Here is a 282239-nt window from a genome sequence, read left to right as displayed (position 1 = left end):
TTTTCTTTCCCTTTGCAGGAGAAAAAGCAGTGCAGGAACAAAGGTGACATCTGCTGCCAGACCGAGCTCACTTTCTTTGTGCTGCTTTGAAGAAGGTGAACCTGCTGCAGGTGTTTGATAGGGGAGAGGCACTAGCCAGGCTGTGGCTGGGCCAAGGCCATGTCTAGGACACGATAAGCACTTCTGAAATGCTTATCACTGAAACTGCCCAGCCAAGAGGGCTTTCCTGCTTCCCTCCTTTGTGAGAAAGGCTTTTCTGTTGACTCAATGTAGGTTCACTGTTGGGAAGGATGAAAGTTTGACAAGAAAGTCTCAGAGCTTTGTGTGCTTGGCAGAAAGATTTTTGAATGGGGAGTCTGATGAAGGAATAGAGATGAAAGCTTGATATAGTTTGATATAGAAGAAAAGAATTGCTGAGCCAGTCTTACTGGATAACCAAGGAGGCAAAGGATCTGTTAGTTAGAAGGGGTTTTTCTGACTTACAATAAACCCACCTCAAACAAGAAGATGTTTTTACCAAGCAGAAAGACAGCACAGGCAAAGAAGTCAGCAGATGTTGCAAGTAGAAAAAAGGTCTCAGAATTTTCCACTGCAAGAGAACTGAAAAACAACTTCTAGCTTAAACTGTAATGTACTAACTTTTAGTGATTGGAGAACAGTAACATGAATATGGTAATTATAGCAGTTATGATAGGCTATAGATAATAGTTAAGGTATAGATTGGTTCTGCTGTATTAAGATGCTAAGCAAAGCAAAGTCTATAATGCATTGTAACCAAAACCAAAGGGTCTCCAGGCCTGCCTGCAGCTGGAGCTGACAGCTGTGGGCACAGCTCTGTCACCCACAGCCCTGGGCTGCTGTAACCTCTTGGATACAATAAACTGCATTTTGGATGGAATAAACTGCATTTTGTATACAATAAACTGCATTTTGAAGAGCTGCCTGGAGTCCCACATCCCTCATTCAGGCTCTTACTGTTCACTAGAAAGAAACAGAGAATGAGGTTGGTGTTGGAGGGGGAGAATCCTTAACGGAGCAAGTTCTGTGAACAAAACCAAGATGAGGCTCAGGTCCCTCCAGGCTCTATTCTGCTGTAAACACAGGCAAAACTCTCCTCTGCAAAACATTCCACAGCCCCAAAAACACTTGTGGTGCCATTTTCCCACCTCCATCCAACCCTTTCTTCCTCCTCCTGCTTCTCCCTAAGCACCTCCCATGCCACCCCCTGACCTTCCCTCACCTTCTCCCTGAGCCCCCAGTTTTTCTGGTGGCACAGAAAGGCAGGGGGCAGCTGGAACTTGGCTGGGTTCTGCAAGGGCCCAACAGGGTGAGCAGCGGCCACATCTCCCTGTGCTGAGAGGAGGTTTGTCCCCTGCCACTGTGACTGATGCCCTCAGCAAAAAGGGATGAAATTGGGACTCAAAGGTCACTATGGACAGGGAACAGCCCCCCAAGACAGCTTGTGAGTCTCATTTGGAACATTCAGTGTGTGTGAAACAGCTCAAAAAAAAATGAGGCAGCCTTTACTGCAAGCAGATTTCTCAAGCAGATAGTTGGGAACATTGGGGGAAAAGAATGAGGTGGTTGGTTTGGGGTTTGATGCTGGAAGAGGAACAACAGACTGGCTTTTGGTATGGGGGAGCACAATAATACTAACCTTGGTAGTTGTTTTTTTTTCTTGTTTTTCTCTAACAACTAAATTAATTGGCTCCACTCCTAAGACCTTCACCAATCATTTAAAAGGCAAATGTTTATTAGGCTGATAAACAAGAAACCCTGATGTCTCCCATCAGGTAGGACTGGCAAAAAGAGAAGAGGGAATAGAAAAATCACAGAGCCCCAGAAGAGCTGAGATTGCAAAGGACTCCTGGAAGTACTCCAAAGTGACTGAATATTACAGATAGGACAGAACACAACATAAACACTTGTCTGTATTGTGATTAATACTGTTAGTTCCAAAAGCACAGTGGTGTGTGCCATTCTTTCTGCTTTGCTGTTTATTTTGGTGACCAGGCTGGGGGTGATGTGATTATTACAGGAGTGAGAAGGGTTGAAGGACCCTCCTTTAACACCCCGTGCAAGGTGAGCAGCACACTGCTGAGCTCTGGCATGTATTTCACAGGGACTAGCAAGGACAGAGAGAAGCCAGAGAAGTCTGATATCTGTAGAGGGGAGCCCCACCATCTCTTCATTATCAGCAGTTTCCAGGCTGAGCCTTTGTCTGCCTCTTGTAAGCCCCTTCCCACCCACACACATTCCTTTCCAGCAATGCTGCTTTATTTGGCTTGTCATTATCTTCTTGTTAAATCCACTTAATTGGTGCATTTAACTCTTTGTGTTCCTTAATAGATCCTCTGATATCACTTGTTTACCGAAAAAAAAAAAAGAAAAACCCATAGCCTAAAGTATAACATTTCAGGACAGTATCTGAATTGAGACAGGTCTTGCCAGTCCCAGGAACTCCCATTTACTCCATGAGACTCAAGGCAAGCTGGACTTGATGAGCTGTGAACTCGTCCAAGTCAAAGTCTGCACACAGCCAGGGTATTTCCAGAAATCCAAAATCTCCTTTTCCACAAGATCCTGTCTCTTTAGGACAGTAAATCTGCATCCCCTGCTATGGACTAGAAAGCTTTTAGTGCCTCTGTTGCAGGCTGGAAGGGTTCCTCTCTCTGCTGCCCACAGGTGATTGGTGCAGCTCCCCATGTGCTCTGTACCTGCTCGAAATTTCCACAGCCAGATCTACCGAGAGTCTAAGGAAGAAAATCCCGACTGAAAGTGATGCCAGGAAAATCCCTAATGTCGATTTGTCGACAAATTTTTAAAAATTTAAATGTTCCTCTGGCATTTTTTGTTTTATCTGGGGAATTGCTGCAAGCTTTACACACATAAAAATGCCCCAACTTCATGGCACCATGGCAACTTCATCAGTGTAACCCACCCCAAGTGCCTGCAGCCACTGTCCAAGGCAGCACAGAGCTCTGGTGTGCAGTGGGAGGCTCTCTCCTTCTCAGGGAGTGTTTTTGGTGAAGGACTGGGGATGAAGGTTACTCCTGAAGGGCTTTGATCCACAAGAATTGCTTTGCTACTGCAAATGTGCTTGTGGACCAAGCTGGCACAGCACTCTGCACTGGGGGTGCAGCACTTACAGCTGGGCACCTTCATGCCAAGGCAGCAGCCAAGGTGCAAAGGGCTGGGGCAGAAAAAGCAGGAATGTGCAAGGATCCAGCTCCTACACATCCTCTGCTGGGGCTTCTGCTGGTCAGAGCACAGCACTACTCACTGTGAGTACAGACCTGGCCCACAGGCAGTACCCAAAATAAAGGCTCTGCTTTATTCTCAGACCCCTCTGTACCTCCTGGATGAAGAGTAAAGCCCCTACAAATGTTCAGGAGGGAAATCAGGGGAAAAAAAACCAGCAAACCCCCCTATAGTGCCACATGCTCTTAATCCACTTTTTTTTTTTTTTTTCCCATGGCTGCTGCCTACAATTTTGGGAGCAGGGAGTCTCCAGAAGGCTTTGGCAAAGAAGAGTGCTGACCTCAGGGAGGCCCTGCATCTCTTAGTGGAAACAGCATGTTTCTGACATGGCAACAACATGGGTTAAATTCCAGACAAGTCATGGCTTTAACATGTTAACATGCTCTACCAGGGGGAAAGCTGAAGTATTTTTAGCATGGCCAGAGTGTTTGTCTCTGCACTGTTCTGGCCTTTTTTGGAATTGTTAACTCTGCTCTGGAAACAAATACAATAGCCTTTGCAGTAGTGAAATACCACTTATTTTCTTTTATTGTTTGCCACAAAGAAGACTACTGGGTTGTACTTGAAAGAGATTAAAGGAGAAACATACATCAGCTACTTTCAGCACAGCTCACTGCTTTTACAATGCCAGCCACTTCACTTGCTGCTTCCCTATTTCTGCCCACATTCCCAGCCTTTCCTCCTTACATGCTTAGCTCTGACAGAATCTCAGTGGAGAATGCATTTTTCTTCATGATGAAACATTTTTCTTCATGATGAAGTTCCATCCTGAGTTGTTGCTTGAAGGCATTGCCCCTTGCTCTCCTGTTTGACTGGGGTGAGTGCAGTAAGAGGGGTCAGCAAAATACACATTGCTCTGTCATCCTGCCCCTCACACCAACCTCCAAGACATGGCAGGGACAAGCATCTCTTCACAGATTACTTGGTTTTATCTCATTAAAAACCCACCACGCTGTGCTGGGGCAGAGCCCACCAAGTGAATCAGGGACAAAGGAGGAGATGGAGTTTAAGCACAAATGAAACAACAAGAATCAACACAAGGCAAGACTGAGGACTAAAAGGGAAATCACATGGAGTGAAGGAGGGACTCTCCCCTTCTCCTGTTTTCTTATCCCATTTCAAACGATATTCCCTTCCTCCTCCCCTCTGCCTGGGGCTAGCAGAAGCATGCAACAGCCACGAGGAGCAGCCATCTGACAGCCCCAGCCACACCTGGGCCACACATGCAGGATACCCAGGGAAACAGGATTCTTGGAAGGATTAATGGTGAGAGAGGCTCCTGTGGCTGCAAAGAGGAGACTGTGGTTGATCATCTGCTCCCACTTGATGGGAGAGGAGAACAAGCCTTTTTTATTGTCCCAGTTCTTCTCTTCCTCCTCTTCAGAGATTGCTATTACCAGTCTGGAATTACTTCTCCAGTTACTTCTCGCTGCTTCTGGAGTGGGAGAGAAGATGGGGCAAGGGGGTTGTGTTTGGAATCTCAGACTCATCTCTCAGGCAGCAGGACAAAGAAGATGGCCTTGAGGAAGTGCCCAAAACTGCAAACAGCAGCCACGAGCCAGTGGGAGCGAAGGCTGGGGTCAGTGTTCACCACACACTTTGTGATGTCTGCCTAAAGAGGAGGGAAGAGAGATTGTCAGAGACATCCTGAGACACCACCTGGCATTTGCACCCTAAGGAGCAGCTCAGTGTCACAGCATAAAAGACTAAAGCTTGAATCAGTTATTAAATCAGTTGGGTCTAGTAGGTATACAGTAGTTGATAAACACTTGTTATGTGCTACATAGGCCCAAAAAATATTTTGGTAAAACACTGTGGAGGTATTAGAATACTCCCAGCACAACTTTCATAGGTTATTGTTCACCTGCTTCAACACCTCCTATGAGAGGTGGATTAAATCTGTGACTATCCCCAGCCAAAAAAAAGAGCTACTGCACCAAAATCTCTTGTGCTGACTCCTGATAACTTGCATTAACTTTCCTCAGCCTTTACAGCTTCTTTGTTTGACATTTAGTGCCAGGTCAGCCCCTTCTGCAGGCTGTGCCAGCCCCACAGCCCGGGGTATGGCAGCACCCCTGCTGCAGCACCAGGGGCTGGCTCTGACACTTCCACACACTCAAAGTTATTAAATCAGGTTCAAGAGCCCTGCAAAATGCACTTTCCTAATTCCCCACCAGTGAGGCAAAGTGTCCCCCTCTTCAGCCACCCCTGGGGAAAGAAATGCTACAGGAAGATTATCCAGCACTTCCCATTTTGGATAGCTAAATGCAACTTTCTTTCCTGTTCAAAAGGTCTAGGAAGCCTCAGCAGTATCAGCATTCCCATCCTTTTCTGTAAAGCCAGATGCTTCCCAGAGGTTGTCCTGGTTAATATCAGCTCAAGTTGCTTGTACATTTTCTCTTGCCTTAATGCTTTCTTTGGAAGGCATTCAAGCAAGCCACCCCCCAGTTTAAATCTAAAGCAATGCAAGCTTTGTAGCTTTGTTTGTGGAAATCCATATGCCAGCAGAGATGCCTCCCAGATGTGTGGGCCAGATTTAAAGATCGCTTGGGCAGCCAGTTTCAAGTCTTAACGAGAAGTTGGCCTGCAATGATTAAAAAAATTAAAAAAAAACACACCTAAAAAACCCCCATCAAATTGATAGAAATAGAGTCTCAGCTGGCATGGGAAGGAGAAAATGGAAAATATCGAGAAGGTGAAGTGAACAGAACAGAGGTAGAGAGAAAAATGCATTTTCTAGTGCAGGAATCAGAATTAAAAGCTTTGCCCATGATGTAACTGAGTTCTGGTCAAACTCCAGCCCAGCACAACAAGATGTGGACTGAGGCTGTGCACTGTTAGCACATCAACCCCCTGTGGTTTGCAGAAACAGCTTTTGGGAACAATAATCACATCACAAGGATGGCAAATGCTCACAGCCCCAAAAGATTTTTCTTTACAAGCTTAGCTCAGCAGTCTTCCAAATTTTCCTTCTGACATAAATCTCTCATTGACCAAGCACAGCCAAGTGAGACTCTCAACCCTGAGGTGTTCCTCACCAAAAAGGGACACAAGAGATGATGAATGCTCCAATAATCTTCTCTATTCTTTCTGCTTGTGCTCAATACGTGCATGAGCCTTGCCTGACCAACCTTGGTCATCATCAGAAGAAAGGAAAAAGGGGCTGAAGGGACAAATCCCAGAGTCTGGTTGGTGGGTAGAGCCACACTAACCAACCCCATCATCATCTACAGACCACAGCTGTGCTGCCAGCAGCCTCTCACACATTCCAGCAGCTCCTTGCTCACCAGGTCTGGAAGGCTGGCACAGTGCAGCTCACCCCATTGCTGATCTCCTGGGAGCACCAGCAGGAGCTGAGCTCATGAATAAGTGACAAGCAGAGACTGCAGAAGGGAGGAATCCAGAGCATGCAGTGATGGGAAGGAACAGGACAGCAGGAGAGAGCTGGGTCAGCACCAAGGTGTGGAAATACTGCTGAAAACCATGAGCAAACAGAGCAAGCAGAGCCAAGACAGCAGTGGGGATGTTGCAGTGTGATACCAGTGGTCACAGGTATTGATCTGTATTGTGGAGGAAAGCAAGGTGGGTCTCCCTGAACACTTCCTGCACACTCACCCTATTTACATTTGAAAATAGTCTGAACTGAGCCTGTCAGATTCCAGCAGCCTGCACGGGTCAGGTTTAACACACACTTGTGTCAAACTGTCCCTCAGCTGAGGGAAGTCATGCCATGCAGGACCTGTCTGAACACACATTTTAGGGGACCTGATACTCGAGAAACAAAAGCTCTAATGGGCTTTAGTGCCTCCTGTGAGCCAGGACAACCAGCCCAACACACCGGGCTGATTACAGCCATGAGGGGTTAACAGCCAAGTGAGAAAATGAACTCCTCAAAGCCCTGCTCTGTTCTCCCAAAGGCAATGACCTCACTGCTCTAACCAAGAGGAGCTGCACTCAGAAGCACTTACAAATTTCTATGGGGCTTGCTCAGATAAGCAAAATTGCTCAGCTGTTTAACAATTGCCTCAGCTGTTGTTATCCAAATCAAGCCTACCTGATAAGGCAATGGAATTGAAAACTTCAAAGCCACTTAGGGCTTTTTGCCTGGCCAGGCACTGATAAACTGTTGCAATGGCAGTTTGATATTCTGTGTTAATTGTTCAAACAAATTCAAGTCACCTACACTGCTTTGTAACAAATGCTGCTAAAAAAATGTAAACCTTTCTATTCTACTGTAAAGCCACTATTGAGGCTGTAAACTCTTCCCAGGAGGAGATGATGCCTCAAAGGTTCTTTCCTGCTCTTCCTGTGAGGTTTGCATTGGTTCTGCAGTCTTCTCCACCCTGTGGAAGCAGCATGGGAACCTGCTGCTGAATGGAGAACTCCAAATGCCTTTCCAAAATCTCCATGGTGTCTTCCCTGGACCAGCTCTGGCATGGGGGTTATTCTTGGCAGCCTCAGCCTAGGCTGATGAGCAAGAGATGGGGAACAAGGATGGCAAGGCAGGACAAACCAACACAGCTGGGCCTGGCAGTGGTGAGAGGGCTCCAGCAAAGAGCTGCTTGGTCTGGCCTGTGAGTGAACAAGGCTGGGAAATTCCTTGCTGCAGTGCCTGGATCAAGAGGAAGAACATTCAGGGAGGCACAGCTCGAGATGGGATTAGCAGCCTTCCCCCAGACTGAAGAGACCCCTCATTTCTAGAGGGAAATTATTTCCCTTTCACAGCCCAGAGCTGCTGATGAGGGTGCTGGCAATGGCTGTATCAGAACAGCCCAGCAGGCTCCACAGGCCTGTGCTTGATGAGGGGCAGTGAAAGTGGCTTCCCTTCCTCAGGGCCAGATCCCAGGAGCAGTCAGCATGGATTCAGCAACCCCAACAGGAATGTGCTGTCCATCTAAAGAGGGATGGCTGGAAAAAGAGCCAGTGGTGGATTTATCTCCTGAGCTGCACAGAACCAGTGCTCGTAGCCACAGCTCTCTTCACAGAGAGCAGACAGGCACAACTTCCCAAGGGTATTTCCTGGGAATGGCAGCAAGGAACCTCAGAGAAAGAGCAAACAATTCTTGTCACTATTCTCTGCTCCTGTTGTTTTTGCACATGTAAAATGTGTTAAGGAGGTTGTTCACCTGAAGGGATTTAGTAACTAGATTCTAGTAATAGTTCTTTATATTAATTAATTAATTAGGTCAAAACTGTGTCCTAACTGTCTCGAGACAGTCACGAGTTTTTCTTTAGTATTCTTTAGTATCTTTTTAGTATCTCTTAAGTAATTTTTTAGTATCTCTTTAGTATAGTATCTCTTTAATATACTATAGTATTGTAATGTAATATAGTATAGTTTTAATAAAACAATTATTATTATTTATAATAATTTAGATTTATATAAATATAAATAATTTATATTTATATAAATATATAATTTATAATTATATATTTTAATATAATTATTTAATAAAACAATTATTCAACTTTCTGAATCAATAGAGTCAGATACCAATCATTCCCTGGGTCCTAAGACCCTACATACAATAAGTGCTGGTCTGGAGATGGGTTTTGCAGCTTGTTTGCTATGCAACAAATTTTCCAAAAATATCTTTTTGGAGCTATCCAAACATTCTGTTTTGAACTCTAATGAAGCAATACAAAAATTAAAACAAGATGCTAGCTTATCAAAGCATGCAAGTTTTACCCAAACAAAATAAAAATAGTTGGAAACTAGAAAGAGATGTGTTCCTACACAACATTTCTGTTTTAATGAAACTAGATCTTAGGGGAAAAAAAGTTTCAGAGAACACATTTCAAGCAGCTCCACAGGTATTCAGTTAAAGAAAGCCTGAAATGATACTGAGGCAGGGACTGGCATTCAAAGGCAGGAACAGTGTCACTTAATTCCAGGATATCCTCTTCACCTGCCTCAGCACAATTAATTTTTGGAACACAAAATGAAACAGATCAGGGCATTCAAATCAAAGGTTACTTTTAGCCCAACCAAACAGTTCCCTGAGACAGCTGGCCTAGAGGTGACATAGTTTTAGAGAGGGCAGGGATGATTTAAGGTAGGATGGGTACTTGGTAAGTGCAAGGGATCCAAAATCAGAGCAGTGATACTTTCCCAGTTCTTCTTCACACTCCTGAAGAAATCAGGGAACTGAACCAGCTACTGACACAGTTGGGAAGTCTCAGCACAAAGGAGCAATACTAAGTTTGGAAAAAGATACCCCACTCTCTCCAGATCTGTATGGGTGAGGAGCCTGACCATTTCCTGACAGCTTAGGAATAAACTTCACCTCTTGGAAAAGAGGGAATTTGCTGCTGCGGCTCAGTCTGGAAGGAGTGTATGCCTTGGGAACAAGATGTCCTCTGAACTGAGTGGTGTCTCAGGGCAATATTTTGCCCCAAGCAGCACCTGCCCAGCAGCACAGTAGAGGATCCAAGGACTGTCTGTGTCCCTGCCTGGTACATGCAGACATCCCCCAGAGCCAGCCAGTCTCTCCAGTCAGCTGGAGAGGTCACTGGGAAGGCATTCAGCTATGCCACAGCACCAAAATAAAGTTCCTGCTCTGAACCATCCTCCACAAGAACCAATGCCCACATTAAGAGAGATCAAAGAAATCCAGTGCTTAGAGGTGAAATGAGAATTAAGCTGGCAGGCCTCATTTGTTGCCAGTTTCTAGAAAACAGCTGGCCAAGAATATCACAGAATCAAAGAATGGTTTGGGTTGGAAAAGACCTCAAAGATCATCCAGTTCTCCCCCCTGCCATGGGCAGGGACACCTTCCTCTAAAATCAGCCTGCTCCAAGCCCCATCCAGCTTGGCCTGAACACTTCCAGGGATGGGGCAACCACAGCTTCTCTGGGCAATCTGTGCCTCACAGGAATGACCCCTACAGTGCCCCACTATGGCTGCTGTTAGCTCTGGAGAAGATCAGGAACACAACAGGTGCTGGTGGGTCAGGACTGAAATAAGAATAATAAGGAGAATGATAAGAAGAATGAGAGGGAGGAGGAGGAGAAGAAGGAGAAGCAGAAGAAGGAAGGAAGGAAGGAAGGAAGGAAGGAAGGAAGGAAGGAAGGAAGGAAGGAAGGAAGGAAGGAAGGAAGGAAGGAAGGAAGGAAGGAAGGAAGGAAGGAAGGAAGGAAGGAAGGAAGGAAGGAAGGAAGGAAGGAAGGAAGGAAGGAAGGAAGGAAGGAAGGAAGGAAGGAAGGAAGGAAGGAAGGAAGGAAGGAAGGAAGGAAGGAAGGAAGGAAGGAAGGAAGGAAGGAAGGAAGGAAGGAAGGAAGGAAGGAAGGAAGGAAGGAAGGAAGGAAGGAAGGAAGGAAGGAAGGAAGGAAGGAAGGAAGGAAGGAAGGAAGGAAGGAAGGAAGGAAGGAGAACTACTGATGGTTTTGAGGATGGGACCATGAGGCAGTAACAGAGTTCTGTAAGTCTAGCACAGGTGTAAGGTGTAAGTAGGACAGAGGTGGCCACAGCATTGTGAAAGAGAAAATCCCACAGCCTTTTTCTGCATAAAGCTGCAGAGAGCACACTCTCACTTTGATTAACTGGGATATTTCCTGGTCTGAACACACAGAAACAAGTCCAATGAGACGTGCAGCATTTCTTACCCAGCCTCCTCTCCTCTTCAGCCACGTCACCAAGGTCTTGCGGACGAACTCGCCCAGGCAGTCCACGATGGTGTGAACCATGGCTGGCTGCGCGTGCCGCACGCAGTCCACGGCCAGCCCCGCTGCCACGGCGTACAGGGACACCACCTTGCCCCACGTGATGCCTGGGAGGAGGGAAAAGGACACTCACATTTGTGGGAGCCTGAATGAGGGATGTGGGACTCCAGGCAGCTCTTCAAAATGCAGTTTATTGTATACAAAATGCAGTTTATTGTATACAAAATGCAGTTTATTCCATCCAAGACATTACAGCAGCCCAGGGTAGTGTGTGACAGAGCCTGCGCCTACAGCTGTCAGCTCCAGCTGCAGGCAGGCCTGGAGACCCTTTGGTTTAGGTTACAATTATATATACAATTATAGACTTTTCTTTTGGTTACAATGCATTATATAATTCTCTTTTGGTTACAAATTCATTATATAATTTTCTTTTGGCTACAAATTCATTATATACTTTTCTTTGCTGAACATCTTAATACAGTAGAACCAATCTATACCTTAACTATTACCCGTAGCCTATCATAACTACTATGATTACCATATTCATGTTACTGTTCTCCAATCACTAAAAGTCAGCACATTACAGTTTAAGCTAGAAGTTGGCTTTCAGTTTTCTTACAGTGGAAAATTCTGAGACCTTTTTTCTACTTGCAACATTTGCTGCCTGTTTGCCTGTGCTGTCTTTCTGCTTGGTAAAAACATCTTCTTGTTTTATCCTGGGGGTTTATCCTTTGCTCTAAGTCATAAAAAACCCTTCTAACTAACACACCCTTTGTGTCCTTGGTAATCCAGTAAGACTATCTCAGCAATTCTTTTCTTCTATATCAAAACTTGCTTCCATCCCTATTCCTTCATCAGACTTAAGATTTAAAAATCTTTCTGCTAAGCATCCATATCTGTGAGACTTTCTTGTCAAACTTTCATCCTTCCCAACACATATTAAAACACACGAACACTCAGTTCAGTCCTGAATAACCAAAGGAATGACTCTGCTTCATTTCATGTGCCCGTGCTGCCTGCGTGCAGCCACAGTTCCGTGTGCTCTCCACATGGGGGGAAAGAAATAGTAGGGGACCAGAATTAAGGAAAATTCTCCACATGGAGAAGCAGAATGAAATAATCTGTGCTTGGTATGGTTTGATTGCCTCTCAGCAATGGCTGCACAGCTTTGGAAAAAAAGCAGCCCAAAGGCATCATCAGGACAGGGGAGATGTGCACTGCTATGTTTTGAATTGCCACTGGCTCTCAGCCATGCACGTGCTGCATAGGAGGTGACAGAATTCAAATAGTTTGAACAGCCTGGGGGTTTTGTCTTCAATATAAAGCTTAAACACCCTTAAACAAAGCATTCCTGGTTTTTTTTCTATGTGACACTCAAAGCATACAAGATAAGCATCTTCAGTTCTATAATGGCACAAAAGCAATGAGGGGAGGCAAAGATACAGGGCCAAGACAGTCATAGCTGGAATAGAAGATTCACAGAATCCTGAGCTGGGGGGACCCACCAGGATCATTGAGACCAGGTCCTGGCCTGCAAAGGACACCCCAACAATCCCACCCTGTGCCTGACAGTGTTGTCCAAATGTTTCTGGAGCTCTGGCAGCCCTGGGGCTGTAACATTCCCTGCTGTGCCTGTTCTTCCCCACACTCTGGGGAAGAATATTTTCCTAATATCCAATCTAACCCCCATGGCAGCTTCATGCCATTCCTTGGGTTCTGTCACTGCTCACCAGAGAGCAGAGTGCCTACCCCTCCACTTGCACTCAGGAGGGCTGGTGTCCTCCTCAAGGTAAGCACCAGGCTTCAGTCTCCACCTGAAAAACCTGAAGGCAGCTGCAAGGATTTGGCCACTGCCTACTTAACATTGCTGTGCTACCCTATCAGTGCAGGGCATGCCCAGCACAGGGAGTGATGTGCTCTGACTCCATTGATTCAGAAGGCTGAATAAACTGCTATGTTATGTTATGTTATGTATGTTATGATTATATATTAAAGAGATACTATATTAAAAAGATACTAAAGAAAAACCCATGACTGTCCCCAACAGTCACAGCACAACTTTGATCCAATTGGCCAATCAATCCAAACAACCATTGCCAGAGTCCAATTAACAAATCACTCTGGGTAAACAGTCCCCATAACACATTCCACATGTGCCAGACAACAGGAGCAGCAAGTAGAGATAAGAATTGTTTTCTCTTCTCTCTCTGAGCTTCTCACTGCCTTCCCCAGGAAAAATCCCACGAGGGAGAATTTTGTCTCTCTCTGTTCAGAGAATGTGAGTACCACACTACCCCATGAAGGCAGTGCAGGGGTGGAGAGTCAGTCAGTTATCTAATCTCCCAGAACACAGCCTTCCTGCCAGGCTGCCCTGACTGCAGCAAGTGCTCCCCAGAAGCTGTCCCAGCAGCTGGGACCATCCTGGTGGTGTCAGTGATGAGGGTGGGAGCTCAGCTTGAGGTACCAGCCAACCTCCTGGGGCTGCCCTGCGCCTCACCAACACCCCTGGGCATAAATCCTTCATGCTCAGACATTGCAGTCATAAATCCTTGGTGCTCAAACCCTGTAGTCATAAATCCTTCATACTCACACCCTGCAGTCATAAATCCTTCATACTCACAGCCTGCAGTCAGCTGCCCCTCATCAGGCTTTGCTCAGGACCAGTGACCTGGAAACACAACCCTTTCACTCCCATGCAGAACTACTGCTGCACAATTTACTTTATTATCTGTAATAGCCATATTTATCAAGCACACTGGGAAGTATTTTACAGTGTTGAGTCTCTATGGAATCTGTCCAAAGTCTCTCCCAAGCACAGGCAGAACCTGGTGAAGTTCTAATGTTTAAAAAACACACAGAACTGTTCTCAAAGGATTGCAGCAAGGTGAGAGGATGGAAGATGTGTGCGGTAATTAGATGGACCAGGAGGGGTTAAACACACCATTAGAAAACTGGATGTGCTCAGCAAGCAAAAATACAATTTAAATGGGGTAAAGAGTCTCCCTCTTCCCTTCCTTGCACTCTCAGATCCCGAGGTAGCCTGAACCAGCTCTGGGATGGAGCTCCAGCCTCCTCACAGCAGTTCTCATTGCAGCAGAATGCCCTATATTTATTTAGAAAACCTGCAGATTTCAGAGCATTTCCACAATTCTTAGACTTGGTGCCTCAAAAGGGACAGTCACACTAACAGTTTTAGAATTGCTTGCTTTTCTCTTCCTTAAAAAAAAAAAAAAAACAAACTAAACTTTAGCGGAACTCTTCAAATGTCAGCCATGGGAATACCTTGTTACACTGAAGAAAATCCATTCAGCATTACAAAAAACCCCATTTTTCATGACTAGTGCAAGATAAAAATCTACAGATGAACCTTTTGTGAGGCTCTCAAATCCTCTGTGACACACTGTCCTTCCCCAGAACTATCCCTGAGATGAGGGGAAGTTTTTAGTGTAGCTAAAGTGACTGTTCTTCTTCTGGCTTTATTTGCTGAGCAGACCCTGCAGTGTCCCTGACACCAGCGCTGTCAGTCAGGAAGTTCACTCCCTGTTTTGCATTCACACTATTTATCTGCCTTTCTCACATTGTGTGTCACCATGACAGCCAGCAGAATGAGCCAGGAAGAGGCTATGAAACCACACAAGAGTAGACAGAGGGGTTCTCCCTGCAAGGAAGAGGCTGTCCAAGTGCAGGTCAATGCAGTTCTACCCAATGAAAGAGGCTTTCAGGGGTTACACTCCTTACTGATGATATATTCAGGACCAGAGCCTCAGCTGGCTTATATTCAGCTTTAGTATAAGTCACTTTTACAGCTCTCCATCCCTGCAGAAATGTGGTTCCCTGCATCTTGAGTTACATAACAAAAGTTACCCAAAATTCCAGGGAAGAGTTCACTGGCTTACTCCCAAGCTTTTGCTGACAGCACTCCTCAAATATCTGAAGCAAGTCCATTAGCTCTGAGATATTTACGTGGCAGTAACAAAGACTGACAGGACTGAAGTCACTCTGGTACAGAAAAACAGCTCCAGTCTTGGTTAGTGCTGTTTTGAGCCCAAGTTTCACTTTCCAATAGAAGAAAAGTGTGTCCACAACCTGTGAAAGACAGAGACCCCTGGCTTCCCCAGCACAAAGCAGCTTGCTCTAAGGCACATCAGTCCAGAGAGGATGGAGAGGAAGCCCTTCAGCTCCAGTTTCCCTGCTAAGATTGTTCCTGCTGCAGGATTTGCACGAGGTGAGTGCTTCCCTGGCACGTGGAGAGACCCCTCTCCCTTTCACAGCAGAAAGGGAACAGATCCTTGGTTAATAATGGTGATGGATGTGGAGGGCTCAGGGGTCACATCCTCCTTCCAGAGCACGCCCAAAGGAGTCAAACCAATCCTTCAGGCTGCCTTTCCTGTTAGAGTCAGTCCATGGGGCAGGAGAGGAGGAAATCCCTTCCTGATTTCCACTTGTTTGAAGTCCCCTTGCCACTGCTGGAGGCAGAAGATGGAGACAGCAGGCTGGCTTCTCACTCACAACAGCAGGGCACAGCTTATGCTCCTCCTCTCATATTGTAGGAAGCAAGGGAAGAGCAGGCTCCTCCAACACCTGGGCCATGCTTGTGGCTGGGCCCCTGCCCAGGAGGGCTCCAGCACCCACCAGCCCCAGGCAGGAGAGGCAGCAGCCCCAGCAGTTCCCCTCTGCACCTTCCCAGGACACCAGCCCCATGAATTTTCCCTCTCAAGGACTCCCTTGGCAGGGACAGAGGAGCACAGGTGCCTCTGTAAGTGCCTCTGTCCCCTGTGATGTCCAGGCCAGGCTCAAAGTGGCACTAGTGTGATACATCTCAGTATAATCTAGAGCTGCATCTGCCCAGTGCACATGAGAAGTGAAAACACGTTGGCTTGCTCCAAATCCCTCAGAAGGGCTGGCTGTCATCCACACTGGGTGAAACAGGCACTCATCACCAAGCAAGACAATCCATTCACAGCTTCCCACTGCGTGGATTAACATGCACAGGAGCTAACAACAACAGGGAATGGAAAGCTGGTCCAAAAAGGAACCAAAGAGAGAGAAAGCTCTGCTCACAGACATGGAACAAAAGGATATGGAAAAAGTGAAGGGCTGCTTAGAAGGCATTATTAAAAAATAAGAAACACAAGTTGCACTCTCTAGGCCAGCCATGGAGCTGAAGGTATGTAAACCCTGCTGAGCCCAGGGTAAAATGAATTAGCAGGAGAGGAATGCTCTTGAAAGTGTTCCTGCTCATAGGAGCTTGTCTGCCCCAGGGGAGAGATGAGGAAGCCATGAGACACCAGGGCACCACACAGCCTGAGGTTATTCAAATAAACTCAGCATCAAAGTCCTGCTCACAAATCAGACCTTAAAGAAACACCAGCCACTGCTACACTCCAGCAGCTGGGAGAACACAGCCAGACACAGCAAGCTTTGGAGGAGAGAAAAGCTGAGAGGGGTGTGCACAAGGCACGAAGCTCAAGCCATAAGGCCTAAGTGATGAGGGAGCAGCAGGATGCATTTCTAACAGAATTTCAGAGAAATGGTCTGGGTTGGAGGGGAATTCAAAGCTCATCTCATTCCAATCCCCTGTCATGGGCAGTTTTACACCCCAGTCACTTAATTCCAGGGTTAAAACCAGGGTTCTTTTGCTCTGGATAGATTCAAAGGAGAAAATCCCAACTAGACTGTGATCAAGAGGTAAAAAAAAACACATGAAAGTTTGCTGGCAAACTACAGAAAATTAAGGAACGCTGGCAAAAGAGTAAATGCAACATAACATCACCTACCATTGCATACACTTAGCCCACAGAACATAGAAAACCTTTAAACCCATTCAATGCCTTGTTCCATGAGAAGAGATAAGAAGAAAGGGAGAAAGACTGGAAAGATACAGAAAATTCCAACCAGATATTCTCAAGAGGTGAAAAAAACCACATGAAAGTTTGCTGGCAAACTACAGAAAATTAAGGAACACTGGCAAAAGAGTAAATGCAACATAGCATCACTTATCATTGCACAGACTTAGCCCACAGAACATAGAAAACCTTTAAACCCATCCAATGTCATATTCCATGAGAAGGGAGAAGAAAGGAGAAAAACAAAAAGACAGGAAAGGTACAGAAAAACAGACTTATAGCTACTAACTCCAGTTCCAGTGATGTAAAACTCCAAAATGAAGGTAGGGTCTGTCACTGTTATATTTTCTGAAAAATCCCTTTGCCGGGATTTCTTCTCCTGGGAAGCTGAGAAGCCTCAGAGAAAAATGTAAATAATAATTATCTGATTTGATTCTCCTGTGTTTTGCTGCTTTGAAATGTGGTCTGGAGATTGTTAACCAACAGGTGATTGTTTGATTGGTTTCATGTGAATTGTTTTTACTTAATGACTGTCGAGCTCTGAGGAGTCAGTCAGAAGTTCATTATCACTCTTGTTATGCCTTGTCTGTATCCTTTTCTTTTTTTAGGATAGTTTTAGTATAGCATTATATTATATTATATTATATTATATTATATTATATTATATTATATTATATTATATTATATTATATTATATTATATTATATTATATTATATTATATTATATTATATTATATTATATTAGCCTTCTGAGAACAAGGAGTCACATTCTCATCTCTCACCTCATCCTGGGGCCCTCACAAACACCACAGGGTCAAAGGACAATGTTCTTGCCTCGTGGTCAGGCTTCTTACAGCTTTGGCCCATCCTGGCCCTTCCTCCCAGCTGGGATATGCAGTTTCTTGGCCACACTGGGGTGCTGCCTTCAGTGGCTGCCATGGCTGACAGACACTGCAGGGCTGGGGGTGCAGGGCCAGGGCACCACCCCACCACAGCAAGGGCTGACCCACCCCTCCCACACATTCCAAGCACCCTAAGATGTCTCAAAAGAGATTCCATTTTCCAGCCTCTGACAGATCTGACTATCCCAGCTTGCTCCAAGCCCCATCCAGCTTGGCCTTGAACATTTCCAGGGATGGGGCAGCCACAGCTTCTCTGGGCACCCTGTGCCAGGGCCCCACCTTCCTGGGGAAAAATCTCTTCCTTATATCTAATCTAAACCTACTACCTGTTAGTTTGAAGCCATTCCCCCTCGTCACTCCAGGCCCTTGGGAATATTCTCTCTCCATGTTTCTTGTTGGCTCCTTCAGGGGCTTGGAGGCCACACTGAGGTCACCCCAAAGCTTCTCTCCTCCAAGCTGAGCAATCCCAGCTGTGCCAGCCTTTCCTCCCAGCAGAGCTGCTCCATCCCTCTGCTCACCCTGGTGCCTCCCCTGGACTCTCTGCAGCAGCTCCAGGCCCTTCCTGTGCTGGGCCCCAGGGCTGGGGACAGATCTGAGCAGGGCACAGGGACAGAATCCCCCCCTGCCCTGCTGCCCAGCACACAGAGGGGTCCCTGGGTCCCAGTCACAGGGCTGGGGCATGTCCAGCTCTCCCCCAAGTCCTTCTGCCAGGGCTGTTCTTGATCTGCTCATCCCCAGCCTGGACTGGTCCCAGCGGTTGCCCCAGTGCAGATGCAGCATTAGCACTTGGCCTTGTAGAACCTCATGAGATTCCCATGGGTCACTTCTCCAGCTTGTCCAGGTCCCTCTGGATGTCACCCCATCCATCAGGTGTGTCAACAGCACCAGCCAGCTTGGTGTCACCTGCATCCCCTTGCTCCTGCAGGGAAAGTGCTTTGTCCTCAGAAAGCATTTACCCTACATTCCTGCTGCACAGGGCTCACTTCAGCCCAGGCACTCTTGATGAAAAGCCAAACCCAGTAAAAACCAGGCTGAAAGCTTTTAAAAAGCCCTCATGCCTAGCAGCTCTCACCAACAGGGCAGAACTGCTTCCTTTAGGAAAGGAAAATGCCTCTCCCTTTTCTACTTCTGTTTTTCCACCAAGTGACCTCTTCCTTCTGGCATTTGTTTTAAAATGTAAGGAAAAAAAATGTCAGCTTAGCCAGGCCCCAAACCAAAACTTGTAGAAGTCAGGGGAATGTCTCCTGCTACCTGCAGAGCAGCTCTGGACCACACGTGAGAACAAGTGGTAACATCACAGAGGCGATGGTGCTGCAGATCCTTCACCATCAAGAGCAGATCAGGGCTCTGCAGGGCTTGTCTCCACACAGGTGGGCTCACCTCACCCTGAATTAACTAATGAGATGTTTGGAAACAGGGGAACAAAACACAGCTTGAGCCTAAAGTCTGTTCTCCCAGATGACAAGCCATGGGACGAGAGGAGATGGCCCCAGATGGCACCAAGTGATGCTCAGATTGGGTATTAGTGCAAAATTCTTCCCTGGGAGGAGAGGCATTGAACCAGGCTGCACCAAGTGATGCTCAGATTGGGTATTAGTGCAAAATTCTTCCCTGGGAGGAGAGGCATTGAACCAGGCTGCTCAGGGCAGGTCTGGGCTCAGTCAGGACTTGCAGACAGTGTGGACAGGAAATGAGCACAGACAGAGCTCCAGTGTGAAGACTCAAAACCAGACCAGAATGTGGAAGATAGACATGTAAAAGATTAAGAAAGAGAAAACCTCTCCAGAAAAAACAAAGGGTCAAAATCCCCTGCTTCCTTGCTGGAAAGGCATTTTAAGTGACTAGTGGGGCTCCCCAAGCTGTCTAAGCACTGTAGTGTCTGACTGTAGCTGTTTTCTTAATAAACTTGGTAATTGGCATGAAAACTCACCCTGAACTTGAGTGTCTGGTTTCCTTTGCTCAATAAGAGCCTCTTTCCTCTGAAGTATGAAAAAAAAATAAAAAAAGGAATGAATGTCTGGCTGCTACAGCCAACTCCAATTTGCTGGATTTATTGTTAAATGCTGAGTTTTGAGACTGCAGTGGGATCCAGGAATGCTACAAAACAGCAAGCTCCTACCCCTCTGCCACTCAGCAACCTTCTACCTAGGAAAAATTACAATACAAGCTGATAAAAGCAATTAAATGCACAACTCCCAGCAGAGATGAGAAAGAATTAAGAGCATACATGGAGAGCTGTGGGAAGGTTTGAATCAGCACACCAGCAGCCATTTCTGCAGCAGGGTGGCTCCAGAGGAGGGGCAGCACTGTCAACACAGTCCAAAGCCTCCAGCATCGTCAGCCCCAGAGGGCTGAGTCCAGATTCTATTCTTAATACCCTGAAAACCCAGGTTTAGAAAGATGAGATATGATTCCTACTTTAATTTGAAACTACCCACACATTTGGCTCCTGAGCTGAGAATCTGAAGAGCACCAAAAAAAAAAAAAGAAAGAGAAAAAAAATGCAGCTCTCCATGAATTTGTCAATACACACTGAGAGCAGAATTCCCAGGAGACAGCAGCTTTCTCCCCAGCATCCTGGCTATGCAGCACCACAGCACACACAGTCTGCCCCCCTGCAGCATTCCTGGCCTTCTGCCTTAGCTCTCTGTGCCACTCCAGCCCTGGAGGTGGCCCAGCCCCAATGCTGCAGTCACCAAAGATCACCTGCAATGCAAACTGCACCTGAGCCTGCCAACCTGACTGCTGGTTTTCAGTAAAGCTCAGCACTAAGTGACAAGACAGGGCACCTGCACTCTGTACACAGCCACAGTGACACATTCCTGCCATACTTTCCCAGCTCTTGCTCCCTGAGCTCCCAGGCCCTCCCAAGCTGCAGCCCAGGCGTGCTCTGAAAGGCTGGTGAGGGCTGCAGAACCAGGCACTCAGTCCAATTCCATCCATTTCCAGTGCCACAGCATCCATTTCCCTGACCCAGGGAGTAAAATCTGCCCTGCTCAAACTGCCAGGAGCCCTGCTTGGGCAGTGCCTCTCTGAGATCTATTTTGACACCTGTTATGATTCTGGGGAGGATCTGTGCTCTCCACCACAGGGCTTCAGACCTTCTGCATGCCAGGGCTTCTCCAGAGTGTCAGTGGTTCCAGATAAAGCAGTTATTAACAAAGTTGTTTGTGAGGGTTAAAAGGTTTTGAGTGAGGTAGTATATTTGAAAGTACAACTGAAACCTGGATTTCTATCCTGTAGCAACTACTGCCAAAGTGACAGGAGTTACTGCATCCTGTGAGACCTCCATGCTATTGTCACTGCTTTCAGTGGTTTCATGCTGCTAGCAAGTTGCTTTCTTTGGGCTGTTTTTCCCCCCTTTTTTGGTTTTGTTTCCAATATTTAACATCTACCAGCCCTTCCACAGACAACACAACAAGACACTGCAGAAAACCTATAACCATGTCAGAACCTGCCTGACATAAATCCCTCTAAAAGGCTCCTCTTCCCTCAATTCCCACAGGCTGCTTTTCCAGTTGTGAGCAGGGATTGTTTCCAGGAAAAGCTGAATGCAGCACAGGGCTTATTTTCGCTTTTGACCATCATCTCTGGAACCAGTCTAACAGCAGCAGCAGAACATTCACCTCTAAGCAGAGAGAAAGCTCGAAGCACCTGCTCATCTGGAACAGCCTTAAGGAGCAAGGCTTCCCCAGCATGAGAAAGGAAAAGGTCTCATTGCAACTCTGGGTGTTGCTGTGGGAAAGGAAGCCAGGAGGAGAGGAGCTCCCTTGTGATGAGTTGATTCTGGCTCCCAGCATCAGCAGCCTGAGCTGGAACAAGGGAGACTCCCATGCAATGAATCTCCTGCAGCTGCCAAAGGTGAGCAAAGAAGCTTGGAATGAGTGACCTCCCTCTGCAATGAGGCAACAACCACCTCCTAATGAGGAAGGGCAGGAGGTGCCTTCTAGAATGAGACAGAACCTACTGGGAGGATATTACAACCCAAGACATTTCCCTGCCAGAAGACAGCAGAGAGGAGCCCTCATTAAATCATTAAAGCAGGGCACAGTGCCAGACTGCCCACAGCCCTTTGAGAAAGCAAGCCCCACCTTGCAGGCTCTGCCTTCTCCAAGAGAGGTGTTGGATAATACCCTTTTCTTGACTCAGAGATGGGGCAACTGAGAGGTGCTTTAGAAACTTTTATTCCATTTTCAGTCTCATGAGAAGGGTGAGACAATTCAGATGTTATAATTCACGCTATCACAATCAGACTGTTTCCTAATTACAGTACATTATAAGCATTTTTTGGCTTATCAGCTTTTTACCACATCATGCCTTAAAACCAATCATCTAAAACTACCCCTCGTGGGTCCCACTAGAATGCATCTTTCACAGTTTTATTTAGTCTTATTTGTAAGGGTATTTTTAAAATTTTTTTAAGCTCTATTTCTCTCTCAACAATATCTCCCCTCTTCCACACCATTTCTAAACCAACATTTAGAAGACAATTCCTTGTCTCAGAGCTCAGACACAAATCCACACTATGCAAGAACTCCCTCCAAACCCATTCCCCACAGGAGGTGGCTCCATCCTGCTCCTTGCAGCCAGCCCTGCTGCTGTGTGTGTGTGTGGGGACCATACCTGCAGTGAAGATCTGCGTGGCCACGGCCAGGAAGGCATCGGACACCACGGACTCGGAGTGCAGAGAGATGTTCAGCTGCCGCGCCACGTTCCGGTACACGTTGGGACGGATGTACTCCAGCTCATCCCCTGCCAAAAAACAGCCAGGTCAGCTGGACACAGCACCCAGCCCTGCTCCCACCATGGAGGAGTCCAGGGATGCCATCAGGTCAATGTTCTCCAGCTCATCCTCTGCCAACAAAGAGCACCAAGCCCTACTCTCACCATGGAGGAGTCCAGGAATGACATCAGGTCAATGTTCTCCAGCTCATCCCCTGCCAAGAAACAGCCAGGTCAGCTGGACACAGCACCAGGCCCTGCTCCCACCATGGAGGAGTCCAGGGATGCCATCAGGTCAATGTGCTTCAGCGCATCCCCTGCCAACAAAGAGCATCAAGCCTTGCTCCTGCCCTGGAAAAGTCCAGGGATGCCATCAGGTGAATGTGCTCCAGCTCATCCCCTGCCAAAAATAGCCAGGGGTCAGCTGGACACACACAGCACCAAGCCCTGCTCCTACCATGGAGGAGTCACAGCTGGGGTAACTCATAGAGGAATCACAGCTGGAGTAACTCCAGGGATGTGATCAGGTGGATGTGCTCCAGCTCATCCCCTGCCAAACAGCATCAAGCCCTGCTCCCACCATGGAGGAGTCACAGCTGGGCTCACTCCAGGGATGCCTTCAGGCAAAGAGTCTGAAGCCCTGTGGAAACCCAGGGCACCACAGGGAATATTCCTGTGTCTGCTCTGGGGTGCCCTGACCCCCAGGACAGCACTGGCTTTGACCCTCATTCATGGAGAAAGTTTCGCAGACTTCAAGATAGACTGGAATCCACAAAGATGTGGAATAGATTATAGAGAGCAGTGTAGGTAAATCACTTAGGTGAGAAATTGAGGTTTTGGGATTTTTAGTGTGTTTTGGATGGAAGCAAGATGGAGGGCACAGGGTGTCATCCTGGGTTTCTTCTTCATGTTCCTCCTTCCTTCTTCTCCATGGGTTTGGTGGCATTTTGTAATTGGGCAGAAAAGTCCACATTGCAGCTCTTTGGGATCAGTTATTGGGTTAAAAGGGAAAATAATCTGGGTGTCAGTTCTTAATCGGATAGTTTAGTCTGAAAGACCTTGGAACAAGAGGTTGTTGGCCACTTTGTGCCTTCTAATGAAAAGCTGCCAAACTCACAGCAGTGAGACTGTTTTACTGACAAGAAATAATAAACACCTGAGTCCCAGCATGTAATACTGTCTGGAGTGCCTTCAATCCAGATCCAGAGAAACCCACAACTGAAAGCCCCACAAAGCCCAGCTCCAGCTGAGTTTAGGCAGGCAAGGAGTGCTTGGGGTTGCTGAGATGCAATTTCATCCCATCTGTGTGGAAATCACAAATCCTCTGAACAGAGAGGGGCACATCTCTCTCCCAGGGTTTTCCTGGGAAGCCGTGAGAGAGCTCAGAGAAAAGAATGAGAAACAATTCTTATCTCCACTTGCTGCACCTGTTGTTGTGCACATGTGGAATGTGTTAAGGAGATTTGTTTACCAAAGGGTGATTTCTTAATTGGGCTCTGGTGATGGTGTTTGGATTCATTGACCAATTGAATCCACATTTGTCTGGCAAGGGTGATGGGTTTTTCTGAATAGTATAGTATTGTGGAAAATGCGTGAATGTATTTTACTTTATTAAATTATTATTTTATTTTCTTGTGAATGTATTTTATGATTGGCTTTTTGCGAATATTAAAATGAATATTACATGTGTTATGTTAGAAAGTTATGCTGTATTTTCTTAAGTAGTGTGTTAAATACAGTTTTAGGTTATAACATAATGTTAAAATAGAAACTATGCTATGTGAGATACTTTTTTAAAAGAGAGGAATGAGGTACTCCCACGGAGATAGCTGCCACAGAACACCTAAATCTTGCAGAGAAAAAATTTATTGCTCTCTTATGAGAAGAAACTAACTTCTTCTTGCCTTGCTCAGCCCTGAAGACATTATCAGGATTAAGAGGAAGAACTTGACTCTGACCAGAGAGAATCCTGTGTTTGAATGGCATTTATGCATCATGTATGAGGTGTATGAATATGCAACAGGCTATTGCTTTTAAGGGTTAATCCTCTGTTAATGTGGGTCCTTTTTCAGGCTTATTTTGCCCAGAAAGAGGTACCCAGACTGTCTGTAACTTTTTGTTTCTATTGTCTCATATTGTCCTAAATCCCAATTGTCCAAATTATTATTACTCTAATTGTATTACTATTTTTATAACCATTTTATTACTATTAAACTTTTAAATTTTAAAAACAAGGGATTGGCGTTGTTCACAGTATCATACAATAAAGTACAACAAAGCAATTTATCAGCCTTCTGCAGTCATGGAGTCAATGCTAATTACTCCCCAGCAGGGACTGCTGCTCCCATACATCTGCACACTGGGACTCCTAAAGAGAGCATGGGCAGGCAGTGGCCCTGTACCAGTGGTGTGGCTGCAGTAATCCCTGATATAAATGCTGTTCCCAGGCTAGCTGCCTGCCTTTCCTCCAACACAGGAGACAGGCCTCAGATAAGCAAAGCCATGTCATTTTATTTCAGAAGTGAGAAGGAGGCATGAATGTGGTGTTGTGAGGTCCCCAGGATGAGGTGAGAGATGAGAATTTGACTCCATGTTCTCAGAAGGCTGATATATTAATTATATCATATCATATTATATTCTAAAACTATACTAAAGAAAGAGAAAGGATACATCAGAAGGCTAAACAAGAATGATAATGAAAGCTTGTGACTGACTCCTCAGAGTCCGACACAGCTGATGGTGATTGGTCATTAATTAAAAACAATTCACATGTTTGGATAAACACTCTCCAGACCACATTCCAGAGCAGCAAAGCATGGAGAAGATGAGGCTTCTCCTCTTCCCAGAGAAGGAATCCTAGCAAAAGGATTTTTCAGAAAATACCATGGTGACACATGTACGTCCATGGCAGCTTTTGAGAGCTACGCCCTTCCTCAGCACCCCATCAGGCTTGTACAAAAATGCCTCAAGTGCAAGAGAGTGACTCAAGAATGCTGATGAAAGCCAAGGATCCACCCAGAGCTGCACAACATTAATTAAACTAAGAGGCTGCCAGCTATTTTATGCTCACACAGGCACTTGAGAGTCAATCTGGAGTTCTTTCTCTCCTCCAAATGGTTAAAGAGATGTTCATCTGCATGGCTGACTGCTCAGCAGCAAGGTACCTGACACACACAGAGATGTGTTCTCACCTCCAGACTGCTTTCTGCTCAGCTGGGAAATGGTAGGAGGTTTTATGCCAGCTTGAAGACCAAAAAACCAAAAAACACCAAGGACAAGCAGAGAACCTCCTCCTAAAGGACTCACCTATGGAGCTTGGGAAACAACAGTAAAGCTTTTCCTTTTGTAGCAAAATAAACAATTTTTTGAGTAGTAGAATTAGTAAAGCCAGGTTTCCAAGGGATTTCTCTCTGTAGAGGTTCACTGATATTTAATGAAGGTGGCACAATTGCTGTAGGAGCGTGACACAATGCAGACCCCCCATGGGACCAAGCCCCTTTGTGCACAGAGAGCCCTTTTTGGCCTTGATTTAGGCCACACTGTGCTCCTCTCCTGCACAAGGGTGCTCTGGGAAGAGGAGAGGTGTCCCAACAGCTTTATATCCCACTGCAAGACCCAGGTGATTTGGCCCAGCCAGGGGGCAACTGATCGTCCTCAAAATTTCATTTATATGAGAGATAAAAAAAGAAGATATCAATGCAATCAGGACCTCTTCATAGAGCCATTAGCTACTGATCCTTAATTCATTTATCTGGCACTCAGCACAAAGGCAAACCCCAGTTCTGCAGAATTCCACAGCTGAGCTCTCCCAGCCCTTTCTGAGTGAGGGATTGTCCCTTGTTTGACAGAAAGAGGAAACCTGCCAACACATGGTCAGCCCTGATAAGAGGAAACCTCACTTGGACTGCTCACCAGCTGTTTTCTCCTCCCAGGCAGCACACAGGCTTCCTGGAAAATGCCAGGAAATGGGGATAGCCCAGCTTAGCTGAGAGGGAGGCCAGGAGCCTGGGATCAGCCCTTGGTGGCCTGCCACTGCTCCAGCTTCCAACAAGCAGCTCCTGGAGGCCCCAGATGAGATCAGGGTTTGGTTGGAGGCACACGTGCCCTGTTCTGCAGCGAGGCACATGGCAGGCAGGAGCATCCAGGGAAGGAAAGCACAGGAAAGCATTCCCAGGCTTGGAGAGCCTCCCTGCCCCAGCAGCACCAGGACCTCCACATTGGTGCCCTTGTTCTGATGCCCAACTTTGCAATATTTAGGGCAATTTGGGGGCTTCTCCTCCTTTCTCCAGTGATTATGGAGGAATTAGCAGGGCAGCAATGGCAGTTTCCATGTGCAGAAGCTCATTGCAGTGGTCAAAGGGCACCTTCCCAAGGCCTTGGCCAGAGGAAATACAAGTTCAGATAAACCAGGCCTATGACTGACACAGCACCTTGCTCTGGGGTGCCTCATTTACCTACACCATTAGGGCTTACCATGTCTAACTCATTAATTGCACTAATTAGCAGCTAAGTCTCACTGAGCTGATGGAGTCTCCCTCCCTGTGACCTCCAACAGCACTGCCTGTGCCCAGCACTTCTGCTGGCCCACCAGGCAGCTCACCAGAGCCTCTGTGTGCAAGGGGGCTAGGAAATACCACAACTTCCCATCTCCACAGGCTTCTCTGCACTGTCATGAAGGAAAAAACTGGTGCTGCTTGCTGCACTGCTCAGGAAGAGGCTGAGGATTAGCAGTCCTGGCAGGTGGCTGGATACCAGCTGGCCTTGCACTGGTCAGAGCAGCAGAGGGGAAAAGAAAGGGATGGGCCACGTGACAAGTGGAGTTTCCAAAGGAACAGGATGGAAATTGTTCTTCCTCTTAATGAGGAGCACTGCTCACCTTTCTGGTTGCATGGGTACCACGTGGTGCCCTCCAAACAGATTTGCTCAGAGAAGGCACCAAGTTCCTGGGACTATCAGCCAAATCTTTCCATCTGGACAATCCAGGAGACGCCTTCAGTTCCAGAGAGCCACCTGCCTGCCCTTTCACATGTTCCTGGCCACCCACAGAATTTTGGGTTGAAAGCACATAAATCTCAACCCCCAACACAGGCAGAGAAGAAAGGGAGTAGAAATAGACAGTGAGATTGACAGAAGAACAAGAAAATTCCCCCCAAACCAGACAACCACTGGAAACAAAAGCAGAAGTAAAATCAGCATAGAAGAGAAAAAGTGAAAAAGAAATCATTTTAAAAAAGAAGTCCTTTAAAACAAACCTAGCTGTGCCTTAAAAAGAAACTAAGGATAATATCAAACTGGTAGAAAGGGGAGAAAGTGGGAACACCAGCCCTGGTCCTGACTTTGTTAGGCCCAGCTAACGCTTACTTCACCAGACCTGTTTGAACTCTGATGTAATTAAATCAGATGCAAATGCTGGTGGTAGTTTCAGCCAGATGTGAGCTAATATACCAGCCTGCAGGCAAAGAGGGATGTTGGAAGCAGCTTCCAAGAATAAAGTGTTGGGTTCCCAAATAACAAACAGGATTTTGAGCCAACTTGAGCACACAGGATGCTACACATCCCAAAAGAAAAGACCAGGCAACCTTTAACATTTAAAGGGTGCTCCTGGTACAAGCTCTAAAGCTCATCTTCATGTCACCAGACATGACCTCCAAATTGCTCTCACTGAAGCCCCCACAGTTGCTGTGTTGTGAAGGTGGCACCACATGGCAGTGTGTGCCAGACAACATCAGCCAACTCCTTCTTGCTCCAGCAAAAAGCAAGAAAACTCAGGTCTTGCTGAATAACTAAGGTAGACAAAGGAAAATTAAACACAGTCATTAAAAAGCAGCTTTTATAAAATCTCCAATACATTTTCTGAGCATCTACCCCCAAGTAAAAGCTGGGTGAGCTACTGCTGAAGCCCAAGTCCAGCAGTAGCAGTGCCCCAGAAGATGCCAGATGTATTGTGGCAGTCAAGTCACTCCTCAGGAGAAAACCCTGCCAGTCAGTTAAAACACCCAGCTGAGAAAGGCTGCTCTAAGTGCTGTGGGAACAGCTGGTACACAGCTGGAGACCTGTGCTCACACAATCAGTTTGCTGCTGGCCTTTCTTAGACTGCTTTGTTATTTTGAGCTGTTGGAGGTCCTCAGAAAAAGGCAACTTTGCAGAAACCCTGTGCTGAGCAGTGCACCAAGAGACTGAGGAAACTCAGGCAAGGGAGCTGTTTAGGGAAGATCACCAAAACCAAAAGCAGAGAAGAAAAACCTCTTTATTGCAGTGGTCAAAGGGCACCTTCCCAAGGCCTTGGCCAGAGGAAATACAAGTTCAGATAAACCAGGCCTATGACTGACACAGCACCTTGGTCTGGGGTGCCTCATTTGCCTAGACCATTAGGGTTTACCACGTCTGACTCATTAATTGCACTAATTAGCAGCTAAGCCTCACTGAGCTGATGGAGTCTCCCTCCCTGTGACCTCCAACAGCACTGCCTGTGCCCAGGCACTTCTGCTGGCCCAAAAAGCCTCTTGCAGAAGCCATAGTCTGGTGCAGATCCCTCCATCCCAGCTGAGTTTCCCCTGCCAGCACTCACCCAGTCGTAGCAGTATGGTGGAGACCTCGGCCAGCTTCCCCCCAGGCACCGGGGCGTTGTACTCGGGTTTGCTCCAGCTGACACCTGCCTGCACCAGCCTGGAGTTTATGTAGTCTCTGCAGAGAGCCTTGGCTTGGGACACAAGCTCTTTGTCGGTGGGAGACCTGTCAAAAACCTCCATCACCTCTGCAGCAAAGACTGAGGAACGACGCAGAACCTCCATCCTGGACTGCTGAACCCCCAGCTCTGGCTGCAAGGCCGAGCCACAGGAGAATCTGCAGGAGAATCTGCTGGAGATGTCCTCAAGGTCTGTCAGAGATCCCAGCAGCTCTTCTCTACAGGCCACTTTTTCGTTTTAGCTGGTAAATAAAAGCATCTGTGAGTCCTCTAGCATTGCAAAGATGTACATCAGAAGCTCAAGAACACAGTTATGCTCAAGTCAGTAGTGTCACGTTTGCAAAACATTTGTCTGGGTCCATCTTACAGACAAGGGGGGAAAAGTCTTGCATCTCTCAGCCACTGACTGTCCCTGGCAGGATGGTCCACAGTTTGGAACTCTGGAGGTGTTTCCTCTTTTCCCATCCAGATTTGGCAGTTCTAGAATTACCCATCAGAGAGACTAGACAGTCAGAGCATGGAAACACTTCATACAATCTGCAGAAAATCTCAGCTTGTTTCAATTAAACTGAAAAAAAAAAAAAAAAAGAACCCCAAATACCAGTTACAGTAACCTCAACCAGATGTCAACAGACATTCCAGCTCAGTAGGTCATGGATCTTTCTGAAGAAATGGCATTATTGCAAGAACAAGGCTATGGGAGCATTGGAAATGCCTTCATGGAGACACTTTTCTGAGACATATTCACAGTTTAGGTTTTGGTTGTGCCACTCTTTTTCCCCAAAACAACATGCATACTACTACTTGAAAACATCTAGCAATAGCAGAGAAAGCAAAGCAGAAATGTAGATTTTTGAAAAGGTTTAAGCTGTGAATGCCTTAAGGGAAACATCAAAATTTCTTCAGAGGCACCTGAATTCATCTGCTAAACTGAGTTTTTAACCCAGCGCTGCTTATGAAGTCAGAGTCAGACCAGTCTTTATTCAGAGGTTAATAAATGCATTTTTCAGTCTGCATTTCAGTTTCAGACACATACTTACAACGACAATTTTCAAACAAAACACAGCCAGTTATCCCAATTTGCCCAAGTTAAAATATATTTACCTCTCATGTTGCACTTTTCCCCCTCAACGATTTCTTTTTGGGCTTGGTTTCATGTTTCTCTAGAAGATCTGCATCACTGGCCACCTGGTTCAGGATTCACAGGTGACTGTCACCCTTCTCTGGAGAGCCCCAGCCTGCTCTGCTGTGCTCTCCACGGGGCGCTGTCAGCAGCGCATCCCGGCTGGGCTCCAGCGGGATCCTTGCGCTTGTTCTCCTGCTTTTAAGGGAGCCAGGCGCCGAGGAAAGCTTCTGGCTTTAGCCTTGTAAGGAAGATGAAATAAGCGGGAGGTGGGGTTGCTGTAGCCAGAGGGAGACGCTCTCTCCTCCCCTCTGGTCTCTCTTAAGGAGGCTCTCTGCTGTTCTGCGCTGGGCTTGGCTCCAGCCTCAGCGGGAGCCTGCGAGCATCATTTCTGACCAAACAGAAGGGGATGAATGCGCTGCTGAAACAGGAATGATTCCTGCTGGATTCCCAGAGCAGCTACGGCAGAGCTGATGCTGGCCGGTCCTTTTCGCACAATAGCCAAGGGGGGGAGTTATGCTCTGTCATATTCAGCAGTGGGTTAATCCCACACTTCAATCACTCCCATAATTTTGGACTATGTCCCTGCCCATGCAGGGGGCTTCAACCCCCAACCGATGATCTGTAAGGTCCCTTCCAACCCAAATCATTCTGTAACTCTACAATGATTTTATTATTAACATAGAGATGTTGGGAAGGATGAAAGTTTGACAAGAAAGTCTCACAGATATGGATGCTTAGCAGAAAGATTTTTGAATGTAGAATCTGAAGAAGGAATAGAAATGAAAGCAAGTTTTGATGTAGAAGAAAAGAATTGCTGAGCCAGTCTTACTGGATAACCAAGGAGGCAAAGGGTGTGTTAGTTGGAAGAGGGTTTTGATAACTTAGAGAAAAGGATAAACCCACCTCAAACAAGAAGATGTTTTTATCAAGCAGAAAGGTAGCACAGGAAAACAAGTCAGCAAATGCTGCAAGTAGAAAAAAGGTCTCAGAATTTTCCTCTGCAAGAAAACTGAAAAACAACTTCTAGCTTAAACTGTAATGTACTAACTTTTAGAGAACAGTAACATGAATATGGTAATTATAGTAGTTATGATAGGCTACAGATAAAAGTTAAGGTATAGATTGGTTCTACTGTATTAAGAAGCTCAGCAAATAAAAGTCTATAATGCATTTGTAACCTAAACTCGGGGTCTCCAGGCCTGCCTGCAGCTGGAGCTGACAGCTGTGGGCACAGCTCTGTCACCCATGACCCTGGGCTGCTGTAACACCTTGGATGTAATAAACTGCATTTTGTATGCAATAAACTGCATTTTGAAGAGCTGCCTGGAGTCCCACATCCCTCATTTCAGCTCTTACATAGAGAGCCACAGCTCAGGGCTAAGGCAAGCAGTGCTTGCAACTCCATTGAGCTATGAGTAGTCTGGTTAAAAAAATGAAGTGGCTTTGTTGATAGGAAATATCAACATATTCTTTATCCAGGATGAAGTGTATTGCAGGAACTTGCCCACTTTATCTCAATGTGTTATGAAAAACATGTCAGTGAGTTCCAATATATTTATAAATTAATTTCAACATCAACTTCTTGTTGCAATATTATCATATTGATGCCACAATGTTCAGCCTTCTTCCATGTGCATGTGTGATACCATTCCATCTCAATAAACCATATTCAAATATTGGCTTTCTGTGTTACAATTTGAAACAAAAGAAGTTTTGATAATAGAAGTTTCCTGCAGCCAAGAAATTCTACCAGACCAAACAGAAATTGTCCCCAGTAACATTTTGTATATTAGCAGCTGGGCATTGGGCATGTTTTCTGAAAGGAGGTCAGAAGTGAGATGTAACTGTTGTCATCTTGTTGCCCTCAAGAAAAGACAGAAGCAAGAAAAAACACCTCTCCAAGGTGTTGAGCACATAAATCCCTCCAGTACAACGTGCACCAGTGCTGGTCTTTATCCCTCCAAATCAAGGGATAAAAAGGAACAGATGAACTGCATGAAAAAACCCTGATTATGTGACGCGTTGAACATTCTGGCCAGCATCCAGCACAGATTAACACAAAGCATGTTGGCTGCTGTTACCTGGATTGCTGGAGCCTGCTTTGCTGTCTTGGGAAAGGGCTGAGGCACCTCACACCCTTCAGATTTTCTGTCTGAGCTGGCTTTTCCAGGGAAAGGAGCAGGGTAGAGGAGAGGTGCATGCAGTGATGCAGCTGGGACCCCAGCTCAGCTCAGTGGGATCAGGGTGAGATGCCAATAGCGACTGTGCAGCTCCAGCACCACATGTGTTTGCTCAAAGGTTCTCTCAGAAATCTGATTTTATCCTCTAGCTTTACTAAAATTTAAATACAAAGGCCTGTCCCACAGAAGCTGAAATCAAGACTCCAGATACTCTGTGCAACTACCTACCCTAAACCCACCTATTCCCTGCAAAGTGGGCCTGATAGTGTCTTGGAAAATTGTATTTTTGCCTTTGCCACCTTGATGGCTGAAAAAACCATTAAAAATTATGCCTTAGCTTCCTGCAGCAGCTGACAGCTTGACACAGGGGCCCTATCTAAACTGTTCCCATTCAGTGGGGCTATGAAATGAGGAGGAATGTTTAAATATCAGTATTGCTTAACTAATGATAATTTTTCCCAGAAATCTGGCAAATATGCAAGTACCACAGTGCTTCCCAGCTCCCTGTGAGTGCCAATCTCATCCCACATGTGTTCCCTGCCCAACTGTCACAGCATGCAGCACCCCCTCAACTTCCACCCTGCAGCAAAGACACAAAACCTAAAAGCATGAGGGGGCTGTGCATAAAAAAACCAGACTTTGCATTACAAAACCCCCACCCAATAGTGCATGGTATTCTACCTATATTATTTACACTTTTTAGTTAAAAATACAGTTTCACGCTGGAAGATGCCTCAATAAGTAAAAACAGATGAAACCACAGCATACAGTGCTCAGCTGACCAGAAAAGAAGAGGGTGTGACAATCCAAGGTGCTGTCAGTGTAATCAGAGCCCTTTTTTCTATGGAATGTTTATGCTTAAGGACTTGATCTATAATGGGAAGACACCTGTGGCAAAGGAATGACAGGCAACAGTGCAAAAGCAGTTTTTATCCCCCCAAAACACTGTTTTCAGTGTAGCTGTTCCTGGCATGACAGTGTTCCAGCCTCCACACCACAGCTCTTGTCTCTGGTGGGGTGACCCAAACAGCTTGGAGCACTCCTTTAGTAAAACCAGGGGAGCACAAGGATGTATTTTATAAATATGTCAAGTGGGAACAAACCCTGGAGAAGCCACATCAGCAAGAACACAGAGTTAGTTTAATTGTGAACAGCTTTCGTTCAATATTAAGCAGTTCAGAGAATGAGCAGTGCTAGAGAAGGAAGTCTCTGGGAATTAACTTTCAGCAGTTGTAGCTGAAGGAAAATATCCAGTGAATTGTGAGCACACTGCAGAGGGTCTGCATGGCAGAGATGCCTGCAAGAGCAAGAGAGCAGCCCCAGAGGCCAAGGAGGTCATTCAGCATCATGTTCCCACAGCCTGGCCCTGACTGGGGCTGTTGTGGTGCCTCACCTTGCAGAGCTGTCCCAGCCACTTCACACAGTCCACAATTCCAGCAGAAGCTGCACACACAGGTGCCATGCTATGAACACCTGCAGAGCAAGGACTTGGAGGAGCAGATGGTTCCAAAGACATCCAGGTAATCTCAGAGAGTCTGGGAACCAACCCAGCCCCTACCTGCTCTAAGGAGTGTCCCTTCAGAGACAAGATGCTCAGGGAAAAGTCTGGCACTGTAGCCAAACCAACTCCTACCAAACCAAGCCTGGATCACCTTCTGCATTGTCTCACCTACTTTTAAGGTACAATTTAAAGTGATTTTTGCAGCATTGCTTCCAGTCTGTGTTTATGAAGTTATCACTTACCTCTGCAAGCATAGCAGTTTGTGATTTTGAGTGCAGCAAAACATTTTTAAACCCTTGATACACCTCTAGACTTTGTGGAACTCCACACTGGCAAAAGTTTTCTTCAAGGCTGCACTGGTTGGACAAGAGTGACCCCTCTTACTCTGTGGAACAGTACAGGGCTGTTTTGCTCAGCAGCTACAGCAACCTTCATTAGTGTCCAGCTGCTCATAGCAATTCCCAAATCATCCTTCCAACCCAGCCCCTACCTGCTCTCAGTGTCCCATCAGAGACAAGGTGCTCTGGCAAAACTCTGGCACTGCAGCCAGACCAAGTCCACATCTGCAGAGGTGTATTAGCACAAGCAAGGTAGTTATAAGAAAAAGGAAACAAATTCAGCTTTTCCATCAAGAAAAATGCCCAGGAAGCAATTGCACTAGTGTTGATTGTCGACATGAAAATGCAGCTGTGGTGATCTGGAGCTTCCTAGTCCACTGCAAAAGACAGAGAAATACTAAGAGAAAGAAAGCAACAAATCCTGCTGTGAGCTCAGCATGTCTGGATTTTCCTGCATTTATAAGATGAGAGCTTTTGTGGCTTCTGGTGGAAGAGACCTTAACCAGGAGGAGGAAGAAGGAAAAAGGAAAAAAAGACATGGCAATGTTCTATTACCTGACATTAGGGTATCCAAATCTGGCACTTGCAATAGCCAGGACAAAAGCAATTCCCACCTTCAGGCTGAAACATGAGCTTGATTTTGGTGTCCAAAGCAGGGTTAACTTGCATTTGTTGACCAGGAATTTCATTGTCTCCCTTACTTCACTCCACTTTGGGCTGGAGTGTTCCCATGACTCTGAAAGGCAGTTGGGTGCAGTAGCTGTGTCACATTCACATTTTCTGAAAAATCCCCTTGCCCAGGATTTTCTCCTGGGAAGCTGAGAAGCCTCAGAGAAAAAGGAAAACAATTCTAACCTCGTTTTCTTCTCCTGTGTCGTGCTCACATGTGGATTGTGTTTGGGGATTCTGTATCCAGCTGGTGATTGTTTCATTGGTTTCTGCTGTGAATTATTTTGACTCTTTGGCCAATCAGGGCCAAGCTGTGTTGGGACTGGAAGGAGTCACGAGTTTTCATTATTATCTTTTTAGCATTCTGTCTGTATCCTTTCTGTATTCTTTAGTATAGTTTAGTATAGTATTCTTTAATATAATATAGTATCATAAAATAATAAATGAGCCTTCTGAGAGCATGGAGTCAGATCCATCATTCCTTCCTGTCACGGGGCACCCCACAAATACAAGAGTAGCTGCCATAAGTGTTTGGGATCAGGTGATCCATGTGCCCACCCCTGCTCAGGGAGGAAGAAAAACCTCACCATCATCAGCAACCCCTTTTCAGGCTCCTTAGTGCATTCTGGTTGGAAAAGAAGTGCCACAGGTCTTGAACCATCAGTTCAGCAAGAACCAGGAGGCTCTTGGGGCTCTGCTTCTTGCCCAGCCTGCAGATCTCCAGCGTGTCCCTGAGTGCTGCCATGACAACAGGAAACATCTGGCCAGATGTTAGAAAAAAGTACTGCCAAAGGTGCTCAGGGTGGGCCCACTTTAGTCAAAGTGATTCAAATCAATCTTAATCACATTTAGGAATCAGCAAGCAGGAAATGTTGTTTTGAAGTCACTGATTTGATCTGTTTCTAAGAGAAGGCGAGTCAGAATCACCTGCTCACTTGTGTCTGAACACAGCTCATGCCAGAGTTTCTCTCTCAGCAGAAAAGAAGATAAGTGATGTGTATTTAAGCAATTTTACAGCTGATAGCAATCAGAAATCTGAATGTGTCCAGGGTGTTCTGTACTTGTGCTATCTTAACTTCCTGTTGCTAGTGTATGCACCCTTTAACATTAGGAAAAAAAAATTAAAATGCAAGGAAAATAGAATAAAATTATGTCTTTAAGTGCTAAATAAACTATCAAACATGAGCTGAAAAGCGTTTCGGAGTGCAGAAAAGCGCTCAAGACCAGAAAGACCCATAACACAACCATTCTTATACAGGTACTGAACTGAGTCAACTGTTGAAATCATTCAGCAGTTAGAAACCAAAAGCCTTCTCTGGGGACAAATTCAAGACTTCTGAGATGTTGCAAGCTCAGATAAGTCTTTCTTACTGAGCTAATTCAGTTTGTCCTTTGACTATGAGGAGCCAGAGAGGTAGAGGGGGAAAAAAATCTACTACAAATTAGGCAAGATTAATTACTTTTCACAAAAATCCTGAAGAACCACCTCAACATAAGCAATGCTGGTTGCTTGTATTTTAAAAGTCAGTCAAATTTTATGCTTTGCTTTCCATGACTTAAGAATTTCAACAAATCCTCACAGCTTTGATATTTTTTTTTTGTTTTACAGCAAAAATGGCTTTAAATTGGACTTGATGATCCTAAGTGTCTTTTCCAACCCAAATGATTCTACGAAATATTTACTTACCTACATGAATAAATGAAAATTTGCACCAAAAGATCCCTTTAGCATTCCACAAATTTCACCTGAGCAATGAACTCATTGCCTGAACTGGCCATGAGTGCAGTGAGCCACAGGTGATTTGGGGGAGAAACCAGCAATACTCTGGCCAGGTTAAATCTGAAGTCTCCCAGCAGCAAGGAGGAGGTTAATAAGTAAAATAAAAATGGGGAAGTGTTTTCAAAGAATGAAGCAGAAACTCATAAAACTACAGTTCTGGGGAAGAGAGGTTATCTCCCAGTGTCTCAGCTGAAGTGTGGAGTTACTTCACTATTTGCAAGTCAGTGGTTTAAGGGGGAGTTCAGTGCTGCTCAGCATCATTGCATGTGGCAAAACCAGTGAGAAATAACACAGAGCCAAATCCCACAGAACTGGATAGGAGCAAGCAATGAGAGGAACACTCCCAGGTAGATTTTCACTGCCACCAAGGCCCTGGGAGCAGCCAAACACATCTCCTGCTCCATGAGGAAGCCACTGAGCTGCCTTGTGCACTTCCTGCCATATGTTTGCTGTTTAAGGGACAGCGGTGCCCCTGGCAGAAGGCTCAAAGTAGGGCAGATGAGTAATTTAATAGGCAATCTTGATATAAAAGAAGTAGATGCTGGTCATCATGAGTTATCAGAGCAAAGGCAGCTTCACACAGACCTGCACAGGGTCTGTATCTTGTGGTGGTGTTCACAGGGGTCCCAGGACGAGGGAAGAGATGAGAATCTTGACTCCATGTCTCAGAAGGCTGATTTATTATTTTATGATATATATTATATTAAAAGAAAATGATATATTAAAACTATACTAAAGGAATAGAAGAAAGTATTTCATCAGAAGGCTTGAAAAAATAGAAAAGAATAGAATGATAATAAAATCTTGTGACTGACTAGAGAGTCTGAAGCAGCTGGACTGTGATTGACCATTAATTAAAAACAACCACAAGAGACCAATCAAAGATGCACCTGTTGCATTCCATAGCAGCAGATAATTATTGTTTACATTTCATTTCTGAGGCCTCTCGGCTTCTCAGGGGAAAAAATCCGAGCAAAAGTATTTTTCATAAAATATGTCTGTGACAGTGTCTCTCACCAACTCCCAAAGCACATCTTCACTTAAGGTTCAATTTCTCATATCCTGGAAAGCACAGACCAGTTTCTCTGGATAGAAGCCAAGGCAGGATACCAATTCTTGCTGGCATTAACATCCACACAATATTTTCTTAGGAGAAATATAATCTTTGTGACTTCAGTTGTAGAAGCAGCTGTGAGTTCATCAGGCCCACACAGCAATTGCTTGGAGTGATTTACATAAATGAGTGATTTATGTAAATGGAGTGATTTACACAAATGATGAGTGAACCTTGCAGGACCTCAGGAGACAGAGGTTAATGTGGCTTTGCCCAGCCAGCAGAGGCCAAGGAAGTGCTCACTAATGAACACAAGTTTGATGCTGGCACAAAGCCCCTCAACACAAAGAAGGCTAAAAGAGCAGGTAGCTTTGCTACCTTGCTTGAAAACAGAAAGAAAGCTCTCCAGAATCCTAATTCGAGCAACTATTAACTCAACCAGATACCTGCATCTTCCTGTTTCAAAATGCTTCTGGACAAATCTGGTTGAAGATGTCCCTGCCTTTGCAGGAAGGTTGAACTAGAGGACCTTTAAAAGGTCTCATCCAACTTGAACTATTCTATGAAATAAAAGAGGAGGCTTTAATTAATTTCTGGTTTTCCCTTCCACAAGGTATGTTGGGAGTTAATGGGAGCATGGACTCAGTTCAGATTAGATTCAGTTCTTTCCTCTGAAGTACACGAATCTGAACAATTGGTTTTATTTAGTGTTATATTCTAGTTTAATGCCTTGAAAAAACATGTTTTGGTAAGAAAAAATGCTGTCAGAAAGGGGAATATCAGCTGTCACATCCCCTCTAGGTTTTTGTCCATGAAACCTTGCATGCTGAACTCAGACCCAGGGATCAGCACTACATTGGTTTTACTTCACTGTAGTTCTCTACACACAACAGAAACCCTGAGATTCCTTTCCAGGACTCTCCAAATGGCTCACACATACTGTGCTGGCCTCACAAAGCAGCAGTTAAGGCAGTGCAAGCACAGAAGGCATAATGCAATTTTCACAGGCAAAAGTTGGAACACAGAGGGGTCAGAAGCACCTCAGAATTAATTAGGAGATCATTTTGAATTGCAGAGATCTTTGCAAACACACATGTGGCCACACTGTGTGGTTTTGCCAGAATTACAGCTGAGTATTCCTGCTCCTAACTGGGACAGGAGTGAGAAAATAGGTGTTTGGCCAATCTGCACAGGCAATAGGCAGCCAGAACAAGCTGATTTTCTCCAGCACTTCTGGACAGTACCATCTTTCTCCTTATTTTTCTGGGTGGAAAAAATCAGTGGGGATTCAACCACATTTAGCAGCTGCAGTTTAAAAGCACAATGCCATGCTATCAGTTCCAGCAGAACATTTTTTCCTCTGTTTCAAGGAGCCTTTAAAACAATTTTCATAGGGATTATGGTACCAGACAGGAGCTACCCCTGAAGTGCTCAGTGAGTGCCAGGTCCATCACCCAGATAAACCATGTGCCAGCAGCCATCCCTCACAGCTCTGTTAAACAGGGCTCTCCCCACTCACCTGCATAACAGCTTCCAGGGCAGCCAGAAGAAATAAGCAGCAAAGCAAAAATCCCTCCAGAATTACATTAGCCACATCCATTCCTGCCTCTGCACAGCACAGAGGCCTGCAAGAACCCAGAATTCAGCTCAGCCCTCTTGAACTGCCTGCTACCACTACCCAGAAAAACAAGCATTCCATGCTCTGGGCTTGGAGGAGCCATCATTTAATTTAGGGATGAGTTGCTGTGGGAAGCAAAGGGCTGCTGAGCCAACAGAGTGTCAGCTGCACTCTGAGCTTTACAGCTGCAAGCATCACTCTTGCTTATTCCACTCTGCCAGCAAGATTGAGAGATAAAGGCTCTTTTCTTTGCTCAACACTCAAGACAGCCTTAAGAGCCACACTATCAGCAAAAAATCAGCCCTGTGCAGCCAATATTGCAAGATTTGTAGTGATAGAGTCTGAAAGCAGGAAGGAGACTGATGTAGCTTTAACAGCCTGCTGCAGTCTCCATACAAGCATAGGTCTGAAGAGCCATCATCAGAGCCAGTGGATTTGCACAGTACCAGCTCACACTGAGCTGTCTTGTAAAGGGTATGGATTTCTCTTTGAATTCTCCCTGGCTTTCCTACAGTGAGCACCATGTAAGGCCTGGAGCAGGACATTACTGCCAAAACAAAATAATCACATTATACTTATCAATAGCTGTGATGCACCCAAATAGAGCAGAACTAATGTCCCGTGCCTTACACCAAAGGAAAGAGCAATTTAGATTCAGAGTGCTCTCTGCTCCTAGAATTCAGGTAAGGGACTGCTGCACTTCAAAGTCTTCACCAAAAAGCAAGGTGACTATGGAGAACATCCCCATTTAAAACTGTCAATGCAGCTTGCAAGCTCAGGCAGAGACTCTTTTGGCATGAGCTTGGCTAGCATCTGCTCTACAGAAGCTCAGGGGCCAAGTCCAGACAAAGAGTAAAACTGCCAATGAGTCCAGCTCTCGCTTCTTTCTGTACAAGTGCATTCTTTGCTAGGGCTCGAAGGCTCCACTTCGCACTGGGCAAAGCCATATGCCCTGGGAACATGACAGATTCAAAAGGATCCTCTTGTCAAGAAGATAACTTGCCTTCTGTTCCTATAGCAGTAGTGTTTAACTGCATAATGCAGCAATGGTGCTCCTCCACATCACTGCTCTCCACAATTCCACTCCAGTCACAAACCACTCCAGCCTCTTGGTATCCAAAAGGAGCCAGAAATAGCTCCTCTCCAAACGAGCACCACAGCACCAAGAGAGCTGTTCTTGCAGCACATTTTACAGGGAAGTTTGACCCCCATCTATCCTGCTAAGTAATTCTACCTTTAGGGAGAGCACTTAACACCCAGCTCTCGGGCTAACCACTCTGCTCCACAGCTCTGTTTATGCTAGGAAAGTGCTACCACTTCTCAGGGCTCTCAAGGTGCCTAAGCTGCTGCTGCAAATAATCATAGAATTGTTTGAATCATAGAATGGTTTGGGTTTGAAGGGACCTCAAAAGTCATCTCCTGACATGTCCCTTAGTGACTCCAAAGCTAAGGTGCCAGACCTGATATCAGCCAGCCACCATGTCCCCAGTCACCTGGTGACTGTACCCATCTCCCTGCACAGTTATTGTCACCCTCCACGATGCACTCCACTCTCTGCTGGTTTACCCTCACCGTGCTGAATTTTTAATGTGGTACCCAGGGTAGACGGAAGAAATCGAACCAGATCTGACCCCACTCACACAGCAGGAAAGCTCAGAGTCCCAGAACAGAGATCCAGGCACAGGATTTCCAGCACCCAGCCTGCTGTTCTCTCCTTTGGAAGGGAGATGTCAGCCTCAAGGCTGGGTGAGCAGCCTGGAGCTCCTGGCTTTGAGCAGCGCTTTATGCAGCACTGTGGTGATGTTTGCAGGGGTTCCAGGACGAGGGAAGAGATGGGAATCTTGACTCCATGATTCAGAAGGCTGATTTATTATTTGATGATATATATTATATAAAAAGAGAATGATATATTAAAACTACACTAAAAGAATAGAAGAAAGGAATTCATCAGAAGGCTTGAAAAAAATAGAAAAGAATAGAATGATAATAAAATCTTGTGACTAACCAGAGAGTCTGAGACAGCTAGACTGTGACTGGCCATTAATTAAAAACATGAGACCAATCAAAGATCCACCTGTTGCATTCCACAGCAGCAGATAATTATTGTTTACATTTCATTCTGAGGCTTCTCAGCTTCTCAGGAAGAAAAGATCCTAACGAAAGGATTTTTCATGAAATATGTCCGTGACACAGCGGCTGTGATCCCCAGGAAAGGGATGAGCAGTGACAGAGTAGCGAGGATGTGGCAGGAGCAGTGAGAGAGCAGCGGGGATGTGGCAGGGGCAGCGCAGCCTTTGTTGCGGTGACCGAGCGGGTGCTGCAAGGAGCCGGGGCTGCAGGGCGCTGTTGCCATCTGCTGGCACCATCACAGAGCAAACCAGGCTGGCATCCAAAACCTCTTCACACACATCCTCAACTTGTAGTATGATTGTTCTGTAGTCACAATTGCTAATTTCAAAATACTTAAAAAAAAATAAAAGAAAGAGAACTAGCCTGCTAGGAATAAATACAGCACTGACTGAAAACCAGGGAGCAAGACTTTGACTCCAGTTGATGCATTCTGGAAATCAAATGGAGGTGATGGTGGACACAAGCATGCTATGGACAGCCCTGGAGAAGTCAGGGACACCTGCTTCCCCAGGGTCAGCATTTGTTTCTGCATTCTTCTGAGCACATTAATAATCTTCTCCCTACAAAACAGGCTCAGAAACAGCTGCCTGACAACAGAGCAATCATCTCCATGCCCTGTACCCCAGCTCGTCCAAAAATACCCAACCAAAGTGTCCAAAGTGACCAGCTGCTGATCCATAAATGGTTTCCTCCATGTGGTGGCCAGACCAAAATCCCACACACAGTCTCTCCTGCCCCATCCATGGAGCAACAGGCTATGAGGCAGATGAGGAAAAACAGCAGCCCACGTTTGAGCCCCTCTGTGTCCTGTGCTCCTGAGGCAGCTTCAGCAATTTCAGAAGGAATTGCCATGCTAACCCCACGTGACAATCACCCTTAGGAAAGACTTATCCTGAACTGACAAAATAAATTAATTGCTGCTCCTGTGTGTATGTTCAGACTTAATAACACATTAATTAACATAAGACTTCTGCCCTTTGGCCTCATGCCAACAGTGGCTGAATTAATGACTGAAATTAATGTGACAAGAGGTGGAGAGCTGAGGCACTGGGGTCAAATTAAGTAACAGACCCAGGGACTCAGACAGAGAACAGTTCACCCCTTGGTCCTTGCTGCAGTAGAATCAGAGCAGAACTTCACTCTTCGTGCTTTCCTCTTCACATGAAGCTTTGGTTTCTGTCTGTTCATAGATCTCCTAAGTAAAGGTGCCATGTTGGAATAGTGAAGATGTCAGGTTGGAATATCATGTCTCACCTGTTTATGAGACAAGATGGTCAGATTTTGTGGGGCTAGAAGGCTGGACCTGCAGGTATCAACTCACAGCTCCAGAAACCCTAGGATCCAACAGGCAAGAACTTTGTGCAAACCTTCCAGTGAGGCACAGCTGATTTAAGTACAAAGCCAGAATCTCACTGCAGGAGTTTTTGATAGCTGTACTCTCTCCATTTGATGTTTTCACTCAGGTACCTCAAAGTGCTGGTTGATTTGATCGGGGCAGAGAAAGAGAAGGGAGATGGATGGGGGAGGAAATGCAGGAGGGAATAAGAGCAATGTGGGGGAGCTGCTGGCTGCTGCCAGACCCATCTGTCCATGCAGCAACAGTTCCAGGTGTGAAAAACGTCAATCACAAGTTTTTAGAATTTTAAAAGTTTAATAGTAATAAATGGCTATAAAAATAGTAATATAATTAGAGTAATAAAAATTTGAACAATTTGAATTAGGACAACAGGAGACAATAGAAACAAATAGTTACAGACAGTCCAGGTACCTCTTTCTGGGCAAAATAAGCTCAAAAAAGGACACATATTAACAGAGGATTAACTCTTAAAAGCAATAACCTGTTGCATATTTATACACCTCCTACATGATGCATAAATGCCATTCTAACACAGGATTCTGTCCCATCAGTGTCAGCTTCTTCCTCTGAATCCTGACGGCGCCTTCAGGGCTGAGCAAGGTGGGAAGAAGTTCGTTTCTTCTGATAAGTGAACAATAAATTCTTTTTCTCTGCAAGATTTAGGTGTCCTGTGGCTGCTATCTCAGTGGGAGTACCTCGTTCCTCTCTTTTAAAAAAGTATCCCACATAGCATAGTTTCTATTTTAACATTATGTTATAACCTAAAACTATATTTAACACACTACTTAAGAAAATCAATACAGCATAACTTTCTAACATAACACATATAACATTCATTTTAATGTTTGCAAAACGCCAATTATAAAATACACATTTTTCACACCAGGGTTGCTCCTCTTGCTACAGCTCACCTGTGCTTCAGAGCAGCACCAGCTCCCCATTAGAAGCAGCCGGTTGTGATAAAGGCTTTGTGTGTCAGCACCACGGGAAAACCTGTGCCTGGTTTGTTCAGCGCAGGACCAGCGTTAAAGCTGCCTGGTAAAAGGCTAAAAAAAATGGGTTAGTTTTTTTTTCTTCCTTTGAAAAACGTGAATCAGTCACTGACATTACAGCACGTGAAGGAAAACCCAACCCCGCAGAGAACGAGGCCATGAGGGAGCGCCGGTCCCCTTGGCTCTCCTCCTCCCGCCCTGCCGGGGTCCTGGCATACCGGGGCAGCGGCAGGGGACAGCTCCTCACCCTCACGACGAGCAGCGGGCACAACAGCTAAGGACGGGCCTGCCTGGCATCACCCGGGGAGCCCCCGGGCACAGTCCCATAAAGGCTGGCGAGAGGACAGCCCCGTGAGGCCAGGCTGGGAGCACAAGAGCGGCTGTCCCGTTACCTCCTCCCCGCCAGAGCGCGGGGGCTGCGGAGCCGCCGGGCCGGGCAGCGCCCGCCCCCCGCGCCTCAGGACTCCCCGCCCCAGCCACCCCCGCGCCGCCGCCCCGCCCTGCGGCTCCGCCCCGCCGCTGCGCGCGCGGCACTCTGGGTATTGCAGTCCAGAAACTCGGTTTCACTGCCGGGCGGCCCGGCGTGGAAACTACATCTCCCGGCGTGCCGCGCGGCGCGGCCTCCCCCGCCGCCGCGCCGTGTTGTTGCGCCCGGCCCGGCGCTCTCCCCCAGCCGCGCCTGGTGTCGCGGAGCAGCCCGGGGCGGCGGCGGCTCCGTGCGCCAGGGTCCGGCATGGCGCTCCCGACGGTCGCGCCGCGCTGCCCGTAGGTGCGGCGGCGCCCAGGGCCGGGCGGGCCCGCGGCGATGAGCCACAGAGGGACTGTGAGGGTGCCGGGCGGGGCGCGCTGAGTAGCCCATGATGGCGAGGGGAACGCGGGAGGGGGGGAGATCTCTGAGGTGTGAGGCGGGACGAGGTGTCCGTGACGGCAGTGGGGGTGGAGGGCAGCTGTGGGGCCGCACCGTGACGGGGGATGCTGGGCTCGGGGGGCCTGCAGAGGGCCGGGCCGAGGGACCGGGCTGGGTTGGGGCTCAGCTGTGGCTGGGGTGCAGGGAGGGAAGGGCCGCTGAGAAGAACTGGGGAGCGGCCGGGGAGGTGCAGGGCTGGGGCTCCATGAAGGGAAAGGTGTGAGATGCAGAGCTGGGGTTCCCTGAAGAGGAAGGTGTGAGGTGCAGGGTTAGGGCTCCCTGGAGAGGAAGGTGTGAGGTGCAGGGTTAGTGCTCCCTGAGAGGAAGGTGTGAGGTGCAGGGTTGGGGTTCCCTGGAGAGGAAGGTGTGAGGTGCAGGGTTAGTGCTCCCTGAGAGGAAGGCGTGAGGTGCAGGGTTAGTGCTCCCTGGAGAGGAAGGCGTGAGGTGCAGGGTTGGGGTTCCCTGAAGAGGAAGGTGTGAGGTGCAGGGTTGAGTGCTCCCTGGAGAGGAAGGTGTGAGGTGCAGGGTTGGGGTTCCCTGAGAGGAAGGTATGAGGTGCAGGGTTAGTGCTCCCTGGAGAGGAAGGTGTGAGGTGCAGGGTTAGTGCTCCCTGGAGAGGAAGGTGTGTGCTGAGCAGCTGAGCTTTGCCAGTGGCTGTAGCAGGGACAGTGGGAGCAGAGGAGCGCTCCCAGTGAGGGGATTGCTGAGGAGGAGCAGGAGAAAAGGGCTGTGTGAGGATGATGCTGGGAGTGGTGGTGAGGCAATAGAACTGTGGGGTTACCTATAATACTGGGGACCGTGCTGAGGTGATGGCAGGGAAAATGAAGCCCAGGACTTGGTCAGTGTGTAACATTAGAGGGAGGTTCCTTGACACATCTGGAAGGCATTTCTGCAAAGAATTGAGAAATGTGGTGTGCAAGGAGGGCCCGGCATCCTTAGAATGTGCTGGCAGGTTCAAGGAGCACTTCAGATGAAGGAGAGAAAAAAGATGCAGATAACTCTTCAGGGGAATGAGCCAGCTTCCAAGAACCTCACTTCAGAGCTCTGTGTTCTTGCTTGTCACAGTTGACCAGTGGAGAAATCATCACTTTCCCGCTGTGCTGCAACATCCTAATCCTCCCTGATTTTGCAAAAAACCCCATCGTGTAGGCATGGCTCACCTGAGAGAATTTGCTAGCCAGGTAAGTGGTGATTAAAAGTTTGTTTTAAAACCCTCTTCGAGGGTTTACACAATGGTGTTTGCTCTTGATTACAAGGGTTTCAAACAAATAACCAGAAAATCACTTTTTGCCACTCTTTATCTCTGTTGCACAGGTCTCAGCTTACTCCTGTTAGCTGATTGACCTGTGCCTGACTCTGTACCTGGTGTTGGGCTGATAGTGATGTGTTGCCAGCCATACAGAAAGTGAATTCTTCACCCACTGTCGAGCCTTTCTCTGGGATTAAGTGTGTTCTTTTTAGGGAGACAGGAGTCAGTGGCTTTCTGAGCATTTTTGGAAGGGGAAGTCTAGAAATGGGAGTAGGAAACTGTGTGTGCTGGCCCTACATACCTTTCTAAAGTGTTCATGGCATTAGTCTCAGAAAAACGGTGCCTGTAACCTTGCTGCATACGAGGCAGTGATATTTGATACTGGGTCATAACTCTTCCAAGAGATCTCAGCCTCCGTGGATGTGGTTAAATGCTGCTGTTGTGATGACATTTTCACAAAATGAGTGTGGAAAGATGATGCCAGGATTTGGGACTAAAAGCTAATCCACATTAATAGTATTGCCTTGCATCTTCTTCCCTCTGAATTTGGTTGTGAGGTGTGTTTGATTATTGGCAGATGTCAATACTGAGCACAGGCCTTCTTATACCATGTTTTGGGGCATTATTCTGTTCTGCTCCTAGGTGTAGAATTACTAAAAGCTTTAGTGGTTTGAGCTAGTGCTTTCTCTGAACCTTTACTTTAAAATTGATTTGCAATGCACCTTAGTTTACCTGCTGTCTTTCACATCAACTGTTTCCCCAAAGTGTGTGTGGAATTAAATGTAAATATAATGCCTGGCTGAGTCACTGTAGAGGGAGAGAAAGGGAAGGATACTGTCTGATTAGGGCTGAAAACAGTTCTGGAGCTGTAGAGGAGGTTGCTCTGAAGCTTTTTTTTGCACACAGCATTCACTCTTGAAGCTTATCAGCATTCTGGTGGTTTCACCTCTGAATTTATTATGGAAATGTTAGGCATTCTCAGACCCTGTCATCCCATGACTGTCTGGGCCTGGAATAGAGAACCAATCTGTGTTGTCCATTCCTCCAGTCTTTTCAGGAATCCCTGGTGTAACTGAGGCTTGCTGGGAGGGCAGTGGGAACTGCCCTGAAGTTTTCTTCCCTGGGATTTAGGGAGCAGCGAGAGGTGCTGTGAAACCAAGAGACTAAGACTTGCATTGGGCTGTCAGAGGCTGGGCTTGTCTTTGATTCTCAGCCCTGGTGCTGATGGGCAGAGTCACCTTAGGCCACTGCCCAGGCTGCTCTGCCTCTGTGCTGCCATTTCCCGCCTCAGCTGGTTCTCCTCTCTTTCCCTGCCTCCCTTGTGCTGTGAACAAACAGCGCTGCAGGCCTCTGGTCTTGCTCTGAAGCTCTACCTGCCAGGGGATGCATTTGTGTTAGTTACTATGTTTAAAGCTCTGATTTGAGCTCTGTTTCTAGATTTGTTGTTCCTTACCTGGCCTTGGAGAAGCCATTTAGGATTTTTTTTTGGCTACATAATGCTTCATCTCCTGAAGCAAAAGAATACTATCTGTGAAGAGAGCTGGGAGTTTCAGACAAACAGTGTTTCAAAGTGTTGAACACAAACTTCCCTCTTTTCTGTACTCCAGAAATTCAAAACTGTCCCAGGTTTTGGCAGTTGCAGAGAGCTATGCACAGATTTCATATAGACAGGGAAGCTTTCAGTGGTTCCAGATACAAAGCTGGTTTCACCAGAGACTGTTGGTAGCTCAGAGGTGAGTGTTCATCATGCTGGGTGGGAAGTTGGGGAGCAGAGGAGGCAATGAGGGAAAAACAAGAGCAGATGAGTTCTGTTAAAACCAACTTCCTTCTTCCACTGTGTTTGGCAGAGCAGAATTATGTTTGTTTGTTTGTTTGTTTGGCTGGTTGGAGAGTGCTGCAGTCAGAAATAACTCTAAATGTGGCTGCAGTTCCACACAAACCCTTTGAAGTTGCTACATTCCTGGTCAGCTTCAGCTCATAAACTATTGTGGCCTTGGCAATCTTCTGTTGCAGAGCTCTCCCATACAGAACAGTGATTCCAATTCCAACCTCCACCAGATTAAGGAGTTCTCATTTCCAGAAGAGTTTAAGTACCCCTCAGTGGTTTTTTGCAACAAATGCAGGCATGATCCTTGCTCTTGAATATTTTGAGAGTAAAATCCAGCTGGACACAGCACAGAGAGAAGATCTGCAGCTGCTTCAAATGGTGTTTGCTTCTGTTCCCCATATGCAGCTTATCTTTTCAGGCAGTAGCTTTGAAATGAGGGCAGATAGTTACCCTTCTTCTCTAGTACTTACCCACTTCTTCTCAAAGACTGTGGCTATCATGTCTCAGCAGCTGGAGGTGCCAGAGCTGCCAAAACCATTCTTTCCCCATGAAGCAGCTGGTGTTACTGCCAGGCCTGTCTCATAACACACTGCAATTCCTGATGGCTGCAGCAAGTTGGTCTGTTTTAAAACATGCTATCATCAGTCAGGATGGCAAACACTCCCACACCTGTCAGGACAGAGCATCCTTCTTTCCTGTGCTGTGAGATTGGATCCCAGAGGGCAGAAGTGGAGCACATTACCAGGAAATTGTCATCATCCCTCTCATACTTACTCCCTTCCTGCCCTTGCAACTGAGCTGGTGCATTGTGTGCCCTCCCTCCCAAGCAAAGCCTGCCCAGGCCTGCCTGAGCCATCTCCAGAGCCTGACTGCTCTCAGTGGACAGGAACAGCAGGAGGCTTTTTGCTTCAGAACTGCTGTGTAACAAGCAGTCAGCCAAGGAAAAAGTTACAATGTAGAGATCATCCCTTAACAGCTTTACATGTAGAACAAGGAGCAGCTGCTGACCTGGAGCTCTGTTTTTCAGCTCTGATGGGTTCTGTGAATGTGGAAGAAAAATGGGAAGAACCCAAGCTGGTGAGCAGTTGCAAAGGTGACAGGTCCTAATAAGCTGCTTTGGGTTATCTGTGCTCATTTAAGCAGGTATAAATCATTTCATCTGGATTCTGTTGCTTCCTACTAATGAAGTTTCCAGGTGTGTTTGTAGCACTGCAATTCCAGAAGATTTCCAGCCAGGGTGGTTCTGTGACAAGATAACTGGTACTGAGATAAGTTATATTTAGGAGAAGGAGGGCTGGTGCTTGTTACACCTCTCACCATGCTGCAGGTGTGCTGGGGAAGGGGAGAGTCAGGAGGTTCATGGAGTGCATCCTTCTCTCTCCTGACAGAGCAGTGCAGTTCCATAGCTCAGCATTCCTGCTGGAACTGCATTTGTGCTGCTCTTTCATGAGTGCTGAGGCTTTTATGCCCACAGATCTGAGCATTTCTTTTGTCAGCACAGGTCACCATGTGGTGTCTCAAACTGGATTTTTTTTAATGGACAAGGGCTTTTGACCAATGTCCTGCAGACAGCGCATCTTAGTTTGTTGTGGAAGTTCAGAGCTGCTGAAAATGCCACCTGGCAGTTTCTTCTGTGGTGTCCACAGTGGTAATTCACAAGGTGTGCTCTTCAGCAGACATTGACCTGCTTGAATTGGGCATGGTCCTGTTTCCTCCTCCCTCTTACAGAAAGGGAAGAAATTCATTAGCAAACTGTGCTCCTCCAGCAGTGTCTGGTGTGTCACAGTGTACCTGTGGCTGGAATGACTCTGTACCCCTTGGCCCTCTGCTGGCTCTGGGTTCTTTCTGTTGCTGGGTCTGATTTCTGCAGTTTTGGCCAGTGCGTCGAGGGATGTTGATCCTCAGGCTCTCTGCAGAGTCAGACCCTTACCCTGTCACCTGTGTGCTCTAAAGCATTTCCAGGTCAGTATTGGGAAGGTAAATCCAATGTCCTAATATTTCCACCCTAATGGGGGTGGGCCTGTCTCACCTGCCCATCAGTTACATTGTTCTCCTGAGTCTCTTGGGCAAAATTTCTGTGTGCTTGTCAGAGGCTTTGTCTCCTTCACCACACATACCTGAACTTTTGTTCTACAGAAAACAGGATAAACCAACATCCAAGTCTGGAGGGCTGTTTACAAAGCTGTCCATGATTACAGAGCCTGCCACATAAAGTAGTGGCTGTCCCTAAAGCTGCCTGCCACAGCCAATGTTTGATGTCTTGATCTGGAGAAATCAGTCCTGATTCTCTGATGTGTCCTACCAAGCTGAGGGGGGAGCAGTTACTTCCACTTTGCTGTTTCTTACCTCATGGAAAAGTTACATGGGAGGGGAGGAATGTTTTCATGAAGATTTGCTTCCCTGCAGTATTCATGTGGGTAGTGTTTCTTTTCTGAGCTGAGCAGGTGCTTCTAGGAGCTGATTTCTTTCTCTCCCTTCTCCCTGATGTGTGGGAGTGGCTGATGTGTTGTAGGCATTTTTAGGGTGCAGTAGGTCACTGTGCACAATAATGTTTGGGGCACTTTCTTGCCCCATCCTCCAAGTTGGTCAACAGGTGTTCCTGGTCTGTAGTGAGCCTGGACTAGTCAGACTGTCCTCCCTGCCAGTGGTCATCATTCTCATGTTGTCCCCTCACATTTCTCAAGCTCAGATCCTCTTCCCCCCACCTCCCTCTCTCCAGTCTCTGCTATGTATCTCCAGTTCTTATCTCTGAACATCCTTTCTAGTCTGTTTCCAGTGCATTTGTTCAAAGCACAGCCTGTTTGGGTGTTGCTAGGATGCAAAAGGGTATTTAGTTATCCTTCTATATCTTGGGCTGGAGTTTGTGTGGAAATCCTGTTGAGTGAGCTGCCTGTAAAACTCACCTGGGCCTGGCTTCCAGCAATGCACAGAAGGCAAACAGCCTGTGATGACAGACTGGCTTAATCATTAAGCAACACCTTGGGCTGCTCAGTGATGGCTTGCTGCTAGAACGTGGTGTGAGATGGAAAAATGCAGCCTCTGTGTTCTCTGATAAAATCTGCCAACTCAAGGCCCTTGTGAGAGAGCACTCGCACTGGGTGACGTGTTGGAGGTGAGACTGAGAAGTTCTGGGTGTGGAAAATTCCTTCTAATGGCTTGGCTGCTTCCTAAGGTCAGGCCATATTTTCCAGGGGTTTTTTTTTTCAAACTATTAAAGAAAAAGGCAGAAAAGCTAATCACAAAGAGCATTTTAGTAGCATGAAACTAGTAGTGGCATGAAGAACCTCCTGGTGTGCAGGTGGACTGAATGAAATAGCATGAGGAAGTGACTGTGATTTATTCCCTTTCTTACCCATACCTTAGTGAAGAATTAACTGTGCAGCTGCTGTTAAAAATCAGTATTTCTCTGTTAGTAACTACCTAGTTGATGTGCTTATCTACTGAGGGAGATGCTATTTGCCTTTGCATCTGAGGGTGCCAGCTAGAGAAGAGGCTGGTATAGAAAAGCGGCTCAGGAAGATGGAGTGTCCATTCTGCTCTCCTGCCTCCTCCTTGCTGCTGACCTTCCAAAAGATGTGAGGCTCCATCTGCAAACATCTGAGGAGAGCTGGGCTGGGAGCTGCCTGGAAATCAGGCTGCAGCAGAGGAGACAGTAAATGTGAATTCATATTACTGTAATATTTCACCTTCCAGACAAGTAGGGAAGGGTGCAGATCTTTCTAATCATTTCAGTCTTTGAGTGCAGGAAGTCTAACTAGGGAAACATTTTTATGGCTTCTTGCTTGTGCTCATTTTCTCATCAGATCTCCAGGAGAAATCTGGTTCTGGTAGCCCTTGCTGGTCTGTATTGAAGTGTGAACAGATGCTTGCTCATGGAGCTGCTTAGGCACCAGTTGGTGCCTGCAGTTTGAGCAGCCCTGTCCCAATGGAGCTGACACTTTCCATTTGCTGACATTCTCATGCTGGGCTTCCCTCCTTTTCCTCCCCCACTGTGGTCTGCAGGGTTGGAAAGCCTGTGGGAAAGGTTTCTTCACTTGTAATCTTGGAGATATTCTGTGCTAAGTTTCTAAGACTGTTTAAGATAGGTGAGTTTCAGGTGAATTTATCAATTTGCACAGATATGGAGATGAGCTGTATGTGTGTGTGTGGTGCTCTGCAGCCTGGGAACTTGATGGAATTCTCCCATGTCATGGTTTAGCACTCCAGGGTGGATCCTGAGGAGCTGTTCACCAAGCTGGAGAGGATTGGCAAGGGATCCTTTGGGGAAGTGTACAAAGGCATCGACAACCGCACCAAGGAGGTGGTGGCTATCAAGATCATTGATCTGGAGGAGGCTGAGGATGAGATTGAGGACATTCAGCAGGAGATCACCGTGCTCAGCCAGTGTGACAGCCCCTACATCACCCGGTACTATGGCTCCTACTTGAAGGTACAGCAAACCAGGCTGGTTCCTTGCCAGGGCTTTGGGAATGGGGAGGTGGGGTATTTTCTGAGTGCCCCATCATGGGGAGGAAAGATGAATCTGACTCCATGTTCTTAGAAGATTAATTTATTATTTTATGATCTATGTTATATTAAAGAATGGTATACTAAACTACACTAATGGATACTTACAGAAGGCTAGAAGATAATAATGAAAGCTCATGTGTCAAGAGTCTGACACAGCTTGATGGTGATTGGTCATTAAGTAAAAACAATTCACATGAAACCAATCAAACAATCACCTGTTGGATAAACAATCTCCAAACCACATTCCAAAGCAACAAAACACAGGAGAAACAAATGAGATAATATTGTTTTCCTTTTTCTCTGAGGCTTCTCAGCTTCCCAGGAGAAGAATCCTGGGCAAAGAGGATTTTTCAGAAAATGTGATGGTGACAGGGAGGGCTGCTCTGTGGATGCTGCAGTGGGTGGTGGCATGTGGCACTGCAAAGGGATGTGTGAGTGGCAGCATGGCACAGGAACAGTGGTGCCTCTGCTCACTGCATTGATGGGCACTTGAGAGCAGACTGGGCTTGAAGGCACTTGCTAAGCACATGGAAATGAGGTGCCCTGTCCTTTGTGGTACCAAGAGCAGGGCACTTCACTGAAGAGCAAGTTACTTGTTGAAGACTGAACTTTCCCTGGTCTGACAGCTCTGGAAAGGAAGTTGATGGAATACTTTTCCAGAATAGCACAGTGTTAAGGCAGTACCACTGAGGGATGTATGCCTCTGAAAAAAAGAGGGGGTTGAAACTACGCCATCAGAAATGGTGAAAAGAATAGAAACTGAGTCTATGTAGGAGTACTAATACTGCTTCCACTGAGAGCAGGTTTAGGAATCCCTATGGAAGTGTTGATCAGAAGTGGCCTATGCATGCTGGCTGCTGGAGGTGAATGTAACAGTGCAGCAAACAGTTCCTGAACTCTTTGAGTCCTGAATATTCCTCCTTTATTTTTCAAAGGCCATAATGTATTTTCTCAGCCTTCTGCTGTAGTTTCATGGACCTGCTGCTTATCTTCTGTTGAGACCCTGGAACCTCAGCATGGAATCTGTTCTCTGAGGAATAAGAGTGTCTTGCTGATTGTGCCCTTCATGCTGGCAGCTCTCTTAATGAGATCAAAAGCTGCAATGCTCCCCTGCCACTGCCAAGAAGGATTTATGCTGGCTGAGCTGTTGCAGAGATGTTAAAGGGCTCCAGCCTAGGAATAAGCTTATCTATGGGCTGGGCAGTCTGGTGCCTGTAGGGGCACTTGCCTACGTAAAACTGCAGACTGAGAGTTAGAAATGTGCTGGAGGCAGGTAATGCTGTGTCAGCAGAAAAGAGGGAGCTTGGGGTTCCTTCCTTAAGCCCCTGAGAGCTGCAGTGTGCAGCATCTCTTGGATTGTGTACAGGACTACTCTTGTGTCTTGCTGCCTCATGGATGTCTCACTTTTCTGTCTGCTTTTATTGCTGCCTTTGCTCTTGATTTGTGCTCTTGCTTGCAGGGCACTAAGCTGTGGATAATCATGGAGTACCTGGGAGGAGGCTCAGCCCTGGACTTGGTGAGTAAGTGGCAAGTTCTGGACTATGAAAAATACTGACTGAAGACTTGGTTTGTGAAATGCCCACAAGCCAGACACTCACTTGCCACATTCCATCATTTAGGCAGCCCTGTGCCCAAGGGTAAGCAGTGTAGGACACACATGTTGGTCATGCTTATCCCAGGACTGAGGGAATGTTTTCATGGAGCTCAGCTGTCTCAGCACTGTTGTCCAGCATGCTGTGCTGCTGTATGATGGAAAGAGCCAGTGAAGTGAAAAGCGAGCACAGCCAGTTGGTTTTGAGCAGTGCAAATCTGTACTTCACCTAGTCAGAGTCATGGTATTGCTCAGTGCTTGCATAGCTCAGTAAGGACATGGTCTGTGATTAAGTTACCCCAAATTTTGACAGAATACAAATGCAGAATTTACCCATAGGCAAAGGTCCACTGCACTGTATTCTGTCACAGCACTTTTCTCTTCTCTTTAGGACAATAATGCCCATTTTTCCAGAGAGATAACTAATGATGTAGGGAAAACTGCTGAGCCTACAGTGCCTTGGAGGAAGGTGTAGGGGGGTGTTGTCATCAGCAGAAGTTATCTGAGTGTCAGAACCTCAGTTGTTGCACTGAGAAGGCAGGATTTGGTTAGAAGAGAACTGATGGAAAGGAGAAGAGCTTTGATACAGTACTCCACAGCCTGAGGGCTGATGTCTCAGAGGCTGAAATTCAGTACTTGCATGCTGGCAGAGAGACCTGAACAAGAGAAACTGTTAAAATGTTCTGTTAGCCAGTGTATTTCCAGGCCAAAGTGAGAGATAAACTGCTGTTTGTTTGGGAAACCTTTAGAAGACTGATAGGCTAGCAGAAAATCCCCCAAAGTTTTGCCATTGAATGCTGCCAGGTGCAAACTCCAGCATTCTGCTTGTAGCACCTAAATCAGGTGTGCAAGAAGGTGCTTCCTGCTTGGCCAAGGTTCCCAAGTAACAAACTGAGAGCCTGGAAAACCCAAGGCATCAGTCACCCTCTTTTAAGTCATCTTTCTGCCTTCTGTTAGCTGAAGCCAGGACCACTGGAGGAGACTTACATAGCTACTATCCTGAGAGAAATCCTAAAGGGTTTGGATTATTTACATTCAGAGAGGAAGATCCACAGAGACATCAAAGGTAAGATTGAAGAGCTCAGCTCCCTTTCTTGTAATGGATGTTAGTAACATAATACTCAGAGGTATTTTATTCACCATAATCTGCAAGGTTTCAAAGACTTTCTCAGTGTTGCTTTTCTTGTTGGGTTGCTGTTTTGTGAATCTGATGCTTATCACTGTATTACAACTCATGCTTTTCATGTCTTTAGGGTTTAGAGTAACAGTGAGGATCTGTAGCTCTCCTCTGGCACTTGGAGCTTGGACAAGTCAGGGAGTGAAGTGAAGGAGTCAGTGAAAGGCATGCTCAGATATTAGCTGACTTGTGTCTGGACGTTTGCTTTTCTGCTGGACCCCAAGGGGGTGTGTGCTGGTTATTGTGCTTGTAGCTCACAGCAGCAGTGAGCTGTCCTCACGCAGGGTTCACAGCCCTAGAAAATCAGGGCAGCTTGTGTCAGCTTATCCTGTTGCTGTTTTTTATAGTCCCTGGCCACGTGTGGTGTACAGAGCTGGCATCTGCCTCTCAAAGAGCAGTGTGCCAGCAAGCCCAGGGCATCGAAGCTCTGCAGGAGGATGGAGGGACAGAGCTGTGGAGCTGGGCCAGTGCCAGATGCTCACTGCTCTGACCCACTGCAGGAGGGGGTGTGAGCAGTCAGGGCACAGAAACCTCACGCAGGGAGATTGGGAGAAAAGATTTTGTTGTGTATGTGAGACTGCATGTTTCTAGCACTGCAAGATGTGTAGGGGTGTTGGCTGCCAGTGGTGGGGAAATGCTGAAAGTTGTCAGGTAGGGTCTCAGGATGAAACCCTCATTCCTAAACTTGCACAATGTTACAGTCTTATGGGTGAGTGGGAACCAGTACAAGAGTGGGCCCTGAGCTCTTTAGAAGGATCTGCTGTTTAACCTGTGCTGAATGCTACTCTGGGAAAAAATCAAGAGCATTAGAGGCTGTGTTACCCTCCTGTTGCAGTGTGAAGCAATGTCCTGTTTTGGCTATCCCAGTCCTTTCCCAGGTGTGGCAATACCTTCTCCCTTCCCTCCCCTTGCCTCCTGCTAAGTGCTGTTCCTCAAGCTTAACATTCCAGCAAGGGCCAGGCTTAACATTCCAGCAAGGGCCAGGCTTAACATTCCAGCAAGGGCCAGGCTTAACATTCCAGCAAGGGCATAGTCTGGTTGGTGAAGTTCAAAAGATGCTTCTCAGCCCTGGGGTCATTGGCCTAGCCAAGTGTCATTGTCCCCTGAGACTGCCCCCTCCCACCTGGTTGGTGGCTCACCTGTCCCTTCCCTCCCCCTGCCCCCGAGCTTGAAAGGACACTGGGACCACGTGGTCACGATTCTGTGGGAGCTGTTACAAGATTCAGAGATCTGTGACCCTGGAATAAAACTCTGGATCAAACCCTACAGCAGAATCCATCTCATTTTCTCCTTCACCATTGCCTAAAGCCTTTCCACCAGAGGTAAACCTGAGTTCCTGCTTGCCTGGACTTGTTCCAAGTGCCAGCTGCAGCATCCAGCCAGCCAAAGGTGTCTCTGGGGTGAAACACCACAGCTGCCACCTCTGGTCAAGCAGCAAGGGCCAGACAAGCCCAGGCACATTCCACCTGGTAATATTGGGATCATATTCCAACACCCTCCCTTCTCTGTGTGGCCAGCATCTAATTGATGGTGTGGCCCTTCACACCTATTTCCTGCTCCTACCTTACCAATATTCCCCTTCTGATCCAACAAAGTGCCTGAGCTTGTTCCATGTTACCCAGTGGAGTTCAAAGCATGAGAATGGATCTGAGGCTGGAAATCAGGCTGAGGGTTATCACTGGGGTGAAGGAGGATCCCACAGGAGGGCTCTGCTCAGTATTCAGTTCTGTGTGGGCTGGAGGTGATTCAGAAGCCAGCAGGCTTAATTTCTTATTTGTGCATACAGCTGCCAATGTGCTGCTCTCAGAACAAGGAGATGTGAAACTGGCTGACTTTGGGGTGGCTGGACAGCTGACAGACACCCAGATCAAGAGAAACACCTTTGTGGGGACTCCATTCTGGATGGCACCAGAGGTCATCAAACAGTCTGCTTATGACTTCAAGGTGAGCTGGGAGCAGGATTGCTGCTTGGGGCTGCCATACATGAGGTGGTGCTAGGACAGAAGCAGGGATTGGAAGTGCTGCTTACTGCAGGAATTATTCCTTTCTGTTATGATGCAGAGTCTGCTAGAGAAGTTTGTGTATTAGACATGAAATGCCCCATCTGATTTATGTGATTATCTGTCCTAAAACTGTGCTTTCATGTTGTAGAATTGTTCCTTGCTGTTCTGTGTTCTTCTTCTTCTCTTTTCCAGGCAGACATCTGGTCCCTTGGGATTACAGCCATTGAACTAGCAAAGGGAGAGCCTCCAAATTCTGACTTGCATCCTATGAGGGTTCTCTTCTTGATCCCCAAAAACAACCCTCCAACACTTGAGGGTCACCACAGCAAGCCCTTCAAGGAGTTTGTGGAAGCCTGCCTCAACAAGGATCCTAGATTTGTGAGTATTGCTGCCCACTGTGAATTTGGGTAAAGGCCAGCAGAGGCCAAAAATGCCTTCAACAGGAAGGTTCCAGAATTGCAGAGAGAGAATTGCTGAGCTTACAGGATGGACATGTGAGCCTGGCAGGACTCCTCATGAGGGGACATGGAGGGACAAGCACTGATCAGTTCTCTCTGATGACCTCAGTGGGACCTAAGGGAATGGCATGAGGCTGTGTCAGGGCAGGTTTAGGTTGGATATTAGGAAAAGGCTTTTCCCCCACAGGCTGGTTGGGCACTGGAACAAGCTCCTAAGGGCAGTGGTCATGGCCTCAAGGCTGCCAAGAATTCAAGGAGTATTTGGATAACACTCTCAGGGACTCTGTTGGGGATTGGTAGCATTGTTGGGGGCTGTCCTGAGCAGGGCCAGGAGTTGGGTTTGATGATCCTTGTGCATCCCTTCCAGCTCAGGATATTGTGTGACTCCAGTAGGAGTCAGTGAGTGCGTGTTCAGTGTGCAGGGATGGTTAGATGTGACATGCTTTCCTTGTCTGCTCCAGAGGCCAACAGCTAAAGAATTGCTGAAGCACAAATTCATCACACGCTACACCAAGAAAACCTCGTTCCTGATGGAGCTCATCGATCGCTTCAAGCGCTGGAAGTCAGAGGGCCACGGAGAGGATTCCAGTTCTGGTGACTCTGATATGTACGTGCATCTTTTGCATGGAGGGATGCCCTGCTGCCCCTGCTTGCCCCAGGTGGCCTACTGCAAACAGCTCAGCTCCTTTTCCCACCTGAGATCTTAACCTTGGAGCTTTTGTTTGTGGGAGCAAGTGAGTGCTGGTACCTCCTGTTCAGTGGGACTCTGTTCTGGTCTTAACCTGTGGAGTCTCTTTGCTGAGTGTAAGGAATCAGAGTACTGACACAAAACATTTAGTTTGCCTGTAACCAGTAGAACAGGGCTCTTGTGGCCTGTATTTTATGCACCCTTCATTAACTACAAGAGCTCCAGGCTTTAGGAACTGTGGCAAAGGCTGTGTTGGTGTGTATGTGTACTCAGGGGAAATCTTTGCACTGCCATGCAGGACAGTCAGGTTATGGGCCTTGGGTGGGGAAAGGGCACTTCATTGCTAGAGTGGTGTCACAGAGCTGTTCTTCACCTGTGGCAGCACTCAAGTGACCAAGCACTCAGAGAAATTGGCTTATGACATCTAAGTCTGGCCCCCTTACATTGTGAGCTTGGGTTGTCTTGAAATTCTCCTAAATTTAACTAGCACTAGAAACTTCTTCAAGCTGGCTGGATCAGAGAGGTGATGTGGTGATTTGGAAACGTGATGTAGTACTTAGCTCAGATCTCTTTGATGCTGTATAGGTGTAGTAGAGACTGAAGTGGTTTCTCTTCAGAATATTTTCTCAGATAGGGAAAAGCCTGAAGGCCTGCAGCAATATGGCAGTCAGGTGGGGAGAACTTGTGATTCTGGGAAAGTGTGGGCAAACCCCCAGTGTATGGAGCTGAGGCTTTGTCTTGACTTTGCCCTTTTCATTTGCAGTGATGGAGATGCAGAGGATGGAGACCAGGGTCCAATCTGGACATTCCCACCAACCATTCGCCCCAATTCCTTGAGCAAGCTGCACAAAGGAATGGCTCTTCATGGTTCCCAGAAGGTCTGTGTGCTGTCTGGTCTTTCTGAAGTGGACTGGGTGTCTTGGGGAAGCCACCAGGCCCTCATCCTCTGTCTGTAATTGACTTCAGTCTGGCACCAGGGCTGGTGCTGGAGCTGCCTCTTCCACATCATCAGGGTACTGTGACTTGTGGCTTTGCCAAGAGCTGGTGATGGGATTGCTGTGGAGGTGCTGTGAATTCACAAAGGCTGAGTACCTCGTGTGCCCTTGCACAGCTTTTCCCTGTGCTTGTAACTTCTTCTTGTTGCTTTCCAGCCTACTGAGCCCATCAAGAGGCAGCCACGGTCACAGTGTCTCTCCACACTTGTTCACCCAGTTTTTGGGGAGGTGAGTAGAACCTTCTTGGTGTCTCTGCTGATTGGAGATGAAGAGATACCTGACATAGATAAATGGGAAGGATTTGCAGAAGGGAGGTGTGGAGAGGTGTCTAGTAGGGTTAAGGGACTCTGAAGCATTTGAACCAGTTCAGAGGGCTTGACCATATGTGAGGAAAGTGAGTATGTCCCTGGTGTGTCCTCCTGAAAACACTTGTATTGGAAGAAAGGCATTACCCTTCTGGCAATCTGTGTTCTGGTGAGGAGCTGATAGAGGAGTATTTGTCTCTTAAGTGCATCTTAGGCTTGCTGATGCCTGGACAGCTCCAGACTCTGTGGCTGAAGTCAGCCCTTGTTAGAGCAGACTTGATCTGTTTGTCACTGTGCATGTCCATGGCAGAGTTCCTGAGGGGAAGGTGAGTGGGAAGCAGGAATGGGCTTTGCTGGTTACTAGACCATTTCTTGATCTCTACAGACTGCTGTTGGTAGAATGCCAAGACCAAGGAGTTCCCTGCCACCCAGCTTCTCTAAGACAGGCAGAGAAAATCTGTTTAGAAAACTGACCCAAGTTCCCCTGCCTTGTGCTCTAGATGGGGATGTGGAGTTGGAGTAAGAGCTGCCATTACTGACAGGATGGTGTCTGTATCAGCATCACCTTCCCAGCTGGCTGATGCTGTCAGGGAAGAGGAGGAGAATCATAAGGTGGCTGCTGGCTATGAGCTCTGGTTGCTCTTTCCAGCAGAATGGCAGGAAAGGAGGTTATGCTTTGGAAGAAATCAATTAGATGCTGCATGTCAGGGTTCTGCTCTTGAGCTGCTGCTGACAGACACCCTTTCCTGGTCCTGAGGAGTTCTACTTCTGGATCCTGATGGCATGGCCCAGCAGAGAGCTGTGCTTTTCCCAGGAATAGTTTCTTAACTCTCTTTTCCCAGGTCTGCTGCTCTGTGGAAGGAGGGTTTGCTGCATGGCAGGCACCAGAGGTCATTCTGAACAGCAGACTCTTGAGACTGCTCTGCTTTGGAAATTGGGAGTGTATCCAACCAGCCTCTCTGTGCTCCATGGGCACTGACCTGGCTCTTGCAGGCCCAGAGCTATGAGATGAAGCCACATTCAAACCGTGCTGGTTTGTGATGCAGTTTGTTTGTGCAGCACAGTCACTGATGTCTGGGTCCCTGTTCAGTTCAGGAGCCTCCTGGGGCAGAGTGCTCAGGGCTGTGACTGTAAATGCAGTTTGTGCTTTTCCTTACTCACCTTGCTGCACCAGTTCCAGGCAGGAAGTGGCTTCTCAGACATTTCATTTTTGCTGGTTTGATTCCCTTGCCCCATTTTTTTGATCTCCCTTTCCTTTGATTAGACTTTTGCTGGCTGTGAAAATCTCACTGAGCAAAATGAGGAGCAGGAAGGTTCTGGGCAGTCTCAGAAATAACCTGGCTTTTGTGTGCAGTAGAGGGGGCTTGAAAGAAAACTTTTCCAGGTTGGAAATCTGCTTCTCTGCTGGTTGTATGTTATTCTTTGTTATTGGTAGAGAAAACTTGGTCCTCCTCACTGTTGTATGATTGCATCTTAAACCAGCTAGGCTTGATCCCCTCATTCCCTAAAGGGGCTGAAGCTGGGCTTTGTGAATGGAAATCTGACTGAGATGTTGTTTGTAATCTTTCATCTGCCTTTCCTGCATGTGAGTTATTGGATGTTAACATTGAGAACAGCTCGTGAGGAGCCATTAACAGGTGTGGGCAGCTGCAAATCTGGAAGCAGGGAGGTAAAATGACTTTTTAAACCTGGTAAGGTTGAGCTCAGTGCAGTGCTCTTAACTCCTGCAAACCTCCAGAGAGCTCCTCTGCAATGGGAGGAGACAGCCCAGCACACTCTGCTCCCATCACAGGCTGCTGGGCAAGCTGAAGTTCAGGGGCTTGGCATCCAAGGCTGATGACAAACTGACTCCTTACCTCCAGGACAGACAGACCCTGTGCTTATTGTGAGGCAGGCAGCCTTTGGTAGGTACACATCAAATCCTTGCTCTAGCATCACAGCTATTTTTGGCCTAAGAAATCAGCGTCCTTGATGAGTAACTGAGTTGCCCTCCATGCCCCTGCCACTCTTGACTGAGCAGAGGTGTGTGTGGGTTGTTCCCACAGCTTTGTGGCAGGGAACAGTGCCCCTCTGAGGAGGCAGTGGCTCTTTTTGGCTGGGAACTGTTTGTTCCCAGCAGGGACTTGGTGCACAGGAATGCCTGCAGCTGGGAATTAGCATTCACACTGCTCTGCTTTCTGAGAAAAGGTGAGCTCCAACAACAGGGAAGCTGATCCTAGAATTGAGGGAAAGAACTGCAAGGCTTATGTAAAGCCCTTTAATCAGCAGGGCCTAATGAGAGCTTCACTGAACTGGACCAGATATTGCTTGTTCAGCAGGATTCTTGATTGTTGTTCAGCTCCTTGTGTGCTGGTGCCCTGGGGAAGGGGCTGTCAGATCAGCAGCTTGTGGGAAGAGGGTGGGGAGCTGCTGCTGGGGGTGGAAATGTAGGATTTCCAACAGCAGCCTCCTTCAGGCTCAGCACCAGAGACCTGTCAGGTTCCCTCTCGACAGAGCTGTGGCTATTTCAACTTAACAACTGGAAACTTGTGCAAGTAGAGGCCATGAGAGATGTGAACTGCTGCAGGTGCTGTGTGTGGAGGTCTTGGTGTGTGGACTTTGTTCCCCTGCCCCCTGGGTAAAGCTCTCTTAGAGAGGAGTGTTGGAGGCCAAGGGGCTCAGGATCCCTGCTGTGGCAGTTTTCTGCCTTGGCCTCTCAGTCACTAGAAGCAACTCAAGACTTTTTTGTGGTTGTTAAAAGAGGTGGTAACTGACTCCTGGCACTGGGTATATTCTGCCCAACCTGCCTGTGAGCCTGTGTGTGTGTCTGGGTGCTGGGCTGTCATTAGCAGCAAAGGTGATTGTACTGCCTCAGATACACCTGGAGTTCTTTGTGCTGTGATGAGTTTTCAGGGCTGTTGGTCCATTCCTTACAACATTTAGTCAGTTTAAGAACGCATCCTGATAGCTAAGGGCTTTGATTGCCATTAGTACCTGGAGACAAAGTTGAAGCCCAGACATTGGACTTCTACCTTGCTGACCTACAAATGAGCTCTTTTTGATTTAAGTGGAGTTTGGGTGCCCTTCTCCACCCTGGTGGGGTGGGAAAGGTTCTTACTGTGAGTGCTGCACTTCTTGTCCAGTGCTTTCTGCAACAAAATGAGGACCCAATGCTCTGTTTCTGGGTTGCAGCTCAAAGATAAGCACAAGCAGACTGGAGGCAACGTGGGAGCCATGGAGGAGCTGGAGAATGCCTTCAGCTTGGCCGAGGAGTCCTGCCCAGGCATCTCTGACAAACTGATAGCACACATGGTGGAGCGGGTCCAAAGGTGAGCATGCCCTGGGGTGGAGCTGCCACTGACAGCTGGGCAAAGTCCACACAGACAGAAGTGCCTTCCCAGCTCCTCTGGCACTTCTTCTAACTGCTTGCATTTAATGGCAACAGGTCCTTTGCCTCAGAAGCTTTTCCTCATGCTGGACAGGTTTCTGTAGTGTGGGTGGATGTTGTAGGGCACAGAAAGATGCTGCTGCTCATTTCAGTTTGCACATGTATCTGTGTACACATGGTGTCCTGCTGGTCTCACTACCCAGGCAGCAGGGACTGTGTAAAATCTCACTGGGATTGCTTCTGGGATGGAAAGTTTCTGTTAATAAATACCTGTTTCATTGCAGGGAATGTGCTTTAAAGCACTAGGTGCAGCTAGTCACTGCTTGCCCACCTTTAGGTGTACACAAAAGTCTACTTTTCCTACAAGAATTACTTATTAAACCAGTGAAGGAATGTAGTCTGGTAGAATTTAATTCTTTGCTGGGTCAAACTTGGCTCCATTGCTGGCACCAAGTCCAGTCACATCCATGTGTTGCAGGTACCAGCACAGCTAACCTGGTCACAGATTTACCAAGCTTTATTTAACATGAATTTGGCTTTTCTCCCTTTCACAGCAGGCTATCCTAAATCTTGCCCTTTCCTTACCATGAGAGAAATTTAACATTTGGCTCCTCCCTGGTTAGCAGGCTGGGAGTGTTTTACCATAGCAAAAGAAGCTGTTCTGTGCTCTGGCTGCCCCTATAAACACAACCCAAACTCTACAGTCTTTACACCCTGGAACTCAGGCTTTCCAAGCATTTCTTTCTGGTGGGTTAATGTTTGTGCTGTAATCCAAGTTCCTATTGAATAGAGGAGAATCATTAAGGTTGGAAAAGGTGTCCAAGATTGAATCCAGCCTTTCACTGATCCCCACTGTGTCAGGCACAGTGAGCAGGAGGTGCAGGTAGATGTGTGTGGGTGACTGCAGACAGCTTCCAGCATCATTCACTTCTGTCAGCCCAGAAATGACACTGCTGCACAGGGCAGAAACACAAGATAGTTGTTTTTTTGAGGGGCTTGCAAAACCTCAAGGACCTGCTTGCTTTCTTACCATAAAACATCAGTGCTGAAAACTTCTTATTAGGTTGAAACTGAATCTTAAAAGCCTGAGGAAGCGCCAAACCACCCTGGCTCTTTGCTAAAAGTGCTGGTTTTGTCTGTCAGGACTGCAGAACCTGGCAGTGGCAGTGGGGACAGAGCCAGGCAGCCCTGCCCAGTGTCCCTTGTCCCCTCTTCCTTGCAGGTTTTCACACAGTCGGAACCACCTGAGCTCTGCCCGCTGACACTCACCTTCCCTGCTGCTGCTGCTGCCAGGGGGGAAGGATTTTTTCCAGCTTCATAAGAACTACATCTCTAATCCAGACCACCATCTGTTGGATGTGACATTGTGATGGACCCCAGGACATTTCAGAGCCTTCATGTTAGCCGTGTTTCCATGATAACCCAGGGTGGGTTTGCAATGCAAGTACAATTTAGACCTTTTGCAGAACCCGAGATGGGTGGTCTAATTGTTTTTACAATGTAATCAATGCAGTTTTTAATTGTTTTCCTACAATGGATGTGTCCATTTTGGCTTGGTTTGATTCACAGCTTGTTTCTGGTAAATGCCTGGCTGCTGGAAAAAGGGAGATTCTGTTCCATTGATGGATGTTTCACAGGCAAGTCTGATGGGTTTAGTCTCCTGCCCTTCCTAAAGAAGTGTTTGTGAGCAGTCTTGTGTGAGTGCAGGGATGTTGGGAAGCTCTCCAGGCACTTAGGGCCTCTGGGAGAGTCAGAGCAGCTCTCCAGTTGTTCTGGAGGATCACTTGAAGCCCTTCACACAGAAGGAACAACACTGCCCAGTGCTGCAGCAGCTGAGCTGATTGATACACGGTTGCTCTTTCCCAGCCTGTCATTTCATAGGAGGGTTTGCTGATTGTTCTTTTTTTGGCTCTGGGACATCATTTTGTGTTAGGCCTTAGTTCATCTACTTCAGGCAACAGCAGAACTTGCCTTGGGTCTGCAGGGAGCAGGAGGCAAAGCGGGTGTGGAGTCTTTGCTGTGGGAGCTGTGCAGTTCCTGGTGCTCCTGGCAGTGCTGGGCTGAGCTGGGCAGGCCCACAGGGGGCAGAAGGGTAAAAAAGGGGAGTGGGGGAACACAACAGTGCAGGGCTTTGGTTCACAGGGCAGAGGGACACTAAATAGCAGTTTTTGGTGTAAAAACCTGTGCTCTACAGGAAGACATAAGCTGGATGGCTCACAGCAGTGGGGTAGGGCTGGGAGTTCCCAAAAGCTGCTCTAGGCCTCCCTCTCCTTCTCAGCCTTCCCTTGTGGCTCCTCAGACTCACTGCAGCCAGGGCTCTGCTCCAGCTGACAGGCTGGGCTGGTGTTTGGTAGCAGAGAAATTACAGCATGCACTGCTGTGTTGGCTGCTGAAGGTATCCCAGCAGAGCATCTCCAGGAGCTTTGCTTTCTGTATCATACTGGTTTATAAATCTTTAATTCAGGTAAGCACATGGATCTTAAATCTACATTTTAAAGGTCTAGAAAAATAGACTTAGGAGAATAACCCCTGATAGCTGTGAGATTGCTTAGAGAGCTGCTCTCTAACTGAGAAGAGACTGCCATGAAGTCAGCAGGAACTCAGTTACCCAGCTCTTTCTGTCTGGGTGTTTGTGTGTGGATGGGCTGGCTCACCCCAGAGCCACTGAGAACAAAGGCTGGAGCTGTTCAGCATTTTTTAATGACAGGCACTTGGTTAGAAACAAGGCTTGGTTTTTGGTACTTAGACTCAGACCTGCAGATTTGAAGTGCTGGGCTGCAAGTAGCTCAGGGGGACCACACGTTCCCTGCTCCTGGTCTAGGGTGTTCTTTACCTTATGACTGTCATTTATTTATCCTGATGGATAAAGCCAGGCTCAGCAACACTATGAACTTGTACAGTAGAGAAGAGGTGCTGCTGTTGGCTCTCTGCTGCAGGGCAGTGTTCTGTGCTCAGAGCTTGCAGTTAGGAAGAACAGAACAAACCCACTTTTCCCTCAGGAGGAGAAGGTAATGTACAGACAGGAGGCTTGGAGAGGGGGAAGGCAGAGGCTGCAGGCCAGCACAAGGGCCCCTGCTGCTTTTCAAGTTGCTGTTCACAGCAGTAGCAAAGGTGTTGATAAGGTACCCGTGTTGTTCCTCACATGCTCTGCAGTGTAATGAGGAAACTTTCTAAAGGAAACAATCCCCACCCCTTTGCCCAGTATTCAAAAACAATGGGTTTAGTTTTCAAAAACATTGAAAGGGATCTGCCACTTTCAATAAAGTAACAAAACCAATGAGGCTGGTGTAACTGTGTTATTGGGGGAAAAGGATTGCTTCCAGCTGCTTTTCTCTGCCTTCTTCTTGGTCCTCCCCCACATCTTCCTCATGCATCTGTAACAGAGACCCCAGAGCCAAGTGCTGAGTGTGCAAGGACAGCAGCTGCAGGCACATCAGTCCTTGCTGCTGTTGGCAGAGGTAGAGCTGTGCACTGAGCACAGTGCACTGCAGGGCTTTGCTGGAGTTTGTTCATTACCTGCAGTCTTTAGACTCAGGTGAGACTGGCACCAGGGACCTCTGCCTTCCTCTTGGGCCCAGGTGGGGCAGGGGTGCCCGGGGAGGTGGTGGAGTCTCCATCTTGGGGGATAACCCACTGCACCATTGGTAAAGTTCACTGAGGTGAGGTGCTTGCAGTTTTGCCAGGAACACCAAAGTTTTTGGCTTTCCTGGCTTGTGCTCCTGCACTTTAAATGCACAGACATTTGAGCTCAGCATTGTCAAACCAAGAAGGGACTTGAGGTGCCTGCTGTCCTCCCAGAGGCTCCTGGTTTAGAGACCCCACTCAGCCACTGCATCTTCAAGGGAGATGCTGAGCTGTGGGTTCAGCACAGCAGCAACAAAAGGATCAATCACTCACCAGCCCACAGACCTTAAGGGAAGATTCCTGCTCACTGTGGGAGCCCCAGTTTGGATGGAGAGCACTTGGTACAGGATGAGCTGAGATCCAGAGCTGTGGAAAACTACTGAGTAACTTGAACCTGGATGGTGGGCCCAGGAATGGGGATGGTGAGCTCAGGAATAAAAGGCTGAGAGAGTTTTATACCAAGATGCTATTTACTTTGAACAGTCATATTCAGCCACAGTATAACATGTCTAATCAATCCACATGGATACACCTACAACAGGTAATTAAAAAAATAATAAATGAAGACACTAATAAATTAAGTACATTTAACTTAGATGGGACAATGGTCTTTGTAACAGCAGTGGCAAAGGCTGGGTCTGCAGTCACTCCTCGAGGATGCAAATGCCAAGCAAGAAAATCCCTCTGGATTCCCCCTCCCCTCAGTCCTCATCCCACAAATGCTTGAGACCAGACCTGAACACTCCTGCTGGCCTCTGTCCATCCCACTGTCCCATGGCATCTCCACATTCCTCCATCCCCACAGCATGCAACACTTTCCTCTTGCTTTCACTGCTTCACTGCCTTGTTCCTTCCATTGCTACACAAACACTTTTCTATCTAACACAAACCAGAGTCCTCACAGCCATCAAAGCCACGTCCAACAGCACCTTGTGGCACTTAGCAAATGTCAGTCCTTCTGTGGAGGCAGCCAAAGGTGACAGCTGTACAAAAGAGAACAAGCTGCAAGCATTTCAGATTTAATACAGAAATTTAATAGAGTCCACAGACACTAACGCTCCATCTGGAATCCAGTGACTTTTACACCTTCATGAGAAGCAGAAGATGGATCCCACCCCGAGCTGAACTAGAAGATTAGGGATTTTCACAAGTCTTTGCATGACAAAAGCACAAGCAACACTGACTTTCAGAGGCTTGTTCTCCTACAGTGCTTAAATGCCTTGAAAACACCCACACCAGAGTGGAGAGTGTTTGCCATCCCATGCCTTACTTAACTCCTACTAAGGGATAAAGGAACTGGAGCTGTGATATGAGAACAGTGATTGAGTTCAGAGGACAAACCATGCACCCCCCTGCACCGATCCACAATCCACCAACACCTCCACAGAGACTCAGCTTGCCTGGAAAGCTGCTGCCTTGGCAGCTCCTGAGGAGCAGAGCTGTGCTGGGAGAGCTGCAGTGGCTGCTCAGAATGAGCTGGGAGTGAGGCAGCACGTGGCGTGTCCCTGTTTGTCTGAGGCAGCTGTGCCAGCAGGCTGATGTTACAGCAGCAGCAGCAGGACAGGCTGTGCTGCCAGCCCCACCAGCAGCAGGGCAGGGAGCCCTGGCACCCACTGCTGCCAGCCAGCTGCACCCCTGGAGGCTGCTGGGTTTCCCCCATTGGTGCTGATCATCCAGTCAAGATGTAAAAGGAGGTGGGACCGGCCTTCGGGGCAGGTGAAGGTGTCACTGTACAGGTACCATGGAACAAGAACCCCTCCATGATAGTGCAGCCAGCACTGCTCTTGTTGGGCTCTCTGAGCAGGTCCAGCTGGAACAGACTGACCCTCTCCCACACCTTTGGGAATGGATGTGATCCCTGGCTGCAGCCCCACCTGCCATTCTGGGGGGAAGGAGCCTCCTGGCTCTTTCCTTTGCCAGCTCCAGAGCCTCCTGTTCCTGCCTGTTTGTTGGTGTTGCCAGCAGAGATCCAGCTCTGCCCTGCATCACTCTGTGTGAGTGTCCTTCTCCTTGGGCAGCAGCAGGCTCGACCTGGCTGGAGAGCTGGTGGCTCTTTTGATCACCTCCATCCACCTGCCAAGAAAAGACATGAGAAATGTTTAACCCTCACTCACAGGGAACCTCGTGCTTTGTTATGAGCTGTACCCCTTTCCCAAACCTCCCAAAACAGCCATTTTCTTGCTTTTACAAGTCTTCTGGAGAATTAACTCTTCAAAGGGACACCTTGAGATATGGCAAATACCCTGCAGAATGTGGCTGCCTGTCCAAGTAATGAGTCCTCAGTGCTCTGAGCTCCAGAGAACTCTCACGAGAGCTCACTGTGCTCTCTCCTCAGTGTTATCAAGGGTGACAAGCTGATAATAATTACTGCTTTTCTTAACAATAAATTACTAAATAGGTAACAGCCTTGCTTCTGTGGAAGAAAGCAAAGCAACAGTGAAAAAAGCAAGACAAACCCACTGTGAATTGGACATTTTTGCCCTGAAATCCTTACCATGAGCCCAGTGCATTAAAGAGCACAACTTATGGCTGAGGTAGCTGATACCTCAGCTGTTCACAAGTGTGTGACACTCTCCCAGGGAAGGGGGACATGTGACACCTCAGTAAAACCACATTCCAAAACTACCACTCCAACCCTGCATGGCAGGGCCCAGGGCAGGGGTTCTCAACACAGCAGCAAAGTTTTGTGGTGCATTTCACACAGTTTGGACTCTGTGGAAGTTCCTAAGAGCAATTAATTGTAATTACAGAGGGTAATAATAAAATGCGATTACAGAGAAAGCAGACAAGTGAAAGGGAGCCCTGCACTTGTTGCTCTCAGCCTTGTGTTGTAACTTCTGCTCTCAGAGATGGAAGATAAAAACCAAAAAACTCTTTCCAGAACCTGGAAATCTGACTCCCAAGAGCTGGAGGAGCTGAGAGCCCACAGCCCTTCCCCTCCCACACTGGCTCCAAGGAAGCCCCAGACTCCTGGCACAAAGCAGAGCTCTCAGCTCCAGGTGTATCCCCAGCTCCCCCACACACAGGAAGGTTCTGTCAGAGGAGGGATCTCCAAATATCATTGGTGGGAAAAAGAAGGGAATGCTATTCCTGAGAATGAGCTGGAAGATCACTCAGACTAGGAGGAAAGAAAATGTGGCATTCACATTCTATGAACAGAGAGAGAGATAATTCTCTCACAGGATTTTTCCTGGAGAAGCACAGAGAGAAGAAGAGAAAACAATTCTTATCTCTACTTGCTGCTCTTCTTGTTTTTGCACATGTGGAATATGTTAGGAAGATTGTTTACCTGAAGGGATTTGGTAATTGGATTCTGGTGATGGTTGTTTATATTAATTAACCAATCACTCAAAGCTGTGTCCTGACTGTTGGGAGACAGCCCTGAGTTTTCTTTAGTGTTGTAATTACTAGCTATTGTATTGAATTTAGTAATTATTGTCTTAATTTATTTACAATAAAAATAATTGTAATTAATTTAGTATTTTCTTTAGTATGGTAATTTAGTATAGTATCTCTTTAATATAGTATAGTATAATGTAATATAATATAGTTTTGATAAAGCAATTGTTCAGCATTCTGAATCAATGGAGTCACATGCCAGTCATTCCCTGGTTAATATTAATTGGTTAATATTAATTACCCAATCACTCAAAGCTGTGTCCTGACTGTCAGGAGACAGTCAGGAGTTTTCTTTAGTATGTAATTTAGTATAGTATAGCATCTCTTTAATATAGTATAATGTAATATAGTTTTGATAAAGCAATTGTTCAGCATTCTGAATCAATGGAGTCACATGCCAATCACTCCCTACATTCCCTGATTACTATAAAAGAGGATGGAATGATCAACCACTGATTTAAGAGCAGGTTATAAACCAAGACAGAGAAAACAGAAAATTACCTCTCAAAGGTGTATTTGCTCTCAGCCCTGAAGAAATAGACGTGGGACTTGAACTGCAGCTTGAAGACATAATCCTTGTGAATGCCATCTGCCTCCACAGGGCTGCTGACCGTGTAGCCCAGCAGGGGGAGGCTGGCCAGGGGATAATCATCCTGCAAGAGCCCAAGAGCCCAGCCCTGAGTGCCAGGCACCCTGTGTGCCCCAGGGCAGGGCTGTGCACTCTTGCTCAGGAGACAACAGCAGAACTCTTCTGCAAGGCCACCAACAGTTTATAATTAAACCTTCCCCCAACTCTTTTCATTTTTTAATGGTTATTTGTTTCTGCTCCTCTGCCCAATGCCGCCTCCTGGGCTCCCTCTTCCTTCTTCTTCAAGAAGCCAGAATAACCCAGTTACTGCGTCATCACAACTTATTTGGTTAATAAGATGAAAAAATTGCACTGCACCATGGTTCATTATCAAGCAGGCACTGAATGCACCATGGGCAGAAAAATCCCTGGAGCCTGTCAGGCTGAGCTGAAGCCCAGCACAGAGAGAAGTGGGCAAAGAAGGCCCAAAGGCTGCTGTGTCCCTCACATCCCTCAGTCACTGCATGAGGTGACATTTCCCCCTCACCCACACAAGTTCAGCACCATCAGAACTGGAAATTCTGATTAAGTTCCACAGGAAATGTGTTGTCATCTTATCACAGGGGTTCCATACTGTTGTCTCTTTACCTCAAAAGTTTAATATCTTCTGGTGTTTCTCATAGGCAGCTCCTCTAGGCTCTGACTCTCTCTTCTTCACAAAGCAGCCACCTGACTCCAGTTCCCTTCCCAACCTGCCACCCCACCCTTTTATAGCACTCTTCTTCTCATTGGTCACAGCTGTGGCCTGTTAAAGTCAGGCCTGTTCCTAATCTTTATAATTGGCCCAGCTGCAACTCCTTAGGGGTAAGATTACTTTCTACATTATCTTTATTTTGTTATATTCTATCCCCCTACAGAAATGCCCACAGCATTTCAGAGACCAGCTTCATTATGAATTGCCTCCTCTTCCCCTTGGGCTCTCCCTCAAACAGCAGAGATTGAAAGCCCAGGATCCCCAGGTGCCCCCAGGACCCTGCCCTTCACCCCCTCACCTGGTGTGTCTTGTAGAAGAACAAGCAGAAGTTGGTGAAGACGACCCACAGTTTCTGCCAGCCATTGCTGTTCTTGAACTTCCTCAGCAAATACCCAGAGAGCTGGTTCTGGCACAGAAGGAAAAGAGAATTCCCTGAAATCACAGGCTGCCATCCTGCTGCAGCCCAACGCTGCTCCTGTCCCTTCACCAGGCATGGTGACAGCCACCAGGGTCCCTCCCTTCCAGCCACCCTTTCTGACATGCAGAAAAGCCACGTGGAACACACTGTGTGAGAAGGGAAATAAAGCAGGAGAGGACACAGAGGATTGCAGAGCTGGGAGATAACAACACCTGGCAGCTACACCAAGCAAAGCTGGCGTGGAAGGGGCTGCAGGGAGGGGAACACCACTGCCTTGGAGTCAGCCAGCAGCACAGGGAAGCCTCTGGCATGGAATGGCAGCATAGGAATTTTGTAATTTGAGAAAAAGACAGGATTTGTGGCAGATTTACAGAGAGAACCATTTTTTTGAGGCATAAACAGGAGAACCTGTCTTAACAAGGCAGTGGTACATGTCTGCCTCTGAGGATGAGGATCCTCACGTGAGCAGTTAGGAAGCAGGACATTTTCCTGGACATCCCATGGCTCCTCCCCACCAGCACAACATGTGAGAGGCATCTTTACCTGGATCATGCACAAGTAATCAGACAGGGAAAGGCTCTGGTTCCGGTACCAACAAACATGGGTGATTGTGTTGGGCCGTTGGGCCTGGCCCAGCAAATAGCGAGGAGGAAGCTCTGGAGAAACAGCAAGAGAGCAGAAAACTGAGCAGAGAAAGGAGGAGAGAAAGAGAAAAATAGAATGTTAGGGTGAAAGGAGTGATGCAAGAAAGGTGGCTGTCAAAGGAAAATGGATTGTGAAAAAGTGACGGTGTTAGAACATGGAACAGATCAGAGTGAGAGCGAGTGCAGGAACTCACACGTTCCATCCCAGAGCCTGCAGCAGGGTGGGCTTGTTATCCATGCACAGAACTGTCAGCTGGTGTCTTTGCCCAGCTGTCAGCAGGGAAAGGCCTGGCCCCTCCAACAGAAACCACAACAGCTCAAGTGCCCAGTGTCTGTACCTTGAGCCCAGGTCACATCTACAGCACTTCCTTACCAAGCTGATGCACACAGTCTCGACCAGAAAAACACAGGAGCTCCAGTGCCCAAACGTTTAACCCCCCTTAAACAAGTGTCTCAAGAGCAGAGCAGGACAGGCAGGCACAGACACAGCTGCAGTCCCCTGCCCCATTGCTTTTGTCAGGTTAGTGACCTCCTTTTTCTGTCCATGCTATTTAGGGTCCTTCCCATTTCTGGAAGTCTTCCCAGCCTCCAGGCAGGTGTCCTGCCCTGCCAAACTGCTGCCTAAAGTAAAACCAGAGTTGCTGCAAGCAGTGTAAGGAGTGCTGAGCTGATCAGCCTCGAAACCTGCAGGATTCAGTGCCCAAATGTGCCACCAGTGCTGCCTTGCACTGTGGGGAACAGCAAGACTGCAGGAACCAGTGGCTCACAGAACCCAAAAAGGTTTGGGTTGGAAGGGACCTTAGAGCTCATCTGGTTTCAACCCCTGCCATGGGCAGGGACCCCTTCCTCCAGACCAGGTTGCTCAGACTCCCATCCAACCTGGCCTTGAACACCTCCATAATGAACATCTCTGCTCAGCATGAAATGATGCTGCCATGAAAAGACACTTGGCTGCTCAGTCCTGCCAGGAAGGGAAGGGCAGAGAATTCCAACTGAACTCTCCTTAATTCTGGGTGCAGTACAGCAGCTAAGCAGAGCTCAGTACAGCAGTCAGTCTCTAAAGGAAAATATCATGGAGAGGGGACCATTATAATCATAGAACCACTAAGGCTGGAAAAGACCTCCAAAATCATCAAGTCCAACCTTTGACCTAATCCCACTTAACAATTTAGCAAAGGGCCACATCCACACATTCTCTGAACATTTCTGGGGATAGTGACCCTACCACTGCCCTGGGCAGCCTGTTCCAATGCTAACCACTCTTTTTGCTAAGAAATTCCTCCTGATTCCCAACTTGAGCCTCCACTGTGCAGCTTGAGGCCATTTCCCTCTTGTCCTGTCCTTGTTCCCCGGGAGCAGAGCCCAACTCCCACCTGGCTGCCCCCTCCTGTCAGGGAGTTGTGGAAAGCCAGAAGGTCCCCCCTGGAGATGCCATGGGACAGAGAGAGAGAGAAACAGCAAGCATTTCTCACAGCAGCTTGTGGAAAGTTTTAGGGAGCTAGAAAGATGTGATAACTTGTTCACTATAAACAATTTGCAAGTAGTGGTTTTTTTTCTACTTTATTTTTCTGTTCCTCTCAAAGACAGTGGATGAGAAAGATGTTTCTGTTAGTCAGCCAATAGAACAGAATCTATCGTACCACTCTATAAAAACCACGCAGTTCTTTTGAATAAAGCCTTCTTTGCCTTTTCTAAAAAAAACCCCAAAAATAAAACCAAAAAAACCCACAAAAAACACCCCCTGAGCCTCCTTTTCTCCATGTTGAGCCCCTCCAGCTGCTCCTGGTGCTCCAGACCCTCCCCCAGTTCCACTGTCATTCTCTGGACACGCTCCAGCCCATCAAGGTCCTTCTTGTCATGAGGGTCCCAAAACCCCTGGATTTGAGGTGCACCAGCAGTGCCCAGCAGTGCAGCAGCAGTGCCAGTGCCCAGCAGTGCAGCAGCAGTGCCAGTGCCCAGTCCTCCAGCAAAGCAGGGCGACACCCAAAGGAGAATTCAGCCCCAGCATATCCTGGCTTTCCTTTAACCCTTCCCCGCTTTGTTCCTGCTGCCCAAGCAAAGCCCTGCTGCACGGAGAGCAGACACACAGACAGCCAGACAGGGGACAGCATGCAGAGGGGGTGGGTGGCCACGCTCTCCCTGGGCACAGCAGCTGTGCCAGGCTCAGAGGGGGCAGGAGGGGCCAGGGCTGGCCCGGGTACCTCGACGGCCGCGCTGTGGTCGGCCATGGAGACGCTGGTGCTGCGGTACCAGCACACGTGCACCGTGGTGTTGGCACGGGGCTGGCTCTGCCTGTCCAGGGAGCTACGGGAGGAGTGAATGTCATCTTCTGACTCCTGCTCTACTGACACCTCATCAGAGGATCCTGGGGGACGAGAACGGGGTAGTGCTTTAAGTGAACTGTGCAATAGAAAAGGAAGAGAAGCTGGGATGCCTGAGAAAGGAGGTTTTCTCTTGCCATGGCCATGTTTAAGAATGTCACACTGAACTGGTTACACAGCTCCTGCACCACTCTGAGCACGTCAGTCTGGGTTTCATTACTCAGTTCTGCCTGGGCCAGCTGGCTCACAGGATCAAAGGATGGTCTGGGTTGGAAGGGACCTTAAAGCTCATCATTCCAACCCCCTGCCACGGGCAGGGACACCTTCCACTAGAATAAAATCACAGAGTGGTTTGAGTCAGTGCTGTGACAGTTCTGCTCCTTGAGTCAAGGAACAGAACAGAGGTCTCCAAGAAAAAATACTCCATGTTTCAGTACAGCCATAACACCACCAGACAGGCACAGGAATACTGGGCTGTAAATGCTGACCTCCAGTGACTCTACATTTTGGACAAAAAAACTCACCACTTAGTTAAAGTGAGAAAAATCTATGTGAGGGCTTTTAGGATTCTATAAAATCCCTTTATAAGGGACCTTATAAAATTAACAACTCTGCAATGGGAGCATCTCTGCTGCATTTAAAGCTATCTTGAACATCAGTCTAGGAAGACAAGGATATCTCTTTTGATTAAAGCCAAAGCCCAATTAATTCTCCATCATCATATGAACTATAAAAATATGTCATTTATGTCATCAGACTCACAAAAGGCAAAGCAGAAAGGACAGGACATCTGCTGCTTTCAGGGGGGCAGGGAACAGCACTCACTGTTGGAGCGGTTGCAGACGGAGTTTTCCAGAAGCATCTCAGATTTCTCTGTGGATTTCTTGGCCATCTCAATGGCCACATTCAGATCTTCCATCCACTTGCCCATCTCCAGGCGGGTGCTGCAAGGGAAGCAGGGGCAATGGGCATCTGCCAGCCCAGGGCTGTGCCCAGGGCTGAAGGCACAGGTCACTGCCCAAAACAAGGCACAGAATCATTCCACTAGGTAAATAAAACCAAAATTAGAATTCCTCCAAAGCAGGAGCTTTCCAGAGGGGAAACTGACCTCATACAGCCTCCACCTCTATAGTCAAGCCTTGAAACAAGATTAAATTAACAATTAAACACCTGGACTCTACAGCAAATAAAACGAACAGACAGCTGGCAGGGGTCAGGAGAGGAATTCTGGAACATTCTGGGGCATATGAGCCATGACTTTTTTGAAGGATAAACGGCAGCCTGAAGCACAGCCCATCTTTTAAAGAGCACCTGACATCTCAAGCAAGTAAAACCCAGAGTGCAGGAAGAGGAAACCTCCTTCCCCCTTCCCAGGATCCTACAATGTGAGACCTTCCCAGCCCTTCAAGGTGTATCTGTATCCACAGGGATGCAACAGTGGCAGGTTTGGCTTTAGACATAGCTACAACATTTCTTTTTTTGTAACCACCCCTTTTTTTCTGAAAGTTTTTAATTTAGACTGAAAATTCCACACGTGGTCTAAGCCTAGCAGCAATTTTTATTTTTGATAGGTAACCTTTGAGCTATTTTAAAGTCATGACAAGGTAAAAATTCTATTTATTTTTCTAAATTTAGGAATCTTTCAAGCACTCACGGCTGCTGAGAAATGGTTGATCTTAAAAAAAAATAATAAATTCCATTCTCAGGTGTTAGGTTTGAATTTAAAAAAATATATCTGCATACCAAACATATTGGCTCCTGTGCCACTACACACCTGATTTATAAATATAGTGTAGTGGTTATTTGTCAAGAACAGGTCAGCAAGCAGTAAAACCCCTGTGATTTAAGGTTGAGATTTAGCGCTCCCACCCTGCATTGTTGGCATTCCTGATTCCAGCTGGGTTTTCACAGCAGACTTGCAGAGAGACAAAAACTCCTAAAGCTGATCCTGACACCAGGTGTAGGAGCCACCCTAATTACAAAAAGGCACCAAACTCACTGCACAGGGATAATTGAGGCTGAAAAAGGATTGTTTTCATTTCCAAGTCAGCCTTTAATTTTTCCCCAGCTTCCTCCATGAGATTCTGCAGGAACTGTCCCCTCCTCACAGCAATTCATATGTTCTGAATTGTCATTCTTTGGATCTCTAAAACATTTGTATGTTTAGATTTTTGTTTTCTGAAGTGGTTTGAAGGATGACACTGGCAATTCCCAAATAAACAAACACAATGGCAAACTTATTGCTGCTGTTTGTGTTTTGGGTCAGACAGAAACACAGAATCACAGAATCACAGGATGGTTTGGGTGGGAAGGGACCTTCAAGCCCATCTCATCCCACTCCAGCAGGGCAGGGACACCTCCCACTGTCCCAGGCTGCTCCAAGCCCAGTCCAGCCTGGCCTTGGGCACTCCAAGGGATCCAGGGGCAGCCACAGCTGCTCTGGACACCCTGTGCCAGGGCCTCAGCACACTCACAGGGAAGGATTTCTCACCAATATCCCATCTAACCCTTCCCTCTGGCAGTGGGGAGCCATTCCCCCTTGTCCTGTCCCTACAGGCCCCTGTCCAAAGCCTTTTTCCATCTTCCTTGTCAGCTCCTTCAGGCACTGCAAGGCCACAATTTGGTCACCCCAGAGCTTCTCCTCTCCAGGAGAAGGAGAGGAGAACAAGCCCAGCTGTGCCAGCCTTTCCTCCCAGCAGAGCTGCTCCATCCCTCTGCTCACCCTGGTGCCTCCTCTGGACTCTCTCCAGCAGCTCCAGGTCCTTCCTGTGCTGGGCCCCAGGGCTGGGGCAGCTCTGCAGGTGGGGTCTCACCTCAGCAGGGCAGAGGGGCACAATCCCAACCCCTTTCCTGCTGCCCACCCTGGGATCAGCCCAGGATAAACTAACTGCTGCTTCTCAAAATCCAACACTGAAAAAGGAGCTGTGAAGAGTCCTGGGCTTATTTTGAAGTCCAGAGGGTGCATGAAACACCCCTCTGGCTGTGCACCACTTGAGCAGTAACTTTCTGGAGAAGGAATGCATCAAAGCCACAGGAAAAGCAGGATTACCTGGCTGCCACCACTATGGTTTTCTGTGCAGAATAGATTGTGAAGCAGTGTGGGACAGACCATTCATTCTCACTCTCCTCCACCTGCAGGAAAAGAAAAGATTTTTCTCATCAGTGCTCAGTCACCAATAAACACTAAAACTGTCCTGTGCTGGCTGGGACTGGAGTCAAACAGGATTCCAGCCTGGCTGCAGGAGTGCAGAACAGCAACTCTCTGATGAATACCAGCTACTTTCAAGTCTATTTTGGCTCTCTATGGAAATCTATGGTGTGTTTCTACTGCAGGGGCACAGCAGCACTTCCAGCAGGGCAGGGAAAGGAAGGGTTGGAGCAGATTTGGCTCATTACTCACCGGGGGGTCAAGCACTATCAGCTGCAAACCAAAGACAGAAAGAACAATCCTGTTAGAAAAGGTGTGGGGAGGCAGGAGCATTGACTACATGCCCAGGTGTGTGCAGGGGGACAAAACACCAGAGTAAATAAATCCCTATTTCCAGATCAGCCTCTCACAGCAGTGTGAAAATGAATGGGCAAAAGAGTGTGCTCCAGCTGTTTGGCTAACGTGGAAGGAACAGACTGATCACCTGCAGATAAAGAAAGCTCTGTTTGACACATATCAGGGTCCAGTTGCTGCTGAGACCTGCCTTGGAGCAGTTTGTGGCTTTGGTCCTCGTGCCCTGAAGGATTTCCTCAGCCTGCCTTAGGCAAAGCCACTTCCTTAACCCTGTGGTGCAACATGGAACCACTTACCAACATGCCATGCAGAGAGAGGTGTCCGTGGATTTTGAACTGATTTGTCCCTGTGACCCCTTTGCTTGTGTACAGTAACATATCTGAGAACTGGAAAGGCAGGAAGAGAACAATCAGTGCTCTGAAAGCAGCAGGCAGGGCCAAGGACATCTCCTTGAAAATCTTTTTTGACATCTCCTTGAAAATCTGTTGTTTAAAGGCCACTGTAGATGCATGAAAAATGCCATTTCTCAGCCAGTTTGGCCAACTACCCTTCCAACCTCTCTTTTGTTTACTCATAAAAGAGGAAATTAATTTTTTAAATTCAGTTAAAACTCTGTGCCATTAAAGAACCAAGTTGACCAGAGAGTAGTACCACAACCACACCCTCTAAAAACATTGCTTAGCATGAGTTTTCAGTCTCAGGTGCTGATTTTAAGCACAAGTACATAAAAACACACTTCCCCAACAACTTTATCTTGAAGACTTTGGGTTTATAAAAGTCAGGAGCAACACCCACCAGAAAGAACATCCTCTGCTGTAAACCCTTCTTAGTGAGCTTGTACAAGCAACCTTCCCGGATAAACTCCTGCAGTGGAAAAGGAAAAGTTAAACCATATTTGATCTTTCCTGACTTGAGGGAATTTTATTTTCATCCCAGAGTACACAGCTGTTGATTGATGCCCAGCAATGACCACTAACAGATTTCTTGGAGTCAATGACACCTTGCTTCCTTTTTTGTGACATGAATCAGCTCCTTGCTGCAGCAGCATTTAAATCAGTGAAGGAAGAGAGGGGAAAGGAGCAGAATTCCTGTTGGACACCAGCAGTTCACCTATCACACTTACATCCCACTGCAGTGACTGCCAGAGCATCCCCAAAGCCCATGCAATGCTCCTGTATTTATATCAAAAACAAAGAAACAAAAAAACCAGGCAGGAACTGCACAAACTCCTGTAATACAGAGGCACCCAGACCAGTTCAGCCCAGTGCTGTGCTCTCACCACCCCTGTGCTCTCTTGAGTTTGCACCAGGCAGACAAAAGCAGAGCTGGGAGTGCATTTCCAGTAGGACACACCCCAGCACACCCAGTATCTGTACTGGGAACACAAAACTGAGCCAGAGTTTAAGCAGAATCTTTCTGATCTATTCCTCAGAATATCAGCAAGGTGATGATCCCATCATCCATGGCATTCACTAAGGGACAGTTACATGAAGTGACACAGACCAGAGGGGCAGTGATGGCAAATCCACTCTTCAAAGGCACTTCCTTGGAGATAAAACCAGCAAAGGCTCTAAAAACTAAGCAGAGGCACTTACCCTGCCAGGTGCTGTGAGATTGTCTACCCCAATGAGGTCATGCTGCAGCTCTGTAAGCTTCTGGAAGTTTTCCAGGCGGATGAGGCTGTGCTGCAGCTGTGAGGTCATTTCTGTGACTTCCTTCAGGGCATCTGTGTGGAGAACAGCACCAATGGGACCAGAGTAGAGCAACCCAGGCCACCCATCTCACCCCTGGGAAACTGAATCTGAAATTAAGATCTGAAATTTACAGCCAATTCTGGAACAGAATGGTTCATATGGAAGGGACCTACAATGACCACCCAGTCCAAATGCCAATTTAAGTGTATTTTAGAGAAGAGTAAAAAGAGCAAGCAACTTCACAGCATTTCCCATGCTTCTGTAGATCATTGTGTATCTGAGATTTTGCTTAAACAAAAAATATTCACTATGTAGCTGAAAGTAAATGAAAAAATCAAACCAAACTATTTCTGCCAAAGATTACTTTGTCATGAATGGACTTTACTACACACACTTCTGATGCTGCAAAACAAGCATTTTTTGGTCACATTTTTACATCTAAATGACAAAAAGGTTGTAAAAAAACCTCCTCTTTTTTTTCCTGCTAGAAGACAAGTAAAGGACTAATTTTCCAGCTTTGGGATCCATCGTGAGAAAACAACTTCCTGGAATGCCAGGAAAAAGAGGCACTTACATTGATTTTGTGGACATAACTGAAAGTAAGTGAACCAAGTGTTCAAGGCCAGGCTGGACAGGGCTCTGAGCATCCTGATCTAGCAAAATTATCCCTGTCCATAGTGGAAAGGGAATGAGCTGACTTTTAAGCTCCCTTTCAACTCAAACCATTCTGAGATTCTATGAGTGTGTAATTCTTGTGTTCCCAGGGCACAGGCAGGGTTTAGGGTGTCCATGGGGAGGGTGCTGCCAGCAGGACAGGGCTGGGCTGTAGGAGCCAGGGGGGTGGGATGGTCGGAGAGCAGAGATCTCTGCAGCCAGGGCAGGAACTTGGGGTTCATTGCAAAGGGCCTGGGTGCAGGGCCCTGCTGGGAGCTGCCAGGCACAGCTGGAGCAGGACTGAGAGAAGAGAGGGGGAGAGAGGATGAGAGGGGAAGAGAGTAAAAGCATAAGAGAGTAAAAGGGTAAGAGAGTGAGGTTCCCATTAGAATACAATAAATCTTCTGCGCTGAATATTCTGATTCTCACTAACCAATCTAGTACAAGATACAAATCCTATAGCATTTCCATACAGCCTATAAGAATCACTGCATTACCACACTGGGTTACATTTTAAACCCTAAAAACTCCTCTTTGGGCCCCTTCTGCCAAGCTGGCAGGGTCTGCTCTGACCCTTGGAGCTGCCTGCAAGCAGAGGGTGTTGTTCCATCAAAAGGGGATCACCTTCAGCTGCCACAGCCATTGTTTTCTCAGTTGTTCAGTAACTAAGGTATCTCAAAGCTTGCTTTCATTTCAATCTCGCTTAGTTTCCATATTCTCAAAATCTTTTGCCAGCCAATCATATTTGTAAGGCTCTCCTGTTTCATCTTGCCCACACTGGGCGCTCACTCACTGCGGCAGTCGGCGAAGTCCCGGTGCTCTGCTGTGTAGTGCTTGCACAGCCTCCCCAGGATCAGCTTGTAGTGCATCAGTCTCTGGATGGGTTTGAGCAGAAAGGTGTTGAGGGGCAGGTAGCAAACCTTCTGCAGCTCAAACTCCTTATAAACCATCTCCAGCTTCTTGAGGCGTTTGGTTGCTTTCTCCAGTTCCGTCAGGACCTCGTCGTGTTTCTGCAGGTAACCGGTGAACTCCTGTGGAAATGGACAAAAAGTGACTTGGATCAAAGGAGAACAGCCTTTCACCATTAAAGGAAAGTGGCAGGCAGCTCCCAGTCAAGGTCAAAATAGGTGTTTGTATGGCATTGTACCTGTGCCTGCTGGGAATACCAAATGCTGGTGGAAACAGCAGTCCCACACTCCTGCACTCCCATTCAAGCCACTGGTTTTAATTAAATAATTACTCCATTACTGCAGCACTAATGTAACTGTCCCACATAGGCACTCTGCACCAAATAAAGCTGATTTCATTTCAGAAGAAATTATTCTGCCTTGTGAATCAAGGTCTCAGTAGGGGAGCTAAATAAATAATTTTTCTTTGTTTTCTGCTCAATAACCAACAAACACCTTTTCTCAAGGTAAATGTAGGTGGCTAAATAAGCAACAGTGATACAAAACCTTCCTGCAATTATTTTACCATGCTTTTTTTAAAATTGTTTCTCAACAGTAACTGTTTGCAAGTTATTCAAGATTGACTGAAAAAGAAAAGGTTTAGATGAGATATTGGAAAGAAATTCTTCACTGTGAGGGTGGTGTCAGATACTAGAATCTGATAGTTCATGGCTAAAACTTTGTTAGGAACATTTTTCCTGGTGTGTAAAGAAGCTACAGTCACAGAAGCCCAGCCCTCCCTGAAGATGCCTGACTGGAACTTTGGACTGAGAGTTAAGATGCCTTGTTAAGATAAAGGGAACACTATTATTCAATAATCACGGGCCTAGGGAGAATAAACAAGGCAGAGAGAAAAAATACATGCTCAAGAAAGCCAAACCCAGCAGAAAATCATTCCAGTCTGGTTTGGGTGGGGGAGGCCATAGCCCAATAGGCCAGGTTTGCAGAGAACCCCCAAAAAAAGGGGAGAGGAGGAGAGTTTTGGGTGCTTAGCAAAACCTCTGGTCAGAGGCAGTGAACACCCATCTTCCCCCAGACCAACTGGATCAGTTGTAAAACCCCCAACCCCAGGATGGCCACATCCATGGGACATGCACGTGGGAGGCAGCTGAGGGGGGGTCATAATCCATCAAAGACCCCCCCAAAGTGCTCCCCAGACTCATTCCTGTGGCCTTGCACCACAGGACTGCACAGGACTGCACAGGATTCAGTCTGCTGCAACAGACTGTGTAAGACTGGCCCCCCTCCAGGGGAGGTACCTGAGCATTCCACCTGGCCTGAGCACATTTTAATCCCTTGGAATCTATGTTTTGTGGGGGACCCTCACCACCAAGAAGACCAGCTGGACAGGATCATCAGGACACTGGTGGGATGTAGAGTGGTGATATTTCCTTTAATCTGTCTCTGTCCCTGTCTTTCTGTTCCCCCTCCTCTTTTCTATTTCTTTCTCTTCCCTCTCTCTCTGATATTTACTATTAAATAAAGCCCATACTATTGACTTTGGCATATGGTCTCATTTGCATTTTTTTTTGCAGTTCTAATAATTTTAAGAACCAGACCATAACAGGTGGTGAGGGCCTGGCACAGGGTGCCCAGAGAAGCTGTGCCTGCCCCTGGATCCCTGGAAGTGTCCCAGGCCAGGCTGGCCAGGGCTTGAAGCAGCCTGGGATAGGGGAAGGTGTCCCTGCCTTGGGTGGGGGTGGAATGAAATGGGCTTTAAGGCCACTTCTAACCCAAACCCTCCTGGGATTCTGTGATGAATGGAAATATTAACCTTGAGCTCCGATCCTTGACAAAACAAAACAAAACAGAACATCTCAATAATCCCCAAATTCCAGGTCTTGCATCCTGTGTTACCTTGAGAGCGTGCATGTTCCTGAGCATGACATCCCCGATGCGCTGGAAATCCCCCTTCACGTGGGCATTGCTTCTGCCTTCCCTGGAACACACATGAGGAGCAAAGAAAAAGGCAACATGCATGGGGAATCAAGAAATTTCTGTTTTCTCCCTCCATCTTCCCTTGTAATTCACAAAAATCTTTAGGCATTTGATATTCTGATTTCAATGTTCAGATTGAAAACTTGGTACGTTAAATATGGATGCTGCACAAAACAGCAAACACAAAAACATGCTTAAAAAACTGAGAAAGGACTAGAAAGGAACTGGAGTGAAAGTCTATTTGAAAGCTTTATGTTTCATAAATGTCATAACACGACCCCACCTGATTTTGTGAATTTATTTCTGTTCATACTTTGTTTATGTTGATCACGTCCTTTTGAAAGGGAGTTATATTGTAATATATAACATGGCAGGTCAGGAGAAAATAATATAAAGTTTAAAAGACTAAAAACATCATCTATGAAATAAACTGCATTGCAAGAACCAAACTCCCACTTTAATCACAAAAATGTTTCCTAGATTTTCACCTGGAGATTTCATTAAAGGTGGGGAAAAAACACATGCATCATCTTTTTGATCTTGTGCTCCTTCTTTTTTCTAAGGCTTTATAAGCACTATCAGGTTATATCAACAATTGATGATCTTAAACGTGTTTTCCAAGCTAAATGATTCTGTGATTACAAAACCCTCAGTCTGGTGCACAAGTCATACAGCTACAAGATATTATATACAAAGCAAAGACTGGAAAATGGCCTTTGTGCAACACAGTCCCATACTTTTTTCACAGCTTTAATTTCATAAAAGATTTCTCCTTGCTTCTATTGATGCGGAAATACCAACTGCAGTGTGGTTTTGATGTGAGGATGTATAAAAAGGTCCCCCTGGTCACTTACCAGAGGGAGAGCCTCTGTTCAATCTCCTTCAGAAAGCCTCTGTGGAACTCATAGATGGGGTCTATGTTGGAGAAGAGCAGGGTCATCAGGCCCTCGGGCATGGCGTTCTCCTTGATCACAGCACTGCGGAACCACTGCCAGAAAGCCACAAAGTCTCATCAATGTCTCTGCTTCAGAAATTCATGGTTAGCATGAAAGTTCCTGCTCCTGCAGTGATGGGGGAGGAGAGGGTATGCACAGGGAAAAAGCAGGAAGGAAGAAGTAATACTTAGGGAAGACGTAATTTGTGAAAAATGAAAAGATGGGTTTTTTTTTTTTTCCTTGCCAAATATGAGGAAGATGAGGCCCATGGCTGGCTGTGGGCACAAGCTGGTTTCTGAATGCAATGATGGGATGGTTGGGGACAGCTGAGTGACAGTCAGTTACCCAGGGGCTGCCCCAGCTGCTGCCACTTCCACGCAGATAAAACTGCTCTCATAGGCCTGGAGCCTGTGCCAGTCACTCAGCTGAAGACATCTCATTGAGGTCACATTCCACACCTTTAGTGCTTCTGGCAGGGATGGGGACATTACAAAAATCCTCTGAGATTTTTCCCCCTTCTTTTAGGAGAAGTGCTGGGAAGCCTGTAGGAGGAATTGGAGTGAGATGGTGCTCAATGAGCTTGCAGAGAACACCTCCACTGAGGCCACGCAGCATTGAGGGACTCAAGTTTTCTTAAATGAAATTAAAACAACAGCTTATAGAAAGGCAACAGTCACAGTGCTCAGACATGGAGCTCATGAACAAAAAAAGCCTTTTAGAAGCACATGAACTAGAAGTTCATGCTGCCCTCCAAACTGGGACTCACTTGTCTATTCTGGGTGAAAGGAGGAGGAAGAAACAGAAGCAACAAAACAAGAAGAAACTCTTCAAACCCCCATGGGTTCGATGCGCTTTGCAACTGCCATCTGCTCACAGATCCAAAGGCACAAGGCTAAAAGCTTTCAAGGCTAAAAGCTTCCCAAGGAAAACCACAGAGAAGACAGCCAGGTTATAAGCAGAGCTGGCAGATATCACTGAAACAGAATGTTGTGCAGTTGTAACACAAAATCAGAGTTAGCCTGAAAACACAGATTACTAAAAATCATGTAATATGAACAAGGTAAGGGACTCCTGCAAAATGTTTTTAGGCTTTCCTTGTTCACAGTTTTCAGAGCAAAAGTTTGCCTAGGTCATCAGGATGGCACAGGATGCAGCTGCTGGAAGTCCAGGGAAGGTATCTGCTCCCCCACAAAAGGAGCTATGCAACAAGGAAGGGGACAGCTACTTGGATCATGGTTTATGCTACATTACAAGAAGAAATTCCAAGTTTTTCCAACCTAACAACCACCAATCTGTCATAAAAAGGGAAAAGAAATAAAGTAGAAGGCACTTACCACTGTAATGACCTCCAGGTCCTTTAAATAGGTGCGTTCTGTGGCGAGGATCTCCTTTGCTATGAAGTATGCCTTGTCAGTGGGGCAGCGCTGGAAGGACACACAGACACCAGTGAGTACTGCAACACAAACCTCCATTTCCTCCTGGGCATCAGCTCCAACCTCACATCCACTTCCCTTTGCTGTGTGCAAATGGAGCAGCTCGTTACTAACAGGACATCTCTTTGTTCAGTATCATACTCCCAAACGCTGACTTTACTATAAAATATTCTTTCTATTGTTAGAGTATTAAAAAATAATGCCAATTATATGTCAATTATCTTAGAATCATAGATGGTTGAGGTTAGATGGGACCTTCAAGCTGATATCATTCCAGTCCCCTGCCATGGGCAGGGACACCTTCCACTACACCAGGGTGCTCCAAGCCCTGTCCAACCTGGCCTTGGACATTTCCATTACAGGAACTTCCATCTCAAATCAAGGGAGCACTTTACAAAAATATGGAAACACTTAATCTAAGATACCAAGATTTTAAACACTTCTCTAACCACCAAACACAGCCCAACAGATTTGCAAGCAGTCCTTTTCCAAAACTGTTTATTTCCACTTACAGCTTTTACTCAAACTACTCCTTTGAAGACCACATTAATTAGCTAAGAAAAAAAGAAAATCAAACCACAGCAGTTGCTGGCTGCATGATTGCTCTGGGTTGCTCTTTAAAGAGAAGACAGAATGGATATGGAAAAACAAAGGAATGAAATGGTGGCAAGAGATGCTGTGCAGTTACAACACAAAATCAGTTAGCCTGAAAACATGTACTACTAAAAATCATGGAATATTAAGGAATTAGTCACTCTTTAAGGCAAGGGAGTGCTTTGACTCCTTAGCTCACTATGCTGTGCTGTTCTGTGCCAAATGCCACTGAGTTATGTCAAAACTTGGTCTCCTCCATCTCTGCCTCTCCTGAGGGAAAAACTGCTTTGAAAATTCTTTCTTCTGTTTCCTTGTATGTTCTCAGCTAATTAAAAATTCTCTTTATAGAGTCACTTTGAGATGCCTCCAGTGCTGTCAGCACAGCCACTGAGTGTTTCCCAATCCTCCAGCTCAGTGTTACCTATGGAGGAGACATTCTCCTGCTTGCTCAGTAACCTCTGCATTCAGTCCACAGAATCCCTAGAGGAGTGTCTCCTCAAATAATTAATTTTTAGACACTGTCTAGTCTCTTTTCAGGTTATTTTATTCTAGTTATTGTAGTTCCACATGTCAGCCCCCTCCCTGGAGGAAGCAGAGGACATAATCCTACTCACCCTACAACCATTCCCATCAATCTACCTGTCTCATGCTGTCAGGCAAAGTCCTACCTAATCCTGGATTTTTTCCCTGGCCTATTTACCTGACTGCAGCCTCATTTGCTGTGGAACCTCAGTGGGCATCCTCCATAAGCAGCCTCTTCCCAAAGGAAACATCATCATTTTCCTGGCCTCAGGTGGCACAGTTTCACCATCTCACTTCTCAGTCTCAGTTCCTTACAGACAGGAGAGTTTCTGCTGTCAGGGATGTTTTCACACAGCTCTGGGTACATCCCCTTCTGGACTATGTACAGGATCTTACTGCACTTCTTACAAATCTTACAGAGCCTGCAGGTGTGTGAAATGGGAGCATGACTTCTACACAGGCAGGTAGTGATGGGGGAACTTCTTTAAAAACTAAAACCACACCATGGTCATAACCTGTCACTTCTCACAGCCTGCATGGATCATGTTTTTCTCCACCTCTGAACACTTCTGCAGGTTTCTGCTTCATTCTCCAGCTGACTCTGTGCTCATCTGGGGCACAAGAGGGCTTTTATTTTTCCCAGGCACCTTCTCTTCCTTTCTCCCCCTGCAGCACATCAGCCCTTTCTGTTTATTCTCAGAAGTTCCTGCTCTTTCCAAATTGCTCCCTAGTGGAATTCAGTGCCCTTAACTTGCTTTCCTTTCAGTTTTGCAGGAGTCCTAAGTGCATCCCTTGTGCTGAGTGCTGGCAGCAGCGCTGGGCAGACCCTGCACCAGAGGAGTGGAAAGGCAGTCACAGTGCACAGGGGCCCTGCCAAACACCTTCACCACTGCTCAGGCTCTGCAAGGGGAAAGAAAATCAGCTTATGCCTCAAAAGCCAAACACAAGAGCTCTCTGAGGTGGCAGTCTCCTTCTGGAGTCCAAAGAAAATGTTTCTACAACCACAGCAGGCATCCAGGCAAAGATCCTTACTTGGAAAAACTGATGTTTCACCATATAATGTACAAACAATCCCACCTGGAAACCTTCAGCACTCACCAGATACAGCAGCCCCAGCTTGTGGGGAGGGAAGAGCTCTACTCTGAACTTGTAATGGCCAAAAATGTTTAACTTTTCACTTCAAACATCAGGCTTCAGAAATGTTAAAAATAACTCTGAGTGGGGGAACTCCCCCAAAAAGCCCAGTTTCAATGTCCCTTTTTAAGTGAGTTGCTACAACCAACCTCCTTTAGAAAAGGAACAGGGAGAAATCTACCAGTGAGATGAAGAAAAGCACAGTGATTTTAAAAGAAAAAAAAAACCCCTCATCTTTCTCAAGGTATCAGTACTGGACCAGCAGCACCATGGCAGCAAAGAGCATTCAGCACACATTGTGAGGGCTGGAGAGTTTGCAGAACCTGCCCTGATTAACCAGGTAGAACTACAACAGTATCACCTTCAAATCAGAGCTCTGGTCAGTGAGATATTGCAAGATTACATTTTCTTTGTACAACAAAGCTGTAAAGCTCCTGTGAAAGGTAACCAATTTCACACTGGTTCCTTCTTGTGTCTGTTTCACTTACAAAAATGTCTCTGAATAGATATCAAAGCCTTGGAATATTCAGGAGTTGATCAAGCTTAAGATCAACACAATAAAAAGAGGTTCCCTTCTAAGGAGTCTCACTTTCATAAATTAGTTTCAGCCTGAAGGAGAACACAAGCTGCCAAAACACCAGACCTTGCAGAATGTGGCAGAAATGGTTGGACTTCACATTTAAGTCAGCTAACACAGTCTCTGCTCATTATTTCCAAGCTATAAGGATAAATGAGGGGAGTTATTTTTAAAATAACTATGGAAACTAACAGTAGAGTGATCAGCCAAAGCTATAAACTCCACCTCAGAAAGTCTAAATGAGACAGGGAAGCTGCCAGTGGAGTGGGTTGTGTGCAGCTCAGCTCCCACTTAACTGGTTAAACTTTCCTCTTTTTGGCAAGCACTACTCACACCACGTCCACACCAGGGGTGTTTCTCAACAGCATCACAAAACTGCCTGGAGGTGCCCAAGAATGTGGTAAAGACACCAAAGAGCAGGGCCTGTGGCCTTCTTGCCTGAGGATTCTGACAGAGGTAAGACAACCAGAACACTGGATGGGGCAAGCAGAAGAGCAGAAGCAAAGACCACACAAGGTGGTTTCTTCTTTGTGGCTGTGTGGAAAACTGCAGATGCCAGTGTGGCCACAGACTCCACATGGAGTTTGGACAGTGGAGCCTTCCTTACACTCTAATGGAAGGTCCTGGATCCTTCTCAAGCACCAGAGCCAACAAACCTCTCTGCAAGCAAGGCAAGGAGAGCAGAGAGTCTTCCAGAAAAATGGTCATGGAACTCTACTGTGGACTTCTTTATCCTTCTGGAAGAAATGCAGCAAATCCTGAGCTCTACATGGGGGTGAGGAAAACCCCACATCATGTGGGGGAGTCCCTGGTTAAAGCAACCAGTGCTCAGTGGTAGGCAGAAAGAAATCAGCCCAGGCATGGAGCAGCACCCAGACATAAGCACATGTTTTTAGGTCTTGAAGACCTAAAGCTGTTCCTGGTTTGAGACTCACTCCACCTGCAAAAGTCAGGAGCATTTTTGTCCCCCTCTTTCCAGAAAGTGAGCCTCAAGCTTCTGCAAGGCCAGAGCACTGTCTACCCCTCTCCAGACAGAAGGGTGAGCCATGGAGAGGACAACTTCAACAACACAGCCAGCTCTGCTGACCAAGCCCACGATGAAACGGATGTGAGAGAATTCACACTGAGCTCAGGTCCTCCACAGCTCAAAGGGAACACCACAGGACCCCTCTAAAGGTCAGAAAGCATGACCTGGAGGAACAATGTATGGTGAGCTGGAGCAATGAGACTGTGACGAGATTGCATGGCAAGGAAGGAACTCAGGAAACAAACTCCTTATACATTAACAAATAAGGATCTCTGAGGATCACTGAGTCCAGCTCCCTACTCCTTGCAGATCCACCTGAAAATAAACCATATGAATGGAGGCATCATCCAGATATTCCTTGATCTTTGTTAGGCTTGGTGTTGTGATCACTTCCCTGGGGAACCTGCTCCAGGGATCAGCCTTGGGGTGAAGAACCTTAGAACCACCTTCCCCTAATATCCAACCCAGAACTCGTTTCCTTGGGTATCAAAGGTGGATCTTGAACACAGCTCCTTGACACACTGCTCCAGCTAAACCAGAGGGAGGTGCTCCCAGAAGACACAAGATGCCAGGAGGGCAGAGGGGACTCCTGCCACAACAGCACAACACATCCAACCAACCTTCAGCACTGCCCCAGCCACCACAGAATAAAACAGCATTCAGCAAGCAAGCACAGCTCCTCACTGGCACCTGCAGTGCCCAGCACAGCTCCCACATGGCACCATCACTGCCCAGCTCTGTGCTCTTACCTTCCTTTTCATTTCATCATCCTCTTCTATCCTGGCCCCACCAGCATCGCTGAGCACAGGGCTGAGCAGAGGGGACGAGCCCTGGGTGGCTGCAGTCACCTGAAAGCCTGGGCTCAAACCCAGGGGACTCTTCAGCACAAGGGAGGACAGCTGGCCATGGTCCACAGGGAGGCCTGGGTGGGAAAACAACAAGAAAATGGAGTGGAAAAGGAGAGAAAATTATATTAAAGATAGTGCAAATAAGGTGATTATCCACTGTTACAGCAAACCAGCATTGCAATCTCATATTATTTTCAGAAAGGTAAAAGAGCAAAAAGGCATATAAATCCAAAGACTTCAGTGTGTATCTTAAAGTAAAGGGAGTGTTCCCTGCATCCCAGAGGTTATAGGGCAGTGCAGTAAGGACAGACACAGTGACAAGCACAGTAAAGGGAAGGATAAATTGCTTATTGTCACAGAGTAGCAGCACAGTTCACAACACAGGGTTAAACTGCAGCAACTGGAATACAGCTTTTAATTTTTGCTTTTTAATATAAGAGTTGCTGTTCAACACAGGGAAAAGCTAGGATTAATTATTCCATGACTTGCCACTCCAGAACACAATGTTAGAAATACATTCAGAAATTAGGGCATCTCCAAAACTGATCCAAAGGGAAAGGAAAGCCTATTGCTAAGCAATGAGAGAGCATGGAAAAAAATTAATTCCTGGCTTTTTAAAGTATACAAACAGAATAATCACAAGGAAAAACAATTTTGTAGCACTCAGTATTAACTGGATGGACACAATCCACAGCTAAATGTTAGAAGCAACAGGTACCACTTTGCTTAAGGTTATTGAACTTTTTTTTAAATTATTATTACTATTTTGTGGACCCTTTAGAGATTTCTGACACATCACAGTGAATTTAAGCCTCCTCTTTTCAGCACACAGATCTCCCCCCTTGGAGGTGAAAACGACCATTCAAGATCAGCTTTTTTGGACCAAAGGAAGGTGACAGACACACTACACCCAGAGAATTCCTCCTAATCTCACATACTATTTTTCTGATCTTCTCTGTGATACACAAATGAGTTTTCTCAGATCAGGTAACCAAACAGGTATCAGCACTTAAACCAGGAAAACTGAAACAGCCTCCCAAGCCTCCCCAGCAGGATTTGTTGTGTCACGAGTGCTGAACCACCCACCCGAAGACAAACGGGGAAATCAACAGCCAACCCCAAACTGCCAAATCATCATTCCCCAAACTGCTTAGAAATCATCACAAAATCTTAAAATGTTTAAAAATCAGCCCTCACAGGTATCCAGTATCCCCTCACACCGTCATGGGTGCTGCAGGAGGAGCTGGGAGCTTTCGATTCCCAGCTGCTCAGGCTTGGAGAGCACACCCAGGGCGAGGCAGCCCCAGCCTGTGACTCCACATGGACAAAGGCAGGAAGCTAAACAGAGCTGCACTCGGTCACCTGGAAGAGATTCAGATCATCCAGGCTGCTGAGTTAACTATTTGTACACTAGTCCAGCACCACTTCTGGAGGAGATTTTTGCTTCTCCCTAAGCGTTTTGTCCATTCACCCCAGGAAAGCAACATTTGTTTCATCTATCCAGGCACAGGATTCAAGTTTGCTTTTACATGCCAGGAATGCTGAAAAAACCAGCTTCCAAACAAATGAGTTTGCAGGGGTAAGGAGCTTCTTTAAGTTCTTGGAATGTAACATGAAGTAGCAACAAATTCCAGAATCTGTAACTTGAACTGCTTCCAGACAGCCTGAAAGCTCAGACACAGAGGGAACAAATGGGATATAACTTGTTATAAACCACCCTGCTTTTTAACTCAGGTTCTTCTACCTTTTATCTCCTCCAACAGAAGATGGCCAGGAAATTAACTGCAAACATTGAATCTGAAAGCAAGAGCTCCCAAAGCCAGAGTGCCTGATGGAAATGAGGCACGTTCACAGAATCTTAGAATGGTTTGAGTGGGAAGGGACCTTAAAGCTCACCCAGTCCCACCCCTGCCATGGGCAGGGACTCCTTCCACTGTCCCAGGGTGCTCCAAGCTCTGTCCAGCCTGGCCTTGGACACTGCCAGGAATGGGGCAGCCACAGCTGCTCTGGGCAACTGTGCCAGGGCCTCTGCACCCTCACAACGAAGAATTTACTCCATCTAAAACGTCCCTGCTTCAACTTAAGGCCATTCCCTCCTGTCCTGTCACTTCCCCTTTTTTTATTTTCCCTGGAAGAGGCTGTAAGAAGTCACAGAGCAGCTCAAGTCAGCTTTTTGGCTAACAGTTCTTTAATTAAATATTTGATTTGAGCTCAGTGTGATGGCAGATGATATTACAGGTGAGGACTGAAATTTTCATTCTCATAACCCAAGTCTTCTCCACCAGAGCAGCACAAGAGGACTCCAGGCAAGCAGGTAGGAGGTACAGCAATTCCTCATTCTCACAGAGAAGGATGGTAAAGGGAGAAGCCATTTCAACTGCTGCTCAATGTAGAAAACTCCTAATTAGGTGGAAATATTGATGTGAAGATCAAAACATGTGAATGATTCCCTCTGACATCAAACCTTGGTGCTCTGAGGTCTTCCCTTCCCCACAGGCAGCATCCTCCAGTTTCATTAAAAGGGATTACTCTTTCAGAGTTTCTGTGCTTCAGTGTTGTGCATCAAGTGGAAATTTGTTCTCTACAAGTCACACCAACATCCCAGATTGTTGTCTGTAAATGCTGGGAGCCCAGCCCTCCATGCATTGATGTGGGAATTGAGAGTTGTAGCCCACTCAGTCAGACATGGCTGCATCCTGTACACAACAAATTTCTGCCTCTGCATCACACTTAAGGCAACATCCAAAAATGCATCAGCTCAGTGTAATATTCCATATACTCAAAGATCTTCAAGTATGCTCATACTTCTTAGTTACACTACACAGTTAGAAACGTGCCCTTAAGCAAACAAGCCCACAGTTTCATAAAGCCCAGCATACAGCTAATAGAAATAAAAAATAAAAACTAATCAATAAAACATTATAAAAGCTCTGTAGTATTCAAGAGCACAGCTACAGAATCTGGTGAGAATGCTGAGGATATCCTCCACAGCTACTGTGTAATGTTGGTCATGTAGAAGCAGGCTCCATTTGATTTTCACTGAGATAACAAGCAGAATAATAAGATAACAAACTTTTGGCATCACTTCTCAGTTATTTTTTCAGCAGGTATTTCCATTCTTCAATCTAAATTCAATTCCTACACAGAAAGCCAGATTTGAGTGTACAGACTGGCCAAAAAATACAGGTTCTCTAAGCTTTATGCATGGATGCTTAAAATAATTCAAAGACAGACCACTAAAATAGTACCCCAATAATACTGAGCATTATGGGATGGACAAAAGCTATGTGAAAGTCAAATGTCAACAACAGCTCCCTATCAAATGGAGTGACAGAGAACCTTTAGAGATGCAACTTTATTATTATATCATTGCTATTACTACTGCTCCAAAAGCAGAGATTGTTTTCAGGCTAAAGCCCTGCAGAGGCTGAGCAGAGGCCAATGGGAGCCTGCTCTGAGCCTCCCTTCCACCCCATGCCCTGCTGAACCCAGCACATGCACAGACCAAATGATTATTTCTAGAGTGAAATACACAGTATTACTTCCAGAGGGAAGTCATTAACAAGCTGATGTACTACAAGTAAAATCCTGGATATTTTCCCTATCTTTCTTATTTCAAAACATCACAACTAGCAGATTTGCCCTCTGCAAATCTTCCCTTGAAAAAGATGAGAAATAGTTGGGAGATAAGAGAAACTTGAAAATTATCAGAGCCCAAAGAACTGATGCAAGAGACTTCAAATTCAAATATCTTTCTTTTTATCTTTCAACAGGTACAGGTCATGTAAAACATTAAAGCAAATTTACAGCACTTGGCATGTGCCCAGTGAAGTCACATACCACAATCCTAAGGTTGGCCCTGGTTTTATGGTGATGCCCATAAAACAGCTGAAACAATCCCAAATAATCACCCTCCTTTTGCCACCTTTCCACCTTGTAAAAGCCCTGTTTGCAGGGAAGAGGAATTACCTAAACACTGGCCACAGACACCTGAAGGAGAACCTGCCAGCTAGAAAACATGCAATCACCTTCACATGCTGTGTTTGCAAAAAAAAAGGACAATCTTCCAATAAAAACAGATACAAGAGAGAGTTCAAGGGATATACCCAGTTTAAAAGAAAAGGTCTCCACAATAAATATCATTCCTACAAAGAAATCTGAGCTTCTAGTCCCATTTGTATTCCAAGCAAAAGATCTGAACAAAGCAGGAATTTGAAACCCACACACCAGTGTTTGCCTACTGTGCTCTATTTCCAATGAAGTGCTACAGGGGGAAGGAAAACCGTGTGGAGAAAGCTGAGAATAAAACTATAAGATGCCTTGGCTAGGAGAACAAATATTTATTCTATTTCAAAGGTAAGGGTAATGAAAATAAAGCTAAAAAGCCCATGTTGTCATTTATATCAAAGTTTTCCTTGTTTTATTGCATAAACAATTAAAATTATGAATTAGTACAAATCCGTAGGTTCATAATTGGCAATCTGAACAGACACAAAGATACTCAAAAACCCCAACATATAATTCAATAAACATTTCCCATATAAAAGATAAAGTTCAAGAGATCAATTAAAAAATTCCAGCTCTCTTTGTTTGAATGCAATCTTTTCCTGGCAAGAGTAGCACCTATGGAACTGGGGAGTCCCTCTAACCAAGGCACACGTGCCCCTGTTCGTACCAATAAACTGGAATGTTGGGATTCCAGCAACTGCAGAACATTATTTGATTTTTGAAAATGGACAGGAAACCTTCCCACAGAGCAGGTTCAATTCATCATGTTCCAAATTTGAACTTCCAAACCTCCAGCTCAGCCACTGGAGTGATCCTATGGGAGCCCATGGGCAGGTAATTAATGAAGAGGATTTGATGATGTGTTTGGAACTGCAAGGTCTCCCCATCCTCAGACAGAGGATGTGTATGTACAGCCATACATATACACACAGCCCTTGTGACAAGTGAGGTGGAAGAGTCCCTAAAAATGACAGCCAATGACAGCTAAAGGACTGCATTGACCCCTGTGATTACACTCATTCAGTACTGAGTCATTATGGCTTAGAACATTTTTCAAAATGACAATAATGGGAATGACTTACCGACAGGTTTGCACCAAAAAAAGCATAAAATTATAACAACTTTTATTAGTATCTTCACAAAATCTTATCCCTACCAAGACTTGCAGCTAGACAAAATCTACCACCACCACCAAAAAAAAAAATCAAATAAAAACACCCAATATCAAACCATAACCAAGCCACCAAAAAAACCAAAATAAAAATCCCTTAAACAAAATCACCTATGACCACAATACAAATAAGCACAGGAAAGAGGAGATCAATACTTGGTATTATCCAGATTATTCAGGAACTCTGAAATTCACTGGAAATTAAAGTGAAAGTTGAGGGTAGATTGATACATCACCCTATTCCACCCTAAGATAACATATGGCAAGTCCTGGGAATATACAGTATGTATTACTTGACTAATGAATACTTGAAAATTACAAAGTCTACACACAATAGGTAACACAGGTTAGTAAACTTAACAAAGCTTAACCAGGTGGTGGATAGGTCAGAGAATATTCCATGACCCATGTTTTGTGCAAATTAAGTTTCATTAACTGCATAGATGATGATCAAAAATGCTCTGATGTAGTGCTTTACATTTAATAAATGTCTTTAAGCATCAGAAGGGTTAGGAGTACACACAGGGAAGTACAGGTGGGGATTAAACTGCTCACTCACAACACCCATTTTGCTTTCTCTCAGGGTTCAGGTGAGAACTGCAGAGTTAAGCCTGGCAGCCTCACTGGGAAAAGCCGCCAATATTGGCATGCATCCTACAGGTGCCTGTGTTAGCTAAAACAGAACAGAGAGATGTGGAGGGAAGGAAAAGAGCCCTGGCCCAGTCTCCTTGCTGAGCTGCAAACAACTGCTGGGTGCACTGTGCAGAGCAGGAGAACATACCTGGACACCCCTGTGGTTCTCCTACTGGAAAAACACAGCACCAAAAGCTGTGCCCTGGCTAGAAATGCTCCTACCTGTGTGTGCCCAGCTCCCCACGGGGTGGGAGGCACAGAGCAAATGTGCAAGAACCTGCAGAGGCACAGACTGGGAGGGGTGGGGGCATGACCACAAAGTTTACATCCAGGTTTTATCTGCTCTACCACAGCTCCTCAAATGCTGCCTTTTTGCATGTGATACTTGGCAAAGATCTTCTCCATCTTGTCATTTTTCCTAAGTCATTTCCCCTGTTTTCCATGCTGCATGGTTCCCACAGCAGAGGTCACTGCAAGGCTCCAGACTCTCCCACTGCCAACTCACCACTCACCTTCATGAAAGGAAGGCTTGTGTTCTCAGGAAATAAACAGAAATCAGTACCAGGAACTAAGTTTCAGTATCAATACAGTAAGAAGAAAACAAAACAAACCCCAGGGAACAATGCTGGAAGTTAAGCAGCATCACCAGGACTCAGGACACAGCACACTCCCCTCATGCTACCAACAAGTGAATGAAAGGGACAGAGCAGGGACAGACCTTCCTTGTCCCACCTTCTCCTGCCACCTCAGCAGCCAGCCAGGGGAGGAGAGGACAGCTCCACTGCACTGAAATAACCCACACAGCTCCCTGGGAAGGTCTGAGCTGCTGCATTCCCTCAGGGCAGCTGGTTTTCTCTCCATCTCTACCAGAAAGTGAATCTGATGTCTCTGAAGGAAATGATGAAGAGCCTTTGCTCACAGCTTTCTTGCTATAATAAAAACTCTACTTATGAAGCAAATTTTCTGCTCTTTTGTGTCTGTCTGGGAAATCTTGAACAAAACAACACAGCTCAGCATGCAAAGATATCCTCAGAAGCCATATGGCTTCGGAAACCAAGTGAAGCACAGAAGGAAGCCTCGATGGCTTGCTCTATGCTATCAGTCAGCCAGAGCACAGATAGCACTAACAGGGGCACAGCAGCAGCTCTGAACTCTCATTCTGTACCTAAAACCTTCATCTAAACACATCTGTACCAGGGTCAAAGGTCCCCTCACCTCCTCCTCACCTGTGGGTCCACACAACTTGCCCTAAGATAGAAGACTGGAATCCTAGTCACCAGCATTCCTTTGGATGACAAAAGGGGCAATACACTAAGAATCTTATTGCTTTCTTAAAAAAAAATAGAAAATCCCTGAGAGTTAGAACTGCCAATAAAAGATCTGCACAGTTTAAAATAAAAGAAGAAAAACATTGAAGATGTCTTTTCAAACTAACTGTGGTGCAAGAAAGCAAATGGGCAAGCCTGTACATTGAAAATACAGGCAGCTTTTTACCAAGATCTTTTGAAAACTAAGAGAATTTAGTTGGATTTATTCCCTGTTCTGACACATTTAAAGGAATGCCTGTGATTGAGGCACAGGACATGAAATAGAGGCAGCACAGTTATATGTAATAGCTGAATCCTGATCCTCTTTTTAAAAGATCAAAGATATCCACAGCCTTTCTCTACATCTTTATCTATATACTTGTCCCTGCTGCCACCACCTGTTATAGAGTCTGCAGACAGAATCTGTCTCTTTGCTGATTTTCTTTCTCTTCCTTAGGTTACATAGTGTAGTTCATTCTGGGAAGAAATCAGACAAATCACCTAAAAACTTAGTTAAAGGCACCAGCTCTCTACACCACTGCCCTGTTTCAAAATGTCCCACCACACCCCCATGACATCATCTCCACAGGCCTGAATAAAGTCCCACAAAGAGCCAGAACACACATTCAACAGGAAAGAAACAAAATGGAAGTAACAGAGCAAAAAAAAGAGTACCTTGTAGTAGGTACTGGAGATCTGAGCTAATATTTTGTTCTCAATGTGCTTTGTCTTTCTGGGCTGCTGGCAAAGGGGGCAGGTTTCTCATGGGACAACACACATTCCACTCAAACACAGGATAAAAGCAAGCACTGTGCAGAATAGTAATACCTTGGTAGAACTAACCTGGAAGAAATGGGTGACTAAAGGAGGTTTTACCTCCTCGAGTTCTGCCTCATGTTCAAAAGTATTCCATGGAAGTTTTGGTTATCAGAATTTTGAGAAATAATAGTATTTTTTAAATGCTTGAGTAAACAATGCAGGTCTTTAATGATATATCAAGACCATATTTAAACTGGTAGCAATAATATGGACCATAAAGTTATGTTTGTAACTAAGCTGCTTATTTTGGAGGCATCAGCTGTAACAGTGCTGCACCCTCTCTGCAAAGGACTGAAAAGTGGGCAGAAGGAACCCCAAAACCAAGTGGCTGAAGGAGATGATGCTTTCCATCACAAGATTTGGGTCAGGTGTTATGGATTTCCCATTCTTGCTTGCATATGGTCTAAAAAATGCCCTCACAAGCTGAAGCTCAGAATTTCACCTCCACAATCCACAACAGTTGGGAAGGACATTTCACAACTTCTGTTGTTTTGCCTCAATAAATGTTGCTAAATTAAATGTGACCAGTTAAGCAACAATTCAATTGTCTTTTCCATTACACTTCCTAACTTACAGCTCATGTCTCATGTAAAAGTCCCCTGTCTAAAAGAATTTACAAAAGCCCTGAAGCTCTAACTGTTGTCTATAGTATTTACCTCTCCTAACAACTCAATTTCTCAGAAAAATTACAGTATTTTTCTGAATACAGTCCATATTTTAAAGAAAAAATTAAAGCTAACACCAGGTTTACCATTAGCTGTCCTCCACAGACACAGGACACTTCTCTGAATTTCTTTGTATTTTTATGCAGAGTGATTAATAATAAGAAAGAAGGGAAATGTGATGGGGATTAAGTGCTTTTAAAGTCTCTGTATATCTCCAAACTGCTGCAAAACGTTTGCTGCTGGACTGCTGAAGACACCTGCAGGTCAGCAAATGAGCTTGTCTTCACAAGAAGTTTGGAAACTGCTATTTCCATTTGGTTGGATACACATTCCCTCTTCCAAAGGTAGGTAGAGTCTATTTATTCTTCAAAGCATACCACAGATACGTTGCATAGGTTGGTATTCTAAAACTGCCCTTCAGAGATGATTTGAAGATTCTTCAGGGTTTTTTTTTGATGATGGAAACAAAAACAAACCCAAAATGAGGATCTTGCTACAGTGCAGGAAAACAGGCAATTTTTGGATGCAGCTGCTGGTTAACAAGCATGTGCAGAAGTGACTGTTTTATTTGGATTTTGGAGGAACAGTATACTATATGAGACTCTTACAGATATGTTTACAGCCGAAGAAATCCTTCAGTGTAGTGTAAGTTGTGATGTCTGCATGAGCCAGTTGATACTTAAAATTCTCTGAAATCAGTGTTTTTTCCTAAATGTAGTATTTTCCAACATTGTAGCCTATTATAACCCATTCTTGATGTAGTGTGATGCACAGAAACACAGCACCAAAACTTGGATGCTTTGAGGGACACTGAAGAGGCACACAAATTTAAAAAAAAATTAAAAATCAACTATGTTAAGTGATTTAAAATCCAGCCATTGGATTGAGTGATATCACACCCTATTGACTTCCAAGCCTGAAAAGCATTGAGGAATCCATTCCAAAAATCAAGACCATTCAATTGATCTGTGACTTCTCTGTCCAGTCTTCTTGAGTGAGATTTTTTAAATTATTCTGAAAGTCAAAGGCATAGTTGTCCCCCGTGCTTTGAGCAAAGGGGTTGCTAAAGAACAGGTTTACATCCAAAGGTGCAGCTGTTTCTGAGTCCCAGGAGTCGGTGTCTGTGCTGCTGGAGTCCTCTGTGGTGGTGGGAGGGCAGCTGAGCTGCTCCAGCTGGTCGATGATGTCCGTGAACTGGAAGGCGGAGCTGGACTCGGAGCGCACGGAGCAGGCGGGGAAGTTGAGCATGGAGCTGGCAGAGGAGTGGTTGGCAGAGCCGTGGGTGTGCAGGGAGCAGCTCCCGTTCAGGGCCAGGTTGTTGAGGGAGCTGCTCTCGGAGCGGTTGTTGATGAGGGAGCTGGTTTCAGAGGGGCTCAGCAGGCTTTGCATTCTGCTGGCTTGGGCCTTCACCTCAAACAGCTCCGAGGTGTCCGATGGCCTCTCGTTGCCGTTGAAATCGCTGCTTTCTTCAAATTCAAACTCCTCTTCCATATTCATATCCACGGCCTCGGTTGAGTACCTGTCAGGGCTCGACTGAGCAGAGACTGAGCTTTGCTGGAGGGCATCTGCAGCTAAACCAGCTGGCTCTGACAGACACTTGGAAAACTCAGAACCCTTTAATTCTAAGCCACTGTACACATAGGAAAATGCCTCAGAGCCCCCAGCAAAAAAGGACATTTCTGCCGGGTCATCATCGATAAACTCCTCTGACAACTGCAACTGGGAATTTGCCAGTGTGAAAAGAGGGGCCCCACGGCTGCCATGCTGCTGCTCTTTTTCAGCAATGAATACACCTGTGGTAAAGTCATCCTCATCATTGTCATTTTTACAACCAGCAACCCTGCTCTCCTTACTACTTCTCACTACATCTACGTCTACACCGCAACCACTCTCAAGGACAGGACAAGACGGGTCACAGTTTCCTGCAACACTACCAAACCCAACACCTTGGAGCACGGGAGATCCAGGCTGCTGCATCAGCTTCCTCCCCACTTCTTCCACTGGTGCTGCAGTGGTTTTGTCTGGAATCCTTGTGTACGATGCTCGGGGCTCCAAGGAGGAAGGGCTGGGCTCAGCAAACATGGGCAGGATGGAAGCAGGACTGGCCAAGGAGTGAACCGAGTGGAAGGGGGCAGCTGTTGAGGCAGGAGACCCTGGAGTTCTCAAGCCCTCAGTGAATGGGGCACTCTAAAAGGGGACAGAAAAGCAGAAACACAACAGATAAAAAGGTTTTTGTAATACATAAAACAAATGTAACATCCAGTTACATCCATATGAAGAAGGAATATATGGTTCACAGGAGCTCACTTTACAGCAGACACTGAACCTGATCCAGCAGCCCATGAAAAAGGCAAGGTTTTTTTCCTTAATTCTGATAGCTGGATGGAAAGTTAAAAACATAGATTGTATAGCTGAACAAGCATCCACAAATAACAACAAAATGACAGTGAAAGAGCATTCAGTGAAATGATTGTTTCTTGCTGTGTCCTGCAGAAGGCATCTTACAACAGCTTTAAGACTGCCAGAGAGCAGTCACAGAGTACCTAGAGATAACTAATCCTCTGAAATAACAACATACTAGAAAGTTCAACACTTCCTTCTCAGTTCAGTGGAACTTTGAGTAAAATATGACTCACTTCACACTCCACTGGCTACAACTGTCAAATCAGTAACACCAATAAAAAGAACTGTACAGCAGACAAAGAGCAAACAGTGGCAGCAGTTCTGGTGACTTGGCTCCTTCACTATCACCTCAGAGAGCTGTCTGTCCATGCCCCTGCCCACAACCACAGCTCAGAGAGTGCTGCAGAACTGACCTGCTTTGGCACATCTGCGTTCGAGGTGCGAGTGGACGCTCTGACCTTGCTGTGCCTCCTGTGGAACAGAGCAGCCTGTCAGCATCCCAGACATGCTTCAGCCTCATTCCTTCCCCCATCACTCATGGCCATGCCAATAGCCAACAGAAACATCTCAAGCTCTATTCTATCTGTGTTTTGTTAATACCTAGTTCAGGTTTTAAGAGGTCAAAAGAGTTGTAAATTAAATAATGCAAGATAAGAAATGTGCAAAAGTGGAATAAAGGAAGATCCAGATCATTCACAGAATCAGAGAATCATTAAGATTGAAAAAGGCCTCTAAGATCATCAAGTCCCATGGGTTAGTGCTGCTCCCCCAGCACTAACCCATGTCCCCAAGTGCTTTATCTCCACCTTTTCTGAACACCTCCAGGGATAGTGACTCCAACACTTCCCTGGGCAGCCTGTGCCAGTGCCTGATCAATTTTTCCCAGTATCTGACCTAAACTTCTCATGGCACCACTTGAAGCCATTTCCTCTTGTCTGTCACTTGTTACCTGGGAGAAGAGACTGACCCCACCTGGCTGGTGGGGATGTCTTGGTACCACTGAAGGAGACTTCAAGAACAACTTGGGACTGAATACTAACTGAATACTAAACAGCACATTTTAGTTTAACTCCATCCTTTTTCATTATTATAAACATCTACAGAAGAATGGCTCAGAACCAGAATGAGTTAATAATTGTACAAATTTTTGTAAACTCAGTCAACCATATAAAATTTTGTACATTAGACTCCAAAAAGTGATATCCTGCATTACACTTGAGATTCACTCTATCTCAATAATTAAGTAGAAAATCAAATTTTCAAACAGAAAAGGAGTTCAACTGGAGTCTGAGACATTAACAATACCTATTAATAGTAGATGGATGCAAACTTTTTAAAATTCCTATTAAGCCCCTATAATCTTTTGTATTAGGAGTAAGATTTCCCAGAGTTTGGATTCGGAGTAGGAGGAGTTTCCCACGTGTAGACTGGATAGCATTAGAGTCAAGTAAGGAAAAAACTGTTTTATAATGAAAGCACATATTCCTAATTTATATATTTGTATGTTTAGAAACAATTGAGTATTTTAGGTCACAATTTCAAACTTGCAGATCCCAAGTTCTGTTATGTGCTCTGCCACTGGCTGATTGCACAGCTACAGTGGCACAAACAGGTCCTCAGTAACATTATGGAATCTTCAGCACGTGCTGAAATTTCACACAGCTAGGCCACATTATCCATAGACATAAAAATGTGGAACCAAAACTTTTCAAAGCCTCTTATATCATCACAAAATAATAAATTTTTTACATTTTAGTTCAGCTACCTTAATGAATGAGAATGAGCCTGCTTCCAAGCAGCATTAAAACACTGGATTTTAGGCAAGAAGGGCACTGTGAAAGTCTCAGCTATGTTTTGCCTTACAAAGCCATTTCATCTTACCTTTCATATGGGGTTCTCTTCATCCCACTGTCCTTAATATAATCCACTAGTTGCTTCTGTGTTCGTCCACTGTGAACCCACAGAAGCACAAAGGTTACCAAACACAGGGGATGAGCATTACAGAGGAATGTCTTTAGAATACTTCTTCCTTCTGCTCTCATTTTCTAAGACACAATGAGTGTGCTGTGCTTCTCCCTACCTGTATCTGAAAGATGAGCCTCTGGTGAAGAACACTGCTTTAGCCTTTGGCTTTGGCTGGTCGAAGAGCCTAAAGAATGTGTGATACTCAACACAGATTTTCCAGAAGTTTTTACACTCATCCCTACTTCCCAAAAGAAACTCCAATGTATCTTGATATGGGCCCTGGGAAAAAAACATACAAGTTCAGTAGCACCTAAAATGACAGTAAGGAGAAAAGGAAGGCACAAATGTGTGTCACCAAAAAAGATGAACTCCAGCAAGATGCAGGATTTTGCTAAGTCACTTCTCATCTGCCTTAAAACAATGGGAGTGATTCTGAATGCAGATAAAATTATTTAATAGCTGTCCAAAATATTTGCTTACCTTGAAACTGTAAAAGTATTTTAAAAGCACTTGACTTTAGAAATATGCTCAATATAGCCCACCTTCAGAAAATTCGGAGGAATTTAAATATTTAAGTGAAATAGAAGCTATTTTAAAATACTATTCCTTTTTTAGGAGTTCTGATGCTTGTCTCCTGGAAATTCAGACAAAACCAGAAAATACTGCATATGTCAGAGTACAGTTATCACATGAAATTTCTGAGGGTCTCTTTGTGAGACACATTGCTACATCAGCAGACAGTGGGTCCTGTTTCAGGTATTCTTGATACATGAAATTATATTATGTCCAAAGTTGGTCTTTTTCCTCTATTTTAATATAAATTAAACACTGAATGCAATCTAGTCATCCAGCATGGAAGGAACAATTTTGATGACATCTGCAATGAAAAACAATCTACTGTAAATCATCTACGTATGCAAAATGACACTTGTGCTATGGAGATGTATAGAAAAGATGAAGCAAGAGTAATCACACCATCCTTAAATTTAAGCTACAACAATACAGTTTCAGTCACCTATTTCTACCTGAGGTGTATCAGATAATTTTTATTTGAATCAAGAAGGTGGATGCAACTTTTCCAAAGGAGAAGTACTGAGAAAGGCTGCACCAAATACTTGGGTCTGGTAATTTTTTTCTGTCTTACATTTATGCATGTGTAAGCTTGTGTCAAGGATAAGCTGAGATTGAAACATAAAACCTACAGATCCTAAATTGTGGGGTGAGAAAGGAAAGATTGACACTTGAATGATGCAGCCAAACCTGCCCACTGAGGCTGTTTTATAAAATCACAAGCTCCAGAAATGTTCATAATAAAATGAAGCACAGGTATTTTTTTCAACACTGCCCAGTTTATATTACAGTAAAAGTTACACAGACCTCTGGGTGGAGCTTAATAAGGAATCTTTTCCTCTTGAAGCTCAGCTTACGGACCTTGGACCAGTTGAAGGTATTGATTTTTGTGTTGCCCTGAATCAAAATGAGAATGATCAAATGTTAGCAAAAGTTTCAGAAAAGCAGAGTAGCAAACAAAATTCTGTTGTGGGTATATAGATGTGTATGTGGACACATCCAGCTGGATTTTTAGTTCTGGTGACAATATCCCCTGAAACAAGAGAGGCCACTGAGCAGTCTGAGAGGGACTGCAGGACTGATGCACCTCCAAAAGAAGCTGCCCCACAGTGAGCAAAGAACAGGTACCCAAACAGAAATATTTCAGTAAGTCAGCTGCCTCTGTGTTTTGGGGAGAGGAAAACCCTAGCATTGCATTCATAACAGGACTCAGAGCACTGAGTTGCTTCTTTAATACAACAAACATAGTAACATTATTTGGTCCAATTACAATCAATCAGCATTCCTATACAATAAGAGCAACAATACCCAGCAAAAATCCCCTGGAATATTGAAATAAGAGAAACCAAACCAAAATTCCAGAATGACAGACCTGTCCCAGGGCTGTCCCAAAAATGAATTAATTGATGATTTTCTCTTATCACACACCTAACTTCAAACAAAGCCCCTCTACTTCACTGTCACTTGGCTTTGATGTTCTGCTCTCTGCACAAGAACAAGCTGCACCAAACAGAATTTTGGGGGCTTAAATGACACTCCTTGACCATAGAACCCATTAAATTTCCAAGGCATCAGAGACACCTGATGTTCAAATGAGAGACTTACTCCAAGACATGCTAAAGGACAGAGTCTGCCACCCCTGCCATACCTGGAACACCAGCACACCCATGTGTGAGACTGCCAGGTTGATTTTGGTGCCCTCACGGTCAGAGGCAAGATGGAATCTGATGCCATACATCTCCAGTTTCCTGGCAATTTCAAGCACTTGAAAGTCAGATTCAGCAGGAGTTTGACCCCTATAATGAGGAAGAAAAAGAAAGTTTTAAGAACAATCTGATCTACAACACTGCCAACACATTTAAGTCTGAACTCTGGCACTAAATGAGAATTTTCTGTCTCATCTAGTTGGGTGGTTTCACTCCATGTCATGTGTCACATTGAAAGGTCTGTAATGACACAGCTGATGGCCAATGTCAAGTGCATCCCAAGACAGAAGCTGAGAGAGATATTAATCAGCTCAGAGCTTTTGCCAGTTGAGAAACCATAAAGTTGAACAAATCCAAATTCAATCCACAGTGCTCCTCCTTTTGCTTGCTTGTGTACACATTAGCATTAACTAAGATAAGAAGTGAGAGTTGGCAGAGTTGCACAGCCAGCAAAACAGAAACAATGCAAATATTGCAACAGAATGACCCTTTGCAGGTCAGGTTTTGGGACCACAAAATTATTACTCTATTACTACCAGGTGCCTTTGGCTGGATAATTCCCTCCCTGCCAAGGAATCCAGAGAAGAATCTTTAAAATAAAACTTCATCTGTTGTCAAAATTACTCTAAAAACAAGAGGAAGCTGTACATAGACAGGAGCAAGTGCTCTGTAAGGGTGCACAAGGTCCAACACAGAGACTGTTCATAACCTGGCACAGTTTCAGCCCTCACTGACTGCTCCCCAGGTTAGCTGACATCAAACCACTAAGATTTTGCTCTCCTACATGAAAACAGTCCTTTCTTTCCTCAATCCCCCTTGTTTTTTTCCATGAGAGGGAGTGCATTAGATTGTAGTGCATTTTCAGTGGGTACTTGTACTGACAAGAGCATTTCCCTCTAAGTTCATGAGTCCTGACAAAGAGTTAAAGATCCTCCAAGAATGAGCAAATGGTGCTGTGGAAATGAAGGATTTCTTGGAGTCATAGAATCATAAAATCATTAGGGCTGAAAAAGACATTGAAGATGATCAAGTCCAGTTATTGCTACTGATCATGCCCCAGTTACAAAACAAAGACTTTTTCGCCCCCAAAGCAAAAAAGCCTTTATCACAAACATGAGCATGTCACCCAAGTAGGTCTCTGAACTACAAACACCCTGCAAGAAAATGCTACAACCCATTTTTAGGCACAACATGGTTCAGGAGAAGCAGGAGAAGCCTCTCCTGTGCTAACCCCAAGGAAACCCCACTGCAGAGCTGCTGATCTGGGGTCCCCAGCCTCAGTGGCCACTCCATAAGATGAAGCAAGATCAGAGGAGGTCACAGAAATGCTGCAAGGGCTGGAGCTCCTCTGCTCTTGAGACACGCTGGGAGAGCTGGGGGTGTTCCCCTGGAGAAGAGAAGGCTCTGGAGAGACCTCACTGTGGCCCTTCAGTTCTTAACAAGGGCTTTTAAAAACAAAGGGACTTTTTCTATGGACAAAAGGTAATAGGAGATGGGGAATGGTTTTAAACTAGAAGAGATGAGATTAAAATTACATTAGGAGAAATTCTTCCCTGTGAGGGTGGTGGGGCCCTGGCACAGGGTGCCCAGAGCAGCTGTGGCTGCCCCATCTCTGGCAGTGTCCAAGGCCAGCTTGGACAGGGCTTGGAGCAACCTGGGATAGTGGAAGCTGTCCCTGCCCATGGCAGCAGATCAGAATTTAAGTTGCCTTCCATCCCAAACCACTGTGGAATTGTGTGAAACACCAGCAGCACAGGACCTGCAGGGGGATTCAGAGCAGTGAGGCTGCAACAGTCACAGCTGGATAAACTGACCTCCTACATCACTACTGACAATGATTAGAAATAATAAATACCAAATTACTTCCATGTGCAAGTTCACTAGGATAAATGTAATGATACACAGAAGACACAGGTGCTCAAAAATTATTATTCTATTTACAACCAGTGCTGAAACCAGATTAGATTTCTGCACACACAGACTAAGCAAATTTTACAAGCCTTTTTTCCAAGAAGAAAGTGGCCTTCCTTTCATAAATCTGCAGTTCATTTTATTAAAACAGATGACAAACTATTTTTAGCATTACCTATTTTTGTGTACTATGCTGTGCCAACCACAACATCACTACTAAATAAATTCTCCTGGTCCCTTGACTGGCTTTTATAGTCATACTCCTAAAAATACCTCCTTCTACCTACCTAGAGTCATGTGTTAGATCAAACAATTGTTTAGCTCCATATAGATTTTTTTTTAATACAAATAGAGAATACTGAAGTGAATTATTACATTTGAATTAACAAAACTAGGGATTATGACAATGCACATTAACCCCAAGTAGGGACTGTATCTACAATTCAGAATTCAATTATGAAACTTATTTCATATGCTACAGTTTTAAAAATAGAAGTTGTTAGAAAAAGCATTGATTTTTTTTACACTTAGTAAAATTCTCTTTAGTGTAAAACACACACACACACAAAATGCCCTGAGAAAGTGAACCTGAATTCACACAGCAGCATTTCAGCAGTGTTCTGCTGCCTTGCTCATTCTGGAGGGAAAACAAAGAATCTAAAACACTACAGCAGGAAATCACAAATTTATTTTGCCAGCTGCAGAAGGCAGAGATTCAATGACATTCCTTACTTTACAAGCTCTCTCCATAATCCACCCTTATCCAAATGTCAGTATTATGTGACCATGTAACAGAAAGGGAAGAACCTAAGAGGCACAAAAACCTGATTTCAAATGGAAACAGAAATGCCAAACAACAGAGAGAGTAATTTCCACCACTGTTACTACTACATGGAGTAGTTATGTCTAAGAGCTCAGACTGGTACAGCAGATTTTTCTTCCCCTCACTGAGCTGAGTAACATGGAGTGAGTGCTTTTAACATTGCCTTTAACTGTTGTTTCATTTCCACCACAGATTCCTCAACTACACCAAAAAACCTGGAGCACCATGGTTCCTATGTATTAAATATACCCAAGACAAAAGAGGTAGATCATAAATCCTGCTTTTGGCCAGGGCTCCCTGAGCTCCACTCTGAGCTCTGTGTGTAACTCCCACCCACGCTAATTCCTGCTATAATTCTTCTGAACACAGCGACATTAAGAATGAAAGCAGGGCTTTGTCTTTTAAAAAGGGTGCTGAGGTTGGGAAGGAGGGTTGGAAGGGAAGGAAGGCAAAAGAACAAAAAAATGGCAACTAGAAAATTGGAGCTCTACAGTACTAAAAGTTCTTCATGAACAGTCTGGTGTAACTGAGGAAGAATCACTGATTATTATTTCATGTACCATTAGATAAGATCTCAAGCACAGCACATCTCAGAAAACAAAATCAAAATAAGATACCAGGCAATTTTAAGAGTGTTCACTTGCACACAGGCTGCCTTGTAGCCAAGAGAGAAGGCTGAGCCTGGTGTGGAGGAGCTGGGAGCAGAGCCAGGCAGCTCTGATTGAACCACAGACAGGTACCAAGAGAGGCAGCTCCAGAAACTGCCCTCACATGCTGCCTGCAGGCTTAGCTGCACAGCCCAGCCCCAAAACAATCTGCTCTAATTTTGTTCAGCCATTAAGCAGATAAATCTACTTAATCTTCCCCAGGTCAATGGATGACACACTAATATCAGTATTTCCACAAAAACTGCTGTCAGTGCAATAGGTGTTGCTGTAGAGGTTCCTTACAAGCATCCAGCTAGATAAATGTTGGTTGTGATACAATATTCCCATTGCAAAGGACTCAAAATAAATGCTCTCAAGTGTTAAGTGATTTACAGAGCATTTAAACCCAGTGATTAACATAGAGCTTTAAAGATGAAGTGTCAAGTTAGAGTTTTTCTACTTTACAGGCAATTTAAAGAATTTAAATTCATGGACAACTAAGCTAACAAGTTGTGAAAGGACGTGAGGGATATCAGTAAATGTAAATATAAATCTATTAAATCTTTTTCTTCTTTCCTGATTTAACTATGCACAGACAAAGAAACCACAGACATGTGAACACAGGCCAAATGTGTCATGTTGAATCCTGCACTCACCTTGCAGCAAGTATTCTACTACTCACAGGAAGGCAGAAAACATTGTATTTTGGGTGTCTGGGTGTCAGGAATTAACTGCACCAGCACCAAGACACCATCTACAAAATATACATCTTTTATTTTTCATAAACTATAGAAGATGGTTTTTATTTATTTCCATTTTATAGAAATAAAATAGGTTAATTCAGGCTCTTGCTGAAGCAATAATTAATGTGCTACACCAAAAATATAACTCATCTTGTTTACCATTGCTACATTTGCAAAGTATAGAAACCATATTCCTATTCTTTATGAAAGTAAAAGTATTTCCAAATGTAAAAGAAAAATATTTTTAATAGAAAATAAGCATTCAATTGCCATCTTTCCAATTACAACATTCTCTATTTACAGAATGGATTGGATACACAGGTTCTGTTTTACTCAGGGTGATGATGTTCTCCCACTTCTAATAGCTACAGTGAAGCAATTAAAAAAAAGAAGGAAAAGAGGCAAAAAGAAAGAGCCACAGAAACAATCTGGAGGAGGTGAGCCATCCTGCCAGAAATGGGTTTCTCTTCCTGAACACCTGGTTTGTACAAGAAATCTTCCAGGAGCAATGAGCAGTGGAAGAATCACAGAATCCCAGGACGGTTTTATTACATGAAAGCTTTTTTTGGGACCTTATTAAAGGCACACTGCAAAAATCACTTGAGAAAAACTACTGCCCAACAACTCCATCGTGCCCATGTAACTATTGCTACCAAACTTTCTTGCTCAGGGTAAATGGTGTTTAATTTACACACTCTTAAAGTCATCCTGCCATGCAGCTGCTCACCCTCCCCTAGGCAAGCCCAGCTGCTGCCCAGGGGTTCCCTTAGTGGTTCACATTAATCCTCACTTACACATGCTTCCTATGGAAGTCCAGGATCTTTCCTTCAAGTTTCTCCTGATTTGGCAAATATTGGTTTGTTTTAAGGTGTTCTCGATCTTCTGATTCATCAAAATCTCCTATTTCAGCTACAACAGAAAACAAAACTATGTTAGAGGAAGAAGAAACAATGGAAGAGGAACAATGACAGAAAATACTTGGTAAGGAATTAGAGAGATGTTTAAGTGCTTCAAATTTGTGCATGATGTTTTGTATCCAGCTTCATTTTACCAAAATCACCTTTATCCCAGGCTGACTTCCTGGGGATTACAGCAGTATTTGAACATTGTCTGGAAAATTTAGACTTTTAGAAGTTCAGACCTTTTTAGAAGGTCTGAACATTTCCTCCTTACAGATACCTTATAGCAAATACCATATTTCAATTTATTTTTTGCTATATATATATGCAAAATAGTAATTTTACTATATATATGTAATATAGTAAAAAAGTAGTATTTTTTACTATATATATGTAAAGTAGTGTCCAGTAATAGACAAGGTTAGTTGGGAAGATGGCAAGTTACATCTGGAATTTTGGTCTCCCCTTCACATATCCATGTCTTTCAGATGCAATGCTGTGAATTTAGGAAGATTTACAGAAGAAAAAAGCATTATTGTAAAGTGCAGAACATCTTCCACCTGATACAACACAAAATAATCAGAAGTCTTTGGCTCAGAATACAAAAGCACAAGGCAGGCAGAACATGTGGCAAATGTACATAAAATTACAATTGAATAAATAAATTTTAAGAATTTCTTTTTTCTGATAAAAAATATGAAGTTGCAACATTTAATTCAAAACCAAAAGGTTTTAAAAGATAAAAGTACATATGTTGTCCTAAAAACTTCCCAAAAACTAAGCTGTAAAGCTCATTTCTGTGGAAGGATGCCAAAAATATAAGGAAATTCAAAAATTAGATAAATACCAGGGCAACCAAACAGATGCAGAGCCAGTCTGTGGTGCTGTGTGTGCAGTGATTATGGGATGGATGCAGCAAAGGAAGAGCTGCTCTGTGTCTGAGGGCATCTGCCATCAGCTATGGCAGAGAAAGGAGCACAGCAAATCCTGTTTAAAATCTAGCCAGCACAAGAGGGAATGAGTAAAAAATACTGAATATTTTTGAAAATAATTTCTGTTGAAAATGAAGCTGTTCTTTCTCACATTTTCCAGAAAAGCAGAATCAGGCTAAGCAAGGCCTGATGCTGAGATTCTCTCATCAGCTCCACAGTGCTGGAAAACCACGAGCAGGTTTTAGTGGTGTCACTCACTGATGGCACACACACAAAGACAGATTTGCTCCTCCCATAAAATCACCAGAAGAAATACTATTATAGCTGTATTATTATATTGCATTGCAGAGTTAGACAACCAATAACTACTCAGCAGTGCACATGTGAAGAAGAATCATTGAATCATTGATCAGCTTTTGCTTCCAGCCAGCCAAGAGCCACCAAGGCTGGGCTGCAGACCTGTGAACACTTCAGCTGCAGCAATTTGATGTCTGAACTAACTCAGGGTTTCCAACCTCCTCCTCTCAAAGGCCACATTTTAGGTTTTTAAGCATGTACAGACTGAGCCAGCAGCAGCATGGAGTACTTCCAAATAAATTGCTTCCCATTTCCATGTTCAGTCCCAGCAAGGAGGAAAGCTGCTGACAGCCCCACTACAGAACCTGTTCCAGCATGGTTCTCAGCTGCATTTCAGCCCAGTTCCTGTACAGCCATCTCCTCCCAGGACAGGGAAAGTGAGAACTGAAGCCAAGGGAGAACTTAGACAGGTGGGAACAGCTATCTGGGAGATGTGGAATGCTGGCAGCAGAGCTTGCAGAGCCAGGGAAACAGCAAGGCTGGTTTTGTAATACCCCTCTGAAGCCAGATTTACCTCATACATAAGCACCAGCTGTTCCTCCCCCTGATGACTGTCACCCTGATTTTTTAAGATTTTCTGAGCCTTCTGATGTTTACATTCTTGTAGTGAACTTTCTCACACACTTTCTGTAAACAACTCATTGTTTTGCATTCTTTTATGGAAGAAGAGAAATTTGATAGAATGTTGGATTGTCCAGTGTCATTGGAGAGGTGGCACTGTCACCCTCCAATCCACTGTCACTTTTGGAAAAGTATAAATGTTAAAGTCAGAAAATAAACTTCCTTTTTTTCCTTCACCTTGAGAGCAGCAGTGTGTGCTTGTGTTCTTTCGTCCTATAGCGACAGATGACCCTCCCAGGGTTGAAACCCAACATTTTTACAGTGTGTGGGGAAGGAAATACTGTGAGACAGAGACTTCTCCTAGTCACCAAAAGCTTCTGGATGTGATTTAATGTGGGTTAGCAGTGGCACCATCAGCAGTGCAGCCCAGCTGGGATACTCACACTGCAGCAGGTGGGACACCAGCAGAGCAGCTGTGTTGTCACTGCAGGTCAGCCTCTCCTCTGCCAGGTCCCTCTTGATTTGCAAGGCAAACAGGTACCTGCAGGAGAGGCACAAGGGCTGGAGTTACATCCTGACACGAGAAAACACAGCAGAACCACTGAGCAGGAGCTTATAAAAGCAGCATCTCCTGATGCTTCCACTCTCCAAAGAATAACAACAGCCTGGCTACCAAGGAGTGTCAAATCAAACCAAAATATCCTGTGACTGTTCCAGGGCAATTTATCAGCACAGAAAGACTCAGAGCAACAAGGAAGCAGGAGGAAAACCATGTTTTAAGCAGGTTTCATCTGTGCAGTAACAGCAGCTGTCATTTTTAGCTGAAAAGAAACTTAAAGAACACTTCAAGTGATCTTATCTATCAGAAAAAAATGTTGAAGAATATCACTGATTCCAGTATTTTGTTAGGAAAACTGATAAGCTTTTCTGTTAGCACTCAACTAATCTACTCAGCAGTTGTATTTTCCAGAACTATATTAGCAGCCTACAAAGACAGTAAGAAGTTCAATTTACTTTTCTTATACTGCTATATTAGTTCAACAAAAATATTTCCCATTCAGTTGTTAAAGAGCAATAATTTCTGTTTAACAGTTTTGTAAGCTGTTCCTTTTACTTGGAAGGAGATACAGTAAGGACTCCAGTAAACAGGCAACAACTCACTGCTATAAACCTTCAAACTGACAGACTGATTCTTTTTCTTTACTGAATTATACCCTAAGAGATGGTAATAAGATTTTTTTAAAAGAAGAATTTATTTTAAAATTTTATTCCTGATGTAAAATATATTAAAAGTTATACATTTTGAATAATAGGGTTTTTTTAAATTTTTAAGTAATGTATTAAAGGCTTCTCAAAAAGTATGCTCTGCTTTCTGTATGTCTGATGAGCTCTCAGTTTCTTCAGTACACTCATAATAAAGAATACAGTATCATTAACAGCATCATTAATTACCCAGATGCTCTAAGTGCAGACCATAAATACTCAATAAATAGGCAAAATACAGTTCCTGCTCTAAAAAGCTGTATTCCTAATGAATTCCCTATATGAAGCAGCAGTTAATAGAAGAAAACCTGGTGCAAAGGAAATATTTAAATAGTTTTTCTCCTTACAAGAGACAATCACAATAGTTGTCATGCTGGTTTGTTCTTAAATATATCTGAAGGATAATAAGGAACCTCTGAGAGGAATTCCAATTAAAAGTAGTGAAACTGTGAAAAGCACAAAATGAGCTCTTTAAACACCAACATCTGGGTAATGTCCTTGTGAGAGGCAGACTTCAAACCAGGTCCCCAGGTGCCAGCAGGTGGACAGGGCTGCTTAACTGACCACAGATCCATCAGCAATCCCCAAAAATAACCCATGGTGAGGACAGTTTAAACTGTGAACAGTAAAGTGTGTTTGGAAGTTTAAATCACTTATTAAAACATGTACTGGTTATTTTATATTTATTTTTATAGACACTGTTTATAAACATTAGTATTTTCTGCATACTCTGACTCCCTTGGCACCAGGATGCTGGAAAGCCCTAACCTGTGCTGTTTTCTGTTTTGAAAAGGATTTTTTCTGATAACATTCAACTGCCAACACATGTCTGCTGAAACTCTAACATTCACTGTAAGTGCTCTTTTACTCATCTTCCACCTCAGTTTTGCTTGGAAGCAGCTGTGCTGCCTTCCTACTCTATTAATTCAGTATACAAAGCATGTCCAATAGTTCTAAAAACACTTTACCTAGTATATTCCTCTTGCAGCTGACCAGGGTCAGGAGGGAAAAACTTTACAGCCAGACGAAGCATTGTAGTCTTTGGTCCTGGAAGAAAAGTTGGTCATTTCACAAAAACGCCCCCTGCTCTTCAGAAAAACTTGCATATTTTGTTTGCCAACAGGCAGAGAAACAACAGAGAGAAATTCTGGCCAGTTTCAAACCCCAGCTAATCACAGCAGGCTCTGGTGTTGATTGTTCATGTCCAGTGAGATAAAGCAGCTGTTTCCAGAGGAACTTGGATACCACTGACAAGGTGAATGCACAAAAACAGTTTCATGCACTGTGAAATCTGTAATACCCCAAAGCAGCTGCTTGGCTGCATCAAAGACCCTCAGAGGTGACCCAGGGAGAAGGTTCCAGAAGGGAGACACATCCCACAGGCTCCCAACAGCCACCTCACCATCAGGACTGATGCAGATAAAAGGGTGTTTGCAGCCTGCTCCCAGCATGCCTGGTAATACACATTTCCTCCCATTTCCAGAAAATTAATTTCATTTTCAAAATTATAGAGAACCCTTGGTCACTATTGGGAACAGTCCATAATGCTGTAAATTTTCAGTTCCAGCACCACAACTCAGCCTGTGGAGCCACAATCCCAGTTTCACCCGGATTTCTGAAGGAATTACTACAGAGTACAACAATTTCTCACCATGCCAGGACTGGGCACCACCATTTTCCTATTGTTTTTCCTGCCTGAAAGCAAATGAGGCCAAGTATTCCAGAGGCAGGCAAAGCACTGGGCAGGCTGTGCTTCCAGGAGCCTGCTGAGCATCCACCTGATGTGCACAGGCACCCCTGGGCCAGGGCCAGGCAGTGTCCCCAGGGACTCCCCGTGCTGCTGCTGTTTCAAAGTAAACTCAGCCAAATTCAAAATAAATCTAACTTGTTGGAGCACAAGCAGCCTGCTTTTGAATTTATTTTAAGCACCAGGATCTCTCAAAGCTTAACAAAGTCCAGTTTAACCCCATCAGCCCCAAAATACACTGATTTTTTTCTGTCTGGAATATCTGATTCCCACAGGCCAAACATTCCTTCACCCATCCTCTTGTTTGCTAATGAGAGAATATCAAACTTTGCTTTTTGACAAGTAGCTGGGAGAGCTCACAGACTATCACAGCTGTGACAAGAGCAGCTCCCAGCCTCCAATTCCAGAATTACCAAAGCTTTGGTCAACAACAACAACAAAAACCCACAAAAAAACCCTAAAATCCACATCCTAATTACAGTGTAGTATCTAGAAATGAAAGGAGGCTGGAAATAACACCCTATAATGAAACAGAAAGCCCACATTTGGCAGAGACTAAGGATTCTACAGTTCTAGACATAGACCAAGTGAGGGAAATAAATAGTTTTAATGATTCCAGTTAAAAGAGCAAAACTTTACATCAAATTTCTGAAAATACTGTGAGCCTCTGGAAGACCTTCACAAGGTTAAGAACAGTCCTGCACATTCCTGATGCCAATCAAGTGGAAGTATTAATGTGGGAGCAATTTTGGAAGTGTTTCAAGCATCAATTACATCAAATGATAATAAATATAAAAAAGTTAAAAACATAATACTGCATATTAGCTTCTGTAGCACAACCCTCCTCTTTTTGTTTAGCCACCCTTGCCTTTCCTTTATGAATCAGTTCCCCTCAAATCAGGAAAAGAAACACTTGCCCAGCCTTAACCAATATTCAGAATTTATTTTAAGAAGCCAAATCTGAGCAAAAGAAAGAAACAAAAAGGATGTGAGGAAAAATTACCCAGGCAGGAATGGTGAATACAACTGTGTATTATATAAAATAGCAGCACCACAGAGAAGGTACCCAAATGTCAACCTGATACTGTGTGTCTGGCAGGAGGCTGAAAATTTGGATCCAAACTCCTTCCCACATGGAGTGATTCACTAGAAAAACTGACTGCATTCATTTGAAATCAATTTAAAAACTCCAAACCTCATCACACAAGACAAAGTTCAATGGGTGTGACAAAGCCAAAACTACCTGGGAGTAAACCAAGAACCTGTGTTTTTAGAGAAGTGTCCATGTGCAGGTACACAGCAATCACCAGCAACATCAACCACAACCTTGAGCAAGATCACCTTAAAGCCCATAGCATCTGTGTTCCCCTGCAGCTGGACTAAATGTTAGAAGTTTAACTTCAAAATCATTACATTCTACAGAAAAAGGGAAAAAAAATCCAAGCAAACAAAACCCCCAGTATATAGAAAATAGGACATTTCAGTCAATTTAAAATTGATTTCAGAACATGAACATTTGCCAGACAACTGACTGGTATCTCTTACAGAATAATATTAACAAAAAAATTAAATCAATAAAAATTAAATAAATCTTTCTGTTTCACTGGCAACACAACATGGGTGGCAGACTGTAAAGCAGCCATAAATCTCAGTACATCCCCATGATTTTAGACCATTTTAGAACAGTATTTGTATCATCAGGGAACACTGTCTGTGGTCTAAGGTCAAGTTTCCACAATTTATATAGCAGAGGATACAGAAGGAGTAACCAAGCAGCACTGCAGACCTGTGATCCATCAGATCTTGTGACTGGGACAGAATTCCTTCTAGCCACGAGCATGTAAAGAGACAGCACTCCCAATATCTTTTTGGCAGGGAAAATAGAGTGAAAATATTCTGTACTCTCCCAAGGGAGCCCTATTTTATAGATTATTTGGTTCTTCTGCTTAAAAAATAGTGTTGACAAAAGTCAAAAATAATGACCTTAAAGTTAGAAAATGAGCTAGAATTGATGATTTCATATTTTCTGGCAATCAATTTTAGACAGAAGAGTAGCTAAAAGCTACTTCCCAGTACTCATTTTCAACATATTTCAATCAAGATTTGCAAAGGAGTAGGAATCCACCACACCCTCCTGATCTTGTTCCTCCACAAAGCCTCTACAATCAGAACCACAAAACAAACAAATTGCTTAACTGTGTTCTACAGAGAAAAAAACAAAAAGCTGGATCTAATCTTTCAACATCTGAAGAACCAACCAGCAACCTGCATTCTTCAGCTGTTTTGGGCCTTTAAATTGCCTGTCACATTCACACTTTTGAGGTGGTATAAAGACCATATTTCAGGGCCAAGGCAGAGGCTCTGACACTGCAGCCACCACCCAGGTGGGACATCCCCACCTCTGCTCCTCCAGGGCAGCTGCTCCTGAGCATGTGGAAAGAGCTGCCATGGGAATCAGCCAAAATGTTCCTTTTTCTTCCCACGGTATGACAACACAACTTCCAAAAGCTAACACAGCAAGTGTTATATTTCACTTCAGTACAGCAGCAGCTGAGCCAAGCTATCCAGATATTTATCAGAGAAAGAACCCTACCCGCAGGAAGTTTCCATTCCACCCACCACACTGTGCCTATTAAAATGTCAGGTTAGCATGCCCCAGCAGGAACCACTCTCACCCCTGCCATGTGTGTTTTACAGGGAAGCATAACCAGTAAATCAAGTAATAATTGTGAAAGCAACCCACATAAAGAAGATGCAAATTAAGGAAAACTTCCTTTTTTAAAACTACTTACTCCGTACTTGTTTAATAACAGGTTTCATAGGTTCCAGCCAAATCTGAAATTGAAGAGAAAAAAATTACAAACTTACATTCTTATTTAACAGAATATGAAAACATCAAAAGGAAATTCAAATTAAGCAGTAATTTATGAGTAGCATTTCTTCCTCAATGCAGTAATTCCTTTGCTTTACAAAAAGTGTACCTATCTGTTTGAATTGACATTTCTCATGCATCAATACAAAAGCCACTGATCTGTGCTTAAAGCTCATCTGGACAGAAGAGCCAGGTCAGCAAAAGCAGAGCCCCAGTGCCAAGAGGGCAGGAGTCATGCCAAAACCCACAGTCTGACAGGAGCCAGGCTGCAGAATTACAGAAAATCTGCAGAACATGAAAAGCTCCAATGGTTTTTTTCCCTTCTGTGCTATTTCTGTCACTCTTCCCTACCTACTTAAAGCTTTTTACTCAATATTAACTTCCCGCCATGTTTTCCCTTTTGACAAGCACGTTTTACAAGAATCACTTTTGTTCTAGTAAAAGGAGAATCCAAAAAAGCAATGCAAAATATTCTGCAAGCTCAACCTTTTATTTTCCCCACTCTTCCAAAGAAAAAATTGTTACAAGACAAATATGTTTGGTCCTTACTAGTTACTGCTCTGTTTGTGAGACAGCTGAGGATTTTAAGAACATTATTAGCTGCATGAACAGTTTGCACACCATGCACAAGCAACAGAAACTAAACAAGCTTTAGTGTATTTCCTCAGCTCAAGAGCAGCATGGATAATGCCTTTAGCACTCCCTATATTCTCAATCACATTCTCTGCATGTGAGTCCTAAAACTAAAAAAAAAAGTAATTAAAAAAAAAGTTGAAAAAACCAAAACAAATCAAAATGAAAGGAAAGTTTGGGGAACATTTTCTAGTTTAGAAGCCACACTGTCCTCTTTGCAAGGTTCAGGATAAGTGACTAGGAGGCTTAAAGGTGTCAGCATTGATCTAAATCAATGATTTAAAAAGCTTGCAGGCCTTTGTGCCTGCTGAGGTTTTTGTTGATTAGAAAGAGGTTTGTAATGGGTCTTCAGGAAAATTAATTGAAGACTGAATTAACTGAAGATAAATATGAACACTACCAAAATTACACACCACAATTTGATTTGGTAAGTGCTCTGCAGAGTACACTTTGAGTTCATGTTTCTCCTTTCAGAGGAAAGGAGGATTTTATTTCTGTCCCTGCAAGTGGGAACATCAGCAGCTATTTAACTTTATACAATTTCTGAGACTTAACAAGAAGCAGGATCTGATTCCTCCCTTCTTCTTCAATAGCTCTTGTCATTCTGGTGAGTAGAACAGATTTACAAGAATCCAAGAGATAATCCCACAGGAGACTACAGGAAACTGCAGTAGACTGAGAAATTTTTGTCACTCAAGGAACTGCATTCACCCAACCTTTTTATTATACCAGATTTGTCAGGGAACTGAACTCACCCAATATGACTGGATATTCTGGAACTCAATTCCAAAGTAGTCTGATTCAATCAAATTCAGATGCTTGTAAACTTCTGTCAATAATGTCTGGCCATAACATTTTGACTAAGGAAATAATAAAAAAAAAAAGTTACAGTGAGATTAATAAGAAAAAACAAGAATAAGTTTACAGCAAAACCAAATGGCATCTTTATAAACTGGAGAAAAACATCACAAAGTATAGGAATGTGCCTTTTGTTGATGGAGTGACAAAACTATCCTTTGTCCCCTCAAAAAGGAAAGAAGCCCAGAGGTTTCTCTCCTCGATTAGGTGAAAAAGCTGCCTCATAAGACTTTGAGGACTTCACCTCAAACTTAAGGAGAGCCAATTGGACAGAAGCCAAAAAGGCCTGCCTAAACAATTTACCAGAAAAAGAAGTTAACAAAGAAACTAATCACTTTTGTAAGGTGTTTTACCAGGGGCAGGAGGACCTCCTGCACCTGGCTCGATTTTTCTCTGTTTGTTATTTTACCTTTTATTAAACCTTTTTGTTTCCAACACTGCAACAGAAGCCATCCTGCTGATTTCATGTCTCCAAAGGTAGCTGAGCTATCTTGGGTGAGTACTAGACCTCCAAGAGATAAGGAGACCTGGCTCGAAGAGGCTGCTATTACTACAAAGATCATTCACGGCGTTCTTGTCACTGTAACACACAAATAGCCGATATACAAGACTCCATACAAAAATCCTTCACAGAAGCAGAGGAACTGAAGTTGACAGGGGCCACTGGAGGTCACCTACCCCCAGCCTCGTGCTGCCAGCAGGGTCAGCAGAGAGCTGAGGACAGCAGCTGCGGGCTATTTGCAGCTCCCTCAAGAAACCCACACGTTTGTTTGTGTAGCTGAGTGCTGTGGCCTGGAGCAGGAGCTGCCAAAGCCCTGCTCCACACAGACCCTCACTCACTCCTTCCCACCGCAGGGACCCCAGGGCCACCCCCAGGCTAGAAATGCCTGCGGACAGCGGGAACCCAACCAAACCTCCTCTCACACCGCGCTGCCTGGGCAATCCCGTCAATGAATCTCTCCCTCAAGAAACTCCCTCACTCACAAACCCTTTCTGAGAGCCAAGTTAGGGGCAAAGCCACAAACATCAGCAGAAATCAGCTACAGGAGAGAGCAGGATAATGGCACAGCACACCCAAAGCAGTGACACTTGGGGCTGCTGGCTCAGTCACCCCGTTTGCTCTCAGCACCTCTCACTGCAGCAGGCACCAGGAGAAAAGCAGCACCTGTGAGCCCACACATCAGCCCATCTGCATCACTCTGCAAAGAACCCAAAGGGCTGTCACAGCCCATCTCAGCAACACACAAAACCTAGCATGGCCACCAAGCTCCACCTTGGGCCACAAAGCAGTGGCCCAGCTGTGGGGACAGGGTGTGGCACCATTCTGGATGGATGACTGGGCTACCCAGCAGAACGCACTGACAGCCTTGATGCCACTGTGGTTTTGCTCATTTGGAAAAGCCCAGTGATGGAAGACTCTATGACTTTCCCATCAAAGCAGGCACAGAGTTCTGTAATGACTCTACACACCCAGAATAGTACCTGCTTTAAAAGTATTAGGCATTATAATGAATTATCACAGAGTCACAGGATGATTTGGGGAGGAAGGGACCTTTAAACTCATCCAGTTCCACCCCTGCCATGGGCAGGGACACCTTCCACTGTCCCAAGGTGCTCCAAGCCCTGTCCAGCCTGGCCTTGGACACTGCCAGGGATCCAGGGCCTTCTCTGGGCCACCTGTGCCAGGACTTCACTACTCTCACATCAGGAAAGAATTTCACAGGGAAGAATTTCTTCTCAACATTTCATCTAAATCTACCCTTCTTCATTTCAAAGCCAAATTAGTGATAGAATTAGAATAATTTAATACAATGCAAATTAAAATATCTGAAAGCAAGAATGTGTTATTTTAGGCTTAAAAGATAAAAAACAAGGGGTGACATTGGGAAAACAGTTTCACATGATTGAGGTGCATAAAAAATTCAAAAGTAATCACCTCTTACAGGAAAAAGATATAAACTGTCAAAGTTTTTAGAGCAGTGCAAATGCCTCTATGACTCTTTAAAAACCCCTAAAATTTCATAGAGAAAAAGTCTGAAAGCCTGCAGTGCTGCAAATCTGAAATAGCTTTGGCATCTGCAGTGGTGTAAGCAAAGCTCACTGAATCCAGCCTCAGAGAAAAACAGAGAAGCAGGACACAAGGTGGGTCTGTACCTCTCACTCAGGCTTTCAGCAGCCATGGTACCTGTAAGAGCAACCACAGCTTCACTCAGGTGAATTCATCTGGTGCAAACACAAATCATTCAAAAAGTTGCTTGGTATCACACTGGCTCAGGCCACTAATGCTGAAACCCCTAAATAAAACTGCAAGTCAGGAGAAATGATGCAATTCTCAGTGACTGCAGATGGGACAGAGATGCCAGGCTGAGTGCTGACATGGTACATGAATTTGAGTACTCATATCTTTTTCTGAACGGGTTCTGTGATGTCTAAAAAGGCATTTTCTTGGTAAGAATACAGCTGCACTGTTTTAGCCAAAATCTGTGCTTCCAGAGGACTCTGTGGGTATGGGCTTTGGTTTTTAAATGGTGACAATGAAATAAGGAATGATACAGGTAATGGCAAGCCACATCTCCAGTAAATTACATTATTTCTCTGCTGTCTCCTGAACATTTCCCATGCAGGTTACAGACTCTGCCACAAGAGACATTTATGCCTGGAGAAGTGAATTTTGGAAATCAAGGGGTTTTTTTAAATTTTTAACTGAAACACATTTCTTGCTATTCACAGAATGACCAGGTTGGAAGAGACCTTAAAGACCATGGAGTCCAAGCCAGCCCCAACAGCTCAACTCAACCCTGGCACTCAGTGCCACATCCAGGCTTTGTTAAACACACCCAGGGATGGGGACTCCACCATCTCCCTGGGCAGCCATTCCAGAACTTTATCACCTTTCTGTAAAAAACTCTTTCCTAACATCCAACCTGAATTTCCCTTGGTGCAGCCTGAGGCTGTGTGCTCTGGTTGTGTCAGTGCTGCCTGGAGAAAGGCAACACTGACAAACAACCCCAGCCTGAGCACAGGCACCTTTCAGGGAGTTGTAGAGAGTGATGGGGTCACCTCTGAGTCTCCTTTTCTCCAGACTGAGCACCCTCAGCTCCCTCAGTTGTTCCTCAAGTTCCCTCAGTCACTCCTATGCTATGGACTTGTGCATAAATCTTAAAATAGGAACAGAAGAAAATATCCTCAAATATAGCAGGACCCTTGTTTTTTAAGGTCCATACCCACACATCTGTAATTGTGCACCTCCTTTTCCCAGGCCCCACAGAAGGGAACACTTTTCAGGCAGCAATGTCTGTGGGGAGGCAGCAATACCCTGAGCAACCTCATGTGCAGAAAATGGGACGTGCACCTTGCCTTTGCATGGTACAAACCTTCAGAAGCCTCTGAACAGGACATGTCCTGTGCCCCAGGTCTCTGATTTCTCAGTCATTAAACAAAACCCAGTTCTGGTTCCAACATCACCTTTTGTTAGAGCTGACACAGTTGGATTAACTCCTGAAAGATGCCTGCTGACAATCAGACAAGTTTTACAGCCAAACTGTGCTGCACTGATCAAGGGATCTGTGTGCAGGGCTACTTCCATCCAGGCATTAAAATGATCCCAACTGGATTTTAATACACAGCTTTCTTCCTGTCCCACTCAGCCACAGCTCCTGGCTCCATCAAGGTCTGTGCCTGAAGACAATCCAGCTGCCTTCACCTCTCCCAAAAAAGAGGCTTTATGGCACAGATCCCTGGCACTTCTCCCCTTCCACTGTGTCAAGTCCACACTCCTTCAAGATAAACTGGAGATGAAGAAATTTAGATGGTTGGAGCTGGAAGCACTTGACAACCAATTAAATTATAAAGGTGCCATCCAAATGTTAAAAGTGTAAAATAATTTTGCTTGGGTTACCAACTGTAATTTTGGGTGTCATTTACAATGAAAAGCTAAGAAAAACCTCAGTTTAAGCTCAGTATCGTTTTGCATCTTTCAAAGGATAAATGTCACATTTTGAAAGAACAGTATTAATTTTATTTTAGAATAAAAATGGAGTTCAAAAGCTTGAGCCAGAACAGTCTTTTATTATTTTGCTTCAAATTCTTTGGGAAAACTCCTCCTAGAAGTATTTGATTCCTCAAGTTGTTTATTGCACTTATAACCATGCTTTCCAAAGAGCTGAACATTTTGAAGTAGACAGAAATGAAAGTAACATAGTGGGCAGCTCCATGTCATTGTTTAATTTGCATAAAAGCAGCACAAAGCAAAATATTTGACGTAATTTCTTAATTACTGTAATTTTGACAGCAAGGCAAGCAGCTGCATGAATGCATTTCATAAAGGTCCTGCTTTCAATACAAATTCACAACATGGCATACTTTCCATTCCAAACCTCTCAATTACTCTTTATTTTCTGCCAAGACAATGACTACTGATATTGCTGAATTATTTCACATTAAAAAAAGAAGAAAAAATTGGGCAAAAAAACCTAAATAGGCAGCTAACAACAGCTTTCCTTGGTGACCCTGCTCTAACTGTACTGTGGATAATTTTAATGAGTCACCATTAAAAGACTGATAAGTAGAATAGATTTATTTCAAATTGATTTTGATAGTGAAATCAAACTTTAAAAGTTCCCTCAGAGCTGCACAGTGCCAGCAGGTGCCCTGGCAGCCAGTCATGGCACAGAGAGCCCTGTGTGGCAAGAGGAACCCCAAACCAAACCCCAAAACCCTCCCAGTGCTAAGACAGCATCAAACAGGAGCAGCCATTCCCAGCTGAAGGTTCTTGCCTCAAGGAGATATCTTTATTTTTTACTTTATAAGAATAAACATATTTAATGTTAGGAGTGCTTAGGACAGAGGTATAAAATATAAATATTTTTTAAAGTAGTAACAGCAGTTATTTTTGTTTTATAGAACAATATAATCACAGGATGGTTTGGGTAGGAAGGAACCTTAAAGCCCATCTCATTCCACCCCTGCCATGGGCAGGGTCACCCTCCACTGTCCCAGTTTGCTCCAAGCCCTGTCCAGCCTGGCCTTGGACACTGCCAGGGATCCAGAGACAGCCACAGCTGCTCTGGGCACCCTGTGCCAGGGCCTCTGCACCCTCACAGGGAGCAATTCCTTCTCAACATTTCATCTAAATCTCCCTTCTTCATTTTAAAGCCAAATTAGTGATAGAATTAGAATAATTCAATACAATGCAAATTAAAATATCTGAGAGCAGGAATGTTCTATTTTCCACTCTCCCAGGCTGCTCCAAGCCCTGTCCCCATCCTGGCCTTGGACACTTCAGGGATCCAGGGGCAGCCACAGCTTCTCTGGGCACCCTGTGCCAGGGCCTCAGCACCCTCCCAGGGAACAATTCCTTCCCAATCTCCCATCCATCCCTGCCCTCTGGCAGTGGGAGCCATTCCCTGTGTCCTGTCACTCCAGGCTTTGTCCCCAGTCCCTCTCCAGCTCTCCTGGAGCCCCTTTAGGCACTGGAAAGGGCCCTGAGGTCTCCCTGGAGCCTTCTCCTCTCCAGGTGAGCACCCCCAGCTGTGCCAGCCTGGCTGCAGAGCAGAGGGGCTCCAGCCCTTGGAGCATCTCTGTGGCCTCCTCCAGACTGGCTCCATGTCCTCCTGATGGGGTCTCACCAGAGCAGAGCAGAGCAGAGCAGAGGGGGACAATCAAGCCAAGTGTAATTTGCTATTTTCTCAAATATCACTGCTACATGGCAGATTCCCCCTCTGCCATGAAGTCTGAGCTTAGGAAGAGAGAAAACAAACTCATAGCCTAGGATTTTCAGTAGACCATAGCTCAATATCATAGCTCCAAATCAGGCTTCCTCTCCACCTCCCAAACTTGTCTTCCAGACATCTTAACTTTCTGTTTCCACATATTTTAATTTAAAAACCAAAAACCCCCATATTTTCATAAGGACTAGTACTCTCATCTTCCAAAACTGGCAAGCTGTCCTTGCTCCAACTTTCCAAAAAAGAAATCCACTTTTGGCAGCAGATAAGCTGGAAGGGAAAATCAGTCCAAAAGTCAAGAGTTTGGGAAAAAAAAAAGTGTTATAAAGCTGAGGTATAGAATGGAAAGTCTTGTGCAACCAGAGCCACTGGACCCTAGCACCAGCAAACACCTTGGATTTTTGTGTCACAGAAATCAGAAATCAGCATCTGTCAGGACACCAATTCCTCTGGTTAACAGTGGATGTGCATGAGAGGCACAAGTTCAGGTTTGACATCATCACTCACAAGCAGCCAACACAGAGCACCCTGTGAATGGCCAAGGCAAACTAAACTGATTGAAATAAAGGCCAATTCAACATGGATTTTTATTGTTTTTTCTTCTTTGGGGCATTTTAAAAGTTTTCCTAATGAAAAAGTGATTTTTCACTTTATGGCAAATTAAAAAAAAAATAGACAATTTGCAACTAAACATAGATTTGTTATTTCCTTTCTTAATCAGAAATATGCAAACATTTTGGTGAGTTTATAGCTCTGTTTATCTCCAACTCTTCTGTAATCTGTTAGATCTCTGTCCAAATGAAGCGTGAGACAGAAAAACCACCCTCAAAACCCCCTGTTAATAATCACCATTAATGCCACATGTAAACAAAACTGCATTTCTGAATACAGGGTGGACATCAGAATCTTTAGTAGAAAGAAGGAAATAATCTCATGTGGCAAGGAGTACCAGCCATCAATTTGTGCTTCCATGGCTGAAACAAGATGACCTTACAGCTCCATATCTCGTATTCAATCTGCAGACTGGAAAAGCAAGAAACAACTGCCTTCCTTTTCAGTACTTTATAAGTTTTCTCAATTCTGATTGGAACTAGTGACTCCAATGAAAATACTCCCTGATTCCCCACAAAAACAAGCACCAGGTAACAAGTCTGTCAAACACTGTTTTCATCTGCTCAGCCAAATTGCTTAAATACTATTTTATTTTCATCATCTGAACATTTAACAATAACTTTAAGCTTCAAGTCTTTCAATTTTTCTTTTAACTCTTTGTGAAGAAAAGGGTATTTTAAATACACTTATTTTATCCACCCTTCTATACTGACAGGTCCCAGCTGCAGGTTACTTTACTAAGACTACATCAAGAATATTCTGCAGGGCTTTTAACAGCTTACAGAGCACAGGATGCAGCTTCATTATCACAAAATGAGATAGAGTGCACTTTCATCTTGAAAGTTCTTTTTTATAAAAGATTATGTTACAGAAAAAGATATTATGTTACAGAAAGAAGAATTATTGTGTTACAGTATTTCTACACAACACTGAAGTATCATTTACTCAAGTATGGAAGCTGAAAAACCAAATAAAAATCTTGGAGCTATTTTAAGTTCCATTATTACACTCCATACTGGGCATTTTTTTGTTTAGGAAAAAAAATAAAATTCTAAGACTCTCTCCCAATTTTTTTTTTCTCCTAGGATGTCAGTGGTTGGTTTTGATGTGGTTTTGTCAGGGTTTTTAAAAGCAGAATCCACAGCCAGACAAATTATTCTAGAAATGGAAGCCTCTGGCTCATTTAATTAAGGCTAGCTTTAAAATTATGATCATTTAAAGGGTAATTTAAGGCAATGTCAAAGCACTGAACCAGCTCTACCCAACAAACAAGCTTTTCCAGAGTGGTTAGACTTGCTGGATGCCTGAAAGTAGGAAAACAACAACTGGTTGACATGGGAAGACATTCCCAAAAGGGAGGGAATTACATGAATGAGACTGGGAAATGTATACTTAGGTAGAGAGCACATAGAGAAAATGGCCCTGCGTTTTAGAAATGGTGCTGTGCTGAAATACCTGGAGTACTTGGAATAAAACTGCTGTAGACTACTTAGGGAAGAAGAAAGTCACATTAATTAACACCAGGGGCCACATCCTTGGACAGAGCTTCACAGATACTGCTGGATGATTTGGCACCAGAGCTCCTGCTTGTTAAAATTAAACATCCAGGTGACAGCAGTGACAGTACCACAGAGAGGAGCAGCTTTGGGGTAGCTGATCCCAAATGCAGGCTCATACCAGAAAGTCTGAGCACCTCCTTTGTTCACACAAGCTCACAAAGAGAAGGAATGAGAAGTCAAGGGATTGATCTCAATTTTCCCCCCTTGAGCTTTGTTCCTTGCACAAACCCTGAACTTTCCTACAGCCATTCCCTCAGGCCTGGCCACCCCACACACTCAGAGTGCTGCTGCTCCTGGGACCTTGCATCATTTTAAACAAAGAAAATACTCTGTTTTCCTCTGTTCATAAAAACAAACAAACAAACAAACAAAGAAAACACCACCTCACTAAAATTGCAAGTCTTTCTCCATTAATTATGCTTTTGCCTCAAAACCATCATTCATGCCCACATTCACCAGATTTGATCTGGCCTTTCATACAGTTACAGAACAGTTCAGGTTGGAAGGGACCTTAAAGCCCATCTCATTCCAACTCCTGCCATGGGCAGGGTCACCCTCCACTGTCCCAGGCTGCTCCAAGCCCTGTCCAGCCTGGCCTTGGACACTGCCAGGGATGCAGGGGCAGCCACAGCTGCTCTGGGCACCCTGTGCCAGGGCCTCAGCACCCTCACAGGGAACAATTCCTTCCCAGTATCCCATCCATCCCTGCCCTCTGGCAGTGTGCAGCCATTCCCCTTGTCCTGTCACTCCAGGCTTTGTCCCCAGTCCCTCTCCAGCTCTCCTGGAGCCCCTACAGGTGCTCAAAGACCTCAGAAAGGTCTCCACAGAGATTTTCCTTCTCCAGGCTGCACAATCCCAATTCTCCCAGCCTTCTCTCCTAGGAGAGGTGTTCCAGCAGCCAGGGACTGTACTTCCCCTGCAAGGCTAATCCAGGCTGACACTTCTTTGAGGAAATCTGCCCAAAGGAAATCATTTAAACATCTAGAAGACAGCTATGACAGACTCTTTGGACAAAAGGCAAATACAAATTGGGTATTTTTATAGAAAAGGCCAAAACTCCCTTTTGTTTTGTGCAAAACTGAAATGGTACCAGCTGTCCTAACATCACTCCCTACTGTACTTTGAGCAGAGGTGGTGATGGGTTAATAAATACCTACAAGCCAGATTAGATAAGGCCAAGCTTTTCTAACTTCCCCTTTGCCAGCAGGGGTTTCCTACAGCACTGCCTTCAGGCTGCCTGCCTGACAAGTGGGCTGAGGGCACAGCAACACTTTTCCTTCATGATTTCAGTTGAAGACGTGTCAGACAGCTCTAATAGAGTCTCTACAAAGCTTTGGGGGTTTTTTCCCTTCTCTAATTCTTGTTTTTATTAATGAAAGACTGCTCAGTCAGAGAGAGGGGCCCACCCCCCTCCCATATCCAACACTCCAGCCTTGAACAGTAAATCTCTCATGCCAGGCATTGCCACCATAGCACAGCTTTTTAAATATTCTACATATATGGCCTCTCTTTTACCCAAGCAGGCAGCAGTGCCCTTTCCAAACAGGAATTTGGTTGCAAGGAGAAAGGGCTGACACACAGGTGTGTTTAGCTAAATGCACATCCCCAAGTCTGTGTGCTCTGAACCTTTAGGGTACCATGACACACAATCCTTGCTCAGCTCCAAATCCCTTTTTCCAGTAATCACAAACTTAAAATTTCTCTGATGTGCCTCTCAGCACACTGAAGTTCTGTAGCTGTGTTTAGCTGCCTGTGGGCTGATTCTTGGTTTGCTCTTGGGTTTTCTTCCCTTTCAGGCTCCCTATATTTTACAGAATTACCCATCTGTGGGCCCCACCTTGAATGCCACCCACACCCAAAAAAGGTTTAAAAGGTTTCCAGTGGACTTCTTATTTTTGGGGTTTTTGTAGAATACAGCATTTCCTATGCCATTTTGGTCGAGTGGCATAGGACTGACTTCAGCTGATTTTCATTATCCTACATCAGTAGATTATGAAAACAGAAACAAACACCTGCCTAGCCATACAAACTGTTAGGAATTCAATTCACTACTATTAAAAATTATTATTTCAAGGACTGTAATAATACTTGATCACCACTTTCCTAAACGGTTTCTGTGTTTTAAGATGCATGCATATAATCAACTTTTTGTACAGGGCTATTCAGACTGGTTTTTCTTTATTGCAGTACAACACAATTTTCTTTACATATAATATATATATAATATGACACCTAAGGTCAAGAGAATTGTAAAATAATAATTTTGGCTTATACAATTCAAGTTCATATTTTTCAAAAAAAACCCAAAAAACAAAAAATCAAAAAACACTTGAATGAACAAAACACACTCTAAATGTCTGTCAATAAAATGGCTGTGGTTTCACCTTTCCCCACCCCATACCACATTCCTACATAGCATCAAAAAAGTCCAGCTTCCAAACACAAAATAACAGGCCTAAAAAATATATGGAGGAAGCAAACAGCACACAAAATGCAAAGCTTTAGTTACCTTCTTCTTAAACCCTGTAATAATTGCAAATTTAAAAGAGTGAATTACTAACTTTCTCTTCTGAGGTCAGATAAAAATAAGTCCTAAGGCAGCTTATTTGCCATATTTAGGAGACTCAAACTGAAGCAATGACAAACATCTGGCTATGATTCTTTCTGGAATTTTGACTATTTCTTCCTGGCTAGGGAAGAAAAACACTGTGAGCTGACCAACAGCACCTCGATTCCTCCAGCACAGCACTTAATAGGATTCAGCAGCAGACTATTCCTTGACTCCTCACATATTTAAGCTGTTAATACTTTCACAGCACAGAGGGGGAAAGCTTCAGCAAAGGAAGGTCTAAGCAGGCAAGGGAGAGCAAGGCAGAGGCAGGAGGGCACAAGTGCCAGAGCCAGGACTGGGCTGCCTGTGCCACCAGCAGCATGCCCAGGGCTCCCCAAGGCACACAGCAAGTGCTTTTCAGTGCCCACAGCATCATCCCAGTGTTTAACATATACATATTTCTTACTTCAAACTGCTCAAAAACAGCAGTTAAAAGTTGCATCATTTCTGCACCATCCCCATGCAAGTTCTTGGGGACACTACAGCCACCAAAAAGCTGCTACTGAGAGCAGCATTTGCCATGTGCAGAGTGGGAAACACTCCCCAAGTCATGGGAAGGATATTGCAGTCAGATTGCTTCCTCTGTCATCCCAAAAACTTCCTGCAGCCCCAGCCCAGCTCCTGATTTCAGGGCCTCCAATGGCTGCTCAAAAACAATGGGCATCCCAGGGGAAGCCACTTTCATGGCACCTTTTCAATCACAGATAACTGCAGACTGCACAGAAACCAGAATAACCTGAGTTATTCTACTCCATGCTGAACACAAGGATGGAGAGTAGCTTTGCACTTTTATTAATGCAATTTATAAATTCCAATAAGCCAAGGAAGTGCCCAGCAAAGGCATTATCACTGTCAGAGTAATCATCAAGTACACATGTTCAGTTTAGTACAGAATAAGCCACTTTGGTTCTGCAGTAATTAATAGTTTTGCAGGCTCTGTCAATGAACACCAAAGCAGACAAGAGCAGTGAGAGGACACTAATTCATAAGAAAATAAAGGGAAATTACAATGTTATCTTATCCAAGCAGCTGTTCCCAAGAAGGGCAGTGGAGTGGAGCATCTCCCTGCTAGGAGTCCACCCCTGTCAGAGGGAAAGGGACATCTCAGACAGCATGGCTGGGATGCAGAACATCATTACTTCATTGCATTAAAAATAATTGAAAAGAACAGACTTCTGTTCTCAAAACAACCCCACAAAGATTAGCACAAAAGAAAAAAATTCCAGTTTAAATTCTTCCTTAGAATGGAGCAGGCAGGCAGATCCTATAATAAAATGTACAAATATTTTTGACTCCCAAATTCCATTTGACATCCGAGCAGAAGGAGAAGAGGAAGTACATGCCATTGAAGAAGCACAAAGTTCTCCCCCAACAATTCAGTAAACTTGAAGCACAATAATATAAACTACTTTTTCTGGGGCACTTCCTCATAGCATAGAGAATAGTTCATGTAAAAGAATTTCCTAAAGGACACATATCACACAGGCCAAATATTAAACAGCATCTGCTGGCAGCAATTCCATTAAATATCATTTTAGTGAATTCAACTCAGCCCAGACCCTTTTACTTAAAGAGTCTGCCACATTTTTGTGTTGATCAAAAGCCTCCAAGTTTAATCTCTTCAGAAAATCTGGAAAGCTGGCAGAACTTCTACTGCAAAACCCCGATTACTTTGAAGTGTGAACTAAATTGAATTTGCCAATCATTCATCTCACAGTGTGCAAAACCACCCTTTGGACAGACTTAGTTTGGAGAGAAGAGGCCAGGTAACCCATGAAATGGCACATGCAAGATTTGAGCTGACTAAACAAGCTGGCTGTAAAAAGGGAAAAAAACAACTCATGGAAATAATGAATATTGCAGCCTAGCTCTGAATGGATGTGTTTCATTCTCTCTTCTGTTTTGGAAGGAAAAGGAGAACCCATAAATAGTCCATTTTCAGTTTTTCAAACTCCAGAAAACATTGAGTATTTCTCCATCCCCTAACATTCAAATCAGATTCACTGGAGAAAGTTTCTGCCCAACATACTTTAAAGAATAATCCCCTCTTAGTAATTAATAAAATTCCTACTTAGAAATCAAACCTTATGAAACAGATGGGGAAAATTGACAGAGCCAGTAGACTTCAAAGGTGGTTGGATGTAGCTATGTGGAACTTCCAGCAAACTGTTCCAGACACACCAAAAACACAAAGAAATAAAACTGCTCTTTCCCATTTTGTTCTCTCTCCATCCATTACATCACTCTGGCAGTCTCTCTCCTTGCTCTTTGGCAAGTTAAGAAGTCAAGTGGGTTACCAAACCCACCAGGAGAGAAGCAACTGTTTTAACCACATCCTGGAGAAAGGAAGGGATGGCAAGGTAAAGCTGCATTGATTCCCTTGTTCCTGTGGTTACTCTGTTCATCCCATATGGTTAAAAATGCTGCTACTGTGGCTCATTTTAGGCAGGGAGGCAACAAACAGGGCTACTGCAGCAGGTTCCCCACCACACTGCACAGGGAAGGGTCTCTGCAGGAGCTGATCCTACACTCAGTCTGTCTGTCCTTCCATCGACACACCAGTTTTCCCAATAAAAAGTCACTTGCCATAGCTCTTACAGACAGAAAAATTATTTTCCCCAAAATCATTTGGGAAAAAAAGCCCCAAACCAGCTTTTGGGATGACCCCCATCTCCCCAAGCAGGCAGTGCCAAAACCCCATGGGAAAGGCCTGTGCCACTGCACTGACAAACCACCACTGACCTGAATCAAACACAAACCCCACCTCACCACATCTTGTTTTCACAGCCAGTGAGAAAAATTACAAAAGCAAAGAGAAGTGGGCAAGTGGCAATCTGGACCTGCAATCTCTAGGACAGCTGCTTGGCCACCAGTTTCTCTCATTGCTTTTTGAAAAATGACTGTGCTAGCACACACCACCTATTCAGCAATGTCTTTTCCTAATTCCTGCCCTCAATCCCAAGTGAAAAATTCCCATTTTCCATGACAAACAGCAGTCAGCAGCTCCTGCTATCCCAACAGCTCACCAAAGAAATCAGGCAGATGGTCACAGTTTAATACCTCATGCCTGTTTCCTATCATTTGCTACCTTATTTAGCCAAAAATGAAAGGCCATGGAGGCAGTGTTAGCTGGACTGTAATGCCACAGCTGCTGACTCTGGACCTTTTTGTGCTCAGTGCTCTGAAGCTGACCCAAGGCTGACCCCTTTTCCTCATCACTCACAGCATCAGGCATGAAGTTTCTAAGTTTTTCAGTTCCAACTAATCTCAAATAGAAAAGCAGCACAATATTAATTATGGCCTCAGCATGCTAGTGCCTGAATTTGGGTGTTTCTGTGGGTGCCATAATCAGAGAGAGCTTTCCAGGTAAAGAAAACTAAGATAGCTTCTAATTATGGTTAACACATACAACACAACAGCTGAAAGCCCCATAAACCTGGCCTTGCACTGACTTTCAAAATTACAGAGCTGAGGGTGTTGCTTGGAGTTTTTTTTTTTTTCTTTTTTGAATCAAAACACAAAAGCACCATCTACATCAATGTGGAAGAATAAATAAAATTATCCAGCAAAAGAACCAAAGTCAGCGGATTTTCTAAAAAAATATTCTAACATAATGTAAAGGGGAAAAAGAGGCTTTTGTATTCTATGTGGTACATGAGGGATGGGTGGGTTTGCAGTACCAGACACTCTGTGCTCAAGTGCAAGGATACAGGCACAGCCTCACTCTTAAAAAAAAAAAACAAAAACAAAAAAAAACCAAACAGATTTCACATCTGAGACTTGAACAGCTGGACAGAATCTGTGGAACACATCCCCAGATCCAGTATTTCTTCACAGTTCCACAGAAATCTTTTTCACTCTATTTGAAAATCCTTTTTGAATCTATGCAACAAACTAAGGCTCCAAGTGGTAATTATAAATTACTCATTACAGTTTGATACTAATGTAGAATATCTGATAGCTGAGTATCTTCACTACAACACTCTTGTTTTCTAACAGCAGATCTCAGGCAAACTAGAAGGTTAATGCTGAAAATGTAACAAGAATTGGAAGAAAAAAAAATTGTTTCAAAGCAGAATCTCCCTAATCTGTGCATTGCTTCTGTGTCTTATGGCAGATTTCCCCAAGCATACTTTTAAATAAACATTTTCAGAAACACTGAACTGACACTGCTTTGGTGCATCCCTCCTAAAGTGTGCTGGCAATCAAAGACTTTCAAATAGGAGCAAGTTTACTTGGAGAGGATACAAAGCATTAAAATAATTAATATAAAGCAGTAACTAAGACACAGCCCTTCTGCTCTCCCAGCTGCCAAACTGACAAAGCTGCATGTGGCTCAGGAAGCAAGAACATTTTGGCAGGACACAGTTGGTGCTCCCCCAAAGCAAACAACAAATAAAGACTCTCCTTGCAGTATGTGTTTGTATTTAAAGTCTGTTAAAAACACAAAACATCTGTTCTACTTGAAAGATTTTAAAAAACAAGCCATGCAACTGCTATCACTACTTGCAAGCAGGTAAATCCCAACAGGAATCTTAATGGCTCAAAATGTCTCAGCTCTCTACAGAGGCACATCCTTGTGAGCTTTAAATTATCAGAGGTTCAGTGTACTTGAAATCAGGTTTAAATCTCTCTTACCTCAATGTCAAGAACTTCCACTGTGTTGTCCAACATCTTGATTTTGACGGGGAGGTCGCGCTCGTGCGCCTTGGCGGGCGATGATGCCATGGCAGTCAGGAGGTTCTGCCCTGGCTCCAAGGTACTCACTCCTGAGCTCTTCTGGGCACCCAAACGAGAGCCAGGTGTCTGCAGAACTCTGTAGGTTCCTTCTATCTCTCCCATCTTCCAACAGCAAGCAGAGTCTGTAGAAACATGGAAGGAAATAGAGGCTTAGGGTTACAGCCGGAAAGATTTTACACTGACATTGGGGATGAAAATTCCACCCAGTGAAGCACTATCACAAAATCCTTATTTAACACTCTTTATCCCACTAGCAAAATCTGTAATGAGGTTAATGAAGCTCTGGACAGGGCTTGGAGCAACCTGGTCTAGGGGAAGGTGCCCCTGCCCATGGGAGAGGTTGGAACAAGATGAGCTTTAGGGTCCCTTCCAACCCAAACCATGCTATAATGACTAAAATCCAACAGCTGGGAAGAAAAACCATTCTGAAGTATGGTTAAGAAATGGGATAGTCAAACTTGTGCCTTCTGCCCTGTCAACATGAACATTTTTGTTTTTGCCAAGGTTTTTCTGCTGATGAGCCTCCTCCCACCAGCAGCATGAGCACTGGGGACAGAGAAGGGTGAGGCAGGTGCCTCTCATGGGTACCCAACCATCCCACTGCCTGCACACCATGATAACAAGAACTATTAACTTCCTGCAGCCCCAAAATGATGACTCAGGCAAAACCCAAACTGCTGGCAGCTCAGAGCCTTCATCAGGCACTGCTACAAGGTAACAGCTCCTCACCTCACTTGCAAATACCCAGATTAAATCAGTGGGCAAAAATCTCAGTTACAGAGACTGACACTGGTGAGTGTAGGCTGACTCCTACACACGAGTCTTGCTGTCATGGCTTAGTGACAGCTGTGCAGAGCCAATCTTTAATTTGACATGGGGAAAATATCCCATGAGGCTGTCCCCAGCTCTCCCAAGCCACCAGGGCAGTGGTGATATTTGCATGGGGAACCACAGTGGGGTCTACACGAAGGTGAGGCCTGTGTGCTCAGAATGCAGCACAGCCCCTGCCCCATGCCCACCTCTGGCACTGAACATTTGGCAGCCAGGTGCAAAGCACACAGGGAGGCTCCCTGAGCCTTTTGGGTGAGTTATCCAAACACCACAGTGTGTGCCAACAGCCCAGAGTGAGTGGGTACTGCAGTGGGACAGCCTTCAAAGGAGTGACAGGTTATTGTTTTGTAAAAAACGTGTTTTGTCAGAAAAGAAGAGAAGCAGCTGATGACAACACTCCTTTGTCTCTCTGTGCTCAGAGTAGGTAGGCAGCCTACCCCAAGGATTTGAATGAAGCCAGCCCTAGATGTCCTCACAAATTACTTGGGGGTGGTTTTTGTTTCCATTCTCACACACATCAAGACTGGTCAAACGACATCCTAGCTTGCAGCCCAGTGCATTTTAACATTTTGGGGGTTTTATTTTTATACTTGTAGATCTCTGTAGAGATAAACTGACTCCAGAAGGGCAGAGAGATGCCTCCCCACCTAATCACACCCACCACAAGACTTGTGTGGCCTCTGAGCCCCTGCAGAGCCCTGTCCAAGCAGCACAGCTGAGACCACCCAGAGAAGCCACCAGCCTCCCATGCAACAAGAAAGTGTGACAATCACAGAATAATTATGACTGGGAAAAGTCTCTGACATCATCAAGTCCAACCCCTAAGCCAGCACTGCCAACACCACCACTAAACCACGTCCCCAGGTGCCCCATCCACACTTGTTTGAACACTTCCAGGGATGGAGACTCCACCACAGCCATAAGAAGCCTGTTGCAATGCCTGACAAACATTTCAGTGAATAAATTGTCCCTGATATTGAATCTAAATGTCCTCTGACACAGCTCGAGGCCATTTCCTCTCGTCCTGCCCCTTGTTCCCTGGGGGCAGAGCCTGACCCCACTTGCTGCACCCTCCTGTCAGGGAGTTACAGAGAGCAAGAAGGCTCCCCCTGAGCCTCCTGCTCTCCAGGCTGAGCTCTCCCAGCTGTGCCTCACCTGATTTGCTCTCCAGACCCCTCCCCAGCTCCACTGCCCTTCTCTGGACATGAACCTAAAACCAAACCCAGCATGAAGGATGAGCTTAACCTTAAAGTGGGCACACACTGCACTGTGCCCAACTTCCCAGCTTTGGGTGACAAATAATCAGAAAGTTTCTTTCTTGGACTGTTTTGTGTGTATTCTGTGGCTGGACTTCTTGGTTTGTGCGGCCACATAGGCAAGGAGAAAAACTTTTAGGTCATAAATTTTAAAAGCACCCTAACAACAAAATTCAGATGTGTGAACTGGGTATCTCTTTCTGCTAACTGCTAATCTGAAGAGAAACCAGAGCTTGATCTGGTCATCTGTATCCCCTTGATATCGTGGCCCTTATCAGGAAATCCCATGGTAAATTTTTGCTGTTGGCATTCAGGAGCCTGTGATCAACTGGAGCTGCCCAGGATCAGTCACACTCCTCACAGGGCTCTTTATTAGCCAGCCACTCTTAAAATTAGTGCTCCAGGAGCACTCATTCCCTTCTGAATAAACAGCTCCTGGAAGAGACACACTCTGCAGTTACTCAAAAGGAAAAAAATGCAAGCAAGAGCCGAGGCAGCAGAAGGAACAGCCCTGCAGAGCCCTCAGCAGCCTCCCCTCCAGCTGGAGGCAGCTGCTTCCCCAAGGAAGGCAGGCAGGCCACCCAAGGGCAGGCTCAGGAGGAGCTCCTGGGCACTCTCTAGCTTTGGTCACCAGCCAGGAGAGACCAAAGTCACATCAAACAGGAATTGCATGTGCCAAAGTCCTTCCCACAGGTGGTAACAGGGAAAGTGAACTCAGTGGGGCTTGATCTCATGTCCTACTGATGACACGTTCCTAAAAATATCTCCAATACTCAGATTTTAAAGGCCAAACAAGCACTGGGCAGGAGACACGATGTGCAGAAGCATGATGCCCAGAAGAGCAGTGGCATGGGGGAGCATCCCCCTGTGCCACAGGCTGCTCCCTTCCAAGGCACCCACTGGTGCCACCACAACTGCTGACAATCCCCAGCTAGCCCAGCCTGCTCCCTCTGCCTCCAGCACCCAGTGTGTGAGGAGTGCTAGCCAAGCCAAGCACTAGCTCCAGTTTCACCACCAGAGTTACAGATGGTGTTTTAAGTCCTCTGACTACATATGACATTTCTGGACAAAAACCACAGTGTCATGGCTCAGCAAACACTTCAGTTCAAGGGGCTGACTACATGAAAAGAGGAGGAAAATGAGCTAGAGACAGGCTGCAAGCTCCAAGAACAGAATTTCTACAGGCAGAGCAAAGCAGAACATCCCACCAAGAGCCTCCTGCCACAGGTGAGCCACAACAAAGTCTCAGCACTGCAAAACTAAAATATAACATTATCACAATGCTGATGTTCTGGGATTAAAAAAAATCTTCCTTGCATTGCCTCTCCCTGAACTCGCTTGCACCTAGTGTTTATCCTGATCATTTCCTACAAATTGGGACCCAGGCACTCAAGCTAAATCTGCTCCCTGAAGCACAGTGACTGAATGAGTGTTGCTCTCAGCCCTAAATGAAGGAGTAAACAAAACAAAATTTAGGTAGCAGTAGGTACATATATATTTTTTTTTCTTTTTTTTACTTTTTGTACCAGGTACTTTTTGAAATACCTTTTAAGTCACAATGAGTTTCTACTTGGATGGAATAAATTAATTTTTCAGAAGCAAGACAGCGTTTTCAGCTACCAGCAAATCTGGAAAGGCAGCTTATATCTAAGGATATGCAAGGTCACAGAAATATAGAATGGCTTGGGTTGAAAGGGACCTTAAAGTTCACACCCCTTGCCATGGCAGGGACACCTTCCACTAAACCAGCTTGCTTCAAGTCCCATTCAATCTGGCTTTGCACACTTGGGTGACACCAAGGGCTTTCCAAGGAGCTCCTCTGAGCCCGGTGTTTTTTGGTCCATGGCAGGGTCCATGCTCCATCCCTCATCCATGCAGGAGGCAGACCTGAAGGGAGGCCAGTTTCCCAGAAGTGTGAGCAGGGTGGTCCCTGCCTTCCATGGGAAGGCATCGCTACACACGGAGCAGCAAGGAAGTACAAAAGAGCAAACTTTCCTGTCTTAACTCTTAAAGCCACCGACACCCGTTAGCACTGCTACACTGAGCTGACACAAATGATGCACCAGGAATCCCCCATCTCAGTGAAGATGGATGAAGATTCCGAGTGCTCAATGGTGAGAGGAGCGATGTGTCCCCCCCTGAGCCGCACCTCAGGCTCCCCTAGGACCCCGTCCCTGCTCACGGCCCCGAAGGGTTCCATGGCTCTCCGCTCCACACGCCGGCCGGGACGGAGCAGCATGGGCGGGGACAGCGGGGAATGTCCGCGGCCGGTCCCCGCCAGGTGAGCGGCGCTTCAGCAGCGCCTCTGGGACCGAGCAGCCGGGCCAGGCAGGACGCTCCCGGCCCGGGTCCCGCACGGAGGCGGTCAGGGCACGGGCCGTGCCGGGCCGCGGCTGCCCTCACACTGGCAGCCCGGCAGGGCAGGGGCGAAGCCGCCCAGGCCGGACCTGCGGCGGCCCCTGCGAAGGCGCTCTCTGAGCCCCCGGGAAGCCGCTCCCCAGGCCCCGGCAGCCCCCGAGCCGGAGGCTCATCCCGGGGCTGGCAGAGCGCGGCCCGCAGACCCCGCGTTCCGTTCCCCGGCCCGGCTCCCACACGAGCGCCGCGGGCCGGGGCCGCACCGCCGGCAGCGGCGGAAGCGCGGCCGCGCAGGCGGGGCCGAGCCACCGGCCTGGGGCGCCGCTCGCCGGCAGCGCCGCTCCGGCCCCCTCAGCCCCGGCCCCCTCAGCTCCCGCCCGGCGCCCGCTCCCCGCGCTCCAGCCCCGGTTCGGGTCGGGTCGGTTCGCGGCCCGGAGCCGCCGCCCCGCGCTCACCTCCAGGCCGGGCCCGCTCCGCCGCCGCCCGCGCTCACACCGGCCCCGAGCGGCCCCGCCCCGCCCCGCCCGGCAGTGGGCAGCGGGACCGGGGCGGGACCGGCCCCACCCTGCGGGCGGGTAACGGGGCCCGGGGCAGGGCCCGCGGCTCGCTCCGCGCACGGAGCTGCAGCGAGATACGGAATACAGACTACAGACACACACCGAGCCCTCCCGCCGCCCCACCGGGATCAGAGGATTGTTTTATACCGAAGCGAAACCCAAAGTGGGTTTTGCAGCACGAGGAAGGCTTTAAAACAATATTTCCATGCGAAGCTGAAGGACAGCCAGCTCACAGACTGCTGCCCAAGGTCTGCACCCTAAAAAGAGGCACATGAAATCCCCCAATGCCACCCCAGACATCCATCAGGCGCACCCCACAGGTCTCATTTGCTCAGGGGAACACCACTCTGGGGGACAACACCATGCCAGTAACCAGCCCCAGGCCAAGTAGTGAAAATTTTAGGTCTTGAGTAGGTTAAATTTTTTACATATGAATTTTAAGTGGGGATAGAAACAGACTCAGCACTACAGAACAGGAGAAAAGGTGGGTGCTGCACAGGGGCATCAGGCAGTGTTGCTGGCCAAAGAAGATGAAGACCACAAAATCAGCATCCTCCTCCTCCCTCCCCAACCAGCAAGCCCTCACTGACACAAACAAGAACAAAACACTGTAGGAAATTCAGCACAGGACAAACAGATCTTTGCACTGTCTGGATTTCATCAGCTCTAAAGCTGAGGCCAAGGCTGGCAGATAACAGGATAGCCAGGAAAAGAGCTCTTCCTGAAAAGGGCCACCTTTCACAAGCCCTGAGTCACCCATAGCTCACTACAGTCTGCTCTTCAAGACAAGAAGCAACAGGCATGAGAGAAAACCTTGGGTTTCTCTAGATATGGATTGTTTGGCCAACAGCATGAGAAATGCAAGGAGCCATCTTATTTCTGAGAACTTGAACTTTTCACAGCAATATGAAAAACAAAATACTGGCATAGCATATGAGTTTTGGTAATAAAAAGCACATAAATTATGCAGAACAGCACTTTCAAACAGAAGCAGCTTCATTACTCTCACTCACGAAAAGGCACCTTGCAAATATAGTGAGTAATTCCTGACTAACAGCATTCTCATCTCTTCAAAAGCACAAAAGACACAAGGTTTTAAGAAATACACCCCATGATTTGTTCTCCTTAAAAAGTGATGTGGAGCTGAAGGATCTCATGGATACAGAAAAAAAAAACATAAATAGGAAAGTTGTAAAAGTGGACACAACATTTTAGACAACTCCATTTATAAGAGCAATGGTGATTTCAGTCAGGTGAAGTGCTTTCATTACTGATTAGCTGTTTCAGTATCTTATTTGCATGGCTTTTTATTTGCAACTTAACTGCTAATACAGTTTCACATCCTTCAAAGTGCAGACACTTCAGAGTCATCTTCATTTCAATCACTTTCTTTAACATCTAAAAAGAGCACTAAAGTTTTCTTGTCCAAAAAAGCAGCTGCCACTAAGTCAGAGAACAAATCTGATGTGATCACTCTAAAGCCACATACCACCACACTCAGGAGAGGAAGTAAAAATTACAGATGTGGCAGAGCCTTTAGAAACATCAACACCCTCCTGGCTGCTCTTTGTGCTTCACTCAAGAGTCCTGACTTTGTTGCTTACCACAAACACAGGTAATTTGCTGAACTGAAACAATGCAGTTAGGAAAAGGCACAAAGGTTCAGTGTTTAATTGTCCTCATCCTGAACACCTCTGTTTCCACATGCAGCTCATTTCTGACCTGTCTACTCACACAAACAAAACAAAACCAAAATCATTTCCATCATATCAGAGAATTCCAGAATAGTTTGGGATGGAAAGGACCTTAAAAATCATCCAGTTTCAACTCAGCTGCCATGGGCAGGGACACCTTCCACTATCCCAGGTTGCTCCAAGCCCCATCCAACCTGGCCTTGGACACTTCCAGAGATGGAGCAGCCACAGGGTACAATTAAGAAGGGCCATATCAGTTTGAACTTCTGTTCTATACACTCAATCATTTATTAAATCCTCAGCAACTGTAACAAAAAACATGCTTGAGATGTGGTGTTTGGTGAGTTTGAAAACTAAAAGAAGGAGTGGATTGGTTATCTCTACCAGACTCAGCAGTATGTTCTTCACAGCTGCCCACAAAGACTTTTAAGTTTCTGGAACAGCCATGAAACAAACTTTTCAGCCATCCAAGCAGTGTTTGAAGCCTTTACAGGAGGAGGAAGAAGTTTAGAGACCAAAACTAGAAGAAGAATGTAATTACACATGAAAGCCAGCTGTTGCTGTTGGAAGGATGCAGTGTCAGGACAAAGCACAGCTTTCTCCTTTTGAGATAAAAACTGATAACAAGGTGTAACTCTCTCACTCAAGTAATACAACAGGTAATCTGCACCACATTCTCCTCTTGGCCTGAGCAGGACAATTAGAATTACCCTTTCACTACACTATAATATCTTTTTCTTTAATCACCTTCTGGATGAGGTTTGAGGAAGTCCTTCAAAGCAGACTTCTTATCCAACCAAGATAATAGCTGGGAAAGCTTCTTTTTGTTCAGATCCTTCACCATGACAAAGAGAAACTCTGCAGACTGAAAATTATGATTTTGTCAGCAGGTATTTTCCAAATTCACACTACAAAGCTCTGTCTCTCAGAGGTCTCCATCTCATAAGAACAAGGCAAGCAGTTTCTAATGCTTACATTGTGTCTTCCCTGCTGTCTACAGCAGCAAGTTGGCACAGCTGAGAGCAAAAATATTTACAACCATTTAAGCTAGCATTTTATACCATGTGCACCAAACTAACTGGGCCACATGTTACCAGTTCACCTCTCCAGTGTGTTGTGTTGGGCACTCTACAATGACAACACACATGGGCACACCAGGATGGAGAGGAAGATGGATTGATATGGGTTTCACTGCAGGTGGGTCACTGAAAGCACCAGAATCCCTTGTGGGGCAGTTCACAGACCTTTGACTGCCACAGTTCACTGCCATGACCTGCTTTAGTTCAAGTCAGAGCCTTGTATGACAATCCTTCCATCTGTTACTACCTGGAGATATTCAACAATTTGCTGTAGGCATCATTAACCTAAGCCTAAGTGTCACTTAGGACTAACTGGAAGGGCTGAGAGCTTTCTCCACAAGAGAATCACTTTTGAGGACATGGTGAACCACCTGTAGAGCACCTCAGAACTCCACCAGGGGAAAAACTCACTTTTCCAGAACTGTGTTTACATGTTAGATGAAAAGTCATGACAATTAGTGACCACCCTGGCCATGGCTCTGGTCTGGAAGTGTTTCAGCCCTGAAGGGTTCAGCCTGTAGTGGCCTGTGCAGCAGAACCTGACAGAGAGCACTTGCCTTGTCTTACTGACCCATCCTCTGGATTGCCTCCCACATCACCTTAGACATCTCAGCAGGGACCAGTCTGCAGGACCAACAAGTCACTCCTCAACCTGCCTCATTGCAGATTAACAAGTTCTCTACCCAACAGTCACAATGAGCATAAATTTGTTTCTTAAATAGCAAAATCAAGCCAATTTCAGCAATTTGAATCAGTGGTGTTCTGTACTAACAGCCCACCAGTACCCCAGATGGTAGAAAAACTGAAAAGAGTGAAATCATAAAATCTGACCAATCCACTAACTGTCATTAGCAAATGACAAAAGACTCAAGTCAAGGTGAACAGGAATTGCTGGATAAGCAGAGATATGATCCACACAATGAGCACAGAGATTGAACAACACAGCCATACCTGTACATGCCACTAACCAGAATTACTCTCTCACTCCAGGCTCACTTACTGTTAAAACTTACTGAAAGCATAGGGGGGGTATTGTTGTTCAGCAGCAATCAATGAAGATGCTTCAAAAATGGTCAGAATGCACCTCCTTCTACTGGCAGGGATGGAATGGCAAAGGCACTCAGCAGCAGCAGTGCCTTGCTAAACCAACTGATTCCCATGCTACAGATACTTGTGGACTCTGTGGTTGGGATTTTACACTTCCAATACTAAATAATTCTGCCCCCTACAATCATGTATCTAGCACTTCTCCCAGAAGGAAATCTTTGAGCTTCTCAGATTGTTCCCTTTTCAGAGTATTTTTCAAGAGCCCTTCTATACACACTGCAACTTTTAATTACATTGGCCTTTATAAAGCACAAAGTCCACCAGCCTTAGACCATGACCTGGAATTAAACCCTCATTATTCACCAATTCTTTAGAACAGGCCTGGTAGTTATGTACAGGAAAAACTTCTGCTAACAGAAAAACCCCAAGAGGCTGCAATCCCTTTTTGCAATCACCTACTTTGACTTTCATAATTATATCTCTATTTTAACTTGGCTCTCATGGTGAAGGTGGCAATTAGAACAAGTAAATTAAGCACAGCATATGTTCCTACCTGCACACACACAGACACACTCACTCAGCAACTTCTCTCAGTCTGACTGGTGAACTTGTCCAAGCACGTCCTCCCTGCCCAGAAGGTACAGTCTGTAGCCAGCAGCAGTTCAGAAGCCACAGCACAAAAATAAAGAGCAAAGACAACCTGCAAACTGCAATAAAACAGAGCTGCTGAGCCACAACACCGGAATAAAAGTCCAGGGAAAAATCTGACAACTGTGTCTGCTGTGTTCTTATCCACAGGTAACAGCTGAGACACAGACAATCCCCTATTGCCCCCACGTGGTGCACCAATCTTACTGCACAAAAGCACAAATGGGCCCAGAATTCCTCTAAATTTGCTTTAAATTGAGTCCAAAGGTTTTTTGATAGATGTTAGTTCTGTGACTGTAACAGCCTGAACGTTAAGCTGCTATCAAATAGTCTTTTCAGCAATTATATTGATTTATTCCTCTCTCACACTTAAAAATGTCTGCACAGTGAGGGCAACCAAGCATGTATGAAGCAGCAATGCCTGAACACCACCTCCCAAAAAGCTCACCCTGCCTTTAATTTTTTTTTATTATTTTTAAAATCCCATTGAGGTTCATCTCATTTCCCTGCCCATCAAATCAGCCTAGGTTTTGTTACCTCAGAGAAGTTGCACAAGGGTTCAAGTCAGTCATGCCTTGTACAATGCCTCAAAGAACTACATGAAAAATGTCTGTGTGTGTGTTTGGGGAGTGGGGAACAAGACAGCCCCAGACAGAAACCACTGCTCCCTCACAATCTGAAATTCTGACAAGAAAGATCACCTCATCTTCACATACCAATCAACTTTAGTCAACAAATCAACAAATGCACAAATGCCCAGTTAAATATAAAAGAGAAAAAGAATAGTTCTATTTCATGCAGCAGGAAAGTTTGAATAAAAGGATAAATTTAGGCTCTCCAAACACTAGACATGGATAAGCTTGGCAATTATTTTACTGCCAGATAAACCACAGCTGAGGCTGTCAGTAACATCAACTCTGCTGCATTAAGTTCTTTCAGAAATGAGGCAGCCAAACACAGATTGCTGGCAAAACAAACTGGTGGATTGCCCACTCTGCCCTCAACCCAAACTAGTGGACTGCCCACTCTGCCTCAACCCAAACTGGTGGATTGCCCACTCTGCCTCAACCCAAGGGCTGTTCCAGTTTTTGCCAGGACACAGAGCACAGCAGTCCCACTGCTGCCCTGACACAGCCCCTGAGCTGAGCCCAGCTGTCAGACACATGGACAGCCACCTCTCCACGCTGTTTCCATGTTTCAAAGCTGCCTGAGACTATTTGCTGGCAGGAAAGGAAGATTCAAACCAGTTTTCTTGTGCTGGGTGCAAACTTTCAAAGAGACTGAAATATTCCTGGAGAACCCAATTGCTTGTTCTCTGCAGGGAAGAAGCTCTGAACTCAGAGCAAGTACCACTACAGGAACAGCTCAGCCTAGGTTTTGGGCTCTACTTTATGGAAAAGCTTCTTAAAAGTAAAAATAAATCAAAAACTTTAGAACAACAGGGGGATTGGACATTGCAAGGCACAGGAGTGAGCATGTACTGAACAAAGCCTTTTATTGTCAGTGCCTTTTTTTTTCTTTTTTTAATAAATATGCTACTGAGGCAGCACAGGATCTGGTTTAATGAGTGTTTTGCATTAGCTCTCATGGGTGTGTATATTTACCTATTTTATAGAATACACTGAGTTACCTTCACGACACTTGTGAGCTCCTATGCTTCCTACATGGGTTTTTCCCCATGAATTTTTGGCTTCTGCTTTTAAAAATGAGGCAATTCTTCATTGCCCCACCAGCTTCAAATTGCTTGTCAATAAAAACCAGGGGGATAGCCAGGCTGAAGCACTTTGAGCATGATGCCTCAACATGATGAAGCTGCTAATGGAAGGCACATCTTATAACTCAGATCTCCCTGACTTTTTGTCCTATCTTCCTGCATGTGACTTACAGGGCTGAACAGAAATTTCTATCTGGCAACGTGGATCACTCTTGGAACAAAGCCTTAAACCTGACACCATTTCCCTCACCACAGATGAGATGTGCAAAGCTGAGAGCCAGGGAGGGCTGGGACAGAGCAAAACCAACCAGCTCCATCAGTTCTACAGAACTGTTTATTGCAGGTTTCAAAGGGAGCAGGATAAGCCCCAGGCTTGGGAGAGAGCAGAGCTCCTCATTCTTTTCCTGCCTGGGAGTTCAGTGTTTCCTACAGCACCAAGTGCTGCACTGCTTTCTGTGTGGGACTGCTCCATAAAGCCAGGCAGGATGGCTGCAGGGCTGGGGCTGCCCTCACCCTTTTGGGGTAGCTCCCCACAAGTGTGTTGTTCTCTCTCTGAGGTAGCCTTGGAACAAAGCCTTACACCTGACACCATTTCCATCACCACACATGAGATGTGCAAGGCTGAGAGCCAGGGAGGGCTGGGATAGAGCAAAACCAGCCAGCTCCAACAGTTCTACAGAGCTGTTTACAGCAGGTTTCAAAGGCTTGGGAGCCTTCAAAAGCAGGCTTGAGAGAGAGAGAGAGAGAGAGAGAGAGAGCAGAGCTCCTCATTCTTTTCCTACCTAGGAGATCAGCAGTAAGTGCTGCACTGCTTGCTGTGTGGGACTGCTCCATAAAGCCAGGCAGGATGGCTGCAGGGCTGGGGCTGCCCTCACCAGGGGAGCTCCCCAAAAGTGTGTTGTTCTCTCTCTGAGGTAGCTGGACACCTCCTCTGCCTTGCTGGACTGACAGGCTCTCATTCCTGTGGGTGGGAGTGAAATTCATTTGCCTTCTGCATTTCAAGCACCGAAACTGAACTTGCAAACACACAGCTACATCAGATCTTGCCTTGCTAAATGCTGCAGAAACTCCACAAGGCACCTGAAACTTGGGCACACCCTGCTGTGGCTGTGAGCCAGGCCCAGGTGATCCCATCATGTCTGGGCTGCACTGGCAGGGTGTCTGGCCATCACACCCCTCCTCAGACAAAGCTTTTCCTCCTCATACTCCATTCCCAGTTTCTGGGCTTGACCTGTAATGACATCAAATGTAACTTCACTGCACATGGGCACTGTGACACAGCCTGGGGCCAGCACCTTTCAAGTCTTCATATAAAAGGACACACAAGCAGGTGACAGCACCTCCCATTTTTTGGATTATGAAGGGATTTTTTAGGAAACAACTACACACCAAGGCTTGCTCCAGCACAGGGACAACCCCAGCTTCACAGGTAAACTGACCTGCAGTGCCAGCCACATACCTTTGGGGCTGTCCAAAGGAACAGCAGCCCAGAGCCTTGTTCAGCATCTCTGGTGGCAGACATGGCAGGAACAGGGCTTCAGGACAACAAACTGCTCATCAAACTGTTATCTCTCCTGAGAAATTGCCCTTGGGAATCGTGGGCTGTGGGAAAATCTCTATGGCAAGCTGAGTTATGGAGTGTTTTAATCACAGCTTTCTTGCACTGCAGGAATCCTTTAAGCATTTCTTTCTGGCTTTCTCTGACAGCAGGTGCCCTGTGTTAAGCTCTTTGAGCTCTATTCCATACACAGCATTGAGAGAAAACAGCAAATAGGGAAGAGCACATAATTCCATGGAGTCCTTTGCACTGAATTCCAGTACAATGTTCTTCCAAGCAATGGTTTCAACTCTTCCCAAAGCCTTTATGGATTATATTCTTGCACATTCTGAGCAATTACCATCTCATTTGTCCTCTCTAGTTCAGACACTTCCCTAAAGCATGCAGCATTTCAGGATCTACTACAAAGTGTCTTGAGAAAGGCAGGAAAAGTTACATTTTTCATTTTTCTTTACTCAGATGACAGGAAACAAAAATTTATGGGTATTTTGTTCACTTTCTTTCTCTGTAACCACTAAATGTGTGTAACAAGCTAGCAAAATGCTGATAGAAATCCTTCTCCAAGGCCCAGAAGCCAGATAAACCAGCAAGAGCAGCGCAGAGAGGTAACAAAACAGACACAGGAGCTGTGCTCAGCCCTGTCCAAATACTCAGAAAGATCCAGGCAAGTGGAGTATTTGTCAGTGTGGAGCAGGAGAGCTGCCTGGAAAAGGCACTTCTCTGCACCCATGCTGTCCATTGAGACAGAAACAGCAAAGGACTCAACTGACATTGAAGTTACAACCCATGAATCTGAACTTTCATTTTTTTCAGTCCTGAGAGGATTTCCTACTAAATGCCTTCTGAATATAGTTGGGATTGGTAGCACTTGTTAATGAATGCCAAACATTCCCTTCCACTCACATCACAGGAGAGCTTTCTCCTCAGCAGCTTACTCTGAGGTCATTAGAGTGTGTATGAAGACAGGGGTGTGACTGATTCATCCACAGGAGTCACACTAATGGAAAGCCTGGGAGCAAGCAGTGTCAGAATTTGATCTCCAGCCCAGCCATCCTAATATTCCAAACCACCTGAAAAGGGCACATCACAGGCTCTGAATGATCTTTTTCCTCATTCTTTGCTGAAGAGCCATGATGGCTAGGGAGTGAACTTGAACTACTCTCCTCAGAAAAGGGAACATTTGAGCATACAAGCCACCATCACTCTAACCAGGACAAGTGGAACCTACAAAATGCTACCCCAAAAGTATGGATGCAATACAAGGAAAAAGCTGGGAGCTTGCAGGATCCCAAAAGGAAGGAGCAAAGAAAGGGAGAGAGTCTAAAGACAGCCATGGTGGCTGCTGCTCTGCTTTCCTCCCTCTCCCCAGAGGTGCTCTCAAGTGATGAGCAGGCTCCAGGAAATAAAAGCCAGGGCTCAGCACACTGCAAGAGGTTTCTCCTCTCTGGGGTTGCCACAGCATTCTCCTTGCAAATATTCTGTCACTTTAGCAGTGTATTCTGTACTTCTTTAGAGGTGAACTTCCAAGCCACTGGAGCAGAGAATTTCCCCAAATCCTGGCCCATTTTCTCCCATGCTATGCATGTCTATTCATCCTTGGGGGCAGATCTCTGAATGACCTCCCTAGAAATCTCTGTCCTGACTCTCAACATGGTTTGGGGCCCACTGAGTAGACCTGGCAGACCTAGCAACAAGAACATGCTTTCCTTAACATACAAAGGGAATTCAAAACTCTCAAAAGCTCTTGTAACAGGCTGGAGGGAGGAAAAAGGGGTGAAAAGCTGGGGAAAATCATCCTTCCCTGTTCTCCCTGCAGGGCAACACTGATCATCAAGTGACCCTCATTGTCCTCAAAGTTATCATGTCATAAAGGGGCATCCCACAGTACAGCAACAAAGCAAAAAACAAATCCTGATTGCTCTCCCTGCCCTGAAAACCCCCTATGAGGAGCATCTATGGCAAAATACACAGAGTTAGGCATCACACCCACTGAACAGACCAAGCAATATTGTGACTTCTCCAATACAGAAAATGCTTGGATCAAACCTGATTCCAGCCTGTTCTGGGCAGATCTGTGGTTATCTCACTCTGTGCCCCACACTGGGGCTGAATTAAGGCTGTCCTGGCTTAGGAAACTCCAAACTGAAAACTCTCACTGAAACTCCAAACCAGGCTGCCCACCACTTGCTCCCTCTTCCTCTCTCCCTCTTTTCTGCATCAGGATGGAAGGAGAACTGGAAATACACAAAATATTATAAGAACAATTTCCTGGAAAAAGCAATGAGATAAGAAAAGGAACAGTAATAGCAACCATATGAAATCACAAAATGGATACAAACAAGAGAGATAGCTTCACATGGAAAAATGCCCACCATGGAGCCCAATCCCACCCACTGCCACTTCAACCCTGCCCCAAAAATTAACTCTGTCCTGGCTGGAACAGGACAATATTTCAAACATATCACCACAAATTAACAATGAGTAAAATAAAGAATCATAATAAACACAAAACAGTATTTTAGCATTTTTATTACAGTTTTAGCTAATTGTAGTACATAGATTATAACAGGTTTTTTTACCAAGAACTAGTAACTTTTGCTATCAACTATAAAGCTCTGCAAATTCAAAAGTATTTTTACTCCTAATATAAAAACCATCACAACACAGTAAAAGAAAAAGAACTGTGGCCAGTTCAGCAAGCCACCAAACAGAATTTACCTTTTGTCCCCAAGCCTTCCTGCTACTCATATTTTTCTTTTACCAGCAGCTTTTCTGAGAAAAGTAGTTTTGCTTTTCATGCCTTAGCACAAAACCATCCATTTCAAGACCATCCCAAGAGAAGTGAAGGGGAACTAGACCTTCAGAGACATCAGGCACACAAAGCACAACTGTCCCAAAGACTTGGGAAGAAGCAGTAATTAATTAATTACCTAAAATGCCTAGTGCCATAAACTTGGTTTTTCCCATTAAATGCCAAAACAACATAGAAAAATATTTCTCCTGTTGAATTTTTAGATCAATTACTTTTTTTTTTGCTTAATAATAACATGAAATGCTTTATCCTGAACAAATATTTTAATAGATATGTAAATATTCCAAAGAAATAATTTCACAGATGGTGACCAAACAGCACTAAACAAATGGACAATGTGCTCTTGTTCCCATGTTAAAAATAGAGGGAAAAAAACCCAATATACACAGTGAGAGTGACAAGTACAACCAGGCCCCTGTGCAGACATTTCATATTTCACAGTTTTTCTTCAAGTACAGGCTCATGGTAATAGAAATAAATAAGGTGTTGTGGAGTGTTCTCTGACAGTGCTGCTACATTACTTTGGTCCTACACCTTCTTTTGAAAAAGCAATTCAACAATTTAGAAGCACATGTTTTTCCATCCAAGTTTTATATGCAGAGATTTGACCAAATGGGATTTGACTCTTCTGTGCATACAAAAAGGTTCTCATTTTCACTTTTGTAAAGGTTAGGGAAGGTCAAATGGGTTGTGTCAAAGTTTGTTTGGAAGAGAGAGCTGGAGATCCCCAGCTACAATGCAGGATTTTACTTCACATTTTTAGAAAGATTCAAACATAAAACAGCAGTTTCAGGCAGGTAAAAATTTCAATTGATATTTATATTTAATCTAGCCACTGAAGCACCACTGGAATTATACATTAGCTGTAAAAATTCTATTATTTTTTTCACAGGAACATTAACAAAATTATAAAAGTCACAGCTGCACCTGAGCTCAAAGAGCCAAAAGAAGTTGCAATTCTATCTATTTGTTTATTAGCTGCTCAGATAAGGATGTTTTGTGATAGAACAGATGAAGAAATCTGATTGCTGGCTTTATCAGGAGCAGCAAACAACCCAGGGTGTGTCACTGCTTGTCCTGTCAGCCACCAGCTGGGCACTTGTGTTGATTATTGATTGTTTGCTGCAAACACAACACAAGGAATGATTTGCAGCACAAGCCCAGCCAAGCTAAAAACAGCCTCCTTTGCTACCAGGATTAAAAAAGTGATAAAAGAAAACAGAGTCTCTCCTGAAGTAATACTGCTGACTCCATCCTGGAGCAAGAACTTAAAATACAGTTTGCATTGATCCTGTCAGGAACAGGTCACTTTTAAAAACACAAGTGTGCTAATATATATTTTTACTACATGTAACAGTTTACAATGCCCTAAAAATAGTATGAAAATACTTACTAGGAATTATAGAATTTCTCATCCTTTGGATATAGGAAACATCCATGCATAGAAAACTACTCTTTGGAGTTTACCTCCTTCAACAATAAAATCAGCCTTACTGAAGTTGATTTGGCTACAATAAAGCCAGAAAGTAGAAGCAGTGATTTGTGATGGCCTACAAGAAATGATTCAAAATTAGCTGCAATAGAATAAGAGATTTTAGGAAAACAATAACCCTCAAGGTTAAATCTAAAAGAAATAATGCCTGTCATGTAACATACAGTGTGCCTCTCACAGAGGCATCTCCTCTTCTTTCTTTTGCTAAGACACAAGGCATGCTTGAATTTTCATTTGATATTCTGCAGAGGCCAAGGAAATCCTCTGCTGTGAGCAGAGACAGAGAAAGGGCTGCTGGTCTCACACACACATGTAAACACTGCAATATTTATAAAATTAACCTTGCAGGGGTGCAGCCTTAGTGAGGTGACTGTTACCTGGCACTGAACAAGGTATCACTGGCAGCTGTTTATTTCTAAATGGAATACAAAGTTAAAAGCAGGGAGCTAATAGGGTATATTAAAAAATATTATTATCTACTGCATATCAGGCTAGAAAACTTTCAAAGACTATTTTGTATCCCTAATAGGAAATTAAAAATAACCTCAAGAAAAGAAGGACTAAAGAAAATGGAAGTCAAATGTGTATAATATATAAAAATACCAACTAACTACATGTTATGAAATACATCTCACAAGATGTTACCACAAAACAGTCCCACATTAAACTCCACAGCAAGCTCCAGATCAAATGGAGGCAAGAGGCATCCTTTTGTCCTCCACCACTGCAATCCAGCTCCAGGAGGTCTCCTGTGAGGCAGGGGGTAAAATCATCTACAAACAAGACAGGAAAATACCATTTCAGATCAGCAGTCTTCTCACATTAAGAAACCTGAAAGAACTGCACACATTTTATAAGTCACAAGTAAACAATGACTTCATCATGAGATTAAGAAACCTGGTTAAACTACTTCAAAGACTTCTTCCATAATTCTTACCAGGATATATTTTATTGACTTTCTGGGAAATTTTTATATGTATACACACACACCACCACACTGTTTAGTTTGACTCCAAGCCATCTAACTTTGCAAACAGCAGTTAACCCTTATAAATTAAAATTCAGACTGAAACCTATGGAAACCCATCTCGTTAACATTTTTCCAAAACTTCTTAATACCAAGCACATTAGAGAGCAGCTAAAGGAGAAGCCCTTTAAGAGGCTGTTTGAGCATCTTACCCAAGACTTTACACATGATGCCCATGAACTGCACTGCTGTCACCTTCTCCACTTTGCATCTGCATCTGCATCTGGGCCTGCATTCTTGCAATCATCTCCTGCATGCGACGGAGCTGGAAAAGCAGCACAGAGGAATTCTGCAGCTCAGAACATAATTCTTCACTGTCACCACTCTAATCCTTATTTTTATTAAAGAGGGATCACATATCTGCATTTTCTTTATCTGACAGGTAATGTATTCAGGTTATGGCATCTTCTTTTACTGCTCTTCATCACTGAAGAGGCTAGCATTTACTGACTGAAATAAATAGGCTTTATTATTGTACTGTGGGATGGGATTTTTAAGCATCCCTAAGTGGAAGTCTCTGACTTTACAGGTATAAAAATTATGGTTCTGAAGTACTGAACAAGCATTTACACTGACTAAAGTTTATCAGAAAAAAAAAAAAAAAAGCAGGCTGGTTATGTCCCTCCAAACTACTCCTGTATCTGTCATCCAAAAACAATTGTCAGGATTATTCCCCACCTCCCTTGCTAGGCATGACTAGGTGGAAGAAAGTATTACAGGCAAACCATCCAGTGAGACACAAGCATGACTACACTTGGTTGAATCTCAGTTTTAGAGTACTGCACTTTAGACTAACAGACTATGTTAGAAGTAGCTTTTTAATTGAAATCAACCATCTATGAATCCCATCAACCATGACCTCCTGCTTGTGTGGTAGATTCCCATTCATCCTGCCATCTGTGATCATGTCAGACCCTTTCCCTTCTGTCACCCACTTCTCAACAAGGCTATTAATCTCATCTACCCTAGCACAGGACCTGCTTCAGGTCTCCACTTCAGCCTTTCTGCCCACATTTTGCTTTTCATTGCACTTTTTCTAGTCTTGCCTATCTATAACCTTTATAGGTTAGAGGAACAGGAAAAGCAGCATTAGATCTGTGTATTATAAATTTGTAACAGTGGCAGAATGAGAATTCTGTCTCAATTTTTTATTTCTGGCCGTTTTTACCATCATTCTCTCTTTTGCTGCAGAGCTGAACTGACTTTGTCCCAATCTGCAGCTGTTAACTGCAGAACCCTTATTCCCATGAGGATGTCTCTCCTTGCCCACACAGTGTGTGTTACATCCACTGCTGATCACTAAAATGGAATCATGTTTTACCACATTCCACTTGTCCCAAAAAACCCCTCTCCTCAGCCTCCTCTCGCCTCTTCTCATTCTGCTTTCTTAGTGAACCTTAAATAACCTTATATTGGCATATAACTGCTTTTCCTTTATGAATTACCAAGATCATATAAATGTTTGCTCTAAAGTAGCAACAAAAGAACAAAAATTCTCCCATTACAAAAATATAAAGTTCTGTCATCTTACTTCTGCTTCCTTCTCAAGCAGAATCTGGTCTTTATTCACTTCTTCATCTTCTATTTTCCTAAAATAATATTAATATTGTTAGAAACATAAAATCATTAAGGTTAGAAAAACCTTCTAAGATGGTTGAGTCCAAGCATTAACCCACCACTGTGTTCACCATGTTAAACCATGTCCCCCACTGTTACTGTAATATTTTCTGAAAAATCCCTTTGCCAGGATTCTTCTCTGGGGAAGCTGAAAAGCCTCAAAAAAGAATGAAAACAATAATTATCTGATTGCTTCTCCTGTGTTTGCTGCTTTGGAATGTGGTCTGGAGATTGTTTACCAACAGGTGCATGTTTGATTGGTTTCCTGTAAATTGTTTTTAGTTAATGACCAATCACCATCAGTTGTGTCAGACTCTGAAGAGTCAATCACAAGGTTTCATTATCACTCTTCTTAAACTTTCTGATATATCTTTTCTCTTTTTTTAGAATAGTTTTAGTATAGCATATAATATAGTATAATAGTATAATATAGTATAATACAGTATAATAGTATAATATTATATAGTATAATATAATATAGTAGGATATAGTAGGATATAATATATGATATTATATGATATATGACGTAATGTAATATAATGTAATGTAATATAATCTAATATATAATGTAATATGGGACAATATGGGACAATATGGGACAATAAATATGGGACAATAAATATGGGACAATATGGTATAATAAATATGGTACAATATGGTATAATAAATATGGGACAATATGGGACAATACGGGACAATATGGGACAATATGGGACAATATGGTATAGTGTAATATAGTACAGTATAGTATAGTGTGATGTGATGTAATGTAATATAAGATAATAGTAAATCAGCCTTCTGAGAGCATGGAGTCAGATTCCTCATTTCCCACCTCGTCCTCGAGACCTCACAAACTCAACACCCCAGTGCCACATCCACAAGCAGTTTGAACATTCCCAGGGATGGCAGCTCCACCACTGCCCTTGGGCAGCCTGTGCCAGTGCCCAAACACCCTCTCTGTAAAGAAATTTCCCCTAATATCAATCTAAGGCTCCCTGGTGCAACCTGAGGCTGTTTGCTGTTATTGCATCACTTGTTACTTGGGAGAAGTGACTGCCTCCCTCATACCTGGCTTTATTCAAGATTTCCTACCACTTTGCTAATAGCTTTCTCCTTCTCCATGTCACAACAGGGAGGATCTACTAATGGAGCTAATCAAGCAAGTGCCATCAAACATGTAAAGCAAACAAATTGGTGTTTGTTAAAAAGTTAACAGAGAAACACTTTGTAAAAAAAATCCTGTGTAAATAAAAAAAAATACTGTAAATAAACCCTGTGCAAATAAATACATTGTAAAAAAATCTGCTGTGCCCCAAAACCTCTGAGATCATCAGTGAGGACAGTCAACAAACCCCTACTGTAAGCACTCCTGGTAGCAGAAGTGCAAGCTTGAAATAAATTCACATGAAATTTACCCTCACTTATAGTAAACCTAACTACATTCTAGTACCATTTCAGAAATGGGAAAGCAAATGGGCCACTTAACTAGAAAATATAAAAACATGTTTTAGTTTCACATACCCAACTTAACAGCAACTTGAAATCCTCTAAAAATTGGATGACCTTAGGTCACATTACCTCTAAGGTCTTGGTACAACACCTGTTGGATAAGAGGTGCCAGAACTTGGGAAGTTTGGGGACTTTTACCTTGAATTTCAGAAAGCAGGATTTAAAATCAGGAGAGAAGAGCATTTTATATTGCTTCTAGGCCAATGCTACAGGCAGAAAACTCTAAAAGGAAAACTCCTTTTGCTGTAAACTGACCAGACATGTTACAAAATGTCTGTTAACAGCTTGATGGGGGAACTTTTGCAAAATGCCCCAAAAAGTGCAATTTGGAGCCCCTCTAGTGGCTGTAAGAAGAGATGCAGCTGAAACACCTAAACCAGGAATCGTACAGTTGCCCTCAAGACCTCCCCAGCTCATCTTTACAGCCCCTGCTATTGTATTTAAAAATGGGGTGGATTGCCCAGTTCTCTTTCCAGGAAAGCTGTGCCCTATCCAAGGCAGCTCAAAACACGGCCAACAGTCTGTGACTGCTACTATTTATGTATGTCATGTTTAATAAAGCAAAATTGCAAAAAATTTGATCATCTCTTTTGAAAGGCCCCATCCAAATATTCTGGTTGTTAATTCTGAAAAAAGCCCTGCACTCTTTTTAAGATATCAGCTCTGATCTAATTAGCAGATTTTTTTTAAGACAACATTTATCATAGACATCTGTCCTACTTAGTACCTTCAACATTCCAATCCAACTGTGTTTAAGCCTGCCTCAGATCAAAGCACAGATCTATTCCCACAATTCCCTAACTCCACCACCATCACTTCAGATTTACCAAATATTTTTTGTTACACTCTTTGTAACCTGCTCCATAGAACTTGATGCTGACTGGAGTTACAGAGCTTGCCCTTGTCTACCAAATCTTAAGCAATGCAATGGTAGGTGAGACACAGAGAGAGCAAAATACAAATTCAGAAAAGGAAAAAACAACATGTAACCATGAGATGACAACCTGCTGCCTCGTTTGAGCCTCTCAGAGCGGAAATTCTCATAGTGAAGATCCTGGGTCACCTCCTGAAGGTCCTGCATGTGGGTGCTGGAGGAAGCACAGGAATTAAAAGATAAAACATCCTCGTGTCACATCAGTTTGCTTAAGCAACTCTCACATTCAGCACTGTCTTGGATCAACATGCTCAGCATGCACACCCACTCAGCATACTAATTTAAAACTAATTTCAGTTCAATTGGTGCAATAAGGGACACAGAGAGGTCACCTCAGCCCTGAGACTGCCCTGACAGAAGCTGCACTCCTGGGCGAGGCCTTTGACAAACCTGAGCAGGCAAGACAGAGTAGCAAAGACCAGGAAAAAAAACAACCAGGGGGCTTTTCAGGTCTGCTCCCTTGCAAATGTATCTACTTAGAGATATATTGAAATAGATATATTGAAATCAGCACAACCTGGTTTATGTTCCAGGGGATCTGAGTAGTAATACAACACTACATTGGACAAAATAATCAGCAAAATCATTATTTTCACTGAATCACTGAGTAATTCAGATCAGAGAGCACCTGTGGATCCTGTGTGGTCCAACCTCTGACTAGGCCTAGCTCAGCTAGGTCAAGGCTGCTCATGGCATTCTCCACACAAATTCTCAATGTGTCCAGGGATTACAGAACTGCTGCAAACCCCCAGTGCAGTGCTTGATTATCTTGGTGATTGTTTTCTAAACTACCACTTAATTGGAATGTTCTAACTTACATTAACATGGTCCTCAGCTTCAGGAAGTCATTATGCTCTGGATTCTCCACTTCAACTACACCCCATGGGTAGAGCCGACCTCTGACTTTTTTACCTTTTGCTTCAATGAGTTGATTGGACCCCACTACACAAAATGGAATGCTGGCCTGAAAGCCAAAAGTGAAAAAGTGACTTATAATGAACCAGGACAAACAACTCCAGGAACAACTCTTGTTCTGCTCAGCATTGCATATGGTAATAAGTTCATAATTATTTTAAATTAAAGGTGTAAAATAAATAAAAGGAACTTCTGCCACCATCTTCCAAGCTGGAAGCCTGGGCAGAGACACAGTGACTCGCTCCAGGTTGCACTGCAGGTCCTGTCCTAAAGCCATCTGAGCAGTCTGAAAAAATACAATATATTATCCATGTATATAGCTATTAAACCAGTCACACCTTCAGGAGTCTGGTCTGCTCTTTAAAATCTTCATCCTCATCTGATTCAGCATCAGGCAGGTGATAAATTTTGATGCCATGCTCTTCTATTTCATCCAGAATCTGAGATATGCAATAAAAGAAATTGATATAATGTACATGGAGAATCAGTACTTTTAAATCTTAACATAAAATTACTTAATACACAATTTCTTAAGAAATCTGGATATACCTTATTGATCCAAGTTGCTCAGCAAGCATTTGGTTTTAAATACCATATTTCTTCATGATATTCAACAACTACCTCCCATGGACTTTCATACAAACAATAGTGTTCACAAAACCACCATCCTTTGTGGAAACTGTGCTATGTCAAACTTTTGCAATTTTTTTTGCAATTATAAAGGTGTTGACTCAGAAGTTATACTTGCTTTCTAGAGTTTAACCTCCTTGTTCTCACCTCTGAATTACTACTGGGGGGGTAGGGGTGGGTTAGTTTGAAAAACTGAGATATAGACACTACAAATACTTTTTTCCTCATGATTGACAGTAATGCTATCTGCACCAGGAATCCGTCTACCATAGACCCCAAATTTTGCTCTTTAAGAAAGAATAATCTTTATTTCTGCAGAATTCTAGCACCCTAGACATACCTACTAGAGTATACTATATAAAAAGTTTTTATTTTTATTCCAGATTGGGTGAGATAGCTATAAGGATTTTCAGAATAACTAATAAGAATCATAAAGTTTTCAATGCAAGAGCTAAGACTGGAGCATGCCTTTGACAAGTTAATTCTAACACTTCTTTCTAAACTTCAGAGCTGTTATTAGCTCATGATGTTTTGTTGAATCCCACCTCCTCCCAGCAAATACAGCATCAAGCCCTGCATGACTGGATGTGTTAAAAGGTCTTTCCTCTGGAAGACAGAGCTGGAATACTTTAGAAGGAGTGACATAAGGGAAGAAAAACAACCTCACAATCAGAAACATCTCTGAAAATCCCACTTTTTAGCCACCAGAATTCTGACTGGTTAAAAACCCCAAATATAATATGTACATTCTATATGCAGATACTATCTCAGCTTTGGGACTGATTAAACAGGTAACAGAGCAATTACCATCAGCAAAGGTATTTAAATATTTTTCCAAAGTTTCAAAATTCACTAAATCTAATTGTAAATGTAGCTAGACTGCCATTTTGCAAACAACATTCTAAGGACAATTTCTCATTTAAATACATAACAAAATATTTTACAGGATATCAAACTCCATATTAAGTGATGCTACACTGTGCATGAGATTATATTTTCCTCAGCTAGGACAGAGCAAGGTTAATGAGAATGCCCCTCTCTTCAGCCACCACACTGCCACAACCACATTTCTGCAAGCCACAAAAACACTCACCCTTTTCTTTAGTCTCTCTCGCTCCTTCAGAGAAAGTGTATCAGCTTTTGCAATGACTGGTACAATATTTACTTTGTTGTGTATGGCCTTCATAAACTCAACATCCAGAGGCTTAAGGCTGAAATTAAAATATGGAAAATTTTTATTTATTTTTACTCTAAATTACCAATTTATTTTCACTCTAACATAAATATCTCTCTTTAAACAGAAAGAAAGAAGACAGACAATTAATGTCAGCAGTTATAGCAGTTGCATAAGTAATGGCAACCTGATTCTGAAAACTTAATTCAACAAGCACAAACCAACTCTCTAAAATAAAATAATGTAAAAAAATGACAGAGAAACACCTACCCATGACCAAAAGGTGAAATGAAATAGAAACAGCAATGAACTCGATTATCTATGATATGTCTTCTGTTCAATCCACTCTCATCATGCAGGTATCGCTCAAACTGCTCATCAATGTAAGAGATTATGGTCTTAAAGCTGTAAAACAAACACAGATTTGAGAATCATACAACATAAGGACTCTTTCAAAGGTAATATTAAACCACTAAGATAGCCTGCTGATGAACCAATCTTCTGTTGGACAAAAAATCATTTACTGATTCTATAGAACAGGAAAAATAAAAGAGCACATCTTAAAATTTTATTGGAATTCTAGAATAAAAAAATAAGCATAGCTACTATGTATATTACATTTGAATATAAAGATAATATATACATAACCCAGCCTCAGTTCTACAACAAATTTCTCTTGGGTTAGTGTTTATATCTTGATTAACATTAACCACACATTTCTCAAGGTATTTTAAGGTTCTTGTTGCAAACTGATTTCAAATCATAAATGGTTTGTGTTGGAAGTGACCTTTAAAGATCACCTATTTCCAAGCTACTGTCATGGACACCTTCCATTAGTGCAGGGTTCTCTTGAACACTTTCAGGGATGGGGCAGCCACAGCTGCTCCGGGCAACTGTGCCAGGGCCTCAACACCATCCCTGGAAAAAAGTCTCTGCTACATCCAACCTAAATCTACTTTCAGTTTCAAACCATTGTCCCTTGCTCTGCTGCTGCAGGCCCTGGTATTAACTCTCCTTCCATGTTTCCTGTGAGCCCCTTTGATATATTTCAAGTCCTCAGTAAGGTCTCCCTGGATCTTCTCTTTTTCAGATGGAACCCCAACTCTCCCAGCCTCTCTTTACTGCTGTTTTAGCCCTTGGATCATTCTTGTGGTCCTCCTGTGCACCTGCCCCAACAGGTCCATGTCTGGCACGTGTTAGAGCCCAGAGCTGAATGCAGATCCCACAGGAGTGGGGCAGAACTCCCTCCCTCAGCCTGCTGGCCACACTGCTTTTGACACAGCCTGGGACACTGATGGCTTGCAGGGACTGTTCATATCCAATTGTTTTTATCCACCAGTGTCCTGATTCTGGCCCAGATCTACAGGAGGGGACAACTCCAAAGAGGAGCAACTTATTGCAGTGTGCTGAGCCCTGGCTTTTATTTAGTGGACACTGCTCATGCCTAGAGAGCACCCTCAGGCAAGGAGGAGAAAAGCAGAGCAACAGGCACCATGGCCAATCCAGCTGCAGCTGAACCACTGCCACAACCTGTGCCACAAACAGCTGCCCCTACACTGAAGAAGAAATCCAAGACCACCAAGACCAAATCAGTTTGCTTAGTGAAGGATGAAGAGGAAGCAGCAGGAAGAGGCAGGGCCAGAGATAATCCCCCAATTGCTATCTTGGAGAGCTGCAAGATATGTGAAAAGATTTCAGCTGCCATTTGGGGGAGACCCTGGCAACCTGGCTGCTCTGGTACCAAGACATGGTGGCCCACCATGTGGAACCAGATCATAGGGAAGCCAAGCAACTGGGATCCCTGTCCTGGGCTGTGGGCATTGACAGGGGGATTGGGAAGAGGACAGAAACTCTCAGCTCTGGTGGTGACTTGGTGACAAGGGGATTGGGAAGAGGACAGAAACTCTCAGCTCTGGTGGTGACTTCTGTCAAATGTGAGGGAAAGGCATTGTCCCAAGGATGATCTAATAGTGTGACCAGGCAGGTGGAAGGCCATGGATGAAGGTATGCAGTACCTGAGAGAATTAGCTGTGCTGGAGGCAATCTAAAGGGGTCCAAATAACCATCAGTCCCCTGTAGATCCATATAAGGTCCACTGTACACCATCCATGTGGCAGAAGTTTGTACAGAGCACAGCACTGCTGTGTGTCAACTCACTGGCTTTGTTGTCAATGCAAGAAGGAGAGCAAACAGTGCTTCAGGTGACCCAACTCTGGCAACATCAACATAACTTTTTTTCTCCCCTACCACCCTGCACCTCAGCTGTGGAAAGACTGTCCAAGATTAAGAACAGGTATGAAAAACTAGAGAGGAAATGTTCCATACTCCACCAGTATGGGCCAGTCTCTGCTCTGGGAGCAAACATCCCCATCCTCAAGAGACAGGATGTACACTGTGTGGTAACCTGTGGTTTTACCTACATGGCCACAGAAAAGACATCAGGAAGTGGGATGGAAAACCCACCACTGCCTCAGCAGCAGGGGTGCAGGAGTTGAGAGGAAGTACAACCACCACAGGAAGCTCTTCAAGCATAAATGCAGCTCCAGCTTCCAGTGGGCATGTCCTCAGACAGAATAGAAGGGCTGATGTTACTCCTGAAGTGGAAGGCTTCAGAACACTTGCAGTACATTGATGGCATCATCATGTCAAGAAACATGACAGAGGAAGTTTTTGAGCAAGGGGAGAAGATAATCCAGACCTTCCTGAAGGTTGGTTTTGCCATAAAACAAAGTAAGGTCAAGGGATCTGCTGAGGAAATCTGGATTTTAGAGTAAAATGGCAAAATAGGCATCGTCAGACTCCAGTGGATGTGGTCAATAAAACAGCAGCTCTGTCCCCAGTGAGCAGCAGGAATGAAGCTCAGGCTGTCCCAGGTGCTGTGGGTTTTTGTAAGGTGCATATTCCAGAGTACAGTCAGATTGTAGGGTCTCTCTATCATGTGGCCCAGAAGAATGAATTCAAGTGGGATCCTGAACAACAATAAGCTCTTGAACAAATGAAACAGGAGATTGCTCATGCAGTAGCCCTTGGGCTCACAGGATAGGACATGTGGCCTTGAAGCTGAATTTCACTTCATTGGGAAATTGAATTTCCAAAATTATGGGGAAAGGCAGAGGTTGCCTTGAGCTTCAGGGGTCTGAGAGATGTGGGAAAAGGGATTACCACTGAAAACTGATTTGACCTCAAGATTAGATCTCAATATTTACTATTAAGTAAATTTGTAAAAAGGAAAAAAAAACTAAACAAACAAACATCCAAAAACTAAGTCAATGAAAAGCATTTAAAAATTAGGCACAGAATCTGAGAATGCTCAAGTGAATGTGGACAAGATTTAGGAGTGAGTTTTTGCTTGCACTGAAGAGTAGGTGATTTACTTTCTCAGAGTATTCTTGAGAATCAAGGTCACTGCTCACTTAAAGTTCTTTCAAGCAAAATGGAAGTTAACAGAGAAAAAAAAGTGCAACAAAATTAATTTCAAGTTGTGTCAAAGTTATTGGTGCCTCTTCACATGTATTGGAATTAATCATAACACCAAAACCAAACTTCTACAAAATTAGAAAACCAAAAACCCCACCTCAAATCCAGCATTTCACAGGCACACAGCACACTCCCAGCCTCCAGGAGAGCTAAGCAATCTCAGTGATTCTCCCAGAGGGATGAAGAGATGCTCTGTGGGCACGTACCAGTCGCGGCAGTTGATGGCATCCCCGTACCCCGGGGTATCCACGACCGTCAGCCGCAGCTTCACGCCCCTCTCCTCGATTTCAACCGTGGAGGCCTCGATCTGCACCGTGCGCTCAATCTTGTCTGCAAAACAACAACTGCATCCTGCACACTCCAGTCTGAGAGCACGGCACCCTGAGATAGCTCCAACAGAGAACTGGCAGATTAAACAGCAGAAATATTATTCTATCCATTGCATTCTAAGGCCTGGTAACAAAAAGGCTCAGTACATCAATTCCTTCAGTGTTATTGGAGGACTGAGTATGAGATTTCATACTTTTCTTAAAAATAATCTAGAAATTAAGGCAAAAGGGACTGGGACAAAACCATCAGTAATGGGAGAACAATATAAAATTATATGTAATGGATTTTTTCCTAAGGCTGGAAGTTCTAAGTATCCTCAGCTAACATGATAAAATCATTAAAGCAAGTCATTCAACAGGTAGCAAAAGGAGAAAAATTGCATCTTTTATTTTATTGCCATGTCCTCTTTGCTGAGTTATTGCATACCTTGAATAACAACAAAAATAGGATAAGGAAATGAAGAAGAATAGGAAGAAGTGAAGTTCTCATTCACTAAATATCAATCTAAAGTAAATGAAGTAAGGCAACATAGGCATACATATGCAAAAATATGCAAACATATGCAAAAATAAGGCATAAACAATTCATATGTTTACAATTGCAACAGATTAAAAACGAAATAAATTCTCTGTTTTAGTTGATTGTTTCTCTTACTGTGACACAAAGACTGTTTTTAAGCAAAAGAAGGGATCAAATTTCTAGGTGTTCATATGAATACACCCAAGGACTAAATAACAAAGACCTGACAGACATCCTGGGTGCAGAGGAAAATGGATTTATCACACAGTTCAAGTGTCAAGAAATGAATTAGAAACTACTGGAGCTAGAAATCACAGATAAATGCATTCAACTCCAAAAACCATTGAGCAAAGATGTATTTACCAGCAGCTCCTGGGATTATCCTTTCTGGGTAGAGATCTGTCAGGAAGAGGCTGTTTATTAATGTAGATTTTCCTAATCCAGATTCACCTGTGATTCAATATAAAGATAAATTCAACATATTTACATAAATAATTTCAAGAATATCTGACAGTATTATCTGACTATAGATTTTTTCATATTGCTTTCAAAGTAAGAATTTACATATTTTTAATTTTGGATTAGCCAAGTTCACACAAAAAGGTTGAAAAGCAATTTTTACATCTTGCCTTTGTAATTCACTTTCCCAGAGCTCTCACTGATGATCTGTAATTAATGCTGCTAATCAAGTGGAGTTGTGACCCATTTAGATTTAAGATTTTCCATTTCATGTCTCCTGATTTTTTAAGACAAGCTTTTCTGTTATCAGTCCAGAATGTGAAATATCATAAGCAGTCTGAAGTTATATCCTGTCAAGGCTTTATCATCAATTTAAGCAATGAAAAATGCATTGCTGAACTTTTGTACAGCCAGGCAACATAAAGTGGATTTATTTCTGTTTTTTAAGTCAATATGGCACACAAGAACTCAAAGCAAGAGGAATATGGCCACTGAGCAATTTTTTGATACTGATGAACTTGGGGATTACCAAATTGTACCATAAGTATATTTTTGTTCTAGAGATACTGATGGTCATGAGGAAAATTTAGACTCATTAAAGATCAAGATTTTAATCAGAACAAATGTTTATAGCATAAAAAAGAGTAGCAACTTGAAATGTTCCATACTTGAGTTCACTGAAGAGATCTTTTTCTAGAGTTTTAGTTTTATTTCAGGTGTTGATAGCATTAAATTTAAAAAAATGTTAAAAAATGATGGGCCACAGAATCTCTGAGTAACACTGCAATATGAATCTGACAAAAATATCTGAACAACAGAAAAAAAAAGACAGAAATTGGTTTGAAATTAAAGAAGAGTTGCCAGTTTTTAATGTCTTACAGAATGCAGCTTTGAAGATCAGATTGTGCCAGTCCAGCCTGCACCAGTGAGGGTGACAGGCACCCAGAGTAACTCAACAGTCACATGGAATCATTTCAGCAAAATCAGAAAAGTCTGATTTCACCCAATGCCACGTTCCACTGTCTCAGTAAGGGTAAATATTACACATGAACCAAATCAGTTTTCATAGTCCCTCTCAATGATTATATTGGCTGCAGTGGTTTAGTGACTCTTAAGTGAAAAAAATGTTTAGATGAAGTCATAGCTTAATAATGAGAAGGAACAGAAAAATAAACACAAGTGACTGGGATTTCTTTGGGAGCAACACAGCCAAGCAGCCAAATTCTTATAAACTCCAGCTCATATTTTCAGATACCACAGTAAACAATAGCAGGGGAAAAAAAAAAACATAACCAAAAGCTGTGTAAAAAAGCAAAATCATTAATTAGGATTCTCTCAGCTCAGGAAGCTTTTAAAGTATTATCCTGCTCAGAAATGAAGGAGGATGGCAACTTAATGAAAAATGATAGTTCAAAACAGGCCCTGTGACACAGCCCACAAGAGAACATCCTTAAACTCCATGCATATTTGAAGAGAAAGCATTCACATTCCAAACTGCTGAAATAATCAGCAATTTAAAGCACAGTTTATTTTATCTTACATCAGCTGCCTCCCTCTGCTAGTGTATCTTAAAATACCACTCCAAATTTTCAATGAAATCATTTTTTTCCAAGTCCTCTTCCCTTAGTTTTCATTTATCCCTTAAAATACTGTCAGGCAACAACAGCAAAGTTCCACTTCACTCCAGCATGGGTGGATTAATTCTCTTTCTGTTACTCTTACACCATATCATTTCCCCTCTATTTCTATTTTACAAGAGACAAGAAACAACTGTTGGTCTATATAATTTTACATTGCTCTCTTCCAGAACTGTTTCATGTGGCAGAATTTGCAATTAGAATTCAAAGAGATCTGGAAGTTTAGTTTAGTTACAGCAGACAAAGCAGATCTTTTCTTTCTCAAAACTGTTCATACTTGTAAGATCACTGAACAGTAACTTCTGAAGAGTTAGAGGAGACAGAATAATTTGAAGCAGCTACTTAGAGCTTGGTTTTACTCTTAGATTTTATGAGCTATTCTTTATGGCATCATGCAAATCACATACAGCAAAAAATACAATAAAATTCTAGGAAGGCAAAGATGAGGGCAAACTGTACAGCACTGAAGAACAAAATACAGAAGTAGGACAAAAGCAGTGCTAGGGCTGTCATTTGGCAAAACTAATGAAAGGTTTGAGGACAGACTCTCCCTGTAACTACTGAAATCCAAAACCATTAAGAAGTTCAACACCTCCTATCATCATCACTATCTCACCTCTCCTGCTCATTCCCACTGTGATCTCTCTTAGGCAAATCTAGCACATTAATGGGATTTATTTCTTGTGCTGCCAGGTAATGAAGAGCCTAATTCTATTAGGGTACTTTTTGTGAAAGCCTGTTTAAAAGCAAGAATTACAGAGTTCAAACACCAAAACTCACAAGTTATGGCTCACAAACAGAAAGACAGAGAAGATACCCAAGCCTGATTTGGGAATCTATTTAATTTTCAAGAATAGCAACCAATTTCTCAAAGGCTCAAGGTATTTCTGCAGACAGCAGATTTTTTACCTACACAGAGTCCCAATGAATTATCACATAGAATAACACTTCAGGTCACAACTGCTAACATAAAACCATGATCAAAGTAAAAGTAACAGCTCACATCAAAACCAAATGGTTCCATTCTCAGTCCTTCTCCCTCTTTTACAAGAGTATTTGGAAGGGTTGAAAAGACTAGAGTTCAGATTGTTTTGAACTCAAGAAGCAGAAACAACATTTGAAATAGAATGAGTCTCTAAATCAAAACACACAAATGAACTAAGACAGTATTCAAATGCAAAACCAGTTTTAAACTACATTTTAAATGGAGTGCTGGAATCCTGTAAGACAGGGGAGAGGGAAGGGAAGGGAAGGGAAGGGAAGGGAAGGGAAGGGAAGGGAAGGGAAGGGAAGGGAAGGGAAGGGAAGGGAAGGGAAGGGAAGGGAAGGGAAGGGAAGGAAGGGAAGGGAAGGGAAGGGAAGGGAAGGGAGGGGAAGGGAGGGGAAGGGAAGGGAAGGAGGATTGCTGGAGTGCACAATAAAATTTATTCACTCACAAACCTATTAATGTATTCAAGCATGATTTCAATGTGGTAAACAACTGCTGCAAGAATCAACAAAATACAAAAGAAAGCTAAATGCAACAGGAAAGGAAAGTTTCTGATGCAAGCTGAAGCCTTAGAACAGTGCAAGTAACATTTGTTTAAACTTCAAATTCCCTGTGAGCAAGTACTAATTGTGAGAAAAACTATAAAATTGCTCCTTACCAACCACCATCAGAGTAAATTCAAACCCCTTTTTCACAGACTTTCGGTGAACCTGATTGGGAAGGTTTGCAAATCCAACATAGCCAGGAGTTTCTGGATTGGTAAATTGAGCAGGCTGTTGCTAAAAATGAAATAAAATAAGACTAAAATAAGACTTAAAAAATAAAATAAGATTACAATAAGCAAGCACTCAAGACTTAGTAGTTTGTAGAACTGCTTTCCTCACTTAAGTCAAAAGGTTTGAAGCTATGTGACAGAGAGGAAACTACTCAGAGGTTCCTACTACTCAAGAGTTTCACAAAGAAGGGCAGAACAACTACATTGACCTAGGGCTTAAGAAACAAAGCTTCAGTTGTCCAGATATCCAGCTAAGATCACTTTAAGTAAAACAGAAACAAAATCCCAAACAATTCTTTATCTAAGTATGACAAAGTATGAATTGTGGGCATTAATCACTTTTTGAACAGTCTTCACACACAGTTAAAATAAAATCGTTTTCTATGGACTTGAAGAAAAAGATGAGCATTCCTGATCCTTTTTTAGCACATCCAAAGGAAAACCCTGAGCAAGTTGTGCAGTGAAAGCCATCTGCTGGAAGTGCTCTTCAGAGAGCTCTCTTCAAGTGTGGGGAAGGGGAATTTACACAAGAGAATGCTCACTGCTATAGACATGGCAGGGAAATCTTTCCATCTCTTAGTTCCCTCTTCAAACACATCACTCAAGCAGCCTTTATCACTCATTTCTTTCCAATAAACCAACATGGGTGTTTTACCCATCATAGCAAATGCTGGGGGCCAAGAATTAGATGAATCCAGCATGACAATAATATTTTAGGTTATAATATTTGAAATCAAGAGTTTTATTGGAAAACCAGTTGATTCTATTAGTAAAGAAAGAAATTAAAACTAAACCACCATTTTCTTAAATGATGCCTGCTCAAAACAAAATTGCAGAAAGGCAGTTTCAGTGAAGAGGCACCAGGGAGGTTTTATACAACTCTGACCAAAATGAAATCCTTCCAAGAGTATTAGTTAACTGCAGAGATTTATACTTGCATGAAAACTACTTTAATCTATGTCTTACATCACTCATCTTTCAATATTGTGTCTCAGTAGGCAGTAGATTTTGAATACCCTTCATCATCAAACAGATGCAAGTTGCACAATTTGTCATTGAAGATTAATATTTAAAAACCAAAAAATGTATTTCCCATTGTTACATTAGAAGACAGAAATGTTATTCTTACCTTGGACATTTTTAGGCAAGGACAGGAAAAAATCTGAAAAAAATAATAATGTTTTTCAGCTTATTAAAAATTGTATGAGGAAAAAACTCCCCTACAAACCAGTGTAATATCTGCTGTTGCACACTAAATTGAAAAAGGAGCATCCCTGACTGGATGCCCAGACTCTGAAACAGTGTCAACTTCTTCACAGAGCACAAGTATTTGACTCTTCTGTACTAACAAGGGGCAGAATTTTCAGCTACCATTGCTCCTATAAATGCAGTCACACAAGAAATTCAAGCAACATCAATGTGGGGTGCTGAAGGCAGCAGATGTGTGACAAACCATTCTGAAGCCCTCAAAGTCCACATCCTTTCTGGAAACTCACCAAACCAAACTTGCTTAAAAACACCTTGCTCTTTAGAGAAAACAGTTTCTTCAAAGCAAAAAAAAACCACCCTAACTCATGTATTATTTTTCTTTTCAAGCCTCTTTCTCCTCGACATTTCCATCCACGCTTGAGTGTTTTGTAAAGAGCTCACAGCTTCAAAATGAAACTTTTTCTCTTCCTCTTTTATCTAGATGCTTGCAAACTCAGTCATTCCACCTCCTGTTTACCAATATAAAATTTTCATAGGTAGCTGCATGTGAAAGATGAAACAGGCACAAAAAAATGTTTAAAGATTTCTTATCTAACACTTCTGTACAAAGAGTCTCTTAACCAAGACTCACCAACCACTAACTTGCATGATTTCAGGAGATCATGTGATTTACTGTGGCAACATAAAAATGCCTGCATATGCTGCATCTGCAAGTGATAAAGAGGTCAATTCCCCTTTCCAGTCCCTCCCTTGGCTCACACTCTTACCACAAGGTATCAGTTCCCACTCCCAAAGCCCTCAGCCACCTCTTACCTAGCTCACTCACACTTTATTTCCATGGATTTGAAGTTATCACTACCTGATTCTTTCCATCCTCCAAGGAGATATTGTCAGCAAGCTCACCTTTGTGTGAAATTACACAAAACTGCTTCAGTTTGCAGCAGCCTTCAGTCTGTTCCTCCCAGCAAAGAGACATCTTGGAATCAAAACAAACTGCCCAGCGTTAGACAGCAGAAGCCCAGCTTTTTGTTTCAGGCACAAGGTAAAGTTGTTTCAGTGTGGGGATGATTTCCAGGATTTTCTTCTCAAAGCTACCATATAGGTGTGTATGTTTACACGATTTTAACCTCATTTGGGTTTGATGGGAGTTACAGACTGAAAATGTTAAACACTGAAGCAATTTGGTGTCCTTTCTCATGAAGCCAATTTTGCTGAGAAAAATCCGGCACTCTGATTACTGACACAAAATAAAAACTGGATAGCATGGTTCTCAAGTGAAATTGCAAGATAAAAATAAAATCTAGTGTCTGTAACATCTGTATTTCAGTCCACAAACCAGTCTATGAGCTATAATGTATGCAGCTAGTGAAGAACTTATCCATGAGCCTGTTATCATGTAAGATTGCTCTGATAGCAACTCTTCCTTCCAAGAGTGTTTCCTGCCCACTGATGTCATTGATTCCTGCTTAAGCATTCTCCAAGAGAGGTTTTCAATGCCAAACAAAACCAGATCCTGCTGGAACACAGAGGAACATTCTTTTAATTTGTGAGACTTGTCTATCACCCAACTATTTCTCAGAGGCGGGCTAAGAGCAGAGGAAAGTTTCTCACAGCTACTGAGGAAACGAAGCAGCGAGCAGAGTTCTGCAGACGGCTACAGCTACATTATATTTTAACATAGAGAACAAGCACAGAAACTTTTCACGAATGTTTCCCACAGCGTTCCCGCCAGGTCTGAGCGCTCCCACACAGGCGGGAGCACACCCGAGCCCGAAGGCCAAGGCCCGCAAACCCGAGCCAAGGGCATCGCACCGGGGGCTTGGGGCTGAGGTCGGGGTTCGGGTGCCTCGAAGCAGCCCAGACTTTCCTCGGGAGCTGGTCGGACATGTTCCTCACCCTCCGGTCTCTACAGCGAAGCTGGAGTTTTCTACGAGAGCACGTTCAGAAGCGAGTGCCTTGCCCGCCGTGGGAGGGGCCCCGGCCCGGGGGTCCCATGGCGGCCACACGAGCACCAGGTCCCGCGCTGGGAGGGCGGTGAGGGCGCCTCACACCTCCCGGGCACCGCATCGCGCATCGTCCCGCTCCCTCCGCACCAGCATCACCCCACCTCAACCAAACCCCTCAGGTTCGGGGGTCCGTCTGGAAAAGGACAGACCCCTTCCCAGCGCTGCTGCCCGCCGTGTCCCCCTCACGCCCGCTGGGACCCCGCGCTCCCGGGGCGGGGCAGGGCCCCTCCCTCACCTCAGCGCCTCCCGCAGCCGCCGGCCCCGAGCTCCGCTCCCGCGCGCGCACGGCCGGCCGAGGGGGCGGGGCCGCCCCGCCTTAGGCCCCGCCCCCCGGGCGGTGCAGGGCCCCGCGCGCACGCGCGCGCCCCGTCCCCATAGCAACCCGCTGGGAGGGGGCGGGGCCGCCCGCATGTTGTAGGTCACGCACATCCCCTCTGCTGTACCAAGATGGCGGTCGGGCCGTCGGCCTCGTACCCAGCATAGGCTTCGCTGCGGGCCGACTAGAGGTAACGCCGGGCCCGGCGCGGGAGGGCGGGGGCGGGAGCGCCTCCGGTGAGCGGGAGGAAGGCGCGGGCCCGGCGCCGCGGCCGGGCTCCTTCCTTTGCCTGCAGCAAGATGGCGGCAGCGGCGAGAAGGGCGGCGGGCGGGATGTGCACGGAGCGCCCGGCCCCGCTCTATGGTCGCGGCCGCTGCCATTGGCGCAGCGCGGGCCACGTGCCGCCCGCGCACCCCGCACCGAGCCGGGGTCCCGCTCCGCCGCCCCGGGGCTCCGCTCCGCCGGCAGCGCCGCCGGGCCGCCCGCGAGCGGACAAAAGCCGTGAGTCACGTCCCGCTTCCTTCCCCTGCGGCGCACCGGCCGGGGCTGCGCCCGCGCCGCGCTGAGGGGATGCGGCTGAGGGAGCGGTCACTGCTCCCCCCCCCGCCTTCGACCTGCCCTGTGCCCCCGGGCCCGCACGGCTGCGGGCTCCCCAAGGGCAGCGGTCTCCATTCCCAGCGCTCCCCAAGCTGAGGATGCGCCGCAGGCCGCGGTGGGGGAGGGTTGTGGCCTCACCTGTGACACTGCAGGTAGCGTCAGCCGCCTCTGGGCATGATAGCAGCGGGAATTCAGCTTCTGCTGACCTGCTCTCTATGCCTGCAGTGTGGTTTTATTTCGGGTTATTTATAGACCGGGATGATCCAGCAGCCCTGAAGAGGGTTAAGCACCGGGGCACTGATGATTCTTGAGCTATAGCTGAAATGGCACATGATAAATAGCATTTCCCATGATGGCTTTCCCCAGCAGTAGGGGAGGTTTCATAACTGGGAGGCATAATTTCTTCCAGTGAGAGACAAGAAGCAGGAGAGGAGGTTGTGCTGGGAGTATTGGTAATCTAGAGATCAGTTAACTTGTAAGATGAGGCAAGAGCTTTGAATTCACTAAATTTAAAATTCAAAACATTCTCAGTTCTGTGCTTGTGAAGTTAAGATTAGTGACATTCAGTCCCAAGGTGTTTGAAAGAGTAATTTCTCGTCTTAGCCTGTTGTGTAATGGCAGAGAAAAAAAACTGCACACTCATATGTGCTGCATTGCTTTATCACATCTCTGTTCAGTAAGGTAGGTGAAGAATCTGTCTGGTGATTTAGTCTCCATTTTTCCTACTGGTTCTATTCTGACAACTGTCTTCAGTTAGATGACGACAAATAGCAGATTTATGTTGGGTTTTTTTTCCCCCAAACCTGAATTGAAAGTGGTGTTTCATGTATTATTTCATATGTGGGCTGGACATCCCTCTCTGTGCTAAAGGAACATAAATCAGAGGTGAAGCAGGAAGGGAAGCAATAACCTGATGGGTGGCTGTGTATCTGCTAAAGCTCTGTCTCTCTAACCCTTTGCCTGTTTAGATTCAATCTGTTAAAAAAATAACACAGTATTCCTATTTGTACATGGATTTTCATAAAGCATGGCCCACATCATAGGCAGAGCCATCCACAGCAAAACCACACAGCCTTTTTCATAAAGGTCCACAGTATAGTTTTACAAGGATCAGAATGACAGGCACAGGAAGAGCTCTCACTAGATATGAAACAGTAACTGGTGGTATGTGACTGCAGGGTGGCAGAGGCAGTGTCACCAGCCAGCCTGAGCTTTGCCACCACTGCTGCAAAGTGAGTGCAGATCATTCTCAAAGGACAGTTTTCCAAGTACCTTGTATAAGAAGCAGTTAAAGATTGCTCCAGGTTTGTTCTGTGTAGCTCATTCTGCTGTGTCCACAGCTGGTAGTGTGATACACACTCCTGTCTCCTCCTTTGTTGCAAGTTAAGCTGATTTTTTTCTGTTGGCTTCTTTTTCGTCTCTCCCCCAGTTTTGCCTGATAGGGTGAAAAAATTGACATTTCTTCTTATGATTTTGAAGGTTATTATGGTCCCTACTTTTTCATTAGTCTCACTTACCTAGACTGGGATGAGGAGGGAGGTTTCCCCTTGAACTAGAATTGGATCATAATGTTGTTGTTGCTTGTTGCACAGCTTAATGGCAACAATAGTAACTTGATTTTGGTAGGTTGGGGTGGTTATTCTTAGTGGAGTAGCTGGTCTTTTCCCATTTAACATTAGGCTACCTCTGAAGATAATATGGTCTGTTAGAAGAGAGCCTTGTAACCTTGGGCTTTCCATAGCTGTTATCTGGGTGGGAGCCATCCCAGACAAGGCAAACTGTGCAGTTGGCACCTTTTTGATGAAAATTGGGATGTCTCACTGGTTACAGTATTTCAGGTGATACTGCCTTTTCCAAAGCATACTATTCTCTCTATATATAGAAGCTTGTTAAGCTGGTACAAATGCACTTAGGATTGTGCTGCTGGGAAAATTTGGGTAATTCCTCCAGTCACTACTCCAATCAGATGGTCAGAGTAGTCAGCAGTGGCACTGGGACCAGTCCAGAGCATTCAAACTGAATGCAGGTGTGTGGTTAGAATCACAGGATCATTTAGGGTGGAAAAGATCTCCAACATCATCAAGTCCAACTCTTCCCCAGCACTGACCCATTCCCACATCCATACATCTCAAACACTTCCAGGGATGGTGGCTGATGATGCTTCCCAATATCCAATCTAAACCCTCCCTTGTGAATGAATGGTTCTCTTGCCATAACTGGGAGGGTTTTGTTAATTACAATGGTGGGTTTGTGGAGAGTATCACATTTATGTGAAAATGTTTCTCTTTGAAAAAAAGTCACTCAACAATGGTTCCATTTTGGTTTGTATTCAAGAATTCTACAGAAGGAAATCCTCAGGCCTGTATTGTGCACAGCTTATAAAATAAACCTCAGAGTGAAATAATGAGACTGACAAGTGTTCCCATGGGTGTTTGGAACCCTTAGGGGAATGTTGTTACAGTCTTGACAAAGATACTCAGAATAGGGGTGGCTTCCCCATCCCTGGAAATGTTTAAGGCCAGGTTGGACAGGACTTGGAGCAAGCTGGCCTAGTGGAAGGTTCCCTTCCATGACATGGGGTGGAATTGGATGGTGGTCAAGGTTCCTTCCAACCCAAACCAGTCTGGGATTCTGGGCACCACTGAAGAAGTTGCAACAGGGTTTTTAAGGCAGGCTGAGGAAGGTGTGTTCAGCCAGGAGGTAACAAGTCTGACTTGTCCAGGAGCATGGTGCTGAGAGGCCCAGGGCCTGCAGAACTCCTGCAGTGTGTGTCTGTGCAGAAATTAAGTAGGTGTTATTGCATTAAAATATGAAAACAGATCAAGAAGAGACAGGAAAATAAAACCCAGCTGCAGGATTAAGTCTCTGTTCCTCTTCCTAATTACCCTACCTTTGAAAGCAGAATGCTATTGTGTAGCTTGTTGGGCTTTCTCATGTTTTTTTAATTTTACTTATTGTTTTTTCTAGGCCTTTGGTCTAGAAGCTATTCCTGCAGGGTCTGTGGTGTTTATTGTGGCTGTGAGACTGCATTTGGAGTGGAAGGTAGAGCCTTGGTCAGTAGGGCCTCTTGGGGAAGGGATTGCAGAGGACTCAGGACACTGGAGGTGGGCTCTGGCCTCCAGGTGTTCATGCTAGACTGGTGAGTAAGTCAACAATCCAGGGCTTGTTTCAAGAGCTCTTTCCATTTTAGAAACTCCTAGCTTTAGAAGAAGAATTTTGGGGTACTAGCTTATCCTGGATGTGGAATTAGACCTGAGAAATTTGCATTTATATTTATATTTGTATTTATTTGCCCTTTAGCTTTAAAAGAAAGCAGATTTTTAGGATATAAACAGTCTATTAAAATCTTGTGATTTGCATTCTCATCTTAAATGATAAGTCCTGAATGCCTAATGACTTAAGTGATCTTTTTCCACATCTTCCTTCTGTGCACTCATGGTGTGACTTCAGTGGGAGGAAATCACAAAGTCAGGCTGGAAAAAGATGTATCAATAAATGGGGAGGAAAATTTCCAACCAAAGCAAGGGGAAAAACTGAGTTGCTAAAGGATTTATGTGTTTAAGGTTTTAATTGCAACAAGGAGGAGTAATCAGGCTGTGATTAGTGTTCTGAGTTTGTTTCATAGAAAAGGTGTGTTAAAGCTGAAATACTTAATTTGTCCTTCATTTAGGTGATGATCTGTGGTGTTTCTACCTACACAAGCTCTGATATTTTCCCAGCAGTTTTGCAGAAGTACAGGAACCACTTGTGGCAGCTGCCATATAATGCAGATACTTTGATCCTGCTGCTGGACTTCACTTGTCTCTCACAGCTGATTCTGTGCTGTTGAATCTTGCATCTGGTAGATCTCTCAAGCCTCAGTGATACCTACTAATATTTTACAACTTCTTTCTGGATATATTAGCATGTGAGTAGCTAAAGTACACGTAAGCACTCCTTGGGTGCAGAGGGCTGACCTTGGCCACAGCTGCCTGCCCTGGGGGAGCTGGCTGTGTTGCTGAGGCACAAGGGAAGCAGGGCTTGGAGCAAGGAGGCACAAAAAGAGGCACTTGCAAAGCAGCAGGCAGAAAAAAAAATCAGGGAGAAACCTGAGAGAAAAGTTAACCACAAAAGGCTCATCTAGAGGAAGTCATAATGAGTTTAACTTCAGTGGAAAAACAGCACTAGAAGAAGGGAAGGGATTGGTTCAGTAGCTGCAAGACACAGAGAAATGGTGACTCACAGGAAAAGTTTTGCCTTTGAGGAGATTGAATAGCACAGGCATATTTATGCGACCTCCCTTAAATGATGTTGTTTAATTTAATTGCAAAATAAAATGGATTTACTTGTTGACACAGAATGGAAGTAGTACCAGATTCTCTTACACCCCACAGCAGTGTCTGGAGCTGTTTTCCAGCAACAGTTTTGCTGTTTTACTGACAATTTTTCAGTGATGAGAGAACCACTTGGGAGAAGTTTGTGGATGGAAAAGATAGATTTATTTAGCATTGATGAAAGAAAAGAGACACACCCATCCCTCCCCCCTGAATAAAAGACCCCAACAACAAAACAAACTCAAATATGGAAACAAAACAAAACCAAGAAACAGAATTCTATAAGGAACTTGCTTATAAATGTGCGTCAGTGTCATTCTGGTAAAAGTATCCACACATATATAACTTATGTGTATGCTACATCTTTCACCTGCAAGAGAAATACCTGTGCAGGAAAGTTTCTGGGAGTCCTCACATCATGGTAATTGATACCTGTGTGCTGGGAATTCAGCAACATCCCAGCAAATAACTGGAATTTAAGGGGAAAGACTTGGAACCCTGTTGTGTTATGACTACTGCAATCCTGTTTGGAGGAGGCAGGACCCAGCCCTCTGTCTGTGTTATTGAATTGATAGCTGCTTGTTGAGATCTCTCTCAAAGGAAGGTTACTGGTATCATATCTCCCAGTAAATACCATGAGGCAGGTATAGCTGACTGTCACAAAGGTAACCTCTGGCATGTTTTTCATCAGGGATTGGATAACAAATAATCTTCTTACATCATTCAGATTGCAGGCTTGGTTCCAGCTATTGGCACACAGCATGGGCATCACTCCCCTGCCTCTTTTCCCCACCCATGCTGGTTTTGGTTGACTGGTATTTCAATGGTTTTACAGCAGGTTGCTGTAAAAATCTGCAGAAGCTTTTTCTCAGAGGAACACTGACAGCTTTGATGGCCAGTGCTGGATTCAGGTGCTACCACCTGCTGTAGCATCACTTGCTTCTTCTCTTCTGCTTTTTTGTAATCCTGTGTTTTTGTCTATCCCTGCATTTGTGGCACTGGGAATGGAACTGGCTATTTCACAAAATAAATGGGATATTTGCCAAAGTTGAGTGACAAACAAAGCTGAGGGCAGGCTGTGTGGCCAGAAAAGGGACCTCAGGCATGGGATGGGTACATGGGTTGAGTTAGGAAAAGGGAAGAGAGTAAGAGACAGAATTAACATTTCCCCACTGGCAGGGACAAAGGCCAAGCCTGCAAAAGCTGCTTTGGGAGAGGAGGCCAGGAGTGATTGCAGTGGACTTGTTACTTCTTGCCCCAAAAGTTGGGGGGCATTTTTGTGTTTCCAGTGGGCACTGGAGATGGTGTGGGCTGCCTGACTTCTCCTGCATTTCTGAAAGAGGAGAGCAGGGTTCTGCTGTTTGTACAGCAGCTCCAGCAGTTTCCATTGCTCAGGAGAAAGTAAGTTTGCAGTTATCTCTGTGCCAGTGATAAAGTTGAATGTAAACCTGTGCTGGAGCAGTTGAAAGGAAAACTGGAAAAAAAAACTCTCAGAGCAGGCAGGGTGAGAGTGGGAATGGGAATGTATTATGGTTGACCTGCTAGTACATATGCCTTTGTTTTCAAAGTGAATACTTCAGCAGCTGGTGCAGTGTGCTGGGATTTAGGTGTTTGGTCTCACAAGGAGCCTTGGAATGTCTGGAGAATAGCAAGTTGTAGGTATATGACTATTGCTTAAAAGTAGAGTTGGTTATGTAGCGTTGAAGAAGCTTAAAAGTGATTTTTAAACTCTTGCTCTTATAAATAGTTTCATTAAATTAAAATCCTGAGTAGATGGCTCTGTTGCTTGCAGCATAGCTGTGGGTAAAATGAGAGCAAGCAGTGAGTATTTACAGAAGGTTAAAAGTTCTTGCAAATTTAGGAAACATTACCTCTCTATTTTATTTGAAAACTCATCTTGCTCAGGACACCATTCCAAGTGGGTGGAGGACTGAGCAGCATGAGGTATCAAAACAAAAAAATTGTACCCAAAATGGTTCATGTCCTGTCCCAGTTCAGCCCAAAGATGACCAGGGTAGAACTGGGAATGATTCAGTTATGAAAAGGGGTTTTAACTGTAAAATAATATTATTTGTAACAATTAGGGGGAATAGTTTTACTCTGACTTCTCCCTATCTGTCTTTCTCTCCTTTCATAGCAGGCTTAGAGTGGCCTTGCAAATTTGGAAGGGAAGACTGTCTGGGTTTTTCACTGTCAGTTTAGATCACTGTGATGTAATTCTGTCTAACACATGAAGAGCCTTTTGCTTGGCCTAGTAGAGATTAGGAATTAGTGCTTGTCTGTGGATATGCTGAGCCCCTGTTGCATGTGCTATGAATAGGACAAAGGGAAGGCAGTGCTTAAATAGTGAGGGTCTGAGCATTGCTTTTCCAAAGTGGAAATCATTGCTTTTCCAGTTGGAATCAGGTATTTACTTTAATGCTTTTTCAGAGGAATTGTTGCCAAACTGAAGGTGGGTTTTTTTCATTTTTAAATAGTTCTGTCCTGCTCCAAACAAAGCACTAGCCTCCCTGCAAGTTTCAGGCTTTTATTCTTTCGAGTGTTTTGTTTGTCACAACAACACTGACTTTTCTGGGTTGTAATTTCAAGCTGCTTATTGCAACTGAAAGATAGAAATAAAGAAAAATAAAATGTACAGAATTAAAGAGTCTCGTGAAGCCATGTGACTTGGGAAACTGGAATTCAGAGCAAAACATACCAGAGCACAAAGAAGTTTATAAAAATGGAGCTCTGGCATTCTCTTCTCTTCGTTATCCAATAAACATTATGAACTGAGGAATCTTTAACATCTTTCAAGGAGCCTTGAACAACTTTGCTGAGTTTTTTTTATATAATACATCAAATCAAAGTAGCTAAGCAAGATTAAAAAGAACTGGAACCCAAACAGAGTGGACAAAACCAAATGTCTGTTTACATTTTTGCTTAAGTTGCAATTTTTCTGCTCCTCCCCTGAAAAGTGGCACTGGGGAGGTCTCATTTAGTTTGCCACTGTTCTTTTTTCTTTTCTTTATTTTCTGTATATATTTATCCAATCAGTATGAAAAGTGGCTGTTGTTGTCTTTATAAACTGCTGTAAGCAAGTACTGAAATTCTGCCCTGCAAAACATCAGCTTAAGAGTACCTGGAGGAGGGTCTTGGTGGGTCTGGTGACAGGTTTGAGCTCAGGGACATAGCTGACTTCACATTTTCTAAGTATAGGACAGTTAATGTGGAAAAAGGTAAGTTTAGGGCTTGCAAATTCCTTGCCTTTTCAAGCTAGGTAATGTAGAGTGGATGAGAGCTGCTGGCAGCATTTCTTTAAAAAAAATTGCCACGTGTTCATTTTATATTGCAGTGGCCAATGGAGAGAGATCAGGAGACACTGAAAGGTAAACAAAAGCACTTCAACCCAATAGCCAAAGGAGAGCAAAGTAAAAGTTTCCATTTGAAGAACAGAAAAAAAAAATAGTGCACGCTTTGTTCTGCAGTATCTCCAAAATCCTCATTTCTTGGGTAGCTGGGATATTAGCAGGCTTTGGAAAGCACCTTTCAGCTCACTGATTGTGGCAGATTTTTGTTCTTCTGCAGTGTAGAATGGCAAGCAGTGCTGCAGCACCACTCTGAAAGCACCTGGGAGTGATAAGCACACAGTGTGGTGGTAATTGAAGCTAAAAAGCAAGTTCAGATCAGCATAAGAAGCCAACATTGAAATTCTAACTGCAAGTAAGAAACCTTTTTTCACTGTAAGGATAGTCAGGGATTGGAATAGGTTGCCCAGAAAGTTTGTGCAGCTAAGAAGGCTTTCAAGACCTGAGTGAGGAAAGCCCTGAATGCCCTGGTCTGACCCTGCTTTGAGCAGGCCCCAGAGTCTCTGACCTCCATGTGTTGCCAGATATTCTGAATTTCTGTGATTTCTGTGCTGTTCCTACTTTCCAGGCAATATATTTGGAATCTTTGTTTTCTGAATCACTTTTTCCATTTTGAGTCAAACCAGTGTTTTGCTTTACTGTGAAACTGGAAGATACTGTATTCTACTTTATCCCTCATGTTTACTCCTCATGAAAATGTTTATTGGCTCCCCAAGGCCAGGAACCTGAAATATGCTTCTACTCCTTAGCAACTTCTTGAAAGCCAAGTTTATGTTAAATCAGATTTCTCTCACAGTGCATGTGGAAGGGCAGACTCAGATTGGTCCTCTGTGGCTTCTCTCTGCTTTGCTTTTGAATTGATTTTATTAAACTGTCCATTGATTTTTATTTTTTTTTCTTCCTCATCTCTGAAAAGAGATGTTGTTTTGTCACAGCACCTGACATCCAAGGATCACAGCATTCTGAACAACTTGAAATGAAATAACGAGTCCACAGAGAAAATCAAGATGTTCTGTGTGTGTGCACAGCCAGGGCAACCAAGAGAATTTTGCTGGTCAATTCACCAAATGTGCAGCAAATCTAAGAGCAGAGCTTGAGTCTCTTTACTGGGGTTTTTTTTTGGTTTGGTTTTTCCATTAAATATCACTTTTTCACAGTGTCCCTGTGTAAAGCCAGCAGCTTTTCCTCCCTCTGCAGTCAGAGGGCCTGATGCTCCTTGTTGACACTAGAACTCTGTCACACCAGTAAGTTGCTCCTGTTCTGCATGCCCCTTGTTGCAGAGCACCCTGGGATAGCCTAGGAAGGGTAGTGTCTATATTCTTTGCTAGCTGATGGTTACATGATTTTATTGTCAGAGTGCCCATGAAATAAGTCTTTTAAAGACCCATATTTGCCTGAGAGTCCTGCTGAGGTTTGTCATTTTCCTTCAATATCCAGTCAGCTCTTCTGTTCCTGCAAGAGCATTGCCCTCAATAAACAATGTAGGTTACCAGGAGAAAGGCAAGTGGTGTTGCACCCACCTGGGACCCTATATTTTCTACCACAGATCCTGTGTGAGACAAACACACACAGTAACTCATCTTCCTTCCACTGCCCTCTCTTCACACATCACTAAGTGGTTGGAGCTGGGATTAGTGTCTAGGCTTGGGTAGACTTTTCTCTTTCTACCTATAATTCTCTAATTGAGTATTTGCAGTGGGCCTCTGAAGATGGTGGAGCTGCATTAAGTACAGCCAAGGGGCAGAATTTAGCCTACAGAATCATTTCTTCCCAGCACTGATGTGTGAATGGGGAAGATAGGTATCTGATTTGCACATCCCTGAAACTTTTCTTCCTCGTGGCAAATAAGTAAAAACTAATCTCAAAGTCAGAGACATAAGCAATGTGGACTCATGTTCAATAATTTCTTAAGATGAAACTTCTTTTATTCTCTTAGCAGAGCTATCTATATAGTTTGACTCCAAACTTCAGTTTAACAGAGATTTTCTGTAGAAATGCCAGTGTTCTGTTGGAAGATCCCCTGGCTTGCCACAGCGATAGCTGTGGAGCTGAGACACAATCCTGCTTTGGCTGGGAACCTCAGCACTCCCTGCAATACAAGTGCCCTGCATCCTGAATCCTCCTTTGCTTGCTTTTTCTAGTGTGATGCAAAGCATACCCCCAACCCTTTTCTCTTAATGCCTCTGGCAAGGGATGTGCTGAAATGGATGCTTTCAGGGGGTAGCTCCTTTGTGGTGTTCTCTGACTTGAGGGTGTGGGATAAGCACCCAGAGTACAAAAAGGGTGCTTATTTATACAGTTTTAGAAATCTGGAGTTATATTTAACAGGAAATAAAATCACAGCACACACTCTTTGGAACATACTTGGGTTGCTTTCCAAATAAGGCTTTTGGTTTCTGGCAGGAAAAATAGGGCTCTGTTATAACAACAGAAAATAGGAATAGGCCAGAAGAAATGCTTTCAAAATCCCAGCTCAGGCGAGGGTAGATGTGCCAGGAAAGACCAGCCTTTTTGCTCCAGTAGTTTAAGGTGCACTTTGCTTTCCCTTCTCCAGAGCTCTGGGGTGAAGTGATCATGGAAAGCTTCTTAACTCCTCAACCTTGCCTTCACATGGGTGAACACATGTTCCAAAAAAACAAGCCCCAAACCAGTGCAGTGTTACTTTTATCTCTCTGTGTGTTTGATGTTTTTGCTGGTCCCATTTGTGTCCTCCCTCAGACTGGTGATATGAGCTGCCAGTCTGATAAGCCATGGAAACTACACACTGCCCAATCCTTTACCCTTTCTGCCACCCTTTGGTGCTCTCTTTGGGAGGCTTCTTTTTCCTTTATTCCAGCAAATCATGAAATTGGGGCCTATTGTAATGCTGCCAAAATACAGGTTGCTTGAGGGAGAGTAGTAAGTTAGTGTTTGTCACGGAGTTGGATACCTTCTTCTGTCTCCATTCCCCTCAGCTACCAAAAATTCCTGCACCTGGCTTGTAGAGGAGCCATTTTATACACATCTCCATGACAAGTGGATTTTTAATTTATTTTTTAATGTGAGATTGCATTTTTGGGCAAGTAAGTAGAACAGACCTGAAGAACAATCCCTGCAAACCCCTCTCTACCCAGACTCCATAGCCTCATTGAAGAAAAGGTATGGGATGGAACATGGATGGTGGATGTGCTGGTGGGAGCAGGAGGTTGAAATGAGCCTCCTGGTACCCTCTAAATGTGTTTTTGTCCATGCACAGTATATTGCACTGAATGTGGGAGGAAAGGTGAGATTTTTTCCCCCATACACACACCTCTTTCCGTGTGGAAGATCTTCCTCTAAGGAGAACGGCCTTAGAAACAGTGACACGTTTCCTTCAGCAGAAATCATTATTTGAGGGTGGCACACAGTGGGGTGCTCCAGGCCTTCCAGTAGCTTCTGGGACTGGCAGACTTCCCTCCCACCACTTGCAACTACAAATAAAGGAAGAGCAACAGGCAGAGGAGGATTGCCTCTTAAGCAGACCTGGAGAGGAAGCTGTGATAAAAGCAAGAAATCCATAATGATCTGGCAACCCATGGCTGCAGTAGCACTGTATAGAGAAAGCAGGAGAGAGCCATGCTGTTGTCCCAGAGGCACAAGGTGGCTTGTCCCCACAGAGGGCCCCTGCTAAACCAGATAATGAGGTGGAGTTGAGGGAGAATGATGTTGGTGCCTTGTTGTGATGCTGTAGGTTGGAGGTTGTGATGCTTCTGTGATTCCCTGGCACAGGGGATTGTGGTACTTACTCATGTTAGAGTTAATTGGAAGTTAGTGTTGAGGGGAGCTTTGCACTGGGGAGATAAACACGAGGGAGCACCTGAAAAGCATCCTGCACCTTAAGCAAGGTTCTGAGTCCCAAATTACAGCACCCTGCACTGCAGCTGCTGCCCAGAGTCTGGAGGTGCTGAGGTTTACCCAGGTCCCTGGAGCTCTGCTTTTACATGAACCCCCAAATGCCTTGGTAGGCACCAGCCTGCTTGGGGGCCTTAGGGGTGCTGGTGGCATCCCCAGCTCAGGTGCTTTGTGCCAGAGCAGCCAGAGCCAGCTCCTGCAGCAGATACGACATGGCAGCAGTGGTCTCTGCCTGCCTGTGGAGAACCCTCTGCCTGGAGTGGGATTCCTGCATCCTCCCAGAGATAACAGGCTTTGAGGAGAACCTGGGCTGGGGGAGAAGATCACAGAGGGGCCTGGCCATGGTGTCAATCCAGTCCTGATGACTGTTGAGTCTTGATGACTGTTCTCTGTTTGCCAGAATTCCTTATTTCACCCACAAGTGTATCTTTATTTATAGTTATAAATTGTTTGTGTCAAAAAATTCAAGTGTTTTGATGATGTCCTCCCAGTCATAAGATAAAAAGAGGAGAAATGGAGAAATCTACTCTTGTTTACTAATAAGTAAAATTTTACTAAAGGCTAAATACCATCCATGTTTCCATAAATACAGTGCATGAAATCTCTAAAATTTACTGCCTGTACTCAAAAGCAGTTAACCCAATGACCTCAGATTTTTGTGGTCAGAGCTCCACAGAGCAGCTTTCGTTTTGTTTGCTAGGATCTGGGAGTGCTCTTTCTCAAGGTGGGAATGAGAAAACCAGTCACTAAGTGTAAGTTAGGAATTATGAGAAAGATTAATCCTGTGTAGGAAAATGAGCTAATGCAAAAATCAGTTCAAATTGGATGCATTTTTACACTGATGGGAATGGGACAGGGTTTTTTCCTTGGTTCCCTGAGGGTGCAGAGCTAATAATTAAAAACATCTATATTGCACAAAGTAATAAACATCCTCCGTGCAGGAAAGGAGGGTATTGTGCTTGCTGGCTTGCCTCTCCCCTCCTTCACTCTTCCCAAATTGCAGATTGGAATAAGAAGAGAGGTGCACTTTTTTTTTAATTTTATTTTTCTGGGGGATTATGTTGTGGTTTGGGGGGTTTTCTGTGGTTTTCTTTCTATTTTTTTTTTCGTACTCTTGCTCTTACCTTGCCCCTCCTGCCTGCCTGCAGCCTCACTTCGGGTAGCTGCTGCTCTGACAGTGCGTGCAGGAGGAGGTGGATCAAGGGGCCCCTCGGGGCTGGGGCCTCGCTGTCCCTCTGCACCCGCGGGACCTGGCAGGAGCCCCAGCTGCTCGCTCTCTTCTCTAAGCCGGGGTTTTCAGGCTGATCAGAGCCCTCATGAGCCACTGCTCACTAACCCTGCGCGAAACCGGGCTCGCCCAAAGCGGGCAATCCTGAGCTCTGGGGCCGTCGCGGGGCTGGGTAAGGGCCCGCGGGCGGTTCGGTGCTGCCGCTGGGCTGCGGTCGGGAGGCGCGTTCCGCGGTCAGTCCGCACGGAAGGTGCGCAGGGCCTGTACCGCGGATATCGGCGCGGTCCCGAGGGCGCAGAGCGGGCGGTAGCCACCCGCGATTCGCTTCCCTGGCCGTGCGGGAGTGGGGCCGCCAGCAGAGCCGCAGGCTCCCGGGCCGCTCGGCCGCAGCGGGGCGTCCCCGGCGGCGCAGGGCACGCGTGGCGGGCCGGCCCCGCCGGGAAGGGGCATGTCCCGCTGACGTGCGGCCCGGGGATTGGCAGCGGCCCGGCCTATATAGGCGGCGGGGCGGGCGCCGCGCCGTTCTCCCAGGAGCGCTCCGTTTCTCCAGAAGGGCGGGCGAGCGGGCACCGGCCGGAGTGAGTCACGGGGGACGGGGGCGGCCCCTCCGCCGCGGCCGCGGCGCCGACGTGGAGGCTGGCGGGGAGGCCCGGCCCGGCCCGAGGCGGCCTTGCATCCTCCCCAGGGCACCGACGTGTCGGCGCTGCCTGCAAAGTCCGCGCTAACTTCCCGCCGGCCGGGCCGGGCAGGGCAAAGTCCGGCGAGGGAGGGCATCCGGCGGCGGGAGGTGGGGAAAAGTCTGGCCCCGCGGCGCGGCCTCGGCCGGCGGTGGCATGGCTGTGCCGGCCGGCAGCAGCTGCCGCGGATGGCCGGCGAGTGGGGCCGGGCCGATGGGGAGGCCGGGCCCCGCGGCTGCCTGGGGAGGGGGCGGCCGGGCCGAGGCACGGCGTGGATCCCATCGTTGGTGGGAGAGGGTTAGTGGCGCAGACCAAGGCGGCTCCATGCCGTTCCCGGCCGTCTTAGGGTTTGATTCCGATAGGAGCCAAAGCGGCCGGAGGCGAGCGCTCGTCCGGTGTTGGTCAGCCCGCGGAGCGCCGGCGGCGGGCAGCCCAGCCTGCCCCGGGCCGCGGGCCGAGCGCTCCCCTCCTGCCGTGGCTATAGAAGGACGAGCGCCCTGGCCACCGTCGGCGGGGGGAGGTGCCAGCGCCGGGCCCGGAGGTGGCCGTGCCCGCCGCGCTGCCCGCCACCGGCACCGTTCCGGCGGCTGCGGAGCCGCGCTCGAGGCTGTCACTGGGCCCCGCAGGAGCTCCTGCCCCCCGCTCGCCTGATGCGGCCGCCCCCGGCCTGAAAGCCGCAGGGCCGCGGCGGGCTGGGGCTGCCGGAGCTGGGGCTGCAGCTGCCCCGTGGCACTGGCCGCGCCCCGACCCCGTTCCCGCACGGTCCCGGTGCGCTGGGCGCGCCCCCGCTGCCCCCTCCCGCTCGGCCCCGCGGGGGGCGCGGTGACAGCGGGGCCCGCCGGGCCCTTTAAGGGCGCCGCCCCGCCCCGCCGCCCCGCCCCCGGTGCCGCCAGTGCTGAGGTGGCGCTGGCGGCGCCGCCCGCCCGGCCGGGCCCGCGGGGCCTGGCGGCTCCCCCGCCCCTCGGCCGGGCACGGCGGGGCCGAGCGGACAGGCGGCCCCGTGCCGCTGCCCCTGTCCCAGCCCCGCTGAGAGGCGCCGTGTCCGCCTGCCCCACCGGGCCGGCCAGCAGGACGCGGCCGGGTGCACGTCCTCGGTGGCGGGGCCGCCACAGGGCTCCTCCTGTCCGGGGCCAGCCGCGGTGGCGGGGCCGGCGCTGGTGGAAGAGTAAACATGGGGGATGGGTCAGGGCTGCCCGCGGCCAGGGCTGCGGTCGGGTTGCACTCTGTGGTGCATTAAGTCGGGAATCGCTACGAAGGGAGACTGCGTTCTGCCACACAGCAGCTGTCTGTCAGCGCGATCCCCTCCAAACCAGGGGACCTGGGCCTGCAGTCTCGGAGCGAGCCCGTCGGTTTTCAGAAAGGAAATATTTTCATCTATGTCCACTCATCAACCAAGCGGTTGCCCTGTCCTGTGTGAACGTTTGACAGAGGACAGTGCCTACCACAACCAGCCCAGCCCTGTTGCTGTGTGTGGTTCTCACTGCATCGCATTAACAAAGTAATAATGTCTTTATTAAATACACTTTTAAATAACATGTAACTGGCATTGCCGTCCACAAGAACTGCCTGTATTGGTGGTGTAACTCATGACTTTGCCTTTGTTTCTCTTCATACAAATGTTTCCCGTGTGATTAGATCTGGCCCTTGCTGGAGGTTATTTTTAGGATGTTTCTCTTTATTCGAGAATTCGTTCTCTTTATTGAAATGGGCTCTAGACTTCTGTAACTTTATTTGGTGCACAAGGCCAGCACTACAGGCAGTGTATCAACCAGGCAGTTTGAAACCTGTTGACCCAGTCAGCTCCATGCTGGCATGACGTAGCTGTAACCTTAGTTTCAAAACCTAAGTAGGAAGCCAAGGAGGTGTAAGGTCCAAATGTAGTGCTTGAACTGCTGGTTTTGATGTTACATTTAAAATACCATTCTAATGGTTGCCTCTGATTTTGGCCAGAGATGAATCCCTGAGGCCTACAATATACCAGATGCTTGCGATTGCTGGAGATGAGGAGTATTTGTTCTTAGCTTCTTGTATGGGTGACGAAGCAGAAATTCATATGGATAAATGCTGCCCTTTGATTCTGCATTGAATGTCTGGCTGCTCTCTGAGGTGGAGGCTGAAGGAGGATCTGTGCAGCTGCTGTGTACACAGTGAAACCAGCAGCTGTGCCTTGAGGTTGTGTCTTTCAAGTAGGTGCTATATTGGGTGTTGTTCACTGACTTCTTATGCTTACCCTCCTCCTCTAAGGAGGAAAATACGTGCAAGATCAGCCAGGTGGTGTTTTCTGGAGAAATGAGAGTTACAAGCACATCTGTGCCTTTAGCAAGGCTCTGGCCAGATCTTGACAGCTGTTTATGATGTCTAGCATGCCTCTCCCTCCTGCCTCATTTGGAGCTTGCCATGAGGTGGTGGGGAGGTGACCCAAGTGGGCTGGAGGAGCTGCCACAGAGTCTGCAAGCCTTGGTGAGATAGTCTGAAACAGGTGCCATGGCAGTAACTTGCTTTCCTTGGATCTGCAGCAGCTTGAGCAGCACAGGCATGTACCATGGACACGTAACCATGTCTTACACTGGGGTGTAACCCTGGACAGCAAGGAGATTTCTCCAAGATCAGGTTGCTAGCCACCCTTTCTGTACACAGCAATGCCTTGCAGAGATCTGCATTGCTGCAGCAGCTGTACTTCAGCAGCATGACTGGCTGTCCCAGTACCTGCTGCCTCATTCCTGGATTAATTGCAGCATTAGCTCTATTGCTCTGACAGCACAGTTTGTGCTGCCTTCTGCCTCTTAAAGGCATGTTGAAGTAGGGGAAAACAATGGCCTTGGCTGAGATGCAGATCAGGCCTATATGACTCTGTTGCATCCTCGTTTTCTCTGTTCTGCCCTCCTTTCCTTCTGCCACCATCAGCCTCCCTTATTGCATCACAGCTCTAGCATAATGTGAGACACCCCTTTGGCAACACTGTGTTTTTAGGAGTGACCCTGGTTTGGGGAGCATTTTCTAACATATTGGAATGTCAGAGATGGCAGCTGTCACTTTCCTGAAAAGCAATCAAGCTCTACAGAAGATGGTCCAAGCAGCTTTGCAGGGTGTGTGTGGGAGAGGAGCCTCTTGTCCCATGAGCAGGCAGAGGCACTGAGTTTTAGGAGAGTGCAAGCCCTGCAGAAGCACACAGAGCAGCTCTGGGGGGCTCTGAGTGTGGATGTTGTACAGCTGACACTCTGTGTACTGTACTGACTTTTACATTTTCACTTGTATTCCTAAGCACTTTTTCAGTAAATCTGCAGATCTAGATTCAGGAGATGGAAATCCTTTCCCAGCAGTGTATTTTTCTTCTTGATTCTGCCTTTTGTACACATTTAAAATAGTCCATGTAAACCAGTGCAAATTTTCTTCTTCAAACTTTCAGATTTAGGCCTGGAGACAGAATTTAGTGCCTGGTGCATGATCTTATTGCAGTAAAAACTGCAGAGCTGGACTGCCCAGCAGCAGAGAGCCCTGAGTGTTTGCCTTGGTTTGTGAGGATGTCTGTGTTGATTCACCCAGGCTCCACTGAACTACATTCCTAACTTGTGACTGATGGCAGTGTTGTTGGCAGGTTTTCAGGTTGTTAGTCTCTTCTGACTAGAGAAGATCTTGCTTACAACCCTGAAATTTCATTTTGAACATCTGCTATTAATTGACTATTTTTTTGCCTGATATTGGATGGCTACTCTTGTAGCCACTGTGGTGAAAGAGTAACTACTCCAGACTTCCTGCTGTGAAGTTTGAGTAGATGGTGGCACAGCTAGTAAAATATGACAGGTGTCATGTGTGGGGAGATGCAGCTGGGTATGAGAGTGTTTTGGATAAGGTGCAGCTTTGAAAGGTACAGCAGTGCTCTGTTGGAAGTCACAGTAAGAGGAATGTCATGTTTTCTCTTGTCTTGTCTTGTCCCTAATTTATTTATTTTAATTTTTTTTTCTCTACAGCAAAAGCTGGCAGGCTGACAAACAGGCAGCTTACAGGACGGACTCTCTGGCTACTGACCATTTAGCTGGTAAGTTCTTATTTTGGGGAGCCAAAGATCTTGCTGCTGCTGAGCTTGCTAGTCAGAGTGGCTTTCTGAGTGTCTCCCTAAGTCAGGCACCTAAATAAGTTTCTAATTAAGAGGAAACAGCTTCTTGGGTCCTTTCTCTTTTATCTCTAGGGGTACACAATAGTCTTGGACTGACTGTCCAGACATTCACACACTCATGTAAAAATTGCATGCCATTAATAATTAATAGATTAATGAGACTGTACTTTAAGCTAACTAGAGTATGCTTTAAAAATTTGTGGTGTCCCCCTTTCCAGTGACCTTCTTAGGTTACACGTCCTCTGCCTTCTTAGGGAGGAGCTCTGGTTTTGGTGACCAGGGAGGAAATATTCCCCCAAAATTCCTGTTTCAACAAGGAAATCAGGCAGCCAGTGGGCCCTGGGGGTGCTTTTCAAGAGGAAGACTGGAAGAGTGCTCAGTAACATATACTCTGTCTTCCTGGACTGACTTTGTTCACCCTGGCTGCTGTTGGTAATACTGTTGCCACTTGCATCTCTTCCAGTGGCATACCCGGATTGTGTGTGGGTGGGAAGTCGACAATGAGCTCTGTGGCAGTTTTGACCCAGGAGAGCTTTGCTGAACACCGCAGCGGCCTGGCCCAGCAGCAGGTGAAAGGTGAGTTCCTGTGATGTGCTTCTCCATCCAGACTGCACAGACCTCTTAAAAGTGTGCATTTTCCTTTCCTAAATTAGTGTTTTACTGGACTAGCTTTCCACTCCCAGCAGCACAGTGGTGGTGCTGCACAATGCAGGGCTGTGAGGAGATGGGCCTGGACACTTCAGAGAGCTCTGGCTAGCAGTGCTCTCAGCCCTGGGATGTGGCACATCAAAAGTGGGGCACTGAGCTACATGAGAGCCTCATGGATCAGTGTGCTGGGCTGTTATTTCCACTCCTTGCTCAGCCAGGTGCTGGGGGTGGTCACTGACCATACAAACTGACTCTGTGGTGGGTTTTGGCATCCATTCCCAGTTGTGAACTGCTCCATTTAGTATGGCCCAGTGCACAAGTGAGTGAAACATAATGTACAACCATACAGGCTTTCCCTAGACTTTGCCCTAACTGTAGTCCTTCTCTGCCCTTTCCCTAGACTTTGCCCTAACTATACTCCTACTCTGCCTTTTCCCTGGGCTGATGTTTGTCTTATCCCCTTCTCACCTGCACCCTTTGGTCCTTTCCCTCCTCTCAGCTCAGCCTGTTTTCCCCTAATTGAACTCCTTTTGACAGAGTTGGCAATAAGGTGCTGTTCATTCCCTGCACCCCCTGTGCCAGCTCAAACAAGGCTGGTGGTTTGTGGCATCCACTGCAGTCTGTGCTGTGCTGATGTCAGTTGTGCTCCAGACTTGGCAGCCCCATAGGCATAGTTGTAATAGGATTAATAGCAGGACACAAGCCATTTGCTAGTCCATTTCTCCCTTGTTAGTGGTGCCTAATTACAATTGCACTGCCTGTGAACAGGGGCCTTTCTGCAGGGAAAGTGACTCATTTGCCCTATTTGCTTTATTCCAGTTACAGCTTTAAACTCTGAAGAAGAGAATGATCCTCCAACCTACAAGGAAGCCTTCCCTCCACTCCCTGAGAAAGCACCATGTTTGGAAGCTGCCCAGGAACCTGCTGGTCCCTGGAGCAAAATTCGACCAATAAAGGCTTCTGTCATCACTCAGGTTGGTGGGAGTGGATGTCTTATATCCTGTCTTCTCCCCACTCCCCAAAGTAGGTGAAGTGAAGCATTCTCTGGAGTATGAAATCCTTGGGATGTCAGCCTCTTTGTTGTATTTTACCCTGGTACTGCAGCTGAGATCTAGGACTGCTCTGGAGGGGAGGGATGTGTTGGAAAACTGTCCAGAAGGAGCTCTGCATCCCTGTTCCACAAATAGCTGAAGCAGGCCCAGGGGGAGGATTGCAGAACTCCTGTAGTGAGTGCTAATCCCCCTTTAGGAAGAGTCCTAGCGTGGGGCTCCTGCACTTCCCTGGGCACAGCTGGTTGATGTGCTGCACAAAGCTGGGAGGCCAGCTCACCACCAAAGTCCTGCATAGCCATGAGAGAGAGAGGAACTGGCAGGCAAAGCACACTGACAGCTCTCTGTGCTCCTTTTGTGTCTGTGCTGAGCAGGTGTTCCATGTGCCGCTGGAGGAGAGGAAATACAAGGACATGAATCAGTTTGGAGAAGGGGAGCAGGCCAAGATCTGCCTTGACATCATGCAGAAGACAGGAGCTCACCTGGAGCTGTCTCTGGCAAAGGACCAGGGCCTTTCCATCATGGTCTCTGGCAAGCTGGAAGCAGTCATGAAGGCTCGGAAGGAAATTGTTGCTCGGCTGCAGACTCAGGTGAGGGCAGCTAACTGTTTCTCACTTGATCCTTGCTCTTCCAAGACTCCTGAATGCTTTGAGACCCTTGGGTGTGTATGCTTATAAGCCAAAGAGGTGTTATTAGATGACTAATTCAGCTTTGCCATATATTTTCAAAGCATACAGTTGGCAATTTGGAATGGAAATGAGGCTTAAAATAGGGTTCAAAGCTAATTACAGGCCATGGTGTTGCATGAAGGGTGGAGTCTTCACCCTGTGACTTTGTGCTGAGGTGCTGGTGCTGGCAGGGTACAGGCCCCTCACACAAAATTCATGGTGTGTGAGAACAGAGTGGTGTTTCTCTGAAGTCCTTCAGAGAAGAATGTGGAGGGATGGGAGAGAGAAAAGTAGAGAAGAGGGAGTTCTGCCAAATGCTGGAAGTTTCAGATTGGGGTTCTGAGTTGTGTAACTTGAGCCCCATTGGTAAGTAATTACAGACTGCTTGTTTCAGTTGCTTCTCCTTTCAGTCCTCTGCATTTTGATTTCTTACTTTCAGGTTCTTGAGTTCATTATCAAAATGGTACTTCTCGTTAAGATCCAGCATAGCCAGGTGTCATGGTGTGTTTTAAAGTGTAATGTCCAAGGTAGAAAATGCAGTAGTTAATACCATGTCTGCTCAGCATGTGTCATACCCTGCCAGAGGGACGAAAAAGGGACAAGCTCTACATAATGTGCACCTGAAAAAATAGTTTAGGTTGTACTACCACAGATCCATGCCTTGCTGTCCACAAATATCCCTCCTACTTGGGCCCAGATCTGAAAGGTGTGTCTGTATTGCAACTTCTCCTAGGCATGGCTGGCATCAGTATGTGGACAGGAAGTTGAAGAGTCACACCAAGTGATCTGGTTTTGATTTGATTTATTTCTTTTTCCATTGTAGCTTGAATTATAAGTGCTTAGTTAGTTACATATTCACTGGGATCAACAGCATAGTAGCAATCCTAAGCTCTCAGGCCAATAAAAACTCATTGAGAAGGGTAGAAGTCAGGAATGCCTGTTACAAGCCAGACCTTTAATACTAGATTGAGAAAAGTTCTGGGGACCCCTCTTTTTCAAGAGAAAAGCAGTCCCTGAAGCAGCATGTGCTGCTTTGAAGACACCTTAGCACTCAGTAATGGTAACCATAGTTGAGCTGTCTGCCTGCTGGAATAAGTTTCTGGTGTTGAATTTCAGTTTCCTAGGAGTCAGGCTATGTCTTCTTCTCTGTAGCCTTGGCAGCAGATATCAGAGTTCAGATAAACTCTACCCCAGAGCTGTCATCCCAGTTGCTCTCTGGTGCTGAGAGACTGTGAGACAGTGGAACATAGACACCTCCTCATCTGTGCCTGAAGGCTTTTGCTTGTTCAGAGTGTTGGTCCTGGGAAAACAGAAGGCTTTTTAGGGAATAGTGGGGTTTAGACTCCTGGAATACAGGCACTTTAGATCAGCTCCTCTGGCATAGTGTCAGTGTTCTGCTAGATGGATGTGCTGGAAGACATTGTGTTTACTCCTCAGTTGTAGCACTAAGCAGCATCTGAAAAGCTTTCCCTGTACAGGCAGAGGCTCTCACAGATCCTTGGCCTTTGTATTGCAGGCTTCAGCGACAGTTGCCATCCCCAAGGAGCACCACCGCTTTGTCATTGGAAAGAATGGTGAGAAGCTGCAGGACCTGGAGCTCAAAACTGCAACCAAGATCCAGATCCCCCGCCCAGATGACCCCAGCAACCAGATCAAGATCACTGGCACTAAGGAAGGGATTGAAAAGGCCCGACACGAGATCTTGCTTATCTCTGCTGAGCAGGTACTTCAGTCCTGTGATCTCTCTCATGTCGTTACCTGAACGGCCATTTTGGTGCTCCATGGTATATGAGATGTTTGTAGCCACTCTGACCACAGCCAGTGGTAACACTGTTAGTCTGAGCAGAGATGTATAGCATTCCACTGCCTGTTTGAGCACTGCTTCTGGTTCTGCACCTTCTGCTTGTCCCTTTTGTCCATCTCTGAAGTCAGATAAGCACTTTTCATATTTTCAAGTGAACCACATTAGATGCCAGCTGAGATAAGACAGGAGATTAGAGGTGAATATCATAAACTGGGAAGAGCAGTGTTTGTAGATGGAAAGGGATGGAGCCTGCAAACTGGAAAGGATGCTTGGGGCTAGAGTGTCAAGCAGGACAGCACTGGGAATTCAGCTGTGTGTGGCAGAGATGGTAATATCACCAGCAGTTTCCCTGAGGGCTGTTGTGGGTTCCTGCAGGATAAGCGTGCCGTGGAGCGGCTGGATGTGGAGAAGGTGTACCATCCCTTCATCGCTGGCCCTTACAACAAGCTGGTGAGTGAGCTCATGCAGGAGACAGGGACACGCATCAACATTCCCCCGCCCAGCGTCAACAAGACAGAGATAGTCTTCACAGGGGAGAAGGAGCAGCTGGCCCAGGCTGTGGCTCGTGTTAAGAAGATCTATGAGGAGAAGGTATGGATGGTCCCTAGAGCTTCCCATCTTCCCCCCACCTGCTCACAGCCCCTCTTCCCTTCTTCTTCTACTTCTGTGCATCCCTCAGTTGCATACTCCTCGTGTCAGCTCTTGCTCAGCAGCCCTTGCAGTACATGGACCTGGGTCTTACCATTTCCTTGCTCAGCAGAGTGGGACTTGGGGTGATTCTGTTGGGGAGGTGACAGATCTCCTGCTTTTTTGTGTGTGGAAATTAGCAGACCACAAAGAGCTCTCTCTAGGTGCATGTTTTCACAGGTGCTGCAAAGGAAGGAGGGAGGTGTGAAGGCTACAGTGTGGCCAACTGACAGTGTCAAAATTGTTACATGAGTAGAAGTTGCTGAAAAGTAAATTTCACCTCAGTTTATTTTCCACTGCTAGCGTCACTGTGAATATCCTTGTTGTGGGTTGTTGGTCTGTTTTCCTCATGGTTACGTCTGCATTTGTACCAGTCTGAATTTCAACACAGATAATCAGCTTATAGCGTGGTGTTGCATTACAGCACTGCCTGGGGACAGCTGGGCATTGTGCAAGGGCAGGGGTGTGTATGTGGTCTCTTCCATGTAGTGTCCCAGGGAGCTTGAACAGAATTTTTGTATTTCACTGTCAATTTTTGAGAACAAGGCTTTCTGTAAGCAGGTCCCAAAGATTCTAGGGTACTGCAGAACTCCTGTGCTCACCTTTGCTTTGATCTTTCCTGGGTGCTGAGCTTCACTGCATCTTGTGTCTCTTCCTTTCACTTTTGTCCTTCCCTGCTCCCTTGTGATTGATGCTCCAGTGCCTCTGCTCCTACAGAAAAAGAAGACTACTACCATTGCTGTGGAGGTGAAGAAGTCCCAGCACAAGTATGTCATCGGCCCCAAGGGTAATTCCCTGCAGGAGATCTTGGAGAAAACTGGAGTCTCTGTCGAGATCCCACCCACTGACAGTAGCTCGGAGACGGTGATACTGCGAGGCGAGCCTGAAAAGCTTGGGCAGGCATTGACTGAAGTCTATGCAAAGGTACTGATGGGATGGGCCAGGCTCCTTTGAAAGTCCCACTAAGAGGGGGCTTTTTTACATCCCTGGACACTGACAGGTGGAGGGGGGTGGTCTCTGTCAGGCTGTCAGAGATGCAGCTTAGAATTGAACACTGAGGGTGCATCATGGGAATTGGAAGTGAATTTTTGTGAAGGCCTCTTGCAGTCTGTCCATCAACAGCTTCTCTGTCTCTCAGGCCAACAGTTTTACCGTCTCCTCGGTCTCAGCCCCCTCTTGGCTTCATCGTTTCATCATTGGAAAGAAAGGACAAAACCTGGCCAAAATAACTCAGCAGATGCCAAAGGTATGGATGAACTGTTAGCTTAGCACCAGTTGAAATAGAATGTGGTTTAGTCCAGCTCACTCCTTGTAGAGAGAGAAATGTATTGTGGTATGGATAAAACCAGGGAGGAAATGACACAGGTCTTATATTCAGGGGAACTACCAGATTCTGCTGCCTTGAACACTTCCCATCCTATGTAACTTCCAAGTGTTGAGTCCCTAAAGAAAGCTTTATTGGAGAATTGATGTAGTAGGAGACCTGAAAATGCTGAGTTCAATGAGACTTCTCCCTTGTGAGTTAGATGGTATCTGGAGAAAGGCTAGGTGAGGAACTTCCCCAAAGCCTTTGCAGACTCCAGGACAGCACCAAAACCTTGTGCTCTAGACACCAATATGGCCAAAATTGTAGGTTGCCTGCTTCAGAAATCATGGGTACCCTTAGTGGTAGGGATTGATGGTGTAGGCCTGACTGACAGCATTGACCTGGCTCGTGTCTTGGAAAATTCTTACTGGTTTTCCTTGCCGTGTGTCTCAAGGTTCACATCGAATTCACTGAAGGAGAAGACAAAATCACTTTGGAAGGACCTACAGAAGATGTGAATGTGGCTCAGGAACAGATTGAAGTCATGGTTAAGGATCTGGTAAGTTGCTAGTGCTAGTTCTAGTGTACAAGAAGAAAGTGGGGAAAGGTGGGGAAACAGAGCAGAGATGAAGTGTAGCTCATGTCTGTGGGTATCTTCACAGGCTTAACAGAACTTGCAGAAGGGAGGTTGTGTGGCAGGTGAACAAAAACCTTGGTTATGCAGCTTCTCTTAAAAAATCACGAGCACATCTTCAGTCTTTTGATGCAGACAAGGAAAGATTCTCTTTCAGTCACAGCTGGAGAGGCATTTAAGTCTCTTTAAATGTTTTACAAGCACAGTGCTCTCAGCTCAAAGCAGAGAAGTGTTCTGCTCTGCTCACTAGCAGGAGGAGTGCTTGTAGCTGGCAGCTGGCGTCAGTGCCTGCACTGGCAGTGGGCACAGGCAGCAGCAGAGGGGGCCTGCCCTGCCTAGCCCTGTACAATTCTTTGTAGATCAACCGGATGGATTATGCAGAAATCAACGTTGACCACAAATTCCACCGACACCTCATTGGCAAGAACGGAGCTAACAGTAAGTGGGGTGCCTTTCTTATCCTTCCTCTACTCAGACTCTCTGTGATAAGCCTGTCATATCGTGGCTCTGCAGCTCAGCCAGGGTGCTGCCTCCATTATATTGCCTCTGCCTTTCTAGTGTGAAGTTGGCACAAGAATATAAATGGGCACTGAGGCCTTGGGATGGCTTTAATGTCTTGGAAAGTTGAACAGATTACTTTGCTGTGTCCTGGCAGAATTTTTGTGTTTTGGGGAGGTTGGATAGTTGTCTTTTTTCTTTTTTTTTCAAGTTGGTCTATGTGAATTTCATTTTAGAACTCAGTTGGAGGGGTAGAAATCTGCATGGTGAGTTTTTCCCCAAAAAAGAATTTGGGATTAGAAATGAATTAGTATCTTCTAGTCTAAATATGGTGCTGTCTGGGAAAGAAACAGATGCCTCACTTTGGCAAATGAACTATTGCCTCTAGTTGCCATAGTATTTAATTGTACAGATTCCTGTGTAGAATGGATCTGCTCTTGCGGATCCAAAGGGAAAGAGGCACTTTCCCCTCCATCCCTCTGGCCTTTCCTCAGAGGCTGATGTACTTCTTAAAGCCTCTAGTCAAGGTGTCTTTGCTTCCAAATCATGCCCTAGCAGAGTGTGTCACCACAGCCCTTGCCTTGCAGTTAACAGGATTAAGGACCTCTACAAGGTGTCTGTGCGCATTCCCCCGGACAATGAGAAGAGCAACCTGATCAGAATTGAAGGAGACCCACAGGGGGTCCAACAGGCCAAGAAAGAGCTGCTGGAACTCGCTTCCCGTATGGTTAGTGGGATGTGATGCCTGGGAGGCCACAGGGTTTGAGCTCTTGTGTTCCCTAGTGACCTTCTGGTAGAGGTGTGTGCCCCTGGACCGCTTGTACTTGTGACAAGTACAAGTTCCTCTATTCCCTTGGATCCCCTTCTCTGTCAGCCTAGAGTGAATTATATCTGGAGGAAGAACACTGATGACCAGTAAGCTGTTGGGCAGCAAACTAGTAATGACAATTATGTGTGTGGCTCTCCTGCTGAACACTCCTTGTAAACTCTGTTCTCCACAGGAAAATGAACGCACCAAGGACCTAATCATTGAGCAGAAATTCCACCGGACCATCATTGGGCAGAAGGGCGAGCGGATCCGGGAAATCCGGGAGAAATTCCCAGAGGTAAGGCTTTCCAGGAGATGAGGGATTCAGAGGGCATAGTTCCTCCATGGGTAATAGACACATGATCAGTAAAGTCATAAATGTAGTGTCCCTGTGAGCATGAGAAATATCTAACTGATCTGTGTGTGCTCATACATCTAAAATATATGAGAAGATGGTTCTTCTGGCCAGAGACTGATATGGTTACCTGCTTCCAAATGGGAAAGGAGATGTGCAGGAGCCCCCCAACCTCTGCACATGTCTGACATGACAATCATTGTATTTGTTTGAGCTGACCCTAAGTGACCATTTCCTGCAGGTTATTATCAACTTCCCAGACCCTGCACACAAGAGTGACATTGTCCAACTCAGAGGTCCCAAAAACGAAGTGGAGAAGTGTACCAAGTACATGCAAAAGATGGTGGCTGACCTGGTAAGGGCGACTTCTATCTGCTATTCTCTCTTCCATGCCTGAATAACCCTGGAATAGAAGAGAGCTGTAGTGGCTTGGCTGGGGCTGACACACCTCAAGATGAGGGAACTGTGGACATGGTTCTGTACGTATGGGGGAATGCAAGTAATACCTGTTATTTAAGGGCTATAGGAGAGGGTACATGTCTTTGCTTATTCTTGGAAGTGTCCCATATGAAGAATTCCTTGGGTCTAAGCCTGTTGTCAGAAGCTTGTTTATCAAGTTCCTGGGGTGGGGTCTCACTTGCCAGGATGGTGTAATCTTCAATTCTCCCTTCCTTTCTCTCTTAGGTTGAAAACAGTTTTTCTATTTCTGTTCCTATCTTCAAACAATTCCACAAGAACATCATAGGGAAAGGAGGTGCCAACATCAAGAAGGTGAGATATTTCCTTTCTTCGCTGCTCATTACCATGATTGCCTGCAGTGAAATCTCATTCACTGGTCTCCCCTGCTCATTGGTAATGCAAAATAAAACCTCCAAGGCCTTTTTTTCTGACATGGGACGCCTCTCAAATGATTTTGCTGGGTTTTTTTTTTTTTTTTCTTGGTGGCAGATCCGTGAAGAAAGCAACACCAAAATAGATCTCCCAGCTGAGAACAGCAACTCGGAGACAATTGTTATCACGGGCAAAAAAGCAAACTGTGAGGCTGCTCGCCACAGAATTTTGGCTATCCAAAAGGAACTGGTAAGTGAAACAAGTGGCCTGTGGCAGATCAGGGACTTGAAAATATAAATATAGGAGTTACAGGAGATATATTAAGTGCTTGTAGTGGGGCGTGGCAGGGGGGAGACAAATATGGATGCCTGTCTGTTCTTGATGCTTCAGCTGAAGTTTGTGGCTGCTCATGTGTTAGGAGTGGCCAGTCCCAATTCCCTCTGGTCAGGCATTTCTGACACTGAGCTCTGCAAAGCTCCTGGCAATGTGGGAGTTTGAGGGCAAGCAGAGTCTGTGCAAACACACAGCTATAGCTTGACTAACATCCCATACTGTTCTCACTTAGGCCAACATCACAGAGGTGGAGGTCTCTATTCCTTCCAAACTCCACAATTCCCTCATTGGCGCCAAAGGCCGCTTCATCCGCTCCATCATGGAGGAATGTGGTGGAGTCCACATCCACTTCCCCACAGAGGGCTCTGGCAGTGATACTGTGACCATCAGGGGCCCAGCCCAGGATGTGGAGAAAGCCAAGAAACAGCTGCTACATCTGGCAGAGGAGAAGGTGAGCCTTGCCTTACAGGGGAAGGTTGGTTTGACCAGCTGTTTGTTTTTGGAGGTTGAAGTGATTCCCTCTGTCTGCATGGAAGCCTTTGGTGTCAACAAATCCTCTTTTGAGGGATTTGAATACAGTTTGGATGATTAAAAGAAAGCTGTTCTTCCATCCTTGTGACAACAAGTTCTTCTCTCATGGGCAGAACTGTCTGTAATGCGTCTCTGGGCAGACTGATGATACACTCAGAGTTAAGGCTCCCTGCTTTTGTGGTTTGAATGTTCTTGGGTATCTGCACTTCTCTGAAACACTTTACTCTGCAGATCCCTTTCACTATTTTATTGATCTCTGCATTTCAGCTCCAGTTCTTCCATTTCACTGCATTTATTCAGATTTGAGAGCTTTTGGTTACAAGACCTTGCTCTGAGTTGTGGCTGACTGACTCATTCATTTTAATAGCAAGCTTTCTAGGGTCAGCATGTGAACATGTTCTCTGTGGGAATTGGTTGGTTGCCTCTGGGAGCCTGGCTTGCAGCAGTTAGCAAATGATTGTGTTGCCTTTTGTGCAGGTCAGACCCTTCTCCTGGGGAAGTCTGCTCATATTCTATTGGTCATGCTGAGTGTACAGTTAGTTTTTTAGCCCTGAGAACATCTTTGGGGTAGAGTTTTTAATTTAAGACATACTTTCAACAGTGTGCTGCATCTGCCTTGCTTTTGCAGCACTCTGCATGTGGATGCAGGTAACATATCTACATGCTGACTGCTGGTGCTGGTGGTATTTTCTGTATATTATAACATGTTCCACGGGTCTCTGGCTCCTTTCAGCAAACAAAGAGTTATACTGTGGACCTCCGTGCAAAGCCAGAGTACCACAAATTCCTTATTGGCAAGGGTGGTGGCAACATCCGTAAGGTGCGCGACAACACGGGGGCCCGCATCATCTTCCCCACCTCTGAGGACAAAGACCAGGAACTGATCACTATCATGGGGACAGAGGAGGCTGTCAAAGAAGCACAGAAGGAGCTGGAAGCCCTCATCAAGAACTTGGTATGAACATTTCCTACTTTCTTGCCTCTCACTATTACAAGGTGTAATGTCAGCATGAAGGACCTGCTTGTCCTAAAACCATTTGCTGCCCTTCGTGGGAGCTCAGGAAGATCCTTCCTTACCTTGGGGTGAGGTTGTAAGCTGATTGGAGTTGAGTGCAGCCAACTCGTGCCTGTCACCAGCACAGGTGGGGTTGACTGGCTGTTGTGTGTTGGCAGGATAACGTGGTTGAAGACTCCATGGTGGTGGACCCCAAGCACCACCGCCACTTTGTCATCCGTCGAGGACAAGTTCTCCGTGAGATTGCAGATGAATATGGTGGTGTGATGGTCAGCTTCCCACGCTCCGGCACCCAGAGCGATAAAGTCACCCTCAAGGGAGCCAAGGACTGTGTGGAGGCAGCCAAGAAACGCATCCAGGAGATCATCGAGGACCTGGTATGTTGTAGAAAAACTGTTTCTTCTGTACTCTGTTCCCTCTGCAGTGTCCTGCTTGAACCTGCTATATGACCAAGCTTTATGTGAACAAGTCCCATGGTAGTTCTTGGATTTGAACCTTTGCTGTCAACATACAGGGTCTGCAGACTTTAGATCCTGGCTTGGGGGTAGCAGCTGGCTCCAAAATGCCAATGCTGCATGAATGAATCTCCTCTGACAATCTTGGTTTTTAGGGGTGGAAGTAGGAGGCCACTCCTTGATGTACATATAGACATTAAAATATTGGAGCCTTCTTGTGCCTCGCCATGTCTGGCCTTGGCCAGTGGTTGCTTTCAAGGGTTTCCTGCACTGCTAGTATTGGCTTTTGGAAGCAATCAAGTGTCAAATCTGTTCTTTTCCCATCTATCTTTATTTTTTTTTTCATTTCTTCTAATGCTTCCTCCTCTTCAGAGCACTAAAGAGTTTGAGCTTTGCTCTTGGAAGGCTTTAATGTCCTGAGTTGAAGGCAGCCTTCTTTAAATCCTCTGCTCTTCCAAAAGAGGAATGATTCTTGGCAGTTTTGAGTTCTTCCACTGTCAGCCATTGTTAGCTTTTCTGACTCCTCTCTGTGTCCATTTTGGATTTCACCATGCACAAACATCCTGGTTTGTGGTGTGAAAGAGGCTGCATCCCAATAGAGCAACTCTGCTTTCCCACAGGAAGCTCAAGTGACAATCGAGTGCACCATTCCACAGAAGTTCCACCGCTCCATCATGGGCCCCAAAGGGTCCCGGATCCAGCAGATCACCCGGGACTACGGCGTCCAGATCAAATTCCCTGACAGGGAGGAAAACCCAGGTATGTCTGTGGATGCATGCTTGGATGGTAGTTGGGATGGTCAGATAAGTGTAGTGTAGCCTACACTCTGTACCAGTGGGTGTGTTCTACTTTAAATCTATGGAGAGAACTGACCCCTGGTATTCCTGCAGTGTCCTTGAATCTGGGCTTAGCATCAACCTTGTCCTCTTGGGAATGGGACTGTTTCAGGAGGTCAAACTGCTGACCTGGGTATTGTGAAGATGTTGTCACTGCAGAGTACAGGGAGAACAAGGACTTACCCTGACAGAAAAGGCTCTGTGAGCTTAATGAGGTCTCTCTGAGCTCTCACTGGTGGCTGAGCCTTGGGATCTGGAGGAGGTAGATGATGAGTGAGGAGGGGACTCTGTGCATTGAACACAAAACTTTCCATGTTTTCAGCCCCTGTTGTGGAGCCAGCTGTGCAGGAGAATGGTGAGGAAGGTGGGGAAGGCAAGGAAGGGAAGGACACAGATCCCAGCTCTCCGAAGAAGTGCGATATCATCATCATCTCTGGCCGCAGGGAGAAGTGTGAGGCAGCAAAGGAGGCGCTGCAGGTGAGTGGCTTTCTCAGCCCCTTACTCCATTAAGGTGGTGATGCTTGAATGTAATTTTTGGTGGTGGTAATAAAAGCTGCTCAGTCCAGGTGCAATGCAAGTGGTCAGTAATGCTGGCTGTAGAGGGGGTCTGCACTGCTCAAGGAAAGCCCCTCTGCCCTGTGACTTAGCCTGGCAGCTTGAGTCATAGTGCCTGACTTCGTAATGACTAGTGCTTGTAGGCAGCCCCAATAGCCATAAAAGCATGACATGATTGTTTTATGGAGCACAGCTGAGAAGAGGAGGAGTCTGGTTGAGGCTGAGTCATTCCAGGTTCAGCAGACCTTGCCATGCTTCTGTAGTGATGTTTTCCAAGTCTCTGCTAGACTGAAGCCAAGGATATGAAAGCAACCTGTCCCACAGGTGGGGTTTCAGATGCTTCTTTTGAAAACATGCAACAGGTCATTTTGGTGTTCCCAGCTGTGCTCTCTTTCTGTCAGATTTGTATCCTGACTACAAGGGAATGTACCTCTGTTCAGCAACATGTTCTTTTGGGCAAGTATATGGCAAGCTAGAAGAGAAAGTTTTTCCACTGGTAAACTGTGCTCCATCCCCTGCAGGCTCTGGTTCCTGTCACCATTGAGGTGGAAGTTCCCTTTGATCTTCACCGTTACATCATAGGCCAGAAAGGAAGTGGGATCCGCAAAATGATGGATGAGTTTGAAGTAAGTTGTTGCCCTTCCTTCCATCTCCTCTGTCCTGGAGAATCTGTTAGTGACTCTCTTGGGGGTTTGGACAGTTACAACATACCCCCAGGTCTGCCATGAAATCCAAGGCTCCATAGTAGGAAAGTGATCCCTGGGTGTTTTGGACCCTGGATCCAGGTCTTGCTAGATTTCGTGCTGAGGCAGTACAGTCAGTGTTGATGTTGTGAGTGTTGCATGACTTGTTTGGTGTCTGCAGGGATTCCTCATCAGTGTGAGAGTTGTTTTCCTCCCTGGGCCCTGGGAAACAGCTCTGCTGTGCCTACCCATTCAGGAGAATTCTCCAGAGCCTCTAGGGCTGATGCAGGTTGGCTACAGTCAGTGTTGTTGAACATGTATTTGTTTCCTGGCCTCTCTAGGGCAGCACAGGGACTGGAGAAACAGAGTTCTATTCAAAAACCATCTAGAAATGGTACCAGGCAATTGACTCCAGGTGGCCCAGCTTGATGCACTCCAGAGGTCCTTTACAACCTCAGCCATTCTGTGGTTTTTAGGCTGCCTGGGTGGGAGCTGGTCTTGGTGCCAGGGGAGACCAGTGAGATGGCAGCTTGCAGTCAGAGGCATACAAGTGATACAGAATGAGCAATGATACAAAATGATAATTGCTACTTGTTACTCAGGTGAACATCCAGGTGCCTGCTCCTGAGCTGCAGTCAGATATCATCACAATCACTGGGCTGGCTACCAACCTGGACCGTGCCAAGCTCGGGCTCCTGGAAAGAGTGAAGGAGCTGCAAGCTGAACAAGAGGATCGGGTAAGTCCTGTGCCTGTCCTTCTTCCTTCCAGCCAAACATGGCTTCAGCCTCTGGGCACAGACTCCTGGAGCACCTCATCTTTTAGGGGCACCCTTAACTGCTCTGTGGGTGTGGAATGGTCATAAATGGTTTATTCAAAGGTTTACCATGAACTGACACGAGAGTCTGGGAATGTAACTTTGGACTGTCCAGGTCTCTCTCGCACCTTCACATACTTTTGATACACTGGTGGGTGGGAACCTCACTGTGCTGCCAGTCTCTCTCTACCTGTCCTCACTGAATCCTTTTCACAGCTCTGAATAAAACGTTAGGGATGAGTTGGGTGGTTGTTTGCTATTTGCAGTTTCCCTCTGAACTTGCAAAAGCACAAGGCTCCAGTGGATGAATGGCTTGGGTGCTCAAGCATGGCCCTGCAAAATCTGTTCCATGCATCTCAGAAGGCAGAAGGAGATGCTGTGACTTCAGTGGACATCACTGGAACAGCCATGGTGTGTTCCCTGCTCTCACTGTGCTTCTCCTGTTCCAGGCCTTGCGGAGCTTCAAACTGACAGTCACTGTAGATCCCAAGTATCACCCTAAAATCATTGGGCGGAAGGGAGCAGTGATCACCCAGATACGCACAGAGCATGAGGTCAACATCCAGTTCCCTGACAAGGATGATGAAAGCCAGGTGAGAGATCAGACACAGTGCAAGGATGGCAAGTGGTTATCTGTGAGCCTCTTCTCGAGAGCTCTGAACTCTCTCCACTGCCTTTGGATAAGGTGGATGGTGAAGGGGATTAGCAGGGAGAAAGCTTGCTCAGCTGCTTATGAATTTGGTCGTGCATTCACATTCTCTGAAAAAAAATCCCTTTTCCCAGGATTTTCTCCTGGGAAGCTGAGAAGCCTCAGAGAAAAGGAAAACAATTCTGATCTCATTTGCTTCTCCTGTGTTTTGCTCATGTAGAATGAGTTTGGAGATTGTTTACCCACAGGTGATTGTTTCATTGGATTCTGGTGTGAGTTGTTTTGACTCTTTGGCTGATCAGGGCCAAGCTGTGTCGGGACTCTGGAAAGAGTCACGAGTTTTCATTATTGTCTTTTTAGCATTGAGTAAGTATCTTTTCTGTATTCTTTAGTATAGTATAGTATTCTTTAATATAATATAGTATCAGAAAGTAATAAATTAAACTTCTGAGAACATGTAGTCACATGCATCATTCACTCCCTGCTAGAGGGGTCCCTGCTAATACAATCCTTCGTCTCTCACACATCTCTCCTGGTTCCCCAGGCTCAGGACCAGATCACCATTACTGGCTATGAGAAGAATGCTGAGGCTGCCCGGGATGCCATCATGAAGATTGTGGGCGAGCTGGAGCAGATGGTTTCCGAGGATGTGACTCTGGACCATCGCGTTCACGCACGCATCATCGGTGCACGTGGAAAAGCCATCCGCAAAATCATGGATGAGTTCAAGGTGAGGGCAGTGCCACACAGGCCAGGCTGGGCCTGGCCAGCCACGTTCTCCTGTGGAAAGAGCTTGGTGCTGAATGAGGCTCACATCTCATGGTTCTTGTGCCTTGTGCCTGCTCAGCATCTTCAGCTGGAACAGACATGAAAGAAAAGCCAGTGCTGTCCTGCTCACCTTCAACTCCACCAGCATATGAGCAGCATTCCTGGCCCAGGGCACCCTGATATGCCCAGGGCATCTGGGCTGTCTGCACACCATAGTCAGACACCAGCTGAAGCATCCCCACACCACCTCAGCTCTGTGTCATGTTTTTCTGGGAGCCAGGCCAGGAGCTTTTTCTCTTTTGCTGGATCCCAGACTAAAGTGGAACCTGGAAATGCTTCCTTGGTGCTCTAGATGAGCTCTGCAAGCAGCACTAAGTTCTGTCTCTCTCTGGAGCCCTTTTGTTTGGTTTCTTGCAGACAGGGTCCCAGATGTTTTTGAGAGCAAGGAGGAAGTGTGTATGTCAGCTACTCTGATTGCTGGAAGTGGGCAGCCAGGCCTCTTGCTGGGAGGCTGTGCGAGGAGGCCGTCCCCAGACCCCCCAGCTACTTTGAGCTTAATTCAGGGAATTCTTCTGGCTTTCCTCTAGGCCACTGTGGATCCCCTTGACTCTGGGAATCATGGTGTATTCTCAGGGCTGTGGATACGGCAAAGTTGGCTGGCTCTGGGAAGGTCAGGGACCTCTGCCCTGACAGCATATGGCATCAGCAGGAGGCTTTACTGCAGGGCCAGCACTCAATGTGAATACTGAGGGATGGGATTTTGGAGACCTGCATTTTGGCTGGGCTCAGTTATTGAAACAAACTGGTTCCCAAATGAGCAGCCTTTGGGTTTGGTCCTGTCTTGTTTAGATTTCTGGCACCCATCTGGAAGGCAGGGTGTGAGAGAGCACAGTGCTTGTGCATGGAGTGCACTAGGCCAGCTCTGTAAAGCCATTGTCAGTCAGGATTATTCTGTGGCAGAACACAGAAAGCTCATTGTGCTTTGTGGTGATGGATCAGTGGTAAAAATGCTTGCAGCAGTGTGAGGACACTGTCTGGAAATGCAGCCCCTCTCCTGCCTGTACTGCCCAGAAAACTGAGGAGTGAGAGCAGCAGGGGCTGCTGGAAATTGGGTCCTTACTACAGACTGCTCTGCTTTCCTTCACAGGAAACTGGGCAAGCTTTGGGGCCAGCTCTATACCTGCTCACCCCTCAGTGTCTGAGCAGTGGAGATCTAAAACAGACTTGTGGCTGTGAACAGACAGTCATTAGGGCATCAGTGACAGTGATCTGTGATTCCAGTGACAAGGGTCAAGGGGAGTCTCTGGCATTTCAGAGGTGCAGTGTAAGTGTTGTGCTGTTCCTTGTGTTCCAGGTGGATATTCGCTTTCCCCAGAGTGGAGCTCCTGACCCCAACTGTGTGACTGTGACAGGACTCCCTGAGAATGTAGAAGAAGCTATTGATCACATCCTGAACTTGGAGGAGGAATATGTAAGTTCAGCAAATCTGTGATGGGGCTTAGCAAGAGCTTCCCCTGCCATAGAGCTAGATGTCTGAAGTATGTGCATGAGGTATTTTCTTCCACTGCATCAGAGAAATTGAGCCCTGTGCAGGTGGCTGTCAGCCTCCACTGCAGCTGTCTCTCAAACCAGCTGGACTGTCCCCTCTGTCCAGGAGAGACAGTGAATGAGAATGCTGGGGCACCCCAGGATGTGCATGGTCTTGCCTTGTAGCAACTTGCACCAGTTAAAAGTTGTGGCCCTCAGACTAGTGCAGACACCGTTTTTGGTCATTGTAGAACAGGCTGGTGAGCTTAAACAGGTTTGCAGTGTGGTGAGATGGAGGGGTGGGCATTGTATTACAGTTTGAGGAGCTATTCAGATCCCCCCTCACTGGTTGTGTTACTGCAGCTTGCAGATGTGGTGGACAACGAGGCAATGCAGGTGTACATGAAGCCCTCCTCACATGAAGAGTCCAAGGCCCCATCCAAGGGCTTTGTGGTGAGAGATGCCCCTGGGCCACTGTCAACAACGAGAAGGTGAGTGCTGCTTGTGCTGCAGGCTGGGGGCACAGAGCCTGGGGACACTTCTGTCTGTGCTGGGGACACAGCACTCTCTCTCTGGTGACAGAGAAAGCAGCTTTTAGCTGCTCTTTGTGGCCTGAGCACAGGCCTGGGCTCTCCTGTCCAGCTTTCAAAGCACTTCCCAGTGTCTTGTCAGTGTGGAGCAGTTGGGGAATGGGGGATCCTTACCAGAAAGTGTCCTTCCAGGCTGTGTTATTTGTAGGGGTAGGGCCTGGGACTTGAGACTCATGCTGCAGCACAGAACTGGCTCAGTGTTTGCAGCTCTGAGTTGGGACATGTGGCAGCTCACCCTCAGCTGCCCTGGTGCTGCTGCAGGGCTGGCCTGACCCTGCTCCAGTGCCCCAGTTACTGAGCTGGGACCCTTGGAGCCCTTTGCACCTTATCTGCACCCTCCTCAATGTCACCTCTAGATGTCCTGGGGCCACAACGATCCTTTTTGTCCCTTCCACATTGTTTCTCCTCCTGGGATATCAACGATGCTGCTTAGCTCAGGGCCTCACCATATAAGTTCACAGCAGGGCAGGAGCTTAACTTGTTCCCTTTTTGTTTGCTCTAGGCCCCTGATATGAGCAGTTCTGAAGACTTCCCCAGCTTTGGGGCTCAAGTGGCCCCCAAGACTCTTCCCTGGGGACCCAAACGATAATGACCTGGAAGCAGAAACTCCTCCAGCCCGCTGACCTGACACTAACCTGCCACAAATACTTCCTGTCTGAAATCTGACCCAGCGGCTGGAGCACAAATCAATTGTCCCAAGAGGTCTCCTAATGGTGTCTGGAGTGCTAGACCCCATCCTGCTCCCCTCAGCTATCACCGTGTCTAGGACCTACCCTCATCTCTTGATGGATATTCTTTCCTCCTTTGGAACAAGACTTCCACTCAGATTCAAACACTAAATGTGTGTGTTTTTGTTAGAAACTTCATAATTGACTCCAAGTGGCTAAGATTTGCAGCTTCCCAAGCACTAGCAGAGCAATCTGCTCTCTTGAGCATGTCTGACTAGGCATTCTCGCCTTCATTAGGAGACCTCCTTTACTGTGGCTAGGAATCTACTTCCTGTCTCATGACCTCAGGAAATAAATTTCCTTGACTTTCTAAAGCCAAAACGTTTGCCCTCTTTCCTTTGTGTTTATCCCAGGCCTTACCTTACCTTTGTAGAGTGCAATCAACTTTTTTTTCCTTTTAACTGCCAAAAATTCATTTAATGCTGATAGCTGACTGTGGGGAGAGAGCTTCAAATAATCTATAAGGTCAGAAACCTGCTTTTTAAGGAAACAAAACCTTCAATAGGCTGTAGAGACAACAGAGATGGAAGGGGCCAGAACAACGTATGGCTGCCCTGGTCAGGAAAGCGCCTGTGAGCGCAGCGAGCGTGCGTCCCTGCGCCGCACCAAGCACAGCCCCAGCCTGCACACTTGACCAGTCTTCCAGTGCTTGATGACAGCCCCTGCTCCTTGTTCCCCCTTCCCAGCAGTGTGAGCAGGCAGGAGAGCCAGCACATAGCAGCGTGGCCGGATGGGACAGGTTTGGCTGGGCCGAGGTGGCTGCAGTGGCCTGGCTCAGGAGCAGCTGGTGGGATGCACAGCCTGCAGAAGCTGTAGCTGGCTGTTAGCGCTGCAGCAGCTCGGCCTGAGCGGCAGTCACAGCGCTCCTGTTGCCTTCTTTCTACCTCAAACAGCAGTATGGTGGGGGCACTCGATGGTGGTGGCTTAGCAGCTGCTCCAGCTGTCACCTGGGCAGCTGTAGCAGAAGCGTGGAGGAGAAGCAAGAGGAGCCTTGTGTCTCTGCACAGCTGGAAGAGCTGCTCCAGAGGGAAGCAGAGCTTGGTGGTGCTGAGGCAGGCTGTGAATTGTAGGACTGCATGCTGAGCTAGCACAGGGCTTGGCCCCAGGGCCGTGGCTGCAGCTGTGCCGTAGCCCTGGGCTGCAGAGGTTGTGTGAGCCAGGCTTCTGCTCCGACAGCACTGGGGGTTGATGTGTGTGCTGAGCCCTCCTGAGACCTCCATCATGTGGTAGAGGGTGATCCATAATCTGTACCTGGGGCCTCTTGCACCTAGGCCTTGCCACAGCTTGCTCAAAGGGTGTTGTCTGAGCTCCTCCAGCAAGTAAGAGGGAAGCCATGTCTTCATGGAGGGAGGCATGTAGCATGGGCTTTTTGTGTGCCCCCACTTCCCTGCATTGGTCCTACAGAGCTTGTAGTCTGAGCCATTCCTCTGTCCCAGCTGCTTCAGCTCTTGGACAAGCAGGAGTCCCAGCCTCTCTTGTCTAGTGCTACTGACAGAGCACAAGTGTGGCCGGCTGAGCCCAGCTGCCTTGCCTCTTCCTCCGTGGGACAGGCCGAACACGCCGATGCTTTTCCTTCCAGCTCTACTCGGCAGAGACTGCTATGCAGAAGTCAAACCAAAACCTCACAGTGCTCTCCTTTAGTCTGAGAACCAGGTGAAACAGACCATGGCCCGTTGTGGGGTGCCTGGTTGCCCCTGAAGGACAGGGTGGCCTTGCCTCCAGCACGGGAGAAGGGGAACTAGGGTGGTACCTTGCCATCTGCGTCTGTCAGAAAATGGTTAATACCCTGTAGCTTAGGTCTGCCCTGCATCACCAAGCCTATCGCCCCCTCCTCCTCTTTATTCCCTCGTGCCCTCACCAGTTGCACAGCAAGGCTTGAGTTACATCCAGGGCACCCACTGCCTTGGGCTCATGCCCCACAGCCCAACCTTCCACTCTAAAGAAGGTCATGAAGTGATTGTACCTAGTACTGTCCCCCCAGCACCCTCCTTCCGCAGCAGACTGTGGCATGTGTCCATTTCTTCTCTTTGACGTCTTCCATATTGTACGTTTCCATAGCAATGATCCCTTGGCCTTAACTTTGGAATTTGGAGACTATATGCAAACATGTAAAAAGGCTCATGAGTATGGATGACACTGGAATTTTATAAATTCTAAAATAAAACCTGAAACAGCTTGGAGTGTGGTGGATATTATTTCTGCTGGTGGGGTGAGATCCAAGGCAGCCTGTGCTGGGCTGGGTTTGGCCAGGGATTTAAGGACTTCAAGTTTGCACATCTGAGTCTTTGCTGTGGCCTTGCCCTTCAAGGGGTGGGACTCACATGGCAAGTGGTGGGTCCAAGGAAAGGGGTGGGGGCTGTGCCCTCCCAGTAGGGAAACAAACCTGCTTACCTCCAGGCTGCTGGTGCGAGGGATGCTGCTGGTGTAAGGGAGGAAGGGCAGGCATCAGCCATGGTCCCTCTTGCTCAGCTACTCCACAGCCAGAGCCTCTTGGCCAGGTTCACACTTCATCTTAACCTCAGGATGTCAGGTACCAGCCATGCAATCACACATCCAGTAAGGAAACCCAAATGCTGGAAGTGAATGGGAGGTGTGGGCTGGCTGCCGTGGTGAGTCCACACCCTGGGCCACCCCGTTGGGCTCAGCAGCTGGTACCTCAAAGGTGATGATGGAACCCGAGCACATGGCCAGCAGCTGCCAGTCAGTGAAGGGCTGGCTGCCATCCTGGTCCCTGAATGCTCTGTAACTCAGGGAGCAAAGTGCAGCAGGTGCTGACTGAACTCCCCAGCACTCCTCCTGCTCCCAGGCTGGCATGCCAGAGCACAGCAGAGCCAGCCCTCAGCCAGCTTCTGCTGGGACCCGAGTCTCACAGGTAACCCAGCCCTGCTGGAGTTTATTTTTCACAAAAGCCCCTCTCTCCCTCCACCACAGTGTCCAGTGACCCTCCCCACGCCCCTGCACGCAGACACGTCCAGCCACGCTCAGCCCTGGCACGAGTGAGGGCCCCCAGCACCTCAAGGAAGTGGGTGGAGGACGTGGACCTGGCTAAAAGTCGCTCTGCTAAAGAAAATGTTTGCTGTGGCAGAGGCAGAGAAAGGCAAAATCCCGGCCTAAGGAAGGAGGAGCCAGCCGAGGCAGGAGCTCCCACCTGCATGGGCTTTGCTCTGCAGGACAGAGTCCTGTGGTGTGTGCATCAAGGTGGAGTTCAGGTGCAGGCTGTGGATGTACCTGTAGTATGCACGGGGCAGAAAATCAGAGGTGAAGGCTATGAGGAAGGCCTGGAAGCAGGGAGCTGTGCTGCAGCAGATCCTGCAGCTGGGGGACACCCCATCCCCACCCTCCTTCATGCCCTGTGCTTCTGGGGTGGTTTTCTGTCTCTCCTTGCCCTCAGCCTGACAAACCAGACATGACACTGGCCTGGGACAGCAGAGATCTGTTCTCTTCTTCAGTTATTGCCAAGCAAGGCCCAGAGCATGGCAGCTGCCCACTGCCCATGGCTGGAGCTGCACCTTCTGCACAGGCAGACCCACCCCAACCACTGCTGCTCCCCTCATCACGCTGCATCCTGCAACAACAGTCAACACCCAATCCTACTCCACCTGCAGCCCCCTCACTCCCCGCTGCCCAGGCGAGTGCTGACCTGCAGGGTGGAGAGCCAGGTGCCAGTGCCCCATGCCCTCTCAGACACAGGCTGCTGGTGGTCACAGATGCACTTGTGGGCATCCAGGAGATCTCCACCCTGCTGCTAAGCAGGGTGAAGAGAGTTGCCAGGGGACAGGCTGCCATAAATATGGTGCTGAAGCCAAACTGCAGGACTAGGAGGAAGAGGAGAGGAGCAGGGAGGGACAGTCAGAGATGACAGCATCAACTGCAGCATCTCAGAGCCCCATCCTGTGGGGAGTGGGGCAGCCCTTCTCCCTCCAGCCCCTGCAGGCTGCTCAGCGTGCAAGCTCCTTCCTCCGGGGGACTCCTGCAGTTTCCTGCCTCTCCACACCAGCTTTCTCTCTCCCAGCACCCCTCAGCACTCCCCAGCCCGAGGCCAGTCCCCATCCATCCCCAGGAATTCACCAAGCAGCCCTTTGAACCCCAGCAGCTGGTGGCCCACAGCCCTGTGCGCCTGCTCCACCAGGGCTGACTCCCCCTCCTCAGCCTCCTTGGTTGAGAGGAGCTTCTGCTTTTGCCACCAGCACTTCAGCTCTCTGGAGAACCAAGGAAGGGCCACCATGTCCTCTGCTACTGAACATGCCCTTTGCATCCTGTGTGAGCTCAGGGATGTGTGACAGCCCTGAAAGCCAGGGCACACTCACAGGATGGCCACCTCCTGCATGTTGGTGCTCATCTGCTTCCCCACCATGATAGGCAGCAGCTCCTGTGCCAGCTCCATGGGGCTCACACTTGGGCTGCCCTGAGGGGACAGTGGGACATCCCCTTGGGCTGCCCTGAGGGGACAGTGGGACATCCCCTTGGGCTGCCCTGAGGGGACAGTGGGGCTCACACTTGGGTTCCCCTGAGGGGACAGTGGGGCTCACACTTGGGTTCCCCTGAGGGGACAGTGGGGCTCACACTTGGGCTGCCCTGAGGGGACAGTGGGGCTCACACTTGGGCCGCCCTGAGGGGACAGTGGGACATCCCCTTGGGCTGCCCTGAGGGGACAGTGGGACATCCCCTTGGGCTGCCCTGAGGGGACAGTGGGGCTCACCCTTGGGCTGCCCTGAGGGGACAGTGGGGCTCACACTTGGGCCGCCCTGAGGGGACAGTGGGGCATCCCCTGGGGCTGCCCTGAGGGGACAGCAGGGCCCTCAGCCTGCTGAGAGTTAAACAAAATGTTTGCTGTGGCACCCCGAGCATGGGAAGGCATTCCCACAGCCCACACAGCTGGGAAGGCCGGTGCAGGGGCTGCTCGCTTGTAGCAGCGTGTGGCTACAATGAGATCGCATCCAGGGAGGCCACAACCCTTCAGCGACAGCAGAGGAAACGGACGAGACAAGTCTCGTCGTTATTTAGGCCGGGAGTCCATTTTATTAATTTTATTTCCCCCTCACGCCGTGCCGGGGGCAGGAGGCGGAGGCCCGGGAGCCCGAGCAGAGCCCCCGAGAGCCGAGGGCAGAGAGAAAGGAGAGCAAAGCCGACCCGGGGCCGGGCTTTTATCAGGTATCCCATGGGAAAAGTCTTAAACTCAGATTAACCTCCTCAGAACACGAATGCTCCGCACTGCTCTGTCCCACCTGGCACTCAACCCCTCACCGGGGATGCCCTGAAGGCTCAGGGAGTCTGTGGGAAAGCCGAGAAAGCTGCAGGAGCCAGGGCAAGGTTGTGAGGGGACAGCCCAGGCTCTGAGCCCGGGAGTGCACCCAGAGCAGCCCCAGGGAAAGAAGGGCTCCTCTGGTTCACACAGAGCCTCTTCCAGTTTGCCAAGGAGGGACAAAAGGGCTGACGATGGGTCCCAGAGTGGGGGAAAAAAAATCTTCCCTTGACTATTTCCCACAGGGACCAGTTAGCCCCCAGCCAGCTGGCACTGCCTCAGTCCCAGGCATCCTGTGGCCACCTGGGTGCTCCCACTCCCTGCTGGGACAGTCCCCCCACCACAGTGCCCCTTGCCCATGTGGCAGCAGCACTCCGCTGTCCTTTAGCCCTGCCCAAGGGCCCAGGAACCTGCTCCTCAGGAGCCAGGGAGAGAAGGGATGGGGCTCTGGAGGAGAAGCTCAGAAGCCAAATGAAATCCTGTTGGGGAAGATGAAACAGGAAAGCCTTACAAATATGATTGCCTGGCAAAAGATTTTGAGAATATAGCAACTATAAGCAAGATTGAAATGAAAGCAAGCTTTGAGATCCTTTAGTTACTGATTTTAACAATGAGAAAACAATGGTGTGGCTGGCTGAAGGTGATCCCCTTTTGATGGAACAACACCCTCTGCTTGCAGGCAGCTCCAAGGGTCAGAGCAGACCCTGCCAGCTTGGCAGAAGGGACCCAAAGAGGAGTTTTTAGGGTTTAAAATGTAACACAGTGGGGTAATGCAGTGATTCTTATAGGCTGTATGGAAATGCTATAGGATTTGTATATTGTGCTAGATTGGTTAGTGAGAATCAGAATATTCAACACAGAAGAAGATTTATTGTATTGTAACGGGAACCTTGCTCTCTTGCCCTTTTATGCTCTTACCCTTTTACTCTCTTATGCTTTTGCTCTCTCACCCTCTCATCCTCTCTCCCCCTCTCTTCTCTCAGGCCTGCTCTGAGCTGTGCCTGGCAGCTCCCAGCAGGGCCCTGCACCCAGGCCCTTTGCAATAAACCCCAAATTCCTGACCTGGCTGCAGGGATCTTTCGTTTCTGTCTGTCCCAACCATCCTACACCCCTGGTTCCTACAAAGTCCCACAGTTGGCCCTGGGACAAGAGTGCTGGCTGGGGGTCTTTGGGTCCCCTGGAAAGCAAGGAGGCTGCAAACCCCATCAGAGCCCCACAGAAATGCAGCTGCTCATGCAGAGGGGCACACCCAGGAGCTCTGGGGCACTGCCCCCTTCCCCTGCAAGCTTGGGAACCTCAGCCCCTCACCTGCAGAGGCACGCAGAGCTGGAGCTGCTGCTCAGAAGCAGGGCAGGCTGCAGGGTGCATTCAGCACCACCTTCTTCTCCAGATGAGTCATGGGCTGTGGGGACAAGGTGGCTCCAGCAGAGATAAAAGATAAGGCTGCTGGCACCTGTACCTGTCTGTGTGGGCAGCACTGGGGTGACTGTGCTGGTGTGGATCAGCCTGGCAGAGCTGACCCAGGAGATGAGCACAAACACATCACAGCCCTGCTCCACTCTGGCAGGAGGCCCCCATGGCAGGGCACATCCTCCCCTGGATCCAACAATCCACAAATCATTTACCACAAGGGGATGGAAATCTGGAGTCAGATCTCTGGGTGCCTTTTCTATGTGTATCCCAGCAGAGTGAAGCTTGTCCAGAAGTTTCTTCCTCCAGGTCCTGTGGATGGCAGCAGATCTCTCCTGCAAATCCCTGTTCTCAGTGTCCTGCTGCCAGCTCAGCTCCTGGGGGATGGTTTCCCACACCAGGACCAAGCCTGAGGCAAGGAAAGGGATCTCATGATGGAACCCAAAGCCATGTGTTGTCCTGCATGTCTCCCTCCTCCAGGACTTGGTGCTCTTGTGGGACTGGGCACTGTCTTGTGAGTGAAACAAGGAGCTGAGGGAAGGCTGTGCCTGCTCTGGAGAGGGCTCCAGCCGCTTCACTTGGGTGTTCCTAGCAAGGGAAGCAAGAAGCTGGGAGAGTTGATTAACAAGACTGAGGACTGCAGCTGTCCCATGGAAGGAAGGGAAGGACTGGAGCACCTGAGTAGGGTGAGTAGGATGAGTAGGGAAGGTGAGTAGGGGGAGTAGGATGGTGCCTGCCAGGGCTTGGGGGTCCCGTGCCCTCTGAACATGATGTATGGACCAGCTGCCAGGTCCAGCCATGGAGCACCGGGGCTTTTCCTGTGCTCCTCAGCCTAGCAGACCCTCTCCTGCCCCAGCCTCCTCTCCAGGATGGAAAGGAGTCAAACTCCAAGCCAAGCCTTTTCCCTCATCTATCCTGGTGCTGCTGTTGCTGAAAACATTGGCCATGCTCCTCTTGTCCAGGACTGCAATTTCAGGTGTGTTATCCAGGCGGGGCAGGGCCTGGGACAGGAGGAGGAGGAGGAGGGTGGATGTGAATGGCGCAGGCACATTCCCCATTTGGAAACGCCTTCCTCCAAGCAGCCGGGAGGAGGCCCTGCCTTTGTTTGAGCTGGAGGAGGGGACCTGGGTGGCCCTGAGCAAAGAGGGCTCGGGGGGACTCAGGGAGAGGCAGCGAGAGGGAGCAGCTCCCCCTCAAACCCTGGAGGGGCTGGGGCCTGGCCAAGGCACCGGGATCTGGGGGCACCAGGGAAGATTTAGGCACTGTGTTCACCTCACACCTACAAGAACACGATTTATGCTGGTTTGTACAACTGTGGGGACAATCCCAGCCGGGTGCTGCCAGCCGTGGAGCAATGTGGGGGTACAGCACCCCCAGAGTAACTGAACAGACACTGAGCAGACACTGCTGCTTTTACAGCCCCCTGGGAGAGCTTGTGGCACTCTGAGGGACTCAAAGCAACTCAGCACATTCCCAGTTCAGTGACATGGAGGGGTGCAGGCCCCCCAGCCAAGCCCAGTCACCCCACCAGCTCCACAGCATCACAATCCACAGCAGAGCTGCTGGTGAGCAAAGGCAACATAGCCCACAAAGGGGAACTACAATCTTTTACAGGGCCACACTGTCCTGCCTGATATGCCCAGTGTCCAGCTGAAGAAGGGATTCATCCCACTCTTCCAAAGATACAAATTCATGTCAGATCAGAATGAATCCAGCTACCACCAAGAGCACATTTTCAAGCACTCCACCAGTGTTTTCCTTGTTCCCCTGGATGATGACATGGCTGCTGGACAAACAGCAGCAGATGGCAAGTGCTTCCCAGGCTTTTTTAACTCCTGCAGAGATGCAGTTCAAGGGCCCAGATCAAACACAGGTGCAGAGGGACAGCAATACTCCACTGTCATTTCAGTAGGAGCAGGATGTGATTCAGGTTTTCTGTCTGCAACAAAGTGCTACCAAACCCTTACCTGGCTCACCATTAATATATTAACACCAGTTTGTCCCCAGTCCTCTCACAAGCTTGTAGCTGTGTTTGAAAACATGAATACAAAAAGACTACTCCCCCTGCAGCCCCAGGCTGTACCACCAGGTATACCTGGTAACTAACCTGGGTCAGATCTTTTTTCACCTTTTTGCAGGCCACGGTTGAGCCTTGATCTGGAGGTGGTGTTTGTGAGGACACTCCTGACCTGAACTTGTGTCACAGAGTCACCAGTGGTCAGCAAGTGCCTCCCGTGGCTTCAGCCTGCTGCAAACACCTTCTGGTAAAGGTGTTTGCAGCAGGCAAACCACCCCCCTCCACGAAATAAAAACCACAGACACACTGAAGGCTCTTGTGTTAAGATTTAATAATAATAATAACAACATTTCAAAAACAATGAGTGCATTGTACACGAGACCTGGTTTCAGTGCTTTCTGTTGACTTTTTGCCCTGTGTGTGTTAGTGTACTGAAGACCTGGGCAGTGGTGAGTGGATAAAAAACCCTGCTGGGACATTTCTCGGAGGAGGGCAGGGGAGGGAGGGCACAGGAGGCTCAGAACCGCACGAAGGTGGCGTCGATCTGCCGCACGGTCGGGAGGGCCAGCATGATTTTGCGCCGGTACTGAGGGTCCTTCTGCAGGGGGTTCCTCTCCAGGTACACAGTCTCCAAATTCTTGGCTCCTTTCAGCTCATCCAGGTCGCTCCAGCTCTCCACGAGGTTGTCATTCATCTGCAGAGCACACACAGAGCCATGTTCACACCCACAGGGAGCCCCAAGGAAAGGAGAGCAGTGGTGGTGCTGTGTCACTGCTACCGGGGCAGCACCGCCCACAAACACCTTCCCTAGCAGATCCTTCTTGTCCTGGGAGCCCTGAGATGAGCTCTCCTGTCTCACAGGCCAGGCTCAGCACAAACACCTCCCCTACCAGATCCTTCTTGTCCTGGGAGCCCTGAGATGAGCTCTCCTGTCTCACAGGCCAGGCTCAGCACAAACACCTCCCCTACCAGATCCTTCTTGTCCTGGGAGCCCTGAGATGAGCTCTCCTGTCTCACAGGCCAGGCTCAGCACAAACACCTCCCCTACCAGATCCTTCTTGTCCTGGAACCTCTGAGATGAGCTCTCCTGTCTCACAGGCCAGGCTCAGCACAAACACCTTCCCTACCAGATCCTTCTTGTCCTGGAACCTCTGAGATGAGCTCTCCTGTCTCACAGGCCAGGCTCAGCACAAACACCTTCCCTACCAGATCCTTCTTGTCCTGGGAGCCCTGAGATGAGCTCTCCTGTCTCACAGGCCAGGCTCAGCACTAAACCCAACTCCCCCACGCTGTCCTGGCTGCTGGGCAGATGTCCCACCCTTCAGACAGCAGATCCAGCCCAAGCAGGGTGCTAGGAGAGACCCTGCAAGGCACCAGGCCAGTCTCCACACCATCTCCCACTCCACTGTGCATTTATGGGCTGGAAATCTTTATATCATAATTTATTTCCACTGTGACACCCACCTTTACTTTTATGACTTCTCAGGAAACATTAAAAAAGGTCCCAAACTGACAAAAAAAGCAACATTTTCCTCTCTCCTCTACATAAATTTCCCTGCAAAACCTGATTCTGCACTCTAGAGGAAATGCCAAGCTCTCTGATTTGAGTTCTTCTCCTGCCTCATTGTTGGCTCAGCAATTGCACACAAAGGAATGAGTGCTTCAGGTGTCCAACAAGGAAGCAAAGCTGCAAGGTGGCCCCAAGCTGTCCAACCCTGAGACAACAGAGCCCTTTGCTTTTGGATACAGAATCACTGCAGCAATGCCACCTTCACATAAAATACAAAAAACCTCCCTGGATTGTCTCATTCTGCTACAGCACAACACAATGTTACTTCAGCCAAGTCACTCAACCTTCAGACATCTCAGTCCCTCCACTGGGGATGTGCTACTGGGAAACTGCTAGAGGACCATCACAGTGGATAGGATTTTGAATTTGGTTTACTTAAGGTGTTAAAGGACACTTTTATGTGACTTCAACTGTGCAGTCAGTGAAAAAAAATATAAATTGGGAGATACAACACTGGTTTCCATTGAAAATTCTGCCCTGCTCCTTTTCAAACAAATCAGTTTTTTTAAACATAGTGTTGGAAGGCTGGAACAAAGCCAGGAGGGCATTTTCTGTGCTCAGCTGACAGATCTTGGCCAGTTCTCTGCTCTGACAAAGGACTCTAAACACACTGGTGCTTTTGCAAAGGAATCCAGCCAAGCTCAGCTCTGGTCTCTCCTTTCAGTACAAGTGCAACCAGTGCAGACACCTTCTATCAGCAACAGCAAAGAGGAAAACAGGAAGAAAATTGCACAGGATCAGGGCAGGCCCCACACCAGCCACACTGCACTGCCTCACCTCTACTGCCCAAAAGACTAATGAGCAGTTAAATGGGCTTCTCAAAAAGAGAAATGCTCCTTGAAGAGCTCCCTACAGACAGGCATGGCCAGGTAACACTGCTGGCTGGCTCCTCAGCCACACTGCAAGATGAGGAACACCATCTAAGGACCCTGGGCTGCAGACTCCAGCTGGGTTTCATTTGAAGCTGCTTTCCACTCCTTTGGTCTCAGCATCTGCCCAAGAGTTTAAATCACCCCAAATGTCAGACATTACACAGCACAGCTCTTATTCCCAGCCTTGAATGCAGAGACTTTACAAGACCTAAAGCACCTGCCAGCTCATCAACATCTGCTGCTGCTTCTCCATTTTCTCACATCAGCACGTTTGTGCACAGTGCTGATGCTTCAGGACAGGGCATCTCTGAATTTCCTGACCCGACCTAGGAAAGCCAAGGAGCTCAGCAATTTAGGGTGCCAGAAAGAAACAGAAGCAATCCTAAGCTGTCATCAGCCTCACAGGAATGGAACCAGAAGTTGGTTTAGTTTTCTTCATATTTATAACACCATAAATATAAATATAGGAACGCTGCTCTGAACAAGCTTGTGGTTATTAATTTGGTTGTGGTATTGTGAGGGTCCCAGGAAGAGGTGAGAGATCAGAATTTTCTCCAAGTTCTTAGAAGGCTGATTTATTATATTATGATATTATATTAAAATAATAAATGATATACTAAAACTATACTAAAGAAAGAGAAAGGATACATCAGAAGGCAAGACAAGAATGCTAATAAAAACCTGTGACTGACCAGAGTCCTGACACAGCTGGACTGGGATTGGTCATGAAGTTAAAACAATTCACATGGAACCAATCAAAGATGCACCTGTTGGTGAGCAACCTCCAGACCACATCCCAAGCAATCAGATAATTATTGTTTACATTTATTTTCTGAGGCTTCTCAGCTTCTCAGGAGAAAAATCCTGGCAAAGTGATTTTTCAGAAAATACCCCAGTGACACAAGCTCTGTGCTTCCCCTGGTACTCTGCCATGCTCACTTACAGAAAGAAGAGCTGCAGAAATAGGACGTGTGGGGCTGTTTCATAACCAACCTCGGCATGAAGGCAGGGCCCATTCCTAGGCACAGACAGAATCCTCACCACTCAGCAAGACATTTTTAAGCTCTTCCCTTTCCCTAGGGAGAACCACCACACACTCTATGCAGACTGTCAAGACCTTAAAGCTCATCACCAGAACCAGAAGAGCTCCCTCCAGGGCACACATGTCCATGTGCTGCCCATCTGAAGGGTTTCCCCCACTGTGGCACAGACATTTTGGGAAACAGCTCTGGCCTGTGCTTACCCAGAACTCCTGCAGCTCTGTTAGGTGACTGATATTCTCGATCTTCTTAATTCTGTTGGCTGCAATGTCCAGCATTGTGAGTTTGTTCTAGACAAAGCAAACACAAAAATATTAGATCTGATTTCTTTTCATCTTCTCTGTGCCACTTTTTCCAGGCCCAGAGTTGGAAACTGTCAGGAGCAGACATTATTGCCAGCTGCTCACATTCAGCCCAACTCTTGCTGCCTATATGGAAAGAGAAAGATTGTTTTCCATTAAGCTGGGCTACTGACCCTCCCAAATGTGACAAAAATGAAGGCAGTTACTGGCTGGATGGCAACTGCCAGCCAAAGGCTCCTAAAAAGTGAGCTTTCCTCAAAGTACATTAAGAGGAGGATTAAAAATAGGATCCAAAGTGTCCCCTTGAGCAGCAGAGTTAAAACAAACTCTTAGCAGCAGGAAACTCAACAATTTTAGAAAAGCTTTTGCTAGGTGAGAGTGAAAATGATACAGGCTTCTACAAAATCCATCCCATCCAAAAAGACAGACATGTACACTGACAGGAAGGCAAGCTGCATGCCATGGCTGGCCTCTCTTCCTCCCAGCTCCAGTTCTGTCCTGTTGAAAAGCACTCATGGTTATTTACAAGCTGCTGTCTGAAAGGCTGCAGCAGCTGTGTCCAGGAGCCTTCCCATGGCTGAGGATCAGCCAGGCTACTGCTTCAACCACATCTCCCTTCCCCATGTCACAAAAACAATTCAACTCCAGAATATCTGGGGGATCTTTACCCACACAAGTAACTTTAACATACAACAAACACTTGGACATTTATGGTCTCTCAAGAGACTCAGGAACCCACACCTAACTGGGGAAACTGGGCCACAAAAACTTCCAGAAAAGCCACTAACACAAGCAGCTCAGGGCAGCACTTGTGCTGCAGAGTCAGGCAGAGCCTCACATTGTTCTCCAGTCCCTCGATGACCTCGATGCCGTTGTGGCTCAGGTACAGCTCCCGCAGGTTCACCAGGCTCTGCAGCCCCTCAATCTTGGTCAGACGGTTATTCTGCAAGTGCAGCAGCTCTTTAGTACCCTCCAAACAAACCCAAACCCATGGCACTCACTGGGGGAAAACCATTCCCCTCAAGTATGGCTGGGAAGGGAAAATAGTCTGCTTGGGCCCACACACAGATCTTGGGAGCACAGCTGGTGGATCTCTGCACCCCTGACAGATCTTGGGAGCTCAGCTGGTTGATCTCTGCACCCCTGACAGATCTTGGGAGCTCAGATCTCTGCACCCCTGATGCATGAGGAAGCTCTATGGGAGACTCCAGCAAGAATCAGACTCTGACCTTCCTATCAGAAGTTGCAGCTGGAAAGTTTTTGGCTTGGTGTCTTAACAAACAGCAGGCCTGTGCATGAATTTTGTAGGTCTTAGTGTTCATTTTGCAGGTCTTAGTGTTCATTTTGCAGGTCTTAGTGTTCATTTTGCAGGTCTTTAAAAATGGGAAGGCCAGAGAGGAAGTTACACCACCTCAATCACACTGCACTCTTGGTCTAGTCTGCACTCTTGCAGGATATAATGCTAATTCTTTATGTCCTACAGAATAATGGCACCCACAGCTGGTGGTCAGTGTGTCTTGCCAGCAGCTTTAGGAGATATTAGAATGCACAAGCATTGTCACATGGATAAGAAGGAGATTCAGTGAAAGAAATTAGCTGAGTGTATTTTATTCCACCTTTTAAAAAAAGGAAGAAACTGTTTGAAAGCTCACTGAGGACAGATTGCATTCAGCACAGGCTTGTTCACATTTCTGGCCTCCTCAGTGAGAAGGCAGTGACACTGAGCCACTGTGACTGTAAGGACTACCTGGCATCACACTTTCAGTGTTATTGTATTGTACATTAGGAAACAGTGTTTCAGGAAGGAAGAAGGGAATAACTCTCATTTCCTGGTCTTTCTTCCATAAAAATCACACAGCTGTTTTATAATTTTATCAGTGTCTGTCAATCTCAAGTAGCATGAAAGGATGAAAAAAGGCAACACAAAGAATATCTCACTTCCTTCCAGCACAGAAGTTTGACTCTAACATTGCAGATCTGCTAATGGGGGACTTACAAGAGGCTGGAGAGGGATTTTCCACAAGGACATGCAGTGACAGGAAAAGGAGGAAGGAAGGTTTAAATTAGATGTTAGGAAGAATTCTTCTCTGTGAGGGAGGTGAGGCCCTGGCACAGAGAAGCTGTGGCTGCCCCTGGATCCCTGGGACACAGCCTGGGATGGTGGAAGGTGTCCTGCCCATTTCAGGGGGTGGAGAAAGATGGTCTTAAAGGATCCTTCCAGCCCAAACCATGCTGGGATTCTGGGACTCAGAAGAGCTGATCCCATCTCACAGGGTGGTTCAAGGCTTTTCTAACACAGTACCTGTATACTGAGCACAGTCAGGTTTGTCAGGGCATCCAGGTTCTGGAGCTTGGTGATTTTATTCTTTCCAAGGAACAGACTGTCAAGATTAGCCAAGGTGTCAATGTTTTCAATTACCTGTGAAACGACCAGAGGAGACAGTGTTACTGCAAAACCCCACCTGGGAGATGTGGCTGTCACCTTGTAGCCACATTATAAACATGTGGTGTATCCTGGGTAGAAGATACTCATTTGTGGATTAAAAAAAAAGCTGTTACTAGTGAATGGAAAGAGAATCTGGGAAGAAAAGAAACAATTTGCAAATTTAGTCTCTGCACATCAGTGACTGTACAACAGAGAGGTGACTTGTTCAGCTTCTCTGCCATAAGCAAAGTTAGCTGTCTCACAGGGGTGTGTGTTATTGGATTTCACTAGTGGCTATACAGCCTTGCTTCTGGCAGAACACAGCAGCCTGAGTGATGTGCACTTTTCAAATACACACAGTACTGGGAGAACACAGACACTGCTCCAGTTTAGCTCAAGCTCAGCCTTCAGGAAGAGAAAATCAGGATTTCTGTGAAGCATCAAGGATGTTACAAAGGAAGGGAGAAAGATGAACAGAAGAGTGAAAGCAGCAAAAAAAGGGTAAGATTACAGAAGGCTCCTGCAAACAAAAGGAGACACTTTTATTTCACAGGGAAAAGCCTCTGAATTAAAAAACCAAGATGCTGTTAAAAGCAACAAGGACTTCACAACCAGACTTGAGGTCACAGTAAAAACAATAATATGGACACAGACACACCCAGAGCTGTGTGCCTGCTGTGCTCAGGCAGGCTGTGACACCTCAGCTTTTCCACATCTTCCTGCCTGCCAAAATCTCAGTTCAGTAGTGCTGGGGAGCCAGGCCACTGAGTCCAGCAGCACCTGGCTCACTCTGGGTGCTCACCTGTGCATGCAACAACACGGGGAAGGAGAAGATGGACACTCAGCAAAGGACCTCTATCCCACAGCTGCCAGAAGACTGAACATACAGTGGTAATCAGCTCAAATGTGCATTCACCCCTCTTCTAGATTATGGACTTAGCCCTGCTGTGACCTTGCAAGAAAAATTATAGATTTGTTGCTCATTGGCAGCTTCTCCAGCCCTGAGGAGGAAATACTGATGAGTCAGTACAGGGAGTGGAATGGAATATATGGACATGAGGGGACAAAAACCTAAAAACAAGTGAAGAAGTGCTTACATTACAGCTGCCTCAGTCCAACTTTAAGGAAAAAAAGCATTAAGTATGTCAGCTCAAGCATAAAGATCTGCTCCCCAAAAGAAACAGAGCAAGAAGCGCTAAGTCATGAGGGATTCCCAGCTAAGAGCACTCTGGGAGCTTTGAGTAGGCAAGAACAGCTTGAATACAAGGGAAGAAGTCAATCAGGCACTCAGAGCCAAGAACACTGCCTGAAGAGTCCACAGGCTTGTACCCTGAAGAGTTAAGGGTATGTCCAGCTTTAAACACACACTCTACACCACGAGAAATCCAGCCCAGGAGTTCTGGGTACCCCCAGACAGCACCAGATTTCTCTGTGCCAAGCCAAGTCACAGGTTACTCACTCCAATAAAGCAATTAGAGGCACAGAACACTGCTGCTTGAAGAAGTCAAAATAGAATTAACAGACAAACAGAAAAAACCCCACTAAAAATAAAGTAATTTAAGGAGCTTGTGTTACAGTGACAATTTAGGGTTTTTTTGTTTGTTTTTTCTTAATATTCTCAGGCTCAACACTGAGAAAACACATAAAATAAAACTAATTTTATTGTTAAAAAGATATTCCTTGGCTTGACAACATAATTGACAATGTACTGCCTAAGTATCAATTCAGAAATCCAGCTGGATTTCTTTTTTTTCCAGATGACAATGATGCTTAGATACAGAATACAGTTTTTGTTTAACCCAACTTCTGCAATGCAAGGATCAGTGTGCTGAGCTTGCTCAGCTTCTGAAAAAAGCCAAGTACTTCTCTCCAAAACTCCTGTCCCCCATCCCATGCAAACTCTAAGGTTCCTAATCCCTCATCTGACCTGGCTGTTGTTCTTACACTCTAGATTTATCCCCCTAAATAATTTCATTTCCAAAGCAGAAATTCCTGGAAAACAATTCAGTCCAGTTTGGCTTTAGGAGCAAACCAAAATTTTTCCTCTTCAAAAAGGCAGCACACATTTCAGCCTTAGAAGGCTGCTTTTAATAGCTGCAGTTTCCTTCTCTTCTACAAAGACAAGTGTTCTTCCACAAGTCCTGAAACAAAGAGGACAAACAGATCTTTTCCTAATCTTTTAGCATAACAAGTAATTTCTCAGAGACTACAAATGGGCAGCACCAACTTACACCACACTGGTTGAAATGCACTCATCTTCTATGAGTATTTTCTAAAGAGCATGTAATTAAAAAAAGCTTTTTAAAAAAGAGCTTATTTTCCATGTTGCAAGTCTTTTGTGTCATCTCTCTGACCAGTTCTCTTGTGAACTGAGCAAATACAGTGAATCATACCTTAGGGACAGGAGAGACTGCTCATAACTGCTCTCCTGTAAGCAGCACAGATTTAAAATTGAAAAAGTCACAATCTGCACAATAAAACCCCAAAGCAATCAGCAGTACAGTACCAAGTTTTAGGTTTTAAAGGCATTCCAGAGCAAAGCCTCAAGAAAATTTTCTTCCTAAACAAGACTGACTGCCATAGCAGGCTGTCAATGGCACCTGCACATCAAACTCATTTTGCTCTCAATAGGTTTCATGGACTCAGCACCAGCCTGTAGAAAGGTAAGAGAAAACAACTGCTGGTTTTGATAGGCTTGGCTTCCTAGCAGGGAGAAACCATCCCCTGCAAAAGGAAACACATGGGGGATATAGGAGTTCATTAAAGACACAAATTCACAAATGGTGATTTAGCAGCCAGGCACTAATGCATAATGAAATGCTCCAGCATGCACAGCAATAAGCACAGGGAGTGACTGGAACAAGAAAAACCAACAAAATTGCAAATCCAAGTCAATGCAGTGCACTTTCAGAAAATGCCAATATCACAGCAGAGCTGAGAACTCTGCAGCCAACATCTCAGAGCAAACCTACCCGAATTCGATTAGACCCCAACTCCAACATCTGCAGCATCTGCAGGCTGCTCAAGTTCTCAATTTTAGTGATTTTGTTGTTGACAAGGAAGAGCTTTTTTAGCTGGGTGAGCCGATCCAGTCCTTCAATGTGTCGAAGAACATTAAAGGAGATGTCCAGGACCCTGGGGCAAAACAAACCAAAGGTCTCATCAGCCCATCAGGCAGGGATGATTCTGAAAGAGGCACTTGTAAATTGGTGGAGTGTGGTGTTTGTGAGGTGAGAAATGAGGATCTGACTCCATGTTCTCAGAAGGCTGATTTATTATTATATGATATGATATTAAAAATGTTATACTAAAACTATACTAAAGAAAGAGAAGGATACAGACAGAAGGCTTAACAAGAATCGTCATGAAAAACTTGTGACTGACTCCTCAGAGTCCAACACAGCTGATGGTGATTGGTCATTAAGTAAAAACAATTCACATGTTTGGATAAACAACCTCCAGACCACATTCCAGAGCAGCAAACAAGGGAGGAAATCCTGGGCAAAGAGGATTTTTCAGAAAATATCATGGTGACAGTGGGGAATCTCCCTGACTGCAGAGATCAAGCCTTTGCTAGGCCTTAAACCTAAAGTCATGAATGCAATTTCTTTTTATTAGAAAACACAACAAATAAAACTTTCAGGATACTTCTGCAGTGTGTTAGGGAAAAAAAATCACCTGCCACATGCAGAAGTCAGCCATTATTTTGCCCAGCCATGGAGCTGCCACGGTGGGAGGAAGTCAATCTGCATTTTCCTTGGGAAAGGTGCCTGCCTGCAAGATCTGCCTGTGACAGGACCATGTCAAGGGCTCCCCTGGGCAGGGAAAGGTTGTGATGGTGAGAAGTGAGCCAGTCCTGCCCCATGGGGAACAGTTTTGTAATGTACCTCCAGAGTGATCCAGGCAAGTGTCAGAAACTCAGAAACTTGGAAGGGTTCTTACTCCTTCCCTAAACCTCCTAAAAAATAATAACCTTACCTGAAATCTCTTGTCATTTTTGCAGGAATAAACACCTGTTACCCAGAGCTCTGACTGCAAGAGCAAAGGGGACCTTTGTGGAAGCTACAACCAGCAGCCATCCTCACTGCCTCACACAGCACAGGGCTCATTTCCAGCTGCTTTTTGCAGCTTCAGGATAATGAAACTTGTGTACTGCACAGGTTAAATACCAATAGAGAATAGATATTATCCTTCACAGAGCACCAAAATTAATCCTGACAGAGGCTTGGGTGACAAACATTGGTCTAAGTACAGCATGAGTAACACAGTGAGTAGCAAACCACCCCAACCTAACCCTGGTGATCACCCTGGACTCACTCAAGGTCCACCAGAGCCTCCAAGTTCTCAATCTTGCGGATTTGATTGTCATAGAGATCCAGCTCCCGCAAGGTCTGCAGCTGCTCCAGGTTCTCAATGTGCTTAATCAAGTTCTGACGCAGACACAGAGTCTAATGGTGGAGGAAAAGTTGAAAAAGAATCAAAAAAATGGCCATGAAGGATTGCATGTAATGCCTTACAGACTAAAGGTGTGGGTGAGGGCTCCCCCATTAAGTTTTGCTGGGAATTTGTTGGGTTTTGTTTGATTTTTTAACACAATCTTTTTTTGGTATACTCCAATTCTACAGAGGGAAATCTTTCAGCCACAAGGGTCAGATACAGTAACAGCAGCACAGAGAGGATACAAAATCTCCATCCTTTGAAATATTCAAAAGCTTAACTGGAGATGGCCTTGAGCAACCTGTTCTAACTGGGCCTGCTTTGAGGGCTTTACTGAGGGCTTTACCACCCACATTATTCAGTCTGCTCTACCAGTCCAGGATGTGCCCTGATGCACTGCCTCTCATCCACTTCCAAAACACACTGGCAAAATCCCAAGATTTTAATTACTACTCGACAAATAGGTAAAACTACATTTTTCAGCTAAAAATTAAGCAAACCCACTAAATCTCAGCCAAAAAGAGACTGTCTATCTGTCCTCTTATAGGTTAGATCTACAAAATCCCCAGTTCCAAGAGGCATTCTCTGCTCCCCAGGACTGTTACCTTCACTTTCTTGAGCACCTCAAATCCTTCAATCTTCCCAATCCGGAAATGATTCAAGTCAACATCCTTAAAGAGAAATGGAGGGATTTAGCAGTTGTTCCAAAACAAATCTGGTCTTTAAAAATCAACCTGGTACTTTGTTCTAGGGAAATCATAGTATTACAAAATGTGCAGCTCATTGAGACTTCCCTTCCAAGAGCATTTGTAAAATGGGTTTGGCACATGATTTTACCACCACAACTGAGACACATGGCCTGAACTTGTCAACTGCAAATGCAAAATGTCAACTGCATACAATGCAACAGCCCTTTCCTGAGGCTGAGCACCACCAAAATTAGAAATCTTCAGAAATTTATTGAAATGGCAAAATTCTTGCATAAATAAAGCTTTGCATAAAGTTCTCTTACCTACTTTGCTAGGGCTTAATCAGAACACAAGTTGCCATTTCCAGTTCCAGGCCTCAGATGAGCAGGAGTCACTGCCAGTTTGAATAACCAGTGGTTTTGTGAATGTTAATTCTGCACTGGCAATCAGCTGAGGCACTTTCCATCTGTGCTGCTCAGCCCCAGATGCTCCAGATTTGAAAGTCAAAGAGAAAGAGAGCACTTCCCCAGCCTCAAAAGCAGCTCAAACCCTCTGCTGCTAATGGGCTCAGGAGGTTGCTGATGCCAAGGCACTGGGCTGGGTAAGTGCCTGTTCCAAAGCACAGGGCTCACAGCAGCTAACAGCTCACTGAACAGACTCCCTGAAGCTCACAGCCCAGCAGTGCCTCTTGCAGCACAGACACACTTTCAGTGCATCCATGCCTAATTTAAAATTCTGAAGTACTGACAAAATGTTTCAGCTAGTGATGAAAAATAGAACACCTCTACTTCTACTCTGAAGGCTCTGAATCAGCTCTGGGGAGGATCACAGCAGCCAGCACCTTCAGAAGAATTAGATCTTTGAATCAGGTTTCAATACTTGCCTTTGCCTACCTTTGCTTCCTGCCGAATAAAGGACAAAAATCTGCCTTTACCTCAGCCTCTGGGTCCAGGCTAATGGTCTCCATGTCCACTGGGGTCTCTGCTTCTCCTGCACGAGAGGCAAACACATTACCAGCTCCTGCACCACACAGCCAAAGGCAGGACAACAGCCCCACCCTGAGAGCAAATGCTCCTCAGGAGGACAAACACATGAGAGGCACAGTTCACACATTCTGCTTCATTAAAGCCACGAGAGTAACAGGAAAATCTTTCTTTACAGCAGGATTTCATGCTCAGATGTAAAACACACAGAGATCAGCCCAACCTGTTGGAAACTGCAGGCTCAAGGATGGGCAGGATACCTTTCCTTCACACCTACCCCATCCTAAGTGTCTGTGCTCCTCTGACAACACAATAAAACCTTGCCAAGAAGGAATCCTAACTGCCTGGGGAGATGGGCAGGAATGACCTGGCATCTCAGCAATCCCACTCTTCAGGGTTTGGGATGTTTTTATTAGCACTGCCACTTTATGTCACTGTTGTGAACACTTTTGCCTGGATCTCCCTTCCTTTGTTTGGCTGAACTCCCTACTATGCCAGACAACACTGTTTATGCCACTGCATGAATTTCCTTGGGAAATGCTTTTACAGCTCTGGAAAACACCCCAGCATTTGCTGTGCTTCTACCACAGCACATGAGGGAGGGAAATTTACTGGAGAATTCATGCTGAATAATTCATGCCCATTCCCATTTGCTGGAGGTGGTTTGCTGGTTGCATCAATTGCTGAATAAAAACAAAGTCTGATTCAGCTTTGCAAAACTGACATACAACACGATTTGCAAGCTTTTTCTACTTCCTGTGCAAAGCTTCTCTGAGTGCTACCAAAAACTCAAGCAACTTTAATTACAGTGACATCCCAAAGGCTCTGCACTAACTCCTGCATGTATGCAAGTTCAATCCCTTAACCCAGCAGCAGTGACTATTTTCACAGCCCAGAATGGTTAAATCCCTGTAAATGTCAAGTGCTCCTATTTAATGAGTGTTCTTCCTGCTAATGCTTGGCTTTGTAAGCAGCAGTGCAGGCACAAACAGTACCAGCATCACCATTTTTAATGCCACCATCCAACTCCAAGGGTTTGGTGGTGCACAGATCATCACTGCCCTTCCTGTATTTGGGCTGCTGCTCTTGCCTGGACATTTAAACAGGAAAGAGACTCACTGAGCTGATTCACAGAAGTTAAGACTGAAAAAGCAATCCTCTTTTTTTCTTTTTTAAATAGCACAGAATAGCAGGAAACATAAATTATATTTTGGGAATGCAAAATGAGCTGGTAGTCTTGGGGATGTTGAACAGCAAGATAGAAATGCCACCAAAAATTGACAGACACACATGTGCCAGTCAGCAATGGGCAGTGAGCAATGCCTGCTTTTTCTTATTTTAGTTCCATATCAGGAGCTCTGCCCTTCAGCAGGGGAGTGGGGTACCCCACCCTGCTGCTATCAGGGCTGGAGCTCTTTGATCTGTTTCCTGGGTGCAAAGACTCTCAGGGAGAAGTGCTCCAAGCCAAACAAGCAGCCTTGCTGAATTTACAGCCTACAGGAGCAGTGCCCAGCTTTGGAACAACAGTTATTTGAGATATCACATGAAAAAATCCAAATTATGCCCCCGGTATTGAGTGATACTGGCAGTAACTTAGTGTTCATGGTGAAGGAACCTTTTGAGTTTCAAGTCCTTTGAGATTTTAAAGTTGTCCAGCAGTAAAGCCAACCACACACATGGTAAAGAAAAAAATCTCAGGAAAAACCCCCATTCAAGAAAAAAAAAAATATTTTCTTTAGCTAGGAAGATTGACTATTTAAATTTATAAACACTAGATTTAGGTAATGTGTTAAATACTCTGTTCTGAGGCTCCTCTTAATTTTGACATATGGCTTTGAGAGACCTCTCACAATAGCCAGTGTGGAAAACAGCACTCAAATCCAAAGCTGCAAAACCAAACCACATAGCTAAAATAAAAGAATAAAATAAATAAAAAATAAAATAAAATAAATTTAAAACTGAACACACAGGCAGGGCTGTTGTGTACTGAAGTCAATTGCTATGAAGTCTCTGCACTGTGTATAAAACATTCAGCAGCTTGAGGGAGATGTGTGTCTGGTATCAGCTGTAAATCAGTATTGGTAGGGAAGTGTTAAAATACATTTTCTCTCAAGAGCAGAAAAACAAAAAAAAAAAAAAACCAGAAAGAAAGATGAGAAAAATGGTTCTAGCAAATTTACAGTCATTTATATGTCATTTTATTTATGAAGTGACTGGATATAAAAAACCTCTAAACTGACCCTCCTACAAGCACTTTACAGCCAGGACTGCCATTTCCCTTGCAAATTGCTTTACTCCACACTTCTGAATGGAAAAAATTCCCATCACTCTGGCTGTGAAGTTTCCTAAGTGAATTTCTGTGTAACCCATGCCTGCAAGCCACATGCCTTTGCAGAGGTGGAAAAAAAAATTCCACCATTGAGAAAACTCAAATTCCACAGTGGGAACAGTCATTACTGAGTTATGTAAGTTCCCAGTACCACAAGCATTTCAATCAACAAAAAGCCTAACTACACTCTTAAAGTGCATATGCATGAAGAATATTATAAATAGCTCAGTTATATGATTTCTAACCAGAGGCTCTATTCCTCAGAGAATTAGCTAAATGATGAATTTGAAATTTCAGCTGTTCTGAAGCCACTTAAGATCTTCTGTGAAAAAATGTGGAAAACTCATCATTTTCCTTTCAGCTGAGAAATTCAAAGCTGGCTGTGGAAAGTATCTTGAATGTTCAAAAATTATTCCTCTGCTTGGTTCCTGCCCTAGATTTCTGAATGCTTGCCGTTTGGAAAATGTAACAATACAGTCATTATATTAAACAGTACACAAATGTAACTCAGCAAACAAATCTGAATGTGCTTTTCTTGCTTTCACTAGAGTGAGAGTACATCACTTCTGTAATTCCTTTCAGAGAATTCCCAGGGGAACAAAGTGCAAAATACAACCTCCAACACACAGCTAAATGATGGCAGCTGAGCAAACACTCAGGATTCAGGCATGCAAAGGAAAGCTCTGTCTGATCTGCATGGTTCCATCAACTGCACAGTTTGCAGAGCCATGAAAAATGGAAGAGCATTTCTTGAGTAATATTTAGGGGGCTAAAATTATCAGCAACAAGTTAGATCTAGATACAGTGCATCTAGTCATGAGAAGAGATTTAAAATTCTAGTAACAATTTATCAGTTTGAGAAATACTTTGGTAAATCTCAATGTGCAAGGTTAAGACGAGCAGGGATCCACTGTAAGAACTAAAATTTCTTTCATTAGTTCCCTTCCAGTATCCCAATAACAATAATAATAACATGGACGTCACTGTCAAAAGAATGATGTTACACTTCAGACTGCACCAAAAGCTCAGCTGAGATCACCACACAGGGTGTGCAGAGATGGATCTGCTCTGACAAGTTCCATGCAAGCCACTGAAAACCCTTCCATCAAACATCCACAGGCTCTAGAGTTTGTCAGTATTTCTACCCCATGTTTTAGTGCAAACAGTGGGAGCAGCAGGAAAAGTTTACACCCAATTATATAATTTTGAGATATCTCAGAACTTTTAAATTAAAACAACAGAGGGTACAAGCTCCTTCAATCCATCTAGAAATGGTCTTTGTTGCCTTCCAAAGGAATCTGGCAATTCTTTAGGCAAAAAAAACGACATAAACTAAGGCAGAATTAGGAAAAGCTCCTCATGATAACTTCTAATAAAAATCTTTCCACATAAGGTTTCTAAATTTCCATAAAAGAAAAGAATAAAGATGCTTTGCATTTTGATATCAAAGAGAAACACGGATGGGTAAATAAGCAAGGCAAAAAAAAAAAATATCAAAGCTCTAATACTAGCAGTTCCATAATAAGCAGGCAACTTTATTCTAGCAACAAATTTATTGAGCTTTCAGGAGGCTGGCTCTAGGGCAGGTTCCCATGGATACCCGGCCAGGAGGAGCACAGGGGGTGCTGCAGGCTGTGCACACGCGGCCGGCCGGGACTCCTGGAGGCAGTGCTGAGGCTGACACGGTACCTGCGGAGTTCTCGCCGTTCTGCTCATCCCGCAGGCTCTGCTGGCTCAGCTCTGTCACCAAGCGAACCGCCTGCTTCCTCCCCTCCTCGTCCCCCGACTCCTCGGACTCGATCCTCTTATCCACTGCACAAGACACAGAAAGGCACAGTCAGGTTTTTCCCAGCAGCGGGGCACAGGGCAGGAGCAGCAGGCAGAGAAAATAACCAGGATTCACATAAACGACTAGGCAGTTAGTAGAAATCCTAAGTTAACTAAATGAAAGGTTTAGTCTTAAATAAAAGGCCTCTTACCCCTTGTTTCTACTTTGATTTTGGATGCACTTTTTCCTCCCATCACATCTTCCTAAAACCAACAATCTGGGAAGAAGACTGGAGGAAAAAGGAAATTTCTTAGATCAATGAAGTGCAATTCCAAAGATTACGGAGATGGAATTAGAACGATTACATTTTAAGAGCTTTTAGACTTAAAAAAAATAAAAAAATCAGTATCATGTACTATAGTACCAATGACACGAAGAAGTGAAGGCATGGATAAAAAAATCCTCGCAGATAAGAGCAACCTCCCCAGAACAACCTGCCAGATCCCTTCATGTTCACCGAGCCACAGCTCCGGTGGCGACCCTGAGCCTGGACCACGCTCCTCGCTGGCCCCCTCAGCCTTTCCTCTCGTCTCACCAGGGCACTAAGGAAAACCAGCGCCATCCAGAAGGTTTCTTTCTCGTTATCTTTACTTTTTACGTCACGGCCATCTCCACAACCCCACTCGTTCATCCCTGTGGGCACGGAGCCGGCGGGAATCCCGCCCTGCGGTGACACCCCGGCCCCGGCCGGGCCCGGCCCCCGGTCGCTGGACACTCGGGGGCTGCACGACCCCGGAGGGCCCGCAAACCCCCCCCCCAGCGCGCAGCTGGCAGCCGCACCGCCCGGAGGCAGCGCTGGAGCAGCCGGCCGCGCCTCCCCGACCCCCGCAGCCCCAGCAGCAGCCCCGGCGGGCTCTCACCCTCCATCATCTCCTGCGGCCCCGCTCCGCTCTCCGCCGCCATATCGCTCCTCCTCCCACCGCCCCTTCCGGAAACCGCCTCCGCCGCCGCCGCGGCCAATCAGAGCCCGCCGCCACTGCGGCGCCACAGCCAATCGCGCGCAGCTGGCGCGCCCAGGAGGCGGGGCAGAGACCCCCTCCCGGCTGTGCCCCGCGGGCTCCTGGGAGTTGTAGTTCTCGGCAGGAGGGGTGGGAGCCTGCTCTCCCTCCGCCGGGACCTGCTCCCCCTCTACCGGCGCCTGGAGCGGGACGCCTTACGCGCTGCCTTCGGCCTCGTCCTCCCGCCTATAAACCCCTGGGAGGAGCAGCTACCGTCCTGCGGAAGGGTTTTCACCCGCAGCCTCCCTACCCGGAGCAGGTCAGCCGTGCTGCCTCACGGAGCGCGGGCACCGCGTGTGGCGGCGGCAGCGGCGGGGAAAGGGAAGGGGTGACCGGCGGGACCAACGAACCGCCGGGCTCTCGAGCTGTTTTTCCTCCTCCCGCGCTGGTGTCCCATTTGCTCCGCTCCGTGCCGCTCTCACAGCGCCCGTGCCCATTGGGTGGTGTGGCTGCTCAGTCCCGCCTGCCTCCCCTTCGCGCCCTCCGCCTGTGGCGGGCCGCCCTCAGAAGCCGCGGCCGTTGCTGCGACCGGAGCGGTTCGTCTCGACCGGTCCTGTCCTCTCCTGTCCTGTCCTGTCCTCTCCTCTCCTCTCCTCTCTCCTGTCCCGTCCCGGACCGCCCATCCTTTCCTATCCCCTCCTGTTCTGTCCTGTCCTTTCCCGTCCCCTCCTGTCCTGTCCCGGTGGGCGCCGCTGGCCGCGGGCCCCCGGCCGGCTCCCTGTATGGGAGAGAGGGAGGGAGGGAAGGAGGCTGCGCTACACTTGTTGAGTCAAAACTGCGAGTGACTTTCCAAATTACCCAAAAGTTTTGATTTCAAAGCCAGCAAAAAGGGGGGAGGGTGCTGGCTGGGCGCTCAGCAGCTCTGAGAGAAAGAAATGCGTTAGCGGAGTCCTGTCGGTCACACAGGGTTGGAAGGGACCCAGAAGGATCACGGAATGCAACTTTTCAGTGAATGAAAGGTCCACAGAGGGATGGAGCCCTCCCCTGCACAGGATGCCAAGTCAGCAGTCAGCTCTGTAACAAGCCCACAGACGTAGCAGGATGCTCAGGAATGAGCGTTTTGCTGTCACCACAGGCTTGTGCCAGCGTCGGTCCCTGCTGCCAGCCTGACTCTGTGTCCTTTGATTCTCTTGCAGATGGTGGCTCCAGAGGTGTGGCTGGTAACCAGAGTGTGATCATGGCTTATAGCCCCTCTGAAGGGGCCCTTCTGTCTTCGTCAGCAGGCTTAGTCCTTACTCACTTGAATGACTCTGATACTCTGAGCAGATCCTTTCCCTCGGGCAGCAAAAGCAGGAGAAGTCGCCTCTCTGGGCTCTGTCAGCTTGGAACATCACTGCCTGGTGAGCACTCTGTGGTGAGACTGAGTTCCCATGGAGCTTTTGGGCACTTTCAGATCTTCCCCTTCCTCAAACTTAGAGATAACAGCAGTATGTATCTGTCAGGATGCACTTGTTCAGTGAGACATGGAATTGCTGCAGGCTGGGAGAGCTTATAGAGAAAACATCATTGGATAGGTGCTCACAGAGCCTTTCAAATTTGTGGTGCAATCACTTGGCACTTTGTAGCCTAGAACATTGGTGTGGACACAGGTATTTCAATGTCACATACTGTGAACAGTTAATTAAGTGGCTTTCTACTAACAGGGTTTTTAATAAGGGCTTGAGCACTTACTGCAATTATTTAATGACTGTTTCATTTATAATTAGAGAGATTTCAAAACATTTTAAGAACTGCTAAGTAAAAAATAAAAGTTAACTAGTCTGGTTAAAACTTATGAACGTTGGCAAGTTGTATGGACTAAGTTTATATGTTCAGATTCAAAAAGATAAATTTATTAGAATACTTTCTGCTTTCTTTAGTTTCACTGATTTTATTTTCTTTAAAAACCTAGGAGCATGTATTTTGGGATTACTTGACAGTTGCTTCAGCTGACAGCTTTTTTATTCTTTAATCCATTCCTCTGATACTCCTGTTACAGCAACATTGCTGACCTTTATGTTTTCACAGGGGAGAAGTGGAGCTCTTACTGTTTGTCCTCTCTGACAGCTCGTAACATTTGTACCAGCAAAACTGGGAACTCATGGGCTCAGTGGGACTCTGCCTCCCTCTCTGCTTCCCCTGGCAGTTCCTGCTCCTTTTTGCACACCCCAGCTGGGGAGGAAGCCAGCCAGCACCTCCCAGCTGCTGCACGCAGCCCCAACCAAGCCATCTTCACCGTGGATGCCAGCACCACAGAGGTACCTGCAGCCCTGAGCTGCCCATAAATGGTAGAGATTATGTGAAACAAGGCTAAAATGTCTGTTTTTCTCTTGTGTGTCTGCAGGTAATTAGTGTCATGAAGGCATTTTGTAGTCTGCTCCAGCTCAGTGGTCTTCTAAAGGCTGATGAGTTTATTTCCATTGCAGGTTGTAGTTAGCAGAATACACAGAATAATAGCAGAATACACAGAATAATAGCAGAAGCAAGGGTGTGTTGAGTCTTTTCTCAAACAGTCCAGGGAGGTTGTGGAATCCCCATTCCCGGAAATGTTCTAAGCCAGGTTGGATAAGGCTTGGAGCAAGCTGGGCTGGTGGGAGGTGTTCCTGCCCATGGCAGGGGGGTGGAAATGGATGAGCTTTGAGGTCCTGTCCTACCCAAACCATTCTGTGATTCAACGTTTCTATAAGAATGCGGCTGTGGAGTGACATGAGGGAAGAAAGGAAGAGCAGAATGTGCTTCAAGCCTTCTCTCTGTAAAGTACCAGCCCTGAAATGTGTTTGTGGTGGCACAAGATTTCTTTATCTGCCCCAGCAAACATTTCATTTGCATTGGGAGGAAAGAGTTTTTCTGTTCCTGTCCTGAGAGGAATCTAAAATTGGGTCCTGATGCCTTTAGAGAGCTGTGCCATGTTTTAGTTTGAACTGACAGTTTGGGTTTGCCCCCTTTGGAGACACTGAGTCCCAAACTGCTCCATTGCACAGGCTCCAGTGTGCCAGTGACTGGTGTGATCACTGCATACCTCTGAGCTCGGATGCAAGTTTGTGGTTTGCCTGAGGTTTGTTTGCAAATACAACTTTGTAGTTTTGCCTCCATGGATGTTGTTGTTTACAGTTAAAAGAAAGCAGGAAACCTAAAAGGAAAGCAATGTCTCAAAACCTCTTAACTAAAAAGATGTGTAGGCAAGGGATGTCCTAGAATAAGAATCTATCATGAACTTAGAATTGCAAAGAGCCATTTTATTTCCACCAAGAAAAAGGGATATTATAAGACATTAAAGCAACAACCTGAGGAGATGATGAGCTCTTAAAAAATTTTATTCTTTGTTGAGGTTTGGGTTTTTCTGTTCTTTTCTAGATCCTAGTGGCCAATGACCAAGCTTGCAAGCTGCTTGGGTGCAGTAGTCAGGAACTCATTGGTCAGAAGCTGTCCCACTTGATATCCAAATCTGGCCAAGAGGCATGGGAAGCAGTGGGTGAGGAGTACCTAGAGACTTCTGAATGTTCTTCAGTGGTTTCAGGAGCTGTGGTATGTCAAATGTTCAAGGAAATGTTCTCCACCACATAAAGTGGTTTTGTAGGCTTTGGTTGGGGTTTGGTTTGTTTTTTTTTCATTTTCTATATAATTTCCTGCTGTATTTAACTCCATGGGCATTTGGTAATAGTGTCATTTGCAGGAGTGTTTGGTTTAAAAGTTTGCAGGTGTGGGAATTCAAAGAGCAAAAGATGATTTAAGGGGACACACATGAGAACCTTGCAGCTCCCAACACATGGAGCCACTGTGAGGTGATCAAATCAGAACTTATAGGACATTAGATTTTTACAAAATTGCTTAACAAGGAAAAAGTCTATTGTGGAAAAGCTCCCAACTGTCTGGCCCTTAAAAATGTATTTAAATTTTTTTAATGTTTTCTTTTAAAATATATTTTAAATCTCAATTTGGATTGTGCATATTATAAAGGTTAAAGGCATTGAAATACTGTGAAATGTCTGTGTCAAAACACCATAGTTTGTGCAAAAGAGTGGAATTGATATTTTGCCTGGAATGGGGTTATTTATAAGAGAACTGCATGAGAAAATCTCCATATTATTTTCTTTTGCTGCTGTTGTGAGTTGCCACTAGAGATTTCTTGGAAAATGAGCTCATATTCTTTCTGGTGTGTTATTTTTGAACTGAAATTGTTGGTATCTCAGAGCCTTATCTTCCTGAATCCTCAGCTGGATATGGGGTGGGGGAAAAGATCTAAGTTTGATTCAGTGAGAATTAAAATTAAATGTCTGACAGAGGCACTTAATCCAAGCTGTTCCAAATACTTTATAGGAGTCAGTGTGTAAATCATAAACCCATTCTGTCAAGATAATATAAAAACCATAAAAGGCTTGGGATGAGCCTTGCAGGCTATAGGATAGATAAACATTTTCTGATCTGAGAAGAATCTCTTCCCATAAGAAATTAAACTGCTGTTTTGCAGCTGAAAGTAAGGACTGTGTTACTAATGGGGAATGTTCATTAACACCATGGGACATCCCTTAAATAGGGCATCTCTGAGAGGCACTTCACACTGAGTGCAAGGTGTTAGAGTGGGACATTTATTATTCTGAAGTCTTTATGCCTTTAGACTTCCTGAGGTGAGGAGAGACAACACAAAAGTAACAACATTTTGTGTATTATTTTCAGATATTTTAATCTCTGTACTAAAACTGTACAAAAATCTCTGTATTAAAATGTTTGTTCCCATAAAATACTAGTAAGTAGTCAAGAAATGGTGTTTTTCTAATAATGATAGGGAAGTATCTTGGCTCAGTATCTTAGTCCTGTTTGAAATTCCCTCTAAGTAACCACAATCTTAGTAAGTCATGTCTCCATTTCTGAATCTGCTGGGCAGGTGGATGTTATTGGCCACCTCAATGAGAAGATCCCTGTCTCAGTGTGGCTGAGGCAAATAAGAAGCAAAGACACCCAACTTTGTGTGGTTGTGCTGGAACCAGTGGAGAGACTTTCAGCTCGTGTCTCCTTCACAGCTGAGGTGAGTGTTTTCCTAACAATCAAACAGGATTGCAGTTTGTGTGGGAGGGGAAGGTGTCTGCAGTTTGGGAGGGTTTGTGTGGGAGGGGAAGGTGCCTGCAGTTTGGGAGGCTTTGTGTGGGAGGGGAAGGTGTCTGAAAGGCAGCAGGCACAGCAGGTGGCTGTTTGTGACCATGGAGTGTGTCCATGCAGGGCTGTGCCTGCAGGAGCTGTGCTGGATCTCTGGTGAGGCTCACCCTGATGTGTTTGATAACTCACACAGAAATAAACTCTCTCTCCTCAGGGGATGTCTTATCCTTGAGCAGTGTTGGTTTGGCAGGGGGTTGATGCTTTGGGTATGGATGTCCTTGTGTCCCTGGATGTCCAGGGATCCTCTGGCTGAGGAGCAGTTCTGTGAGGAGCACTGGACACCTCTGCCTGTCTCCTGGGCAAAGGGCAGGCTCCCTGCACAGTGATTTGGGAATATTGGTTTATGCTGGGTCTGCTTTTGCTGAGTGAGTTGTGTCCACCAAAGGACAGCAGAATGAAATTTCCTGCCACTGCTTAGGTAACTGCAGAAACCATTGTCAAAGCATTGAGTGGACTGTGGCTAAAGTGTTAAAATTTTAACAATCCTGTAAATTTTCCTCCCCAGGGAAACATTACATCCTGTGATCTCCTTTATGCTCATCTCCATGGCTACCCAACATTGGAAGCAGTAGTTGGGCTCCACATAAAGGACCTGATTCCTTCTGTGCAGATCCCTCCTCTAGGCAAAAAAATCCCAAAGGTAGAGTACAACCAACCTCATTCTTCCATAGCCTTCCCATTTGGGGTGCAGGCTGCTTTCCCTCCTTACACAACAGAACAAAGCCTTTTCAGAGAGAAGCCTGGTTCCCCTGGGAAAGGGTGAGCTGCTTTTTTGTGGAGCTGCTGTCTGAAGAGTTCCTAACCTGGATGAGACCATGCCCTGACCTCTCACTCCTAGCTTTGTGGGACACTGTGCTCTCTCTGTAAGCTCTTTAAGATTCCTTCTAATTCTTTAGCCCATTTCAATCATGTCTGTCTGAGGAGTGAAAGAATACCCAGGTCTTGCAAATGCCATGAAAGTGGGCAGATAGGGAGGGGAAGGAGGCCTTCTTATGAATGCCTAATTTGTTGAAAAGTTGCAGCATACACCAGTCTTCATCTTCAGGATATTTATTTAGTAGTTCAACACTGGATTCCAGATCCTTAAAAATCCAGATGTTGTTCATTTTGATACTCACAAGATTAATTCCTTTTCTTTTCCTGCTCCTTTTTCCTGAGAATTCCTGTGTCATTTTATATGAACAATGCAATAAACTCCAAACATTTGTTCAGTTAGAGGGTTTATTTGAGTTTTATTTAGTTGGGTTTTTTTTTGCTTTGATTCAGAACCTCAGGATCCAGCGAGCTGCAGGCCAATGCAGAGAAGGCACCATGTTTCCTCTTAGTTTAAAGCTGGAAGTCACCCATCTGGAGGAGCAGCAAGCAGTGCAGAAAGATGAGACTCCACAGGCAGAAGGCTCTCTCCCAGGCTATCAGTACTCTGCTACAGTTGTGGTTTTCTCCACCATCAGTGGTCTGATCACTGTCCAGTCAGATGGAACCATCTGTGGCATCACAGATAATTTTGCTTTAATGCTTTTTGGCTATGAGAAGAAAGATCTCTTGGGAAAGGTAAGATAAGTTCATATCCTCCCAGAAGACTGCTATATGTGGCAGCATACCCACTGAAATTGTGAAGCTGTTCAACACTCCTTGCCATCCCAAAACCCCAGTGTTCCCCAGGTTTGGTGTGGGATGACATTGAGAATTGCCATGCTGGAATTGCTGAGACTTAGAGCTGAGGAGCTGCTGTGGATTTCAAGTAGCCCAAAGCAAGCTGCACAGTTCTGTGCTCTCCCCTGGTCATGTGGATCCCTTTTGCCTGGCTGTCCATGAGGATCAGGCTCACAAACAGGGATTGTCAGCATTTACCCCCATCCTGGGAGAGTTGGCTTAGCTTTCTAAGGTCTTGTTTTTGTTTTAGAACATTACATTCCTGATCCCTGGTTTCTATAACAACATGGGAAGAAGCAGTGGCTGTTCTTTGCCTTTCCCCCCTCTGGATGATCCCACAGGGACAGAAGGTGAGTGCCTTTTTGAAGGTGTCACTGCCTGCCACAGCTGGCTCTGGCTGCTGTAACCAAGGGGAAATGAGCAGACACAAGAGGTTCACCCACAAAAAAAGAACATTCTTCACAAAAGCAGTGCCCCTCCATGCAGTTTTAAAATCAGGTTTCCACCATAACCTCAGGTAAAGAAAATTTTTCACCTAAGATTGAGCTTCTCTCTTTGTTGCCAAGAAGATAAAACTGAATATCCAATTTGGAAATCACAGTGAGACTAGAGAACGCTTTGTACTTAACAAGCACTTCCTTTCCCTCCCTTCCCTGCTAGGACCCTGTGGTATTTTAAAATGTGTAAAATATAGCTTTTGTGACTGTATTGCAGCAGAGCTGTAGCTACTTAGGATTAATATTTTAAGGGAAAAATCGAATATACTGAATTGGCTTCTGCTGCTGGCTAATAGTCAATGTTATGGTTGCTATATTTCAATCAGGGAGGCATCACTTATTCCTCTGATGAAGTTTGCATCAGAATTTACCAAAATTTTACTTCACTGAGCACAGCATGAATAAACAGAAGCAAAGAAACCTCATATTTACATATCTGTCTTTTGCAGCCAGCTCTGCCCAACACAGAGAACACCAGCAAGTTCATGCTTTCACCCATATCACATTTTAGGCTGGTTTTATCTCCTTTTTCCCCCCTATTTTTTTTCTCTTTGCTTAGAAATGCAGGTCTGTGCTGAAACCAATGCACCCCACTGGAACAAAGAAGAGTTGGTAGACAATGTACAATTTCTTAGGTAATTCTTTGATGAAATGATGCCCCTAATCTAGGAGTAGTTCAGTTCTTCAGTGAGGAAGCATTGCTGGCACTCAGCTGTTACTAATTAAAGGATTGTTCTAAATTCAAATCTAGAGTTGTTCACTCATTACCTTCTTCTGCAGCAATAATACTTGGTTTACTTCATCTTCCAAACTCATGTTTTTCTTCTGATCTGTTGTCACTGGGGAAGGAAAGACCTTAACTTCCTCTTCTTTCAAACAGGTTTATATTCTTTTTTTTGTCTTAGAGCTTCAGTGAGTTACATAAATCCAGTCCAAATCTTTCCATTAGATGGGTTAGGAATGGGCTGTATATGCATGCTTTGAGCTTTTTTTTTAATGCTGCTGCTGTATGATGATTTTAATTTCAGTCTCTTTCCCTTATTGGCATTTTTAGGCCTCTGAACTTCAGTTCAAGTAGCTAACATGTGATACCAATATCTGCCCAAGAGCTTTGCTAGAAAAGCAAATTTTGGCAACCCTAAAACATGCAGATTCCTGCATGTAGTGACTTCAAAGTAGAATGGAATGCTTGTATTTTGACTGTTTTACCTCAATCAAGCCTTTTATACTCAATTCCTTAGGAAAAAGACAGACCAAGGCAGTTCCAAGTTTATTTTTAATCACTGTAGCCTCTGAAGCCTAAATATAAGAGTTTAAATTGGTGTGGTTTTGTTTCCTGTTTGGTACAGAGAGCAGCTTCTTGGCTGCATCTTTAGCACACCTTCTGTCAAGAGATGAAGAGCAGAAATTGGAGCAACAACACCAAGATGACAAATTAATACATGATGAGGATAAACAAAAGAATGGAACCAGTTTCTTTTCTCCTCCCTCACCTCCTGAAGCAGCATCCACCCCCAGCAATAGGTAGGCATTTCACAGAGTGCATATTCACTTGGCAAAATGAAGAGCTGTGATGGCAATCACCAGCAAAAGCTGATTTTTTCACCTGTTTGATGTCTGTGGGGAGGTGTAGCCAGAGCCTTCCATGCTTTGCTGTCTTTAGAATCTGGGTGCTGTTTGCAAGACAGGCTGAGCTGTCCCTGCCTTCAATTTTTATTTATATCTGCACAAGCTACTATTGTAAAGGTACAGAAATTCCAGCTCTAAAGGGGACCAAATGTTTCATCCAGACTAGAAATTAAGCTGGAGATGGAAATTATCCATAGGGAAAGAGTGTCTTGTGAGTGTACCTGATCTTCTTTGGTAAATCTGTCAGGATTTTGGGTGCCTGTGCAAACAGCTTTCTGCCTTTTGCTTTTAAACTTGAAATAAATCTATTGGTCCAGGTTTTAAATAGTGACCATATTTAAAGGGATATTACACACTAGGACAGTTTTCTTATTTTGTAATCATGATATTGCTGATAACTTTGAGTCCTTGCACTGAGGACAGCCTTGCTACAGATGGGCTCTCAGCCCACCAGAGCCTTATCCCAAAAGCTGGCTTGACACAACCAGAGCAGTGGCACAGTGTAGAACAGTGGAAACTTCAGGATAAATAATTCTCAGAAGATGCTCTCTGCAAGGCTCTCTCTCACATCACCTGACTCACAACAGTGGGATTTAGGTCAGAACTTGGAGACTGCAGAGAGAAGCAGTCACAGTGCAGGATCTCCTGCAGTAACTGTTGCCTGTTTGTTCCAGACTAGAAGAAAATCGAAATGCCCCAGCCTGTAAAGACCCAGTGCAGCTGCCTCCTGCAGCCACCTGGAACTCACCTGGAACACCAACACTGGATGAGCCATGGCCTGGGACAGCTCTGAACTGCAGACAAGTCTTGAAAAGCCACATGGTTCCAAGGCAGGTGTCAAAAACAAACTCGATGTGTGATGCAAGACATTCCAGCCTGGAGCACGTTGCTGTTGACAACTGCCTGCTAAATGATCCTTCCACCTTCTTTGCATGTGAAAGAAAAACTGGCTGTGATGTTTGCTCAGGAGATAAACCAGGCTGCAGTGCTTGTGCATCAGGAGCTGCCACAGCCTCTGAAGATGTGAAAGAATATGAACTGAACTGTATTTGCTCTGGTCTTGAAGTGCTGGGGCTGAATGCTGGTGTCAAGGGGAGCTCAGACAGTTCTGTCGGTGTTACTGCAGCTCTTGCAGGAGGGTGCTGCTCCAATGTGCTAATTGACACCAATGGTGCCTTTTCCACCCATCAAGGAAAGCAGCTGCTGAGTGCTGCTGCCACAGAAGCTGATTCTGGATGGCTGGCCTCCAGAAGGCATTTACAGAACTCTGAGGAATCCTCCAAAGCATTTCCTGAGCAAGCTGAAACCCTTGCAGAAACTGTGGGGGACAATTCCACCAGAAATCCCCTGAAAAGCAAAGGCAGGCCTGAAGAACACTGTCAGTTCCTCAGGCAGCAAAATATGGAGATCAAAGTAACATCCACCCCAGTGAAAGAAGAAGGCAGGCTAAATCCAGCAGCTCCTTTGACCTGGGAGATTCTGGAAGGCAGCTACACTGGGAATTGCTGTCACAGAGATGGTTCACTGTTCAGTAAGTGAAGCCTTGTCCCCTTCCCAAACTCTTATTGGGTGCTCCTTTCCACCCACAGTTTTGGAGAATGCAGACAGTTCTGGTTAGAAGCTCACAGTGGAGAGGAAGGAAGAAGCATCTAGAAGAAAAAATGGTATTTAAGTCTACCCAGAGGGTATCAGAAAATGAGGTGGTATAAAATACAAAGTTGGTAAGAAATTAATCCCTACTGAAAAGTCAGAAATACTCTCAAAACACAATTTAAAAGTCTGAACCTGATAACTTTTTCTGAAAATACAAACTCCACTGTAAAACTGTAAATTAAAATTGTATAATGGAGTTTGCTTCATTCACTCCTTCAGCTGCATTCAGTGGCTTGTTGAATAAAATCCCTGTTTTCATGTAATCTAGAATAACAGTTGAAATGAATAATCACAATTGGACACTGACAAGTGTCTGCTGGAGTGTGAGCTCTGGAGGTAGCTGATAGAAGAGCTGTGCTGGTGGCAGCCCCTCTGATGATTCTTTACTGAGAAGCTGCTCCCCAAACTCTGAACTTTTTGTCAAGAGCTCTGAATTTAGTCCTAAATCATCTGTGATCTTATTCAACACTGAAGTTACATTCTACCATTTTCATTTCCTCACCTCTTTCTGCAGGCATACACTTTGAGGTGAAATGTGCAGAGCTGCAGGATCCCACTGTGCTTTTCTGTGTCTGGGTGGTGAAAGACATCTCACAGAGCCAAAAAGAAGCTCTAGCAAAGACTCAGCATCTCCTTGCCAGCCTGGCAAACTCTTCCCAGTCTGTGGCTGATCTTTCTACTAAAATTCTTGGAGAAGTAAGAAATCCTATCTTTGAATATTGAGCATTTCTCTCCTTGTTTGACTGCTAAGCTGAAGCTAAAGTCAAGAAGATTTTCATATTAATGACATGAGTTGGTGGGGTGGATGTTGCTGTTTCTTTTTTTCCCTACTTTTTTTTAACATACTAAAACAAAATCTCAATTGCTATTTTGTAACACTTCTGGTGTTACCTTTGCAACCTGAACAGTGCAGTTCCAAACTACAGGATACTCACTATCATATATCTATATATATCTATATCCAAATATATATTTATACACACACATATATAACACACACACATATATATATATATGCACATATTATAAATATAGTGCAGTTCTACCAAGGATTCCTCATTTTATCTATTCTTGCAGATGTGCATGTTCTTTTCAGTATTTATTAATTTTATAAATGTGATTCTGTGCCTGTTCATTTTTTGCTGCTATTATAACCTATGTATCTGTACTTAGGCCATCAGATCAGCTTCACTTTTCAACAATTCCCAAAGAGCTGAAGATCTTGAAGGATTAAGAGCATGTGAGGGAGAATATGCAAAAAATTACAGCACTCTCAATCTTATTGGCAAAGGCTCTTTTGGCTTTGTCTGGAGTGCCAGGAGCAAGAAAGATCAGCAGGAGGTGAAGTATTTCTTGTTGCTCAATAATAATTTAGGATGAAAACTGAAAGGTTAGAGCATTTGTATTCTGTTAACATTATACTGTCAAAAGCTTCTCTTTGGTAGTTTGGGGTTTTGTTTTGTTGAAACAGAAATCTGTAATGGAAACAGGACAGCAGAACATTTGCATTGATGCTGTGTATAAATGTTACCTGAGACAACAGGTGCAGAATGAGTTAATGAACTAATTAATGCAGCTAATTGAACCTCCTGAAAGAAGTGGACATTAATCTTAACAGAATTATAGATTTTAGTCTTCTGTTACTAAAGAGAATGGCAAACCTCAAAATCCTTATTGTGCCATGAGTCAAGAATGGGGAGTAGATGTGTTGAGATGATGGCACCTCCTCTTTTTCAGGAGAAGGATTTTGGGTGCTCAGAGGGCAAGTTCTGGTGTTTCTCCTGCATGGATGTTTAATGCTCTTTCCCTCCACTGCACCCATGTGCTGTAACTGCTTGATAAGAGAGCTGGCTTGCCAAAACCTTTGGAATTCAGAGCAGCAATAAATAGATTCCATTTATGTGCATCATTTAGCTTCCAGGACTAAATTAATTTAAGCACATTCAAATATACTCTGAGCTAATCACATGGGGTTACTTCCATGCCTCTGGTAATAGGAGGCACTAACAGATTTCCTGCAAATTAATTTACCTGACACTCCAAGGCATGCTTTGGCAGATGATGCTGAATGCTGTTGTCTGTGTAGGTTATTGTAAAGTTCATCTGGAAGGAGAGGGTGCTGGAGGACTGCTGGGTGGATGATCCTGACCTGGGCAGGGTCACTCAAGAAATTGCAATCCTGCAGAAGCTGCAGCACCCCAGTATCATCAAGGTACAGTGGCTGGGAACTGATGCAGTTTGCACTGCACCAGGTGCTTGGTTTGCATCCTGGGTGTCTGGTGTTCCTCTTCAGCAGTCAAGTGTCCTCTACTGAATCTGTCTTTTCAGGAGAGAAAGGAACCTGTTTATTCTGCTTTGCTTTGGAGGGTGGGTCCCAGCAGATTGTCCACACTTTTACCCCAAAGTGATCTGAAAATGGGATTCTTAACAGAAAAAAAAGCTATTTCAAGATAAGATGCATATCTTGGAGGTGTGATGTCACATCTGAACATGTACCAACCAGTTCAGTAAATAATCTGGAAACATCTTGTTTCAGACTCTTTGTTTTGAGGCTGTTGGTTTTGGTTTTGGAGTTGTTGGTGTTTTTTTGATTGGTTGGTATTTTGCTTCAGAAAGACAATTCCTCTCAGATTTAATTCTGCTCCAGTTTTAATCCTGTACTCTTTTCAAGAAACATTTGTGCTCAGTGAAATGAGCACACTTTAAAGATTATAATATACACCAATTAAATCTCCAAGAGGAGAACAGTGTTTGTTAAGAAAAAAAAAGGCAATTTTTTGAGGATGAAGCACATGATTAACAGGCCTTTTATTTATAGGTTCTGGATGTATTTGAAAATGAAGGCTTCTTCCAGCTGGTGATGGAGAAGCATGGATCTGGTCTGGACCTCTTTACATTTATTGATAATCAGCCCAACTTGGATGAGCCATTAGCAAGTTACATATTCAGACAGGTGAGAGCAGAATTGCTACATGCAGGTGAGAATTGGTTAATGTAAGAGCCAGGACTCTGTTCTGGTTAATTCTGGCTGATAACTGGCACTGAAGTTGTGCTCAATACTTGCAGAACCTTTCCCCACCATTCTGTGGGGCTGATTGAAATGCTGCCTGCAGAAACCTTGTTAAGGTTCACTTAGGAATAATAAAAAAGCCTTTCCAGGACCTTCCTGCCTGTGAGGGTTTCCTGTGGAGCCATGGCCCCTCAGCTGTTCCCAGGACAGCTCACAGCTCCTGTCACCCAGACAATTCATGTAGCACTCACATTTCCTCTGAGAGAGGTGGAAAACTCACAGAAGCTGCCCCAAGCCTACAAAAAGCCACGTTTTCACTTACTTCAGTGCTTAGTTTAGATTGGTTAAAGGAGTAAAGAGCTCTGCTCTTTAAATCAAGAAATTATATTGGATTTTAAGGTGGCAAAATGCAAAGTAACTCAGGGTAGTTTCCCATGAGCCAAGAGCTTGCCTGAGGGCTGAACTGTCCTTTGTTTAGTGAGTTAACCACAGCAGCAGTCCCCAGGTAATTTCCCCTCAGAGTTTTGGAATAAATTCTTGCTCTAGGGTATGCAGGAATTGCTGTGCATGTGGTAACCCCCCCCCCACACCCTTGCTGTGCCCACCCTGCCCTCAGCTGGGGTGCTGATGGAAGATGGAAGCCAAAGGTGCCCCTTTAGCCTTGTGATGGATCAGCCCTTTCCTTAACCCAGCCTGGCGTTTGCAAGGCTGAATTGTTCCCTCAGATCTGCACTGCATTTCTCTGCAGAGGCAGATTTGTATTATAAATAGAAACTTTTCTCCCTCAGCCATCTGCTTTTCTTGTTAAAAACATTGTAGGAGTTTCAGGATCATCTCCAAGGTGATATCATTCTCATATTATCCTTAATTATGGCATTAAAGCATGAATCGTGCAGAAAAAAGAATGGAGTTTAGGAGTGACTGTGTTATTTATACCAAACTTGGCTCTCAAATGCTTTGTCATCCTGCAGCATGGAAGGCACACAGTCAAATATCCTTCTGGAGAAACCAAAGGACCCTCCAAATGAAGCTGGGATAAAAATAGAGTAACTTGCAGGATTGTAGCTCCAATGCTCTCAATCACATCCTGACTGCAGCATCCCCTCCTCCTGCACATCTGTGAGATGAAAGCAGCAAAATCCCTTTAAAGTGTCTCTTCCAAGAGCACTGCAGCAGTGATGACAGGCAGGCCTGAGGCCATTTCAGTTTCCATAATTAGGATGTAAATCTTGTTTAGGCAGTGTCAAAACAAGCCAAAATGTGGCTCTGGGAAAGCTGTGATGCTACATCAATTATTCAGGGACTCTGTGTAGTAACACCCAGTTCCTTCTGTCTCTTCCAGCTTGTATCAGCTGTTGGGTATCTCCACTGTAGGAACATCCTTCACAGAGATATCAAGGATGAAAATATTGTCATTGCTGAAGATTTCACAATTAAATTAGTGGATTTTGGTTCAGCTGCCTACCTGGAACCTGGGAAATTATTTTATACCTTCTGTGGGACAATTGAATACTGCTCACCAGAAGTGCTGTCTGGCAAACCGTATGTTACCCTCTGAAAAGTCATTTTTGTGCCATCACACCAAAAATAACCCACGTGGGCAGGGCTGGAACAGAGAAGCCAAGCTGCTGTGCCATTGGAATGCTGCTAGAGTATCCCACTAGAGGAAATGCAGCGAGATTTAAGGCACTGCAGTGGCAGAAATCACTGTGAAGGTCTGAGTGCATACAAAGTAGGGCACTCTAGTGACAGAAATCAAGTTGCAAAAGCTTGAATATGTACAAAGTAATTTCTAAATCTGTTGTCAGGCTCTCTCTAGCAAAAGCTGCTCTTTCAGAGACATGGAGTAAGCAGGTATTGCTTTGATAGCACCTTCTCCTTGCATGTCTGTGCTTTGTGTCCTCCCACTCTCATCCTCTCTGTTCTCTTTTCCACGTGCTTTCCTCTATTTGAATTTTTGCAGTTTTGCAGATCCCTGCTCATCTCCCCACTGATTTTTGTACTCCTTGGGACTTAAGGATTCTTCCCTTGCAGCTTCTTTTGCTGCTGTTTTGGATGTGCTGCCTACATCTTGGCTCTCTTCCCTCTTGTGTCCCTCTCCAAGTGCTCTGTACCTGGCAGGTGGTGCTCTCCTAGCTGCTCCACAAGGGAGCCTCCCCATCAGAGGGGATTTTACAATTTCACAGTCATTTTTTACAATTACTGCTGCAATGGATGGATCTTGCTCGTGCTTCACAGCTGTTTCCATGGGTCCTCCTCCTAAAGCAGTGGGGGGAGAAGCAATGCAAGGAGGAGAGGAAATTCCTGCTGGGAATGGGATGAAAGGTGAAGCAAGCAGCTCTGCCCCAGGAGTTCAGCCTCTTACTGTGTGAAGGAACTGGCATGTTTTCTCAGATGGAATTGAGATAGTTAAGAGTTTTTTCCAAGTAACTTTTGTTTTGAAAGGGCTGGGAGGATGTGTTTGCTCTTGCAGTTAAATATTTACTTGACAGTTTTGACTGATGATGAAGAAGGTGGAGGGGTAAGTTCTTGTCACCAGTTTATGTATGTGGAAGTCTGGGTGCATGTTACACCTCATACTCATCAACAGAAACTGGTTAGCTGTTCTGTGGTAGGTTTTATTTCCTGGAGAAAGAGAATGCAGACTCTTCAAACACATGAGAACCTTCTTAGAATTCCCACAAACTTCCTATGTTAAAATAAACATTGGAAGCAAGGGCTTTCAAGGCCCTTTTTTTTTCTTTTCACTTTCTTTAGCATATAGCTCTGTAGTTGCAATCTGAGTTGAAGCAAGCTTATCTCTGCACAGGTACCATGGCCCTGAGCTGGAGATGTGGTCACTTGGCATCACCCTTTACACCCTGGTGCTTGGGGAGAATCCCTTCTGTGAGCTGGAGGAGGCCTTGGCAGCTGTCCTGAGTCCTCCTCGCCCCGTGTCTGAAGGTGAGCTTGGCTTGGTTTGAGCAGACAGGAGTCTGCTAAGGAGGGCAGGAGCCTCCCCTGAAATGGAAAATAAAAATCCCCTCCCTCTGAATTGTTATAAATTTGAAACTAAGGGAGGCTTTTAGGCAAAATATGGGAGCAGGAATAACAGTTCTTTATTGGGGAAGAAAATAAAAAGATAAAATAAACAATGCAGTAAACCAAAACAACACTGACAGAGTCAGAACACAACCTGACACCCTGTGGGTCAGGGTGTTGGCAGCAGTCCCATTGGAATTGTGGCTCAGCCCTCCTGCAGTGTCAGGGCTGGCTCTGCTGGAGCAGGGATCCTGTAGAAAGGTGCAGTCTCTGCCTCTGAAGATCCAGGGGAAGAGGCAGCTGCTGTTCCTCTGGGAAATCCAGTGCAGAAGCCGTGCTGGTGTTCCAGAATCTCCAGATTATATCCAGGTAGGAATGCTTGGCTCCTCCCTCTGGGCTCACCATTCCCAATGGGATGCTGTAGTTCTTATCAGCCATGCAGTGACATTCAATAGCTGTTATCAGCAGATGTCCCCCCGAGACAGGATTGGGTGTGGAAGAGATAAGGAAAACTGCCCCCTGAACAGAAGACAACTGCCATACAGATGGAAAATAGAATACAATCTGCTTGGCAATCCAGGACAGAGCTCTTCCCATTTGCTTTTCAAAAGGAGCAGATCTCCTGGGAAAGTATAAGCAGTGTTTTTCCACCCAAAATAAAGGGGAAGACTGAAAAAATGCTCCCTAATGTGTTCTGTGATGATTTGGAAAGCTGCTCAGTGCAGCAGAGTTTGGGAGATTTGTCATTCTTTGAGCACAGACTGTCTCTCTCATTCCCAACCTGCCTAAATTCCAGCCTAAGCCATCCTGTGCTGTCTCTGCCCAGGGCTCATGGATCTGCTGGCCGGGCTCCTGCACCTGGATCCGGAGCAGCGCATGACCCTTGCCAGGCTGGCAGAGGCTCCGTGGCTGCGCCAGCCTGTGAACCTGGCACATTACACCTGGCAGGAGGTGTTTGCCTCTGCTGAGCCAGCTGACACCTCAGTCTAAAGGCTTCTTCAGCCAGGAACGACTCAGATAGGTCTGAGCTCTGTTAGCAGGATAGGTCCCATTGGAAGGTTACCTGCTGATACCCACATATACTCAGTTTATTGCTGTTCTTACCCAGCACGTGTTTCAAAAATGTGAGGCAAAGAGTTAATATTGTTTAAATTCTTCATAAATATTTTTATTGCCGGGTTTTACTTTTTATATGTAGTTTATATATTTTTCTGAAAAGTGAGTGAATAAATGAATGATAACATGTCTGTTGGTTTTCTGGAGGAGACTAAAACCAGACATGAAATTGCATGATTTGGGTGGGAGGGGGGGGTTGGTAGTGTCCTTTTTTTAAATATCAGTGTCCTGTCTCTATTCAGGAAAACAGTCCTCAATTTTGATGAGACAGAGGTATTGGGAAGAAAAAATAGATTCAATAAAGAGAACTTGGTCGGGACATGGGTAACAGGAGCAGTTTGGGGTACAGGTCAGCCAGGGTCAGGCCGCTTGGGAGGAAGGCAACAACTTGCCCTCACCTGCGTTCTGTGGCACCGCGCCCCGGCTCTGCCCGGGCGGGGATCGGCTCTGCAGGGATCGGAGAGGGCAAAGCGCTCTGCCCGCGCTCTGCCCGGGGCACCGGGCTGTTCCTGCCCCCCTCTCTGCCCCGGGCACCGGGCTGTAGCTGCCCCCCGTGCTCCACCCCTGCCGGCCCGGAGGGGCCGTGCCGGGCCCGGCTCCCACCCCGCCCCTTCTCCCGATCCCGCGGCGCTGCCCAGGGCGGGATCGCGGCCGTTCCGGGCCGGGGCGGAGCGGGGCAGGCCCGGCCCCTCCGCGGCCATGGCGGGGCGGTTGCTGCTGCTGCTGCTGCGCGGCGTCGGGCGGGCTCTGGGGCCGGGCCGGGCGCTCCCCGCCGCCCCCGGGCCGTGCTCTCGGCGCGGCTGCGGGGAGCTGGCGGCGCTGCGGGCCATGGGCTTCAGCCAGGAGCAGGCCCGGCGGCTCCAGGCGCTGCAGCCCCGGCTCGGCCCCGAGCACCGGGAGGCGGCGGCGGCGCAGCTGCTGCTGCTCGGGCTGAGCGCCGAGGCCGCCCTGGCGCTGCTGGAGCTGAGCCCGGCGCTGCTGCGGCTGCCCACGGAGCGGCTCCGGGAGCGCGCCGAGGAGCTGCGGCGCCTGGGGCTGGACGGAGGTAGGGCAGGGAGCGGGGCCGCGGGGGGACAGCGGGGCTCTGCCGCTGAGCCGTGCCCGCTGAGCTGCTGCTGCCCGCAGGGCGGCTGCAGCGGGCCCTGAGCCGCTGTCCCCAGCTGTTCCACGTGCCCCGGAGGAGGCTGGAGGCGGCGGTGCGGCTGCTACGGGAGCGATGCCTTTTCACGGCGGAGCAGCTGCGGGAGGTGCTGGGGACCTGCCCCGCCGTCCTGCTGGAGGAGCCGCGCACCCTCCATCACCAGTTCCAGGTGAGGAGCGGGAGCCGCGTTCCTGCAGAGCTGGCTGCGGGAATAGGGCTGTGCCTGACACCCCCCGTTCCCCCCGCAGTACGCCTACTTCAGAATGGGGGTCCAGCAGAAGGAGATGGTGAAGGCTCGGCTCTTCCAAATGCCCTTTGCCGAGCTCCGGAATCGCCACATCTTCCTGGAGCGCCGGGGGCTCTACGAGACCCCACACAAAGGACAGACCCAAATTAGTAACCCAAAACTGAAGGACATCCTGCAGCTCCCGGAGAAAGACTTCCTGGCCAGCCTGGCCTACTCTACCCCAGAGGAGTTTGAGGTCTTCAAGAAGCTGCTGGCTCGAGAGGAGGAGGAGAAGGAGGAAGAGAAGCATGTGGATGCACTGTACACAGAGGATGATGATGATGATGATGATGATGATGATGATGATGATGATGATGATGATGATGATGATGATTTGGACAGTGATGAAAGTAAAACAGCCCGGGAGTGAGGAGGTGAGGCTGTGAGGTGCCAGCCCTCCCTGCTGCTGCACTCACACTGGGGGCTTTGGGCTCCCACCCCACTCCAGCACAAGCTGGGGTGGGTGCAGGGTCCCATGGCTGGGGTACCAATAAATCCCATCTGTCAAATACAACACTCATTCCTCCTCCTTGACCAACTACTTAGAAAAACCCAAAACAAAACAGTTTCCATAAAGTGTTTTTATTAAAAAAAAAAATCAAACAAAACCCCCTAATTTATTTCCAAGACTAGGTTAAAACCTTCTGGCTGCATTACATACTGAGCCAGCTGTGGGACAGGAGCTGTGGGCGGCTCTGCTGGCTGGCAGTGGGACCAGGCTGCCTGGTGCTGTAGGGACAACTCCTGTGGATACAGAACTGTCCCATGGCAGGGCCACCTCCACCTCCACAGCCCATGTCAGTGCTGATCTCGTGGCTGACAGAGCAGGGGTGCAAATACTTTCAGACTACAGCTCCAAACTCTCCTGTTTGGGTTTCCCCTTGCCCTGCTCTTCCTGCTGGGGAGGGCTGGCTGCTTCTCCTGCCCTGGGAAGGCAGGGCTGCTGTGCTTGCCAGGCAGCTGGAGCAGGACCAGGCAGCCTTGGAGGAAAACAAGGCCTGTCTGTCCTGTGGGAGCAGAGCTGGAGGTGGTGCAGGAGGGGAGCAGCACACTGGCCAGCTGCTCTTGGCTTCACACTGTCCCTGCCCCCAGGCTGAGCACTGTTACACTGCTCCAGGAGGAAGAGGGTGGTGGCAGGAGCATTGGAACTCCTGGGCCTGCCCTGCTCTGAGAGCATCTTCCAAGCTGCTGTTTGAGACATGTGGCTGAGCAACAGAGCCCTGCTTGGCAGGGGGGGAGGCCCTCCCCACCAGAACAATCCCACTCTGCTGGGGCCATGACACTCTATACCATAACTGTGATATATCTCTGGTATGTGTTAATTTATAATATACACCGTGTACGTTAATACACAAATCTATGTTTAACTAGTGTTGTCATACAAACTCACAAAAACTAGGAACGTTTCTAAGCTACACTTTTTCTTTCCTTGCCTGCCCTGCTGCAGTGCTGGGTGCTTGGTCCTCTCCTCCACATAACCCTGCAGCACAGGTGCCACAGGGAAGTGCAGTGCAAGGGGATGGAGTGTGGGGCTGGCTTCCTCACCAAGCCTCTGCTGTGCCCTGCACTGGTGTGGAGGTGACCACTGGCATGCCTCAGCTGACAGATTTCACCCTACAGATCACATTTTAAATTCTTTTTAGGTGCTCTATTGGTTTCTGAGCTGCAAATTTGGTTAAAAGCAGGGCTTGTGTACAAAGCAAAGAAAAAAGGCAGGCAGTAGAAGCTGCCTCAGTTTCCCCTGCTAGAGCAGAGGGAACAGGAATGCTCCTCTACTGCCCGTGCTCGCCTCACCACTCGGAGCTGCTCACCATTTCTAACTCATCTACAGAGGCTGCTCCTCAGAGCATGTTTCTGGGGGCCAGATTTCAGGTGATGGCTAAAGCTTTTTGGTCTGCATTAAACTGTTTTATTTGAGGGTTATAGGTAATTTATAACCTTGGATTATGAAAACAGATTGGTGCAGATGCTGTTGGCAAGGGGCTGGGCTGATCCCTGAGTGAAGCGGGGAGCCCGTGGCTTGTGCAGAGTGGCTGGGGGTGCTGAGCAGGGCTGGCCCCCTCAAGGGGGGTGCTCAGCTCCTCAGGGGCAGAGAGGGGGCCAGCAAAGGCAGTGCTGGGCCAGCAGGGGGAAAGGGAGCACTACTCAGTGTGCTGATCCAGCTGCGTGTCCCTAATGGGCTGGAGGAGAGGGAGAGGTTGACACCAGGCAGGAAGGCTCCCCTGCTGTGTTCAACCCAGTGAGCAGATCTGATCTTCCTGGTGTTCAAAAAGCCCTTAGATGTGGAAAGACGAAGCTTCTACTGCTTTAAACCCTGTGGAGGAGCAGGAGTAAAATGAGCTGGTGTGCAGAGTCTGGCAGATGCCCTGCCTCTTCCCACCCTGTGCACCACCTTGTGCTGAGAGAGGGGACCTGCTGCCTCCAGGACTCCAGCCTTTGCCTGGCACTTTTTATGCAGGAATCTCTTGCTCATATGGAGCTACAGAGCCAGGGGGAAGCAGAGCATTGCCTCCTGCTTCTCTACCCCAGCCACCAGGGAGCCCTCAGCCATAAGCCCTCACACCCCCTGGACATGGTGGCATGAGCCAGGGTTGTGCCCTGGCCTGCTCCCATCTCCCTGACTCCCTGCACGAGAACTGCCCCTGCCTGCATCTGGGGAGGGCTGGAGCTGGTACTTACTTCTATGGCTTCTTCAGTGTGTGACTGTTGCTTGGCTTTCTGCAAGAGAAGGGAGGACAGCAGCGTCAGCCCCATGCCCCTTGGCCAATGCCCACAGGCAAACACACAGCACTGGCATCCATGCCTTGGTCATGTCTGCACCCCTCAGCAGTCCACCCCCAGCCTGGGGGTCCCCCTGCATGCTGGGGCACAGCAGCCAGCCAATCCCCCTGCCCAGGATCACAGGAAGGCTGGCACATCCAGTGGGCTGCTGTGGGCTGTACCTGCTGCTTGTGCTCTTGGAAGTGGTGCTCTCACAGCTCTCCTTGTAGCAGATATCCTGGTGTACCTTGTAGACTCTCCTGGACCTGCACACACAGTGGAGATGGGGGAACAAAAGGGGGAGATGTGTTTTCATGAGAGTGAAGGGGAAGTCTGGGTATTTCCCCTATTTCCTTCTAGGCTGCAGTAGCCAGCCTTGGCAGGAATGGGACCAGATTTCCCCCAGATTTTTTCTGCTGTGCTGGAGGACTGATCCCAGCCAGGCCTTTGTGCCTCCATCATAGGGGGGCCAGGGACAGAGCAGAACCCCCCCTGCCCTGGCACTGCATCAGGGCTCCCCCAGCCCTCTGCTCACAGAGAGGCAGCCAGGAGCTGGATGGGATCTGCTGCTGTCTGGGGGTCACACACACCAAATCCAACCTTGCTGCCACGTGGGTGGGTAACACCAGGATGGGGCTGTCACTTCAGCCCCACCCTGCCCTGATGCACAGCTGGGGGAGGGCACAGGGGCACGCCAGGCTGCTCAGCCTGCTGGGGAGGGGGCAACTGCCAGCTGGGGTTGGAGACGGCCTTGAGCTCGCTGTCCCTTCCCCAGAGCCGAGCTGCAGGGAGACATCCCCAGCTCAGAGCACAAGGGGAAGGGGGCAGCATCACCTGCAGGCAGTACTCACAGATAGTGGCAGGTGCCTCCTTCCCACACTGGGAATGCCCTGGTTTCCGAGTACAGCCGTGTGCACGAGTGTGGCACCTTCTTGCAGGCTGCTTGGGGAATAGGAGAGGGGAGCTATCACTGAGCCCATCCCTGGCCCTGCCTGCCTGTGCCTTGGGGCAAGGGGCTGCTGAGGCCCCCCTGGCCTCAACACAGCTGACCCAGCAGCAGAAGCAGAGCCCCCAGCCTCTCACTGCCTACACAACTCTCTGGGTAAGGCAGGGGCTTGGCAGAGAGCTCAGCCAGGAGCAGAGCCCAGCCCCTCTCTCGGCTGCCAGCACGACACAGATCTCTAGCAAAGCCTGGGCACTGTGGGAGCTGGCAGGGTGTGCTGGGTGACCTGCATGCTAGGGGACATGCTGTGTCAGGGACAGCCAGCAGCCTGGCCCTCGGGCACGGCGTGGCACTCACCCAGCTGGCAGAGCCGGCCCTTGAAGCCCGGGCGGCAGGCACAGTGGAAGGACTCCTCATCTCGGGTGCAGGTGCCTCCATTCCTGCAGGGATTCTTGGAGCAGTTCTGCCCCTCTCCTGCAAAACACGCTCGACCATCAGAGCCTGGGGCCACAGCTCAGCCCTGCCAAGGCCCTGGCATTGCCAGGGTGCTCCCAGGAAGAGCAGGTGGGCAGGGGTGCCCTCCAAGGAGGGCAGGCTGGTGCTGAGCAGGTTGCCTGTGGGGCCAGGGCGGGTTCCTGCTGCTGTGGGTCTCCCCCTGGGACTTACTCTTGCTCTTTGCCTCACGCAGCTGCAGTGCCAGACTGTCCCAGCTGGACACCTCTGTGTTCTCCAGCTTCACTGGAGCCTCTGGCTCTGGACAATGAGAGGATTAAATGTCACCTTCCAGGCCAGAGCCAGACCCAAAGGCAGCCCCTCCAAAGGGATCCAGCCTGCCTGCAGCCTTGGGGCACTGCTGAGGCCTGAGGCAGTGCTTTAGCCCTCCCCAGCTGGCATCCCTAGAAGTGGGGTGATGCTCTCACACCTCCTGGAAGGGGCTGGGACAGAGAGTCTTTGGCAGAACCAGGATGTGCAGTGAGGCCAAGGACTATCCTCAGGTGTGCCAGGCCCCTTCCCCATCCCATGGTGTGGGGTTTGCTCTAGGGTCTCTTGGGTTGGCACTTGGGTTGGTTCCCAGTCTTCTGGGGATGGAAAATGGGGGCTAGGTCTGACTAGTGAGGGGTTTCTCACCCAGGACCCTCCTCAGGTGTGAGGCTGCTCTTGACAGTGGGGGCTGAGGCTGCTGGGCAGGCAGGGGCTGCACTGGAGGGCTATGGAGCCACGGCTCAGGCCCCTGCTGCTGCTGGCAGGAAAAAAGGGCAGGCACAGTCAGCACTGCCTCCCATCAGCAAGGGGCCTTCTCTGGGCTCTCCCAGCCAGTCACCCCTCTCCTCGGGCAGGGGTCTAACAAGCAGAGCAGATGTTTGCCTGCCCAGGGCCAGGTGAGAGGGCTCCACTCTCCTCTACAGCTCCCCCAGCCCTCCTGCAGCCTGCCTGGCTGCCACCTCAGCTCTCAGGGAGCTGCAGGAGATGGTACTGGCTGACAGGAGCAGGACACAAAGGCACAAGAGCACTTACGTGTTTTCACAGTGATGGATCTTCCCAGTGCAGGGCCAAACCTGGCACTGATCCTCCCTCTGCCATCCACCAGCTCCGTGAACCTGGGACAGGAGAGCCATGAGGGTACAGGGCACTGCAGGCTCTGGGTGCTGGGGCTCATGGCAGCTGCATAAAGCATTCACTGGTGGCATCAGGCTCTGTGCAAGTCCCATGGGGGAACTGCTCTCAGGGTAAGGGGCCTGGCTGAGAACCCCAGTGGGTGGGCAAGAGGCTGCACCCCAGCAGGAGCATGGCTCGACCCTGCATACACCTGGGCATGGAAGCTGGGAAAAGGGACTGGCTCAGCCTAGTGCTTGGGCCCAGTGGAAGAGCTGAGGCAGTGCCTACCTGGGGGCAGGCGAGGGCTCCTCAGCCGTGTCGTGATCTGCCAGCAGGCGGAGCTCCGGCAGGAAGGCTGGGGGCAGCCTGTTCCGCAGGACCCGGGGGTGCCCAGCTTGGCTCCACCGCCTCTCTGGAGCCCCATCCCTCTGCACTGCAGACCAAAGGATGAGGCTTAACAGAGGCAGTGTGAGCCAGCAACCGACCTCCCAGCCAGTCCCATCACCCCCAGGCTGCCAAGTGGGGATGCAGGTGCCCCAAACACTCTCCACACACTGGGGATGCAGGTGCCCATCACCAAGCTGGAGCTCTGTGTCTGCCCTTTGCTAACCCTACAACCCCCACCTCCCATTCCAGTGGAGCTGTGTCCTGTCCCCACAGCCTGCTGCAGACACCCAGTGCTGGGGCAGCAGGGCTTGTCACAGTGCAGGGCTCATCACCCTCTCAGCCAACTGCTTTCCACCCCCTACCCCCTTCCCTGCCATGCCACTGCCCCCCTCGTGCTGCAGCAGCCCAGCAGAGCCCGGGAGCACTTACAGGTGCTGACGTGGAGGTGGATGGGCTCGCTGTGCAGCTGGCCCTGCTCCGTGCTCTGCACAGCTGTCAGGGACAGGTGGTAGCGCTGCCCTGGCAGCAGGTCCCGCACCGTGTAGGACACCAGCTTCCCGTTGGGCACGTAGCGGCTCTTGACGCTCTGAGCCGTGGTGACATTGATGATGTACCCCTCCATGGTGCCAGCAGGCGGCTGCTCCCATGCCATGGACACCGAGGTGGCGGTGACGTGGGAGGCAGTGAGGTTTTGTGGAGGGAGAGGCCCTGCAGCAGGCAGGGGATGGGGAGGAAAGTGGTCAGAGCTGGGGTGCCTGGATGGTCACTGCCCTCCTTGCTCACATCACCTTATACCAGCGTGTCAGGGCCCAGCCTGCCTGGCACTGCCCAGGCCAGCCCCGAGCCTGCTCCAGCCAGGGGATGCACAGTGAGGGGGATGCTCAACACTTGGTCCTTGCCAAGACAGACAGAGCCTCACTGCACCCTTGCACCCAGGTCAGCCCTTGCCTTCTGACTGCCAGACAGCAAGGGATGAATCCATGCATGGGGCTGGGCTCATGCTGGTCTCAGAGACTGAACAACATTTGGCAGGGGAGGACATGCCAGAGTCTTTCCTGGCCTCCCCAGCCCTGCCTGCAGACCTCCTGTTTGCTGTGCTGGCCAGACAGTCTGGCAGCTCCCACACCTCTCCCTCCCCACAGCTTTCCTGCCAAGTCAGGATGGCAAAGACAACCTCACTCACTTGTCCACACATGAAAAGGGGCTGTGGCCAGGCTCTCTGAGGGGTGGTCTTCCACTCCCAGGCCGCTCAGCGTTGTGACATGGATGATATATCTCTCTCCTGGCTGCAGGTCCCTGTGCAGGAAAAAGGGTGGGAAGGGGTAAGCAGGGCAAGCTGAGGGAGGCAGAGCCCTGGCACCCAGCAGCAGGCACTCACAGGAAGGTGTACTTGGCCACGCTGCTGTTCAGCTCCACGGTGCGGGCTGCCAGGTCCCCCGTGTGGCGGATGGAGACCCTGACCCTACTGACAGTGGAGTGCTGGAGGCGGTGCAGAGCCCACTGCACCGTGATGGCGCTGGCAGTCACATTGCTGATCTCAAAGCCTTCCACCGGGCGCGGCCCTGGCCGGAGCAAGCACAGAGCACTGCGGTCACCGTGGGTCACCCCCTCCCTTCCCTGTGTGCCCCCAAGGGGCGTCCTGCTGGCACCTCTGCATCACCTTCCCCAGTGGAACAGCTCAGTGCCACCTCTCCCACTGAACTCATGCTCTCCTCACAGTCTCCAGGCAGCTGGGAGGCACATCTGTCTGCCCACCCACAGGGCTACTCAAAGCAGCGCTGAGGCTGTCCCCTCTGCCCCAGCTCCAAAGGGCCTGCAGTGCCCAGGCCCGGCCCTAACCATAGGATCAACAAGGCTGGAAGAGACCATCCAGTTAAACCATCCTGCCAGCACTGTCACTATAACCCCTAAACCACATCACTCAGCACCAGATCCAGATGCCTCCCAAATACCTCCAGGGATGGTGACTCTACCACCTCCCTGGATATCTGATTCCAATGTTTGAACTCCCAAAGAGAGAAACATTCTTTACGACTATCTAATGTGGATTTCCTGTCTTGGCTTTAGGCCATTAGTTCTTGTTCTCTCTCTGCATTCATGACAGAAGAAACCAGCCTCCACCACACTACAACCTCCTGTCAGGGAGTTTTGGAGAGTTATGAGGTCCCCCTGAGCCTCCTCCTCTCAAGGCTAAACAAACCCAGCTCTCTCAGCTGTTCCTCACAAGGTATGTTTCCTAGACCCTTGACAAGCCTTGTTGCCCTCTCTGGCCATGCTCCAGTGCCTCAATGTCCTTTTTAAAGAGAGGGGCCCAGAAATGAATGCACTGCAGCCTCAACAATGCCAAGTGCAGAGGGATGACCAGTTCCCTAGAGCTGCTGGCCATGCTGCTGCTCTTGATACTGGTCAAGATGCCATTGGCCTTCTTAGCCATTTGGGCCCACTGTTGGTCATGTTCAGCCAGCTGTCAACCAGCACCCCCAAGACCCTTTCTGCTGAAGAGCTCTTCACTCCTCCCCCAGCCTGGAGCTGAGGGGGCTGCTGTGACCCAAGTGCAGGACTCAACACTTGTCCTTATTGAACATCATGCTGTTGTCCTCAGCCCTTTGAGTGTGCCAAGGTCTCTCTGCAGAGCCCTCCTAGCCTCAAGCAGATCAACACTCCCATCCAACTTGGTGTTGGCTACAAATTTACTGAGGGGTACACAAAATCCCTAGGTCCAGACCATCAGCAAATATGTTAAACAGGACTGGCCCCAAACCAAGCCCTGGGGAACCCCACTAGTGACTGCTAAGTCCATGGCACAATACAGGTGGCTATCCTGACCTCAGCATCCAGCTGTGGCTTGAGGCCCCATGAGCTGCTGTGCCCAGCATTATGCTGCCATCTCCTCCCCTGGGCTTCACTTGGTCTCAGCCTGCTGTGAGAGATGGGGCTTTACCACCACCATTCTCCTCTCCTCAGAGGCCATCTGCTTTCCTAATCCCCTCCATCCTGGTTGCATTTGATTTCCACACCTGCCTGCCTTAGGAAGTGGGATCAAAACTCTGCCTGTCCATGGCCTGGAGGCATCACTGTGCCCCTTCCTCTGCCCATGGAGCAGAGGTCCCTGACAGCCCCTGCCCTTGCTGGCATGTTCCCACACCAAGCCCAGCAGTATGGCAGGATTGGTTCACAGGATTGCAGAAGCCCCACTGCCTGCCTTGCACAGGGGCTCCTCATGCTCTCCTGGGCACAGAGATAAGGAGCAGGACAGCCTGGCCCCAATGAACAGGGCTCAGGAGCAATCCCCACTGCAAGCTCCCTTACAGCCCCTGGACAGGGTGAGCCACAGGGCATCAGGCCTTTTACTCACAGCAAAGAAAACAGCAATTCTCTGTGTCAAGCACTTTCCAGAGGCCCCCAGCTGGATTTTAGGATCTGCACCAGCAAACCTGCCAGATTTGATACCATGCTGGAGCTGGTGGCAGGCTGGAGGTGGCAGCACAAACCCTGGCACCTGCAGGGGCCACGCACACTCGCGACCATGATTGTCACAGACATCTATTATGAAAATCCTTTCCTTAGGAGTTTTCCTCCTGAGAAGCTGAGAGGCCTCAGGAACAAAATGTAAACAATGATTATCTGCTGCTGTGGAATGCAACAGGTGGACCTGTGATTGGTCTCATGCAGTTGTTTCTAATTAATGGCCGATCACAGTCAGCTGGCTCAGACAGAGTCCGAGCCACAAGCTTTTGTTATTCATTCCTTCTTTTTCTATTCTTAGCCAGCCTTCTGATGAAATCCTTTCTTCTATTCTTTGAGTATAGTTTTAATATAAAATATATCATAAAATAATAAATCAAGCCTTCTGAAACATGGAGTCAGATCCTCGTCTCTTCCCTCATCCTCGGACCCCTGTGAACACGGTCACACGACGTGTTCCCCCTGGGGACGCTACTCACTAGTGCGCGTGGTGAGCATGACGGGCCTGCTGATATCATTCTTGTTGTTCACGTTGCGTTTGACTGAAAAGACAGAAATATTGTAGGCTCTGCCGGAGGTTAGTGCCCGCAATTGGTGGGCAGAACGACTTCGGTCCACAAAATCTGTCCTGCGGTAAGAGCCGTCGAGGGATACGTACGTCACGGCGTAGCCGTCAATGAGTTGCCTGGCAGCTGCGTCCTCAGGTGGGTGCCAAGAAATCAACACACCAGTGTCCTCCACCCTTTCCACCTTTAATGAGGTTGGTGGCAGCAATTCTTCAGGGTGTGTGCAAAAGCAAAGGGGAGAGGTAATGCCATGAATCTTTAGAGAACAGACCCTGTCAGCAAGCGGCAGAACAGCGGCGATAAGAGGACGAGGTCCTCGCTCATCTCGCTTGGCACACCTGGCAGGGGCTCTCTGGGTGTAAGCCAGCCCTGGCTCAGTGGGCAGAGGAGGAGCCAGGGTGCCAGGAGCATTCCCTGGTATCACTGGTGGCCAAGCACTTGTGGTCACTGCGGGATGGGGCGAGGGGTTCGGGGGAGGCCAGTGCCAAGAGGCTCAGACGCCTCCGCCTCCCCTCCTGAGGGCATCCGAGGGATTGCCATTGCTGCAGGGGAAATCTGTCCCCCGTGTCCCGGTGCCAAGCTCAGCACCTGTGGCAGCGACTCAGCATGCCAGCACCCACCCATGGCACTGGTGGGGCACAGGCTGCCCCCCCCACCCAGGGCGAGCCCCCAGCCCTGCCCAACTCAAGGAGTGCTGCTGGTCCCGGATGGTGCTGAGCCCCTCGTGGGTGGGTGGTGGGCACTGCCAGGCTGGTGTCAAGCCCCACATCATGTCCTGGTGCTGCTGCTGAGGGCCTTTACCTTTTTCGCAGTTCTTGCCTGTGTAGCTGACTTTGCAGGTGCAGCTGTGGGTGCCATTGCTGGGCAGGCAGTAGCCTCTGCTCCCACAGGGGCTGGAGAAGCACGGGTCACTGGCTGTGGGAGAGGTGCCAGGTTTGGCAGTGTCAGCAGTGCCCCTGATGCCAGGGCCACCCTGTGCTGCCCTGCCTGCCTCACCTGTCTCACAGTGGTAGCCGAAGAAACCCTCTGGGCACACACAGAGGTAGGAGCCCCCGTAGCTCTCACACTCCCCTCCATTTTGGCAAGGGTCTGACTCACAGGCATCCACTTCTGGAGGGGGAAGAAGGCCAACAGTGAGCATGCCAGTAGCCACCTCCCAGCCTCCATGAACGAGCAACAGTGACAGACCCCCGAGGGGGCAGTAGGGCAGATGCATTGCCCAGAGTTTGGCACAGCTGGGCTGGACACTGAAACCCTCACTGTACACCATGGTCCCCACACCCCCAGGAAGGGGTGGACACCTTGGAAAGGGAGTCCATCACTGGTGGATACTTCATTCCTTGCTCCTTCCCCCTCAGAGCAGTTTCAGCTCTGCCCCCAAAACTACAGGCAAGGAGGTGCAACAATGAGCAACAAGGTGTTGGCTTGGGCTCAAGGTGTCCAAGACAGCAACCAGCCACCCAGCATGGTGCCAGCCCTGGCAGTGTCCTGGTGCCACAGTCCAGCCTCCCACTGACCCCAAGGAAGGGAGAGCCCCTACCTGTCTCACACTGGGTGCCCAGGAAGCCCTCAGGACAGGAGCAAGCAAAGGACCCGGGGAGGTCTTGGCAGGTCCCACTGTTCTTGCAGGGCTCCGACTGGCACTCGTCAACATCTGGGGTCCGGTGGGAAGAAAGGCACCAGCTCAGCACAGAGATGGCTGGTGCTAGGGACAGGGGCTTGGAGAGCAGCACTTCTCCCACTGGGCATAGACCCCTCCCATGTCATTTGCTTCCCCAAGCCCAGTGGCCAGGAACATCCCTGCTCCTGGATGCCCATTGCCTCAGCCCTGCTCCTGAAGAATATGGCATGGAGACATTCCTTCAGGGACACCTGGGGACAACTGGCAGTGTGGGGCTGTGCCAAGAGCGTCCATCCCATAGGGTGCCTGTGTCATGCCCCCTCACCTAGCTTCCAACAGCCCACCTTCTCCTACCACTGTCCTCTGCCAGATCTCAGGGAGGCTGGGCTGGATCCACCTGCCAGAATCCCACCACCTCCCACATTGCTCATTGTCCCCAAATAGGAGCAGTGTCTCCCTGGTGGAAAACCCTACAGTTGGCTGGGAGCCCTGGGAAAGTAGCCTTTGCCTCAGGCTGATCCAAGCACACACAGCTCCTGGTAACCTAGCTCCTTTGCAATCCACTGGGGCTTTCCCAAGGGTGGAGGGTGAGGGAGGGATTGTGACAGTCCTGGAGCATGGTCTCTTACCCAGCTCGCAGTGGTGGCCGGTGTAACCTGGCTCACACAAGCACAGGAAGGCAGAGACACGATCCTTGCACTGGCCACCGTTCTGGCACGGCTGAGACTGGCACTCGTCGATCTCTAAAGAAATTTGAGCAAAGGAGAGACATGAGCCCAGGACAGGGATCCCAGGGGAAAGGCAGCAGACAACTGGAGTACAGATCCTGGGGTCACCAAACTATGGTGCTGACCTCAGGCCACTGGGATGGTGTCCCAGGGCTTGCCCACTCCCCAGCACTCCTCACCATCACACTCGGGGGGGTCGCTCCAGACACCTGGCACACGGCACACACGGGGATGGTTGTGCTGGCTCAGGATGTAGCCCAGCTCACACTGGTACTCAGCCAGTGAGCCCACCTTGGTGGAGTTGAAAGAAGCCTGGGCATGCTTCACCTCACTGGGGATGCCGCAGTCAACCTCTGTGGAGAGACAGGGGATGAATGGGGCCCACAGAGGCACCCCAGGTTCCCAGCCAGCTGGGGAAGTGTGAGACCCTTACCAAACTGGCAGTGCTTCCCTACATAGCCCAGGGAGCAGGTGCAAGCATAGCCCCCGCCGAGGTCCTCGCAGGTAGCCCCATTCTCACAGGGGCTAAGAAAGCAAGGGGAGGGCACTGGAAGAAGAGCAGAGCAAGGAATGAGACCAGAGCCAGCCCACTTCCCCTGCCAGCAGGGCACAAGGAAGAGTTGCAAGGAAGGGGGCTCCAAGCAAGCAGCGAGCTCCTGACAGTCACGCCCACCATGCCCCCAGGCAGTGGCACACCCTCCTCAAACCTACCAATCTCGCAGTGCCGGCCGGTGTAGCCTGGGGGACAGTCACACTTGTACTTGCCGATGTAGTGGAAACAGGTGCCTCCGTTCTGGCAGGGCCCCGAGGCACAGGGGTCCGGCTTACCTGGGGGCACAAGGCGGGCGTGAGCCGGTGGGCGGGGCAGCTGCCACCTCTCCTCCCATGCGGGGCCGGGGGGCTGTACCGATCTCGCAGTGCTTGCCGGTGAAGCGGTAGGGGCAGGAGCAGTGGTACTCGCCGTCCGCCTCCCTGCAGGTGCCGCCGTTGCGGCAGGGCCCCGTGCTGCAGAGCCGAGGCTTGGCTGCAGAGAGAGCCCAGAGCGGGGTCACCCCGAGCTGCTGCCCCACACCAGCACCCACCAGCCCTCGCTGAGGGAAGCCTGGCTGCATCCTGGGTCCTGCAACACCACAAACACTACACCCGTGCAGATGTGTGCTGGGGCCTTGGGGGCCAACAGGTGCACGATGCTGGGAGACAGCTGGCTGCTCCCAAGGGCAGAAGTTGTGGCATGTAAATAAAAAACATCAACACTGATGGTGTTGTACAGGAAACAACTGGATCTACTGCTGCAACTGTTGGGTGTCATGAAGGGAGTCATTCAATCCCTCCCTCTACCCTGCAGGATGGGATGGGAAAACCTGCACCAACTTCCAGCTCTGCAAGCAACTGTTCATCTCCCAAGAAGGTCCAAGCCCTTCTCCCAACCTGTGCCAGGTGCTGGGGCCACAGAGGGCACTGTGGAGGTACCTTTCTCGCAGTGCATGCCAAGGAAGCCTTGAGGACATTCGCAGCTGTACGAGTCATCGTGAACCTTGCAGGACCCCCCATTCAGGCAGGGCTCTGAGTCGCAGGGGGATGGCATCGCTGCAGAGCCAAGCACAGGGATCACTGAGGACATGTGGCCAGGGGTACAAGGGCAGCTTCCCTTGAGGTGAGGTGAGGGTATCCCCTGCTCACCCCCACCCCAGGGCTGTTCCCACATCCCTGTGGAGTCTTACTGTGGTTGGTGCCGTAGTTGGTGTGGCAGACACAGAGGTAGCTCCCGCCATACTCCATGCAGTACCCACCGTCCGGGCACTGCGTGTTCATGTTGCACGGTGTCGTCGTGACTTCTGCAAACACACGGCCAGTGCCAGCCTCTTTCAGTTAGTGGCAGGAGGACACCCACATGGAAACAGGAGTCTCCTAACTTTACAGGGTCCAGTGAGGCAGGACAGACCCTCTGGCACAGACAGTGCAAATGGCAATGCCCAGCCTGGATGCTTAGTGAGCTTCAGCAAGGGAGTGCACAAAGTTCACGACTTCCTCCCCACCCATGGGATCTGAGCTGAGGCAGAGGCTGGGAAAGGCACAGCTCCAAGGGAAGGAGCTGATGGAAGTGGAAGCACTGCCATCTCACCAGGTGACAATATTTCCAGGCTCAAATTCAGTGTGTGTCCCTGGCACTGTGCTAGGCCCAGGCACGGGCAGTGCCTCCTTGCTGACCCACAGGCTGCCTGACTCAAGCATCCTGGAGGGAATGAACACAGCAGGCAAGAAGCGTTCACCTACCAAATTCACAGAGGAGACCAAAAAACCCAGGAAGGCACTGGCAGACGGTGACGTTCCCCTCCAGACAACTGCCCCCATTACGACACTCACAGCCCTCAGAGAGCTCTGCAAGACAGGAAACAGGAGCTTCCTAGGACCTCTCCTGCTTGTGGGCTAGGACAGATGCCACTCACATGGGAAGCTCAGGTGGGCAGCAGCCCTGAGGCCCTCAGACACACAGGCACAGCCTCCTCCAGGAGGACAGACCTACTCAATCCCAGAGCCCTGAACAGGCTCTATGGGGCTGCTACTTCTCCCTCTCATGAGCACAAAGGCTCCCCTTGACATGCTGCACCCCACTAGCAAGTCCCCTGGGCTGTACTCACGGTCTCGGCAGTCCTGTCCAGTGTAGCCCTCCTGGCACTCACAGACATAGCCCCTCTCAGTCTCCACACAGCTGCCTGCGTTCTGGCACGGCTGGGAGAGGCAGGCGCCGGGCACGCGGGGCCCACCTGTGGGCAATGGGGAGCCTGAGCTGGAGAGCTCCAGTTCGGGGCTGGAATATCCTCTGTCCTGGTCATCATGCTGGAGGATCCAGCACAGTCAAGCAGCCCTGCAGGAAGGTGTTCCCTCCTGGCAGCACCACGGCCACTCTGCACATGCCAACCACCAGTGCCTATGACTGACACAGCCCCTTTGCAGCCATTTGCCCATTCCTGCCCAGTGCCCCTGACTGCAGTTCCCATGCCAGGCTGGTCGAGGCACAGCCTCACGCACCGTACTGGCAGTTGTTGCCGTAATAACCCGGGGAGCAGGTGCAGATATAGCGGCCAGGGCGGATGTAGTTGCACGTCTGCCGGTTCTGGCAACTCCGGTCCTCGCAGGAAGATGAATCTGGTAAGGGGAAAGCAAGGAAGTGAGCAGGAGGAGAGCCTGGGATTGGGAGAGGGCCATGAAGGCCAGCAGAACACGTGGGACACAGTCCCTGCCATGGGTCATCCTGGGGCACAGGCACCTGTCTCGCAGCGCTGTCCCACAAAGGGCTCCAGGCACACACAGGTGTAGTTATCGACCAGGTCCATGCAGTGCCCGCCGTTCAGGCATGGGCTGGACTCACATTCATTCACCTCTGCAAGGGGAGGCCAGGAAAGGTCATCAGGTCATGTGTGGGCACAGCCAGCTCACATGGTGCCTCCTTCCCAGCCTGGATGATGCTCAGGAGGGTGAAGGTGATGGACAGAAAAAACAGGGGCCATTGGCAGTTCCAAACATTCCCCTCCCAAAACTACATCCAGGAATGAAGCTGACTGGGAAGGAAGCTTGCCAAGGTATGAAACATCACCATCTCCATCCCATTCCCGTTTCTGTCACCCACCTGTTTGGCAGTCCTCCCCTGTGTACCCTGATTGGCACAAGCATTCTGCTGTCCTGTTCACCACCTGGCAACTCCCACCATTCTGGCACACCCTGTTCTCACATGGTGATTCTGCTGCAGAAGAACATCAAAAAAGAGGGACAGGGGTGTCAGCCTAGGTGCAGAATTAGCACATGGCACCCTCTACGTGTGGTGATACCAGGCCTAGGCAGAGCACAGACTGGAGCCACCCATGCATCTTCTGTCAGGAGACAGTGGCCATGTCCCCAGTCATGACTGTCCCCAAAACCTGTCCTTAGGCAGCTCAGCTCTTTCATCCCACCACACCTCCTGGAAGTCAGTGTGTTCTGCTGGGCATTTCTCCCTCCCTTCCTTCCTCCCCCACAAGTCAACTCCCTTCTCGCCTTTTCCACTGGCGCAGCAGCTTGCTGGGAGCCAAATGCTTTGGCGGCACTTCCACTGGCAGGCAGAGGCCAGCAGTGGGGGAAACCTGTAACCACAGCCCCTGCCAGGCACTGGGAGGGTCTCCCCTGGCTTTGAAGAGCTTGGGACCAGAGCATCACCTGCAAAAGCAGGGCCTGCAAGGCTTGTTTGAGCACTGGCTGCCAGCTTTTCTGGCTAAGGGAGTGGTGGTGGAAGAGTGCTGGCAGCAGTGCAGAGCAAAGCCCTCAGAAGAGTCAGCAGAAGGAAAGGCTCATGGCCAGAGAAAAGTTTCTTTTGCCTGAAGCAAGCTGAAATCCAAATTGGCTGTCACAAACTGCTAGAGCCCAGCAGCTACTGCAGGAGCCCTGGTCTGAAGAGCCCTCCCAAGAGCAGAAGTGCCCCCCAAGCCTGGGGTCTCTGCTTTCCAAGTGCCACACTGCTCACCAGTCTCACAGTTGTTGCCTCTGAAGCCTGGTGGGCACCTGCAGGTGAACCTGCCAGCATCGTTGAGGCAGGTGGCTCCGTTCTGACATGGGTGGGAGAGGCACTCATCCACATCTGAAACAGAGCCCCGGGTGGGGACAGGAGCTCAGGGTGGGGACAGACAGACTGTCAGCACGCAGCAGTGACACTGAGAGCGAGACCTGCTCCCTGCAGCAAAGTGCTCACCAACATGGCACCTCTTCCCAGTAAAACCGGCCAGGCAGGAGCAGGTGTAGGAGGGGTTCCCCGTGATGCAGTCCTCGATACACTTCCCCCCATTCAGGCAGGGCCGCAGTGTCAGGCACACAGAGGCTGTGGGAACAGGCAGTGACCCCTGTCACCCCACCCTGGCAGGGCTCACCTGCCACCTTCCAGCCACACCAGTGCCAGAGTCTCTCCCTGCACCCGCCCAGCTCCCTCGGGTGCTTGGGGAGCCCGTGGGGCTGCCTGCCTGATGGTGGGGCAGGGGCTGCTCCTTGCGGGCTCCCCTGGGACAGGGGGCAGTTTCACTCCTCCTGTGCAAGGGGGAGAGGCTGCACAGGACTGCAGCCTGGCTGGGGGGAGGTCTGCTCCACTGGCTGAGGGGACATGAACACGCCCTCACTTATCATTCAGGGCAGAGGGAAAGGGGACGGGGAGAGCCCATGTACAGAAAATCCACCGATAACGCAAGACACACAGAGCACAAGTGGGAAAACATGGCCGGGGGAAGTGGGGATGAGGAACCGGAGACCAACAGCTCTGTGGGGGACATGCCAGGACCCCCAGAGTGGGGAGCATGGACCAGGCCCTGGCAGCCTAACCCCACATGGCAGGCTGGCATTCAGCAGCCCTCCATTTGGCTCAGCCCAACGTACGAGGACTGATGGACATATGCACCCCCCAAGGGTGCTGGTGCCTCATGCCCTGCCTGGCAGTGGGCTGGCAGGGGCCCAGCTGTGCACATCACCTCCTCCCCAGCCTCCCTCAGCACTCCCCATAGGCTTCTTTAAACTAAGAACTCTTCCTCCCCTTCCCGTTTGCTCTCCCAGCCGTTCCCAGCCCCAGGGCAACCACAGGTACCATCCCCAACCACAGCTGGTGCTGAAAACAGTCCCCACATAGCTGCCTCCCCTCCCTCCCCAAAGCCCTTCCAGACATCTCTTCCACCCCGCGGAGGTGGGGGTTGAGGCAGGGAAAGATGGGGCTGGAGAACAGTGTGGGGTTGGGTTGGGAGTTAAGTAAACCTAACTGCTGTCCTCTTACTTGTATTGCTGCAGCCCCCCACTTGCACCTGGGCATCATCGATTCTGAACACCCAGCGCCCGGGGATACCCACATTTGTCGTCATCTCCACGTCAGCGATGTCATCGGTGCGGGATCCGGGGATGTTGAAGTAGCGCTTTCCATCACCAGCGTTAAAACCTGCCTGGAAGGACAAAGGCACAGAGTAAAGAGACATCACTATTGCATGGGAAAAGGCAGCTGGAGCACCTCTTGTCATGTGGCACCACTGGTGGCACCACTCAGACCAACTTTCCCTCTCCACATGCCACAGGCCAGCACTCAGTCCTGTTCACATGACAGGACTACAGGGCGAAGTGGATGCTTGGCCTGCTCAGTCCCTTCCTGGGAATTCAAATCCCATTTGCTTCCTCTCCACCTGCAGCATCCTGCCTGCCGCAGGCTGGCAAGCAGGGAGCCAAGCACGGATCAACTGTCGGTAAATTCACACATCCAAGTGGGCACTGGGGTTTTTGCGGGTGTGGGTGTTGGCTTTTTTCCCCTTTAACACAACAACACACACAGGGATGAAATAAAACTACAAGCAAAAGCTGTGCTAGCCATGGCAGCTGCTCTTAAAGGCTGAGGTTAGGAAGGAAAAGGGACTGTGAAGCAGCAGCCAAGGCAAAGATCTGTGGTTTCAGGATAACAAAGCCCCCTGTATGGTCTCAGCTTTGGGAGCCAGAGCACACACAGATATTTAAGAACTCTGAAGAAGAAGAAAAAAAAAAAACAAGCAGGGGGAGATTTTCCACCTTCAAGAAACCCAAACAGGAGCCACGAGCTCTCAAGGTGGATGTGCTACCCAGGCACCCCAGGGGCTACATTTGCCACTTACCTGTGCTGCGATGCCACCGAGCCCAGCAAAGTCCCCCCCACTGCTGGCGTGCATACCCGTGGTCCAGGTGATGGACTCATAGTTAAAGATGGTGAAGGAAAGCTTGCCATCCGTGATGAGCACAATCTGGAAAGTGTTTACCTGCAGCAGGGAGGGGAGGAAAGCAGTGAGGGACGATGAACCAGTCCTAAAATAAAGTGACAGAAACTACATTCAGCAAAGGGATGTTTCCTTCAACCCTAGTCCTCCTCTATGAGCAAGGGCATTAGAGTTTAATTATTTTTAATCCTAACTTGTTGTGATCCTGAGCTAGAACAGCTCGCTTTTCATCCCAGAGGAATGGGGAAAATGTGGTAAAATATGGATATTGAACAGCTGGAAGGCAAAAGGTGCCTCACTTTTGCCCAAGAAGGCTGATGATGTAAAGCCTCCACATGGCACAAAGAGGAGGGTTTGGTATTGCTAGCCCACCACTGCTCTGTCACAGCAAGGTATGGTGACAGAGCCATCATGGTCAACGTGGCCAACATCCTGGGCAGCTGAGCTCTGCTAACAGCTCTGTGCCAAGTGGAAGGTCTGGCACCACACTGAAGGCACACAGGTGGGGTGGCTGCTTTGCCTCAGCTACTCACTGGTGAAAATGAGTTGCCCCCGAAGAAGGTGACTCGGTACCAGGTTGCAATGAAGACCCACTGTGCAGAAAACTCTGGGAACTCAGGGAAATACTGGGCAATGTCCCTGCTGGCTCTGTCCAAGATGGGCTGCTCGGTGCTCTCTCGGTAATATATTTCACCTGCCCGCCGATTATCCACATCTGCCCAGAAAGCAGCAACCACACGCCGGTCCTTGGAGATGGGGAAGGCCACTGGTGTGAACTGGGAGACCTCCTTCAGGAACGAGATGATCCCATTGTTGTTTACCTGCAGAGAGCAAGGGAAAGAAACGGGTGGCCACAGCTGACTCCTGCTGCCAGCAGGAATCCATGTTTCAGAGGTGCTTTCCATTTCATCTTTCTCTCCCCCTTCCCTTTCCACAAATATTGGAGCGCTTCCCCTTCCTGTCCTTAGAAGCAGAGACGTGCCTGAGCACCCACAACAGCCCCAGCCCCCCGGCCCAGCCTCCTGCTCGCTGGAGCGCGGCTGCGGGCCACTGCCCGAACAAACCCAGCCCTGTTCTCCGGGCCAGGGGAGGGGAACAGCTGCAAAAACTGCAGGAGCCCTGCGCATAAAACAAACAGTGCCCGGTGCGTGGGGCCAGCTCACGGCACCGCTCTTGGCAGGGGAGAGCCCTGAGCTCGCTCCGCAGCCCCACGGCTCCCAGGCAGCCCAGGGGGCTGGACCCTGCTGGCAGGGGGGCTGTGGGCACTGGCCCAGGGTGGGAGGAGCCCTGCTCCATCCTCCCACCCACCCACCGGCATGCACAGCACTCCGGGTGAGCCAAGGGGCTCTTGGTCCCCAGGTGAGCAAGCGCCACCGCCCCGTGCAAAGCTGCTCTCGTTAAAGTGGGGGATGCCAGACCCCCAGGGTGACATATTTCAAGCTGTTCCTCAGTACTTACTAACTGGGGCAATTAGGGTTCTGGGATGCCTGGCAGAGGCAGCCTGAGCCCAGGGAAGGAAACTGGAACTAGTGGATGTTGCTGCCTGGAGTGCTACCTCCCAACTTGGGGATGCAGTGGGAATGAGGAAGGTGAAGAAAGCCCCTGCCTGCCTGAACAGGGATCAAAGGGAAATGCTCTCACCCTGAGCTCCCAAATTCCCTGGAGGTGACCCTGCCAGCACTCTGCCACAGCGCCACGACTGGCAGTCCAGTCAGCTCCAAGCCACTCTGTTCCCCAGCCCACAAGTGACCGTGGGACAGGCAGGAACACACAGACTCCAGCCAAGCTCTCCAGGCAGGATGGAAAAGGGGGCCTGGTACAGGCAAGAGGCTCTCAACTGGAGAGAGCAGCTCTGGCATGCAGGCAGGCAGCGGTGTCACACTCGTGTGCCAAAAAGGAGCTGGGAGCCAGCATCCCCAGGAGCCATGTGGAAGCCAGAATGCTTTCACCCCAGCTGCCAGCACACCGAGGCACGGGGGGGCTGAGCTGTGATGGCCTTGTGCAGTCCCTGGGGGAGGTCCCCAGTCCCTGAGGAGGGTTCATAGCCCCTCCATTTGAACACAGGGCAGTCCTTACTGTGACTAAGGGAAAGAGGATTCTGTTTTCCCAAAGCCTCCGTAACCCCACTGTGTCCGCAGAGGAACATTCTTCCCTTGATTAAAGCAAGATGGGAGAGAACCAGAGCCAAGAAGGGCTTTTTTTGTTGTTGCTGGTTTTTGTGAAGGAGGAGGGGGGTGGTTGGAGGCAGCCCTTGAGAACAGAGGTTTCCAGGTGAACTCAGCCCTGTGCCAGTCCCCCTGGACAGCAGCAGCTCCCTGGAGAGGAGGGCCCCTGCCACATGGACTTCTGAGCTGGGGGCAGGCAAGCTGGCCCTGCAGAGCCGTGGGGTTTTAGCTCAGGGAAAGGGGATGCACTGTCCTCTGATCCCAGCAGCCCCTCCAAGACCTAGAGCAACACTATGGATCCTCTATGGGACAACCATCATGTCACCTGGCTTCTCCCAGCCCCTTCTATCCTCCCACAGTGGCTCAAGCCCCAAGCCTGGATCATTCCCACCCGATGGCAGGGCTGGTGCTTTGATCAGGGGAAAAACACAACCACGTAGGACCAAGGAGCCCCTGAGCTGAGCCAAGGCAGTGGAATGGTACATGAGCCCAGCTCTGGGATGGCATTAAGGCAATGCTCAGCCCTCTCCTCTGCCACCTGGGTCTGGCCGTCATTAAGCCCAGAATAAACTGGGGAGATGTGATCAGGACGCTGAAGGATTCACTGTGCCAGGTGGAAACAGGCATGGGGAGCCCAAATCTCACTTCTGGATGCAAGACAGCACCACCCAAAAGACTCCATGGACAGCCAGGCCCTTGGGCTTGCCCCTCTGGCCACAGCCACAGGGGACACGATGGGCCAGGCATGATTCAAGTTCTTTGGCCACAGTCCCCCCCCCCGCTGGCTTAGGAGTTGCAAGGGAGCGTGTCACCAACAGTCCCAGCAGCCCAGTGGGTGCAGGGAAAGGCAAGGGAATCAGATGTGCCGAGTGGGCAGCCCAAAGTGCAGCTGTCTTTATTCTACATCACACCCAGAGCCCCACCAACACCCCTTTGCTGCAGCAAGGGCCACCAGCCAGGGGCTGCAGCACACCAGCCCTGGGCTCTTGCCCACCAGATGTACCCAGCTCCCTGCTGCCAGGATCCCCCAGCATGTCACCAAGCCAGTCCCACACGGTGTGGGCACGCAGGGAATGCAGGCTCCAGGCAGGGCTCAGTCCAGGCTCCCCACCGTGGGTGAGCATTCCCAAGGCGCTGGGGCCAGGATCCTGCCTGGGGACCCCCACACTGACCCAGGGGTCCTGCCTGCTCCCCAAAGCCAGGGCCCCCGCACCATCCTCGGCACACCGCTGCTCCTCTGATGCTCCCAGTGAAGGGGAGACCACCTGATGGCCCCCAAGGAGACCGGGATTCATCCAAGCAGGACAGGAAAGAGGGAAGAAGAGGAAAGGAAGAGGAAGAATGAAATAGAGAAGAGGGAATAAGAGGGAGGGAAAAAGAAGGAATAGGAAGAAATAAGTGGCAATTACTCACATAGAGGCCGGTGTGCCCCGCACCGAAGAAGGGGAAGGGGATGGAGAGGGGCCGGAGCTCGGAGCCACCATCGTCCTGCTTCCGCGTGGCGGCGTCGCCCTGGGCCGGCCCGAAGGGGTAGAAGTCCCCGAGCGGCACCTCCGCAGCGGCCCACAAGCACCAGCCCAGTGCCACCAGCACGGCCCAGCCTGCCAGGACCTGCATGGCCGCCGGCACCGCCGCTCGCCTCTCACGGGGGCACCAGCCACGGAAGCATGGCGGGGGCGGGGCAGGGCGGGGCGGGGCGGGGCAGGACGCCCGCGGAGGGGCACGGGGAGGGCGGCGGCTGCTGCGGCTGCTGTTGCTGCCCGGAGCCGGGCGCTGGGAGCCGGGAGCCCGGAGCGATCCCCTCAGCGCCGCTCGGAGCAGAGGCCCCTCAGCCCCACAGCGCTCCGAGCGCCCTCACCCAGCCGGCCGCGCCCCCGCGCCTCATTTGCATAGTCGGGGTGTGGCCGGCCAATGGGAGCGCGGCGCGCGGGGGGCGGGGCTCGGGGGCGGGGACATGGGGGCTCCCCGAGGAGCGCGAGCGGCCGGGGGTCCCCCCCTGTCCCACCCCAAAACACGCGTGGGGACAGAGACCCGACCCCCCCCCCCAGCCCGTGGCCAGCCGCTCCCCCCAGCCTCCCCGACCCCTTAAAACACAGGGCTGCATGAGGAAAAAAAAAAGAATAAAAACCTGGGTCATTTCCCTTTTTTCCCTGTTTTTTGGCTTTTTTTTTACTCCTCCTTCTCCCCCCCCCGCCTTATTTTTTTTTTTTTCAGGTGCTAAAAATATTATCAGGAAATTCTTTTCAGGAATGCCGTGTTTTAGGTTACGCTCCAGGCTCAAGGGCTTCTTTGTCTTTACTGGAGGAAAAAAAAAAAAAAAAACAGCAAAGCAAAACAAACACACCCACCCTACATTTATTATCGGGAAATGGTTTGACTGGGAGAGGCTGAGCTCCCAGGAAAGGAGAGGGCTACTCCCAGGGAAGCCCCACGAAAAGCACCAATGGTTCTGAATAATTATCAACTCGTGATGGGTTGATAATTGTGCCACAACTCAGAGCTGGACCCCAAGATCAGCCTGACTCCTGGGATGCCAGTGCATCCACCAGTGGTCCAGGAACACAGGCAACCCTATCTGAGCCCTACTGCTGATCCCAGAGAGCTGACCCTATCACTTTAAAAATCTCTTGGAAGAAAATGTTAAAAGAAAGGAGAAAAAAAAAAAAAAAAAGAGAGAGAGAGAAATCCAAAATAAATAAGCAGCCACATCCGGATTTCTCCCCTAGGACGCTAATAAAGGTTTTATGGGTTTGATATGAATTACCCTCCCTGGCCATTCATTGCTGATTTTCTGGAAGGCATTAGGCTGCACAGCCCAGTCCCAGTGGGATGCAGGGGGGCACTGCCATCCTCCCTGGCCAGGGTGGGATGCAATGGGGGCACTGCCATCCTCCCTGCCCGGGCTGGGATGCAATGGGGGCACTGCCATCCTCCCTGCCCAGGCTGGGATGCAGGGGGGCACTGCCATCCTCCCTGGCCAGGCTGGGATGCAATGGGGGCACTGCCATCCTCCCTGCCCAGGCTGGGATGCAGAGGTCACTGTCCTCCTCCCTGGCCAGGCTGGGAGGATGCAGCAGGGTGGCACTGCCATCCTCCACCATGCCAGTCTGTGGCTCTGCCATGCCCTTCTCTTTAGGGGAGTGACTGCAGGGCCATCTTCTGGCCGTCACCATCTACCACCTTACCCCCACCAGAGTGAGCCCTGTGCTCCCAAATCCCATCTCCTGGCCCTGCCTACCACAAGCTCAGCTCCCAAGGAACACAGGGATGTTGTGGCCAGACCTGCCTCTCCTCCAGGACCAACCCCACAGGGCCATCCTGGGCTTCTCCTGGTGGGTTTTCCCTCGAGAGAGGGGAAGGGTGGCCAGCCCAAGCGTGAGGGGAGGATTTTCTTCCAGGCAGGCTTTGCACAGGAAAGCATCCCCACGTTCCCCCCGTGTTGTCCAGCCCAGCTCCCCGGGATGTTAAATTGGAAGCAGTAAATGGAGCAGGGAGAACAGCTGTGGGCCCCAGCTGCAGACATTTCCTCTGGGCCTGGAGCTGGAGCCAGTGCAAAGCTGGGCTCTGTGCTGAGAATGCTGGGGGGAGTGTGGGGGAAAGCAGCCCTTTCTGCACAGCATCTGGCCAAGCTCTGTCCTCCACCACCCACTCCATCTCCAGCAGCAGATGCCCCTTTCTGCCACCTCCTTTATGGTGTCCAGCCCTTTGATGGCCACCAAAAGGGGGCCAGGATCTGCCCCACCCATCCCAGTGGGGGCTCTGGTGAGGCTCTGGAGGGGACCCTGGAGGTTCCAGGGTGTCCTGGACTTTTACCCCAGCTGCAGCTGGAGATGCTCCCCAGTGAAGAACCATCCCCAGGAGGGAGAGTGGAGGCAGAGATCCTTCTGCTGCCCCCAAGCCTGTCTCTACCTGGCATCCCAGTTTCAGGGCTGCCCCAAATCCACAGGGAGTCACCCCCTGCTTTCTCCCAGCCACCACTCCCAGCCCCACGACCTCCCACAAAAGGCAGCCCTGGAAAACCACAGGGGAAGAGCAGAAACCCTGCCCACCCCCAGCCCGTGCTGGGGGGACAGGACATGTGGAAGGGGCCTGGGGAGCTGTTAATGATCCAGAGCGCATTCAGCACGGAGAATTCAGGCAGAGGGGACTGCAGGTCAGCACATGGTTTGGATTTGGCTCTCCCCTCCCTTCCAGCTAATTGGGCCAAGCCCAGAGAGCGTTCCCTGCGGATGCCAAACACGTGTGTGGCACAAGCATCACCTCCTGTGGGGGGAGAACTACTCCTGGAAGCTCCTTCCCCAGGGTGGGACAGGCAGCCAGGTAGAGCAGGGAGGTGTGTGGGTGTTGGAGGGGAGCTGGGCTTTGGTGAAAGGGTTTGAACTCGTTGTCTGGCCCAGGCTCAAAGAATGCAGCAACACAGATCACGTGCACGGCTGTGGGTGGTGGGAAGGGGCTGGAGGGCAGCCAGGAGGATGGAGGTTACTGCAACACCCAGCTCCCACTCCCCCAAACCCCCAGCAACGCCTGCTCCACCCCACAGGGCCAGGAACAGGGGGGGGGCCTCTTCCCCTGTCCCCTTTGTCACCTCCTCCTGCCACCCTGGGACCCCTCTGGGCCCCAGGCAGCTGGTGGCCATGTGACATCTGAGCTCTGGTGGCAGGGATGCTGCTGGGTGCTGGGTCCCCTCCCTGCTCCTAGGGCAGTCCCAGATGAGCAGAAGGACATAGGGGATTCCAGAGCTGCTCCCCTTGGAAGCTCAGGGCTGTTCCCTGGGGGAACATGGTGCCACTGGGACACAGCAAAGGAGCTGTGGCTCTGGCAGCCACTGCTGACACCAGCACAGATGGGGACGTGCAGCCCTGAGATGGACACAAGTCCTCTCCCTTGGGGCAAGCCCTGGCCCAAGGCTCTTGCCCCATCACTGCAAAGCCAAGGGTTTGAACTGCTGAGGGTGCTGCTGGCTCTGGAGGGATGGGGATGCCAATCCCAGGTTTGGGAATGCTGAGGGTGCTGCAGGCTCTGGAGGGATGGGGATGCCAATCCCAGGTTTGGGAATGCTGAGGGTGCTGCTGGCTCTGGAGGGATGGGGATGCTCTCAGGGAGTGCCCCAGCACCCCGGGAGCACCAGGGTCACCCTGTCAGCTCAGCTGCCCCCCTGCCACTCCCCACAGCAGCGCCAGGCCTCAGGGAGGGACAGGGCCTCCCTGTCTCAGGGGAGGACAGGGACTCAGCACTTCACCCAGGGATACCCCAGCTCCTGGGGCAGTCCCGGTGCAGGGCACGGTGCCAAAACCAGGACACGAGGCTGAAACCAGAGCCTGATGAAATCCTACCCTGGCTGAGGCTCCTGCAGCTGGGTTAATGGAAGTGAAAGCCAACCCAGCAGCAGTTCTAATGAAGACTTCAAGCCCTTTGTGAAGCCACATTGGCAAGAGTGGCACCACACAGGGCTGGGGCTGGCCACGGGCACCTCCAGCACTGCAGCTCAGCACTGGGAAGCAATGTCAGCTTTCCCAACCCAGCTGAAAGCTCCTCGGATTGTTCTGCTGCTTTGATTATTTGACAGGCCATGTTTTTTAAATTATTCTTGTATAAATATTTACACATTTTTACAAGAACCATGCTTTGAGCAGCGGGCCACGGCAGATGAAGGGCCAGAGGGGAGGGGGCTGGATGCTGGCTTGCTCCATCCCTTCCTGCAGGTCGGCTGGGGGTTGAGCAGAGCAGCAGGGATGCACGGCAGCCCTCCTGCCTGGGGCCCTGGGCAGTGCTGGGTGCTGACAGCACACACCCCCCACCACCCCCCTGGGATCCTGCCTTTCCCCCTGCCTCCCCAGGGAACAAACCCAGCCAAACACGGAACGCAGGGCTGGCTGCTGCTGGGAGACCCAAACTGCCCCAAAACACTTCCCACAAACACCCTGAGCCACAAAACTGCCCCAAAACACTTCCCACAAACACCCTGAGCTACAAAACTGCCCCAAAACACTTCCCACAAACACCCTGAGCCACAAAACTGCCCCAAAACACTTCCCACAGACACCCTGAGCCACAAAACTGCCCCAAAACACTTCCCACAAACACCCTGAGCCAGAAAACTGCCCCAAAACACTTCCCAAAGACACCCTGAGCCACAAAACTGCCCCAAAATACTTCCCACAAACACCCTGAGCCAGAAAACTGCCCCAAAACACTTCCCACAGACACCCTGAGCCACAAAAACCCCACTGGGCAGCAAGGGCTCAGGTTGGCAGGGGGGAGATCACTTCTCCATTGCCCACTCCCACCTTGGCGCTGCACCCCAGCCCACCCCAACCTCAGAGCAGATCAAACAAATACCAAAAATCCCTGTTTTTTCTGGGGGCCCTATATCTGCCCCCAAAGCCCTTGGTCTGCAGGGATAGTGCCTGCAGCAAAATCTGCTTCTGTGCTTCCTGGTGGGAGCCCTCCCTGCCAGCCCTGTCCTGCTCCCCAGGATTGTTGCTGTGGATTTTGGGAAGGATAAGGGTGAGCTCCCCCCCTCCCCCATCCACAGATGGGATCCACAACCCAGCCTCGAGTTTTCCACCGAGCTCAGCAGAAATTCACCCAGAAGGTCAGTGACCAGAGAAAGGGATGATCCATCATTAAATAAATTGTTTTCATTTCCCAGGATAAAGGGGAGGAAAAGGGGAGGAGGGGAGGTGTTGTTGGATCAGGACTGGAAAATAAAAGAGCACAAGGCAGGAAAACCGCCCCCTGTACTCCCTGCAGAGAGCAGCCCCAGCTCCTTCCCTGAGCCCTCACAAGAGTTTTACAGCCAAAGCTCTTAATGTGATTATAATAATTATTTCTTTCCTAGCAATTCCCCCCCCCTGCAGTTGGTTTTTTTGTTGGGTTGGTTTTTTTTTTAATTTTAATAAACAGCCTATTTTGAAATGTCACTGGGGCAAGCCAAGACTCCAGCTGAGCCCTGGCCTGGAGGAAGGAGCAGGGCCAGGGGGAGCGTGTGAATGTGTGTGAATGTGTGTGGATGCGTGTGAATGTGTGTGAATGCGTGTGAATGCGTGTGGATGTGTGTGAATGTGTGTGAATGTGTGTGAATGTGTGTGAATGCGTGTGAATGCGTGTGAATGTGTGTGAATGCGTGTGAATGTGTGTGAATGTGTGTGAATGTGTGTGAATGTGTGTGGATGCATGTGGATGTGTGTGAATGTGTGTGAATGCATGTGACTGAGTGTGAATGTGTGTGAATGTGTGTGAATGTGTGTGAATGTGTGTGAATGCGTGTGGATGCATGTGGATGTGTATGGATGCGTGTGGATGCGTGTGGATGCGTGTGCAAGCATGCAGCAAGCG

General features: G+C 47.0%; 9 protein-coding genes and 1 long non-coding RNA gene across 17 annotated transcripts; 4 read left to right on the top strand and 6 right to left on the bottom strand.

Annotated features, from left to right (window-relative positions):
- Nucleotides 1-3766: 3766 nt before the first annotated feature.
- On the bottom strand, nucleotides 3767-30444 carry BOK (BCL2 family apoptosis regulator BOK). Of its 2 annotated transcripts, none has more exons than XM_036389162.2 (5): nucleotides 30183-30444; nucleotides 28962-29320; nucleotides 22295-22423; nucleotides 10867-11030; nucleotides 3767-4869 (listed from the first exon to the last, which is right to left on the bottom strand). In XM_036389162.2, exons 2-5 carry the CDS (start codon nucleotides 29182-29184, stop codon nucleotides 4849-4851), a joined length of 537 nt encoding a protein of 178 aa, XP_036245055.1. In that variant the 5' UTR covers nucleotides 29185-29320; nucleotides 30183-30444; the 3' UTR covers nucleotides 3767-4848. The 2 variants fall into 2 exon arrangements, with proteins under 2 accessions (XP_036245055.1, XP_036245054.1); XM_036389161.2 differs by having other exon boundaries at nucleotides 3767-4873; nucleotides 30183-30443.
- A 12667-nt stretch (nucleotides 30445-43111) lies between these two features.
- Nucleotides 43112-44278, bottom strand: LOC118690370 (uncharacterized). The gene is made up of 3 exons (XR_004980771.2): nucleotides 44042-44278; nucleotides 43743-43877; nucleotides 43112-43481 (listed from the first exon to the last, which is right to left on the bottom strand). It is a non-coding gene; the product is annotated as an uncharacterized LOC118690370 (long non-coding RNA).
- Nucleotides 44279-44481: 203 nt separating this feature from the next.
- On the top strand, nucleotides 44482-66177 carry STK25 (serine/threonine kinase 25). 3 transcript variants are annotated; one of them, XM_036389209.2, is made up of 12 exons: nucleotides 44482-44588; nucleotides 45796-45911; nucleotides 52006-52236; nucleotides 53776-53832; nucleotides 54865-54973; nucleotides 56871-57028; nucleotides 57280-57465; nucleotides 58007-58152; nucleotides 58997-59111; nucleotides 59385-59456; nucleotides 62705-62841; nucleotides 64123-66177. In XM_036389209.2, exons 2-12 carry the CDS (start codon nucleotides 45882-45884, stop codon nucleotides 64160-64162), a joined length of 1281 nt encoding a protein of 426 aa, XP_036245102.1. In that variant the 5' UTR covers nucleotides 44482-44588; nucleotides 45796-45881; the 3' UTR covers nucleotides 64163-66177. The 3 variants fall into 3 exon arrangements, with proteins under 3 accessions (XP_036245102.1, XP_036245101.1, XP_036245103.1); XM_036389208.2 differs by having other exon boundaries at nucleotides 44482-44592; XM_036389210.2 differs by having other exon boundaries at nucleotides 44543-44646.
- A 798-nt stretch (nucleotides 66178-66975) lies between these two features.
- FARP2 (FERM, ARH/RhoGEF and pleckstrin domain protein 2) lies at nucleotides 66976-140156 on the bottom strand. Its single transcript, XM_036389207.2, has 27 exons — nucleotides 140072-140156; nucleotides 135073-135296; nucleotides 119824-119928; nucleotides 118356-118398; nucleotides 114785-114863; nucleotides 112997-113094; nucleotides 110599-110713; nucleotides 105623-105770; nucleotides 104782-104871; nucleotides 103520-103683; nucleotides 103321-103389; nucleotides 101853-101910; nucleotides 100983-101223; nucleotides 90335-90507; nucleotides 85633-85722; nucleotides 84218-84351; nucleotides 83283-83364; nucleotides 81272-81509; nucleotides 79726-79856; nucleotides 78926-78994; nucleotides 78427-78516; nucleotides 77678-77760; nucleotides 75454-75572; nucleotides 74509-74672; nucleotides 71544-71651; nucleotides 70425-70576; nucleotides 66976-68597 (listed from the first exon to the last, which is right to left on the bottom strand). The coding sequence occupies exons 2-27, from the start codon at nucleotides 135274-135276 to the stop codon at nucleotides 68510-68512; spliced, it is 3135 nt and encodes a 1044-aa protein (XP_036245100.1). The 5' UTR covers nucleotides 135277-135296; nucleotides 140072-140156; the 3' UTR covers nucleotides 66976-68509.
- Nucleotides 140157-150424: 10268 nt separating this feature from the next.
- Nucleotides 150425-172496, bottom strand: SEPTIN2 (septin 2). 2 transcript variants are annotated; one of them, XM_036389006.2, is made up of 13 exons: nucleotides 172475-172496; nucleotides 169338-169370; nucleotides 168092-168212; nucleotides 164713-164799; nucleotides 163707-163830; nucleotides 160294-160428; nucleotides 159943-160060; nucleotides 158558-158659; nucleotides 158123-158268; nucleotides 157375-157458; nucleotides 154776-154833; nucleotides 153397-153509; nucleotides 150425-152990 (listed from the first exon to the last, which is right to left on the bottom strand). In XM_036389006.2, the coding sequence occupies exons 2-12, from the start codon at nucleotides 169344-169346 to the stop codon at nucleotides 153405-153407; spliced, it is 1089 nt and encodes a 362-aa protein (XP_036244899.1). In that variant the 5' UTR covers nucleotides 169347-169370; nucleotides 172475-172496; the 3' UTR covers nucleotides 150425-152990; nucleotides 153397-153404. The 2 variants fall into 2 exon arrangements, with proteins under 2 accessions (XP_036244899.1, XP_036244898.1); XM_036389005.1 differs by lacking the exon at nucleotides 172475-172496 and adding an exon at nucleotides 171659-171734.
- Nucleotides 171826-210833, top strand: HDLBP (high density lipoprotein binding protein). The gene is given in 29 exon segments (XM_036389004.2): nucleotides 171826-171929; nucleotides 189740-189807; nucleotides 190349-190461; nucleotides 191353-191507; nucleotides 191957-192172; nucleotides 193767-193973; nucleotides 194430-194645; nucleotides 195459-195665; nucleotides 195880-195987; nucleotides 196502-196606; nucleotides 197041-197119; nucleotides 197767-197906; nucleotides 198181-198285; nucleotides 198584-198697; nucleotides 199027-199113; nucleotides 199291-199422; nucleotides 199739-199957; nucleotides 200771-200992; nucleotides 201211-201429; nucleotides 202128-202266; nucleotides 202666-202820; nucleotides 203420-203524; nucleotides 204184-204318; nucleotides 204846-204989; nucleotides 205590-205775; nucleotides 207168-207284; nucleotides 207704-207806; nucleotides 207809-207831; nucleotides 208433-210833. Coding segments are annotated over 27 exon segments (3801 nt in total). The 5' UTR covers nucleotides 171826-171929; nucleotides 189740-189807; nucleotides 190349-190385; the 3' UTR covers nucleotides 208520-210833.
- Nucleotides 210834-217641: 6808 nt separating this feature from the next.
- On the bottom strand, nucleotides 217642-234745 carry PPP1R7 (protein phosphatase 1 regulatory subunit 7). 2 transcript variants are annotated; one of them, XM_036388801.2, is made up of 11 exons: nucleotides 234663-234732; nucleotides 233954-234031; nucleotides 233664-233786; nucleotides 229597-229652; nucleotides 228579-228644; nucleotides 227854-227984; nucleotides 226509-226671; nucleotides 223414-223530; nucleotides 221950-222054; nucleotides 221013-221099; nucleotides 217642-218021 (listed from the first exon to the last, which is right to left on the bottom strand). In XM_036388801.2, the coding sequence occupies exons 2-11, from the start codon at nucleotides 233994-233996 to the stop codon at nucleotides 217845-217847; spliced, it is 1068 nt and encodes a 355-aa protein (XP_036244694.1). In that variant the 5' UTR covers nucleotides 233997-234031; nucleotides 234663-234732; the 3' UTR covers nucleotides 217642-217844. The 2 variants fall into 2 exon arrangements, with proteins under 2 accessions (XP_036244694.1, XP_036244695.1); XM_036388802.2 differs by lacking the exon at nucleotides 233954-234031 and having other exon boundaries at nucleotides 234663-234745.
- Nucleotides 234746-235970: 1225 nt separating this feature from the next.
- On the top strand, nucleotides 235971-252636 carry PASK (PAS domain containing serine/threonine kinase). Its single transcript, XM_036388833.1, has 16 exons — nucleotides 235971-236140; nucleotides 236808-237037; nucleotides 238134-238304; nucleotides 239662-239802; nucleotides 240436-240570; nucleotides 241197-241481; nucleotides 241834-241933; nucleotides 243430-243604; nucleotides 244384-245240; nucleotides 245877-246058; nucleotides 246536-246703; nucleotides 247449-247574; nucleotides 248181-248315; nucleotides 249715-249914; nucleotides 251182-251315; nucleotides 252220-252636. Exons 1-16 carry the CDS (start codon nucleotides 235978-235980, stop codon nucleotides 252381-252383), a joined length of 3366 nt encoding a protein of 1121 aa, XP_036244726.1. The 5' UTR covers nucleotides 235971-235977; the 3' UTR covers nucleotides 252384-252636.
- Nucleotides 252637-253208: 572 nt separating this feature from the next.
- Nucleotides 253209-254450, top strand: MTERF4 (mitochondrial transcription termination factor 4). Its single transcript, XM_054515901.1, has 3 exons — nucleotides 253209-253554; nucleotides 253635-253819; nucleotides 253899-254450. Exons 1-3 carry the CDS (start codon nucleotides 253209-253211, stop codon nucleotides 254304-254306), a joined length of 939 nt encoding a protein of 312 aa, XP_054371876.1. The 3' UTR covers nucleotides 254307-254450.
- A 52-nt stretch (nucleotides 254451-254502) lies between these two features.
- On the bottom strand, nucleotides 254503-276725 carry SNED1 (sushi, nidogen and EGF like domains 1). Of its 3 annotated transcripts, XM_036388738.1 has the most exons (33): nucleotides 276315-276725; nucleotides 273270-273557; nucleotides 272638-272778; nucleotides 271782-271944; nucleotides 270723-270848; nucleotides 270498-270611; nucleotides 269631-269744; nucleotides 269271-269384; nucleotides 269033-269149; nucleotides 268642-268767; nucleotides 268277-268381; nucleotides 267724-267837; nucleotides 267473-267589; nucleotides 266910-267026; nucleotides 266714-266830; nucleotides 266436-266549; nucleotides 266182-266355; nucleotides 265904-266017; nucleotides 265194-265307; nucleotides 264650-264763; nucleotides 264455-264568; nucleotides 263567-263863; nucleotides 261001-261184; nucleotides 260806-260918; nucleotides 260052-260330; nucleotides 259524-259668; nucleotides 259155-259237; nucleotides 258306-258392; nucleotides 257997-258113; nucleotides 257548-257635; nucleotides 256879-256962; nucleotides 256616-256654; nucleotides 254503-256250 (listed from the first exon to the last, which is right to left on the bottom strand). In XM_036388738.1, exons 1-32 carry the CDS (start codon nucleotides 276516-276518, stop codon nucleotides 256618-256620), a joined length of 4335 nt encoding a protein of 1444 aa, XP_036244631.1. In that variant the 5' UTR covers nucleotides 276519-276725; the 3' UTR covers nucleotides 254503-256250; nucleotides 256616-256617. The 3 variants fall into 3 exon arrangements, with proteins under 3 accessions (XP_036244631.1, XP_036244632.1, XP_036244633.1); XM_036388739.1 differs by lacking the exon at nucleotides 257548-257635; XM_036388740.1 differs by lacking the exon at nucleotides 263567-263863.
- Between the last annotated feature and the right edge of the window lie 5514 nt (nucleotides 276726-282239).

Source organism: Molothrus ater, chromosome 10, assembly GCF_012460135.2.
Source record: "Molothrus ater isolate BHLD 08-10-18 breed brown headed cowbird chromosome 10, BPBGC_Mater_1.1, whole genome shotgun sequence".
In the NCBI taxonomy this organism is placed as follows: Eukaryota; Metazoa; Chordata; class Aves; order Passeriformes; family Icteridae; genus Molothrus; species Molothrus ater.
This window is presented reverse-complemented; position numbering and strand designations above follow the sequence as displayed.

Coding starts and splice junctions, on each gene's coding strand:
- BOK (XM_036389161.2), bottom strand. CDS start 29,184: ATGGAGGTTCTGCGTCGTTCCTCAGTCTTTGCTGCAGAGGTGATGGAG. Junction 22,424..28,961: donor CACCATACTGCTACGACTGG/GTGAGTGCTGGC, acceptor GTTTTTTGGCAG/GGGATGAGCTGGAGTACATC. Junction 11,031..22,294: donor CACGCAGATCTTCACTGCAG/GTATGGTCCCCA, acceptor CCCTCCTCCCAG/GCATCACGTGGGGCAAGGTG.
- STK25 (XM_036389209.2), top strand. CDS start 45,882: ATGGCTCACCTGAGAGAATTTGCTAGCCAG. Junction 45,912..52,005: donor TGAGAGAATTTGCTAGCCAG/GTAAGTGGTGAT, acceptor GTCATGGTTTAG/CACTCCAGGGTGGATCCTGA. Junction 53,833..54,864: donor GAGGCTCAGCCCTGGACTTG/GTGAGTAAGTGG, acceptor GCCTTCTGTTAG/CTGAAGCCAGGACCACTGGA.
- FARP2 (XM_036389207.2), bottom strand. CDS start 135,276: ATGGGAGAGATAGAAGGAACCTACAGAGTTCTGCAGACACCTGGCTCT. Junction 103,684..104,781: donor TTATTAAGCTCCACCCAGAG/GTCTGTGTAACT, acceptor TTTTTTTCCCAG/GGCCCATATCAAGATACATT. Junction 71,652..74,508: donor ACCACAGCGCGGCCGTCGAG/GTACCCGGGCCA, acceptor CTTCTGTGCCAG/AACCAGCTCTCTGGGTATTT.
- SEPTIN2 (XM_036389006.2), bottom strand. Junction 158,269..158,557: donor AGCAGACCAGACTCCTGAAG/GTGTGACTGGTT, acceptor TTTGGCTTTCAG/GCCAGCATTCCATTTTGTGT. Junction 154,834..157,374: donor AGGCTCAAACGAGGCAGCAG/GTTGTCATCTCA, acceptor ATATTATTTTAG/GAAAATAGAAGATGAAGAAG.
- PPP1R7 (XM_036388802.2), bottom strand. CDS start 234,705: ATGGCGGCGGAGAGCGGAGCGGGGCCGCAGGAGATGATGGAGG. Junction 227,985..228,578: donor AGGTGCTCAAGAAAGTGAAG/GTAACAGTCCTG, acceptor CTCCACCATTAG/ACTCTGTGTCTGCGTCAGAA. Junction 222,055..223,413: donor TGACTGTGCTCAGTATACAG/GTACTGTGTTAG, acceptor CTGCACTTGCAG/AATAACCGTCTGACCAAGAT.
- PASK (XM_036388833.1), top strand. CDS start 235,978: ATGGCTTATAGCCCCTCTGAAGGGGCCCTTCTGTCTTCGTCAGCAGGC. Junction 245,241..245,876: donor CAGAGATGGTTCACTGTTCA/GTAAGTGAAGCC, acceptor CTCTTTCTGCAG/GCATACACTTTGAGGTGAAA. Junction 249,915..251,181: donor GAAGTGCTGTCTGGCAAACC/GTATGTTACCCT, acceptor ATCTCTGCACAG/GTACCATGGCCCTGAGCTGG.
- MTERF4 (XM_054515901.1), top strand. CDS start 253,209: ATGGCGGGGCGGTTGCTGCTGCTGCTGCTGCGCGGCGTCGGGCGGGCT. Junction 253,555..253,634: donor GCGCCTGGGGCTGGACGGAG/GTAGGGCAGGGA, acceptor TGCTGCCCGCAG/GGCGGCTGCAGCGGGCCCTG. Junction 253,820..253,898: donor CCCTCCATCACCAGTTCCAG/GTGAGGAGCGGG, acceptor TTCCCCCCGCAG/TACGCCTACTTCAGAATGGG.
- SNED1 (XM_036388738.1), bottom strand. CDS start 276,518: ATGCAGGTCCTGGCAGGCTGGGCCGTGCTGGTGGCACTGGGCTGGTGC. Junction 273,558..276,314: donor CGGGGCACACCGGCCTCTAT/GTGAGTAATTGC, acceptor TGCTCTCTGCAG/GTAAACAACAATGGGATCAT. Junction 267,838..268,276: donor TGGTCTCCTCTGTGAATTTG/GTAGGTGAACGC, acceptor GTGTGTTTGCAG/AAGTCACGACGACACCGTGC.